At 56.7% G+C, this 252,057-nt stretch overlaps 3 protein-coding genes and 1 non-coding gene across 8 annotated transcripts in view; 1 reads left to right on the forward strand and 3 right to left on the reverse strand.

Moving 5' to 3' along the window:
* CELSR1 (cadherin EGF LAG seven-pass G-type receptor 1) overlaps positions 1 to 71,809 on the reverse strand; it is a 147,101-nt gene extending 75,292 nt beyond the window's left edge. Inside the window, exons 1-2 of the mRNA XM_068561993.1 lie at positions 68,212 to 71,809; positions 17,414 to 18,052 (exon numbers count right to left, since the gene is read on the reverse strand). Coding sequence (XP_068418094.1) covers positions 17,414 to 18,052; positions 68,212 to 71,809 — 4,237 coding nt within the window. The remainder of the gene's footprint in view (positions 1 to 17,413; positions 18,053 to 68,211) is intronic.
* A 30,786-nt stretch (positions 71,810 to 102,595) lies between these two features.
* On the forward strand, positions 102,596 to 180,995 carry GRAMD4 (GRAM domain containing 4). Of its 5 annotated transcripts, none has more exons than XM_068560451.1 (20): positions 102,600 to 102,736; positions 136,328 to 136,349; positions 136,441 to 136,538; positions 140,570 to 140,690; positions 159,451 to 159,571; positions 165,610 to 165,671; positions 167,785 to 167,917; positions 168,261 to 168,286; positions 168,873 to 168,964; positions 170,293 to 170,384; positions 171,456 to 171,504; positions 172,688 to 172,759; positions 173,142 to 173,185; positions 173,261 to 173,370; positions 174,100 to 174,254; positions 175,850 to 175,994; positions 176,794 to 176,887; positions 177,655 to 177,739; positions 178,597 to 178,665; positions 178,894 to 180,995. In XM_068560451.1, the coding sequence occupies exons 4-20, from the start codon at positions 140,591 to 140,593 to the stop codon at positions 178,996 to 178,998; spliced, it is 1,554 nt and encodes a 517-aa protein (XP_068416552.1). In that variant the 5' UTR covers positions 102,600 to 102,736; positions 136,328 to 136,349; positions 136,441 to 136,538; positions 140,570 to 140,590; the 3' UTR covers positions 178,999 to 180,995. The 5 variants fall into 5 exon arrangements, with proteins under 5 accessions (XP_068416550.1, XP_068416552.1, XP_068416553.1 ...); XM_068560452.1 differs by having other exon boundaries at positions 102,695 to 102,736; positions 136,444 to 136,538; XM_068560449.1 differs by having other exon boundaries at positions 102,596 to 102,736; positions 136,328 to 136,538.
* On the reverse strand, positions 114,186 to 114,258 carry TRNAG-UCC (transfer RNA glycine (anticodon UCC)). The gene has a single exon. It is a non-coding gene; the product is annotated as a tRNA-Gly (tRNA).
* A 2,657-nt stretch (positions 180,996 to 183,652) lies between the features above and the next one.
* Positions 183,653 to 241,802, reverse strand: CERK (ceramide kinase). Its single transcript, XM_068560521.1, has 13 exons — positions 241,588 to 241,802; positions 212,060 to 212,173; positions 211,246 to 211,368; positions 206,098 to 206,223; positions 204,170 to 204,233; positions 201,713 to 201,858; positions 196,405 to 196,479; positions 195,273 to 195,425; positions 191,056 to 191,161; positions 189,691 to 189,767; positions 188,768 to 188,973; positions 187,823 to 188,031; positions 183,653 to 186,035 (listed from the first exon to the last, which is right to left on the reverse strand). The coding sequence occupies exons 1-13, from the start codon at positions 241,718 to 241,720 to the stop codon at positions 185,963 to 185,965; spliced, it is 1,605 nt and encodes a 534-aa protein (XP_068416622.1). The 5' UTR covers positions 241,721 to 241,802; the 3' UTR covers positions 183,653 to 185,962.
* Between the last annotated feature and the right edge of the window lie 10,255 nt (positions 241,803 to 252,057).

Here is a 252,057-nt window from a genome sequence, read left to right on the forward strand (position 1 = left end):
TGCCCTCTGTGCCTTTTCAATATTGAACCATGTGCATACATTACCTACTGTCTCAGTGTGCTCGGGCTGCCGTAACAAAATACCATGGGCTGGGGGCTTAAACAACAGAAGTGTATTTCTCACGGTTCTGGAGGCTAGAAGTAGCAGCGAGATCAGGGTACCAGCACGGCTGGGGTCTGGTGAGGCCTCTCTTCCCAGCTGCCCACTCACTCTGTCCTCACACGGCCCTTCCTCTGTGTGTGTGCGCACAGAAAGAGGCAGAGATTTCTGTTGCCTCTGCTTATGTGGACACTAATCCCATCGGATCAGGGCCCACCCTGACCATTTACCCGAATTACTTCCTGTAGGGCCCACCTCCAGATACAGTCCCATTGTGGAGTTAGGGCTGCAACCTAGGAATTTGGGGGGGGGGACACAATTCAGACCAGAGCAGGCATGTATGAGACAATTGGGAATTTGAACAAACTGGATAGTGATACTAAAACGTATCATCATTTTCAAAAAGAAAGCTTAGATGCTGTGGAAGAGTGGGTACGGTGGTGTACCCCACATGTCCCTCCAGGACCAAGGTTCTGGAGCGCTGGGTGACGGTGGCTCACAGCTGAGACTCCGCACTCAGATCCTCCTCCCGAAATCCCTCACCCAAGGTTGCATAGCCCTTGCTGGGGCAGCTCACAGCCAGCGACGGGTGAGCGTGGAGATGGAGGGGCCCAGCCCCTTGGGCTAGTGCAGCCACCTCGGCACTGTATCTCCAGAGCTGAGACGCGGGGTCCACAGAGGCTTTTGCTGCCACTGCATTGCAGCCCAACCTCTCCTCTGCACAGCCCTGGGAGCCCCCCACCCCTGCCCCCTGCCCCTGCCCACGCGTGGCTCCCGAGAAGGCAGATCTCGGGCCTCAGGGTCTGTTTCTCAGGGAGGCCAACCTTCAAGCATGCAGATTTTAGAGGGGTCAATAATTGACTGGTGTAAGAAAATCCTTTCAACCTTCCACGGGAGCCGCTTCAGAATGAGCTTCCTTTTGAGGAGCAGGTGAAACTGATCTGTAATTAGCATAACAAGCATCAGAAACAAATCTGAACTTCCTCTTCTTCCTTCCCAGGTTGCAACATCCAAGAATGCACAACTTGCTAAGCAAAGGTAACCCAGTCTGAGTGCCTCAAAAACAGGGAGGAGAGTCGCAATCATTGACCTCTACTGACTTACATAACCGTGCAGGGGCCACCAGGCCGGGGACCCAGGGCAAAGCCCACCCCCAGGGCCGGACAGGGTCAGGTGGGTTCTTTTTCAACCCCCTCCTCCCCATCAGGCAGGGCAGGGAGGGAGAGGCCAGAAGGCCCAGCCAGGTCACCCACCTGTTCTCCCCTAGCAGGGGCTGCCCCCAAGGAACCTTGTGAGCAGAGGATTCACATGCTGCTCAGATGGTAAAGGACGGCGGCCCACCCGGCTGCAGACCCTCCTCTCAGCTCCACCAGCAATGGAAACCGTCTGATCTCCCCCCACTGCCCCCCTGCCCGCTCCCGGGTTAGCAGGGTGCCCTGCCGGCCCCAGAACACTGGGCTTGGCCACCCCGCCAGGCAGGCTCTGTGCACAAATACACGCATGTGCACACATAACCTCATACACACTCGTGTACACACACCTGTGCCCTCACTCACACCCAGTCACACGCTGCTGACACATCTTCGCACATACAGCCTCACACACTCTCGTCTTCACACGCATTCACACCCATAAACGCATTCACACCCTCACACACACCCTCAGCCGCACACGTACACCCCTGCACACACAGACACACACCCCCACATTCACACCCTCACACACACACTCTCACGCTAATCCCCGCTTCTGGCGTCTTCTCCAGGTGGGCAGCCTGCAGCCTCCTTAAATTCTAGTCATTAATTTTAAATGCTTAGCTGAAAGTGTATTTGTTCTTCATACACTTCAAATTCTTTAATCTCTACTTTTAAAATACATGTGACGTCTGGGAGTGTTTGCCTTCCAAGTCCCAACTTGGCAGGTCAAGGGCATTCTGAAATAATAAAGCCGCCGTGAGAGGACGGGGCGGGCCGTGCTCCCCAAACCATGACGGCAAACAAATGGGGGCCCGGCACGGCCCCTTCCCACGGTGCTCTGCCTGTGGTGTTCCAGAATCCTGCCCATCTGGGCTCGGCCCAGGTGGTCAATGTCACCAGGATGAAAGCACAGCCCACGCCCCCAGTGCGGCCACAGCAGCTCCCAAGCTCTGCCCTCGTGTTGACTGGAAGTCTCAACTCCTCCACCTCCGCCTCAGCATCTGAGGACTCCTACAATGCCCTCTCAAGGGCCACCTGCTACCGAGGCCCAGAGAAGGAAGGCCCCGAGCGCGTGCGTGCGCGCGCGCGCACACACACACACACACACGCACACACACACACACACACACACACACACAGAGCACCCTTCATTCAGTTCCCGAAGACCTGAATTTGACTTTGCTGACGGTATTTCTGCTCATGTGTGGTTTTCAGCGGCTGCAGGGAAGCCTCGTTCCTCAGGCCGCCCCTGTGAACAGGAGGACGGCAGAGCAGGACCCGTGCTCCCCACAGCCACGCAGCTCAGGCAGCTGCCTTAAAGCATCCGCTGTCCCGTGGAAAGGGCGTGATGATGTGTGGGATTATTCTGTTCCTCTAGTTAACCAATCGTGCAATTTCAAATCAGCTGCAAATACAGCTAAGTCTCTGTGAAGTTGTTTGTTTTAAGCACAAAAGATATCTTTTCATTTCCAATAGGTCGTTGCGGTATTCGTTTCCTGGCACTGCTGTAACAAGTACAACAAATCTGGTGGCTTAAAAAGAAGAGAAATGTTTTCTCTCATAGCTCTGGGGGCCGAAAGTCCAGAATGAAGGTGTGGGCGGGGCCGCACTCCCTCTGCAGGCTCCAGGGGAGGAGCCTTCCTGCCTCTTCCAGCTGATGGGGGCTCCCCGTCTTCCCTGGGTCTCAAATCTCCCCCTCCTTTCTCTTATAAGGACGCCAGTCACTGGATTCAGGGTGGACCCTAAATCCAGGATGATTTTACTGTTCATCGAGAGCCTTACTAATTACATCTGGAAAGACCCTATGTCCAAAGGAGGTCACATTCTGAGGTTCTGGACACGAATCTGGGGGTGATACTACTCGACCACTCTAGCGGCCCTCCACGTCTGTCCTAGAGTTACAATCATAGTAAATGTCGGCCTCTGCGAACACGGAGACCCGAGGTGAAGCAGCACCTGACCCTGTGGGGCTGCATTCCCCAGCCTCCAGGGGACTCACCGGGCTCTGGTTTCTCTGCCCTCTGGGAATGCTCTTCCCGGCCTCTCCCACCAGGCCAGTAAGGGGCGGTGGGCCAGGGCCAGCTCCCCACCTCCGCAGCCGTGCCTCAGGCCCCTCCTCTGGGCCCACACACAGCCATCCAACCCCTTCTCCCCTTGTTCTCTCCTCCGAAAACCCAGGCTTCAAACCTGTCTTCCCTCGCCAAGCCTGTTCTCCGGGTCCCCCACCTGGAGAGGGTCCTGCAGCTGCCCAGAGAGGGGGGCCAGGAGCTCCAGAGCCACCCCCTCCCCTTCTCCCTTGTCCCCACCAGTGCCATCCCCCAGGGTCCGTGTCACTCGCCTGCGCTGCCACCTGCACCCCAGTCTACACCAACCCCCATCTGCACAACCACAGACAGCGACCATCTCTCGGGCCCCTGGACCCAGGCCAGCTGCTCATCACCTTACAGATCTGCCTCTTCTCCACAGAGCACCCGAGAGAGCTTTCCAGAATGCTGGCCTGGCCACACACTGGCTTCAAAACAATCCCGCTGCTCCATAAAGACCCTTCCACCTTGGAGCCTGGCCCTCGGCCACATGCCAGCCCCGTCTTCGCCACACTCACCACCTCTCATGCCGGCCACAAGGTCTCCCTCTTTGGAGGGAGGCTGGGGGATTCAATAGGCTAATGGAGACGACCCCCTAGGTCCACACTCATGCATATTCACCACTGTCAACGATCACCCCCTGGTGACCCCCTTTCTTTTCTCTGTGCCTGGCATCCTCTCTGCTGGCCTCTGCAGGTGGCTTCCCTGTGCCTGGACGTAGCCTCATCTCAGGCACCCTGCATCCCCTCAGGAGGCTTCGCCCACCCACCTGACCAGGGCCAGGGCACCCAGGACAGACCCTGATGGGCCCAGAACCTCCCCTCTCCAGAGAGCGCCCATCCCAGCTCCAGGGTGACACCTGCTGTGCAACTGTTCCCCAGCCTCTGTCTCCCCAGGCTCTGGGGCAGGGGCAGGGGCAGGGTCTGTCCGGGGGTCAAGTCTAAGAATATCCAGCACACAGAGGGTGCCTGACAAACGCCCGGCACATAGCAGGTACTCGACGAATGCTTGTGAGATGAAGTCATAAAAGGCCAGGATCTCCCCCCTTCCAAGCCAAAGATGAATGCTGTACAGAATTATAAAACCTGCATAATTCACAGGTTTGATTCCAATAGTGTTGGGAATTTGTTGATCTAATGAATGAAGAATTAATTCTACGGATAAACATGTTTTTTCTTTTCTTTTTAATAAAAGACAGTGAGGACTCTGAGCATGCAGGTTTCAGATGAACTGGGTCCCCTGGAAAGGGTCTCGTCTCTGGGTTCCAGGACCTTCGTTCAGGCCAACCCCAGGCCCCCGTGCGCGCCTTAGCAGGGTGCTTTCCGTGGCAGCCACTCCAGCTAAACTGCACAGTAATCCACTTACATGTTTCTTTAACTGTATCTTCTCCTCAGGGCTGTGCTGGCAGATCCTGACGGCCAGCCCTCGGGGGAAAGCCCGGATCACACAGTCCCATTTCCATGGGACATCACAGCCAACCTGGCATCAGAACTCAGAGTTGTGAACAGATGTGATAGGATGGTTTTTAATTCTTAAAATCATCTTACTTGAGGCAAATAATTAAGACCAAATTTAGTGAGCCCTGTATCTTTTTTTTAATATACAGCTCTTACATGAAACACTATTTTAATGCAATAAATGTTCTCAGACACGCTTCCTTAACAAGATTTAACTTCACCTTTCCTCTTCTAGGAATCCTCAAAGTAAAGTTGGGCTTCCAAATTTATTCCAAGCATCCTGGTATCCTGCTTAGAGTCAGATGCTTGCTCTGAGCCATTCAAAACCTGGGGAAGGTGCCCCCACCCTCCCCCTGTGCAACTCCCACCCATTATGACTGCCAGCCTCGCCCTCCACCGAGGATCAGGGTCACCCGAGCAAGCCCACAGCCTCGCTCAATAACGCAGGTGGCACTGCAACCCCCTGCCGAGGAGGACCTGAGGCCTGGCCTCCCGGTCACGGCTGCCAACGCACAACCCCGCACGGAAAACTGGGAGAGGACCCCCGCCCCATAGAAAGGCATTCGTAGCTGCAAAGCAGGAGCTCCCAGGAGCCGAGGCCCCTCCAGCCGCCACGACCTCACGCACGTCCCCGTCACTGGATGCCTGTCCCACCCAGGCTTGGGGCTGGGGATGGGGGGACAGCAGGAACCCCAGCCCGTAGTGCCAAAGCCACAGACCCTCGGGTGGGGAGCGTTAAGCGCCCTAGAGGAGCGCCAGCTTCACAGAGCTTAAACAAGGGCTCGTCTGCAGGGGGGCTGTGATAACGGCTCAGGGTTACAGGGGCGGAGGAGGCCTCGCAGCCCCTGGTGTGGGAACTCTCATACGCCCCCATCTTACAGGCCGGAAGCTGACGCCCGGCATAGGGTATAAGAATACTATTTTTTGTTTGTAACCAAGATATTCCTTAAAGATAAGGGAAATGGAGGAAAGACATAGTGCCCGAGCGGGGGAGCGTCTGAGCCGGGCTGTGCAGGAGCGTCCGTGGCGGTGGAGACGGCTCGGCCCCGGAAAGGGCCCCAGCATTAGCACAGGGATATCGGGGGCTGCGCCGGATGCTGGGTGATGGGTGTGCACCTGGTCAGGTCTGCGAAGGAGGAGGGGCACAGCCAAACACCCCTCGCTGTAGAGAGACCTGTGGGGAGCAGGGCCTGGCAGGGGGAAGGCAGATGGCACAGGAGTGTGTGTGTGTGTGTGTGTGTGTGTGTGTGTGTGTGTGTGTGTGATGTGTGTGGTGTGTGTATGTATGTGATGTATGTCTGTGTGGCATGTATATGTGATGTATGTGTGTGTGAGATGTGTATGGTATGTGATATGTGTGTGTGTGATGTGTATGGTGTGTGATGTGTGTGTGTGATGTGTGTGGTATGTGTATGTATGTGATGTATGTCTTTGTGGTGTGTATATGTGATATGTGTGTGTATGAGATGTGTATGTATGTGATGTATGTCTGTGTGGTGTGTATATGTGATGCGTGTGTGTGTGGGATGTGATGTATGTCTGTGTGGTGTGTATATGTGATGTGTGTGTGTGTGGTATGTGTATGTATGTCTGTGTGGTGTGTATATGTGATATGTGTGTGTGTGATGTGTGTGGTATGTGATGTGTCTGTGTGTGGCGTGTATATGTGGTGCGGGGTGTGTGTGCACGTGTGTGTGACAGTCACGGCAGGTCTGGGGGAGGAGGGGCAGGGCGGGACGCAGGAGATGACGATGTGAACCTGGTTCATGCCAAGAGGCGCTTCAGAAGGTGCCGGGGCTGCTGGGGGATGAGGAGGAGGGAGACGAGGAGCTGGGGGCCAGCAAGAGGGGGAGCACAGCCAGGCCGAACCCCTCGGCCCTGGAGGAGGGCCAGGGCCGGGCCCCAGGAAGAGAAGGGAGTGTAGAGGTTTTTATGACTTCAGTTTTTCAATAAATAAAGAGACAATTGCCTTCTGGTCCTAAGCGCCAGCTCAGGGCTTTGAACTAGAAAAACTAGACTCTCCGGAGTCAGTGATCCGCCCGCACAGCTTGTGTTGGAAGCTTCAGAAGGAGCACAGAGACAAGGACAGGGTCTCTGAAAAGGTTCAACACTGAAAAAGTCGGTCCATCCACCCTTCCATCCACCCACCCACGGCCTAGGCACACCCTCCCACCTAACCCCCCGCAGAGGTGCCCCGAGCAGGCTCCCGACCACTGACTCAGTTTCCCCGGCTGGAAACCCTCCCTGAAGGCAGGATTTCTGTTTCTGGCCCCGGGGCTAGCCTAGCCCCTAGGAGGCCGGGCTCAAGGTGAGATCGGCTAATTCTGTGAAGTTCTTGAGCTGACCACCTGGTGTGTGGGCTGTCACATGACCCCCTGCTCTGAACTGGCTTCTCGAGCCTGGAGGCCCCATCTGTCCACCCAAGCCCCCCACTGGCCCGCTCCCCACCCCCAGCTCCCTTCAAGCCTCTCCCCCTCTGCCTCTGAGTTTCAAGGTTACTGGACTGCCTCACCTCTTGGCCCGGCCCTGGAGCCCCCTCCCCTACGGGGCAAGGCTGCCAGGAAGGGCCTCTCAGAGGCCAGACACCTGCCCACATCACGGGGAGGGGAGGCCGGAAGCCCAGACCATGGCAGGCCTGCCCCAGGCTGGGGCTTCGGGGTGACTTCACTACCGTCTTTGAAGCAAATTCCCAGAACCCCGACACACCCATTTTTCTAAAATATAAATTAAAAATGCATTCCAGCACCAAAAAAAATGATTCCAGCTTCTCCACGGCTCCTGGCTGTAAGTCAAGAGTTACCTACACACCTGAGAGGTTGAAACCCGGAGAACCTGAAAAATCACAGTGCTTTCCAAACTCCTGGTGCAGGTACACGGCCCGGCCCAGCCCAGCCCAGCCCAGCCCAGCCCAGCCCAGCCCAGCCCGCAGCCATACTTGGGGACCCCCTCCTGTCAGAAAGGGGGTGCTCTCCCTACCCCCCTCTCCTCACGTCCATTGGGGGGTGGGGGGAACAGAAAATAACCAACCCTGAAGTCAGCTAAACGGTGGCTCCTAAAAGATATGTCCACATCCTAATTCCCGGAACCTGTGACTATCACCCCATGTGGCAAAAGAGTGACTATCACGTCACGTGGCAAAAGACATGAGTAAATTAAGGATCTTGAACTGAGACCCTCCTTGTTACCCGGGTGGGCCCTCTGCAATCACGCGAATCCTTATGAAAGAGGAACAGCTGGAGTTTACAGACCATGTGAGGATGGAGGCACGAGCCCAGGGAGCCTGAGGCCACCACGGCTGGAAGAGACAAAAGGACCACCCCCCCGTGTCCCCAAAGCCTTCAGAGGGAGCGTGGCCCCGCCCACACCTTGATTTCAGAATTCTGGCCTCTGGAACCGTGAGAGAATGAATTTCTGCTGTGTTAAGCCACCCAGCCTACGGTCTTTTATTCCGGCTGTCACAGGAAACCACTACAAATCCTAAACACACCCCGGAAACTGGCCAGACTCAGCAGAAATCTCTTCCTGGGGACAGTCTCCCAAGAAAGCAGCGCCCCTAACACCTTTCAGCGACTCCGTAAGCCTCAGCGGAGCTGGAGCCATGGAAGAGAAAGCCCCCTCTGTCCCCCAGGACACCACAAAGACCTGGGCTTTCTCTTCCACGGTGGGCAGCAGCTAAGGACCCAGGAGGCACCAACTGAACACACACAGGTGGACCCCAAAATCTTGGCTGCCAAAGCCGGTGGGGGAGGCCCCCCAGAGGGCCGGACACTTGCACGTGGGGTGCCTGGGACAAAGGTGCACCTGGTGACCAGGGGAGAGTTCGCCGAGCTGACCCCCAGGGCCTGAGCGCCCAGAACCCCATCTTGGCTACTCAACCCCCTGAAAGCAAAGGCAGGGTCCTTCCCGGCCAAGGATGTGGGCTCAGAAGGATACAGCTGGTGGCAGCTCAGGAGACATCTGGGGTCCCAGAACGGTGGAGGGTCCCGCCCCGGGGCAGCCTGGGCCCCAGCCAACATCCGCCGGGGGCCTGGTGGGAGGGAGGTTCACGCTGTCCTGGGGCCCGACGGTGAGGCTGTCCAGGGCCCTCCTTGTGCCCTTGTGGGCCTCTGCAGGCCTCTCTCCAGAGACCACAGGATCTGGGGGCGGTACACAGCCTGGAAACCGCCTCACCCAGGGAGGCCCCGGCTTTGGGAGAGGTCACCCGGAAACCCCTGGGCCAGGGCATCTGTCCTGCAACGTCCCAAGAACCAGCTCCAGGATAGTATCTCAGACACAGGACTATGGTTTAGTTCTAATGACATGGGGCTCTCTGAGGGTCGGGGCACGGGAGGGCCTGGGAAGGTCTCCTGGAGAGGGTGGGCTTGCGTGGGTGGGGTGGGAGACGCCCTGCACCCCAGGGAAGATGGAAGCCTGGAGGCCGGGCTGAGGGTCCCTGCTGACCACGGGAAGAACCTGTCGGTGGAAAGTAAACTCGCAGCTGTGGGCAGCGAGGCCGGAAAGGGGCGCCCCCAGCACTTTATCAGTTAGTAGGGAAACCGTGCCAACTCTGAAATGGCGACGTGTCCAAACTCAGCCGGAATGCTAACTAAAACCTTAATCATCCATGCAAAACAGCAGCTCAGCCCCCGATGGTTCCAATTCCCCTTCCTGCCTGGTGCCGGGAGGAGGCACGGTTCCCGGGACAGATGAACGTCCAGAGGGAAGAACGCGCATTCTGCATTCGCCGCTTGGACTCAGCACAGCCGCGTTGCCCTGGTTAACACACCCTCCCTCCTCCAGCTGCGCCCGGCGACCCCAGCAGAGAAGTCTCACCCCGTTACCCCAGCCCTGCAGGCACTGGGAGCACGACAAGAGACATCTGTCTGTCCACATCAGGAAAAGGGCTCAGGACGGGGCGATGGGCAACAGCGTGAGCGGAGACCACTCTCCCTGGGGAAGTCGGGGGTGGCCACTCACGGGTCAAGGGCTCAAACTGGACTCCCAGTAACTCCCGGTGGCCCTTGGTCCACGCGGTGCCTCCAGAGAAACAGCGGGGACGGACCCCAGTGCCGATGGCAAAGGCCTCGCTTACGCATCCCTCCACAAACACTGACTGAGCGTCAAGGGGGTGCCGGGAGCCAGTGGGAGAATACGGAGCCCCGAAGCCATCCACATCCTACTGCCTGGAGCCTGAGGCCATGTGACCTCACACCACAGAAGGGACTTGGCAGGTGCGGTTCAGGTAGGGATCTTGAGACTTGAGACAGGGAAGTTACCCTGGATTCCTGGGGGCCCGGGGTAATGGCCAGGGTCCTCGTGGGGGACGGGGGTCAGCAGAGAAGCTGTGATGACAGAGGCAGAGGCTGGCGTGGGGTGAGGAAGGGCCGCCAGCCAAGGGAGGCAGGCAGCCTCTAGAAGCTGGAAAAGGAGAGATTCTCCCCCGGCGCCTCCAGAAGGAACTCTGCGAGAATAAATCTGTACTGCTTAAGACACTCGTCTGTGGGACTTTGTCACAGCAGCTGCAGGACACGAGCTGAGGGGGGAGCAGGCAAGCCCAGTCCTTGCTCTCATGGAGCCTGCCTTCCGGCTCTTTCTGCAGAAGCAGCTGCTCTCCACACGCGCACACACCGGATACTCACAGCCTGCATGGAGAGACCCCCGGCAGGAACCGGCCACAGAGCCTTGTCTCCCCTCGGACAGCGGGTACGACGACCCAGGAAGGTTCTAACCGCACGTGGCATGTCCTCAGGCCACTCTGCTCACCGTGGTCAGACATTTCAGTGTATACCCGTGTTCCTCACCGACCCACGCCCTGCGCCCAGCTCATCGGACCCACCTAGAAGCTGGCTGGGTGGACATGAGGAACGCTTGTTTTTAGATCTCTAAAAAGAAAACAAACCCCAGAAGCCTGTCAGAGCCTCTGACCCAGAGCCTCTGTGTCCTCTGGCCCAGCGGACGCTCGACAAGCAGGTCGACAAGAACTGGCCACCACCACCAACCCCCAGAAGCCCTGAGGCCGGTGGAACTGTGTTCCCAGCAGCCAAATCATGTTCAAGTCCTAACCCCTGGTGCTTGTGAATTAATCTCACTTGGAAATAGCTTCTTGCAGATGTGATCCAGTTAAAATGAGATCATACTGGACTAGCAGGGGCCCTAGTCCAATGACTGGTGTCCTTTTAAAATGAGGGAAATTTGGACACAGAGACAGAACACACCGGGGGCGGGGTTGCCATATGAGGACAGAGGCAGAGACTGAAGAGATGCAGCTACAAGCCAAGGACCACCCAAGACAACCAGAAGCTAAGAAGAGGCAGGAAGGACTCTCCCCTAGGGCCTCTGCAGGGAGCAAGTCCCCGCCAACACCTTGATTTTGGACTTCAGGCCTCCAGAGCTGTGAGAGAATAAATTTATGTTATTTTTTTATTTTAATAAATTTATTTTATTTTTGGCTGCGTTGGGTCTTCGTTGCTGCGCGCGGGCTTTCTTTAGTTGCGGAGAGCGGGGGCTACTCTTCATTGCAGTGCGCGGGCTTCTCATTGCGGTGGCTTCTCGTTGCGGAGCACAGGCTCTAGGCGCACAAGCTTCAATAGTTGTGGCACACAGGCTCAGTAGCTGTGACTTGTGGGCTCTAGAGCGCAGGCTCAGTAGTTGTGGCGCACGGGCTTAGTTGCTCCACGGCATGTGGGATCTTCCCGGAGCAGTGCTCGAACCCGTGTCCCCTGCATTGGCAGGCAGATTCTTAACCACTGTGCCACCAGGGAAGTCCAATTTCTGTTATTTTAAGCCAGCCAGTGTGTGGTCCTTTGTGACAGTAGCCCCAGGAAGCTAACAGAAGCCCTGTTACCCCCGCCCCTGTCCCCAGCGGCCGTTTGGCTGTGCTCGGACACCCTGGCCAGACGAGGAGGATGATTATTCTGTCTGTCAAAACCCCAGCTTTGGGGGAAAGAATTCCATGGAAGAGAAAAGGAGATCCCTGGCTAAATCTATCCCCACCGCAATCTCTCTGTATATGATTTTAATGGAACACAAAGTCTTCCTGAAGTGCAATAATGCCCTAGCTTTACAATAATGTACTAGAGAAATGCTGGATATCCCCAACCTGGAACCAGTAGAAAGAACCCAACGTCAAAGACTGGAGAGGTGCTAAAGAGAGAGAAACTTGGAGTAATCCTGAGTATCTGAAAAGTACGTTTTCCTAAGAAAGGATTCTGTTTCTGATTTATTTGAGATTTTAATTATAGGCCAGGTAACGATTTTCATTTTGAATGATAATTAACTCTCCGGTTTAAGGACTAAATTCAACTTGACGATGAACTCTTCCAAGTGGAGCTTTAATCCAGTAAATTGCAGTAAGTGCAGCAAACTTATTTCTCTTGTGTTATGTGAATGTCACCCCACAGGAGGATGGCACGGCTCAGACGCACGAAGCATTTTTAGTCTAATATGGGGGTGCAGGGTCAGTGTACCCCAGGAGGATGGAGATACTGTTACTCTGATGAGAGAATTCAAGATAAAACTCAGAGCTGGAGTAAGAAATCGGAGAAGTGCCAGAATTGATTTAAATTTTTCCCCATGGACAGAAAAGATGATTCGATTTTTACATTAAAAGTTTCTCTTGGCCTTGAACCTACACAAAATATCCTGGCCCTGGGGACAGTCAGGGCCCCCAGCCCTGCTGAGGTCACCCCGGGGGACAGTCAGGGTCCCAGAAGCCGCCCTCACAGGCCAACTGGGACATCCCATCCTGAGGCTGTTAGCACAAAGCTCAAACCCAGCGTCACTGAGACTCTCCTAAGTGGCCCCTGACCCTCTGATCCCCAAACCAGGCTAAATCCAGCTGGGGCACACCCTTGACGACACAGGGTCCAGCAGCCTGGATGTCCGAAGCCCAGGGACAGCTGTGTGCTTCACGCACAGAGGCAGGACTGTTGAACCCAGACAAGCGGCCTGGGGTCTAAACACAGAGGCTCAGGAATAAACGGGACCCTCCCCTCTGTCCCCCCCGACACACAGATGACCGAGAGGTCCTTGAAAGCCCTCCTTCCCGGGTGACATCAAAGCTGCCGCCTTCTCAGGAATGCACCCCTGGGCCGACGTGGCTGTGACATAAATCACTGCCCGCTGCTCTCACCCTGGGAGGATGTGTGTGAGGAAGGGGAAGGGATTCCAAGGCAGCCGTGGGCCGGGGCCGCGTGGGCACACGGCCGGGCAGTGACCCGAGTGGCCCTTGGTGGGCACACCCACCAGCAGGACAGGAAGGGACACAGCGGACGGAAGGGGGAGCCCCGTCCCCTCCAGCTCAGCCGCGGGGGCGGCAGAGGCTCCGCTCTGAGCACAGCACAGAATCCCAGAACTCCAGGACGTCTTCTGAGGCCTGCGAGGAGGAATGGCCCACTTAACCCCTGACCCCGTCGTCCCGCATGGGTATTTATCACACGCCTACTGTGTGCCCGGCACTGTGCTGATGGACAAAGATGCTGGACGCAGAGGGGAGGGGGCAGACAGCACCGAGCAGATCTGGACTCCAGCCTCCGACCTCTGCCGTGGGGGAGGGGCGGGCAGAGGAACGGGGACACGGAGGTGACATTCGGGAAGGCAAGGGAAAGCGCACTCGAGGGGCAGGGCCCCGGGGAGAGGAGCCGGGCATGTTTCTGGAAGGCCAGCAAGGGGCAGTGGGGTGGGGCGGGGCCGGCCCCTGAGGCTCTGGAAGGAAATCCCCGGGGCCCCCCACCCGGCTCTGCATCTTGGTGTCCCTGAAATGGATGACAACTGTCCCTACCCCATGGGGTCGTGACAGGCACGGGGAAAGGGCCTGGAGCAGAGCCTGGGTGGACACGTGCTCTCCACCACGTCAGCGAGGAGTGATCCGACTGTTTAATTAGGGAGACGACGCATCAAGAGGCCACAGGACCCGGACGCAGAATCCCACCCTGAGGCTTGCCCTGGATGGGTTTAGTCCAGTGTCCTCCCGGGCGGGAGGAGTTTCCTGCCACCCCCTCGGGTAACGGGGTGACCGCGAGTGAAACCCCCTCCCTGGGGCCACTGCTCCTTCTTACGCATCACACTTCACGCGGAAGGCGCTTCTTAATAGATGCCGTGAAGTCAAGGAAGCAAGAGAAAGGACCCAGTAATAAACAGGCAAACCAGGCCATTCCGCCCTCGAGGAATCCACAGGGCGGACAAGCCTGAGCTCAGAAGCCAGAGCACCGGGTTCGAATCCCGACTCACCCCTCGCCCGGGTCTAGAGCAGGGCTCCTCCACCTCCACCGCAGACACGAGGACCCTTCTCCGTGGGGGGCGTCCTGTACCCTTGGAGGACGCAAGGCAGCACCCCTGGCCTCCCGCCACGAGCACCCCACCCCCAGCTGAGACAACCAAAACCATCTTTGGATACCGTCGTGTGTCCCCCGGGGGCAGAATCACCCCCGCTGAGAACCTCTGGGCTAGAAACTTTAATGCCCCGTACCACAGTCTCTCCATTTATGAAATGGGGACGTACAGCTGCCAGGAGGATTGGGGTAGCAGTGTAGAATCATCTGGAACAGTACAGCACGTTAAGTGCCCAATAAGTACTATCTGCAGGTCGCTGCTGTCCTGAGTGTCCTGGAAATAAGTGGATCACACCCAAAATGAGAGCAGAGCAACCAACGCATAAACAAGGCACCGAGGAAGCTTCCGAGAAGATCGACGGTCACTGTCCAAGGAAGTTGGGAAAACTTCCAGAACCTTCCGAGAGCAGGGACAGCGCTGGGCTGGGGGTCCTGAGGGAGGCAAGGACAGAGGGACGGCAGGTGCGGGGGTGGGGAGATGGGAAGAACGGGCTACGTCCTTGGGGAGCTTAACCAAAAGCAAAGCCAAAACCAAAGCTACGCTGTTCACAGGCTGGAAGACAGAGGGGCCGGAACCAAGGAACCCGGCGTGCATGCTTGTCACACATGACAGTTGCTGAGCTGCGCCTCGATGCCTCCAGTCCTTCTGTCCCCGTTCCCTTCAGAGTGGGGTCCCCTGCAGACCCCCGCCAGGCCTCCATGCAGAGCCCTGAGGAGGGGAGATGCCTTCTCCCTACAAGGACGGGGAGTCCTCTTCCCTGGGGCCTCGGAGCTTCCCTGAGGCCAAAGCGGACTGAAGAAACACAGGGGAGCTGTCGGGGTATTTTTCCAGCATCAAATTCATGAGCTTTTCCTGAAATTAACTGATACCTTCCTTCAGCCAGCTCGTCTCCCGTCTGGCAACACAGGAAGCCAGGGTCCTCCGGCGGCCTTGGGCCCCTTCCAGCTTCCCGCCTGCCAGGCCCGAGCTCGGCTTACCAGGGAGCAAGTAATAAAACCCTGGCGACGACAGCACGGCTTTCACCGCGAATAAATGGGCTCAATTACCTGCACCAAGAGAGCAGGGCTTCAAAGGAAGAAAGGAAGAAAGAGAGGAAGGGGGACCGAGTAAAAATAATCAGTCTGAATCAGTCTTATCTCGGAGGGAAATACACATGATAATTTAGTACCAAAGACATTCAAATTAGTCCCCTGCCAATCAAGACGTTTCAGTGGTAATGACACAGTGGGCCATTACCAGGCATAATTTCTCTAGAAATGACTCTGGCGATGAAAACAAAATTTGAGACCTCTGGAAGCCCTTTCCACCCAATGGGTTGAGGCCTCTTTGGAGGGGATCCCGGGTCCGCGGGTCCCTAGCGGCCTCTACTTATCCTACCCAGACATGGCCCCAAGCTCACATCCGGGACTTCTGGAAGCCAGGACTGCTGCTGCAGCCACGAGACAAGCTGGTGTCCTCGACCGAGGTAGACCCCACCCTTCAGACCCATCTTCAAGATGAAATCACCAGACTCTGGGGGTGCTTAGGGGTGTCCCCCACCAGGTCCCCACCACTACATGTCTCCACCAGGGAGAGGGCCGGTCACCTTGGGTGGCCCACCTGATTGGGCAGGGGTAGGTCTGCTGCGTACACTGGCCGGGCATACAGCAGGCACTCAACTTATGCTCGTGGAGTGAGTGAATGACTGCTCACTGGCTGACTCCCTGGAGGGCACCAGGCTCTTTCCCGGGGCTACGGCTTCCCCACTTGAAGCAGGAGTCATCCGCAGGAGCACTCCCCATCCAGGCCATGTGGCAAGAAGGGGGGGACAGGGACACCGGCCCCTCCACTGTGAGGGAGGTCGACTGTGCCGCGGCTGGCACACCCGGTCAGGCACTTCAGAAGAGGCCGAGATGCCACCTCAACGCCGTGCAGAGGGAAGGGGAGGGGGGGCGGACCCCCACCTGCGTGGCACGGCTCCTCGGCACAACCAGAGCCCCCTGACAACTCAGGCGTGGGCTTGGGGGCTGGAGTCTCCTTTGCCTTCCTTCCCCGCTCACCACCAAGCTCCAGCGTAGCCAGGAATTTAGGGTTAACACTTGAGAGACCGCGGGGAAGAGATCTCCAGAGCCGGACAGGACGCATGGACAGGCAGACAGACACAGACGGGCGAGGGGAGGGGAGACACAGGCAGGCGATCAAGCCTTTCTCGCCGCAGCGGTGCCAGCAGATTATAACCAGGCTGGTGCTCAGATGCGGCAAACCGGGGCGCACACCCATCTCCCCAGGCTGCCCAACGCCCCCTCTTCTGGCTGGGGCTCCTCCTCTTCAGATGCAAAGCACCACACGGCCGCCTCCCTCTCTCTGTGCTCCCACCCCAGGCTTACTCCCTTCCTGCTCGATGAATACCTGTTAATACTGTAAGCCCCGTCCTAAGCTCCATCAGTTGCGCTGCGTCCCACACGCACAGAAACCATTTCTCCACTGTCTACACCAAACACGTCAACCGAGGACACAGTCCGCGGAAGACTCTCAAAACCACCTCTGGGATGAATCAGGTCCCACCCAACCTCAGAGAACTTTCCAAAAAGACAGACGGTCACCATCTGCCACAGTACACTTGTTTGTCAAGTGAGCCGTCCTTCTATGTAACAGGCCATCGAAGACCAAAGCAAGAGCATATGTTTCTGTACTGCTCTCGGCGGGTTCTTTATTTTTAAAAACAACCATTGGCTGCCTTTAGAGCAATTCATCTTTGTGACAAATCAGGACGTCTCGAGGGAAGTGTATCTTCAAGGCAGAGAAGATGAGTAATTTCTACAGTGACAATGAGGCACGAAAAAACCAACAGTCTTTCCAGACCCAAGTGATCAGTGGCTCACAATTTCTATCCCAATTATTACACTGTTTTCCAGTAACCAATTAAACTCGAAGTCCGGAATGAACTGCTTTAAATTTGAAGCCACTTATAAAAAGCACATGTCATTACAGACACGCAGATTTTTTAGGTGGCTCTGGCACTATCATCCTCCTCCTACTGTCCTTATAAAGAGGGTGGCTTAAGTGGCACGGGATCAGTAGAGACCTCGGGGCTGTGCTCAGCAAGCAGAGCCAACGCCCAGGCCCACGGTCCATCCTTTGACCCTGTCCCCGAGGAGGGAAGTGGACAGAGGAAACCACCCGACACCCTCCGACCTGCGGACTGGGAACCTCGTGTGAAGCAGAGGTGACCCGGGGCCTCCCCACCGCCTGTGCCACCCCGGGACCCGCGACGAAGGGTGACACCTACCTGTGAAGTCCTCCTGACACTCGCAGGTGTAGCCGCCCTCCCGGCTGCGACACCGGCCGTGGGCACCGCAGGGGCTGGAGTAGCACAGGTCAATCTCGGTCTCGCAATAGTCGCCGGTGAAGCCGGGTGGGCAGCGGCAGCGCAGCCCGTTGACGGGATGGATGGGCCGGAAGAGCACGGTTGGGGAGCTGATGAAGGGGGCCGAGCTGTCGAACTTGAGCACCGACACGCACTTCATGTAGTTCTCGCACGGCTCCCGCAGACAGATGTTGTCGTCGAAGGGCAGGACGCGCTGGGTGGACACGGCCGTCAGCAGCGTCCGGTTCAGGTAGATCTGCTCCTGTAGGTCCTCCGATGGGAAGAACTTGTCCCGGACGCCTCCGGGGAGCAAGGCCGAGAAGGTCACGTTCAGGATGTTGGAGCTGACGTCCGTGTCGTTCTGGATGTTGAAGACGAAGACGGCGTCCTTGGTGGTGGACAGCACCGTGGCCACCCCTTCCACGAAGCGGGACAGCAGTGGGGACAGGAACTTCTCCTGCGACATGTTCTCCAGGCGGACGGTGATGCTGTTGGTCAGCATGTCGTCCGTGATGACGGTGACCCGCAGGGTGCAGAGCGCCGCCACGCTGTGGATGCCGTCTGCGAGACACAAGGGGGTGTCACTCGGAGGCCTGCCTGCCCGGTCCCCACCCCGGCCCGACCGGGAACAACACCCCCGAGCCCCATGCCCGGCCCCGCCCCTCCCACGACCACCACCGTGACCCCATGTCCCAGACCCCCTTCCCCTCCTTCCACACTCGGCTCCCATCATGCCCGTCAAGCTCAGAAGCCCCCAGTGGAACCCCCCAGCTGCTCATCAGGGCGTCTCAACAACCACCACGATCCAGTCCCCCAGCCTCACACGTTCTGCTCCAGACACGTGGGGACGCAGAGCCCCTGTTTTACCTCCTCTGCACCTGTTCCAGCCACTAGGTGACCCTGCCCATCCCCCAGCCCAGCTCAGACCCCACGGTGTCCAGCGCGGTCCAGCCCAGGTACGGCCTTGTCTTGTGCAATGCTGGCGGCTTCTCTGCTCTTAGCTGTGACCTACTCATCTCCAGGCGCCCAGCACACAGGAGAGGACAGCACGTGCTGCTTCAGAAAGACGCACAAGAGGATGGTGCCTCTCAGCCAACACAGGTGACCCGCTCATGAAACGAGGCACTTAGGACTTGGGGACTGGAAAGGGTCGGGTATTTGGGTTATCAGGCTGAGCAGACCATAGGTTCCGCGCCCAGAACCAGAGAAGCTGTCCAGGGGCCGCCACAGGGGCTCTGCTCACGATGGCCACAGGGCGGTATCATCACCTCCAGGGCAGCCCTGATAGATGCAGCCACGCTGCCCAGAGAGGGCCTGCACCTGCCTCCCAGTGCCCGCCCCCCAAACGTGCTCTGGGACCCGAGCAAAGCCTGGCAAAGTTCACATCCTTCTGGCTCAGCTCAGGTCCGTGTCCCTGCAGCCCTGACGGATCCCCCCTCGAGCACACCCACCCCAGTTTCCATGAGGCATCTGGGCAAGCCTGTGAGCCCCCGGCGGGTCCCACCCCTCCCGAAGCTGAAGCCTGGCGGTGCCCACCCGAAAGGCAGGCTTATTTCCGGCTTACTTCTGGGAAGCTGCAGGAAAGTCTTAGGACCCCTGAGAGGATGCAGTCAGGTGACAAAACTTGGAGGCCATCCTGTCACTCTGGACCCAGCACAGTCCCCACCAAGGCACAAGCTTGCAGGGAGCCCTTAGGACGACGGGGAGCGGAAGCACAGAAGCTTCTGCGCCTGGGACTGTTTGCCTCAGACACTCAGGAGCCATAAGCCCCTTTTGGCAGGGGACACCGTGCGTCACCGTGCGTCCAGACAATGGAGAAACATAACTGCTCCACAGGTCACAACACATTCAGGGGCAAACCTGAGATTCCGAGAGATTCTGAGAGAACCAGCATCACCCCATTTGACAGGTGACAAAAACTGAGACCTTGGGAAGTCAAGTTTCACACCCACGAACACATGCTTGGTGGAGGGGGGCCCTGGCTTCCCCACAATAATGACGACCATCGCCTAGGAGGTCAGGCACCGAGCACTCCATCTGGTCCTCACGATAACCTGGCAAGGCCATATTTTTTTTTTTTTTTTTTTTTTTTGGCCTCACGGCTTGCAGGATCTTAGCTCCCTGACCAGGGATTGAACCCAGGCCCCCGGCAGTGAAAGCACAGAGTCCTAACCACTGGACCACCAGGGAATTCCCTGGAAGGACCAGATCTGAAAGAGGAAATAACATTTGTATGACCTCGTTGTGGGGAGGGCACCCCAAAGGCTGGTGTAAAACCCAAAGGCCGGCGAGGTAAGGGCTCAGCTCTGTGTGCAGCTTCCATGAAGCAGAAGGTGGACGCTGGGACCGTATCTGCTGTATACAAAGGGCCGTTACTCAGCCATAAAAGGGAATGAAATTGGGTCATCTGTAGAGACATGGAAGGACCTAGAGACTGTCATACAGAGTGAAGTAAGTCAGAAAAAGAAAAACAAATATCGAATATTAACGCATATACGTGGAATCTAGAAAAATGGTACAGAGGAAGCTGTTTGCAGGGCAGAAATAGAGACATAGATGTAGAGAACAAACGTACGGACACCAGGGGGGGAAAGCGGGGGGTGGGAGAACTGGGAGATTGGTATTGACATGTATGCACCAATATGTATATAATAATAACTAATAACCTGTTGTATAAAAAAATAAAATAAAATTCAAAACAAAACAAAACAAAACACAGAGCCAGTGGCTAGGATAATTAATGAGGAAAAGAAATTAAGGCAAAAGATGGCACAGCCCATACGGCAGGAAGCCTCAGAGATGGCACCACCCTCCTCCCCTCCCCCACACGCCAGCTACACCCAGGCAACAGGGCACATTTATTCACACTGTGGCCACAGCAGTCGTCCTAAAACATTGGGATGTCCTAAAATGTCCTAAAACACTGTGGCCACAGCACTCATCCTAAAACATCACACCACTCCCTTGGGGCCCCCAATGGCACCCAGGATAAAACCCATACTGCCTACCCCATCTTATGGTCCTATGTGGTCCGTCCCCGTCACCCTCCCTTGCCTTAGAGACACCTCCCTGCCTCAGGGCCTTTGCACACTTCATCTTCCGCCTGGAACACCGCCCTCCTTGTCGCCAGTGGCTGCTCCCGGGGCCACCCGGGTGTCAGCTGCACGTCCCTCATCAGAGGGGCCCTCCGCATCCCCCATGCTCTGCCACATCCTCACTCTAACTCCCTCACAGGAGCGGCCACAAGCTGCTTTTATTTGTTCATATCTGTCTCTCCCCGCAGTGAACCCAGGAGGACCAAGAACTTGTAGGTCTTGTTCCTGCTGTGCCCGTCACTTCTAGAACAGTCCCTGGCACTCAGAAGCTCCTGGAAAAACATTCAGGGAAGGGAGGGAGGGAGGGCAGAGTCCCTCTTCCAGTGGCATCTCTTTAACCCCAAGATTGACATTGGCACAAACAGCATCAGAGACTCCATTTTTCCATCTAAGCTATTTTTCTGTGGGTGTTTCTTTTCTCTTTTTTTTTGCAAAGGCCCATTACAATAATATAGGATATAGGATACTGTTTGTTTCCTGGTGGCAGTTGTTATGAAACATCCTTTTAATCTTAAACCACACACAAATTTGCTCTGGTCCAAGATTTGAGGGTCGTGCTGATTTTAAGCTCAAAGTTCAGACCGTCTGGGCATGCTCCAGGCTATTCTGCCCTCTCCCTCCCCGGGGGTGGGCAGGGAGCCCAGGAAGGCACGGCACGGAGGAATGCCCAGGAACAAGGAGCCACGTAATGACCAGAAAATAGTATTAAATATTAACTCACGTCAAACGTGCTGGAAAATAAAATACGCACCTTACTGTTAATTTTACAATTAATTTCTTTCAAGACCATGGACCGTCCTGGACTACCAGGTCCTGGAGACAATGAATACGCTCTGTGCTTAACTCATCTGGGTTGCATTTCTGAGTCACCACGAGCACGAATGCGACTGCCCATCAACAGGGAGCCACTGAAATAAAGGACGGCTGTTCTCACCCTGTAGCTCGGCTCAGCGAAACCCACTAGGTGACACTCGCCTCCACCGGTGTCAGGGCAGATCCAGACAACATGATGTTAAAAGGGGAAAGTAAGTCACTTTTCACACGAAACAAAGAAATATGTTTGCACACAAATCCAGGGAGCCGTCGGCAGGGACAGCAAAAACTTCAGTGCTGACGGTGATTCTATGTGGGTCGCTGACTTTGCTTTTAAATAAACTTTTTATTTTGGAGCAGTTCTAGATGAACAGAAAAACTGCGAAGACAGTGCAGGGAGGTCCCGTATACCCAGCACCCAGGTTCCCCTGCAATTAATACTATTGTGACGGGGCTTTCCTGGTGGCACAGTGGTTAAGAATCCGCCTGCTAATGCAGGGGACACGGGTTCGAGCCCTGCTCCAGGAAGATCCCACATGCCACGGAGCAACTAAGCCCGTGCGCTGCAACTACCGAGCCTGCGCTCTGGAGCCCGCGAGCCACAATTACTGAGCCCGTGCGCCACAACTACTGAAGCCCGCGCGCCTAGAGCCCGTGCTCCGCAACAAGAGAAGCCACCGCAATGAGAAGCCCACGCACAGCAACAAAGAGTAGCCCTTCCTCCCCGCAACTAGAGAAAGCCCGCACGCAGCAACGAAGACCCAACGCAGCCAAAAAATAAATAAAACATAAATAAATTTAAAAAAAAAAAAAAAAAAAAAAAAAAAATACTATTGTGACGTCAGTGTGGGGTATTTGTTAGAACGAATGAAGCAATACGGACACGCAATTAACTGAAGTCCATACTCCACTCATATTTCCTTGGTTTTACCTACTGTCCTTTCTCTGTCCCAGGACCCCACAGGACATGAGTCGTCCTGTCTCCTTGCTCCTCTGGCTGTGACGGACTTTCTCAGGCTTTCCTTGTTTCTGATGACCCTGACCGTTTGGAGAAGTACTGGTCAGGAATGTTGCTGACATTTAGGTGATTTTCGCTTTTTCCCCTACACTTTCTTGTATCGTTTTATTCTCCGGCCCGAGCATCCATTAGGTTTATCACTTAGAAGGCTGTTTTCATTTTGGAAAACACGGAGCTCACCCAGGGCTCCCCCCAACCTGTGCTGTAGGCACTTCGTCCGCGGCTGGAAACAACAGCGCCAGAACCAGCGCCTCCAAACCGGGCCAGCACAGTTTCCATGGCTTTCCCTAGGAAAGGTGAGTCCCCTCATGGTCCCTAAGTCACAGCGGGAAAGAGACAGAACAGATGGCAGGGCGGGGCTGTGGGGTGCCCACCGGCGGGTGCTTCCCGCAAAACCCCCAACGGTGCAGGCGAGGGGGGTTTCGCAGGTCTTCACGGAGGGTGGGGCCTGTCCATGCGTCCAGCTCTGGTCAGAGGACAGCCGTCGTCCACAATCTCATCCCTGTGGCCCGCTCAGCCCTGGGGGTCTCAGTGCCCAAGGAGCCGGTGGCCCACAAGGGGGCAGGGGACAGAGCCGAGTTTGCAAGAGGCAGGACAGGAGGACCCCAGGAGGCAGCGGGGAGGGCAGGGTCCACGGAGGAACGGACCTTGTCACACAGTGGCATGCAACCATCTTCCCAGCACAAGGTGCGCAAAAGCAGCAAGGCCTGGCCAGTCGGTGGCGGGAGGCCGTGTCAGTCCCGGGGCTGCACCACAGCCTGAGGCTCACATAACTGATCCCCTCAGAGCCTGGAGGCCAGGAGTCCAAGATCAAGTGCCAGCAGGGTTGGCTCCACATGGGGGCTCGGAGGGAGAATGCGTCCCGTGGCTCTGTCCCAGCGTCCAGTAGCTGCTGGCAGTCGTTGGTACCCCCAGCTGGCAGATGCCTCACTCCCGTCTCTGCCTCATCGTCACGTGGCCTCTCCCCACGTGAGTCTGTGTCCCGATTCCCTTCTGAAAAGGTCACCCGTCGTTGGATCAGGATCCACCTGAATCCAGGAGGTGTCAATGCTTAGCTTGATCACATCTGCTCAGATCCAACCTCCAAATGACACCTATGCTGAGGTTCCAGGGGGCCGTGAACTTGGGGGGACGCTCCTCCACCCCGGACAGATGGGAACGTGGGTTGGAGGAGACAAGGCCAGGGGGGCAGGGGAAGGTCCTCTGACGCTGCCGCCTCTTGGACCCTTGGCGTAGGGCAGTGGGGGGTGGACGCGGGGGAAACATCCATGGTGTAGACCTCGCTGACCCCGACGGTGCCCCACCACTGCCCGCAGCGGCTCCGCACTGACACCTTCCGCCGTGCCGCCCCTCCAGCCCTCGTCACAGCCCGCGAGGGACACCTCTGCCGGTCCTGCACAGATGAGGACACCAACGCACAAGGAAGTTGACCAGCAGGCCCGGCCGAGGTCACTCAGGCAGCAAGTGGCAGGCCCAGACCGACTGAGCCTGAGCCCCTCCAACGGTGGGCAGAGGGTCCAGAGAACTATGGTCCTGGCTGGGAGGGTCCACGTGGAAAGAGGCCGGTTTCTGACCCGTTATACACCTGCAGCCTTGGCGACAACGCGGTGAGGCAGGGCCACCAGCAGTTGGAGATGCAGCGGTGCCAGGAGGGACCAGCACCAGTCGCCAGCGTCTTGGTCACCCCACTCCACATGCACCGTGGTCTAAGTTGGGGGGGCATCTCCGTCTCCTACTGCCAACGCCCTGCCAGGCCTGGCTGGCACAGCCCGTGACGCTGCAGTAGGCCGGCTGCGGCCACATCCACTGGGCACTGTTTGCCGTCCAGACGGTTTGACACAAAGCCTGCCCCCTCCTGCCCCCTCCCAGGCCTCACCAGGGGCAGGGAGTGCCTGCCGGGGGTGGGGGGGACTTTGAAGTGGTTTCCTTTTGGGGCAGCAAAAGCTGAACCCAGAACCTCTGACTCAGGACAGGGGCTCCCTTCCCGGGAACAGGGTGATGGGGGTTCGGGGGACAGTAGGGCAAATGCTGGTGTCAGGCCTGGCGGGCATGCTGGCCTGAGAAGACGCTGCTTGTCCTGCCCCATCCAGGGAGGAGAGGCCTCAGGTCTGAAGGGGAGGGCCCCATTCAAGCACCAGCATCTCAGGCAAATCAGACGATGCACTTGCTCTCGACGCATCTACGGTCCCTCCTTCCCTGTCCCCACGCATGCCGGGACCTCGACGACAGTGGCAGCCCACGCCTTGGGTTTCTCCTTCTTTGGAACCCATGTCCTTGCCCTGTCATTTCTACCATCGTCTCCCCTCAAACTGCTGGAGGCGCGGTCCTCACAGCCCCTCCCCTGCAGGCCCCAGGCAGCCCCCCAAAGCCCACCCCCACCCAGGAGCCTGGGCCTGGGGGACACTCCCCGACACAGCACTCAACCCCTAACTCCCATTTCAGGGGACGTTCACTCCTACAGGGCCCTGAGCCTGGGCCCGCTGCACCGGGCCCGCCACCTTAATATCTGAGGCCCTTGGCCACTCTTCCTTCACCTGAAATGACCTCGAGCCCCCTACCCTGACTCCTCCCCCGGCCCCCTCCTCCAGCCGTGCCCTATCTTTGCATCCACACCTCCCTCAGAGGAGGAGCCAGGCCTGGGATCCAGGCGTCAGTGGGGACCCCAACCTGCCTTGCCAGGGGGCACCTGGGCCAGTCCCCTCAACCTGGCACCCACTGGCCAACCAAGACAGCTTGCGGGGGGCACTTCCCTGGCGGTCCCGTGGTTAAGACCCCGCGTTTCTAAAGCAGGGGGCGCGGGTTCAATCCCTGGTCGGGGAATAAAGATCCCTCATGCCATGCAGCGCGGCCAAAAAAAAAAAAAAAAGAGAGAAAGACAGCTCAGGGGGCTCAGGATCAGGCAGCATTTACAACCCACCTCTCCGGGGTGCCGGGCCTCGCCACCAGTCTACTCACTGCACACGACGCATCTAGTTTACATGTGAAAACGAACGCCCCAGACTACCCCAGGAGCTCTGAGGCACACGCATGGCTCTTTTAAACACCAAACGCTGGCTCCCTGCTGGAAGGGCGATGCCCTTCGCCAGGGGTGTCCCGTCCAGGACCCTTGTCTCCGCTGCCTCTCCTGAGAATCCCAGCGGCGGCAACAAGGGCGGAAGGAAGTGCCCTTCCTCCCTGCGTCCCCAGCGTCCACCCGCGCGGGTCCTCCTACTTCCGCTGTGACATCAAGAGGATGAAACGGGAGGCTGGGCCCAGGTCCCCACACCCAGAGACGCACCCACGCACAGCAGCTTCAGGTAAGCTGTGTGCAGAGCACCCAGCCACCCAGCTGCTCTCGACAGACGATCCGACCCACCACGTCAGGGGATCCGAGTGCCAGAAACATCTTCGGGAAGGATGAAAATGACGCGTTTCGTATATTTTTGTGACGGGGCCATGTCACGACCCCTCCCCAGTCCTGACCTCGTGCCCGGTCTCCCCCTTAACTTGGTCAGGGGCTCCTAGGAGCAAGCCCTGCTCGGCCCATCTGTAAGGGGGGCAGCAGCAAGGGCTCCCCCGACGAGGATGCCAGGAAAACCCCCAAGACACTGGGCAGGAACAGCCGGCAAGTGCCCTCAAGCACTCGGAAAGCACTCAGTCAACTCTCCACGTGGCTACCATTCTTAGTAACCACCCCAAATAAAATATAACCAGGTGCAAGAAACTTGCCATAGCCGTGAGGAGCCAGGAGGGAAAGAACAAACCCCCTGTGAACGTGGGCCCAGGCCAGGCTGCAGGGTCCCCTCAAGTCATCCCAAAGCTGGGACATCACTGATCCAATCAAATGGCAATGCACACAGGGGCACCAGGAAGCCCACGCATGGGTAAAGGATGAGCAATTTGATGCTCCGCTTTAAAATATCTACAGCTTCAAATCCAGTCATTGAAATTAAATATGTGATTTGATCTTGCCACATTATTCTGTTTCCAAGCACGCTTATGGACCCAGCATCCTTCCTCCCCTCCAAAATTATAAAATTCTAGCAATGACAAGAAATTATTCTCTCCCAAGATATGGAGAGAGGAGAAGAAGCCACATCTCCAGACCATCAGGATCAAGTGAGTCAAATACGCACGAGACACGTTAGGAAATGCCTGGCCTCAGGAAGCATGAGGACTGGGGAGACCTTACAAAGGAGGGGGATCCTGGCACCAGCTACGATGCGGATGAACCTCAGGACAGTGTGCTGAGCAAGAGAAGCCAGTCACAAAAAGACAGACACCGTGTGATCCCACGGAGATGGGGTGTCCAGAGTGGTCAGCTTCACAGAGACGGAGAGCAGACAGTGGGTGCCAGGGGCTGGGGGAGGGATATCAGGGGTTAGTGTTTAATGGGGACAGAGTCTCAGTTCTGCAAGATGAACAAGTCCAGGAGACGGACGGTGGTGATGGTCACACAACAGTGTGAACGGACTTAACGCCACGGACCTGTGCACCTAAAAACGGTTAAATGGCAACTCTGACGTTATGTAAATTTTACTACAATTATAAATAAATAAAAACATGAGTACATAAATAAACATAAAGGGAGAATGAAGAAATGAGAAAACAAGCAGCCAAGATCCCTAAAGCTTCCTTCTCTTGTCACTCCCACTTTCATTATTTACTCTAAAATTGCCTGATAGAGGATAACATTGATTCAGCAATGTGCTCTCCTAATGTCATGTATGAAATAAAGCTCCTATCCCAAGGCCGAAGTTAGTATCTAATGCAGCATTCCACACCATTAAGTTGTTCCATGAGAAGCAGCTCGTCATGTCCATGCTGGATGGAACCTTCTGGAAGGCTGAAGTTGTACCAGGCCCCACTCCCAGCCGAGCGCTGGGAGCAGAACGGCCTTTGCCTTCAGAGCCGGGCGCCACCTTCTGACCCGCGATGATGGTGAAAACGCTGTTACTGCTTAGGGGGAGCTAGAGCCACCACCAGCTGTTTACACCATCAACTAAACACTGCGAAAGAAACCAGCACATGCCTGCACTGAAAACACACCGGCCGGCCGCTGCCGGCTCCGATGGGATCACACTGAGAGTTTCGTCAGGGACCTTTGTCATTCCTGGTTTTTGTTTTATTTCAAGTACTGGCTGAACAATACGTAGGCATCGTTGGCCGAACAGGAACCCAGAAGTCTGATCTCACCACACCCCTTGTTGGGGACTCGTGGTGATCACCAGGCCTGACCCAGAGGCTGTGTTAGGATTCGGAGGAGAAAAGCAGTGATGCAGGGGCTCTGGCGTCAGGGCGGGCCCCCTCCGCCGCGGGTGGCAGTGTGGACACTCAGGGGCTGGCGGGGGATAACCTGAAGCCTGGGGCCAGCCCAGGCGCTAGAGAATGCCAAGCAGCACCCCAATGCCAGTTAGTCACCCCTCCCCACCTCCAGCTGTCACAACCACAAACGTCTCCACACATTGTCAGGTGTCCGCCGGGGACACAATCGCATCCAGGTGACAGCCCTGCTCTAGGAAACAACACAAAGGTTTCTGGACTCGTCCTCCGGCTTGAGACTCTTGGGAGGAACCAGGAGCCCGGGCAGCAGTGGGGCTCGGGGTTCCGCACCCCGTGGCTGCCAGGCTGGCCCGGGGGCTCCACACCTCCTGCAGTGCCAGCTGGGGCTTCCCTCCACCGTCGGGGCCAACAGGGAGCCCGTCCAGCCTCACTTTTCCCTGCCAGAGCCAGAAAAGCCACCCTTCTGCTCTGTCCTAGGAAAATGGGCAAAGTTGCCCAAGGCAAAGACTTAAGCCCAAAGTGGATTTAAAAGAACTAGCGATCGGCCTGCCCTGCCGGCATGATCACATGGCCCCAGGCACCTGCCGAGGGACACTCACATGTTCTCCGGCCCCGGGCAGGTCCAGGAGCGGCTGTCGGCCCAAGAGAGCTGTGGGCGGTAAAGACGCAATTTTTAACAAATGCACCACCTCAACCCAGCCTGCGGGCCGCTGAGCCCAGGGGCCCTGCTGGGTCCCCCAGGCCTCTTCAGTTACTGCAAGCAGCCCATAGCCAGCCCAGGGACACAGGAGGGCCAAGCACCAGTCTGGAACATTCCAGGCTCCGGCTCCAAAAGTGCCATCTGCCACCCAGCTGGGCAGAGGCCACCAAGCTCCTGCAGCCGCTTGGATGGTCGGAGTGGCTGGTGACCCGGGCAGCCCTGGCAGGTGACCTTGGGTAAGGTGGTAAGTACACCCATGTGCCATTTCTCCTCCTTCTCTCCTTGGCTGGAGGGGGTCCTGCACATGCGCACCTGCAGGCACTGGTTCAAGAACGCTCCCTGGCTTCGTTTAGTTCTAGAAGTTTCCAATTCTCCAACACTGCATATGGACTCTTGTTTGGCCTTGACCTCGTGCTCACCGACAGCGCCTCTGAAGTCCTGACTATCTCCAGGAACCACTGGTGACAGATGCCTCCCCCCGCCCCCCGCACAGTTCCTCTAGAACAGTGGCTGCTGGAGAAAACCCGCAATCTGGGCCTGGAAGTGTCGCCCGTCACCCGGTGGGGCAGACGCCATAGAGGCTCCTCAACCAGAGGAAGCCCCGCCTTTGGGGACACGCTTCCTCTGATGGCAGAGAAGAGAGTGAGAGAAAGAGGAGTGATGACGGACACCAGGTCACAGAGATGCCACGCTGCCAGCTCTGAAGGCGGGGGAAGGGGCCCCGAGCCAGGGGTGGAGGTGCCTCTAGCTGCTGGAGAAGCCCGGAAGCAGGGTCCCCCCGAGCCTCCAGAAAGGACCGCAGCCCTGCCACAGTGTGCTTGCATCCCGGTGAGACCGTGTTGGGCTTCCAACCTAGTGAATGGTGAGAGAGTAAATCTGGGTTGTCTCAAGCCACTGTGCTTGTGGTAATCTGTTACAGCAGCAACGGAAGACCTCATTCTGTGAGGTTACCATAACCTTGACACCAAAATGACACAAGGAGAGCACAAGGAAGAAAAAGTACAGGCCACATCACTCGTGAACATAAAGGCAACAATTCTTAAAAGAGGAAAACGAAAACTACATCTAATAATGTATAAAAAAAGACAATGTATCAAGACCAAATTGGATTTATCTCACGAATTTAACATTTGAAAATGTATTAACATAACACCATCCTTAAAAAAAAAACACGCATATTTGAACCTCAATAAATAGAGGAAGAGATTCAATAAAATTCCTCAATCACTCATAATAAAGATGCTTGGCAAACAATGTAGAGACAGGTCCTTCCTTAAAATGATGAAGGCATCTCTCAAAGTCCAACAGCAAACATCACACTGAACAGTGGTGCCCACTATGTCCTTTTCCAAGTTGTACTGAAGGCCTAATCAGTGCAATGGGAACGAATGAATGGAAAAAGATATCATATCATTATTCATAGATCATATGACCAACAACACAGAAAAGTCCACAGACTCTACAGGCAATTTGTCAGAATGCATCAGAGTGTTTAACAAGGTGGCTAAAGATCAAGACAGAAAAATCAAACACATTTCCTATACCAGTCTCATAAAACGTAATTTAAAAAATCTCATTTACGGTAGAGCAAAAATATGCTGCGCTTAAGAACAAATCTAATAAAAGACATAGAAGCCCTTTATAAATAAAAAGATTAAATAAAAAAAACTATTATTGGCAGAAATGAAGACAATCCATCCATATTCATTGATGGGAAGAGCCAGTGTGGAAAGGGTAGCAGTTCTCCTCAAACTGACTTAAAGATTCACTGCCATTCTTATCAAGATCCCTACAGGGTCCTTCATAGAACTGGCAAGATAGTCTCTAATCCACATGGAAGACAGGCCAGGCCAGGAAAAGGCAGGCACGCCCGAAAAACAGGGGAGCGGGACAGCTTGTAGGAGATGTGACTGCTCGTCCGAGTCTACAGAAACAAGAGGGGATTGACACGGAGCAACCTACAGACCCACGGGCAGGAGAGCCCAGAAACAGACCCACGTGTACATGAAAATGTGACACGTCACAGAGCTGGCTGCTGGGAGAGAGGAATATTCCATAAATGGGCCCGAGACCATCTGTACGGAGGACAAAATGACATTGGATCCCTACCTCACACTGAACACAAAAAGCAATTCCAGGGAATTAAAGGACTTAAATGTGAAAGGCAAAACCTATTTTAGAAGAGACTGTACAGAACTACTGTTTATGATCTGAGGCAGGTAAGGATTTCTTAAGACATAAGACATGATCTTAAAGGGAAAAAATGTATAATTTTGACATTAACTAGAAGAACTTTACAAAGAACCTGATTTTACAAATTAATGACGAGACAAGCCACAAACTGGAACATATTTGGTCCTAAAACAAATAAAAAGATGCTCAACATCATTAGCAATCTGAGAAATGCAAATCGAAACCACAATGAGATACCAATTTACACCCAACAGACTGGCAAAAGTTAAGAAACCAGACACCAGCAAGTGATGGCAAGCACGAGAGAGGAACGGTTGTTCGTTGCTGGTGGAAAGGTGAATTGGTCCAATTGCTCGGCAAAACCCTGGAGTCCCCTAGCCCTCCCGTGCCTGACAGCAACTCCCAGGGGAATCACCCCAGGGGAAGCCATGCCCTTGTGGGCCAGGAGGTGCACACAGGATATCCAAGCAGCAGAACAGATCAAGAGTGGAACGTTCACTGGATGAAATACCACGCTACAGTGAGAATGAACCAACTTCAGCGTAGCACGCCAATGTGGGCGCTGAGTGGAAGGGGCAGGCCATCAAGGAAGACACACAGCCTGGTGCCAGGTATACGGACTCCAGACACAGACACAGCCCAACGAGACGGGTCCAGATCCTTTATCCGAAACCCTTGGGACCAGGCGGTTCTGCAATGCAGAATTTTTTGAATGCGGAAAGTTATAAACAGTGCCTATTCTATCTTATGTAACAGCAGACTCTGCCATCAAATGCATAATCCTCCTGCAGTACCGCGTGTGAATATTCACACGAACCAGGAAAAAACTGTCAACAATCTGGGACTTCCCTGGTGGTCCAGTGGTTAAAACTCTGCGCTTCCACTGCAAGGGGCGCGGGTTTGATCCCTGGGTCAGGGAACTACGATCCCACACGCTGCACAGCGCAGCCAGAAAAAAAAAAATGTCAACAATCTCATGTTGGTGTGGGTTACATTTTGCTGCCAAGTGAATTTTTGCAAAATTGACTGGTTTTCAGAGCTTTGGGATTTTGGAAAAGCAGCTGAGGGCTACAGACCAACGTACTGACATCTAGGACCACATGCCATGGAGTCAAAACGAAAAGCGAGGCAGGAGAGGGAGGTGACACACAGAGGGCTTCGGGGACACGGAAGGGTCTACCACACACGTGTGTTCGTTACCGTCCTTTATTATTTCATACGTTTGAACTGTTTCAAAACAATAATAAAATCTCTGTAAGTGAAATGGGAGTGGGAGAGGGGGTGATTGAAAGGCGGAAAGAGGCAGGCCCAAGGTTTCTGGCTTGAATGGGGATCCTGTTCCCAGACAGGAAACTCGGGAGGAAGGTGAGGTTTTCTCTCTGTCTGGGGCGTGATGGGATTGAAGAACGTGTGGTTTAAAAAATGGCGAGGGCTTCCCTGGTTGCGCAGTGGTTAGGAATCCGCCTGTCAATGCCGGGGACGCGGATGCGAGCCCTGGTCCGGGAAGATCCCACATGCCGCAGAGCAACTAAGCCCGTGCGCCACAACTACTGAGCCTGTGCTCTAGAGCCCGCGAGCCACAACTACTGAGCCCACGCGCCACAACTACTGAAGCCCGCACACCGCAAGGAAGAGTAGCCCCCGCTCATCACAACTAGAGAAAGCCCGCAAGCAGCAACGAAGACCCAACACAGCCAAAAATAAATAAATAAATTAAAAATTTTTTAAAAAATGGCAACAAATGCGCTGACATCCTCCCACCCACAGGTGAGACCGGTGTCCCCTTCCTCTGGAATCTGGGTAGGCCTGGGACGGCTTCAACCAACAGAAGAGGGAGGAATGTCACTGAGTGACCCCTGGGTCACAAAAAGCCCCACATTCCACGCTGCCGAGACAATCCCCCTCTGCCACCCACAGCCGCTGTGACCCTGCGAAAGCTCCTCAGTTTCCTCACCAGTAAAGCCAAGATGGAGGGCTCTCCTGCCCCAAGAGGCCCATGAGGACTGCGGAGCCACACGAGCCTTTTGTTCTCATGACCGATGATACCCTTTGCTTCTCCCACGGCTCCGATTCTGCTACCCCAGTGACAAGGGACGTGGGACCCGGGGAGGCCCAAGACACCCAGCCTTCGGGGAAGAAGCCAGGCAGCTTCCGGTCGTCTCTGCTGTTCTACATGAATGCTTTCCAGAGAGAAAATAATTATTAACTGCAGAGGCTTAATGAGGAGAGGGAGCTGCGAGGATCTCTAATACCAATAATTTGTACCTATTTAAGAGCAAATGCGCTACAACAAAGGCGGCTGCGAGCGACAGTATCAGACTGTTTCCTTTGCCGCCAGGTAAGAAAGCACAGCTGAGCACAGGGTGCGTGAAGCCAGACAAAAAGCAGGACTTTTCCCGCACCTGTGGCCCCCAGACCCGGCCTGGCTTCCTGACACACCTGTGGACCCCAGACCCAGCCCGGCTCTGACACACCTGTAGAGAGGACTCTCAGCCCAGAAACCCAGGGGAATAAGGCCAGAGAGAGGGCGCTGCAGTGATGGGGACCTGGGCAGGGTGTGGGCCATCCACACGGCTCGGCTGCTGGGCCCCTGCAGGGGGCAGGGCCGTCCCTCCAGCCCAGCCCACGGGAGCAGCTGCCGCCGGCTTAGCCTTCCTCAAGACACGGACGGCAGAGCATGGTTGGGGACTACAGCGCTCACCCTCCTGGCCCCTACTGTCACCCCACTCAGGGACCCTGAAGTCCCTTGCAGAACAATTTCAGTGAAACCTCTTTTGAAACACAAATACCACTGGGAGGTTATATTAAGGCCCTGGCCCCTTGGTGGCTTAGCTCCTCATGTCAGAGGGCCCCGGGCAGCCCGGACTCCCCAGGGCAGGAGGCAGCTGCCCTCACACTTTGTGGCCAGCGGAGATACTGGAGTGACACTCACTGTGACCTCACCCACATGCTACCGGGGGCGGCAAACACCCGGCCCGGCCCCCCATCAGTGGGGACAAACATCCACCGACAGCGACAGATCATCTTTGCTACTTCCTGGGACCCTTCCCTCCAATTGAGTGAAGACCCCACAAATCCTCTTCTTTTTGGGAAGAGATCAAATATTGGCCTAGACGTCCATTAATTTACAACTTACATGGCATGCAACTGCTGAGAACAGAAAAGCAGGGATTTTTTTTTTTCCTGGTTAAATATTTGCTAAGAAAATTCCAATCCTAAATTTCAAGAGACTGATTTAGCATGACATTAGAAGGGTAAGACATAGTCGTTTTAGATTATTAACCAGAAACTCTTGTGGAAGAAGCACGAGAGAAAACTCACAGAGTCCTCCCAGTGAAAACATGTATATTTTAGCAAACAGAGAAAATGTATACTTTAGCATCCTTTCTTCTCTTGTCTTTATTACACCTTAAATGTCTTTCTGGTGCTGAGTCTTGTAATTTACTTTACTTTCAGGCCTCTTTCCTCTCCGTCCAGAGGGTGAAATCAGTTTCCAGTATTCAAAGGGTGGAACCAAATCTCTGCCTGCCTTCCTCATATTTGCTGTGTGGTTCTCCTTCTGCGGCCTTTGTTTGCGGCCGCCTTACTGCTTTTCCCGGAAATTAATGAGCTGAGCGCCTATTCTGAAATCAGAGGCAAGAAGATTCGAGACTCAAAACTCCACTTGGATGGGACGGCCCGTGTGCGGGCTCCGCGCAGACGCAGGGATGCAGCTTCTGTCTGGGCGCTCATCAGGGAGCCTGGGAGGAGGGATGTGTCCAGTGAGGCTGAAAGTGACATCTGGCCGCTGACACCTCCCCGTTCACCACACACCCAGTGTCTGAGTGTCTCCCAGCCGCCGGGGAGGGAAGCTGCAGCTCCTGGCCCCTTGCACCCAGGTGTGTGCTGTCTGCGTGGAATCCGGTCAGGGACACTCAGGCCCACAGTCCGGGGAATGGGCCGGAGCGGGAGGGTGTGGGGGCCGCTCACGGACAGATGGGGGATGTGGAAGGTGTTCTGCTCTTGGGAACCCTGGTGGGTTTGACCGTCGTGATGACGCACTCCGTGGCCCACTCTGTTTTGCTCGTAAGATGCGCTCATGTCGCAGGTACTTTTTAAAGTCATACATCAGGGGCTTCCCTGGTGGCGCAGTGGTTGAGAATCCGCCTGCCAATGCAGGGGACACGGGTTCGAGCCCTGGTCTGGGAAGGTCCCACATGCCGCGGAGCAACTAGGCCCGTGCGCCACAACTACTGAGCCTGCGCGTCTGGAGCCTGTGCTGTACAACAAGAGAGGCCGCGACAGTGAGAGGCCCGCGCGCCGCGATGAAGAGTGGCCCCCGCTCGCCGCAACTAGAGAAAGCCCTCGCACAGAAATGAAGACCCAACACAGCCATAAATAAATAAATAAATAAATAAATAAATAAATAAATAAATAAATTTTAAAAAATAAATAAAGTCATACATCAGGAATGTTCCCCAAGAGGTGTCCTGAACCCATGTCCCCCCCACCCACCTGTCAGTCCCTGTTCCCTGAAGGCAGGGGTCTCGCCGCTGTTCCCCGACCCTGTAGGCCACCTCCCTCCCAGGAGCAGTTCTCGATGGAGCACCTACTGTGCGCCTGCCCAGGGCCTCCTGCCCCTGCCCCTCCTCCACAAAAGGCCTCACACACACCCACACACACAATTCCGAGGTTCCGAAGGAGAATGCCAGCTCCAAGTTCTTCCAGTGGCGCCTTCCGCATGGGTCTAAACAGATGGAAGTGATTAATCTACTACCAGATATCCTGTAATTGATTGAGGTGGCTTGAAAGTAATAGATTGGATTTCCCTCTTATGTGCCCCAAGGGTCCTGGAGAGGACATATAAAGTTCACTCAGGAATCACCACAACTGACTACAGTTACAATTCATTTATCATTTTAAATTATTTGGTATAATAAACCTTTTTAACGAGCCTAATCTACAACCGAAACTCAAAGAAACTAATTAAAATTGTCATCACTCATTCACTCAACCAATATTCGCAGCCTTCCATGTTCCAGGCGCAGATCTCAGGCTGCCAAGAGGAAAACCCACAGGGTTGCCCTCAAGGCATCCTCAGCCTGGTGGGGGTGACAGATGGGGCCACAGACGACTGCAGCCTGGAAAGTGCCATGGGGGGCGTCCAGGGTGCAGATGGGGGTGTGTGGGGTGGGAGAGGGCACCCAGGGTGCGAATGGGGGTGTGGGGGAGGGGCACCGAGGGTGAGAACGGGGGTGTGGGGGAGGGGCACCCAGGGTGCGAATGGGGTTTGGGGGAGGGGTGCCCAGGGTGCGAATGGGGTGTGGGGGAGGGGCACCGAGGGTGAGAACGGGGTGTGGAGGAGGACCCCGCAGGAGGAAGGGCACTGCTGGCAGGAGCAGCTGGGTGAAGGTCTGTGGTCAGCACATGCTTACAGCTGGTATCCGTCCATGTTATGTCACTGCACCTGGTGACAATGGGAACTGCTCCTTTGCACCGATGGTACTCTTTTTAGCATGTGGCATTTGGGGTCTCAGTGGCAGGAAGGGATAAATCAGCTCAGACGCCCAGAAAGGCCCACACCCCACAGCCAGGGCCGGCCTCTTTCCTGCTGGTTATACACTGGCCTAAAAAACAACTGCCAGAAATTTAGTTCTCCCAAAGTGAATCATTACTTTCAGTTTGTAGCCAGTCAGGGATGCCTAAGTGGTTTCTCTTCGTTTGAAACTGTTAACCAACAAATTGCTACTGTCTCCAATTCCTCTGGTTGTCACAACCCAAAGGGCCGGCCAGCGATGATCCTGAGGCAACACTGCCTGGCCCAGCAGCAGGGGCGGGTTGGATGCCTTTCTGCCGAGGGCACTTTTATCTATTAACCCGAGGCCCGGCTTTCCCACCGCTCTGGCTCCAGGGGCAGCAAGGCCGTAATTTATGACCACTGTGAAGGCTTTAAAGACCATGGGAAGAAGGAGGCCCGAGCTTGGGTGCCCAGGCCTCTGCAGGTGCCGAGTGGCCGTCCCGCCCCTTAATCAGAGGGACAGATGCTGCTTAGATTCCGAGGGACCCTGGCAGCCCAGCCTCCCCTGACTCAGAGATGGGCCCGGGCCCAGGTCCCCAAGAGCAGCGTTCAGTCTGTCCAGGAAAATGCCGGTGTTTCCTACACTCTGTGGCCTGGGGGTTCCCAGGACGAGTTCTCAGGTCCGGAGTGCAGACCCAGACCTCGGCTGGCTCCCCACCTGGTGGGCGTGAGAGCTGGCCCTTCCCCTGGCCGGTCTCAGCTTCCTCGCCCCTGCAGTGGTGACATGGCCAAATGGGACACCTTCCAAGGACCGGCTTTCAGAAGTGCAAAGAGTTCCAGAGTCACCTGGGCACGCCCACCCGGAGCACCCAGAGTAGGGTCCTGGTCTCCTCCAGCTGGAAGTGACTCCCAGATGCAGGGGGTCCTGCCCCCTGATGTGCATCTGATGAGGCAGAGGCGGAGAAGGGATTCTATGCAGGGTCACCTGGAGAGGTTCTAGCCGAGCTGGGCTCCTGAAACACGCAGAGGCCTACGGCCTCCATTTAAATGTTCCTGTTCTCGGTCTAAACATTTTATGCCACAATAAGAGACAGATAAAAAAGACACTCACCTGTGCACTCTAGGGCCACAATCATTTTACTCAAGAAATACCTTTGAAATACGACCTGGGGTGAAATGCACGGAGCACAGGTAACCCCAGGCAGCCCTCCACCACCACTTCACACAGCATGTGCTGCAGCCTGCAGATGTGGGGGGCCGGGGTTCACTTTTAGAACAAGAGAAAAATAATCCAACCCCTGCAGCCGATGCATTTGCCAGTCCTTGGGCACAAACGGGGTCTCATCATCAACCGACCCAGCGCCCAGCGCCCAGCCTGGCCTGGCTCTGGGAACTTCATCCAAATTCTCCCCACAATCCTGCCAGGCAGCTTTCATTTTCCTTGTTTTACAGACCAGACCTCAGAGAGGCAGGAGGTTAAATGACTTGCCCAGGGTCACCTGGCTGGTTAATGATGTGCCAAAATTCAAGCCCATGTCTGGCCGGGGGCTCCAGGCTGCCCCCACGCCCCGCTGCCTCTTGAACATAGGAGGGAGTCAGGACACCCCACCCCCCAGCACAGGAAGCAGCTCTGCTGAAGTCCACAGCCCGTACATCTAAAGACGAGCTTCTCCACCCCAGTACCGTGGACATTTGGGTTGGCTCCTTCTTTGCCACGTGGGACTGTCCCCTGCACTGGGGGACACTGAGCAGCATCCCTGGCCTCTGCCCACCAGATGCCAGTATCAGCCACCATATGGTGACCCTGGTCTGTGTACTTTCACTCGCCAAAGGAGTGGCTCCTCTATCTAGAAAGTTTATTGGGCCCCGGTGCCTCCAGGGACAAAGCAATAAATTGGGTGAGGAGGTGATGTGACATCTGAGTGCCCAGGGGTCTGGGGGAACCATGCATGACCACTGTGCAGGACCCCTGCCTGTGAGCAAGGGACCTGCCAATTTAGACGGAATAGATTAGACCCAGCTGATAAGAAAGTTAGTAAATCTTAAGACAGATCAAAAGAGGATATTCAGAATGAAGCACATTCAGGAAAAAAAAAGAAAGACAGGCACAGAATCTATCCTCGTGGAGAATAACTCAGCTCTTCTGATTTCCCGATTTATTCTTTGTTACTTGATCAATTATACTTTTAAACGTGCAGAGTCTGCTTTCTGGGCTCTCTAGTCAATTCCACTAGTCTACCTGGCTATCCCTGGCTACTGGCGGACCCTCTTAATTACAATGGCTTTTTTTTTTTTTTTAGTCGATTTTATTTTTTAGAACATTTTAAAATTTACAGAAAATTGAGAGGATACTACAGACAGTTCTCATATACCTCGTACCCATTTCCCCTGTTACTAACATATTACATTAGTGTGGTACATTTGTTATAATTAATGAACCAATGGCTTTTTAATAAGCCTGACACGTAACAGACTAAGTCCTCCCTCCTTGTTCTTCAAGATTGCCTTGGCTCTTCTTGGCCAATTTTATTTACATGTGAAGTTTACATATAATTTCATTTACATATAAGTTTATATGTAAATTAATGTGTAATGTATATGTGTAAATTTGCATGTATTTACATGTAGGTTTTATATGTATTTACATATGTTTGATATGTCAACTTGTCCATTTTTTCAATTTCCCCTAAAAATCCTGTGGGTTTTGGTTAGTATTGCTCTGAATCTATACAACAGTCTGGGGAGAAATGACATCTTTACAATATTGAGTCTTCTAATCCATGAACATGGTTAACCCTCCCTGAATTTCTCACAATAACGTTTTATAGTTTTCTGCCCATCTTTTATTAGATTTATTTCTGGTTATCTGATCTTTCATGCTTTTGAAAATAATACATCTCATTTCATTTACCATTTACTGCCGGTACACAGGAGCACATTTTATTTCACATATTACCCAAGTATCCAGCAATCCTGCTGAAGTCCCTTACTATTAATCATTTACTTGCAGATTCTTTTGGATTTTCTTTGTATGTAATCACATCATCTGTGAATAATAGCAACGTTATTATTTATAGATTTTATTATTCATAATAGTAACTGTTATGTTTACAGGGGTTTTTTTCTTATCTTATTGCACTGGTTGACTTCCAGTACAATGTTGCATACCCAGCATCTAAAACAAAGGTCTGGCCTATAGCAGAAACCAAATGAATATTGATTGGGTGACGTGAGCTAACTCATTAGCAACAACTAGTGTCACCACAAGTCTCAAGTCAAGATTTGGCTCTTGAACTTCATGCCAGGAGATCCTAATCCAGTTTGTTAGCAAATGAGCAGGGGCCGCACAGGGTCTGAGAGGGTAAAAACCACCTGACCACAAAGTAAGACAGTAAGAAAGGGAGAGAGGAAATAACTGAAAGAAAGGAACAAAACCTTTGTTGTTCTGAGTCAATATGACAGCTCTCCTAGAGAATCGGTTGAGGAATTACTTTAATTAATAAGAGAGCTTGAGAAGGTGGCTGGGTGCAAAATCACCAGACAAAAATTCATTACTTTACCACACCCAGCAGGAGCCAGTTAGAAAATGTAATAGAAAACAACAACAGAGTCCTTATCACGACAGCAACAAAACCCATAAAAGCCCTAGAAATGACTTATATGTGGAGAACATAACTGATTTTACTACAGCACTTAAAAGATGACATTAAGAAATGAAAAAACATGTCATGTTTCTAAACAGAAAAACAACAGTGTAAAGATATCACTTTGTCCCAAAGTGTATTGGTTTCTTGGACCTGCCGTAACAAATTGCCACAAAGTGGGTGGCGTCAACACAACGGAAAATTATTCCCTCACACTTGTGGAGGCCAGACGTCTGGAATCAAGGTGTTGGCTGGAGGAACTGATTCCTTCAGAGGCTCTGAAATAGAATCTACCCTGCCTCTTCCCAGCTTTTGGTGACGCCGGCGACCCTGGGCCCCAGTCTGTGTGCCTCCACGTGGCCTTCTCTCTGTGTCTCCTGCTCTGCTCTGCTCTCCTCAGCACGTGTCGTTGGATTTAGGGTCCATCCTAGTTCAAGGTCATCTCATCTTGAGACCCTTAACTATATCTGCAAGGACCCTTTTTCCAAAAAAGGTCACCCCTACGGGTTCCGAGTAGATGTATCTTTGGGGGGCCCACTTTTTAAGCCATGACACAAAGTAATCCATACACACGATGTAATTCTCACCAAAATTCCTACAGGTTTGTTTGTTTGTTTTAATTCAATAGAGCTTTACAAGGTATTTTTACACTCACACAGAAGAGAAAATCCATAAGAATAGCCCAAGAAAATTATGATAAAGAACAATGGGAGGAACTATGCGCCGCACCACTGGCTCTCAGAAGCCGCTACAGTGCACCAGTTATTAAAACAGTGTAGTGGGCGGGATGAGGACAAACAGGCACAGGGGAAAGTGAGAAACAGTCCCCCTTACTTGGCTGTGGGCATGCAGTTTGTGATAAAAGTGGCATTTCAAGGAGCAGGTGATGGACTCTGCAATAAAAGGTATTGAGACAATTGGTTAAAACTAAACCTTGACTTCATCCCGTTACCCCAAAATTAACTCAACAAATTAAAGAGCCGTACATGATAGGAAGACTTTTTTAAAAATTAAAATAAAACATGGGATAGTTTCATAAACCTGGGGCTGGGAATGCTAATTAACCCCAAACCAGAAACCACTGGGGAAAGACAGCCCGGGGATTGGCAGGCTCCAGAAGAAATGCAAATGACTGATAAACATTTGAAAAGAAGCCTCCACCTCAAAGGAACCAGAGAAAGGCGAAAATCCAACAGAGGGCTATTTTTTACCCATCAGATTGGCAAACGTTTTAGACAATGATAACATCAAGCTTGGGGAAGACACAGATTAACGAGCTTCTGAGCCAGGGGCAAGCATGTCAACTAGTGATGCGTTTTTAGAAGACAATTTGGTAATTCGATCAAAATGTAAACACCCTATATCTGTGAAGCAGCAAATCCACTTCTATACATCTATTTTCAAGGAGCCTTGGAATACACACCCAAAGACTTTTGTCCCAAGGACAGTCACTGTTTTGTTGTAACAGCAAGAAACGGGACACGACCCAACCTCCATCAGTCTCCGACCACGACCACGGGGGATTCTGCAGGGACTTTTGAGGCTGTGCCCCGTCATCTCGCCCTGTGACCCTGGCCCCTCCATTCTTGACCCTCATCTCCCAGCATCCTCTGCTTTCGCCTCTCAGAACCCCAAGCCGCCAGCTGCCAACGGCTCCGCCAGCTCCCTTCTGGATCTTTCCGACCTGTAGGCTTGAAACCCCTCCACTGTCTGCACATTTCCTCCCAAAAGCCAAAACCCTGCCCCCTCCTCTCCTCTGAACACATCAGGCCCCCAGGAGTGACGGTCACCCCAAGGGTGGCTTCTGTTGGTCCGGTCTCTCCTGCTGTAACTCCATCCCAGCCCCTCGCCTACAGCGCTGGTCTAACAGGAGAGCTGAGCTCACAGCCCCCGAGGGACAGAAGGAACGCTCGCAGTAACGTGGCAGCAAAGCCTGGTGCAGGGTTTCAAATGCCTGCTGGAGACGCTCTTTCTATGGAGCTGCTCCAGCCCCTCCCCCAGGGCTCTGGGATCACATTCACGGCGGCGGCGGTAACCATGGAAATGGGCAGCCCTGCGCAGGCAGGCGGGCGGGCGGTTGATGTGTAACCTCGGGACAATGACAGCGGCGGCTCTGTGCTTATTCAGATGACGGGGCGGGCTGAATGGGAGCCCAGCACAAAGGCCACTAGCAAAATGACGCGAGACAGGCTTCCACAGGGGGCGTGAATGGCCCCATAACTGCCACAAAAGAACAGAGGCTGGGCCACACCTGCGCTTTTTGATCTTTGGGGGAATTCACAGCAATGACTCTGCGGGTCCTTGGTCAGAGGTCATTATTTCTGGAGGGGACTTTATCACCACTATCCGGCCTAAGTTCTCAGCAACTAGTGCGCTTCAACTGCAGTCTCAGAATGGAACTCACCGTCGTGACCCCCGCCTGGTGTTGGAACGCGACGGGCGTGTCACGGGGAGGCGTGGACGGCTCACGACCTCCTGTTCCGTGGCAGAGCTGGCCGTGTGCACGCCGGGGCTGGCGGTGGCCTGTCAGAGCTGAAAACCAGTCCGTTCAAATGACACACACTTGACATCATGGTTGTAAGACCCGCCCACAAAGGCAGAATGTTATTTTTGTAAATCAAATATCACCCTTTGACATTTGAACATCTCCCATCAGAGAGGACTGAATGCGTCTTTCCATTAACTTGGAGTAACTCCCTGAGAAAAGAATTTCTGAATATTGTGTAATCCTCTCTGGCACAGTCATGGACTCCCTGACCTGAAGAGAAAGGAACAAGATGATTTTAAAGGATGCCCAAGAGTCCACGTGAGGCAGGACAGGGATGACCGACTGAAATACTTCCCCTGGAGAGTGAGCTGCAAAGGTGTGCCCCTGGGAGCAGCTGGACCTCCACCCTTTGGCTAGCATCTGCAGGATCGAGCTGGACACGCCCACTCCAAAGGCAACTCCCACAGTCCCCCTTCTCTGTCCTCACCCCCTCCAGAGGCTTTGCTGCCGGAGAGGCTCTTCCTGGTGAGGCGCTTTCCTGGTGACGTAAGCGTTTTGGGATGTACACGGTTCAGCTAGCTCTACCACAGGGTCCCTGGCGCTCTGAGGGACAGGACCTAAGAACCCAGCAGGCTCAGAGCCTGCACCCCTGGGAATGGTGTCCTACACCCAGGAATCCAACCTGCTGGTGATAAGGTGGTGTTCAATCAACCACCAGACGCCTTCTGCTGCCTAATTCCAGGCAGGAGGTCAGCTGGAGCCTGTGCTAGAAGATCTAGCATCTGCACCCAGGGGCCCTGAGCGGACACCGCGCCTACAGGCCAGGGGCTGTGGATGTGCTGGTGTCTGCTTCCTATCGGCTGTCGGCCTGGGCCGGGGCCCGGCCTGGAGCTCCCTTTCCCTCCATCACCCCACGGTGGTGGGGTTGCCGGTGGGCACTGCCGGAGAGAAATGAGTGACACTGACCTCAACCTGCGTGGTCAGTTCCCAGCAAGGGGTAGCCATGGGGCCAGAGGCTGGGCGGAGCGCTGAACGCTACCTCTCACTCCTTCATTTAACTGTCAAACAACCCTATGAGGCTGGCAGTACTGTCCCCATTTCCAAGAGTAGAAACTGGAAAAAAATAAAATAAAATCAAATAAAGGGCAGAAACTGGAACTCAGAGACTGAGCACGTTGTCCCAGGGCACAGAGAAGCCAGGAATGAAAACAGCCACGTTTCCACTTCAGAAACATTTATGACTTACACCATCGAGTTACAAAGATACCGTCGAGTTAAGAGAAAATTCAAAATGACAAAAAAAGTTTGCAAGACATAAAAAGATTGTTATCTATAAGGATAGCATAAATATACAAAGAGCTCATGTAAATCAATAAAAGATGACCAATCTAACGGAAAAACTAGTCTGGCAATTCACAGAAGAAATAGGAATGGTTGATAAACAGATGAGAACTGTTCCCCTTCCCTAAAGATAAATGTGCACGTCAGAAAAGGAAGACATTTATTTTTATCTATAGGATCAGAAAGGATGAAAAAGACTGATCTTCCCAATGATGATGCAAATACAGAGGATTTTCGTACACTGCTCACTCTAGGATAAATTAGTCCAAATCTTCTAAAGGCAATTTGACCCAGGTTATCAGAATATAAAGTGGGCAGAACTTTGGCACCAATAATTTCACTTCTAGGAATTTATTACTCAGAATAACTTTCTACTCAGAATAACTTGAAAGTTAAACACATACACACCCCGCATTAATGCTCATTGCAATACTATGAAAAACCATCTGGAAACGAACATACAATAAGAGGGAACTGGCTGAATACGACACATTACACCCAGACAGCGGCAAATGAACAAGGGTTAGAAGGGCAAGGTTGACCTTCATGTGCTGGAATGGAAGGTCCACGGTGATCCACCTGAAGGAGCACTTGGGGGCGTATGGGGAAATGAAGTAAGAAATCCCATATATGTTTTTTTTGTTTTGTTTTGTTTTGTTTTGTTATAAATTTATTTATATATTTGTTTTTATTTTTGGCTGTGTTGGGTCTTTGTTCTGTGCACAGGCTTTCTCCAGTTGCAGCGAGTGGTGCGCGGGCTTCTCATTGCCATGGCCTCTCTTGTTGCAGAGCACGGGCTCTAGAGCGCAGGCTCAGTAGTCGTGGCACACGGGCCCAGTTGCTCCGCAGCATGTGGGAATCTTCCCGGGCCAGGGATCGAACCCGTGTCCCCTGCATTGGCAGGCAGATTCCCACCCACTGCACCACCAGGGAAGCCCCCCCATATATGTTTATATCCACAGAAAAATGCGTGGACAGATTCGCAGAAAGTGCTGATTTTCTACTTTGTGCACTTTTGAATTTCTACAAGGTTGTTTTACTCTTTTGATTAACAAGATACTTAAGAATTTTTTAAAAAATAAAATAAATCTATTCCACCCATCCTTCCCCTTTCCTTGAGAAGGCTGGCTCTGGAAGGGTTTGTAGAGCACGGTGGACAAGCACCCAGGGCAGCGCTCTGAGCGAGGCGCACCTGCCTGACGCCGCGTGAGCAGCAGCCCTGCTGGCCGGGGGGTGGGGGGGGGGCCCGGAGGGAGGAGGGCCCTCCTTCCTCCTCAGACTGTCTTCACTCCCTTCGTTTTCCAGACCCAACTCCACCCCTCCCTCTGTCCTCAGACCAGGCCCCTTTTGCAGATCTGAAACCACAAAGGGTCCAGCTAACCAGGGGCCCCCTGGCTCCCACCTAAGTCCCAGAAGTCCAGAAAGGCGTCTCACCTCTTGGAATTCTCACCCATCTCCAAGACCACTTCCTTCAGGGGATGCTTCCAGAACATCCAACATCTAAGTTCTGGTCCCCAGTGAAACAAAGCAGCTGAGACAAGCTGACAGTGTACAGACAAGTGAGCTCAAGTCAGGAGTCGTGTTCTGATTTTCAGACGTCTAGCCCATCATCCACATGCGAACAGATGCCAAGATCTCCCTGGAGAGACGCGTGGTAACGGGGGACAGAGGCCTGAGAGCATCCCAAAGATGCTAAAGCAGACACCGACGGAGTCCGTCAGGGCAGCAGCCAGGCGCCCACAATTGGGGGTCTCCGTCCAGCCCCCCAACGCCTGCCACAGCATGAGGGGAGTCTGGGGAACCACTGGCCCCCCACGTTCACAGGCCACAGTCACTGGCTCCCCTTCAGTGGGCAAATGCACAATTCTCTGGGGTGGCCGGGGGGTCCCTATGCTGAGATCCCCACCCAACACTGGCTCTGGCAGCCACTGGCACCCCACGTTCACCAGCCTCCCGCACTGCCCCGCCAACAGCTGCAGTGGGCGTGCAGACCCCACCCGGTCACTCCACCCTTGGCCCCCTCGCCAGGCCGCACTCTCAGCCTCTCAGCCCAGCTGACCTGTCCCTGACCCTCTCCTTCCACCCAGGCCTCCGAGGCTGCTCTCGGGGGCCCTCCCTGCCCCCAGGCTGGCTGGCTGTGCCGCCTGGCACCCCACCCTGGCCTGGAGTGCTGGGGAGCCCCTGTCCAGCTGGGCGGGGGTCCCCGCTACCGGGTGAGCGCTGTGAGGGGGTGTGCTGCCTGCTTCCTTCTCTGCCACGCACCCAGAACCGACCACAGCCCAGCATTCAGCAGAAGCCCAATGGGGACGCGCTGGCTGACTCGACGGGGCACCCTCCGCCCCCCCGACCACGGTCCAGTTCCCTGTCCATCTGTCTGCCGTCCAGGCGCTGGGCTCCTTTATGGGATGACCATGCTGGGGGCGGCTCAGTGCCCAGCCAGTGCCTGGCCAGCCTGGCCCTCCGCAAGCGCCCCCCGGCCTGGGGACCCGCTGAGACCCAGCCCGTCGGGGGTGGGTGCCGCCCGTGGGGCTCTGCAGCCTTCTGCACGTCGCCCAAACCATGCCCGATGCTGCCTGCCCACTGGCCAGTGCCCCTGACAGCCAGCACCGTCCTGGCCACCGCGGTGGCCCTGCGAGATGCCAGCAGGGCGCTGGGGACACGCGGTGCCTATAACCAGGCCCCTGCCCGGGGGTGGGAGGGTGCACCAGGACGAGGGCCGGGGAGCCTGGGCCGAGCAGCAGCACCTCGAGGTCTCGCCCGCCGGCCGCCCCCCCCTGTGGGGAAGCCCTGCTTGTGTGCCACTCTCCACCTCCCCCAGGATAGGCCACACGGGTCAGATCCCGCCTGCGCTGCCCCGACGTCCTGGGCACCGAGCAGGTGCCCACGGTACCTGCACCAGGAGGGGGGCACCTGCCGGGAATGCGGGCAGCAGACTAGCCAGTGGCTCTGCTTGCTCTCTGCCATCTGGTCATCTGCTCGGTCACCCGCCCCCGCTGGGCCCCGCGGCCCCTCCACGTCCTCCCACAAGAGCCCTTTGTTGTGTGGCATTTCGTGCACTCACGGCCCCTCCCCTCCCTGGAGGACCTCGCTTCCTCGCCAAATTCCGAGGGTCCCCGATGCCCCTGGCGGTGCCCCTCCCCCCACTCCAGGCGGTGTGGCTGGGACCCCACCAGCTGCCGCCCGCGGCCTCCCCACCCCACCCAGTTCTAAGAGCTCGTCCCCTCTCCAAGGATCGTGCGATTCCGGGTTTGGCTGAAATTTAGAAGTGCCAGATTTCTAGGAATGAATATGTTAAACAGTTATAAATAGCACATTCCCATGGGTAATGTGTTCCCATGGGAACACACTGCAGTTTGCAAAAGTGCCGGGAAGGCTGGGGGGCGTCTGTGTCAGGGAGCCTGGGACACGGAGATGACCACAGGGACCCGGCCGGGCCTCAGCCCCTGCGCCGGCCGCTAGGACGAGAATCTCAACCTGCGTGTTGGGGACGCTCCGGAACACACTGCATCTGCCCAGGGTCCTCTCCCATCACTCCTGCCACCAGGGCCCCCGACCAGGGAGGACCACACGGTGACTAGCTGTGTTCTCTGCTCCGTCTAACGGCATCGGCATAAAGCCAAGTGGCTCTATGTGTCCTGTCCCTGTGCCTGGTGCCCCCCCAGGCCAGGTCAGCCGCCAGCGTCCCCAGGGCCTGCTCTGGGTGAGGGGCTGGAGGTCAGAGGATGCAGGCACCTTGCTGGGCAGCACAGCCCTCGGGCAGAGTCCTGGGACAGGATCGGAGGGCCAGGGGTCTGGGGGGACCCACACTGGGGGTTCCAATCTCCATGACATCTGCCTCATCACCCTTACATGAGACTGGGGCTCAGAGAGGGTGAAGGGCACCCCAAATCACACGGCTGGGCGGGGTTGGCCTGGGCCAGCCTCGTCCCCACCCGGGACCCAGCTGCACACCTCTCTGGTTGAATACATCACTCTGCACTGTCTTCATGTAACCAGCCCCGAGCCGACCCTACCAGACCAAACGTGCTGTGACCCCTGAAGCCTTCCCAAGGGCTTCCTGGGTGCCGGGGCTGTGCCTGGCACTGGGGAATCAAAGGCAAACCCGACAGATCACAGGCTGGTCCCCCTGCAGGGGATACCCAGCGCTAGGGCGGTCACGTCAACGGGGGGCCCAGGGCACACGTGCTGATGTCTGGAGACATCTTTGCTTGTCACGACTTGAGGGGGAGGGGGAACTCCTGGCACATAGTGGGTGGGGGCCAGGGATGCTGTCCGACATCCCACGGTGCACAGAGAATGACCAGGCCTCAAATGTCAACAGTGCCGAGGGGGAGAAGCCTGCTCTGGGGGCCGACAGATGGCAAGTGTGGGAGTGCGACAAAGGTGAGAGCCTTTGGGGGTCCTCAGGAGGGACTGGCCTCGGGGAAAGCCCTCTGAGGAAGGAACACCTGGGGAGGAACTAACAAGGGGCCAGCTGGCGGAGGCCCAGCAAGGGGGCCCAGTGACCCCCTGGAGGCAGGGACATGCCCCTGTGACCCGGCAGCCAGCAGGCTGTTTGTTGAGTACGATACCCGTCCAATGAGGACCCGGCGGGCCCTCCCCTCCTCCATTCAGCCTGACGTGCCTCATGGGGCACAGGTGACAATGCTGGAGCTTTACAGCTCCTCCGGGGAGGCCACCCCTCATGTCCGGCACATGGGCTGCAGGCCGAGAAGGACTGTGTGCTTCCCAGGGCAGTTGGTGACATTGGCTCTAAATGTGGCGCACTGGTTCTGCACGCAGCAGACAAGGTCAGGCCTCCAGGTGACTACCCTCGGAGTCCATCTCTGGCCCATTACGGTGAAGTCAGAAAAGCTAAGGCCTCTGGTGTGAAATACCTACGTTATTTTTTAAAGCGAGGGATCCAAGCGTAAGCATTTCAGGAAAGGAGCAGCTCATTCCAAGTAGATGGGGACTCCCTCTTCCCAGGGGCTCCCCTTGAAGGTAATTAAAGTGAGCTGGACACACAAACAGTCCTTCAGGGCCCCATTGTCCCTGGACAAAGGGGACGGCTCTTCAGTGCAAGGGCCCCAGAGGTGCCTCCCGAAAGCTCCGAAGCTCCATCGCCATGACAACCCTGCCCCACCAGGGCGGGGGGGGGGGGGGGGGGGGGGGAAGGGGGGCTGCCGACACCAGGATGAGCCACACGGGGAAGCCGCCTTCCCCGCCGCAGACACACAGCCCAGAGAAAAGCTGGAAAGAGCAGCCAAAGAAAACCTGACTTAACCCACAAGGGCAACAGGGGCTGCGTCTGGGCTTGGGGTCCGGGCGATTTCCTGCTTCCTCCTTTATTGCTTTTCGATATTGGGAGAATTTCCTGAGTGCTTTTTGAACAGACCAAAAACATTTTTGATTCTGAAAAGCAATTTCTATTAATAGCCCACAGTAAAGGTTTAAAAAACTAAAAATTGAAAACGCACAGTGTTGCCTTCCCCGCGGTCTGTCTGCTCAGCAGTTTTTCTGGTTTTATTTTTACCTAGGCCCGAAGATGGGATTTAAAACATGATTAATATGGGAAAAAGCACAGGCAACAAGCACAGCCGGTGCTCCCTGCAGACCATGGGGCCAGCTTGGCAGTTCCACACGGCCGGTCAGTGCCAACCAGCTCCCACCCAGGATCCTGACAATCCCCCTGGTCAAGGCTCTTAAATCCCAACTGGGACACCGTTTGTCACAATGTCACAGCTCTCCCAGGCAGAGCATGACTTGGAGCAAAGCTTCCCTTTTGTACTATTTTACAACAGGATATTAACCATGCTAAGTTTCTTTGGCACGCGACCACTTATTCACTCAACAAACACTGGCCATGCCTTCACCTTGAGTTGGGCACCCGGGGCACAGACAGCCATGAGATCTCAGGGCAGTGCGGTTGACACTCCGCAGTGTCACGTTCCCCTGGGGGCCCCCAAGGCATAATGGGGCACCCCAGGGTGACACTGAGGGCAGAAGCAGAGGGAGCAGGGGGAGAAGCCGGGCAGACCAAGGGTTGGGGGCCAGCGAGGGCACCTCCCAGGCGTGGGGCAGCACCAGGACAACCTGCCCTTCCTGCTGAGCTGCAGGCACCCTCGGTGACACCCTGCAGCCCCCAGGCACTGCCACCCTGTGAGCGCCTCCTGATAATTAGACACAATCCCCCTCTCTTCTCACTTCTCAGCCCAGGCATTGAGTAGGGCGTCCCCTTGCCCGGCCACATAACTGTGGAGTGATGGACTCCTCTAGTTTTCCCCCGGCGTCAGCGATTTCAATTCCGCCAGGACACACTTGGGCTCCCACAGCCTCCAGGGAAGCACAAGTCATTTCCGTCCTGAGGCACAAGCCTGGCCCCATCCCAGCCCGGAGCCCCGACGGCCCCCAGGCTGCCAGGAGGGAGGCCCTCAGGGAACGAATGGCTGTGTCTCACTGCTGACTTTATTCTCTGTACATCAGACAACACAGGGAAGGCAGCGCCCATGATGACTTTGGGTGAAACAATCTGTAAGTCTGCGAGGAGATAAAAATCCACGTTCAAAAACAGTTCCCACGGGGACTTCCCTGGCGGTCCAGTGGTTAGGACTCCACGCTTCCACCAAAGGGGGCACAGGTTCGATCCCTGGTCGGGGAACTAAGATCCCATATGCTGCGTGGCACAGCCAAAAAATCTTAAAAATTAAAAAATAAAAGAAAACAGTCCCCATGGAGGGTCCTGAGTAAGGTTTTCAGGATGCCTGGGTCAGCCTGCGCCCTTGTCCACACCAGGAAGTCCGATGCATTACACAAAACATCCACACAAAAATGGAGGTGATCCAACGCACTCCAGCCACGCCTTCTACCGTGAAACTTGAGGAGCAGAGATCAAGCCAGGGGGACTTACAGTCCCCACAGGAGATGCTGCCTGTGGGGTCCATCCCCAGGCCCAGCTCTCAGCTGCACATGCTCGTTGGAATGTGAGCCCAGAAGCTAAAAGCCAGAGGCAAATGTTCACACATCCTCAGAGTAACAAAGCCCATGCAAATGTCCTGTTTACGGTTTGTGCCAGCTCTGTATTGGGCATGTCCACCTTTCCCTCACCTCCCAGCTCCCAGTGGGAACAGGCCCTTGAGAATGGAACTGCCTCTAACCTTGACTGCGGGTCTTCCCCACCCTCATCGCCAAGGTGAGACCCCTGACGATGGGGTCAAGGTCCCTAAACTGTACCATCTGAGTCACTCCTGCATGGCTAACCTGTGTGATGCAGAAGCCCTGGCATCTCAACAGGCCCCAGATATGCCATCCACCAAGGCCTGTTCATGTTCTGATCCCCGGAGGCCCCGGCTGCCAGTGAGTCAGACCAGACCTGGGGGGACATGCCCCGAGGACGCCACCCAGCCAGATCCCAGCTGGGAGGCAGGGACCACGGTCACTGTCCCTGCCGCTCCCGCTCTCTCCATGGTCCCCCTCTTAGTGTCAAGAGCAGCAAGCCCACAGGGAAAAGTCCGTCCGCCGAGGAAGCCAGGGCTGCAGTGAGGAGCTTCAGCTCACAGATCAGCAGTGCAGCAAAATGAGCCTCGGGTCCGGGCACCTGCTCTCTGAGTCATCCTCACCCCCTCAACAAGAGCAAGTCACTGCAGGAAAAGCCCTGGAGCCCCACTCCGCACCCGGGGATGCCTGCTTGCACCCGCCAGCCCTCCAGCCCTTCAGCCCGGCGGGTGAGTGCCCCAAGCTGCTCGGGGCCGCCAGCGTCCACTCCAAACTCCGCACCCCAAGCCTGTGTTGCCTTCAGAACTCAGGGCCAGGGCTTCCCTGGTGGCGCAGTGGTTAAGAATCTGCCTGCCAAGGCAAGGGACACGGGTTCGAGCCCTGGTCCGGGAAGATCCCACATGCCGTGGAGCAACTAAGCCCGTGCACCACAACTACTGAGCCTGTGCTCTAGAGCCCGCGAGCCACAACTACTGAGCCCGTGTGCCACAACTACTGAAGCCTGCACTCCTAGAGCCCGTGCTCCACAACAAGAGAAGCCACTGCAATGAGAAGCCCGCGCACCGCAACGAAGAGTAGCCCCTGCTCTCCACAACTAGAGAAAGCCCACGTGCAGCAACGAAGACCCAACGCAGCCAAAAATAAATAAATAAAATAAATTAAAAAAAAAAAAAAAAAAGAACTCAGGGCCACTGTCACACACCCACCTAATGGGTGGGGACCCTCCAAACTGTGGTTTCACCCGGGCATCTCCTCAGTGGCCAACTCGCTCCCGTGATGCCGGGGGGGACCCCTTCCCCCAGCGCCCCCAGGGGGCACCCAGTTGGAATGGGCTCATCTTATAGCCCATGATTTCCTGTGAAGAGCTCTGCTGCTGAAGGAATGTCGTAAGTCACTGACCTGGTCCAACCCCTGGGTGGCATGGACAGCCCAGAGAAGGTGACCACAGGCCTCCACGGAGCAGAGGCAGAGACTGAGGGGTGGAGGAACAGACAACCCGGTTTTGCCTCCAGCCCCAATTCCCTGCGTCAAATTCCTTTCTGCTTGAAATACCTAGGGTGGCTTCTGTTTCCCCGAATGGATGCTGACCTGCTCATCCAGTGACTAAAATTAGCTTTTTAAAAAGCAGGAAAGTCTAGAGAATACCTGGGAGAGTCAGATCTTCTGTGTAAAGTACTAACCGTCACGTCTCCAGAAGCACATTACCTAGCCTAGCCTCACCAGCACCCAGAGGGCACAGCTTCTATGAGCAGGCTGGTGGGCGTACCTGCTAAGCCCAGGATGCTGATGGGTCAATGGGGGGCGGCGGGGGGGCCACAGGTTCACAGGAAGGACACCTCCCTGAGAGCCAGGCTGCTGGGAAGGACAAGGCCTTGACCCCAAGGGGTGACTGGGACGGCGGGAGGAGCAGGGCACACGCGAGATGCTCGGGAGACCGCGGGGGCAGCCGGGGCCACACAATGAGCTCAGTTCTGCCACCGGCATCGTCCCATGAGCAAGTGCCCCAAGGGAGGGGTCCCGGGGGGCCCTTGGTCTGAGGACTCGCTGGGTAGCCATCACGGGGCCAGGCCAGGTCTCCAGGAGTGGAGGCTGAGGCTCTGGCAGGTGGGACACTGGGGTGGGGTATGGGAGGCGAATTCCACTTAGGGACAAGGTATGAGGGGTGAGAAAGCCTCAGGCCCAGACACACCTGCTCAGTCCAGGTGGAGGGGCGGGAGGTGGGGAAGGGGGCGGAGCCATGCGTTGGCTAAGCCCGAGGCGGCACGTAGGTTATCGGGTGGGAAGGCCTCAGGCCAACACGTGGGAGGGGCGGAGACTAGCAAACTCTAGAAGACACATCTGACAGAGGGCAGGCTGTGGGCACAGCAGACTAGGTCTGGGGCTCGGGATGGGGCCTGGTTGGCACCAGCTGGGGGCACCCTGGGTGGACCACAGGCCTGAATGTGACTGCTGCTGCCCGAGGACTCAGATGGAGTCCAGGGCGTCATGCAAGAGGGACTGTCAGGCTAGGGGACAGCAATGTGACAGTCCTGCCTACTCTGCCCAGGACCTGCTCAGTTTTAGCACTGAAGTCCTATATGGTGAACCTCCCCGGGTCCCACAGTGACTCCAATGTCGGCCGGGGCATGGGGGCAGGCAAAAGACCAAGGCTGAGACCCAAAGCTGTGTCTCTGGCTCTTAGGGCAGAAGCTCCACGCTCAGCCCCCGCAGACAGGCCCCACAAGGATGAGGGTGGACACCTACCTCCCTTCCCACCAGACAGTGAACAACCACTCCGCTAAAAGCAACCAATCCCAATCATGGGCATTGACAGGCTAGTGATTTAAGAGTATCTTTTCAAACATCAATAAAGTAAACCAAAAAGTATACAAGTTGAAAATATTCCCAAGCCAGACAGGAGTGATGGTTGCACGGCACCGAGAATGTCCCAAATGCCATTGGACTGTCCACTCCGTGACGGCTAGGTTGCTGGATTTTATGTTCAGTAAATTGTCCTGCGGGCACGCATACACGGTAAACAAGACCATGCTCAGAAATCACAAGCTCAGGTTTAACTCGTGTTATCAGCTGGCGGCACTAAAGGCTTCCTCCCTAAAAGGATCTGTTAAGCCGACCCCAAGAACGTTATCAAGCAGCACCCACCAACAGGGATCAGGCACATGTGACCTTGTAAAACAAAACAACGGGAAAGGACACACCGAGAAGCTCCTCTCGCCGCCACAGTTCCTCCTGGCACTTTCCACGGCCACGTCACTCCCTGCGCTCTTCAGCTCCGTTCTCTCCACCTCTCGCCAGTTTGCACAGTGTTTAAAAACAACTCTCAGGACAGGGGCCACACCCCAGGGCTGCGACAGGAAGCTGTGGCCCCAGCTACACGTCACAGTGCCTCCCTACTGCCCCAAAGCACCTGCCGCCGACCCACCGAATCCTACTCAAACCCGTGTCCCGGCTGGGTGAGCCAGGAGACGCCCTTTTTGGTTTCTAAGCGGGGGTTAGAAAGGAAAGACCCCGAGGCTGGGGTCATCAGCTCCAGAGAACGCAGACGCAGAGACTCACTGGTTCCGGGGAAGCAGGATGGAGGGCATCCTGGCGGAGGGGTCACTACAGAGAGGGAAAAAGAACCCCCCCACCGGGCTCCCCAACTACAGAGAAAGGAGCTGCCACACACCAGTTTGGCCCCTGAAGGAGCTTGGTCAGCTCCCACACTGTCCCAAATTCACTTTTGGTTCAAAAAATGCCAGACTGATGAGTGACAGAAACAAAGGGAGGGAAAGCAGGGTTCCTGCAGCAAACACAATGGCTTTCCCAGGCCAGACCGGGGACTTGGACAGCTGTCCCGACCCTGAAGCCCTCAGCTTCCTGCCTTCGGGGTCACCTCCGCCTGGTTTTCCCCCAAAACTGACTTCATGTAGCACTTGTCATTTTCTACTTAGCAACAAGTGGCGCTGTCCGGGTCCAGAACCGCTGGCCCCCAATCCCACTTCCTTGGGCATATCTGTTCCATCGTGAGGTGCCCTTGCACACGCGCTGCAACTCTCTGCACCCGTGTACACACACACACATACACAGGCGCACACGCACACACCCCTGACCTCCGATGGCCACGTGCCGGATGCACAGGAAATCTCTCAGAACAATAAACCTTAATATTTTCCATTCTCTCTTTGAAGATTTGGGGAAACTTTCAATTACACATTAGAGAATTTTCCATGCTTAGAAGAGAGGATCAATCGAAAAGGCGACTCCTACAGTCGGGTCCCAGGGCAACAAATCACAAAAGGCAAAGCAGGGTGAGCTCTCATCTTAAAAACATGCTTACCTGCCCTCACACCGACCTTCTGTTCGCTACACATCTGGAGGCATGCACGCACGTCCACTAAGCCCAAAGGCCGCTATGATTTCCTAAGTGAGTAGAGAGTTAGGAGCCTGTGTGATCACAACCGACAGGAAACCTCATCTGGTGTGATAGTCAATCTAATTAGAGGAGCCTGAGGGGAAGAGAGAAAAGGGGAGGATCTCGATGGGTCACTACAATAAGGGAGACCCTGCTGTGTTCCAGGTGTTCAGGTGGGCAAACCGTGGGTTCCACTGGGAAAGCAGAACTCCATCACCCGATTTAACAGAAAGAAATCAGTTATGCGCCCGAGCATGCAGGCAGGTGCTATAGTGGGTTGAATCGTGTCCCCCAAAAAGATATATCCAAGTCCCAAACCCCCGGTACCTGTGAACGTGACCTGATTTGGAAGTAGGGTCTCTGCGGATGTGATAAAGATATAAATTAAGATGAAGTCGTAGAGGAGTGGAATGGGCCCTAAACTCAATAGGACTGGAGGGACTTCCCTGGTGGTCCAGTGGTTAGGACTCAGCGCTTCCACTACGGGGGGGCTCGGGTTTGAGCCCTGGTCGGGGAGCTAAGATCCTGCATGCCACACAGCGCGGCCAAAAAACAAAACTCAGTAGGACTGGAGTTCTTATGAGCGAGGAGAAGATGTAGAGACACATGGGGAGGGGGCCAGGTGATAACCGAGGCAAGCAGACCAGGTGATGCAGCTGCAGGCTGAGGGTCCTGGCAACCCCCGGAAGAGGCAGGAAGCCCTACAGCTTCAGAGGGAGCACCTGCCGATACCTCGATTTCTCGGATCTGTGGCCTCCGGACCGTGAGAGAATAAATGTCCGTTGTTTGAAGGCACCAGTTACAGGAGCCCCCCGAAGCTGACGCAGCAGGTCTGTAACCTTGAAGGACTGGTCCTAACAGAATCGGCCGACCCTCTCACTCAATCTAACAACCAGCCGATCACTCGGCCGACCCTCTCACTCAATCTAACAACCAGCCGATCACAAGTCCCTTGGCTTCTTAGGAGGCTTGATCTGAGCCCAGGATGCAGCCTGTAAAAGTCTGTAAGTGAAGCAGAACTTTACAGAAGGTGCAGAGAGAGGGCTGGGCGGGGTAAGGAACCCACAACTCAAATCCTCTGTGCGCAGCCCAGGCAAAGCTCCAGAGGGAACCAAGAGGCAGCAGAAGTGCCCAGTGGGGATCTCACACAGGATGGCCCAAAGCAACCCCAAGACGCCGCCAGAATCTCTGCCCCGGCCCAGACCCTGGGGGGGGCGAGGGCTTTGGCTGACCCTTGACCACACAACTGGGCTTCCCAGGGGCTGGGAGGTGAGGGGAGGGGGAGTGACCCTAATGGGTATGGGGTTTCCTCTGGAGGTGACAAAAACCGTTTAGAAAGAGAGAGGTGGTGGTTGCACATCACTGTGAATGTACCAAATGCCACTGAATTGTCCACTTTGAAATGGTTTATGTTATGTGAATGTCACCTCAATAAAAATACAAAAGGAAAGATCATACCTAATTGCTTACATGTGTCAAAATGCCAACAAAGATAGGCCTGGACCGGCACATGTGCCAAGTTGTACTGAACCCGAGACTTGGTCCTGATGGGGGGAGGGGCCAAGTGACAGGGTGGGGCTGGGGAGAGCGGAACCCGCCTCGCACGCGGGCGGGGCAGCAGTGTCCCCGCCCTCCGCTGGCCTCCTCCTGTGCAGCTGTGGGACCAGCTGGAGGCACTGGCCTCTGGTCTGGATCCCCAACCCCGAGCCAACCTCGTTCCCCAGGCTGGGCTGCAAGGCCCTGGGGACACCCGGGCACCCAGGGATCCGAGGACCCTTCTTCTCACCCTGGGCCTTAAAGGCAAGGTACATGTTCATCTTTGCGGCCTCTAATATACAGTTAAACACCAAAGAGATTTTACTCACGTACCAGACGCAAAATTTATATTAACGTACCTGCCCCTTTTGCTGTGAACGATGTCAAGCCACAGGTTGAGCTCAGAAACACAAAGAATGAGACACCCGGGCTCTGCAGAAGGGGCCTGGATGCCATCACAACCCAGGACAAGACAAAAGGGACCAGGGCGCAGGTCTCGGGGCGGGAAAACCACAAGGCAAAGGCACCTGCTTCCACTTGACCAGCACCTGAGTGGCCGGAACAGTTTTGCTTTGTTGGCATTTTTTAAATTGTGGTAAAATGTATGTAAAGTTTAACACTGTAGTCATTTTTAAGTGTACAGCTCAGTGGCATTAAATACGTTACTGTGCAACCATCACCACCATCCATCTCCAGGGCTCTTTTCATCTAGCAAAACTGAAACTTTATGCCCATCAAACAAACTTTATACCCATCAAACAACCCCCACCCCCATTCCCTCTTCCCCAGCCCTGGTAACGTCCATTCTACTTTTTATCTCTACGAATTTGACTACCCTAGCAACCTCAAGTAATCCTACAATATTCGTCCTTTTATGTCTGGCTTCTTTCAATGAGCACAATGCCCTCAAGATCCATCCACGTGGTAGCCTGTGTCAGAACTTCCTTCCTTCTTAAGGCTGAACGATATTCCGTGGTATGTAGAGACCACTTTTGCTCATCCGTTCATCCATCAATGGATACTTGGGTTGCTTCCACCTTTGGCTATTGTGAATCGTGCTGCTATGAACATGGGTGTGCCAATATCTGTTTAAGTCCCTGCTTTTACTTCTTTTGGGGTGTATGTCCAGAAGTGGAATTCCTGGATCCTATGGCAATTCTATGTTTAACTTTTTGAGGAACCACCACACTGTTTTCCACAGCAGCTGCACCATTTTACATTCCCAATAGTGCACAAGGGTTCCGATTTCTCCACACCCTTGCCAACACTTGCTATTTTCTCCTTTGTTTTGTTTTCATAATGGCCATCCTAAAGGTCTGAGGTGGTGTCCCACTGTGGCTCTGATTTGCATTTTCCTAATGATCAGTGCTGTTGAGCATCTTTTGCCTGTTGACCATCTGGCTCTCTTCTTGGGAGAAATGTCTATCATGTCCTTTGCCCATTGTTTAATCTGGTTGTCTGTTTCTCTGCTGTTGAGTTGCAGGAGTTCTTTACATGTTCTGGATAGTATTCCCTTATCAGATACTGGATATGAAAGTATTTCATAACAGCTTTTAAACGTGATCATTTCTCTGCACCTGCACAGTACATGGCAAGAAAAAGGTTTCCCAAGTCACGGCCCAGGCTGGACCCTTCACTTACAGAACGATACAGGGCAGGAGTCGAGAGGAGGGTCCTGGGCAATGACCCCACCCCCATCCCCATTTCAATGGGGGCATCAAGGCCCAGAGAGGGCCACCCGGACCAGTGTCAGCAATCAGCACGAGGGCATGCCACCCGGGCTTCCTCACCAGTGAAACCTCCCTCATGCTCCCCCCAATACTGGAGATGGGTCACAACACAAAAGGACAGCTGCTGGGATGGTGGCCGCACTTGGCCTTTTCCAATGCAGGGCTGCACAGCAGCTGAACTACTTCACTCTATGGAAATGGTCCTGCAACAATCAACTCACAGGGACCTCCCTGGTGGTCCAGTGGTTAGGACTCTGCGCTTCCACCACAAGGGGCAAGGGTTTGATACCTGGTCAGGGAACTAAGGTCCCGAAAGCCACAAGGAGCGGCCAAAAAAAAAAAAAACCAACTCACTGATAAAAGTGTATTGCCTGGCAAGAAAGCTCTTATCTCCAAATGCTTACAGAGCATACGACTTTATTTACACTACTTGCTGTTAGTCTACCTTAACAAAGTATAATTTAGAGTAGGTGTTTTAAAACTCCTAAAAAGATAAGAAAGCTACGGAACCAGCAGTAAAAACACATTATAAGAAATGAGAGAAAACTCTTGATTGACAGATGGAGGGAGAGAGGGAGGGAAAGAGGGAAGGCTGGCAGGGGGCTCCCTGGCCAGCAGAACCTGTGCTCTTGCAGCCGGAACGCCCCCCGAGGGCACATCAGACAGCTGCTCTGTGTGGGGTCCTCATCGGCGCCCACCTCCCCTGCCTGTGGCTCTGACCCCTGCACTGGCTCTGGTTCCTCCCTGCACCTGGTGCACACCGGTCCTGCACTCCACACTTTCCTATGACACAGCTCCACCACAGAAGACCCCATAGAGACTCGGGCACAGCTCCCCAGGACCCCCTGCTTCCCCACCCTGCTCATCCGAGGGAGCGGGGAAGGGCTGAGTGCTCCCGTAGAATCAGGCCTGATGCACACATGACCCTCAGCCCTCCTGTTCTGGGCAATGTGGTCACTCTCACCGAGCTTCCATCCTCAGAATCCCCAAACCTGGGCTCCCCCTTCCAGGGCTCAGCCATTGGTCGAAGGTGGGGATTGAAGGGGGTGGTCACCACAGTGGTTAGAGCACTCAGACACCAGGGTCTGGGCCTGGCCCTCCCCACCACGACCAGCTCGTCGGCCTCTGTCTCTCCGCTGTGAAACGAGGATTCTCTGAGATCCCAGTGAGATGACGCAGGCAGAGCCCAGGCCCACAAGACAGAACAGCGTGGTGACCGTGCTCTCATGTGACCAGCCCAGACGCCCCATCGGGCTCTGAGGCCAGCCTCCTGCACTGTGGGCCTCCTGGTCCTCGAGGGCCAGGCCCTGACCCCTGACCATGAAGCCACAGCAAAGAGGAGGAGGGGGGCTGGGGGGCACTGCCAGGGCGGGGAGCGGTTTGGGAGGGGGGCCATAACCCCCCAGCTCCCCAGAGCCAGCACAAGGCATTCGGGGACCCGGAAGTGTCCACCCTTTCAGGAAACATGATGAAAGGTGAGGGGCGGGGCAGCCCATCTCAGGTTCCTGCCTAGAAAATGGAGGGACTGTCACCTCGCCCACAAGATTCATGGAGAAAGGACACCAGCTCACCTGAAGTTCACCTGCACCGGCAGCTCCAACGGAAAAGCACATGGAAAGGTGCCCACAAGGCCAATCCCTGCAGCCTCAGCCGCCGACCTCCCAGGCACTGCGGATCTGACATGGTGGTGTCCGCCGGCCAAGGGCTAGCACAATGCCCCTTCCACGGGGTCCCCCATCCTCCGTGCGTTCCCAAACCCCTGCACAAGGCCCCCAGCTCCGAGGGACCCCCTGTGTTGGCCCACGTGCCCTCCACCACGACGGCAAAGGTTAAAACCCAGTAGTGCGGTGGGTGGAAGGAAAGGTTATTCTACATAGTTTGCCTTTAAAGTAGTTGTTTAAATCATGTGTGTGTTCATGTGTAGACACGCGTACATGTGTATGTGTGTATGTGTGTATGTGTGTACGTGTGTATATGTATACATGTGCGTGCCTGTGTGTTTAAGAAAAAACCATGGCCTTTATCCAGGACATCAAGAGACACTCAACAGAGTGATGAAAATGATAAAGCCTCCTGCTGGGCTTTTCCCAGCTTCGGAATGTTCACGCCCAAAAAGGTGCTTGATTAGCCAGGTAGCCACAAGTTCTTACCTGAAGCAAAAGCAGAATTCAGCCATTGGAGTTCTCCTAAAACAGCCCATTCCTTCCACCCGGGGCCAAGCCCCCAGCCAAGCATGGAAGGAACTGAGAGTGGCTTGTCCTCTGCACAGGCCCCCTCCCCCCGCATCTGTCCTCTAAGTGAAAGCAGAAGAGGAGGAGCCGCCCTTGGCCTCGGCACGTGGCCCCTCCCCCCAGACCCCTCTGGATCATTCCATAAATAATCCACAGATTTGCTGAGCACCTACTACGTGCTGAGCCTCAGGCCCACAGGACAAAGCAGAGGGGGAACCATTGTCCCCAAGAACGAAAGGCTACTTCCCTCTGTCCAGCACAACCTGGGTCCCTAACCCGAGTTACCCCGGTTACCCTTCCAAAACAAACATGCAGAAAAGAAGAGGGTTATTTACTATCCCTCCTCCACCCAATATCCAAGGAGGGCTTTTATAAGAACCTACGTGTTCAGGTTAGAGAAGAAGAAAAAACTGAAAACTATTTTCCCCCAAGGCTGTGAGTTGAAAAGAATCAAGCCAGCCTTCAGAATATTTTCTGCACTCTCTGCCCCACTTGATAAAATCTGCTTCTGTCTGCATCCAAGTGCCGGCAGCCCAGCCAGACTACATGCCCCGGGGGCACAGCCTCTGCTACCAGGGCCCTGGCACCCACCCTCCCACCCACCTGGTTCCTTAACAGGTTTCTGCTCTCAGGTGTCCAAACGGACAGGCGCGTGCATCAGCCCAGACCAAAGTGGACTTTCAACGGTGACACCAGGTTCTGGACAGACTTGTGGCGTCACCAACACCAGTCACTTTTCCAGGTATGATATCAGCGCCACCCCTTCTTCCGAAGGGCTCATGTGGCTGCAACTTTTCCCAGATTTAAAAAAAACAGTCTCTCTGTCACCCTCATTGGTACGTGGGGACAGATGGAGACCTCAGGTCACCAGGTAGCCAGCGCTGAGATGGGGAAAGCTGGGTCCTTGTGAGTCCAGGTCACCTGTGCCCTTCAGCCCCTGCCCATCCTCCCCTGCCCTCCTGCTCCCGCATCAGGGGTCCCGTGGCTCAAAGAGAAGCAGACGCCGCCGTCCCCGCCCCGACTCCTGCAGCCCCATCGACACTCAGCTCGGCCACAGCAGGCCCTTGACTGCCACTGAGGCTTATCCCCCGAGTCCAGTGCCCCCCCCCCGAGGTGCCAGCGCCTGTGACAGATGAACACCTGCGCAAGCAGGCAGCATTGCAGGACGGGCCAGGACGGTTGTGCCCGTTAGCTGGTCAACTCCTCTCGACTGTCAACTCTGCCTGGGTCCCCATGGCCATCGCACCTTCCCTCTGAGTCTCCCCCATACCCGGTCACCCAGTCCTCTGCTCCCCAAGCCCCCCCAACACCCCGGCTCTCATGGAGACCATCAAGGACCCCCCCCTGGGCTAACCCAAGTCACACCTCTGTCCTGAGGCTCCCTGAACACCAAAAGACATCAGCCACTGGTGACCCCCTTCAGGCCCTCACACTCCCTCAGCCCCCAGGGCCTCGGACCCTTGGTTTTTTCCTCCTGCAGGTGGGTATTCCGGCTCCAGCTCTCAGGCAGGTCCAGTCTGCCTGGGCCCCCCCAGGCTGCACCTGACCCATGTCCCCATCATAGGGGTCCTCTGCCCGAGTGCCCTCCACCCCCGCGGCCATGATGGTCCTCTCTGTCACCCCGGAGGCCATGCTCACCACCTCTGGCTGTGGCCCCAGCTGGTCTCTCCTGCCCAGACCTGTGCATCCAACCGTCTTCACGACAAGGTCACAGGTGCCCAGCTGCACGGGGTCCAAAGTGGCCTCAGGGCCCTCCCCTGGTGCAGGCACCTGCTCTCCCCATCTTCATCTGCATGTTCCCCAAAGCACAGCCTGAGAGAACACAGCTCGGGAGCCGCCGTCCCGGGTTCAAATCCCAAAGCGGCCACCACAAGCTGGGCGCCCAGGATGCGGGGTCGAGCCTCTGGGGGCCCTGGTGTGCTCCTCGATGAGACAATACCTTCCACTGATGCGGCTGCTGCAGGAGCAGACAGGTAGCATGGGGTCGGGGTGCGGGGGTCGTGGGGGAGGGTCCCAGCACGAGGAGCACGTGGGCTGACCAACCCCACCCTCACCTCCACATCTCACCAGCTAACCTCCCAAATCCCCTCTGTCCACCCACCCCCATCAGCAGCTCAGCTGGGGGGGAGGGGATTCAGCCATGCCCAGCCCCCCGCTGGGAAGGCATATCACACTCACCTTGGCACGGGGGAGTCCCCAGCCCACCCTCCCCCTGAATTCACTTCCCTGTTTATCGACTGTCCCCACCCAACCTCCCTCTCCAGGGCCTGGCACACAGTAGGCCTGGCACATAGTAGGCGCTCGATAAACAAATAAACACTCCCTTGTTTCTGAGCCAGTGTTTCTGAAAGTATATTAGCAAGTGACTACCTCCAGATACTGAAGCCCTGAGACGGTTAACTAGCTTCCCAAAGTACCTAACTCTTCCGGGCAAGTTATGTTACTGGAGAACCCAGCTCGACGACTGACGTGGTTTAAGCTGGTCTGGTCCTTTTCCACATGGTAAGATTCAGAAAAGAAACATAATGCTTGCCTCCAGACGCTGCCTGGTACAATGCCCATCTCCCTATTTCCTTGTTGGCCATCAAAGTCCCTACGATATCCTGTATTTAACTCGGCAAACACTTTTTAAAACTTTATCAAGCCTGGACGGCTTTATCCCATCGAGTCCCCACCAGAGTAAACGGATAAAGGTTATTCAATCTTGTTATTTCACGACTTTCAGTATTTTCTGACACGTCTGAATGACTCATGGCCCAATCATTTTTACCCCGCAAAATGCTACTTTTCCCACCCCCACTGGCCCACATGCCCACAAGCACGAGGTCATTTTCCACCAAATGCCGCGTTCCATGATGTGCAGCTCACGGCTGGACACCCACAGGGACACACATGTTCAAGCTGAATTTAAAGTGTCCGTGTTACTAAATGACCAACATCTAGAAAAACTACCTAAGGGACTCCACACGCGACAGTCCCCTTGGGTTATTAGCCACGCTGCTTTCTAAAACGCAAACACAGCTCTTATAAACATTCGGAGCACAAAAGCCCCTACCGTAGAATTTTAAATCTCATTCAAAAACTGTCACATATAGGGACTTCCCTGGTGGTGCAGTGGTTAAGAATCCGCCCGCCAATGCAGGGGACACAGGTTCGAGCCCTAGACCGGGGAGATCCCACATGCCCCGGAGCAACTAAACCCGTGAGCCACAGCTACTAAGCCTGCACTCTAGAGCCTGCGAGCCACAACTACTGAGCCTACGTGCCACAACTACTGAAGCCCGTGCACCTAGAGTCTGTGCTCCGCAACAAGAGAAGCCACCGCAAGGAGAAGCCCGCGCACCACAACGAAGAGTAGTCCCCACTCAACACAACTAGAGAAAGCCCGCACATAGCAACGCAGACCCAATACAACCAAAAATAAATTTTAAAAATTAAAAAAAAAAAAAATCACATATAAAACAAACACCATGTATCACTGGAAGTTATCTAAAAACGGGAGCAATTTGAATGTGACTATACTCAGAATTCAGAAAATTTTCAGTGCTTTGTCCTTGGTGGGCCACATAAAACCATCAACACTATCTGCTCCCAAAGATTGTACTAACGCCCCCATCCAGGCAAAAGGAGCTGCCCTCCTCCCAAGCATGTCCATCTTGGGTACCACATACCCCATCCCCCTCCCCGACCCCACCCCCCACCCCCAGTCCCCGCAATCCTGTGCACCTTCCCAGCGGCTCCACTTCTGGAAGCACCCAGCCCTTCCTGGCATGGCTTCCACAAAACCTAGTGTACAACTGGGCTCTTCTTCTTTTTCATTTATTTATTTATTTTATTTATTTATTTTTGGGTGCATCATGTCTTTGTGTCTTTGTTGCTGTGCACGGGCTTTCTCTAGTTGCGGCGAGCGGGGGCTACTCTTTGTTGCGGTGCGTGGGCTTCTCACTGAGGTCGCTTCTCTTGTTGCAGAGCACAGGCTCTAGGCGCCCGGGCTTCAGTAGTTGTGGCACACCGGCTCTGTAGTTGTGGCTCGCGGGCTGTAGAGCGCAGGCTCAGCAGTTGTGGCGCACGGGCTTAGTTGCTCTGCGGCATGTGGGATCTTCCCGGACTAGGGCTCGAATCCGTGTCCCCTGCATTGGCAGGAGGATTCTTAACCACTGCGCCACCAGGGAAGACCCATGGGCTCTTCTTTACAGCACCTCAAGGGCGGTAATAATGCGCTAGAGGCCATAGGGTAAGGCTGTAAACCCGGGGAAGCCAATCACACTTCACTGAAAATAGCTTGTGAGTTTGAAACCACAGCTTTCCCCATTGTTTCCTTTAAAAAACCTAAGAATCCAAGTCTGGTTAATTCAAAGGCTGATCTTTTTGTTTTGTTCTGTTTCTACACACAGCTTTGCTGTTGGGAATTACATATTTATAGTTTATAATATTTTTTTCTTTGAAGCATTAAATAGTCGTCAAATGGTCAGAGGGTTGTATAGGATCCCAAGGTGCCTACTTAAACCAGGGCAAGGATTCGGCCCTGAAACAATTCAGCTTAGCAACTAATTCCTCAAAACTCTTCTCTTGGGACTTCCCTGGTGGCGCAGTCGTTAAGAACCCGCCTGCCAATGCATGGGACACGGGTTCAATCCCTGGCCCGGGAAGATTCCACATGCCGCAGAGCAACTAAGCCCGTGCACCACAACTACTGAGCCCACGTGCCACAACTAGTGAAGCCCACGCATCTAGAGCCCGCGCTCCGCAACAAGAGAAGCCACCGCAATGAGAAGCCCATGCACCGCAACGAAGAGCAGCCCTGGCTCACCACAGCTAGAGAAAGCCCGCGTGCAGTAACGAAGACCCAATGCAGCCAAAAATAAATAAATAAATAAATAAATTTATATTAGGGCTTCCCTGGTGGCGCAGTGGTTGAGAATCTGCCTGCCAATGCAGGGGACACGGGTTCGAGCCCTGGTCTGGGAAGATCCCACATGCCGCGGAGCGACTAGGCCCATGAGCCACAATTACTGAGCCCGCGCGTCTGGAGCCTGTGCTCCGCAACAAGAGAGGCCGCGATAGTGAGAGGCCCGCGCACCACGATGAAGAGTGGCCCCCGCTTGCCACAACTAGAGAAAGCCCTCGCACAGAAACAAAGACCCAACACAGCCATAAATAAATAAATTTTTAAAAAAATTTATATTAAAAAAAAGTAACTAAAATGAAATACAATTTTAAAAAAACAAAAACAAACAAAAATTTTCTCTCAGGTAAGAGAGGGGAGTGCGAAGAGCCGGCTTGTTTTGCTTACATCTGGGTTGGATGCCTGGTGCTCCTGCTTGCCGGCTATGTGACCCTGAGGAAGTGATGTAACCCCTCTGAGCCTCAGTCTCTTCATCTGTATAATGGGCAGCCCCCTAATGCCACTCACTTCCCAGGCACCAGAGGAATAAGTGATGGTGTAGGTAAAAGAGTTTACAAAACTGCTTGATATCCAGGCAGAACCCACTACAAGGTGATCATCATCATCTGGGAGGGTGGACATGAGGCCCCAGTGCCTGACTGACACGAGGGTACGTCACAAGGATTGGAAGCCCAAACTGGATCACTGGGACAATTACAGCATAGCATGGAGCACCCAACCCACCTTCAACTGTGGTTGGCTGTGGTTCCACCAGGTAGGCAAGACGGCCCTCAGTAACTAACCTCTTTTGAAAAAAATCCATCTTAAACCCTTTATCCAGCCATCATGGGGGGGGGGGGGGGCCACATTCCTGATGCTTCAGACACATGAAACATCCCTGCTCCCGGCGTGCGCCCGTTCCCACTAAAGCACCATATCCCCTGTAAATTCAAAACCCTATGATGGGGACTTCCCTGGCGGTCCAGTGGTTAAGACTTCGCCTTCCAATGCAGGGGGTGCGGGTTCGATCCCTGGTCGAGGAGGTAAGATCCCACATGCCTCGTGGCCAAAAAACCAAAACGTAAAACAGAAGCAATACTGTAACAAATTCAATAAAGACTTTAAAAATCGTCGACATCAAAAAAGTCTTTAACAAAACAATAAATAAAAAAAAAAAATTAAAAAAAAAAAAAAAAACCTATGACGTTGCCAAGTCATTTTTTCTTTTTGGCTGCGTTAGGTCTTCGTTACTGCGCGCAGGCTTTCTCTAGTTGAGGCAAGCGGGGGCCTCTCTTGTTGCAAAGCATGGGCTCTAGGTGCTCGGGCTCAGTAGTTGTGGCTCACGGGCTCTAGAGTGCAGGCTCAGTAGTTGTGGCACACGGGCTTAGTTGCTCCATGGCATGTGGGATCTTCCCAGACCACGGATCGAACCCGTGTCCCCTGCATTGGCAGGCGGATTCTTAACCACTGCACCACCAGGGAAGTCCCCCCAAGTCATTTTTATATAGGCTAAATTTTCCATCCACTCTGCTTTATCTAGCAGATAAAGCAGTACAGAGGGAAAAAAGAAAGAGAAAATGCAAATGGAAATTTGTGAAAGAGACTTTTTTTTAAATTGTTGCTGCTCGGAATGTCCATAACCCTGGTTGACAATTCTCCTTAAAGGCCTATTCCGTATTCTCTACACACATTCACAACTTCACAAAACCCACAATATTCACCTACAGACAGACTAGGCTGACATAACATCAACGTTGCAGTATCGCATGGCCTCAAAACTGGACCTGTAAGTTCCGGATTTTATAAGCAAACAACTGGAACCTGTTTGCTACCCAATCCTTAGTATATAAAGAATTACAGCCAAATGCGGAAACAAAATAAATCAGAAAATTAACTTTTTAATTCTTCCAGGGCTCCCATGGGTATGCTGTATTGTAATAATTTATTGATTAAACAATTCATCTGAAACATTGACTCAACCCACAGATCCTAGCCTTTTTTGGTGATAGTTTGGTCTCCTAATTAAGGTCACCTGCCTGCAGGAGCCACTGGGGGTCTCTTTACTGTTCCCCAATCCCCCCCACCCTGGCCCCGGCCAAATCCTTCCCTCTCTCTTCTGTGTCCTCCTGTTCGTCCCCCTCTCTGGCCCCGCAGCTCCACCTGCCACAGGGAGGTCCTCAGCATGGAGGACCCACCCCTGACTGCCTGGTGAGATATCCTCCCTCCAGCCCAGAGCGGGCCAGCAGGGTTCCCACACTGGCTCCACCACCAACCCAGGCAGGCCTCTAAGTAACATCCGAATTACAAGTGCACGTCCAGGAGCTGAAGCCAAGATCAAACAAGGCTGCGCTTTCAAAGAGCTCCCACACAGGCGAGCACACATAAGCCCGACTGTTACTACCTGGAGGAGACAGAAAAGAGACACGAAAGGAACTAACTCCAGCTGTCTTGCAGGGCGACTCAAGGACCCATCCGGCAATTTACAACGGTCCCACCCAAGAACTAATTGGCACATGGGCACACAGTGACCTCTGACCTTTCCAGACAGGCACGTGGCTGACTACAAAGCATCACCAAGCAAACCAGACGCTATGATAACCTCCGAGACCAGGTTTTTAGAGCACAACTCGGGAGCCAGACCCTCTGAGAAAAGCCCAGGAAGCCCCGGTCTTGAACTTGAAGAAGCCCAGGCCTGCTCCCAGCAGAAACGCTGAGGGCAGCAGTGCCGTGCCCCTCTCACTCTCTTGGCCTGGGTGAGGAGCACGCCCTGGGCTGGCGGTATCCAACCATCCAACCGGAGGCCACAAATCCCCGGAGCTACCCGGGCCCGGCCTGACTGCGCCCCGGCAAGCCGGGCGGGCTCGGGCCAGGTGCCCGCAGCCCTCCAGGTGGCCCCGCGGAGCCCCCAGGGCCACTCACCGGAAACAGACACCTCCATGAGCGCCTCCAGCGGCCGGTTGCTGTTCAGGTCATGGCTGAGCTGCAGCTCGCCCGTGGCGGGGTCCAGCAGCAGCAGCTGCAGCTCGTTGCCCTGCAGGAAGGTGTAGTTGAGGCTGTCCGAGAGGTCAGGGTCGTGGGCCGGGATGCGGCCAATCACACCAGTGGGGAAGCTATTGGACTTATTGGTGACATAGTTGTTGAAGAGGATCTGGAAGTCCGGCAGCACCGGCGGGTTGTCGTTCTGGTCCAGAAGGCGGATGTGCACCGTGGCCCGGCTCACCAGGGGGGCCGACGTGGCCTGCACCACGAGCACGTACTCCCGCCGGACCTCAAAGTCCAGCTCGACCAGGGCACGTAGGTCCCCACTCAGCAGGTCAAGCTGGAAGACCTCAGGCACGTTGCCTTCCACAATCTGGTACATGATCTGGGCGTTGGGGCCTTCGTCGGGGTCACTAGCTCGAATCCTCGCCACCACGGACCCCACCGGGCTGTTCTCCTCCACAAACAGCTCCAGCTCGTCCCTCTCAAACACCGGAGGGTTGTCATTAATGTCCAAGACGGTCACCTGGATTTCCACCGAGGCGCTAAGGGGCACCGGGCTACCCCGGTCCACGGCCAGGGCACGAAGATCGTACACGGCCACGTTCTCCCGGTCCAGCCGGCGCTGGGTGCGGATCACGCCAGATGTGGGCTCAATGTAGAAGTCCCCGTCGCCATCGTCCCCGCCCTGGAAGGTGTACAGCAGGCGGCCATTGGGGCCTGAGTCCCGATCCGTGGCCGAGACCTGGAGGACGCTGGTTGACTGGGGAGCATCCTCGAAGACGGAGCCCTGGTAAAAATCCCGCAGGAACCGCGGTGCGTTGTCATTGGCGTCCAGGACGAGGATCTCCAGGGAGGTGGTGTCGGACTTCTGAGGGATACCGTTGTCCCGGGCTGTGATGGCCAGCGTGTAGGCGGCCTGGTCCTCGTAATCCAGCTCTGTCATGGTGTAGATGGTGCCGGTGTCGGGGTCGATTCGGAACTGCGGCACCGGATCCTCCAGCACGTAGGTGATGCGGGCGTTCTCGCCGGTGTCCTCGTCGGTGGCGCTGATGGTGGCGATGGAGGTGCCCACAGGCCGCTCCTCGCTGACGCTCACGGTGTAGTGCGAGCTCTGGAAGACCGGCCGGTGGGTGTTGGCGTCGGTGACGTTGATGAAGACCTGCGCGGTGTGCGCGCGCATGCCGTCGGAGGCGGTCACCGCCAGCACGTACTGCCGTTCCTGCTTGTAGTCGAGCGGCAGCGCCAGCGTGATGAGGCCGCCGCCGCTCTGGCTGCTGAGCGCGAAGCGGTTCCGCGTGTTGCCGCCGGTGAGCTGGTAGGTGATCACACTATTAGCATCCCGGTCGAGGGCCCGCAGGGTCAGCACGCTGCTCCCCACGGCTGCGTCCTCGTTCAAACGCAGCTCGTACACGGGCTGCGTGAACGTGGGGTCGTTGTCGTTTACGTCTAGCACCGTGATGGACACGCTGGCGGAGGAGCTCATGGGCGGCGAACCGTGGTCCACCGCCTCCACCCCGAAGCTGTACTGCTCCACCTCCTCGCGGTCCAGCTCCGCGCACACGGTGATCCAGCCCGAGCTGTTGTGGATGTGGAAAGGGAAGTCCGCGGCCGAAGCGGGGTCTTGGGGCCCAGCACCGCCACCGCCCACGGAGGCCGAGGCGGTGTCCACCAGGCGGTAGCGCAGACGCGCGTTCTCACCCGCGTCCGCGTCCACCGCCTGGATGTGCAGAACCGAGTGGCCCAGAGGCACGTTCTCCAGCACGGCCGCCTGAAAGGGGCTGCTCACAAATATGGGGGCGTTGTCGTTCACGTCCAGCACCTGCACCGAGACCAGCCCCGAGGAGTTGATGAGTGGCGGCCGGCCCCCGTCCTGGGCCTTGATGCGCAGCGTGTACTCGCGGATGGCCTCGAAGTCCAGCGGGTTGATCACATCCAGGCTGCCGCTCAGCGAGTGCAGGTAGAACTGCCCCTTCAGGTTGCCGCTGATGATGCTGTAGTGTATGGCCGCGTTCTGGCCCTGGTCCCGATCCGTGGCCTGCACGCGCAGCACGGGCGTGTTGACCGCCACGTCCTCGGGCACCTGGACCACATAGCGCTTCTCGCTGAACTGGGGGTAGTTGTCGTTCTCGTCCTCCACCACGATGTGCACGGTGGCAGTGGCACTGAGCGGGCCCGGGTTGCGGCCCTGGTCGTTGGCCTCCACCAGCAGCTGGTAGGAGGCCTCTTCCTCCCGGTCCACCACCGCCCGCGTGCGCACTACGCCCGAGCGCTCGTCGATCTCGAAGACACCACCCGCGCCCTCCAGCAGCCGGTAGCGCATATTGGCGTTGGAGGGCGCGTCGCCGTCGGTAGCGCGGATGGTCAGAACCTCGTAGCCCACCTCCAGGTTCTCGCGCACTCGCTCGCGGTACTCAGACTGCTCGAAGACCGGACTGTGGTCGTTGGTGTCGCTGACTGTGACGGTGAGGTAGGTGGCGGCCGAGCGCCGTGGCGAGCCGTGGTCCACAGCGCTCACTTTGAGTACGTGCGTGTCCTTGGTCTCGCGGTCCAGCGCGCGGGCGGTGCTCACCAAGCCCGTGTCGGAGTCGATGAGGAAGTAGCCATTGGAGCGCTCATCGAACAGCGCCTCCATCTGGTAGCTCAGGCGCCCCGCCTCGCCCTCGTCCGGGTCGTGCGCGCGCAGCTCGATGACCGCGGTGCCCGCCGGCTCGTTCTCGGGCACCGACACCTGGTAGCTCGGCAGCTGGAACTGCGGGGTAGTGCTGCCGCCAGCACCCCGCCGGGCCCGCCGCGCCGCCCCCGCCCCGACCTGAGGCAGGCTTGGCGGCGACAGCGATGGGGAGGGTGTCCCCGAGGCCGCCTCCAGCGCCAGCTCCACCCGGATGGTGCCGGCCGCGCGCCGCAGGGCACAGAGCAGGCGCAGGCGGGCCGAGCCACCAGGCGGCAGGCAGACAGGGCGACGTGGGCAACGGGACCCGGCGCGCGGCGGACAGCTGCAGGCGGGGAACGTGGTCAGGGCCGCGAGCGCCGAGTGCAGCGTGGCCCCGCCGCCGCCGCCGCCGGGGCCCGGGAAGCAGAGCACCGCGCCGGGGTCAGGCACCGTGAGCACAGCCCGCGCGCGCAGCTCCGCGCCGGGAGCCCGTCCGCCCCGGGGCCGGGCGCTGCAACCGGGACCGTGCGCGCGTGCCCGCAGGCGGAGGCTCAGCGCCGTCTGGGCGCTACGGGCAGCCAGGCGGACATGCAGCGGCAGCGGGCGTCCCCCCAGGCGCGCGCAGCTCCGGAGCCCCGCGCCCGGCCCGCGCCGCCGCGCCGCCAGCCGCCCGTCGCGGCTCACGTCCAGCAGCTCCCGCAGCGCCCGGGGCGTGCGCGCCGCGTCCAGCGCATAGGTCCAGCCGGGCCCGAGGGCGAAGGCGCGGGCCCCGCCGGGCACTCGCAGCTCCCAGGCGGCCGCTCGAAGCCCCAACACCGGTAGGGCGGCGACCGCAGCCAGGAGCAGCAGCGCGGGCAGCACGGGCGGCGGCGGCGGCGGCGCCATGGCCCGGAGCCCGAGCCCGAGCCGGGCGCCCGAGCACAATCCATGCACCCGGCGCGGCTCCGCATCCACCCGGCGCGGCCGGGGGGCGGCTCCCGCGCGGCCTGTGCCGGGCCCTCGGGGCGGCTCGCGCCCCGCCTCCCCGGGGGCCCTGGCGGGGACACCGGAGGCCGGGCTCCCGGTCTCCCCCGCAGCTTCCACTTCGAGAGCACTTTGCGAAAGTTTGCTAAGTTGGTTTCAAGATGGCTCCTCCGCGCGTCCCGGGAGGGCGCCGCGCATCAACCTGCGGCGGCGGCGGCTCTAGGTGGCTCCAGGTGGCTCCCGCGCTGGCTCGGCAGGGCGGCGTGGGAAGCAGGGCGGGCCCGGAGCGGGGCGAGGGCTGCGCTCCCGGAGCGGGCTGGGCCGCACCGCGCAGCTCAGACCCCGGCGGCCGGCTGCTGCCTGGGCGGTGCGCTCGGCCTGCGCCCCCAGCGCCCGCGCTCTCCCCGCCCCTGGCCAGGCCCGGCCCCGCCCCCGGCCCCGCCGCGTATTGTTCAAACCGGGGGGGCGGGGGGCCGGCCCGGCACGGAGGTGCGCGCCGGGAGAATCGCTATGGAGACGCGGGGGCGCAGCGGTGACGGGGGCGGGGGGCCGGGTTCACTCCCGGGCGGCCTCCCCACCCTGCCTCCCTGGGGGGCGGGGCCGAGGGAGCCAGCCCAGGAAAGGCGGGCTGGGGGGCCTGGTGCGGCTACTACCAGTGGGGCGGTGGCTCCACTCGTCGGGTGCTGGGCGCGGCCAAAGCCCCCGGCCGCCGCGCGGGTTGGACCCGGGAGGGGAGAGGGAAGGGTGCGGAGGTTCCGGGGAGAGGGTCAGGTCTCCCCGCGGCGGCTGCTGGGGGGCGCTTACAGAGTTACAGCAAAAGGAGGCTAAAGTGCTTTACCCGACAGAACTTCCCTGGACTTTGAAATTCTATAGGCAGCTAACCGGATTCGGGTCCCACTGGGTTTAAAACGAAACTTTTAATCGAAAAGAAAAACAGTCCGGGTTGACACTTGGGATTGGAGCTGGGGATGGCGGAGTTGGGGACGGCGGAAGAGAGCTCGTCTCCCGCGCGTGCGACCAGCCTGAGCGCTCCGTTCGCGGTCGCGCGGTCCAGCCCCGGGGCCCCTCGGCTACTGCCGCAGCGCGGCGGCCGCGAGCGCGGGCCCGGGAGGCGGCGTGGGGCGGGGAACCGAGGGGAGGGGGAACTTAGAACTCCGAGACAGCACGCCGTCTCCTGCGGGGAACAGCCCGGGAAGGGAGTTTTAGAACTGAGATGCACACCAACGCCTCCTGCGGGGCACAGATTGGGGGTTGGTGGCGCTTTAGAACTAAACGGTACCTGCCCCACCTCTTGCGGGGCGCAGCCTGGGGGCGGGGGATTCGTACTGTGAGACACCCCTCCTCCTCCGGCGGGGCTTTAGGACTGTGCCACCGCCGGGTGGGGAGATGCATTTGTCGTCCGTAGAGCTCTGGATGCCAGAACCCACTCTAGCCTCTCGGCCTCCCAGCGGTCGGGGGGGCGGTGGGGAGCGGGGCGGAGACTCTGCTTCGACAAGGCCCCTCCCGGTCCCAGCAGCGCTAGGGGTGGGAGATGTCGCGCACTCGTCTCCAGAGCAGGTTTTTCTGACCTGGGGGCGGCCGCCGCATTTCCGAGCTGAGTGCAGATAGGTGTGGAGCTGGGGCACAAAAAATAAATCAGTAAGTAAACTCGACCAGTATTGTTGAAAGTTGCTGAATACAATGTTTTGGGGTTGAAGCCAAATATGAACATTCTCTTCCCATTAGCAAAGATTTGAAGACGTTATTGTTGACCTAAAAGGTAGATTTGCTTTGGAAACTTTTAATCTGGGAGTTTCCACTGGCAAGCCCAGTAGGGAGATTGGCGGGGAGGGGCAAGTCCATCCCTTAAATGTGGCTGACCAGGACCTCCCCGGACTGCCCTTCGTCTTCCTGGGGAGGGTCAGAGGGCAGGAGTTTTAGGGTCAGGAAGGCAGGGAGGACCCTCCCCATCCCGGCCTCACCGTGGAAAGCTCCCAGCCGGAGTGAAGGGGAGGCAGCGGCGTTGGGGGGGAGTACCCCGTGGGGGACCCCCACTGGAGAACCCCTAGAGTGCTTATTTCGCAACAGGGACTTTGAATAGGGTGGGTTGGGTTTAAATCAACAAAAGGTTCTGTTGCACTGCTCTTGCTGGTTTTTGAAAATTCAAACGCGGTGAATGAGTTTGGGTGTGGGCTTGCTTTCCTGGAATAAGACACCTGCCCGCTGCAAGGGAATCGCAGGGACCCACTTCCTGGTCCCAGGGGCTGGGAGAGGAACACAGGGACAGACCTTGCTAACGGGATGTCCAGCAAAAGGCTGAGAGACAGATGATGGTTCCATTCAGATACAGGTCAGAAGCAGGCCCGCTCCACCACACTGTTTAGAATGCACGCAGACAGGGAAAAGGTTAAGAAAAGCAAGGACATGATGTGAGTGTGGTCAGGAGGAGGGCTGGGGAGCGGGGCATGGCCGCTTCTACACCTGAGGGTTGGCCAAGTGTTGGCTTTACGATCTTACATTGAACTCTACGTGCATGCTTTATGTGCTTTTCTGTATGCATGCTACGGTCCAGAATTTTCGAGGGGGGTAGGAGGAAGGAATTAAAAACAGGCTGCAGCTTGTGATGTGACTTGAGGGCGATCCAGTTGCTTCCGCAGGACAGAAATCACGAATCTGAAGTGGCTGGCGTCTTAGCGTGGTCGAGTTCCAATTCTGCCACTATCTAGGTGTGTAAGCTTCGCCAGGGCCTAACTCCTCATCTAACTGGAGATAACAAGAGTCTAGATTCCTAACATTGTTGGAGGATTAACGAGATCTTTTGCCTAAAGAGGCTGGTCCAGGCCCGGCTCAGGTGCAGACCTACTGTGGGTAACCTTTACTGTTGTGTCACTGTCAAGGAGCACGTGATCACAGGGCTTCATCACTGCCTCCACGGATGTGATTGAAATTGTGAATTAAATGGTGTGTGCACCATCCGTGCCTGTGGAGAGGCAGGGGCTGTAGCTTTCATCCGGTTTCCCGGGAGGTCTGTGCTTGGCCCCTGATCCTGTCCACCCAGACTGTTCGTAGAAAGTGATCCCAGGCCCAGGAGGGGAAGGCACGTGCCTGGGGCTACAGGAAGGGGTGTGACATGGCGGTGGCCTGTCCAGCACCACCTGAGGGGCTGTGTCCTGTTCACCTGCCCTTCTCCCTTGGGGGTGGATGGACGCAGCGGTCTCTCCTGTGTCCCCCTGAGAGCCGCTGGCAAAAAGAGGCCGCACCTCTCCCACTGTTTGTGCGTCTGGAGTGGCTGCCACCCCTCCTCGGGCTCAGTGAATCGTAATTGGTGTTGAGATTTTGCATGCACCCGTGAGGTGTTTCACGTGAACTGAATGCTTTTAAAAAATAAAAATAGAATTTTTTTAAAAAGGCAGAAGTTGGGCTTCCCTGGTGGCGCAGCGGTTAAGAATCCGCCTGCCAAAGCAGGGGACGCGGGTTCGAGCCCTGGTCCGGGAAGATCCCACATGCCACGGAGCAACTAAGCCCGTGCACCACAACTACTGAGCCTGCGCTCTAGAGTCCACGAGCCGCAACTACTGAGCCCACGTGCCACAACTACTGAAGCCCACGCGCCTAGAGCCCGTGCTCCGCAACAAGAAAAGCCACGACAATGAGAAGCCTGCGCACTGCAACAAAGAGTAGCCCCCACTCGCCACAACTAGAGAAAGCCCATGCACAGCAACGAAGACCCAACACAGCCAAAAAAATTAAAAAAAAAAAAAAGGCAGAAGTTATGGGTTTCTAGTGTTGTACATGTTCTAAAAAGGAGCTCAAAACGCTTTTTTGCCAGGGGCTTGAACCAGAGCCTGCATGAATTCTGGAATCTGTTCCTTACACAATAAATTCCTGGGCCAATCTTTAAACAGCGAGGAAGGAGCTAAAAGAAACACCCTATTGGTGAAAGCGGAAAAGCAAGTCCAGGCCTGGGCCCCACTTTGCCCTTTTTTTTAGAATTCAGAGGGAAAACCCTCTTGGGAGCAGTGTTCATCACTCCCCCTCCTCTCCGTGCCCCTCACCTTTGGTGGGGTTTGACTTGTGGAAAACTGTGAAAGTTAAAACATGGAACAAAAGCAGGACCTTGACTTAATTAGAGGTTGATGGAAGCAAGAGGATGGAGGGAATTTAGATCCTCACGGAGCACATTGTACAGACTCGCGCTTCCCTGAAAGACCCAGATAACGTTAGGACAAAAAAGAGAATTGTTTTTCTGCTTGGAAGTTGCAGAGCCTCTAAATACAAATGCTGGGGTTTCTTTGGGGCTCCCAGGCCCTTAGCCTGGGGTGTGTGGCCTCAGGGGACCTTGTGTGAAGGCCCCTTCAGGGAGCCCATCTCCTGCAGGTACTCCCTGAGAGGCCAGCACCTGACCAGCCCGTGCCCGGTCCATGCCCAACAGGCCTCAGCTCTGAGAAGGTTCTGGAAGGTTCTGGAAGCTGGCATGGGCAGGGCTTGGAGTTCCAATCTCCAGACTGACTGGAAGTCCTGTGAGCATGGAGGTGATGGGCACAGGTCTCATGTCCGAGCTGCCACTGCAATTCTGGGGAGCCGGGGAGGGGGGCACAGCGGGAGACAAGGTGCCTCGCCTCTACCCTGGCCCCCCACACACACTGAGCCAGTCCGAGGCAGGCCCACCCAGGCCCACCTCAGGCTGCACTGGCCTCTAGTGGCCAAGCACAGTCTCTGTCCTACCCAGCACAGATGCCCACCAAGCTCACAGATGGCAACAGGCCCAAGCTCTGGGCGGTGCGTGCACACGTAGGCACTACAGGCCCGACAGTGTGCAGGCCCTGCTGACCCTGAGTAGGCCGGGCACACTGCCCGGGTGCTCCTGGGACTCTGCAGGGTGAGGGGGCCCAGCTCTGTAGGACACTTGGCAAACTGAGGCACAGAGCACACGGCATGGGGTGGGCGTTGCTGGAACACAAACTCCGTCTTCTCGTCCCGGGTCCGGTCACCAGCCCCCAGAGAATGACCTGAGCTGGCAGACAAGGAAGGTCCAGTCAGTACCTGAGCACCTGGAAGGCACAGGTGCTGCATTTGGGGGAGGCGGCTGGTCCGAAGAGGTCTCCCAAGGACCCAGAGAGGCCACGAATGGCAGGAACAGAGCTAAGTGGGAGACCGCTTCGTGCGCGGATGGGAAAGGGGGATGCGGACACCACCTGAAGATTCAGCATTTCACCAGAGTCCACGGTGGTAGGTATCCTTGTTCTGTTATCATTATTACTGACATCATCATCGTTGTTGTTTCCTGCCCCCCTCCCCACACAAACATTATCACGAAGCCAATTCTGGGAAGCACTATTGTCTTACCTTGATTATTTTTCTCCTTCACATTCCTCTTTTTTTTTTTTTTTTTTTTAAGAGATATATTTTACAAATTCCCTCTTTTTAAAATGTACAACTCAGTGCTTTTTAGCATATTCACAAAGTTGTGCAACCATCACCACTAACAAATTCCAGAACATTTTCATCACCCTAGAAAGAAGCCCATATGCATTAGCCGTCACTCCTTCTCCCCTTGGCCCTGGCCCCGGCAACCACGAATCCACTTTCTGTCTCTATGGTTCTGCCTGTTCCAGACTTTTCATATCAATGGAATCACACAATACGTGGCCTTTTGTATCTGGCTCCATCCCCATAGCATAATGATTTCAAGGATCGCCTGGGTTGTAGCCTGTGTCAGTGCTTCATTCCTCTTCATGGTTGAGTAATATTCCTTTGTATGAATAGACCATGGTTTGTTTATCCATTCATCACCTGATGGATATTTGGGTTGTTTCCACTTTTGGACTATTTTGAATAACGTTTCCTTTTGAGCGGAGAAATAAAAGGCAAGGCACTTCTCTCTGCAAAACTGCACACAAAATCTTTTTTGAAATTTTTCTTTATTTTTATGTTTTGACAATGTGACCACAACCATGCTGTCATCAATGGCTCGCAGGGGACTTTCCTTGGGGGCTTTCCTCGGTTCCTGATGGGTACAGGAAAGGGCACTAAAGGTGCCCTGGGCGGGATTGGGGTGAGGCTGGGAAGCTGGTGGCCTCTTGCCCCCTCCCCAATGCCATCACCCTCCTCCTCATCAACCAGCAGCCAATGGCAGGGGATCCTCCAGCTGCCCGGTACCCTGCCCCGGGCTTCCCCTTCCCTTCATTCATTCATTCATTCATTCATTCATTCAATGTCCCCTCAATACCGTGGTGAATACAACAGGCAACACCCTGACTTCATGGAGAATTATCCTCGTGGGAGAGTATAGACAGTAAGTATAAGGAAATATTCCTCTTCAGGTGAAAGAAATACAGTAGAATAATGGAGACAGATGGGAGGGCTATGTGGGGGAGGTGATCTCGAAGGGCTTCCTGGCCAGGTGACAAAGGGGCAGAGACGGAAGGGGTGAGAACCTGGCCTTGGGAACTTCGGTGGGAAGCACAGTCAAGGCAGGGAAGACAGCAAGAGCAAAGGCCCTGAGGCAGGAGGGTGTGTGCTGGGGCGTTTGAAGCTGGTGTGGGTGGAGAACAGGGAGTGGCAGGGGTCCTGGGCTGCCAGGGCTTTGGTTTTTCCTGAGCGTCTGACAGAAAGGCATCAGGCAGCTGAGAGCAGGAGAGAGCAGTGCGGTGACGTATGCTTTCAAACCATCACGCTGGCTGATTGGAGGTGGTTGGAGAGGATCTGGGAGGCCACACCACAGGCATCCTGAGCGGGACTGATGGGGGACATGGAGGAGGGAGAAGTGGTCGGAGGTGGGCTGGGGTTTGGAGGTTTGGAGGGGACTCAACAGGACTTGCGCATGGAGTGGAAGTGATGGGTGAAAGAAATAGAGACACCAAGGCTCCCCCAGAGGCTGGCCTCAGCGACAGGCAGTGGGTGATCCACATGCCCCAGCCCACATCCCCACCTCCACGCCGTCTTCCCCCGGTGCGCCGTGGGCATCACACAGCGGTGCTTCTTCCACCAAGCCTTTTTGTCTCCACTAAAGGGCCACAGTGCCTCAGCTCAAACACTCAGGTGGGAAAGTGTCTGGTGAGAACCACCGTGAGAGGCACCCCTCGGGGGCTGTGGGGAGGCAGAGATGGAAAAGGCCCCGTGTCTCCCTCGGGAAGCTTCCACCTACCCACGTCCCTCTTGAGGGCAGAGGGGGACCAGGAGGCACCCCCTCCTTGTGTATTTCTCTCCCTCAACTTGCAAAACTTCTCCAGGGTAGGGGGAGGTGGGCGCGTGATGGTAGGCAAGATGATTCCATTAATGATGCGACAAGAATGGCGGAGACCCAGGAAAGGTAAAGACAGTTCCCCAATCCTAATTATATCTTCTTAAAACATAGAAAAATACAAAGAAAGCTCTCCCTCCCAGGGTCACAAAGCCTGGGAGCCAACCCTGTCCCTCTGCCCCTCATCTGCCTGAGTTCCTTTCCCCAGGCCCTCGTAGACAAAAGCATGACACAGGGAGGGGAATGACACCGGTGAAGGACCCGACTCCAGGGAGCAGTGGCTGAAAGATTGCCGCTATTTTTGCTGTATTCCAACGATGGAATGTCCGCTCGCCCCAGGCCCTTAGCGACACTCAGCACCAGAGCCCAGCCATCCGCTACATGGACGTGTTAGAAACACAGCACAGGCCTCCAGGCTCTGGTCACCCAGAGCCAGTGGAAAGGGCAACTGCCAGGGAACAGGGGAGGGAGCTGGCCCCTCGGGGATGCCGGGGCAGGACATTGGGCAGAGGGCTCCCCCTGTCCATCAGGCAAAGCCTGACCCCAAGCAGGCAGGAAGTGGCCAGCTCCGTGCTTCCCCCAGGGTTTGGGGACGGAAGGCCACCCCAATTCCAGGGAGCATGGGGACTTCGGCCATCTGGAGACTGGGGGCTGGGGCAAGGGAGGGGCATGACTGAGACCCGCGTGGTCTTCCGGGCAAGAGGTGCCAGCCTTGAGGAGCCACCAGTGCCAAAGGGCTCCTGGTCACCAGTCTTGCCAGAAAGAGAAGACAAGCTAAGGAAACCCTCTTTTCATAGAGGCCTCTTCCTTGCAGGGTCAGCCAAGATCCTCAGGGGAGAAGCTGGCCTGAGGTCACGGGGGCTCTGGGCATCATCTGGGGTGCATGGGGACACAGGGGGGCACTGGCTCTGACTTGGGCAGCAGGCGAGCCCTGGGGCCCCCAGCCCTGCTGGCAGAGGAAGGCCCTCACCGGGGCCGGGCGACAATGAGTCACGACCCGCTGGAACCCGGCAAGCGTGCTGTGATCTGCAGCTCCTCAAAGCGAGCAACCCCTGCCCAGATCAAAAGGAAAGAAGGTGGATGAGGACACTATAAATAGGCCAGAGCCACCGGGCGGCCTCCAGGATGCAGGGGGTGTGATCGGCATCTCTTTTCTCTGTGCCCACGAAGCTGAGAAACTCCAGACCCAGTGGACATCAGTGGCACGCTGCCACCTGCTTCAGGGGGACGGGACGGGGGGGATGAGGAGGGACTGCTGGCACAGCGTTCGGTTCCTTCCAAGTTTCAACTTCTGTCAAAATTGGTTAATTGGTTGCTTTGCACGATTCAAGGTACACGTGCTTCTCTCTCCACAAATTCTCTCGTTCATGGGGCACCCAGAAAAATGGGTTCGGCTGGCTTTTCCCGGCCTCTCACCTCTGCAGAATCGACCATGGGGGTTCGCTGGGGGCTGCGTCCTTGTCGTCGGAAGAGAGCAGGCAGGACCAGGAGCACCGGGCAGTGAGCTGGGAGGCCTGGCGGCGTGCTCGCTGTGGGCTTGGGCAGGTCACTTCTCCCCTCTGGGCCTCAGTCTCTTCCTCCGTGAAATGGGGTGTACCCATCTCCTGTGGATGATGTAATAACATCCTACAAATTTAGTGGCTTAAAACAGCACACGTTTATTATCCCACAGTCTGGGGGTCAGGGGTCCACAGCAGGTTTCACAGGGCTGTAGTCTAAGTGTCAGCAGCGCTGTGTCTTTCCAGAGGTTCCAGGAGAGAATCCGCTTCCTGCCTTTCCCTCCTTCTTGAGACCGCCCACATTCCTTGGTTCACGGTCCCTCCCTCCATCTTCGAAGCCAGCAGCGGCCTTTCTCCCCGACAGCACGGATTCTCCTGCCCCACCCCCCACCTTCCAGTTTGAAGGATCCCTCTGATTACCTTGGCGCCGCCCAGGTAATCCAGGATTGTCTCCCATCTCAGCCGCTGATTAGCCACCTGGATCCACCTGCCACCTTAATTCCTGTTGTCTTGTGACCACGTGGTCTCAGGTTTGGGAGAGTAGGACGCGGGTGTCCAGGATGGGGCGCTGTTCTGGCTGCCACGGGGACTGGAGCCCGGGGCTCCTGCAGGGAACCCTCTGCTCGCACAGCCCGCTGAAGGGTAAGAACCAGGAGCTGCCGTGGGCAGAAGCCGAAGCATTGTGTCATCAGCAGCCTCTCCTGCCCAGGGTGTCCTTGGGAGGAGAAGGGGCCTCTGCTCCAGGGTGGAGGCTGGGAGCACTCCCAAAGGATTCCACTGTGACCCCCCACTGTGACCCCCCCAGATCCACACCACGATTCTATAGAGACGTTTCCTGGAGCCAAGACTGGGGGGAGGGTGCTTCATCTCATCCAGACCACACGCCACTGCTGAGGGCCTGCCCTATGCCCAGCCCTGTGCTGGACGGGGGAGTGGGGGGGGGGCCCACTTAAACAGATGTGTTGGCCTGCCCTGGCTGAGTTCTACTGGACAGAGGGACGTGGCCACATACTAGTTAAAACACTGTGAGATAAAACTGAGGGACAGGGTCACTCCAAAGAGAAAGTGTTGTCTCCCTCTTATGAAGGGGAAAGGTCTGAGAAAAAGGGTAGGTGGGTTTTGAAGTGTGAATAGGAGTTCACCAGGTAAATGGGAATGTGGAATTCCAGCCAGAGGGAACAACTTGCAAAGGCATAAAAGAGGAAGAGAACATTGTGTATGTTGGGGGGAGGGAAGAGAATGTAAGCTGGTTGGTATTCCTGAGGGGTGAGACGGGGGCAGGGGTTGGAGATGAGGCCAGAGGCGAGCAGGGACTAGGTTAAGGAGTTTGGCCTTTCGCTGCAGGCAGTAGGGGTTTTAAGCTGTGGAGGGACGTGGTCAGGCGTGCATCTCAGAACAGGGGTGCATGTGAGAGTAGCAAGATCAATTGACAAAACGCGATGCCCACTGTGAGGTGGAGCCCAGAGAGCACAGGTGCGGCTACTGCTCCCCACCCTGAAAGGTGTGTGCCCACAATGACACATGGGGCACCAGGCTGGGGCAGGTGACAGACGGGTCATCCCAAAGCCCCAGCTGAGAGTTTCCCTGGGTCGGGGAGGAGGCTACCTGCCCCAGGGAAGCCAGTCCCCCAGAGCTCTGCTCTCTTGTCTGTTTCATAGACAGAAATTCCAACATTTGAGAGTCACTCCTTTGACTAGCACCTTGCTCATTGGCCCACTGTGAAAGGTAGCTCCTCAGGAGGCCAGCTTGGCGTTGATGGATAGAGTGCCGGACTTGCCTGAAGCAGCCTGGAGGGTTCCACTCCTGCCACCCTCCAGCCATGCGCCCAGGAAGAGTGTGATCTCTGTTCTACCTCTGTAAAGGGGGTGCGAGATGGCATCTAATTTGGCTTTTGCCCACCTCACTGAGAACTTGCCGCTGCTCGGCTCCCTGACTGTAACGGTACTGCCTGGTGGGAAGCCTCACACGTGCAGAAAGGGGCTCAGAGAGGCTGGGTGGCTTGCCAAAGGTCACACAGCAGGAACTGGCTCCAAGCCCCTCTCTGCCTCCTTCACCTCGGGCCAATCCAGAGCCCACGACCCCCTCAGAGAGCTTCGCACACGGTCTTTGGGGTGAGATGCCCCACCCACTGCTCACCCCCTGTGGGGTCTGAGTGAGCCAGGCCCCTGTGTCTCCAGCTGGGTTTCACTCTGGTTTCCCACAGGAAGGCGGGTAAGCTGCCATCTGGGGAACCAACCGCAGCCTGAGGCCCCCACTCCCCCACCCCAGCGAGATGAAGATGACCGTGTCCTTTGGTACAGGGGGAAGCCGAGTGTCCGGTCTGTACATAGTAAGGACCAGCGTCAGGAATCAGAGGAGCCAGGATCCGTCCAGGCCCTCAGGCCGCCTTCCTTTCACCTGCAGGTACCTTGCCCTGTGAGGGGGTCTCTCCTGAGCTCCTGAAGCCCCGAGCCGGCGAGATGTGGGCATGCGGGGGGCGGACAGAAGGAGGACCAGCTCCTGCACACAGCACAGAGGGCTGCAGTGTGTGCAGAGGGAGGGCACAGCGATCACCTGACCCCTCCCATCGTGAGCACACAAATACACACACACACTCAGCCATCCACAAGTACCCACGCACAGTTACCCACACACACAAATACACACACACACACACACTCAGCCATCCACAAGTACCCACACACAGTTACACATACAAATACACACACACACACACACACTCAGCCATACACAAATACCCAGGCACAGTTACCCAAACACACAAATACACACGCACACACACACACACTCAGCCATCCACAAATACCCATGCACAGTTACCCACACACACAAATACACACACACACACTCAGCCATCCACAAGTACCCACACACAGTTACACACACAAATACACACACATACAGAAGTGCACACACACACACTCAGCCATCCACAAGTACCCACGCACAGTTACCCCCACACACAAATACACACACACACAAATACACACACACACACTCAGCCATCCACAAGTACCCACGCACAGTTACCCCCACACACAAATACACACACACACACACACTCAGCCATCCACAAGTACCCACGCACAGTTACACACACACACACAAATACACACACACACACTCAGCCATCCACAAGTACCCACGCACAGTTACACACACACACAAATGCACACACACACACTCAGCCATCCACAAGTACCCACGCACAGTTACCCAAACACACAAATACACACACACACACACACTCAGCCATACACAAATACCCACGCACAATTACCCAAACACACAAATACACACGCACACACACACACACTCAGCCATCCACAAGTACCCACGCACAGTTACACACACACAAATACACACACACACACTCAGCCATCCACAAGTACCCACGCAGTTACCCAAACACACAAATACACACGCACACACACACACACTCAGCCATCCACAAATACCCACGCACAGTTACCCACACACACAAATAAACACACACACACACTCAGCCATCCACAAATACCCACGCACAGTTACACACACACACAAATACACACACATACAGAAGTGCACACACACAAACTCAGCCATACACAAATACCCAGGCACAATTACACACACACACAAATACACACACACACACGCTCAGCCATCCACAAGTACCCACGCACAGTTACACATACAAATACACACACATACAGAAGTGCACACACACACACACTCAGCCATCCACAAGTACCCACGCACAGTTACCCACACACACAAATACACACACACACACACACTCAGCCATCCACAAGTACACACGCACAGTTACACACACACACAAATACACACACACACACTCAGCCATCCACAAGTACCCACGCACAGTTACACACACACACAAATACACACACACACTCAGCCATCCACAAATACCCACGCACAGTTACACACACACACACAAATACACACACACACTTAACCATCCACAAATACCCGTGCACAGTTACACACACACACAAATACACACACATACAGAAGTGCACACACACAAACTCAGCCATACACAAATACCCAGGCACAATTACACACACACAAATACATACACACACACACTCAGCCATACACAAATACCCACACACAATTACCCAAACACACAAATACACACGCACACACACACACACTCAGCCATACACAAATACCCATGCACAATTACCCAAACACACAAATACACAGACACACACACACACACACAAACTCAGCCATACACAAATACCCATGCACAATTACCCAAACACACAAATACACACACACACAAATACACACACACACAAATACACACACATACAGAAGCACACACACACATACACATTCCACTTGCCACCAGACCCCAGGCCCCTGCTGACTTCAGCTCCTCTAATATTCCAAGGATGGAGTTAAGAAGTTCATGAACCAGTCACTTATCTGGCCAAGACATCACAAAATGAAAAGTCCGAGAAGGCTGGCCTTCCTCCGGAAGTTGCGTTGCAGTCAGGCGTGGCCGGGGGGCACCGGGCAGTACATCCAGGGCGCAGGACGTGGAACTGGGCCAGGCTTGGGCTTGGGCGTGGGCAGGGCTTGGGACAGCCCCACCCACCCAGGAGCCCAGTGCCTCCCCACCCACTGAGCCCGCCCCAGGTATGAGTCCCACATAGCGATGGGGCCCTGTGCTCACTGCCCACCTTCAGACCAGTGGGACTTGGAGAGAGCTCAGGGACCACAGCCATGGGGATACACCCCCTGCCCGCCCCATCCTTTGAGGAAGGGATGGGGATGGAATCAGGGAGGAGAGGAGACCCCCAGGGTGTCCCTGCTGCAGCCCCCCAGGTCTCAGGGGCATCAGTGAGTGGCAGCCTCCCAGGCTGGCCCCCAAAGTGGGGCTGGGATGGGAGTTCCCTGAAGCCACACGGGTCCAGACAGGGTCAATGGCCCATCATCAGAGGGTCCCCGCCAGGCCTCCACCTTGACGACCTCTGATGAATTATCTGGGTCTCAGGATGATTTCTGTCCTCTGAATGAGTTCTGAGTGCCTGCTGGGTGCCAGGCTCAGTGGCAGGTGTGGCCCAGAGCTGGGGCAGCTGTTCTCTCTGGGTCTGTCTGGATCGGAACTTAGAGGTGGGGATGGCATCTTGGAGGAGAGGAGGGAGCTGAAGCTTGAAGGGGGCCTGGGGCAGGAGGGAGGGCATTCCAGAAGGTTCTGCCTGTCATAACGTTGGGATGGGAGGTGGACTGCAAGGGATGTGGGGTCTCCCCAGAGAGCGGCCAGATGTCCAGGCGTGCGAGGTGGGCTGTGGGGAGAACTGGGGGCATCCCTTATGCTGGGAAGGGGGTGGCAGCAGAGGCCCCCCAGGCTCCGAGCAGCACCAGCCATGCCCAGCGGGACAAAGCTTTGGCCTTTCTGAACCCAGATCACCCTTCTATTTTTGCTTGAATTGCGGACATGGTAACAAATTGGGGCTCTTCTAGGAAATAAGATGGGACTGGACACCACACTTTGGGGTCTGAAAAATCTCCCTCCCTCAGAACCTCGTGGCACAGAGAACATTCAACTTCTGGGCTGTGCCTGCCCCCCTCCAGGCATCCTCAGGAGCCCCCACCCCAGGACAGGGTGGGCACAGGACAGAGGCAGGTCTGGTACCCTCAGACTCTCTCCCCTTCTCCATCTGCTGCTTCCTCTCGGTTTCCTGGTGTTAAGGGGATGGTGAGAGGGACTTCCTGGTGGTTCAGTGGTTAGGACTCTGCGCTTGCACTGCAGGGGGCGTGGGCTTGATCCCTGGTCGGGGAACTAGGATCCCGCATGCCACACAGCGTGGCCAAAAAAAACGGGGGGGGGGGACAGTGAGCTTGTGTGACCACCTCCTTGCTCTCTGGTCCAGTGTGCCCCGGAGGACCCTGTGCCCGGCTGTCCTGGCTCCCAGCAGCCTTAGCAGGTGGGGAGCTGGCTGACCCAGCCTGGCCTCAGTTTGCCCCTGAACTTGGGCCCCTCATTCTCCTTCTCCTATGTGACTTCCATTCTCCCTGGCTTGAGTCTTACAGCCTGCTACCGGCCCGAGCCCCTTGCCAGACCCCCAGTCTCCCAGCCACTTCTGGGTCCCAGGAGTGCCCAGCCCCATGGCCTCGCCCTCTCTGACCACACCGACCGGGTGTACACAGGCTGATGCGGGAATGGATTCTGATTTGCCTCCGAAGATGCTCTGTGGGTCCCTGCAGCACGGAGTGTGCAGGAGGCGCCGTGGGAGCGTGGCGTGTGAGGTGCGCCTCAGTCCAGAAGAAGTGACGCTGGAAGGACAGACGTGAGGGGCTGGCAGTCCGCCGGATACAGGACAGGCCCCTGCCTCCCTGTCCTCCCGCTCGGCCTCCCCCGCCTCCCCCCACCTTCGCTCCTCTCTCTCTGGCCTGTTTTCTCTGCTCCTCTGTGGGCCCTGTATTCGGCCTCAGCTCCTGCACTCCGCTCTCCTCGGGTGAAACCAGCAGTTCATCCCGAATGACAAGAGCCTTATTTCTAATCCCAGCTCCCAAGCTGGCCCAGTTCAGGTGAAGCATCCAGCCTGGTGGAATCGTTAGCATCAGGCAGGGTCACGAGGGTACCCAAAGTTGCCTGGCCAGGCGGGTGAGCGGTGAGCAGTACCCAACATCACTGAGCTGTGTGTCCTGGCACAGGGACCGGGCCCCGCCATCTCCAAAGGTGCAGCAGCAGACAGGTTACACGAGGCCCCCCTTCCTCATGCTCCCTGTGTTGGTGCGTCCCTCAGTGTGACTTTTCACGGTGAATCAGTGGTGACTTCATGCCTGGTTTTGGCCAATAGAATGTGGCGTAAGCCACTCCGTGCCAGTCTGAGCCTGGGCCTTAAGGGCCCCGTGCACGTCTGCTCCCTCTCAAAGCTCTGCAACTGTGGGAACAAGTCCAGACCGGCCTGTGAGGGGATGAGAGAGCAGGAGGCCAGAGAGGAGCCCCGGCCCCGCCCCAGCCCCGCCAAAGCCTCCGGGTCCAGCCTGAGGGCAAAGCCACGAAGCTGATGCAGTGACTGCAGACATGCGAGTCCAGACCAGCAGAACCAGCCAGGCAGCCCATAGATTCATGAGAAATAAGGAGTGGTTGTGTTGGGACTTCCCTGGCGGTCCAGTGATTAGGACTCTGCACTTCCATTGCTGGGGGCATGGGTTCGATCCCTGCTTGGGGAGCTAGGATCCTGCAAGCTGTGCAGCCAAAAAAAAAAAAAAAAAGAAGAAGTGGTTGTGTTTTTACCTACCAAACTTGGGGGGGGGTTGTTACACAGCAATAGATAACTGATACAAGCACCATATGGACTGGCTCTGAGTGTCACGTATTAGAAATAGGACCACAGGAGCAGTTCTCAGAGAAGCAGCCTCACTGTGACTCCAGTTGACCCCAAATGTGGCCATGGCCCCGAAAGAGGAGAAGGGTCATAGTGGCTCAGACATGACTTGGGTGTCTGATACATAGACCTGAGCTTGGATACAGGGTCCACCCCGTGGTAGCCAGTCTCCAAAGATGGCCCCCAATGCGCCACCCCTCCTGGTGTTCCCACCTTACTTTAGTCTCCCCCCCTAGGGTGAATCTGAACTGGCCCTAACTCTCAAATTAACCCACAAAATGCATCAGAAGTGGTGCTGTGCCAGACCTGAGCCTTAGGAAGACCTGGAAGCTCTGGCCCTTGCATTCTTGGAAGTCTGCTGCCACCTGAGAGGCCTGAGGACCTGAGAGGTCTGACCATCCCTAGGGCTCTTCCTACCACCAACACCCACAGCAGCCCCTGGGGACCCCCAACACATACACACCGGCACACTCACCCCTCTTTCTCCCGTGCATCCCTGCTGGCTGTCCTCCGAAGTGTCCACGGGGTCACCAGGAAGGCGGTCCTGCTGCGGACTCTGAATCTTGGAAGCAGGTTTTCCTCAGCATGAGAGCGGAAGGGGAAGCGGGCACGGGGCAGAACCCACCCCAGCCACGAAAACGTGCACCCCGTTCTCTCTAAATACCCACACGGAAGCAAGGTGTCAACCACATCAGCGGCCAAGGATACAAGACCCAGAACGAGTTGACGAGTTGACTTGACTTCTGGCCGCATGATGATCAGATCCCCTAAGTGCCATGCTGCTGTCAGATTCTGGATAAGTGTCTACAGACATAACTATATTGCGTTGCTGAGCTTGTAAGAAATTCCGCCAACCCCCCCAAAAAGAAAGAAACAAGCAAGAGAAACAGCTGTAACCAGGGAGATGATAATAAGCATTTACCCCTGGTGCTTGTGACAGACAAGGACAGAGGCATTGCAGCGAGGTGGGTGGTGAGGGGGAGTGACCCTAAGATCCTACATTGAGCTGAGATCCTCAAAGGGGGCGACCCCACTCAGGACAGAGTGGTCCCAACTAAATCTCCCTGCTGGCAAACAGAATTCCTGGGAAATCTAGTTGTCTGCTGTAGGGCTCCATGTAGCAAATATTTAATAACAATAATAATTTCCCTTGAGAATTTGCGACCATAGGCCTGCTCTCACACAGTGCTGGAGTTTACATTTATGCCATCCTCATAGACAGGGAAATCCCAGGTAAGAAATTAAGTTAAAACAGTCCCAGATTGGGAGTACCCCCTTATGACTGGCAGAAGCAAACAAAAATAATAAAATTAAAATAAAATAAAATAAACAGCTGAAGAGAGGATCGGTGAACTGGAGCACAGATCTGAAGAAATTTCCCAGGATGAGGCATAGGAAATAAGAAGACAGAAAATATGAAAGAGAGGTAAGGAGGCCAGGATAGAGTGAGACTATTTATGTGCATTTAATTAGAATTCCAGGCCTGCAGGATGAGGAGGTACTAATTGGAGGAGGGAGGGAGGTACCTGCCTGTTCCAGGCAGAGGGAAGAGCACATGCCAAGGTCCTGAGGAACCCACCCAAAGCCAGTGTGCTATAGCCCTTGCTCCGTTGCCAGCCTTGTGAAGGGCAACTCTGGGGCACAGATGCTTTGGACACTATCCCTGCCTGAGTACCAGGCAATCTGGTGTGGAGCCAGCTGCAATGAGGCAGACAGCTGTGCTGCTAGCTGGCTAGCTCCATTTCCCCTTCGACTGCTAACTGCACACTTTCTCCTCCCCCACTCTCAGGCCACGTGGTCCAGGTAGAGCTAACTTCAGTCCTTCATGCTTAAGGAGTGGATGTATGACCCCAGCCAGGAGAACAATGGGCAGAGGAAATCTCTGATTCTGCCAGGATTGCTGACAGGGAAAACTTTGGCCTGGGACCCCCATGAGATGGAGCCAACACAAAAAGAAACAGAGCCCTTTGAGCCCTGGATCCAGCTGTGCCTGAAGGACACCCTGGACTTGGCAGTTACATGCACTAATAGATTTCCTTTTCTCCTTGATGGGTCTGAGTCAGTTTTCCTGTCGTGTGTAACTCCTCACCCCATCCATGTCACGGAAGCACCAAAGCTGGAGACCCCATGGATAACCCTGGCCCCAGCTCAGAGGAGGTGACAGCTGGGCTAGGCCTTGATCACAGTTGTAGGCCTTGATCATATGACTTGTGTCATAGTTAGCTGGGGGCAGAGGGGTGTGCCCGGGCAAGCCGGTGCAGGCGTTGGCTGTCTTCCTGGGAGCCAGTGCAGCTCACTGCCTCCTGGGTGTGATCTCTGCCCAGGCAGGCCCCAGGCTTCCAGGTTGGCTCCCCAAAGTGATATGATAGCCTTGGGCCTTGGCGAGGGCTGGAGGCCTGAAGAGGGGGTAACACTGCAGAAGCATTGCATGAGGGTGGGCAGTTTAGTTCCCCAAAGGTCTTGCCTCATGGGTCATGCTGGTGTCAGGACTCCCAGCCTCAGGATTCAGCTAAGGTATGTGAGAGGAGCAATGTCCAGAGGTCATCAGCCCACACCTGTCCCTCCCTAGCCTCCAGCTTGGCCAGTACGGTGGACACCCCATGGGGGCAGTGCCAGTCAGGTGCAATGTGCAGGTTACCAAACCAAGTGGGTTTAAGGGTCCACTCTCAGCTCTGCAATGAAGTCATTTCAGATCCTTGGTCCCAGCAGACTTTGCACCCATCAGTGTTCAGACTTCTACAGATTGATCAGCCAATCAGTGGGCTGCACGTGCTTTGTGCCTGTCACTGTCAGCCCACACCTCCAGGCCCAGCTTAAATGCCACCTCTTCCAAGAAGCCTTCTCTGACCACCCCAGGCAAAAGGGCTCCATCCTGCTTCTCATGTCCCTTTGAACCCAGAACCCCTCACAGACTGCCATTCCCAGACTATCATGCGAGGCAGTTACTTGTACGTATGTTGTATTTTCCTTTGGATCATCTCTGCCAACCCAAGGCCCAGCCAGGACCTGGTAAGTACACCTGATGGGTAAATGTTTGCTAAATGAATAAAGAAAAGTTGGCTAAAATTTCGAGGGTCCAATTACATTGCACTTACCATGTGGCAGGCACTGTTTTAAATGATTAATACATACAAACTCACTGACTCCTCAAAAGACCCCTGGTGATATCTTCTGTTTGATCCCCACTTAACAGGTTTGGAAACTCAGGCACAGAGTGGCTCAGTCACTTGTCCAGAGTCACACAGCCTGTAGGCAGCAGAGCCAGGACTCAAACCCAGGTGGTCCTTCTCCAGAGTCTGTGCTCTTAGCCCCAGGACCACTACATGTCATCATTCCAGATGTGCAGTGAGGGCACTGAGGACCAAGAAGGCAAAGGGACTAGACTGTGGCCTCACAGCCAGTAGCCAAACAACCCTCCTGCCTCCTGGTCTGACTCTTCCTTCCTTTAAAAAGGGAGCCCCAAGGCCTTGGGACCCAAAGTTTCTCACCTTTTCACCAGGCTTCCTTGGAGGCTGCACTCAAGTTCTTTCCCATAGAGGCAGAGCCAGTCTGGGCCTTCCTCCCTTCTCTTGGTGAAAATTTTTCCCGTGGGCATCCTGTAGGCAAAGAGGCGGCTGAGTTTGTGGTTTGAGGGTGTGTTCAGGGCACGTTGGTGGATGGGTTCAGCCTTTGTGTGCAGGCATTGTTGCTGGATGGAGGCTGGTGGGCGCAGCCCTGGGCCTCCAGACCAGGGGAGGGGGTGGAGGGGACTCGGGCTGCGCCCTGGCACTGGTACCGCTGAGGGAGACACCCCAAGGGGCGGGGTGTGGGGTGGAGGCTGGGATCCCCCACTGGCGGGCAGGGCGGGCTATGGGTGGGGCTCCAGGAGGGCCCGGGGTCCTGCACCGACTGCTGTTTCCCTCCTGAGCGAGGCCCGTGCCTGTGGTGCCCAGGGCAGCAGGCAACGCCCTGACCACCAGGCCACCTGCGGCCCTGCGGGAGAACTTGCTTCCCTCCTCGCTGATGGCAGAGCTGTGGGCCCCCATGCCTGACACCATGTGACCATGCCTGAGCAGTCACGTGACCCCGAGGTGGCACTCCATAGGCCCACCCAGGACCAATAGCTGACAGCAGGAGGTGCGGAGCTAACCAGCTGGATTCACCCCCTCGGCCCCAGCTGGACATCACAGGAAAAGAGAGGGACTCCTGGAGGGTTGAGGAATGGGGGGGGGGGGTGTCCTGGGGCCCGGGGGGTCCTGGGGAGCCTGGGGGTTTTGGGGGACCCGGGAGAGCCTAGGGGACTTCAGGGCACCTTGGGGAACTGGTAGACCTTGGGGAACCTGGGGGGTCTTTTAGGAGGCCTGGGTGGTCATGGGGGGCTTTGAGGCATCTTGGGAGAATCTTAGGGGCTTCAGGGGGCCTAAAGAGTTTGGGGGAACTTTGGGCACCTCTGGAGGCATAGGGGACATTGCAGAACCTTGAGAGGCCTGTGGGTCTTGGGCAACCTTGGGAAATCTTTGGGACCTTAGGGAGTATTGGGGGGGTTTTAAGGGGCCTTGTGGGGCCTTGGGAGAGTGGAGCAGCCCCCCTAGGGCCAAGGTCATGCTGGCGGCTATGACCTGGGCAGGTCACTGCACCTGGGAGCCCTGGCCCCCCTCTGAGTTATGGGAGGTAACGCAGGCCCGCCTGAGTCCTGTGAGGGTGAAGTGACCCAAGGTGACAGGCCCGTTCCTTCCAACGCCCTTGCCTGTGCCCTCACCCCTGGATCCCTGTGAGGCCAGGCCCACGCCTCCCCCAGGCTAGCTCACTTCCAATACTGTGGATTGTCCGAATGCTTTTGTGGGGAGGCAGGGCACGAACTCCTGTCGCACATCCCCCGTAGGAGGTGTCCCCTTGTCCCCAAAGTTCCTCTCACACTGACAAGCAGGCGAGGTGGGAGAGGCCCTGAATTAGCTTTGATTCGCTCTCCGAGGCTGTGGAGGCTTTCTGGCTGAGTAGTGACATGACCAGGATGGGGCTGGTCCTTCAGGGGAATGGCGCTGGCTGCTGGCAGAGGCTGACATGGCCTGGCCAGGGCCTTGGTGACGGCTGGATGGTAGGAAGCAGGCAGAGTTGAGCGGAAGGTCCAAGTTCCTGGCCAAGGAACCTCATGAAAGGCCTCAGGGCCTGGCCCCCCTCCTGGTCCCCTCCCTGTTCAGGGGCTGGCGCATGGATGCCACCTCCAGCCCTGCATGGCGGGTCTGTCCAGGTCTCTCCATCTTTGCGTTAATGCCTCGGTCCAGGCCACTGTCATCTCCCCCCGACAATACCGGGGATTTCCAGCGGGTCCCCTTGCCCCCTTTCTGGCCCCTCCTATCCATTCTTCACCAGCAGCCAGAGTGATCTTAAAATGTGACCCTGCCCTCCTCAACCTGCCCCGTGCTCCACGGCGGCATCTACAGCCATATCTAGCGGTGCCCGTGGCCTCCCCACCACCACCTCCCCTCCTCCTTCCTGGCAGAGGCTCAGTTCTTGGGGGGGGGGGGCCCAGCCTCCCCGGGGCTGCAGCAAATTGAGGAGCTTGTGGCAGAATATGTGTCGACCCATTGCTTCCTTCATTTGAAAAGTCTGCTGGGAGGGCTTCCCTGGTGGCGCAGTGGTTAAGAATCCGCCTGCCAATGCAGGGGACACGGGTTCGAGCCCTGGTCCGGGAAGATCCCACATGCCACGGAGCAGCTAAGCCTGTGCGCCACAACTACTGAGCCCACGTGCCACAGCTACTGAAGCCCGTGAGTCTAGAGCCTGTGCTCCGCAACAAGAGAGGCCACCACGATGAGAAACCTGTGCGCTGCAACTACTGAGCCTGCGAGCCACAACTAGTGATCCTGTGTGCCACAACTACCGAAGCCCGTGCGCCTAGAGCCCGTGCTCCGAAACAAGAGAAGCCACCACAATGAGAAGCCCATGCACCACAGCGAAGAGTAGCCTCCACTCACCGCAACTAGAGAAAGCCCACGCGCAGCAACGAAGACCCAATGCAGCCAAAAGTAAATAAATTAAGTAAATACATTTTTAAAAATACCTTTAAAAAATAAAAAGTCTGCTGGGAGAGTATCAGCTGAGCCGTGTGTGGGGCTGGGCGGTCTGCCTCCTGCCAAGTTGCTCGTCCTGGGGTCCAGGGCCCACCAGCCTGCCTCACATGTCCCCTGGCCTGTGATTGGTCCGGGTGGGTGTGTGAGCCGGTTCTGGCCAATGGAGGAAAGTCTGCTGGGGCTTCCAGAGGAGGTTTCCTCAGCAGACAAAGGAGACAACAAGACAGGTCTCTTTTCTTCCCCGGACCCGTCCCTTCTGTCTGTGACAACATCCCAGCCCACGAACCTGCTCGGGGACGACGAGGGCCCTGGAGCACGGAGGCTGACCGTGCCAGGCACTGTTCTAGGGGCTTTACAGAAGCCAACACACTCACTGCCCCACGAGGTAGGTGCAATTACTATCCTTAATTTACTGATGGGGACACCGAGGCACGGAGAGAGAGGTGCGTCTTCTGCCCCGGTAGCTGATGGAGCCAGCCTGCCTCCACAGCCCCCGCAGGGCTCTGTCCGCGTCACAGCTGCTCAGCTTCCCCTCAGCCACTCCCTTCAGCCGCTCTGCCGTCTCAGCTCCTTGGACCTCTCTCCCTCCTGGGCTCTGGCACAGCCCCTTCCTTTTGCCTGGATCACTCTTCTCACATGACTGTCTCATTATGGGATCTTGGTTCAAATGTTCCCTCCCCACAGGGACATGTTTGGCTGGGGCCGGCGGTGAAGGGGGCTTCACTAGCAGCCCTTTTGTGCCTTTTCAATGTTGAACCATGTGAATATATTACTTACTGTCTCACTCTGCTCGGGCCTCCATAACAAAAAGCCACACTAGGCCACTTAAACAGCAGACATTTGTTTCGCGTGGTTCTGGAGGCTGGAAGTCCGAGATCAAGGTGCACCGATTCAGTTCCCGGTGAGGGCTCTCCCTTTGGGTTGCTGACGGCTGCCTTCTCACTGTGTCCTCACGTGGCCTTTCCTCGGTGCGTACAAATGGTGACAGAGATCTCTCTCTTTCTCTCTCTTCCTCTTCTTATAAGGACACTAATCCCGTCATGAGGACCCCACCTTCATGACCTTATCTAAAACTAAGCACCTTCCAAAGGCCCCATCTCCTAACGCCATCACGCTGGGGATGAGGACTTCAACATATGAATTTGGGGAGGGAGGCACAGGACTCAGTCCTTAACACCTACTCAAAGGATAAGAAAAATGCTTAAAAAATTTAAAAAGACATGCTACTTTACACCCATTAGGATTGTTATCACTGTTTAAGAAAACAAAACGAAACAAAGGGAAAATAACGGTCCATTGGCGAGGATGTAAAGAAATTGGAATCCCTGGGCTTTGCTGCTGGGAATGCAAAATGGTGCAGCTTCTATGGAACACAGTTCCTTAAAAAGTTAAATATAAAATTACCATATGACCCAGCCATTCCATCCCTGGTTATATATATATATATATATGTATACCCTAAAGAACTGAAAGCAGGCACTCAAACAGATACTTGCCCACCCATGGTCATAGTAGCCTTGTTCACAATTGACAAAAGGTGGAAATAACCCAAGTTCCACTGATGGGTGAATAGGTAAGCAAAGTGTGGTCTCTACACACAGTGGAATAGCGTTCAGCCTTGAAAAGGAAGGAACATCTGACACGTGCTACCACATGGATGGACTTTGAGGACATTATGCTCGGTGAAATAAGCCAGACACAAAAAAGGTACATACTGTATGATTCCGCTTACAGGAGGTCCCTAGAGGAGTCAAATCCATGAAGACAGAAAGTAGATGGTGGTGCCAGGGGCTGGGGGAGGAGGATGGGGAGTCAGTGTTTAATGAAGACAGAGTTGGTTTTGCAAGATGAGAAAAGTTCTGGACACGGATAGTGGTGATGGTTGCACAAGAATGTGAATGGACTTAACGTTGCTGAATTATACACCTAAAATGGTTAAAATGGTAAATTTTGTGTTACGTACACTTCACCACAATAAAAAAGTTATATAAATAAGTGGGTAAATCTAAGTAAGTATTGGCTATATAAAGTAATCAAATTAAGTTCTCACAGTGTTTTTTTAAATAAATTTATATATTTTATCTCTGGCTGTGTTTGGTCTTCGTTGCTGCGCGAGGGCTGTCTCTAGTTGTGTCGAGCGGGGGCTACTCTTCGTTGCGGTGCGCAGGCTCCTCATTGCAGTGGCTTCTCTTGTTGTGGAGCGTGGGCTCCAGGCGTGCGGGCTTCGACAGTTGCGGCACGCGGGCTCAGCAGTTGTGGCTCGCGGGCTCTAGATCACAGGCTCAGTAGTTGTGGCGCACGGGCTTAGTTGCTCCGCGGCATGTGGGATCCTCCCGGACCAGGGCTCGAACCCGTGTCCCCAGCATTGGCAGGCGGATTCTTAACCACTGCGCCACCAGGGAAGCCCCACACCAGCCACGTCTTAAATGCTCAATAACCATGTGTGGCTACTGCATTGGGCTGCACAGATACAGGGTATTTCCATCATTCTAGAAAGTTCTATCAGACAGAGCTGGCCCATAGGATCATAACTCTCTGCCTTGCTCTTTTTCTTATAACTCTGGGTAATGTTACCGTGACCTCCTCCAGGCTGCTCTGTTACAATTCCTTAAGGCTCCCCCCACCCACTCAGCCCCAGGGGCCCAACAAAGAGGCTGGGGCCCTTCCACGACCTCCTCCTTCTGGCCGCTGCCAGGCCTGCCCTCCCTCACATCCCTACCCTGGCTTGCAAGCCCCTCCTCCGAGAAGCCCCCGGCCCCCTGGGATGTGGCGGGTGCCCCCGCTGCTACCCCAGCTCCACTGACCGTTCACACTGGGGACTCAGGCACGGGTCCTCCTCCCCAACAAGAAGGTCTATGTAGGCCAGGTCTGCATGTCTGCGGGGTGAGGGGCGAGAAGGAAGGAGGTCTGGCCACCACCCTGCAAAGTAGGGAAACTGAGGCACAGAGAGGTGGAGGGACTTGCCAGGGTTACACAGCAGGTAAGACCCAGAGCCTAGAGCCCGGCTAGCAGACCCAGTCTCCTCCCCAAGGGGATAGAAGGCCGGGCTGCTAAGGAGGGAGACCTGTCCACGTGGCCCTATGTGGTGCCGGCACCCGCAGGCTGCGTGGCAGCAAGGACTGGGCCTGGGGGTGGGAGGCTGGCTAGGGGACTCGGCTTCTGGCCCCTGCACTGCCGTTTGAGGCCACAAGGCGGCGCACTCTGTCAGGCTCAGAAGCCAGGACCCCAAGTTTGTGCAGCAAGCCCCCGTCCCAGGCCAGCAGGCTGGGGTGCTGGGCTCCATCGCCTCCTTGAGACCTGGCTAAGCCCTGCTGAGAAGCCATGTATTCTATCAGGACCCCCACCCCCCACCCCCCCGCAGGGAACACCATCTCTCTACGGCCACAAGCAGAGAAAAGCCTTCACATCTTGCATTTATCACCACGCTTCCTCTGCTGAGAGATGCTCATTTGTTTCCCATCTTAACATTTCCGGATGCTGACGCAACTTAGAACACAGGAGGGCTCTGATGCGGGGTGGGTGGTTCATTTTTTCCTAAAAAGCTGTTATTAAGTTGATGGTACATCTTACCCGGTGGCATTTTAAAGTCAAGGAAATATGTGAATTACGTTTCTGGGCGTCATATGGCCATCATTAGTACCACATTTGCTGAATGCCTACTGTGTGCAACGCAGCCCCAGGGACTGGAGTATAACATGTGCTGATTGACTCAGAATATACGGAACTGTCAGAACTTCCACCTCTGGACGGGCAGGCAGGCAATGTACATCCTGTTCCAGACCCCTCGGAGGAGGAGGCCTTGCATGCCCTTGGCCTCCCCTACCCGTTGTGGCCAGCCTGTTCAGTGGGAACCATGTGGGCCGTGGTAGAGACCACAACCCCAGCCTGCTAGTGGGCGTTTCCCTTCTTCGCTTTGCAGAGGAAGAGACCGAGGCTCAGAGGGTTGGGTGGCGTGTACAAGGACACACAGCCACCAAGGGCAGACCCAGTCCTGCCCCTCCCGTGGCAAAGAGCACACGCAGGGTGGTCCCAACCTTCCCTGCCACAAGCCCCGAGCGGCAGCATGCACGGCGTGGGGCTGGGGCTTTATTCCCCACGTGTCCCCCCGTTTGTGATCTGGGCAATGGACAAGTCCCGTGACTGTGGGCAGGGCTCTACAAAAGCTGCTCGCACCCACCTCCCACCTGCTGGTCGCTCTGAGACCCTCCGGTCAACACCCTCTGGAACCATTCTGGAGCCAGAAGGCTTTCTCTGCCAAAAGCACCGGTGCGATCCTGTGGCCCCTGCTGAAAATCCTTCCACAGCTCCCAGCTGCTCCGCGGATAAGCCTGAACTCACTGGGCTGTCCTCCTGCCTTTTTCCAGCTAAACAGAACAAGTGGGGCTCTCTCCCCGCCGCCCCACCCCGGCCTTGCTCCCTGCCCCACCCCTACCCCCATTGCTGCCTTCTCCTTCCAGCCGCTCAGGACCTAGGCTCCTTCCATCCTGAGCCCAGGCTCCACCCCTGCTCCCCACCACTCCCCAGGGGCCACTCAGTGCCAGGTGCTGCCAGATCCCGGAGCAGGTGACACAGGAAAGGACCAGGAGTCTGGAGCTGGCAGTCCCTGGCTTGGATCCCGTTCTCCCTGAGCCCCCTGTGTCGGCGTCCCGTGGGACATGGGGATGTGTGTTCAGATACCGAGGGCCAATGTCAATTCCATGAACCATGGGAGCTCATCACGTGGGTCTCGGCATCTTGCTCCCAGGTGCTCTCCAGGACTCTGAGGCTGGGGGACAGGGTCCTGAGGGCTCAGCTGGCCCCGGGGTGTGTGCGGGCTCCAGGCCACCTTCCCAGAGCCGGCAGCCGGGCTTGGAGTTTGGCGCCGCCCGCTCTGCACAGCCCTGCCCCGCCGATGCCCCGCGTCCAGCTCAGCTTCGAGCGGCGGGGTGGGGAGCCAGTGGTGGCCCTGTCGACCCTCAGCAGTGTGGCCCTGAGGGCCAGGTGACTGCTCTGAGCCTGTGTCCACCAGGTCTGGCATAACAAATACCGCGGATGGGGCAGTTTAAGCAACAGAGATTTATTCCCTCACAGCCTGGAGGCTGGAGGTGAAGGATCGGAACGTCAGCAGGGTTGGTTCTTCCTGAGGCCTCTCTCCCTGGCGCGTACAGCACCATCTTCTCCCTGTGTCCTCACGTGGTCATCACTCTGAGTGTGGGTGTCCTAATCTCCTTTTCTTATAAGGACCCCGGTCCTGTGGGATTAGGGCACACCCTAAGGAATTTATTTGAACGCAATCACCTCTTCAAAGGCCCTGTCTCCAAATACATCACATTCTGAGGAACTGGGGGTTAGGATTTCAACTTATGAGTTTTGGGGAACAGAGTTCAGCCCGGAACAGTCCTCCTCTGTAAACGGGGGGACAGGATGATTCTGAGGAGCTGCCAAGCAGGGTGGTGTGGGCGCCCTGTAACGTCAAGTGCCCCACTTTGGGGTGTATCTGGTCCATGCCTGTCAACCAGGCAGGCACAGCGCAAGCAGCGTCAGGTACAGGGTGGGTGCCCAGCGAATGTCCGTAGGCTGGGCTGAAAGTCAGGGATGCTGGGGTGGCCCCAGAAACATGCTTCAACCTCTTCCCTTCCCCTGGTCCCTCCGCCTCCTGCCTGGTCCCCCTAGTCCTGGCCTTTCGTTCAAGAACATTCCTTGGGCACCCGCTCTGTGCCCCGCTAGGGTGGAGGGCTGTGGTTTGTAGCTGTGCGTGAATACTTCAACCGCGGCACTTGCTACTTTCAGGAACAAAGAGGTCCCCTTTGGGGCTGTTCGAGGTGGGTTTCTGTCATCTGTGAACAAAAGGGCTCTGACAATTACAGAGACTGGCTAAGGTCCTGAGGTGCGGGGCAGGGACACACACATGGATAATCTGGGTCTTTCCCCAGGGGGGTCGATGGGGAGAGTTGGGGGAAAAGACAAGAACACAACCAACAACAGGGTGATGGATGCAGGGGGTGGTGGGGCCCATGTGGGGGAGTCCCGAGGGCCCTGGCTGCAAGGGAGGCTGGGACCACTTCTGGCCAGGCTGGCGAGGGGGCCTTTGTGGAGCTGGGTCTTGCAGGCTGGGTGGAGTTTGAATAAGGAAGGTGGTCCTGGGAGGATGTGGCAGGAACAATGGCTTGCGGGCAGGAAAATTGAGCTTGTGTTTGGGAAAATCTCTAGTCCTGTTGCCTGGAGAGCAGAGAGATAAGGCCAGGAAGCTGCGTTCCAGGCCAGGACAGAGAAGGAACCAGTGGGGTCTGGAAGCTGGTCCTGGTCCTGGCAGGGGCGCTGGGCATGAATGCAACTCAGACCACCCAACGGAGCTCTCATACTGGGGACGAGACAGTCCTGCCAACAGCTTGCCACGGTACCCCTGCCGCCCCTGAAACAGACCCCACGTTTGTGCGTTAGCTCCCTTAATCTGAAATCATTTGGTCTCCCATTCTGCAGTCAGGAAACTGAGGCACAGAGAGGTAAGGCCTCCTGCTAGGAGCCCACCTGAGTGATTGCCTCTGACCCAGACTCATCAGGTCTACCTTCCCAGGCTGGGGGAGGATGATAGAAGGCCCCCAAATCTTGAGGACAAAGAATGTCACCTGCCATTTCAGTAAACAAAGGATGCTGTGGCCATCAAGCCATCAGTCACTCCAGACGCCCCCTGCCCCCAACGGTGCACCCTGAGGGGATTCAGGATGGAGAAAAACAGGACACTGGCCCGAGATAGTTAAGATGCATATGAAAGGAGTGATTTCAATGAGATGAATCTCTTTCCTCTTCCCATAAGTAGAAAAGTACTAAAATCATTAGCTTGAAATGCCTGTTTTTTGTGATTATCAGTAATCCTTTGTTGTTCAACTACGTTTTTTCCCCCCAGCAAAAACTCCTATGTATCCTGGCTCCTGCCTTTACTTCTTTGGAACAGTCTCTCAGAGCTATGTGAGAGGCTACCATCCCTGGTGACTTCCCCTGCAGTCCAGTGGTTAAGACTCTGCCTTTCCAATGCAGGGGGCTCTGGTTCCATCCCTGGTTGGGGAACTAAGATCCCACATGCCACGCGGTATGGCCAAAAAAACTGAAGACATAATTCTCAACTTTCAGGTTGTGCAAAATTTTTTCAGTTGACACTTACCCCAGGGAATGCTTCAGAAGCACCTGAGTTGGGAGCCTTGAGGACTGGATAGGAGATTGGGAGGTGGGTTAGGTAGTGGGGTAGGGGGCGGGGGGTAGCTCAGTTCCGGATTCCTGGAGGTATCTGTAGGACTCCCACGGTCATTGGGTTTGGGGCAGAGCAGGGGAGCTGGGCTGAAGACACGTAAGGCAGATGGGACCGTCAGGGCAGAGCCCAGAGGACCCAGCTGAGGAGGGGTGGCTGATAAGTCTGGGCACAGACAGCCTTGGGGCCTTCCATGTTCTCTGGGTTCCCCAGTCCTCCCACTCCAAGCTCCAGCAGCCATCCTCCTGGTCAGACCTGGGAGGGGAGTTAATCGTGGGGCCCGCAGCCCAGGATGAGGACCTATGGTTTTGGAATGGTGGTCCCTTCTACCGGTGAGCTAGACAGCCCCTGGTCCTGGAGCCAAGGAATGTGCAGGGTTCTTCTGGGGGCGCGCGCGCGTCCAGACCCGGGCAGGGGTGGGGGGCGGGTGGGCTTAAAGCTGCCTCCTCCTACTAACGCCCCGCCCCGCAGTGCGGTGGCCGGGGAGATGCAGTCGTGTAGAAGCGTGCAGGATGGGCTCCCTTGAGTGACAAAGGTGCGATTCAGAGAAAGAGGCCCAGATCCTGAGGACAGGGAGCACCCCTGGGCGTGGGGGAGGGTCAGCCCCCGCTACACATTCGAGTCTAGAGGGAGTGTGTGCAACCCCACCTGCCCTCCCCCTGCAGGCTCCAGGTACCCTCCCCCTGGGTGGGCCGAAGAGTGGCTTCACGGGAAAGGCGGTTCCCTATGGGATGTGGTCGCCACCGGTAGCAGCCTTTGACCCAGCTCTGAACCTCAGGCGGTCCAACTGCGGCCCCCGTGAGGTGCCTGGCCAGCTGACCGCGGATAAAGTGACGGCAGCATGCGTGCCTGGGCGCGGCTAGGCCCGTGGCGTCCGTCCTATAGACGCGCCGGACCGCGCGGCCGCAGGCGCAACCAGCGGACGGCCGCGCGGAGGAGACGCCGCGCGTGCGCGTGGGTGTAGGTGGCGGGGGCGCACGTGGGCCACCCAAACAAAGGTGGTGCCGCGTGACCCAGCTCGCTCTCGCGTGCGAATCCGCCAGGGCAGGCGAGCCCCCGCAGGGGGCCGCGCCCGGGGGGGCCGGCTGCCCCGAGGCGGCACAAGGAGGGGCGCGACTCCTTTAAGGCTCGGCGGGGCGGCGCGGGTCTTGCCAGCTCAGGTCGTGGGGCGTGGCGTTGGGCGTGGCGGCGCGGGGCGTGTGGGCGGGGCGTTGGGCGGGGCGGAGCGCGCGCGGGGCGGGGCGGCGGCTGCGCAGGCCGGGCGGGGGGCGCGCAGACTCCGCACAGCGGGACGCGAGCGCGCGACCTGGCGCCGCCGCCGCCGCCGCCGCCGCTGCCGCCTCCGCGCTCGTGGCCGGGACCCGCGGGGCCGCCTCCTCCGGGCTCCCCGGCGCCGCTCGGCTCCCGGGCGGGCGGCAGGTGCAGCGCGGCTGGGCGGCTGGCGAAGGGGACGCCGAGGCGGCGGGTGGATGAGAGGTGGTCCCGATCTCCGCGCAGGGTAAGCGGCGCGCGCGCGGACGCCCACACGGACCTCGCCGGACACACGGACAGGCTCCCCACGGGGGCCGGCCGGGCCGCGACCCGGCGCGCTCGGCCACGCTCTCCCCGCGCCCGCAGCCAGCGGCTCTCCTAGCAGGGCCCCGCGCGGGCGCGCCCCGCATACACGCCCCCGGGTCCCGCGTTGGCCTGGGCGCGCCGCGGCCACGGCGTCTCCTGGCCCGCGTTGTGCCGGGCTGGTCAGGGAGAGGAGGACGTCCCGTGGGCGCGGGGCCTGAGATGGGGTGGTGGTGGTGGGCAGGGCGGGGGTCACCGCGGCCAGGCTGGGGCACGGGCGGGCGCGGCAAATGTCGTCTTCGCGACTCACTCCTTGGGGACACAGGAGAGGAGGAGGGAGACCCCGGCCGCTGCGACCCCAGAGACGACCCCGCCAAAAAGTTGTGGGCGCTCGTCCTCTTCCCCGCACCCCTCCGTTCGCCCTGTCCCCTTTCCCTTTGTTTGGGACTTTTAGCTGGTGGGGCTCTGCTGGGGCCCAGCCCCGCGTGCAGGCATGGAGGAGAGGTGTAGTGCAGCAGCTCCCAGCCCGGGGCCCCCGCCTGCCCAGAGCAGGCCCTGCACCCCCGTCCAGGCCTGGCCTACCACCGGCGGAGGGAGGAGAGTCGGAGCCGGGCGGGCTGCTGCACCTGTCTGGGCAGGGAGGCTCTGGCAGTAGGAGTAGCGGCCCCCGCCAGGGCCATGGACCTGAGGGGGTACCCCTGGAAGCTGAGTCCACCCTGGCGCTGTTGCCAGCCCTGCATTTCCGGAGGCGGGGAGGATTCAGTTTGGGCGACACCTTCTGCAGGATGGGGTTCCCTTCTTGCCTTCCTAGTGCAGGCTGGGGAGAAAAGACAGAGTTCTGAGCATCTCCCCCCCCACAAAAATGGAGGCGTCTGAGCCCCAGCTCTCATCGCAGCGCAGCCTTAGGGGTAGTTTCAGGCCTGGGCCTGGCACGGGCAGGGCTGTGCAATAGTTAAGAGAGGAATTTGGAGTCTTGCCTCCGTCACACATCTGCTCGGTGACCTTGGGCAGGAAGGCCTTGAGCCGTCTCATGCCTCAGTTTCCCCACCAGTAAACGGGGGGGGGGGTGACAAGAGGATTAGATGATGTGATACAGACCCCCCCCTCCACCCCCCTCCCTGACTGGACACACCCAGGGCAGAGAGCAGAACACCCTGGAGAGGCCAGCGGTGCCCTTCGCCCCCTGGCGGCTGTTGATTCCCTGACTCTGCCCCGCGTGTCCCAGGCCCTTTTGGGGACACACGGTCTGCCTGTGTGAGTGTGTTCCAGTTGTTGCCCTTGTCCCCTGCTGGGATGGAACCACATCCCACAATGTGAGCTGCGACCCCTCGGATCAGGGACCTCATTAAACCTGCCCCTCCTTCCTGTTGCAAACCCCTCTGAAAACTCCCCGCCTGGCCCAGGTAAGGGACCTGGACTGCCTGTCCTTCCCTCTGTCTTGGCTGTGATGTTGATCCTTCTGCAGCATTGTGACCACGGGCAGGGGTCTTGAACCTGCAGGCTGGACAGTGCTGGACTCCTATTGGCGGGGATGCCAGCTTGGTCCTGGGGACCAGGAGGGAAGGTTCCCTGGAGCCTCTAGACGGCGCCACCCCCCTCTCCGCCCTTCTTTCCTGTGGGCTGCCTCGGCTCATGGGGTGTGGCTGTCCCAGAGGTGCGGCCTGGGGACGGGCAGGGCCTGTCCCTTTGCTGTCTGCCTGCCTGCACTCGGGAAAGGCATTTCCTGGAAACTGTACAGGAAGGTCTCAAAGTGTGGTTTGCTTGGCCCTGGCCGCTTTAGTCTGTGTCTTCCACTGAGTTGGGTGGGCGGGGGCCCTTCATGCAGGGAGAACCTGGTGGTCTCTCCAAGCCGCCAGGCTGTGAGGCGCTCCTCGTATCTGTCCAGCCAGAGTGGGTGTCAGGAACCCGATGGTCGCCAGCTCCGAGTGACCTCTGCTTCCCCTGCCCTCCCCGGGCCTCACCTTCACTGGCTAGAAACGAGGAGAATCAGGCCCGTTTTTCCTGAATCACCACTTTTGCTGTACAATAGAATAGAATAGTGGTTCAGGCCCAGTGAAAACAAAGTGTTATTAGATTCTAGTGAGAGTGCAGTTGCCAGGGGAGAGTGCGAGCCTGAAGCGCATTTTCTGTTTGTAACAGAGTATCTGAGCGATGTTACAGATGTGACAGAGATACCAGTGCCAGGCCCAGTCTGCATCTCCGTGGAATCAATGTAATCGGAGAAGCAAAGGGCTCCCCTGATGTTTCCATGGTGTGACCCATGTTAGTGGTTGTACCACTGGTACCCTGGCATCTCATGGGCCCTAGGGGACCCCTTCCAGCTCCCCATGCTTCACGGTTTGGGAGTTTCCCTCCTGAAGCCGGTCGTATCTGAGCTTTGTGTGGGAGTGGGCTTCCCATTGTGGAGCGGCGTGGCTCCAGCCAGGTCCCCATTTCTGGGGGCCACTCCCTCTCGGGGACCTAGGCTGGTTTCCCTTCTTGTGGGCCTGTGGCGTTTGGCCCGCTGTGTGAGTCAGGATGGGGGGCTCCTGCCTAGTGGCCGTGCTGGGGACTTGCTGAGCGTCTCAGGAGCTCCGGTCAGTGGAGGGCGTGTGCCAGCTGGGACGGAAGACACTGGTGGTGGCTGTGTGGCCTGCTTGGAGGCTGCTGTTCCTGTCGCCAGCAGGAAGGGAGGCCATCTTTGTCAAAAGCCGAGTGCCCCTGCTCCCTACGGAGGCTGCTGACAGCCTTGGGGTATGTAGCAGAGCATCCTTCCCCTTAAAGAAGTGAAAAATGAATTGGGGGTAATGAGACGTGGGCCGTGAGAGTGAGTAATAGGAATACAGATGCTCTTGCCAGGGGAGCAGCTTGTGTTTGTTTACCAGCCCGGACGTGCAAGTGGGACCACTCAGGTGGCACTCAGAACGCCTTTGCTTGGGGCTTGAAAGCCGGCTGGGGGGCCCTTAGGCACTACAAGGGGTTTAGGTCTGATTTTTCCTTGGCTTTTGGGTGGTATGGCAATGGGGGCTCTCATTGGGTCTTTATCCTGGGCAGAATCTAGAAAACACCCTTTGTGAAGGGGCTGAGAGTTCAGTTGCTGGCTGGTGGACGAGGGCGAGGCCTGGGTCCTCGATGGTGATGAGCGTTTTGCGGATGGAGGTTGAGGCACAGCCAGCCCTGCGTGTGGGGCAGCCCGGCCACCTGCGCAGAGCTGGCCGCTGACGGAGGAAGGCAGTTGGTTAACTTGAGAACTTAAAGGCAGGTCGTCTGACTTCTCTTACTGATTGAGATGGAGCAAGAAAGTGAGGGTTTCCCTAATTAGAGAAAACTGTGTTCTTTGAGCCTTGGGGTCTGCATGTGCCTTGTACGGAGGAGTCGGGCAGAGACTTTGGACTGTAATTCACCACTAATGACGGTCGCCATCTAAAGGTTATTAAGATCATTTGGCATTTGAGTTATAACCAGGGTTGTGATTATGTTTAAGCCATGTGATTAAGGCCCCCTGTGGTTACACCGGCAGACAGGAAGTACTGGCCTGTCCAAACGAAAAAAATTAACAGTAGTAGAAATCACTCAGTATAGTGTCAGGCGTGGTGCTAAGTGTCTTTCACGCGTTGCCTCTCATGGTCCTCACAACCTCCACTTTCATGCGTCCTGCAGAGGCAGAAACAGGCCCAGAGAGGCAGGCGGCTGGCCTCAGTCCCCAGTTAGTTAAGTAGCAGAGCTGGGATCGGAACTCGGGTTGTTTGGCAACAAAGGCTGTGCTCTTAACCTCACTGCCTCCCTGATAATCAGTTGAATTTCTGGGGGTTTGTATAAGGAACAGAAGTAAATTTACAGTCATGATGAGAAGTCTCTTTGCCATCAAACGTGTGCTAATAGCAAGAGCGTCTCTTACCCTGGGCCTGATGGCATGCCACGCACTTTAGATGATTGATTTTCATAACAGCTGGAGGTCGGTGCTATTATTAGCTCCGTCGGCACAGAGAGGTTAAGTAACTTCCCAGAGGCCACAGGCTGGTGAGTGGCAGAGCTGGGTATCTGTTCCTAAGCTGGGTACTGTATGCAGGGGGGATTAAGTGGAGAAAACTCCTTGTCTGTTGCTGTGTGTTCTTGGGCAGGACGCTTAACCCCTCTGGGCCTCCGTTTGGTCACCGGGAAACAAGGGTCTTGGTGTGGAATATAGAAGCCAGAGGCCTCCGAGCTGGCCGCGTCTGCACTGCCTCCCCCAGGAAGGCCCTGGGTGGGGAGGCCCAACCATTGCAGCTTCCCCCCCAGGAGGAGAGTCGAAGGGGGCCAGTGCGCCCCAGCACTGGCTGGTGTTGGGTGGAGTGGCCCTGGCTGTTGTCGGGGTGAGGGCTCTGGCTCTCCTGGAAGCTCAGACCACACCTGGGGAGAGAGACACCTGACACCGGGCACCGCTCCCTCTGTGAAGTGAGGGCGCTCAGAAAGCCCCCACTGCTCTGTCCCTCGGGAATCGGGCGGTGGGGGGTGATGGGCGGACCTATCCAGAGCCCCCCTGTGCCGCCAAACCCAGCTCAGCTGTGCTGGGAGAACTAGGTGTGCTGGCGCCATGGAGGGCTGCAGTGGCCCGGGGACCCCCAGGGAAACCGCTCACCCCTCTTGTGGTCAGGTGCCCAGCATCGGTGGAGAGGGCTGCTGCCTCTAGCCCTTCCCTGTGGGCACGGGGTACATGGCACAGGAGGCCCTCCCCAGCCTGCCAGCATGGAGTGCGGTACGGGGCACACCTGTACCAGGGATGGCAGACCTTTGTGTCAGGCACATCTCGGCTCCATCCGCCTTGCTGGGGAGGCCTCCCCCAGCACCCCGTTTATAGAAGTCCCCCCTCACTTGCCCCCCTGCCCCCCACAGTAGTTGTCCTCCGTGGAGGCAGGGGCTCTCTCCCTCTTGTCCTGGTCCTGAGCAGCCCAGAGCAGGGATGATGGAGGCGCTCCCTGCTCTGCCCTCGGGGGCCACTCTGCAGCCTGGCCTCCAGGGACCAGCAGCTTTGGGTCCTGGGGGCCTGGCTGGGGGGAGCCCACCTGCAGCTGAGCTAAGCTGGGGGCTGGGGGAGGGGAGGGGCTAGGCTCCCCAAAGGCGGGGGTAGGCCTGGGCAGTGAGAGAGGTGTGCGTTTGTTTTTTAAACGTCTTTATTGAGGTACAGTTCACATACCATGCAATCCAGCCATGGAAAGTGCCATTCACCGACTTTTAGCATATCCACAAAATTGTGCAGCCATAACCACAATCTAATTTTAGAACATTTTCATCACCCCCTTTAGCAATCACTCATTCTCTTTCCCTCTAGCCCCTGGCAACCGCTAATCTGCTTTCTGTCTCCATGGATTTGCCTGCCCTGGACATTTCATATCAGAGGAATCGTATGCTCTGTGGACATTTGGCTCTGCTTTCCTTCACTTAGCGGGATGCATTTTCAACCGTGTGGCAGCGTGTAGTGACAGAGTTGTGCTTGGTGCCTCTTCTGAAGTGTGGCCCCTCTTCCCCAGCACGAGGTGACCCTGGACCACCTTTCTCACCAGTCTTGGTGAGCTCGCCTTGCATCACCAGGCACCCGGGGTCAGAGTTCATAGCGGCCCCTTCTGTCGCTATGGCTGTCTGAGAACTCTGTGCTGGCACCATGAGCCATTTCATGTGACTCATTTTCAGTGGCCTTTGGCACACTTACCATTTATGTGAGCTGCACTCAAGTCACCTCCTCCTGGAAGCCCTCCTAGCCTTCCCATGCCCCCAGGGTTAGGGCCCTTGTGCCTGTCATCCTGTGTGATCTTCTGTTTACCCGCCTGCCTTCTGAGCTCCTGGAGAACAGGGGCCCTGCTTTTCATCTGATTCCTGGCTGGCCTCGTTGGAGACAGTGTCGGGGGGTGAATGGTTGCAGATGGGGGGATGGTGTGTTTGTGAGGCATTAAGTCCCATGGGGCTCTCTTACTGGCTGCCCCACTATTTCTCTTCCTTGATTATCCCTCTGTTACTGTGTGATCACTTGACTTTGAAACTGTACTGTCTGTGTCCTCTGGATCACCTCAAGGGCAGGCCCGGGTCTGGCTCTGGGTATCCTGGACGTTCAGGCAGGGCTGCTGAGTGAGCTGAGCCCTGCCCGCCCCACCTCTGCCCTACCTGCCCACCACGCCCCACACTGGGTGGCAGGCTGGGTTTTTGGTTTTGTTTTCCTTTTTTTTTTTTTCCTAATAATAGACTGTACTTTTTAGGACAGTTTTAGACTTACAGAAACATTACAAAGAAAACACAATTCCCATATATCTGTCCCTCCCCACGGTTTCTCTTATTATTACCATTTTACTTTAGTGTGGAACGTTGTTATAATTAATTAATGGGCCAATATCGACAATTATTAACTGAAGTCTGTAGTTTATTCAGATTTTCTTAGTTTTCACCTAATGTCCTTTTTCTACCCCAGGACACCATACTACATTTAGTCTCCTTCGGCTCCTCTGGGCTGGGACAGTTTCTCAGACTTTTCTTATTTTTGATGACTTGATAGTCTTGAGGAATATTAGAGACATTGTAGATCCCTCTCCACTGGAATTTGGACAGTTGGAAACACCCTGCTGGAATTTGGATGTTTTTCTCTGGGTTAGACTGGGGTCGTGGATTTTGGGAGGAAGATCACAGAGGTGAAGAGCCCTCACCCCATCCCATCAGGGCACTGATCGCTGTGATGTTGGCCTAGGTCGTCTGGCTGATGTAAACTTACTCTTTTCCGTCTGTCCATGCTGTCCTCCTTGGAAGGAAGTCAGGACGTGCAGCCCACACGTAAGGGGTTTGAGGGTGGGGTGCCTATAAACGATTTGGAATCTTCTGAATGGGAGACTTGTCTCTTCTCCCCCATTTATCAATTTATTCAGTCATGTTTTACGTCAGTGTGGATTCATGTCTCCTTATTTTATACTTTGAGTAAACAGTGCAGTCCCACTTTACTTATTTTGTTGGTCAGATTGTTCCAGCCTTGGCCGCTGGGAGCTCGTTCAGGTGGTTCCTGAGTTCAGTTGACGTGCTCCCATCATGTGGGACGATGTGGACACATCCTCACTTCCTGGCACTATGGATGCTCCCAAGCCCTAGAATCAGCCAGTTCTCCCAGGAGCCTGGTTGCTTTTACCGGAGTATGGTTTTAGAAACCAAGATCTGGGCGCTGGGTGTGCTCGTAGCTACTGGGGTCTCATTGCTCTGGGCCCTCTCTGCTGGCAGAGCAGAAATGCACACTGTGGATATGCACACGTCTGTAAGTACTTCTGTGTGTAACCGTCTGTGTTGATACATTAAGTAGTGTATTAAGTGAGATGTGAGTTCATCCTAGTGGTATAATCTGTAGTCATTACCGTGTGGATCCTGCTTCTCTCGTTGACCAGTTTCCATTCCAGCCGTGGGAAACTGGGCTCCCCCCATTTGCCATCGTTTACGTGATCGTTCAGTTCCAGTGTAGCTGCAGAGCAGGATCAGACTGTTATCCCCGCCCCCTGGGAAGTGGCTTCACGGGCCAGAGTGCTGTGTGCATGTGTGGCTCCTTCTTACTCCCCTGGGTTCTTGCTGTGCTGTTGGAACGGGCGCTGATAGGTGTTCTCTGCCCGGGCCCTGCAGAGGCTGGGGGGGCCACCGCCTCCCTGAGAAGGTCTGTGACCTGCAAGGAGAGAAAAAGAGAACTGGGGGGCTCCTTGCTGTGCCTGGTCACCCCAGGCCTGTGGGGATGGGCACAGACGTGGCACCCCTTTGAAATCTGAAAGCGGGGCTGGCTTTGAACACACCCTGGAGGCCCGGCCTCGGCGGCACGAGGAGGAAGGCTGCCGGCGGGACCGTTTGGAGCTCAGGTGCATCTTTGATTCAGATCCTGGCCTGTGAGTTCCCCCAACCTGGGAACTCGCGCTGCAGCGGGGAGGGGCAGCCTCCGACCACGGTTCTGTGGAGCAGGGGTGGAGCACTGAGGCCGGGTTCATTTCTGGAAAGGAGAGAACTGGGCGAGTTCTGCTCTGGTTCACTCGGGGACCTATGCCGGCTCCCGTTTCCGTCCGCACGTGTGTGGGGTCTGGGGGCGGCGAGGGCTTCAGCTGAAGGCTTCTGAGCAGGTGGGACGGTGAGAGGCAAGGTGCCCACCGTTTTAGGGCCGAGTTGGTGGGCAGGGGGCGGGCACCCTGGACCCAGGGCCGAGGAGACCTGAGAGCAGCCACGGGCGGGGCTTTGCTGGGTTTGTGCTTCAGAGGAAAGGGGCGGCCACCTGGGGGGGCTCGGAAGACGCCTGGAACCGCGGTTGTCCCTTGTGCTCCTGCCCTTTTGAGATAAAATGAGGGGGGGGGGGCGGTCAGTGGACGGGACACCGGCTGGGCCTCAGCAGCTGGTCTGGCGCCTGGGTTCCTGTGTGCCATGTGTCGTGGGCCAGGTTCCGGGTTTCTGAGGGTGGCACCCACGATGGCTGTCGCTTTGAGTGGCCCACAGGTGACGGAGCAGTGGCGGGAGCTGCCGTGCTGACTGCACCGCCTCTGTGCGTGTGAGGAGGTGCCGTGTACACTGTGCCGTCTACACTTGTGGGGAGGTGCTGCTCACACGGTACTGTCTACACGTGTGGGTCGCCATGCCGCCCTCCCTGGGACCAGCTGGGGCTGGCGTGGGCTCAGTTTATCAAAGGTCATCTCCTGTCCAAGACTCCTGGAGGCCCAGCTGGCGGTGGCCACACCTCTGCTGGGGCAGGTCTGGGCTCCGGGCCACGCTGGGGGAGCCATGGGACGCATGGCTGTCTGTCCTGCCCCCAGCTCAGGCTTTCGGCTCAGCATCCTGAAAGCCCTCGATTCCCTGCTGTGGGGCTGGGGCCTCACCGAGGTGGTACCCCGTCTCCCCTGGTCCTGTGAGGGGAGCCCTAAGGAAGCGGGGGGGTGGGGCTGGCTTGGGGCTCGGTGGGCGGGCCTGCCTGGGAGTGAGGCTCACCTGCCCTGCGGGAGGCCACCTGCTGGCCTGGCTGTGCGCTCCTCCCAGACCCCCCGGGCATGTCCTTGGGGTCCTGTGCTGGCTTCAGCATCCAGGTTAGGTGTCCAGGGGCTGGCGTCTGCAGCCCTTTCCCTAGTCCATCCAGAGAGGAAGGTCAGGAACGAGACAGATGGGCTGGACAGGAGGCCTCCCTGAGGACCTGTGGCCGGTGCTGCCTGCGGAGGGCGGTCAGCGGTGGCGTGCCCCCAGGCCCTGCCCGGCCCTGTCCTGTTGGGCGAGCCCATCGCAAGCATGCTGAGCCCATCCTGGATCAGGAGGAAAAGCAGTGTTTTGTTCCACAGCCACTGCTTAAGAAAGCCGGGGGATGCGTGGATACGTCAGCCCCTAAGAGTGGAGGACGGCGTGGGGGGTGGCCACTGGGACCCAAGGATGCTGGACCGGGAAGTAGAGTTTAAAGGAGTGTGGTTCACTGGCGGTCATCCTGCTTCTTAGCGCCCAGCCTGCCCGACGGTGGAGGCTGCAGATGTGTGACTTCTTTGCCGCTGAGCACATTTGGGGGAGAGGAAGTGAAATGTGAGTCAGCAGGCAGAAGGCCCTGGGCACGAGGGTGGGGGGGCGGGCGGAGCTGCTGGCCCATAGACAGGAGGGAAGGCAGGGCTGGAGGAGCCACCATGTCCCCGCTGCTCCCGCCCTGGCAGCCTGTGTCCCTCCTGGGAGGGCCTGGGGGAAGGGGGCCAGCGCCGGTCTGGGGGGCAAGGCGATGGGCTATCACATTCTAAGCTGGACATCTAGGATTGTGACTCCCAGGGTGGGCGGGCCCCAGGACATGTGCCCCCGCGACCCTCATCTGCTGGCAGGTGGGGAGGGCGGAAGGAGGGAGTGGGGGAGGGAGCAGGGCTGGGAATCCTGGTGACCACAGGTGAGGGAAGGCGTGCTGGCAGCGTCAGGAAGGGAGGTTGAGGTCCCGCTTGCGTTGGTGAGAGGCCGGCCGGACAGGTTCTCTGCAGGCTGGGGTTTGTGCTGCTGTGTGCGGGCGGGCTGGAAGCAGGAAAAGGAGAGACCTGGCCTCTCGCCAGCCACTGTCTAAGCTCTGGAACGGCTTCCCACCTGATGTGGCCGCCTCTGCGTTTGGAGAATTGGCCATCTTGAGATGCTCCCGGGATGGGGAAGGGAGGTAAGCCCTGGATGTCGGGGACCCTGCCTCACGTGGCCCACAGGGACAGTGTGGCAGGACTGGGCTGGTTGGGGGACAAGGGAGGGCTGTCTGAGGATGCCCCGGGGAGAGGATGAGCCCGGTTGCTGGTATCTGGACACTTCTGGGTGCCAGGGGATGTACGTGGGTGGCTGCCACCCCGGAAAGGGCCACCTGGTCCCCACTTTGCAGATGAGTAAGTGGGAGTCGGGCCGGGGGGACCCAGTAAGTAAGTGGCTGGCAGCTCGCTGCCCGCAGGGCCCACGCCCTTTTCCATGGCCCGCCTGCCCTCTCCTCGGGTTTATTTAAGTGTTTTCAGAGGTCAAAGCTGTCCTCCCTGATACGCACCTGTGGGCCGCACGTGGACCCTTAACCCTTTGCGCCAGGCCCACTGCTCAGGGCTCTGGGTGGCCCACCCCCTCCATGTGTGTGCCTGAGGGCCTCACCACCTCCTGCACCCCTCAGGGAGGCTGTTCCCTCAACACCCGGGTTCTACGGTTGCACATGCCAGACCTCCCTGAGCCCCTTACCCAGCCCCGCCGCCTGGCATGTAATGTGTGGGGATGGGTCTCCCGCACTAGACCCTGAGCTCCTTGAGGGCAGGCCTGGGCCAGCGAGGCTGGGTGATTCTAAAGGCCACCGTCACCCACGTACTGTGGCCTGGGTAGCTGAGCCACTGGCATTCAGCAGGGCCTTGAGGTGTCTCCACCACCCTTGGTGGCCTGCACAGGCCTCGGGCCCTTGGTTCCTTCCCAAGGCAGGCGGGACTGAGTGGGGAGTCTGGCCCACGCAGCTCTCGGGGCACGGGGACCATTCCCCGCCCTGTCCTGGGAGGCCTGTCCCGTGCCTTTCTGTCTGCCATGTGTGTCTCTCCAGGAGCTGCAGGACACCTCCGGAGAGCTGAGAAGGCGCTGGGGGGAGGGGGGGTGGGGCACTCCTTAACCCCCAGGGGAGGTGACCCTGGGGGGCTGGGACATCGTTGTCACTGTGTATGTGACCCGGGCCTGGGGTTGCCGCTGCGGATGCCGGTCGGTGGGCATCTGCTGTTGCTTAGGACTGGCCTGGCTGACGCAGCTTGGTGGGGGAGGGGAGGGAGAAACAAGCGCGGGCCAGCTGTGGGGGAGAGGCCTGGACTCGGGGCATAGGGGTGGGAGAGGTCCGCAGCCTCTGTGCGAGGACAGCTGAGGATGATGGCGAGGCTTCCGGTTTATTTATTTATTTATATTTTTTTACTTTTTGGCTGCACTGCACGTGGCACATGGGATCTTAGTTCCCCGACCAGGGATCGAACCCGCGCCCCCTGCGGTGGAAGCGCAGAGTCCTAACCACTGGACCACCGGGGAAGTCCCGCAAGGCTTCCAGTTTAGAAAAGCGGCTGGAGAAGGCAGGGGCCGGGAATGGGAGCCGGGTGCCTGCAGCTGACGGCCCCGGGCAGGTGACTGCTTCCCTGGCATGTCCTCCCTCTTCCAGGGCCAACGTGGCCATGAAATCCCTCTTCCTCTTGCGTTCTCCGATTCAGGACTTAACTGCTGCTGCATCAGCAAAGGGACGGTGGTTTGACTCCACGTTTAGCAAAGCTAAGCAGGGCCCAGGCTGACGTCCGTGGTTAGGTCCCCCACGAGTCCCGAGTTCCTTCCCGCCGCCCGGCCCTGCAACCTGCAGTTAGCCATGGCCATGGAGGGATGGGGAGGGTCTGTTGGCATCGACCGGGCAGTGTAACTGTGGGCTCCGTGAGGGCCGACAGGAACGGCTCACTCATGCCCGTGTGCCCAGCGCTTGGCCTAAGGCACCGGGGCGCGTTTGAGGGGAGCCTGCTGATGGCTGTCCCCCGAGGCCCAGCGCCACTCCTCCCACCCCCCCCCACCCCGCCGACTTGAGTTGACCATCCGTCTCCTTTTAAGTTTCGCAAGTGTGTATCTTTGATAATTGACCACTTAATTGTGTGATTAAAATTAGTGAAGTGAGTTGTTTGCACTGAGCCGTAGTGAGGATGCTGAGCCCCAGCCTCACACTGACTCGGTCACTCACAGCTGGGGACGGTCACTCACAGCTGGGGCGGTCACTCACAGCTGGGGACGGTCACTCACAGCTGGGACGGTCACTCACAGCTGGGGACGGTCACTCACAGCTGGGGCGGTCACTCACAGCTGGGGACGGTCACTCACAGCTGGGGTGGTCACTCACAGCTGGGACGGTCACTCACAGCTGGGGGCGGTCACTCACAGCTGGGGACCGTCACTCACAGCTGGGGACGGTCACTCACAGTTGGGGCGGTCACTCACAGCTGGGGACGGTCACTCACAGCTGGGGACGGGCTGGGCTCGGCTTCTCTCCTGAACGTTTTCACCCTTCGCTTGGATTGGATCGGATCAGACCAGGGAGGAGCTGCGTCGTCCTACACCAGCAGGAGACTCGAGTTCAAAGCAGGTTTCCATCCGGAGAGTCTTTGCATTCCCCCACTTATGTTTACGGGGACCAGCCCGTCCACTGGCTTCTACAAAGTAGTGTCAGGCAGGTTCTCAGCCGGCCCGACCCGCTCTCCCAGGATGTGGCCAGCACCACGGAGGGTGCTGCTGGCCTCCTGCCTGTCGCTGGTTCTGCATATAGAGGCTGGCCCTGCTGGGCTGAGTTTAAAACTCTTGGCAATAAAGAGAGCCTATTTTGACCTATTTATAAAGTATTTCAGAATCACTTGCATGAATATTTTGTCCTAAATTCTGTATAATTAGAAGATATGAACCCTACTCTGGGAATTTTTTTGTGCACCAACATAACCTAAATTAGAACTCTCTCCATGTAGGTTTTTAAAAAAGAAATCATTGGAACAAAAAACATAAAGGAATTGATTTTATCTTCACTGTTCTCAAATGCTTGAAGATACTGTTTGTGCCGAAGAAACCTGGAAACCTTGTTGACTGATTTGCAGACCCTCTCTCTTCACCAAGAGCAGAAGGTCAATGTTTTGGAACAAATGTTGACAACGTCCCCGTGAATTCTGACTTGAGGCGGAGGAGCCGTGACTGGACTTCCACCTGCCAGCTCCTTCTCCCCTCAACCTCAGGTTCAGCCAGAAGCTTCACCGCAGGTGCGCCCGGTTTTGTGCGCTCTTCACGCGAGGCTTCAGATGGCGCAGGAGAGGGATTTGTGGCTCTTGTCCATTTAGCACATGTTCTTGGGGCTTCTTAGCTGCTTGGCCGCCGCCTGCGGAGGGCAGGTTGCTGGATGCCAGCAGTGTCCCTTAGAGGAACATCCCTGGGCAGGGAGGCAGGTGTGGGGCTGGCGCCGCCCTACGTGGCCGAGTTTCCAGAGCAGCATATGTGGGCTTGGAGCAGACGTTTAAGGGGAGACGTACAGGCTGAATCTTCTTTTTTTTCATATTTTTGGACCTCAGGTGCATCGAATTGGAGAAGCCATAGTCCTTGGGTCATGGTGTGCAGCCTTCACTGGTCATGCAGGAGCCTCTTGTCTGTTTAGTTATTTTTTTAAAAAAAGTTTATTTATTTTTGGCTGCTTTGGGTCTTTGTTGCTGCACGCGGGCTTTCTCTAGTTGTGGCGAGCAGGGGCTACTCTTTGTTGTGGTGCGCGGGCTTCTCATTGCAGTGGCTTCTCTTGTGGAGCACGGGCTCTAGGCACGTGAGCTTCAGTAGTTGGGACACGCGGGCTTCAGTAGTTGTGGCACGTGGGCTCAGTAGTTGGTGGCTCACCGGCTCTAGGGCACAGGCTCAGTAGTTGTGGCTCACGGACTTAGTCGCTCTGCGGCATGTGGGATCTTCCCAGACCAGGGCCCGAACCCGTGTCCCCTGCATTGGCAGGCGGATTCTTAACCACTGTGCCACCAGGGAAGTCCTGTTTAGTTATTTTTAATGTAACAGGCACCCTCGAGTTCACCACCGAAGCACAAGCTGGGGCCTTGCTGATCACCCCCATCACTGAGCCCGAGATCTCAGCTGTGCACCCCTAGCCTCCGTGCCCGTGATCACCAGCTCCAGCTCCCTCGTTTCCTCATGTGCCTTCCTCGGGCCGACACCCCGCTGCCTCAGTACCGCTGCTTCATCCCTGGGGTCTGACTGGTCCCTGGAGGGTCCTGCTCCCGGCCCCTCTCCTTCTGATTGAATCTTGAAGGACTGGTGGACATGGTCTGGGCAGAGCAGGTGGGATGATGATAAAGAACATTGTAGGCCAGAGCAGGTACGGAAGCGCACGAGGGACCAGGTGTGTTCAGGCACGTGTGGGGTGTAGGGGAGAGGCCAGAAGCAGCCAGAGGAGAGTGGGGGGGGGGGTGAGTGGGAAGGCTCCTGGCCTCTCGGAGGTAGAGCCTCCCTGGGGGTGGTGAGGAACCTCTGGGGATCAGCCCAGGGAGGGCAGGTGTTTCCAGAGGTTTCAGGTGTAGAAATGGCCCGGGGAGGAGGTCAGGGCTGGTGGTAGAGGCTGGGGCTGCCCTGGTCCTGGGAGAGGAGGGGAAGGTTGGGGGCCCTGCACACCTGGCCGCGTTGGGGTGTCATGGGGGCCTGGGGGGCCGTCAAGAGGCAAAGCTTCCAGGGAAGCGCGTCCTCGCCCCCGCCCGGTGGGGCCCGCAAAGCAAGCGCAGAGGGACGTGCCCTTCAGCCCAGAGATGCGTACGCAGGTGTGTTGCCCGCACCTGGGGACTGAGGCGGCAGGTGCAGAGGGTGAGTTTGCAAGTGTCAGGGAAGGTGCGGGACGGGGCAGAGAGGGTTCCAGGACAGCGTGAGCGGTGATCTGGGGGACCGGCCACTGGGACAGGGCTTTCATGTGGTTGCTTTGTGGGGGGGGGTGTCTCTTCTGACTCCAGTGTCCTGGGCTGTGGATCTGCCTTTAGTGAAGGGTTTCCCACCACGGATGCTCATCTTGTGGCGGGGCCGGTCGGTGCTGCCTGCCTTTCTGGGAAGGGAGGTGGTGATGCCCGGGACGATCCGGGTCTGGTGGAGGCGCCGGGGTCCCAGAGTGGGGAACCTGAGAGGAAAACCAGCTCCCGTCAGGAGGCTCAGCCGCTGGCACGGCCATGGAGGCCCCTCTTCCCGCCTCCGCACCCCGCCCCCTCCCTGTGTCCACCCCCAGCCAGAGTCACCCAGGCAGTCGCCAGGGGAGCAGCTCTTCTGGCTGACTGTCCCCTGTGCCATCGGGGGTCCCCTGCCCCTGTGCACAGAGAACCCCCAGCCCGCACTGCCCAGGCAGGCGCCGCCCTGCCCGACAGGGGTGAGGGGTGAGTGGCCACTTGTCCACAGCCAGCAGCCATTAAATCCTGTGCCCCCTTTTCGAGCTCATGGCAGGGGGGGGAGGAGCGGATAGCCTAGGGGCCTCACAGCGGGGAAGGATGAGCCCGCCTGGCGGCCACTCCCGTGCCCTGTGGGCTGAGCCGGCGTCCCAGGTGGATGGCCTTGAGGGAAAGGCTCTTTGTGGAGTTGGTGGGGCTCTTTGTGGAGTTGGTGGGGATCCTCTGTGTGCAGATCCAGCGCTCTGAGGGGAGGTCGGGGGCCGGGTAGCTGCAGTTTCCCCTCTGCTGCTTCTCCCTGGCCTGGCCAGGAGGCCGCCAGGTGCCCGGCCCAGCTCCCCAGGAAGAGACACAGGCTTGGAGTCTTACCTGTTATATCGCGGTGATGAGGCCAGAGCTGCCAGCTTGCACAGGTGTGAGTGTGGTGGGGTGACGGACGTCAGGGCGGCCTTTCCTGCAGGGTAGTGGGCCACCTGCCACAGCACGTGTGTGGTAACTGAGGGAGCCTCACCCCTCTCCTTTGGGGGTGCAGCCGGGCCTTCTGGGGCCGTGGGGGGTGTGTGCTTGGCAGGGACTTCCGGGTTCTTCCTCACTTCTCGGCTGAACCAGTTGATGGGATTTTGTTCCCTTTTGGAATTGGGAGGTTAGGCCCCAGAGGCGGCATTGCTTTGTCATCTCCGGGCCTTTTCCACTGTCACTGAGGCCTCCTGATGCTGCAGGATCGGCTCAGCTACCACCCCGGGGTGGGACTGGAAACCACCCTTCTCCGTGTTGCCAACGTGTTTTTCTGGTTACGCCAGGTCTGCACGCCTGCTTTCGAAGGGTCCTGCCCTCCCCTGGGAATCCAGGGCCAGACCCTGGGGCCCCTTGGCTGCGGACCAGGAGGGCTCCAGCAGGAGAGGGTTCCTTTGATGCTCTTGGCGTGCTGATCCTGGCAGGAGACCTGCGCAGGCAAAGCTCTGTGAGGGTTTGTTTCCGTGGGATGTTGGGTTTTCCCAAAGAGAAGTGATCTGGAGCCTCCACCGCGTGTGGGAGTGGGGTGACGCGCTGAGCTGGGCTCTTCCATCTGGAGGAACCCCACTGAGTGAGCTCTCGGGGTTTCAGGTGGTTCCTGGCAGGGTTTTAATGAGGACGAAAACAAGTACAGCTTTATTTGCAGGTTATTGTTCTGGGGCAAGTTTATATGAAATGTAAGTTTTTATCCATTTTATCTGCTTTCACAGCTTGTTTTTCGGATGCAGTGGAACGTGGTATGTTCTGATGAGTTATGGTTTTTAGTTCATTAAGGGTTTGGCAGTGACAGTGTTGTTATGGTCAGACTTTGATGAAAATTCTAGCGAGATGCTTGGTTCTCTTCTGCTCTGGTAAGTGGAGACCAGGGACGTGGGTGTGGGGGGGGTCCTTTATCTTGCTCATCGGTTTTTGTTGCCTGACGATTCTAATCAGACAAGGAATAGAACCTTGTCTGCAGTGCATCCTGACAGGAGACCCTGTAAGTGTCCCTCCCCTACTTCTGTTTTTTTTTTTTTTTAATTAATTTATTTAATTTATTTATTTTTGGCTGCATTGGGTCTTCGTTGCTGTGTGCGGGCTTTCTCTAGTTGCGGTGAGCAGGAGCTACTCTTCTTTGCGGTGCGCGGACTTCTCATTGTAGTGGCTTCTCTTGTGGAGCACAGGCTCTAGGTGCGTGGGCTCAGTAGTTGTGGCACGCAGGCTCAGTAGTTGTGGCTCGGGGGCTCTAGAGCGCAGGCTCAGTAGTTGTGGCGCACGGGCTTAGTTGCCCCACAGCATGTGGGATCTTCCCTGACCAGGGCTTGAACCCGCGTCCCCTGCATTGGCAGGTGGATTCTTAACCACTGCGCCACCAGGGAAGCCCTACCCCCGCCCCCTTCTTAAGGTGAAATGCTGGTTTGGGTCTGATTTGCTATGCTTTGCTGAGGCTGGATTCAGGCTGCTGGGGGGGGGGGGCAGATGGTGGGGTTCTGGTTAGCTGAGCTGTAGGGGGACAGCCTGGGGGAGGAGCCTGTTCAGAAGGCCACACCCTCAACTGTAGAGTGGGAGGGGGTGGCTGGGGAGACCCTGTGGTCCGATGGGGGGGGAGCAGCACAGCGCTGAGCTCCTCTGAGGGGCAGGAATACCTGATGTCAGAAACAGGAGTTGCCCTCCTCTCTCCCCTCTCTCCTCCCCTCCCCTTCCCTCCCCTCTCCTTCCCCTCCCCTCTCCCCTCCCCTTCCCCTCTCCCCTCCCCTTCCCCTCTCCCCTCCCCTCCCCTCCCCCTCCCCTCCCCTCCCCTCCCCCTCCCCTCCCCTCCCCTCCCCCTCCCCTCCCCTCCCCTCCCCCTCCCCTCCCCTCCCCTCCCCTCCCCCTCCCCTCCCCTCCCCCTCCCCTCCCCTCCCCTCCCCCTCCCCTCCCCTCCCCTCCCCCTCCCCTCCCCTCCCCCTCCCCTCCCCTCCCCTCCCCTCTCCCCCTCCCCTCCCCTCCCCCCCTCCCCTCCCCTCCTCCCCTCCCCTCTCCCCCTCCCCTCCCCTCCCCCCCTCCCCTCCCCTCCTCCCTCCCCTCCCCCCCTCCCCTCCCCTCCTCCCCTCTCCCCCTCCCCTCCTCCCCTCCCCTCCTCCCCTCCCTCCTCCCCTCCCCTCTCCCCCTCCCCTCCCCTCCTCCCCTCCCCCCTCCCCTCCCCTCCTCCCCTCCCCTCTCCCCCTCCCCTCCCCTCCCCTCCCCTCCCCTCCCCTCTCCCCCTCCCCTCCCCTCCCCTCCCCTCTCCCCCTCCCCTCCCCTCCCCCTCCCCTCCCCTCTCCCCCTCCCCCTCCCCTCCCGTGTCCTTATCAACTGTGCGGGCTATTCCAGGCCTGGAGTGGAGTAAATGGGCCAGAGGCCTGAGCCCAGGGAGGTGTGTCCCGGGAAGGTGAGACTGCTCTCACCTGAAGGCCGGTGGGGAGGGTCTGCTGTGAGCTGGGGGGCGGGGGGCGCCGGCGGCCCAGTGCTCTGCAGCCCCCGGGGGTGGTGGGCGTGTTGGGCAGGAAGAGGGTCCCGGGGACTGTGACGGGCAGCGTGGGGATGGGACCAGCTGAGGTGTGGGGTCCGGTGCGGACGTCCCGACACGTAGTGGGTCCCTAGCACACAGGGAGTGGATTGTTGGGACCTGTGGCAGCAGGTGGGGCTGGGGCTGGCTGTTTCAGTGCCTGTGTGCGTTGGTAGTTGCATCATTAATTATGTAGGATGCAGACGGCCATTGGCTTTTCACACCGTGAGCCATTATCTTCATGGTTGTGCTTGGGGTTATTTATTCTTTTTAAGAGTTAACGTCACCTAGTGCTGTAACCTGCACTTAACGTATTTGCTCAGTTCTCTGGAAGATGGGGACTAAAACGTTTCTACAGGTCAGCCGCCTAAAGTATCGTAGCCACACAGGCTGATGGATTCGGCCACGATTGTTCTCCCGGAGCAAGTGCACGCTTTGCTTTAATTACCTTTGTAGAAAAGTGAGTGTCCGAAGGCTCTCCCCACATGGGGACTTCCTCTTGAGACTGATTTAGGAGAATCCCCGGTGCATCTTGCTACCAGCGGTGCTTTCTCCCCATGGAATAGCCAATAAGGTGGATGATTGCAGATCTCATCTTAACTTTAAGGCACCAGCACAGCTTGCTGTTTACAGAACGATTTGTCACAGGGTCCTGCGGAGAGAGGAGCCCTTTGGCCACAAAATTATTCTTTCCAGAGCATCTGTTTTGGAAATGGACTATTTTACGCCTTGATTTCTCAAGGCCGGCAGTGCCCGTGATCTCGAGAACGCTGCCACCGGCTTGTAACCCTTCCCACAGGTGTCACCTGAGTGCTGGCAGTCTCCTCCCGTTCTCCTAGCGGCAGGAGGTCAGGTCACTGTGAGGGTCTCCCCCAGGGGCAGCATGGCTCGGGCCCTCACACCCCCGTCGGCCATGCCCTCTGCTGGGGCTGGGCCTCCCGTCCACGGCCCTCCACCTCCACTGAGGCGGCCAGGCCGGGGCGTGGTGCGCGTGAGAGCCCTGGGCTGCTCTGCATGGCACACTGGGGACCGCGGCTGGGTGTTGGTGCCAGGCCTACAGGCTGCCGCACGCCCGTGGCCGGCTCTCTGCCTCTCCCCTCACCCAGGGTCTGGGGTTGTGTCCATGGACACAGGCCCCTGCCGGGGCCCCGCTGCAGCTGCCCAAGGCCAGGGCTGGGGTCATGGGGAGCAGGGAGCTGATGGGGGCACCCTCAGGGCACCGTGTCCGAGCCCATCCCCGCATCTCTTCCCCGCAGCACTGGAACAGGCCAGGGCTTCTCAGATTCTGGTCTCGCAACCCCTTTGATCGTGAGTTAGCGAAGTCATCAGAGAGCCTGTTTATGTGGTATGTATCCATTGCTCTTTCCTGTGTGAGAAATTAAAACTAAGGAATTTACAAATATTTATTTATCGAAAACTCGAAAACTGCCAACTGTAAACCCATTACATGTTAACATAAATAGCATATTTTTGTGTTTAAAAAAATCACTATTTTCCCCCAAAAGGGGAAATTAGTGGTGAAGGGGGCACTGGTGGTTTTGCAGGCCTTGGCGGGGTCTGGTTAATTAAAGACAGCTGGGTTCTCTGGGCCCCCGCCATCACCCCCATAGCCGGTGGGGCCTCAAGGGGGCAAGTGTGGAAAGCAGACGATGTCTGAGGATTGCTGTTAAGTAGATCTGACCTCCTGGGCCCCCTGAGAGGGTCTTGGGGACCCCCAGGGCTCCTGGACCACACTCTGAGAACTAGGAGACATGTCCCTGCAGTGGAGAGTGAGAGCCTTTTTTAAAGTTGTTTTTTTTTTCTGTTTTATTTGAACCCTCCTTATTTCTTTTATCTTAAAATTTTAATTTTGAACTTCGTTTATGTGGCCTAGTCCACACATTCAGGAGTTTGTTCAGAAGGGGTTGCAGCCTGCGCTGGGTCCCCGTCCTGCCTGATTCTCCCCACCCCCTTCTCCCCGCAGGTAGCAGGCACACACACTGGAATGAAACGACCTCGCCCACACGTCGTTTTGCAAGTGTGAGTAGGAGACATTCCTGGAAACGGAAGTGTGGTTTTACTGGATTTTGCAAAATTGCCCTCTGCTCCACTCCTAAGCGGGGGGACCCCGTTTGCCTGTCCTGACAGCCACATGCTGCGTCTCTGCCAGTCTGTTAGGAAAAGGGTTTCCTGATGTAATTTTAATTTGTATTTTTCTCTTTGTAAGTGAAGGTTGATTGCCGTTTCATGTATTTAAGAACTGTTTGTTTTCCTTTGCTATAGACTGTCTGTATCTCTTGCCCATTTTTCTCCTGGGCTGTTTTTCAACATTAGACAAATTAATGCTTCGTAATATGTACTGCAAATATGTTTTCCAGGGTTACCATTTATCTTTGACTGTTTATGGAGGCTTTCGCCTTGCAGAAATGTGTTTTTGTGTAATCTGTCGTCTCCTTTATCATGTGTCACGTCTTGCTTTGGAAAGGCCCTGCCTGGCCCCCAGGTTCTGAGTCCCCCCGCCATGGCCCCCCTGGCTCCTTCCCTGCTTTCCTTATTTTACACTCAAGGCTTTGGTCCATTTTGAATTTATTTCGGGAGGGTGTGAGGTATGGTTCCAGCATTATCTTTTCCCACAAAGCTCGGGATGTCCCAGCATCATTTGTTGAATGATGTGTGTCTCCCCTCTGAGGAGGCCCCTTTGATCCCAGTTAGGTCTGGGTCTGTTTCTGTACATTCTCGTTCATTCCACGGCTCTGCCGTGTATTCACGTGCTATCATCGCACTTTTGACTTCTGACCGTAGCTGCATCGTGTTTTATTATGTGGCAGGGCCAGTCTCCCCTCATCACTCTTGCTTTTCAGAATTGTCCCAGCTATTTGGCTGGTTTTTCCTTATAAGCCGTAGACTGAGCTTGTCTTGCTTCCTCTAAAACCTTTTTGTTATTCTTTTAAGGGGGATCACATTAAGTTTATAGATTATTTTAGGGTTTTGTGTGACCATTCTCCCCTCCTTTCCTCTCTCTTTATACATAAATATGGAAAATACACATAACATAATACGTGTAAATAATACTATACCAATAAATATTTGGTGAAATATACATAAGATTTACACCGTTTTTGAAATGTGCCGTTCAGTGGCATTAAGTACATTCACATTGTACTCAGTGCACGATTAATGTACACCCATCTTCGGAACTTCCTCATCTTCCCAAACTGAAACTCTCTCCCCATGAAACACTCACTCCCCATCCCCGTCTCCCAGCCCCTGGCCCCCACCATCCTACTTTCTGTCCCTGTGGATTTGCCTCCTAGGTGCCTCATATAAGTGGATCATATAGTATTTGTCTTTTTGTGACCTGCTTATTTCCCTGAGCTTAATGTCCTCAAGGTTGTAGCACGTGTCAATGCTTCCTTCCTTTTTAAGGCTGAATAATATCCCCCTTATGTAGAGACCACACTTTGTTTATCCATTCAATGGTTGATGGACACTTGGGTTACTTCCTTGTTTTGGCTGTTGTGCTGCTGTGAACCTGGGTGTACCGGTATCTGTTTGAGTCCCTGCTTTCAGTTCTTTTGGAATACCCAGACGTGGAATTGCTGGATCATACGGTAGTCCTGTTTTTAATTTTTTGAGGAACTGCTGTGCTGTTTTCTGTAGTCGCCATGGCTGTGGTTTATGCGTGCTGAAAATCAGGCCGGAGTGTTTGCTGAGGATACGGTGAACCCCAGCTCTGCTGCTGACCAGGCCGGACCTCCGAGAGCCTGGCTTCCTGGTCCCGCGAGCAGGTCCCGGTGGGCGGGCGGGAGGGACGAGACCCTGGGCTCCATCTTCCACCTCTAGGAGCTGTGACCTCCCTCTCTGAACCTCACTCTCCTCATTTCATTAAAAAGGGGAGGCCCCATAATAGTAGCAGCTCATGTTTATTAAGTTCTTAGTACGTGCCAGGCCCAGAGACAAGGCGTGGAGGGGCCGGGGTCCCGGAGGCTGGTGTGGGCTCATGTTTATTAAGTTCTTAGTACGTGCCAGGCCCAGAGACAAGGCGTGGAGGGGCCGGGGTCCCGGAGGCTGGTGTGGGCTCATGTTTATTAAGTTCTTAGTACGTGCCAGGCCCAGAGACAAGGCATGGAGGGGCAGGGGTCCCGGAGGCTCGTGTGGGAGGATTAAACGACGTGAGGCCTGGGAGCATCAAGCAGGTGCTTGTTCTCCACAAAGCGTGGCTGTTAGTAAAGAGTGGGGTGGGTCATCCTGGGCGATCCCTGCCCTCGCCCCTCCCACTGGTGCATCCGCGCCCTGTGTTGGTCCACACCTGCCGGCCCAATCAGGCCACCGTCTCTCCCCTGCTGTCCCATGCCATGACCCCAGATGAACCCGAGCGCCTTGTCTGCCCCCGCCCGTCCCCACCGTTTCCTTCTGGCTTGTTCTGGTGTAGGCGCTCTGTCCAGGGTGCCTTCCTCTGCAGCGCACGGTGGCCTCCTTGGTGCAGTCAGCCCGAGGACTAGCCATCACCTCCCGAGAGCAGCCTCCTCTGCATCCTGGTACCGACCGCAGCTGGTGCATAGTAGGTGCTCATTAAATGCTCAAGCAGATCTGTCCTTATTGTTACTGCTGGATGCCTCTGCTCCAGCCCATGAGACTTCCACTGCCCGCTTACCACTCTCTGTTCCTAATCCCCGCCGGATGGGGAGCCGCGCGGGGCAGACCCCCGCCCCCTACGTGACGTGCCTGTGGAGCGCTTAGACCCAGCCTGTCTCGTGCCAGCACAACCCACCTGCCACCTTGCGTCAGCCCAGCCGGGAGATCTGTGTGAGGCGGAACTGCCGACCACGGTGGGTGGTTACCTGGGCGGCACGTGCGAAAAGGACTCAGGGTTTGTCTATCTGTCTGTCTGTTTATTTTTAAATGTTTCTTCTTCGTCACTGGACGTGAGTTTTATAGCAGAGGCGTAAGGTGAGGGCGCCAGCCAGGCACCTCTGCTGTCAGGCCCTGCCTGGGGCTGTGTTCCTTTCTTGGCCAGCTCAGCAGGAAATGTGGGTTCCACCTTCTCTGCGCTGGGTGGTGTTTTAAACACAGAAAGCCTTTTGTGGCGGATGTGCTTGACAGCCCCCCGCGGGCCGGTGAATATCCCAGGGCTTGGTCTGCGGGTGAGTCCAGCGGGGCCCTGGGAGGGAGCCCTCGGCCTCAGCTGGGCCAAGTTTCCAAAAAGGAAGAAGTTGCCGCAGGCCAGTGGTTTGGAGGTGCCCCCGAGGCCCTTTTCCCCGGGGGCTGTTTAAGGCCCCGTGGGCTGACTTTGGTGCTGGGTTTACCCAGGGACCAGGACGTCCTTTAAAGTGTGCCTCCCTCACCCACTGATTCTCTGCCACGCCGCGTGCTGGGCCCGGACGCTGAGGTGGGGGCTGGCCGGGATCCCTGCCCTTGAGCAGAGTGATCTGGGGATGGGGGGCGGTGTGGGGCAGTTGGGGAGCCCTCGGGGGGAGGGGCAGTGCATGGTACTGAAGTGTGGGTCGGAGGGCTGCAGGTGGGAGGGGTGGGGAGGGGCCGGCTCCTCGTTTCCTGAGGTCTTTTTCACTGTGCTGCTTGTCACACCGCAGAGCAGGGGGCCCTGCCGGAGACCTGAGTGTGGATGGTGGCCTCCGGTGGTGGGCTAGTCAGAGCTGGAGGCTGGCCCCTCTGCCTCGGGTGGGATACAGGATGGGGCGGGGGAAGGCCCTGGCACATGGCCCAGGTGGGACAGAAGAGAGTGGCTCTCAGCGTGTTGGGTTCCCTCCCTGAGATCCTCCTGGCCCCTCGGCACAGGCGGCGCCTTGCCCTCAGCCCTTTCCTAAAGAAGGTTTGACGATGACGAGGCCCACACCCGAGTGTGAGAGTGGCAAGGCCACTGGGAGTGGGACCCCAGTGCTGAGTGAGGGCCCAGTTCCCTGTTCGGGGGCCAGTAAGTACTGGGACCCAGTTGAGAGTCCTTGTTCTGCTGGGCATTTATCGCCTTGAGACAAGGGACAGCCAGCCGTGGCCCACGTCAAAAGTGGCCCACCCACTGCTCCCTGCTTTGGTAACTATTCTTCTTGGCCCAGAGCCACACCTGTTTCATGCTGCAGCAGCGTGTGAACTTGTGACAGGCTGTGTGGCCGCCACACCTAAGACATTACCGCCAGGGCCCTTTGCAGAGGGGGTTCGCCGAGCCTGTGCGTTCAGTCTGGGGCTGTGGTGCATTTGGAGAAGAGCTTGTTTGCCGACAGCTGTGGGCCAGAGCCTCTCTCTGCTTTCAGGAGCTGGGCCAGGGCGCTGGCAGGAAGTCGTGACGAATACTGGGAATCCGGAAGGTGTTTCCTCCCAGCTGTCTCATTGGCTGGATTTTCCCCAGTCCTGGATGCTAGGAGTGACGGAGAGACTTGGAAAAAAAGAACGCTTCCACCAGAAATGAGTCCTTGTGTGCGTTTCCTACTGTTTAGTTTATGTTGCTTGTTTATACAACACAGGTTCATACAAACCTAAACTCTAGGTTTTCCTGCTAGCTTTGTTTTGTTTAGATGAATGGCTGTGCGGCCAGTCTGCCGGGCTCCCCACTCGGTCTGTAGGCAGGGGGGCCTGTGGGCTCTCGTACAGCGTGATGGATGCATTAACAGAGGCATGTGCTGGGGAGGGTGGGTGCCTGGGGCAAGTGCAGGCTTGAGTGCAGCGAGGTTGGCTCATGTTCCTGATGAGGCTCTTACCCCGAGCCTCAGTTTCCCCATCTGTCAGTGGGTGTAACAGCAGCTCTTCCCTCTCAGTGTTGTGACCAGGACGCATGACACCTGGGGTGGGGAGAGGGGCTTGTCGTTCTTGCCTGAGATTTGGGGCCCTGCAGGCTCTGGGCGCGCAGGAGGCCTGTGGGGTGGAAGCTCAGTGCTGAGGATGGTCCTCGCCCTGTGGAGGGCCCACGCTCCCGCCACAGCACGGGCCGCAAGCCCTCGCCTGGGGCTTTTCTCCAGGGTCCGTGCTCTTGTGAGCCTGGACTGAAGCCTGAGTGCCCAAGGGTGCGTCCTCAGGTAGGCACAGCCTACACCTGTGTCAGGTGCCACTCTTTCTTAGTGCCACCTTAAAGCCAGGGGGCTGAGGCTTAGGGAGGGCTGGGCATGACCAGCCTCTACAGACCTCACTCTTGACCCTCTGGGGCTGGTCCAGGGTCAGAGGGCATGGATCACACAGAGCTGGGAGCGCAGCTGAGCCTTGGTGCCTGAGGGCTGGCGGAGGACGCTGCGTCCTCTCTGAAGCGGCCTCTGGCTTCCCGGGGCCTCTAGTCTGAACTCTCTGTGTTGCCCACTGTCTGCAGGCCCCACAGACCCCAGGTTTGGGTCCCTCCCTCCTCGGAAGCTGGTAATGACCGGGGGCGGGGGGCGGTCTTGGGATGTCCCAGAGCCTCTTACCCTCCCTTCCACAGCACCCCCGAAAGTAAAGTGCCAGGGGTTCCCGTGGAGATGGAGAGTAATGCAGGGTAGTGACGTCTGTTCAGTGGTTTTTTTGGAAAGTGGCGTCTGAGTTTTCCCCATGGTTACTGCTGCCCGCCGGGCGGCCCCTGAGTCCTTCCCCGCGCGCTTCACGTCATCCTCTGGCTGCCCTCTGAGCAGGGACTACCGTTAGCCTCTGTGTGACCAAGGAAGCCAGGGCGTGGCGGTCATGTGTCACCTGCAGGGTCAGCAGCAGAGGCAGCCGGGGTCCTGGCCGTGGTGGCTCACGGCCTCGAGACCATCAGGTGACTTAGCTCGTGTCCGGGGCCCAGCAGAGCCCGCTTGCTCCCAGCGGTGTCTGTGAACACGACAGTACTTAGGGCAATTGGAACCGACCTGACAGGTGACGGTGCCATACCCTCCAGCCCCCCGGCCAAGGTGATGGCGACATGGGGCCCGAGCAGGGGTGACGTCACTGAGGGTGGGAGCAGCCTGGCTGGACGGGAAGGGGATTCCGAACCAGAGGTAGAAGAATGGGGTGTCACCCGGTGGCAGGGAATGGCCTGGGCAGTGTCCCCAAGGCCGGGGAGACCTGGCGTCTTGTATGGGGACCCAAGGGGGGCCGGGATGGCAGTGAGCAGGACATGAGGACAGTGTGCCCGCCTGAGCTCCCTGCTGCTGGCCCCGGGCTCGTGGGGCCCCACCTAGAGGCTCGGGTCCAGCACATTCTTTTGTGCACTCCCCCGACCCTGTCCCCCTGGCCTACCTGAGCGTGGTGGTCTGGGTCCTGCTTCCCAGGGCTGTCTTTGACCCCTTCGGGCCTCTCAGGGACTTTCACTTTGACCTGTGCCCCCGAGCTGTGCCAGGGAAGGAGGAGGGCAGGCGGGGGCACTGGTGTTTCCTGAGCCCTGCTCCCTGTGTGGCCGAGACAGCCTGGGACGGAGGGATGGGGCGGTGGTGCGTTAGAGCTGCTCACGAGGGCCTGCAAGAGCCGGTTGTGAAGTTTTCAGGAACTTTGTGAGCTGGCCACTCACAAAATGAAGAGTGTATAAAAGTTAGATAAATTACATTGAAAGCAAAGGTATCAATATTAAATGCTCGAAGGTGCCCGTTTCTGAACTATTTCACTACGTTTTATGACTGGGTTATGATCCTGAGGTGACTGGCATCTCTTGGGCCTGGTGGAAATCCTATGGCCGGTGGCCCTGGGCAGCTCTTCCCACCCACGTGCTCATTCACTGCCGGACATCACTTCGGTGGCTTGAAAATGGCCACGATGGGAGTGGTTACACCATGGAAACGGGTAGATACTGCACATCAGGGCTTCACTTCTCATTTTGTTGCTTGTCTAGACTAAAGAAAGTGATGGAGAAAACGCTGATATGCAGGTGAAGGTTAAGCGTGTGACGTCCGTCGCATTCACTGCGAAGGCACAGGAAGGTTGAGGAAACCTCCTCCTGTTAGAATACTATCGTCTGCTTCAGCAAGGACGTCTCTCCCGTCCTAGACAAACGAATAAGGTTCTGCCTTCCTTTCCCACCTTTGTTGTGTCTTGTTCACGTAAACAGGGACGTCAGCCGACATTCAGGCCGGAACCGCACTTGTTGGTCAGCTGCAGTCCTGGTTGACCGGAGGGAGGATTTCGGCACAAATTAGTGAAAGCATCCTGTGGGCATCACTTGGCTGTGTGGAGGTTACAGTAAAGAGTGTTGGACGTTTTATTACTATTTGTACATGTGCAACACATCTTTATCACTGAGATTATAATAAATGTGTGTATGTCTATGCCCAGGGGTGTCGCTAGGGCCTGCATGGTCCCAGCTCACAGAGGAGGGTGTGGTGGCTTCACCAGGACCCTCCCAGCTCTCCTGCGCTTCCTGACCGGCTCCCCCCGCCGCCCTGGCCCACAGCGGGGCCACGGAGCCAGCAGGACCCTGGGCAGCTTCCCTGTTAAATGCAGAAAACTCAGCTCCTGGCCCAGGGCGGGTCTTGGCCTGACCTGTGCAGGACGGAAAGCCCCTGAAGAATTCAGGCCTCTTCCTGGAGAAACGCCCCAGGCTGTCGAAGCCTTGGAGTTAAGCTCTGGAAGTGCTCACGGATTTAGGGACTTCGTGCTTCGTCAGGAGAGCTCGAGGGCAAAGTCCACGGACAGCCCTTTGCTTTGAGGCCTCTGTGGCTGGGCGGCTCCGAGCGTGGGCACGGGCCTGGCTCTCCCGGCACTCAGGGCCCAGTCGTGGGGGCCCCGCCTTTGTGCAACGTCCCCTCTGTCACTGAATGGCCAGCATGTGCCAGCCCTGCTGAGACAGACGGGGCGCTTTCAGCACCTGCCCTCGGGCATGCATGCTAACCGGTGGGGCTGGGGGCACAGATCCTAAACCAGGGAGCTCGCCGGAAGTTGCAGGACTCCAAACCAGACGGGCTGATAGAATTCGAGGCGGGGACTTGGAGGAGGACGAGCTGGCACGGGGCCATCCCAGAACCTAAAGTGCTGGGCGCCGCAGTAGGAACAAAATGTGATGGCCAGAGGGCCCACGAGGGTCAGCAGGGCTGGAGCCCAGTGGGGGAAGCCCTGGGAGGGGTCTCGGCGGGATGCTTCAGACTCCGGTTGCCCGCCACCTGGAGAAGGGGCTCCGTGAGGTGTGTGGCTGCCTGGACCAGACCCGGCCGGGCTGGAGGGTGGGGCGGGGGCAGAGCAGCACAGGTGTGGAGCAGCCTGGCTGGGAGGTGGGGACCCTGCTCGCCGTAGGTGACTGTGCAGCGATCACGTGATCAAGGGCTCCTTCCAGGGTTTTGACTTGAGCAGCTGCTGGTACAGGTGCCACCCAGGAGCAGGGCCCGCGGAGGCTCCAGCTCCGAGCTGAGTGTGGCAGAGTCGAGCTACCGATGCGGTGTCCCACAGACAGTGGGCCACCCGGAGTCCAGCTCACGGGGAGGCTGGTGGGCGTGGAGTCAGCGGAGTGTCTGAACGTTTGGGGTCCCGCTAACTGAGGCTGGATCCGGGATCAGGGCAGTGGCTCCCTGACCGGCCTAGAGTTTGGGGGAACCCGTGGGTCATTGGGCGTGAGCCAACATCTTGAGCCTGGCATGATTGGGGCGGAGCTGTCACCCGTGCCTTGTGGGTCTTGGGCATCCCAGACTGCTCCCCGGGCGGGATGGCCCAGCACGGGGCCCCACGGGCTGCCCTGGAGCTGTGTGCATGTCGGGGTCCTGAGGGCATGGCTGCAGGGCTGTGGGCCTCTGGGGCTGTCTTCTTGGAGAACAGAGACCTGGCAGAGGGCCGGGTGGCCGGTTGGGACTGGCCTTGGGTGGGGTGGAGGGAGAGTCCCGGTCCTCACCCAACATCTGTGACTCCCCAGGAATATGGTTTAGGACAAGGGTTGCTTCCTGTGGGAAAAAGGATGTTGTTTATCCTGGGATCAGCAGAAGAGCCACTAGATAACAGGGGGTGAAGCCAGGCCGAGCTGGTTGTCTGAACGCAGACGGGAGCTTGGCCGGGGGTCGTGAGCCCCGTGCAGCGAGGAGAATGGCTGGGACCTGGGACATGGCAAGTGCTGGACCAGGAACCACTTTTTTCTAAATCTTGGTCTGGGAGGGAAAGTAAAGTCCTTTGCGGTTTCCAAGTCCAGTGTTCCCTAGACACTGCGGCCTTTGTGTGTCCAGGAGCCATTCAGCGGGTTTCCAGAGCAGCGTGCTTTGTGTCCCGGGGCCAGAGCTGGCCTCAGTCTTGTGTCCCGAGGGCCCGGAGCACGGGGACGCTGCCTTGAGGCTCCCCTCGCCGTGCCCCTCTGTCTGCTTGCCTCCACGGCTGCACGCTCCTTGCAGACATCGCGGCTCTGAGCAGGGGTCTGGAGTAGCCACAGGGAGCGTCTCCCAACGCGTCTACTTCCACGTGGAGGTACAGGGAGCTGGGGCAGCAGGTCCTGCTCTGAGGGGCTGCCCCACCTTGAGGGGTGGGTGTGAAGGGAGCTGCCCGGGGGCCTGTGGGTGCACGTGGAGGGGCCGGGTCTTTGGGGAGTGCGTGGTGGGTGTGCAGGGAGTTGGGGGCTGGTTGGATCCAGGGAAGACTGGATGGGGGCTGGGGCGGGAGTGGGACACATGGCAGCCCCTGGACGGAAGGTGCAGGTGAGCTTTGTGGAGACGGTGTCCATGGACACTGGCTTTGTGGGGAGAGCTTTGCTCTGGGTCACACTTGGTATCCAGCCCCCGGCCCCCCCTCACTGTCCGTGGACAACATCCGTGTTGGTCTTCCATCTTCATCTGGAAGTTGGGGGTGACCGGCTTGGACGGTGTAGTTGAGATGAGGTCGTCCCGGGGTAGGGTGGGCCGCCCCTCAGCCTGGGGGGGGGGGTGGGGTGTGTGACGGGGAGAGCTTCCCTCGCAGTCTGGACCCGCCTGGGAGGGGTGGTCAGGTGTCCTGGCACCTGGTCCTCATTGGGCAGCGGCATGAACTGCTCGCCTCTCCAGGAGCCCCAGGGGCCTGGGGGCAGGGCAGTGGGGACGGAGCAGGCCCTCGGGGACCCCCGCCCTCGCTGAGGGCTGATGTGAGCGGGTGTCAGGAGGAGCCGGGTTGGGGTGAGCGGGCAGCTGCCAGCAGGGGCCCCGCTGGGCAGGGGGGCGCGTGGGCTCGGTGCCGGGGCAGCGTGGGTTGTGAGCGGCATCCTGATGGTGGCAGGGCGGACACTTGGCGCTTCGTCCCCTTTCCCCGGGCGGCCACGTCATTTGCTTGCTGGGCTGAATCAGGAAGGAAGGCAGCCCCAGCCTGCGGGGTGGTGAGTCCCAGACAGGAGAACCGCCTGACGGGACCCGGCAAGGAGGGAAGCAGGCCCATCCCTTCCGCCCCGCTTCCATCCGACGCTGGGGGCGGCGGGGTCCCCCAGGTCCTTCTGAAAACGGAAGGAAGGTTTTACATGGCTGCACTTCCCCTGCCCGGTTTGCTTTTAGTTTTCAAGTTAGAAAAGCAATTGGAAAGGACACGTGGAGAGAAGTTTCACAGCCACCCGCGAGCCTCAAGCAGGGTCCTGTGTCACCTGTGGTCTGTGTAGATGCCAGTTGTCCGTAACGGTGACCTCGGTGCAGCAACGTTTTGTCACCGCCTCTGAGACTCCCAGGGATGTCTGTGCGTCCCGCGTGGCGCTCAGAGCTCCCGGCCTGGCTGTGGCGCTGCCAAGATGCCCTCCACGTGCTGGATTTGCCCCTGGGACGGATCCCGAGACCAGGAATCACTGGTTCAGAGGGCGTTGATGTTCATGCTTCCTGCTGCCTCTGCCACATCTCTGGCTTTTGTTTCCTTTTTGGTGAAGGTGGAGGCTTTTGCACAAGGACTGGGTAACTTTCCTCTTGCTCACTGAGTTTGTGGGTCTGTGTACCAAGGTCCTCTAATTTTCACCAATTTGTTCAGGTTGTCTCACAACAAAAATATTAGTTCTCATGTACCTGGCTTGCTACATGTATCCCCTGTTTCATTGCAGCTTTTTTTTTTTAAATAAATTTATTTATTTTATTTTATTTATTTTATTTTTGGCTGCATTGGGTCTTTGTTGCTGTTCGCAGGCTTCCTCTAGTTGCAGTGAGCGGGGGCTACTCTTCGTTGCGGTGTGCGGGCTTCTCATTGCGGTGGCTTCTCTTGTTGGGAGCATGGGCTCAGTAGTTGTGGCGCACGGGCTTAGTTGCTCTGCGGCATGTGGGATCTTCACAAACCAGGGCTCGAACCTGTGTCCCCTGCATTGGCAGGCGGATTCTTAACCACTGCCCCACCAGGGAAGCCCCTCATTGCAGCTTTAAAACAAATGTCTATTTACTTTTGTCTGGTTGACTGAGTCTTTTTATTTTTTCAGTCTCTTAATGTAGACTGTCAGCCTCTCTCTAGGGACTTAAGTTCTCCCTTCTTTTTTCTCTTCTTTTTTATAAAGTTTACTTAACCTTTTAGTCCGTCTGGAGTTCACAGCTCCTTCAGGTGGATATCTTTCCAGATGGCTGGCCATGTGCCCCTTTCCCGCCATGTGAGCAGGGACACTGGCTTCTCCAGCCCCATGGCCTTGCCCACTCCTGGGCTACCCTGGACTCCAGGGGATGGTGGGTTTCCTGTGGTTTTTGCACCAGGGTTAGGGTTAGGGTTAGGCCACATCAGGCCACCTTAGTGTTCCACGTGAGCCCCGAGAAGCATCTGTCCCAGGAACACCTGCAGACCCTCCCCCGATGTGCTGCAGCCTCAGTTGTCCTTGTAGAGCGGAGCCCTGGCTCATTCTGACGTGGGGCTCACGGGCCGCCACTGTTCACAAGCTTTCTTGCCTTGAGCAGTGATGCCGGGGGAGTGGAGGCCCCTTGGAAGGTGGGGCAGGTACGCAGGGCTGCAGGCAGGCACCCTGGGCTGTGATTTAACATGATTTAAAGGCTCCGAGCCTGCACCGTCCGAAACAGGAAGTGCTTCTCCCTGCCTTCGTGGTTCTCCGTAAACTGTCCCGACTGGGGCGGTTCGGGCTGAGTTGATGGATTCCACCCTGCTCACCCCACTTCCTGCCCGCCCTGCAGGAGATCAGCGTGCTGTTTATTGGGTCCAGGCTGAGTGTCTGTGCTTGTGCGTCATCTCAAATTCTCGGGATACTTTGGCCCGATCGGGGTTAATCCCTTTTCAGAGGTGGAAGCTGAAGCCCAGAAAGGTGGGAAGTGGCGGGACAGGCTTTGAGCCCAGGTGTGTCCAGAGTCCCTGCCCCGCAGGGACCCCGGGCCTCTTGCAGACGTTGGGGGCCGAGGACTGTGTGACCAGGACCGGGGTTGGGCCGCACGGCCCCTGCCGTGGGCTTGGGAGTGAGGTGGGCTGGACGTGCAGAAGGGCCACTACGCCCCACCCACTGGGCTTTCCTGGCCGGGTTGGGTCAGAGATGTGGGGAGTGGGCACCCCTGTAGACATCCATCCCTGGTGTGCATGTGAGTTTGAACTTACATGTGTCCTCCATGCCAGCACACAGAGACACCACACCAGGCCTTTGCTGCCCTCTCTCCAGGCTGGAAGGATCCAGCGCCGGCAGCTCGGGGGCTGTGCTCAGGAGGCGGGTGGGCGGGCGCTGGGCTTCCTGACTGGCCGTGTGTGGGAAGATATCTCGGAGCGAGTGAGGCTGAGCTGGTCCTGAGAGCAGAGCTGGGGTGCCCAGGCGAGCAGGACGGTGTTTCAGGCCGATGGGGCAGCCTGGGCCGTGTCCCTGGGAGCGGGGCCAGGTGGAGCGAGGGGACGGGGCCCGGGGGTGGGGGGTCTGAGACACCCTGAGGCCCAGCGTTCTGGGGGCTGTCCTGGGCGTGCACATGGTCGCGGGTCTTGACGGTTGTTAGAGCCTGGGAGGAGGAGCGCCGGCCCTCCCCGCTTCTCACCACGGTGTCTCCCCACCCCCGCCTCCCCAGCCCCCTCTTCCCAGGGTCTGCGGCTCCCTTGCTGCTCCAGGCTGGCCCCGTCTTTGTGCTGGGAGGTCCCACCGAGAGACGTGGCTTCCTTCTGCCCTGTGGGCCACTCGGGGGAGCTGGCCTGGGTGGGCGACGGGGGTCCGAGCTCAGCGGCCAGCCCAGCCGGATGGGGGTGACAGAGGGCCCCGGCCTGGTGGGCGCAAGACGGGAGCCTGTGGGCCCCGGGGCCCCTGAATCGCAGGACTGGCTGCTCCCTGAGGGCAGGGCCAGGTGGCAGCCCAGGGCTGGGGCCTGGAGCCGTGTGTGGGAGGGCGGTGGCTAGCGAGTGGCTGACCACGTGACCGTACCTCCCCCTTGCTGTCTTGCAGGGACCCCGAGCGTCATGTTAAGGTAAAGCAGAGGGGCTCAGTGCTGAACATGCTAAGGAGGCTGGACAAAATCAGGTTCAGAGGTCACAAGAGAGATGACTTCCTTGATCTAGCAGAGTCTCCAAACGCCTCGGACACCGAATGCGGAGACGAGACACCCCTGAAGACACCTCGGACCTCGCCCCGGGACAGCGAGGAGCTGAGGGACCCTGTGAGTACCGGAGCGCCCCCCCCTCTGCGCGGCCGCAGGCGCCAGGCCCCGCGCTGGGGGGGGAGGCTGGCCCCATCCTCAGGCGGCCACGCTGAGCGTGCGCTTGGGTGGACCACGTCCTGCCCAGGCTGCTCAGACACAGACGGGGCCGCTCCCCATCTCGCCCCAGTCCTCCGCCAGCCTCACTGGTGGGGGCTCATCCCCGGGCCGAGCATAATTTGTCCATTGGCCGGTTTTCTTTTCCTTCCTCACTGGTTTTCTGGGTGACCAGCAAACGTCTCACACAGCCTGATGCCCGGGAGTTGGACTCGAGGGGTCGCAGGGCGCTGTCTGGAGGCTGCTGGCCCCTGGCCCGAGGGCAGCTGCCTCTGGGTGCCTGGCTGGTCTGCCTGGCCGTCCCAGAGTGCATGTCATCGCCCCCTGGCAGCTGGCCGAGCCCAGGCTGGGCCTCATCAGCCCACGTGGGGACAGTGGCCCCTGTGGGCCCATCAGTGGACGCCCTTTATTTGGACAGCAAGTTTCCTCAGCGGGGCTCGCGGCTCTGGTGGGAACCAGGCGTGAGCAGGCCCTGCCTTCTGGAAGCTTGTGTTTTGTCAGCGGGCATGCAGCAGGGTGGGGTGTGCTTCCTGTGGTCCCCTCCTGGCCAGGTGTGACCGCCGGGCTCCCCGTTGTGGGCACAGCTGCCCGAATCCTCCCTGTTGTCAGGGAAGAAGCCCAGAGCCATCCAGCCCCCGCCAGCTATGGATGCCCTGCCCGAGTGGACGCCAGATCTGGTGGCCTGTGGGTTCCTCCCCAAGCACCTGAGCTAGGTTTTCCTTCCAGATGTGGCCGTGAGCCCTCGCCTTCCCAGCTCCTTGTATTATTAATGCTTTGTAATAGAACAGGGATGGCGCGTTTGCTCCGGGCAGGAATGAATAATTGATTGGCACGGCCTTCTAAGAGCCAGCCATCCAGTCAGGTAGGGCTGGAGCTGCAGAGCCTGGAGGGGCGTGCCCTGCTTGGGTACTTGCTGTGTCCCCTGCAGAGGTGGTGGCGGTCCTCCCGCCATTGGGCCCGGTGCGGGCCAGGGCCTCGCTTGACTTGTCTCCTAATGCAGCCCATCAGCATCTGCCTGTCGGGACATCGCGGGGCTCACGGGCGCTGTCCTAAGAAGGGGGTGCCTCCACGTCGGGGTGGGTCCAGCTGGCCGGCGAGGGCCGAGGGGAGGACCTGAGGGAGGGGCGAGCACGGGGGCCGTGCGTACAAATGGCTGTCACGCTCACTCCCCCCGCCCTCGGGGCTCTCTCTCCGTGGTGGCGGGAGGAGCCAGCATCCCACCCTGGGATGTGTCGTCCTTCACTTAAGCTCTGCCCCGAGGGGCACTCGGTCACTCCCATGAGCCTCGTGCCCACGTGGCCTGCGTCACCCCGGGTGTGCGGGCAGGGTCGTGTGTCTGTCATCCTGGGGCTGTCACCAGCACCCTCCCACGAGCGTGCAGTGTCCGCCGCCGCCACCCGAGGGGCCCGCGTGCCACGCCCTTGCCCACCTTGCACAGGGTGTCCCCAGGTGTTTCTGTTCTGCGAACCCGAGGGGTGAAGAGTGGCTTTTCCTACGAGGGAGGTTGGTCACCTTTGCCTGTGTTTAGGCTTCATTCTTCTTATTTTTTTTAACTTGTGGTAACGTGCGCATAACATAAAATTGACCGCTGTAACCATTTTTACGTGTCCAGCTCCGTGGCATTAAGCACATTCACATTGTCGTGCGGCCATCCCCACCATCCATCTCCAGAACTTTTTCTTCATCTTCCCAAACTGAAACTCAGTCCGCATTAAACAGCAGCTCCGCAGCTCCCCCTCCAGGCCGCCCCCAGCCCCGTCTGCTTTCCGTCTGTGACCCGACTCCTCCAGCTCCGTCCTGAGTGAGCCCCGCGGTGTTTGTCCCCTGTGACTGGCCTGTCTCAGCACCATGTCCTCAGGGGCCATCGTGCTGTAGCGTCAGGCTTCATCCTTACGTCCTTTTTTGTGGGCAACCCGTCTGCGTCCTGGGGCAAAGGAGGCGAGCGGACCCAGTGGTTGAGGGTAGAATCCGGGTCCCATGGTGGGGGAGGGGAATGAGGGGGGAGGGGGTCCTGGACGGGCAGACGGGCTCGAGGGGGGCGCAGCGGTGGAGGGGTGATGTCCAGGGCAGGGTGTGGCTGCGGTCGGGGGAGGGCCGTTGAAGAGGAAGATGAGGAGTCTGAGGCCAGGGTCCACCGAGTGGTTGGTGACAGGCCAGTAGGGAGAGGGGCAAGGAGGAGAGGACCAGAGCCCTAGAGCTGGGGCAGAGGGAGAGACCCCACGCACGTGGAGGCGGAGCGGGCAACGCCTCCAGGAGCCGGGGGCAGAAGCCGGTCCCGCCGCGGAGAGCCGTGGTTCTAGGGAAGCGGGGGGAAGAGGCAGCCAGACCGCTGCCCTGGCTTTGTGGCGGCAGCGCTGCAGCCTTGGTGGTCCCGAGTCCAGGCTCCCGACCCCAAGCTTAGCGTTGCTCTCGGCAAGTCTGAAAAGGGGTCAGCAGGAGGGACCCAAGGGGCTCGCGGAGGGGTTTGGGCCCCAGGATTTCCGGGCACCACCCCCGGCACCTGCCATCCGCCTCGGTGCCCCCTCCAGCTGCCTGGCTCCCCAGAGCTGGTCCTCACCGTCCCTGCCGTCCTGTGGGCGCCCAGCTGAGCTGCCGCAGCTTCGACACGGAGTCCGGCCAAAGCCACAAGGGTCCCAGGCTCTCTTGGACCCGGGGGCCCCTGTAGGAGCTCTTCAGCTCTAGGGCAAGTTCCAGAGGAACTTAATTCCAGCAGCTTAGAGACTAACACGCGCCACAGCCTTCCGAGGACGTGCATTCACGTGTTCAGACGGGGCTGCAAACCGGGGGACGCCCTGCCTGCTTTGGTGGGAAGTTGCTGACATAATGGAGTCCAGCGTTCTGCTTCCGAATCAGTGTAGAGCCTCCTTTCCGGGCCAGCCTCTGCCCTCCGCTCTGCGGCCACCACCTTGGGCGCCGAGGTTGGGGATGGGCCGGGGAGGGACAAATGGGCGAGCCTGGGCCATCTTCTCCGCGCAGAGCAGGGGGCGTACCCTGCCTTTCGCCTACCGCCCAGTCTCGCTGTACCTGCCCCTGCCAGGCCCACGGGGCGGGCAGGTAAACATGGCCTGGTCCCTGCCCTCTGGGACCTCATGCCCCGGTAGCCAGAGCAGCTGAAAGTCCAGGAGGTCACGTGCCAGGACAGGGCAGCCATGGGCTAGAGGGTCTTACTGGCCCCCGTTGTTCCCCAGTGTGAGCTGCTGCTTCCCGGGGTGTGGCCTCCGAGCAGGTGACCTGTGCCTGGAGCAGTCACCGGGGCTGTCACGGGCCCTGTCCATGCCGGGTGTCCCCTTGCTCACCCTGCCTTCGGGGGGTGGTCGTGGAGACCAAAACTGGGGAGTCGGATTCCCCCCCATTGCATGGCAGGGCGCTCAGGTGCCGCCCTCACCAGGTCAGCGGTGGGGTGGGCGTGAGCCGGCAGCCCTGCTGCGCCCCGGGCAGGCCTGGCTGTGCCAATGTGTGCACCCCTTTCCAGCGGGCAGCGGTGGCCTGAAACAGGAGCCTGCCCTGGGCCCGGCGGGATGGCGGGTGGTGGCTTTAATTAGCCTTCTGTGGGAAAGGACAGGCCCCAGTTTGGAGTTCACTCTCCTCAGAGCCTGGCACGTGGACACGCCCTGCCCCACCTCCCCGGAGTCCTGTTGCTGCCCCTCCCAGGGCAAGAGGGCGACAGGCCCTGTGGCCAGGCCCACCCTCCTCCTGGGAGGTCGCCACTCGGGCCGGGGCAGGTTCCGATGGTTTCCTTCCCTCTGCAGCCTGAGAGTTGTGTTGTGACCGTCAGGAGGCTTAGCGTCATGCTTCCGGTTTTGCCTTTGCTATTGCTGAAAGTCAGCCTCACCGGGGCTCTGAGGACGTCCCCGTTGTCTGAAATTTCCCTTCCACCGACCGGCGAAGCCGAGGTGAACTGATGCTCCTCTGAGCTCCTGGTGTTTTCCTTCTAGGCTGGTCCAGGGACCCTCATCATGGCTGCAGGAGTCCAGGACTTTAACCGGACAGAGTTTGATCGCTTAAATGAGATCAAAGGTCACCTGGAAATCGCGTTACTGGAAAAACACTTCTTACGTGAGTACCAGTCGGGGAGGGAGGGGCAGAGGGGACGCTGTCCTGCAGGAGTGCAGCTGGGTCACAAGAGGTGTCACCAGGCTAGCAGTGGGGACAGGTGTGGACGTCCCCACACGGCCTTTTGCGTCCTGGGTCTGCATCTCCCTTTGCTGCTCCACGAAGCTCAGCACTCCTGTCTGGATGGCCACGATGCCTTTACTCTGAGATAGACGAGAACGTCACTGGGGAAGGAATAAGACGTCCCCTGGAAGGTCTCACTACGTTAGTGAATCTGGCGCATGGCCATGGTTAACTCAGCATGTAATAGCGCTTTTTGGAGGAATCTGAAATTTTCTGTTGTGTGTAGTTTGCACATCAAGGAGGGAGTGTGGGAGGGGGCACAGTGGGGTTTTATTGTCTGTTGGCCGCGGGCACGGGTACCTTGGCATTTGGCATTTGTGTTGCTTAACTGTCGGCCCTCCTGCTGGGGGCGTTGGCCTCTGGGTAGTGATGATAGTAGAGATGGTTCTGGAAGGGCCTGCGGGGCTCCTCCCAGAGATGATCCCATTTGATGGGTTGCCTTTGCTCCTCTCGCCGCCCCTCTGTCCTGCCTTGCAGACGAGGAAACGGAGGCACCAGGGCTAAGAAAAGTGATCCTACTGGTAGGTTAAGTCTTCTGACTAGTAGGGGGTTTAAACCAGGCAGACTAGCCCTGAAGCCCCCGCCTGTGACACAGTGTTTTCACAGCTGACACCAGGCTGTGGGCGATGATATTAGGGAAAAAATACAGGGAGAAAGAAGCAGCTTTGCCCCTGTGTGCCCAGAGCCAGTCACGTCTGGGCCACGAGGAGAGCCGCCCGGGCCCAGGAGGAAGGGCCCCTTGGGCGTCATGCCCAGCTGGGGTCTCCCTCTGATACCTGGGACCAAGCAGCTGGCGCCCTTGCTTGCCCGCAGGCACCCGCCCTCTGTCCCCACCTGAGTCCTCTCCCTCTTCCGTCTAGTGTCTCCCTCGTTTATGTGACAAGTGTCATCTGAGCTCCAGCCGTGGGCACCCCGGCTGTGCCGCCCATGCAGCACGCGGGGCCCGTTGCCCGCAAACGAAGGCGGGGTGTCAGCGCCGCGGCGGGAAGCCTTGGGGGCCTGCCTTCTTCTCCCAGAAGTGGGCGGCGTGGCTCTCACTACATTTCTGTGCACCTTCCAGCCACCAGGTGCTGCAGCCCCGTCTCCTCCCAGGCCCCTCTTCCCGGTCAGTACCTCCCTGGGCGAGCGTGCGTGTGCACGCACGTGTGTACGCGCACGAGCTCTGGGCGTGTGCCCGTCTGCACCCCGCCGGCCAGCGCTCGCCCGCAGGGTCCGAGCACCGAGGTTCTGAGGACGGCGCTGTGGAGTGACCCAGTCTCCCTGCGAGTCTGAGGTTGCGGCTGAGCTGGCTGGGGACACGGGGCCGGGCTGGGTCTGCTGGGACTTCCCGCGCTGCGGGCGGTGAGGGCCCTGCCTGGTTAGGCCCTGGTGCCTGTGGCCTCGGCCTTTGCCGAGCTCCCGCGGGGCGGCTCTGCGTGAACGGCGGGGCGGCCCAGGTGGTCTCGCCAGTGCTGAGCAGGCCCCGCTGGGTGGAGGCTGTGCTGGGCAGCAGAGCTGGACGGCCCTGCTCGAGGCAGCAGTGGGTGGAGCCTTGTGAAAGCGCCTTTGGTGGGTCACGCGGAGGATATTGGTGATTTCACGGGGTTCGAGGAACCAGCAGAGTCAAGGGCTCTCAACGGAAGGGGAAGGGTCTGTGAGAGCATCCAACAGGGAGCCCCCCCGGGCCAGGGAGGGGCAGCGTGAGGCTTCCAGGAGAAGGGGTTACGGGCGGGGCGGGCGGGGAGCGAGTGTCCACCAGGCAGCCGGGTGGGCCGGACAGCTGCGACCCACAGGGATGCCTGTCTGGGGCCACCCTGCTCTGTGTTGAAAAAAGGAAAAGAAAAGAGGCCGCCTGGCTCCGGATCGGCGTCGCGGGCGTCCTTGGACCGGTCCTCGTGGTCTGTCCTCCGTGTTTTACCAGAAGAGTAAAACAGTGGGTAGCTCATGTTGTAAAAGTGCAGAGTTCCACTTCGGCAGCCCGGGGCCAGATGGGGAAGGTAATAATTATGGGCATTTTTTTTTAGTTATGGGAAATTTTAGATGGATCAGAAATAGAGAACGTGGTGTAACGTGCCTCTCACGCACCTGCCGTCGGTTTCAGCAAGAATCGGCTCGCGGCCAGGCTGGTTTCCTCCAAGCCCCCACCTACAGCCCCTCTCCCCCAGGTCTTTTGAAGCAAATTCCAGCCAGCATTCTGTCATTTGACCCATAAATATTTTAGTAGATAGCTCATCGTGGGTTTTTGGTTTTGTTTTTTGGCTGTGCCGCGGCTTGCGGGATCTTAGCTCCCTGACCAGGGATCGAACCCGCTCCCCCTGCAGTGGAAGCACAGAGTTCTTTCTAACCCCTGGACTGCCAGGGAAGTCCCCCATTCTGTTTTAAAAACAAAAGTCCCGAGTCCAGTATTACAACTAAAAAAATCAAGTTTTTCTTGAATATCATCAGATACCCAACTTAAGCTCCAATTTCCCCAGTTGTCTGGTCATTTTTTGGGCAACTCTGGAATCACACAAGGTCCATAGGTTGTGACTGGTAGATGTACCTCTCCTGTCTTTTACTCTGCCCGTTCTCCCTGCATCTGTTTTTGCTCTTTGTTGAGGAAACCAGGCCGTCTGTGGGTGGGGTCTCCACCCTGGACCTTGCTGAGCCCACCCCCGTGGTCCCGACACATGAGCCAGCGTGTCCCCCGTCCCTTGGTGCTGGTGGGGTGGGGGGGATCTTTGGGAGGACTCCCTCCCCGGTGGTGGTGGTGGTGGTGGAGGTGCGTGCTTTCCTGAGGCCGTTTCTTTTGTCCTGTATCAGGACCTGGGTCATTATGGCTTCCATCCATCATCTCATTAGAGGTTGCAAATGGTAATTTTCGACTTCTGACCTTCTTTCTCCATTTATTAACCCGACATATTCCTGAAAACTTAACTATTTGGTTGCCCCAAGACGTAGTTCATATAGGAGAGGCAGGAGACGTGCTTGAATTTGTCCTTTGTATTTCCGGCTTTCAGAATAACGACTTGGTTCTCTGCTTAGAACATCCTCCAGAGGGTGAGGGTGTTAGGCTTTTGCGGGGGGGTTTTGCTGTCATCATGAGATCGTGGATTTAAACATAGTTTAATGAGTCTTAATCGCCATGTTTATCGTCTCATTGGTGCTCAGATAGCCCCACCTCTGGTCTGGGTTTGTCTGTTGTTTCCTCAGGATGAGACTCAGGTCAGAGTGTCACAGGTATGATGCTGTGTCCACAGTGCATCTGACCAGGAGGTCTGTGATGTCATTTTGTCCCCATATGCATGTTGTAGAGAGTTTGTTTGGGTTTTCTAAAGATTAATATTGTAAAGCAACTATATTCCAATAAAAATTAATTTTAAAAAAATTACATTAATTTTTGTAGTTATCTAAAATTGTTTCCATGGTTCCAAAGTCAGGGTATTTTCAGAGAAATCAGGTTTCTCTCCCTGTAACCCTCATTCCTTCTCTTCCCCTATAGATAACCAGTTGTCTTTTAATTGTACAGTCTATCCTTCCATTGAATTTTTATAGAAGCAAATATGTATATTTGGTCTACCTCCCCCCTTAGATAAATGTTTGTGTGTTTTCACTTTCTCCACACCGACATCACGTCCTGGAGGTCCCTCCAAAATGGCTCTCAAAGCTGTTCCGTGCTCCATCTGCAACTGCCCTGTGGCTGTAGGGTGTGGGTAACCTGCCTGCTCCCTGTGCCCTGTTACATAGTTACAGGTGGTTCTTAGCAGGCGGTCTGCGCCTTGAGTGCATGGTCCACACTTATTTCTATACCCTGAGGATCTGGCGCGATGCCCTGGATCTAATAGGAGTTCAGTGCTTGGAGGGATGCAGAGCTGGAGTTTGCACAGAGAGACTGTCCCTCCCTGCACTCTCTCTTCCGTCTCAGTACCCAGGGGAGTACGGTGTGGGAGAAAGGCTGTAGACCCCCCTTGGGACCCACAGAGATGTTTTGGTTGCTGCTGAACCTGCATCTGTGTGCTAGGGTGGCCACCCCTGGTCTGCAGGGGGCCGCGGTGATGGGGAGCTTTGCTCTGGAGTTGGGACCCAGGCTTCTGGTTCCTGACTCAGGCCCGAGTGACCAGGTAGCCGTGGACATTTCACCATTCAGGGCCTGGTTGCCCCCATCCGTAAAACGCCTAAGTGGTCAGTGTTAAAGTTCCATTTAATTACCTGTAGTACTTTTTCTCCAGAAGCAGACTGTTATTCTTCTCGGAGAAGAGGAAATAGCCCAGGTTCACAGCGGCTTTCTTCGGTTATTAAATATTGAAGAGTACAAATGTTCCCGAGAGAAGATGGCAGAGGATGAAGAATGGGAAATTGAAATGCGTCCTGGCTCGGGACTGGGGGCAGGATCCTAAATTTGTTAAAGAAGCACATAAATAAATGAAAAGCATCATCCATTTTCATTTAGCCCGAAATGCATTTCGGTTGTTACTGCTTTTTGAGCACACACACACACACCCCTCCATAGTTTCTGAGCAGGAGTGTGCATTTATCGATCACCTGCTGGGTGCAGGCTCTGGGAAGGGAGATTCTCCAGCATCGTAAGCTGCACACACAGGCTCTTCCCGAAAGTGACTGGGCACGGAATATGGAGCTTAGAGGGAAAGTGCTTATGGGGTGTCAGGGGTCCGAGGCCTCCTGGGTGCCGGGCTAAGCCCGAGGGTCCCTGACCCGTGTGCAGGTGGTGTGTTGCCGGGCAGTTTCTTCTTCCCCACTTGACGTGAGGCCTGTGGACTCCTCTCTGGATGGACATGCTGGAGGGTGGTCCCCTCGGCCACACCCTGGGGGCTTGAGCCCTCGGGACAGGGATCCATCATCTCTGAGCCACCGACACAGGTGCCAGACACACTGTGGTGGTTCCTGGGGAGGGTGCCTCTGGGAAAGGGGCCCTTTGCTTCTGAGCCCCTCTGCTCCCGGGAGCTCCCCTTCCTGCCCCAACACGCGGTGGGTCAGTGTGGTCGGCGGTGACCCCCCTGGGAGGGCTTCCTGGAGAAGGTGGCCAGGGAGGTGGCAGGAGGGTGGCCGTCTATCTCCTGTGGACTGAGGGTCTCCCTCTGGTTGCCGAGGCTGAACAGAGGGGCCTGGAGGGAAGGAAGTTTCCGGGCGCCAGTCTGGCTGATTCAGGCTGAGGACGCCCTTTCTCACCCCTGAAAACAGCAGCGCGGGAGCTGCCCGCTGCTAGAGGCGTCCGATGGGGCAGCCATCCGAAGCCGGCCGGGGATGGGTTAGGTGTGGCGTTGATCGGATACCTCCGGACCCGCCCCTTTGGGCCCGGGCCTGCAGATGTCCCTCTGGGGGTCTGGCTTTTTAAAAAAAATATAAATTTATTGATTTATCTATGGCTGCGTTGGGTCTTCGTTGCCGCGCGCGGGCTTTCTCTAGTTGTGGTGAGCGAGGGCTACTCTTCGTTGCGGCGCGCGGGCTTCTCACTGCGGTGGCTTCTCTTGTTACAGAGCACAGGCTCTAGGCGCGTGGGCTTCAGTAGTTGTGGCACTCGGGTTCAGTAGTTGTGGCTCACGGGCTCTTGAGTGCAGGCTCAGTAGTCGTGGTGCACGGGCTTAGTTGCTCCGCGGCATGTGGGATCCTCCCGGACCAGGGCTCGAACCCGTGTCCCCTGCACTGGCAGGTGGATTCTTTCTTAACCACTGTGCCACCAGGGAAGTCCCGGTCTGGCTTTTTAAAACAACTCTGCTCCTCCTGTGTACTCGGTGATGTTGAGCTGAGAGGATAAACTCCCAGTGCCAGAGGCTGGGTCGGACAGTTCTGCCCCTGTAGCGATGCGCTTGTCGAGTGGTTTCTGCCCTTTCGTGAGGACGGCAAATGGGTGACCCAGACGGATGGGAAGGGAGCAAACAGGTCGGATAACTGGCAGATGAAGACAGAGGTGAGACTGCATGTCCATATCATAGAGAACTTATCTGGGGAAAACATGAAATTGGCCCCGAAGAAAATGGCGTGTCTGACCCGCTGGGCTGGCTCTGAGTTGCATATTTCTAGGTCACTCCTGCTGCCCGGTGGGAACCTGCCTCCTCGCTGGACAGAGGCGAGCTGGCCCACCAGGCAGTCCTGGCTCAGCGCCCAGCAGAGCACGTCCCCCGCCTGGGCCCTGAGCGCTCGGGCAGAAGGAGGAGTGGGGATGGGGGCTGGGCACACACATGTTTCCTGGTTCGGTGCTGGCCAGGGCCCTGGAGCCCGGACCTTGGCCGTCCGAGCAGCGTGCCACCTCTTGCTGAAAGGCGGTCATCGGTTCCTGAAAATCAGCCGTTCTGGGTGGAAACACTGGCTGGGATCCTGTTCCTTCTTATTTTACACGGGAAACGTTTTAATGCACTGCTTCTTCACCCCAGACCCCCAGTCAAGTTTCCTAAAATGTATGTGAAAGGCAGTGGTGTGCCAGCATCTAGGCTGCAGCCTGTCGTGTGGGCACGTAAGAGCTTAAAGCAGCACTGCTTCCTGGTGACCAGGCCATCAGTGTGGTGGGGGATGGTTTGTCCATCGTTCCATAAACTCTACCTCTGCATCCAGCAGCAAGTAGCACAAGGGTGAGTAAACGCTGGGGAAAATTGCAAACGGAAGTTTACCACGAAAGCACGGCCTTTCCCGTGATGAACTGTTTTCCTTGAGGGGAGAGGGTGCAGGAAGGGAGGGGGCTGACGTGGCTGCTTCTTTACTGGTTGCTGCAAGCATGCCCTCAGGTTCAGGACCTGATACTTGGCACTTTGGGAGGGCGTGGCTCTGCCTTCTAGAAAGGTCCGAGGTCATGGGGTGGGGGGATCCAAATTAAACTGGGAGGCCGGGAGAGTTCAGTTTGGGGAGAGTTGAGGAGGGAGGTGAAGGGCAGAGCCTAGGACCACGGGGTGGGGCCTCCAGGTGTGCAGCCTGCCACCTGGCCAGGACCCAGAAACAGCTTTGCGAGTGGTCCCTGCATTTGCACACCTGGCCGGTGGGAAGGAGTTTTATTTAAGGATTATCACTTGATTTTTATTTTTGGCTGTGGCTGGGCCTGTTGAATTGTGTGCCAAGAGGACTCTTGCTTGAGAGTTCTACTTTTACAGGTTTAAAAATAGCCTCAAAGCTGTGTTCCTACCTCCTGGTGGCTTCCCTGGGGGCTGGGGTAGTGGGCTGGGCTATGGCCCTGCTGCCTGGGCATGGGTGGGCATGAGCCCAGGCGTCCCCTCTGTCTCCCTGAGCCAGTCAGGGTGGCCGTGGGCCGATAGGGGTGCACCTGGAGTCGCTGGTCAGGTGCTGTCCCTGCCCTTTTCCTTGTAGGCTTGGGGAGGCATGAAGGCTGGACCACGTGGGTGGGCCGGCCGTCCTGGTGGGTGAGTGCTGCGCGAAACGCTTTGCCACAAGGAGCTGCTTTCCTGTGTTCGGGGCTCCACGCCTGTAGCCCATTTTGCCTCTCCCTCTGAAAGCGCTGGTTTGCCAGCATGCTGGTCGGGGTATTAGAGCATGCTCAGGTTTGTTTGGACTCTGGGCTGCGTGAAGGGGGCATTTTGGATGCAGAAACCAAGCTTTAGAAAGTCACGTTGGACACCTGCGTGAGGGTCCCTCTGGGCTCACAGAGCAGCCCGGGCCTCCCCCTTCTCCCTGTTACACTCTGCTGCCTGCCTGCTCTTGTGGGAGGTGGGTGGGAGCAGGCTGAACCCCCTGCGGAGCTGGCCCTGGTTTCCCTTCGGGGCCATGCACCTGGCTGCTGGGCTTTGCTCACGTGGGTGTCCTGCTGAGCGGGGGCCCAGTGAGGGAACTGATGAATTAACGGTGCAAACGTCTCTCTCCTGGGCGTGCCCTCCAATCTTAGAAGGTTCGGGGGTTCTGAATCCTATCTTGGGCAGGTATTCTGGCTCCCCTGGCCTCCTGCAGGCTTCCTTCCCATCCCCTGGCCGGCCCCGGCCATCTGCCGGGTCAGCAGATGCCACAGAGCTGGCACCAGGTCTTGAAAAGGAGAGAATCATCAGGCTGGGAGCTGGGCCATGTGACCCAGGCAAACCCTGTGACCGCTGGTGCAGAGGCCCTTCCCGCCCTGCTGGGCTGTGGCTCCTACTCCTGGGACCCCTGCCTGTGACTTAGCTGCCGGCAGGTATGAAGCTGCCTTTCCTGGCCCACCTGCGTGGCTGCAGAGGTGCAGAGAGGCTCAGGAGGGGGACCCGAGAGTGGGCCTCTGTCAGGACGCGCTTGTGGAAGGCCACGGGCTCGTGGCAGGCGTGACTCCAGGATGCTCTGCGCTGGTACTTCTCACTGTGAGAGTTTGGCGAAGTCAGTGGAAGCGTCATCAGTGGGGGCGTTAGGGGCACAGCCAGAGGTGAGGAGCAGAGGGATGGGAGGGAGGGGGCCAGCTGGGACCCCCAGCACTCCCCAGGGGCCACTTGACCTGCTAAAGGAGGACTCTTCTTATGGCCTGCGGATTCTCTGGGGGCGGGAAGACCCTCTCTGGGCTTGGTGGAAAGAGGGGGGATTGTCCCCCCCTCCCAGAGCCAGCTCAGCCTCCTTGGCCCGAGAGTACTGTCTCACGGGGAGTGTGGTGGGCGGAATCATGGCTCCCCACAATGTCCTCGTCCTGATCACCAGAACCTGTGACTGTGTCACCTCACGAGGCCAAAGGGGCTTCGCAGACGTGATTGAGTTAAGGGTCTGAGATGGGGAGATGGGCCTGGGTTATCCAGGTGGACCCAGTGTCGTCACAAGGGTCCTCGTGAGAGGGAGGCGGGGGACTCAGAGAAAGAGGAGGAGAGTTGACAATGGAATCAGAGGTCGGGGTGATGTCCCTGATGGTGAGGGGTCACCAGCCAAGGAATGTGGGTGCCTCTAGAAGCAGAAAGGGCCAGGAAGTGGACTTTCTCCTGGAGCCAGCCCTGCCCACACCTTGACTTGAGCCCCTCGAGAGCCATTTCAGACTCTGACCTCCAGAGCTGTAAGAGGACACACTCTCCCACTCCGTCTGTGGTGACTTATTACAGCAGCAGTAGGAAATCAACGTGGGAGGGGCCCTGTGTGTGGCATTGCACCCCTGCCCCCACCTGCAGGAGACCCTCCCGGCCCCCGACTGACGGAGCAGGGGCACAAGGGGAGCCCTTTGCTGCCGCAGGTGGTATCCGGGGCCGGTGGCCCGAAGGCCAGGCCACTGCGGAAGAGGCCATGAGCTGGGCTCTGAGGTTGGAGGGCAGCCCGAGGAGAGCCGCGGGGGCCAGAGGCCAGCTGCCACGGGCCCTGACAGCCCCTGGGGGACACGGTCCCGTTGGGGGGCTGCGCAAGACGAGGCCACCTTCTGAGTGACCGGCTCAGTGCTTTCCGCCTGGCGGGAAGTTGGCCTCCTGTTTCTTCTCTATCCGAGAGGAGGAGGAAAATTGATTGCAGGGATTTGTATCGTCTTTGTCCTGTGCAAGGAGCCAGCAGCTGTGCTCTGCACTGCAGTTGACCTAAATATGTTGCCGGAGGGAGCAGACCCATAATATCCGCCGACATGGGGTCTAATCATCGTTGCAGGCGTGGGGAGAGTTGCGTGGCCTTGGGGCAGCCATTTGCTCAGAGAAAGGCTTGTAGGAGAGAAATGATCAGAATGCTGATGGGTTTTATTTGTTTAGCTGTCTTTGTGCCCCCAGGAGAGGAGGCACCTGGAAGAGGCGGGAAGGCTTCTTAACGTTTGCTGTGAACTGGGACGAGTGGATTTGCCAGGCTGTGCCCAAGTGTCCTTGTCTGCGGGGCCGCTGTCCCCTCACTGGCTTGTGGGGGGGGGGGCGGCTTTGAGGAGTGAGGAGGGCAGGACTGCGGGGGTTCCTGGGAGGAGGGAGGAGCCCGCTGGTCTCGGCTCCACAGAGCGGCCACCCCGGGAAGGCCCAGGAGAGCAAGGGGCAGCTTGAGGGGTGATGGTGCCCGCGGGAAGGGCAGGGCCGAGGGGGCTTTGTCAGGAGCCCAGGTTAGGAGGACATGGCCCGAGGCCCCCCTGCCTCCAGGACTGGAGTCCGTGAGTGTGTCTGCACGCTTGCAAGCAGGCGAGGAGCATCCCTGGAGCTTGGGACGGGAGCTGTGTGTCCGCACGTGTCCACAGCGGCCTGGCTGACCATCTCCACACGGTGGGAACCAGCTGCACGTGACCCCTCGCAGGTGAGTGGCGTGGGGAAGGGAGTTCGGCGGCTTTGAGGAAAATGTGGTTTCCTGCGGATGACGCTGTGGATGAGGAGGCGGCCGGGGGTGCCTTGCCCTTCAGGTGGAGCCAAGGTCCACAGAGGGGACTGGAGTGTGTGTGGGCGATGGGGTTCAGAGGAGCAGATGGGAAGGCACCCAGCACCCCGAGCTCGGCTCCCAGGAGCAAGGCTGCGGTGGCGTGAAGCCCGTCGCCTCTGTTTCCCCCCGTGAAGCTCCCTGGCCGGCGAGTCCGCCCACGCCTGTCCTCGAGAGGCGGTGGGAGCCCCTGCACACCCGGCCGAGCCCGAGGCGGCCCACCACCCCCCCCCCCCCCCCCCCCCGGGGACGCACTCTCACTACTGCGGAGGGCCGGCCGCCCGGAGCCCGGGGGGTGGGTCTCTGTGGGGGGTCCCTGGGAGCTTCACCCACCCTCACCCGGTGCGCCTCGACTGAGCACTGCCGTAAGCCAGGCCCTCCGTGGGGGGCCTCCGAAGTGGGTCCCGCGGGAGGAGGCTGAGCAGTGCTCCGCGGGCGCTCACGAGGGCAGAGGGGTCTCCACGTGGCTCCAGGGCCCAGGCTCTCCCACTGCCAGGGGGAGCACGTCCTCTCAGAAGGGGGCCCCAGGGCCCCGCCTGCGTCGGGACAGGAGACCCGCCTCCCGAGGGTCCAGGGTCCAGCGGGACGCTGCACCCGGGTGGCCCTGGGGTCAGGTCACGCAGGCGAGGTGCCTGGGGCACCACCAGATGCCACTCCGGGCGGGTGTGGGTGCTTGGTCACGGCAGCGTCCCCGCTTTGACAGAGCCTGGTGCGTTACACTTGCACGGCGAGTATTTGCTCGTGGAGTTGTGTGCGGGCAGTGGCTTCTCCGCACAGCCAGGCGTACATGGTGTGGGGCCGAGTGGAGGTCCCCGTGGAGGCTGGGGCTCCTGAGCGGATTACGTGTCAGGGCTCTGGACCCCCGATCGTCTGAGTGCCCCCCGCCACCTCCCAGCAGGTGCTCTGTGTGCAAGGACATCACAGGTGGGGACTCTGAGTGCCCTTGAGTCCTCAGGGCCAGGGTCCCCGGGAACCCCAGTACGAGGCGGGGCGAGGCCGAGGCCCGAGGTTTGGGACCCGCGTGCCTGGCGTGCAGGATGCAGACGTCCCTCAGATGCTGGTGGCCGGCCACTCACTCTTGGCACCGTTTGCTGAATTCCCACCATGGCCCCCCCCCTCCCACTGGTGTCCTCTCTGCCTGGTTCTCGACCAGCCTGGTGCGTGCATCCTGCAGTTCACTTGCTGTGCTGTCCCCACTGCCCAGTGTCCATTCACCGCATCTTTCCTGGCTTACCCTTGAGCCAGGCTGGGTCCTGGGCCGTCACAGACAGTGAATCAGACGGGGTCCTCTCTCTGGGGCCTGAGTTGGGGCATCTTGCAGCTGAATGTGACTTAGGAATGTGGCGTGCTTACCAGGGGTCATGTTTGCTGAGCCCCTCCCTGTGGAGCTGTGTCACCTGAGGGAATCCCCTCCCAGCACCCTGGGGAGGACCCGTGTTGTCCCTGAAAGGAAAAAGCAAGACCCACAAGGGAAGATGACAAAGGGCCACATAAGATGGGAGGGGGTCGGGGGGGGGGTCTCTCTGGGGGAAAATGGCGCTTGAGCCAGCACTGAGGTCGAGGGGCACCAGCATGTGCAAAGGTCCTGGGGTGGGGTCTGACTGTGGAGGCATTTGGGCACCTGAGAGAAGGCTCCTGTGGCTTGAACCCAAAGAGCAAAGGTGAGAGCAAGAGCACAGGACGTCGAAGTTGGGAGTGGGGTGGGGCCTCAGGCTGGAAGGACTCCCTGTGTGGCCAGTTTGGGCGGGGCAGCGTCAGGTTCTGACTTACACTTTAGAGGAGCCTCTGACTGCCGTTTGGAGCCAGACTGGAGGGTGTGAGGAGAGCTGGGGTGCCAGTTAGGAAGCAGGGTGCGAGCCGAGATGAGAGCGGGTGGGTTTGGGGGTGTTTGGAGGAAGAACCCCGACAGGTGGGGGTGAGGGCCCTCCCATCTGCACCTGGCACGGGGCCCCTCTGCTGTAAATAAGCCAGACTGAGAGGGGTGGGGCACAGCCCTCCTGGGGCTGGCGGTCCGAGGCCTGGCTTCCCGCAGCCCCGGAGCAGGGGTCTCTGCTCTCCTGTCACCCATCTCCGTGGCTGCTCTTCGCTCATTGCCTGGCCCCGGCTGGACCCTGCTTCTGAGTCTTAACTTGGAAATGTCCCCCAGGCCCTAGGCAGAGGCTGGCCCCTCCCCCTGGTCCCCCGCTTTGTGAGGCCCCTTTACAGAGCCTCTCCTGTGCCCCTGGGAGGCACCAAGTCCAGTGTGTTGGGAGGCCATGGTCCTCAGGGAAACTAGGCGGCACGAGGGCCGCCCTGCTTCACCCCAGGACTGAAGGGGGGGGCGGTCTCTGGAGGAGACCGTGGCTAACAGGAGCCAGGTGGGATGGCTCCCTGTGGGCTTGGCGTGGTGTCCTCCCAGCCCCCTTGTCTGGAGGGTCTTCTCCCAGGGGGTGGGAGGGACCACAGGGCCCTGAAGAATGCTGAGCCACATGCCCAGATCAGGGCAGAGCCCAGCAGGAGGGGCAGCGCGGGAGGTCCCGAGGACTCCAAATATTTACCGAGCACGTGGATGCCAGCACTCAGCAAACCTAAACATCTGCCCCTCGTTAGTGGCCAAATCGGGCGAGTCCTGAACTCCCCAGGTGGGAGGTGGGGCTGGCGCCTCTCCTTCCTGCCCCCGCCCCGGACGCCCGCGAGAGGCAGCAGGGTCCCCCCCATGGCTCTGCCTGCACTGGGCGGGGTGGCCGCTGTGTAGACACGGCCGCTCTGCCAGCCCGTCTGTTTCTGGGACCTGGGGCTGTCATACTGACCTTGGCCTGAATTTCGGGGTCTTGGGCTCGGCCCTGTGTCCCCAGGTCTGGTGAGGTGGCCAGGACAGGAGAGGAACCTGCTGGGTCCCCCTGAGCCCCATCCTATCCAGAAAGCAGGTTCCCGGCCAGCGAGGGTCTCACTTGACTGGCAGCGAGGGCAGCGGATCCTGGCCTCCCCTGGGCTCCAGTCCACGCCCCTGATTTTGGTGAATTAGTTGGTCACATTCTGAGGTCTCAGGAATGCCTTTTGGGACTTGCCCAAGTGAGGCTTCTCCTGTGGGAATTTCCATTGCAGCCTGTCAACCCCACGATTGGGGTGGTCTGTGACCCACCACCCGGACCGTGGCTGCCACACGCCACACGTGGAGCTGACTTCTGGGTAGAGGGAGCGCTGAGCTGACCCTCAGCCAGACCCTGGAGCCCACCGCTGCACATACACCAGCCTCGGTCCCACCCGGCAGGCCGGTGACCCTGACCCTGGGCCGTCGTGGTGTTGGCTCGGAAGTCTGCCGACCTCCCGGGCCCGGGGAGGGTCGTCCCTCTGTCACTATTGTCAGAGTTCGCGTTCCTCTGTCCGGGGGGCTGCTTGGTCTGTTTTCCCCGAGGCTGTTGAATAGGCTCCCCTTGGACATGGCCAGTGGGGGCCATGGGCTGGGCGTCCGGGGTTCATCCTGCCGCCGGCTGACACTCCCCAAGGGCTCCCGCGCTGTGGACGCCGCGGGCCGGGCACAGAGGCCCACCTGCTGGAGCTCCCGGGGCCTGGAGCCGGCGGCACCCGCAGGGTCGGGCAGGCCCTGCACTCGCAGCTGCTGCTGAGTTACACCTGCAGAGAGCGCTCAGGAGCCAGCGTCTCAGCAGTGTAGGCTGTTGTCATTGTCACCAAGCGACCGGGGGAGTTGGGTCTCGGGGGAAAGCATACTGACCGCAGGCTGAGCTGCAGGCGGGCGAGCACAGCCCTGCCCCATGGGAGCGCGTGTGGTCCCTTGCCCGGGACCATCTCGGGGACTCTGGCAGGCGCTACCCCTGCCGCCTGGACGCTCCCCTCTCAGGTGCACGGGCCTCGATCCTTCTCCGCAGCCATGCTCACGTTTGCCCTCGGCTCAGGATCACTGAACAGGGCTGTTCCTACGGCCCAGCCCGCCCTCCGCCCCCCTGCCGCCGAGGGTGGCTCTCTGTGTGGGTCACTTCTTCATCACAAGTGTCCGGAGCGTGCCTGGTGCACGAGGCTGCCCAGCGCTCACTGGTGGAGTGGCCGATGCGGCCTCTGAGCTGCTCTGGTTCAGCCTGGCCCAGGCCGTCAGGTTTGTTTTGCAACTTTAGCTGTTTGCAGAAGAGCGGAAATGGGATCATTGGCCCAAAGCAGCTGCCCGCGGAGGGGCCGATCTCTGGTCTTGGCCCTCGACACGCTGTCGCCTGGGGAATGGGTGTCTGTCGAGGCTGTGACTCCACGTGGCTTTGTAGCTGGGCCACGGCATGCGCTGCGGCTGCTGTGGCTGTGTCCCTGCTGCACCACTGTCCCATCTGCGCGTGGGCAGCCTTGCCCTAGGGCCCCGGTGGAGCCGAGCGAGGGGTGTGGCGGCGGCCTCGTGTGCCTCTTCGTGGCCCCAGGTCCTCTGCCCTCCGTGAGTCTGGGGCCTGCCTGTCCCAGGTGGGCGGTGGCTCCTCCAGGGTCACATCTTCGAGAACGCTGAGGAGTGAGGGCTCACGTCCAGGAAATGCAGGAGGTGGGCAGAGGGGTGAGGACGGTGTCACCGTGGGGCCGTGACGAGAACGAGCCCCCCATGTACCGGTTCAGAAACAAGAAAAAGCGATTTCAGACGTGACTTGGGTCTCGTATCTGCAGGAGCCTTTGGCCCGAGGGAGGTGACCTAAGATTTCCAGATGGACTCGATTGCATCTTACCGTGATTACATCGTACAAAGGACTTGGGGCGGGATCCTGGAGAAGTTGCCTGCAGCTACCTGTCATTCCCCAGATGTCTGTGGGGCGACCGAGTGGGGAGGGGCTTTGCGGGGTGGCGAAGGAGTTCCCCACCTGGAGGACAAGGGTCCTGGTTGTAGCTGGGCTGTGCTCACTTCTGGGGGGTGGGGGCGGAGAGCAGAACCCCTTCATTCACTCAGCAAGTGCTTGGGGCTCTCAGGTGCTCGGTGTAGGCTGACCCCCAGGCCCAGGGCTGAGCCCTAATTTAAAAAATTTTTAAATTTATGGTTGATTTACAATGTTGTGTGAATTACTGCTGTATAGCAGAGTGATTCAGTTATACATATATATACGTTCTTTTTTATATTCTTTTCCATTATGGTTTATCCCAGGATATTGTATATAGTTCCCTGTGCTCTACAGTAGGACCTTGTTGTTTATCCATTCTGTATATAATAGCTTACATCTGCTAACCCCAAACTCCCACTCCATCCTTCCCTCAACCCCCTTCCCCTTGGCAACTACCAGACTGTTCTCTATGTCCCTGAGTCTGTTTCTGTTTCATAGATTGGTTCATTTGTATCATATTTCAGATTCCACATATAAGTGATATTGCGCGTTATTTGTCTTTCTCTGTCTGACTGACTTAGTATAATCATCTCTGGTTGCATCCATGTTGCTGCAAATGTGAGCCCTCACTCTTGAGTCAGCGGGTGATGCTTCCCGCTGCCGGGGGCTCTGGTCTGGGCCTGCAGCAGGACCAGCACCCGTCTGCCTCTGGTTGTGGCCTTGGGCCTCCTGCACGCCGGGCGCTGCCTGGGCATGTGCACGGCAGGTGGTGCACGCATGTTCTCCCATGGTGGGAGGAGGGTGGGTCTTTCCTTAGCTCCCCCTGTGGGCTTTTTGCTCCCATCGTCCCTGCAGCCTGGCTAGGCCCCCTACCCCACCGTCAGTGCCCAGGTAGGAGGAGAGCCGGAATCCCCGCCCTGGACCAGACTTAGGTCAGGAGCATCTGTGTCCCCCACGAAACTCTGCAGGACTTGTGTCAGGCTGGACTGGGCCTCTTCATCGATGCATAACTCACTTCTTCAGTAGAGGTAGCTGGGGTGCTTTGGGGGAGACACGAGAAGTGCAGGACTAGACTGTATGCAAAGCGGGTTCCGGAACCTTCTTGCACACCCTCCTCCTTCTGCTGTTTGCGCCCAGCCGTCAGAGGGGTGGCCGTCCATGGTCCTGATCACCTCCCTGTGCACGGTGCTCTCTGAGGCCCCCTTCCTCACTAAGCTCAGCCCGCCCTGGGTCCACAGGCCCAGAGGGTCTGTGTCTTCACTGCAGCTCCAGCCTGGAGATGGGAGGAGACCCGTCCTCAGGAGTGTGGGCTGGGTGGCTGCTTACGGATCTCTTGTGTTGTGTGGCTGGTTCAAGCCATCTGGAACCTTCTTGCCAAAAGCTAGACTCGCCGGCCTGGGTGTCTGAGTGCAGTGAGGCCCTCTGGGGAAGAGGGAGTCAGGACCCCACCCCTCAAGGGCTCAAGGCCCTGCCGAGAAGGTTGCACTGGACTCTGGTGCAGATTTAAGTAAGAAGGACGTGGCTGGGTTTGCTTCTTAGGAAGCGAGTGTGAACTTCTGGGAGTGCCAGTTCCTCAAACTCAGTTTGCTTAGTTCGAAGCCTTTGAGCTTTGGTCGTGGCACGTAAAAACCAAGTGGAATCGTGTGTGTTTGCGTGGGTTCTGCAGCGTGAGTCACAGTGCTGGTGTCCCTCGAGGAGAGCAGGATGGCTGGCCAGGGCAGCGTGCAGACGCCCACACCCAGGAGAGGCCGCAGCTGGCCTGTCAGCACAGCGTCCTGGCCACGAGCCTGGGCTCGGGAGCCAGACCTCCTGAGTTCATGCCCTGTTATGGACTGAACGTTTGCACCTCCCAAAGTGCACGTGCTGAAGCCCTCACCTCCACGTGGTGGTGGTGAGAGGTGGGCCCTTGGGAGGCGATTAGGGTTAGCTGAGGTCACGATGGTGGGGCCCCGTGATGGAATCAGTGCCCTTATAAGAAGAGGAAGAGATGCCAGAGCTGGCTCTCTGCCTCTGAGGACACAGTGAGAAGGCTGCCGTCTGCAGGCCCCGGAGAGAGTCCTCGCCAGGAACCGAATCTGCCGGCACCCTGACCTTGGACGTCCAGCCTCCAGGGCTGTGAGAGATAAATGTCTGTTGTTTAGGCCACCTGGTCTGTGGTATCTTGTTATAGCCGCCTGAGCACACTAAGACACGCCCACCTCCACTGTACAGTCTCCAGAAAGGGAGGCCTCATCTGTCTGTAGAAGTCTGGCCGGTGGTCAACCCTGGGGACGGGGCAGGACAGGATGCAGGGTGGAGGGAGTGGCAGGGGCTGCTGTGGGGCCTGAAGCGCGCAGTCTCTGGATCTGGGTGTCGTCTTGCGGTGTCTGGTCGTGCAGAAATGCAGAGCAACGTCCACTTAGGGCGTGTGCAGCCACGTGTGTACGAGGTTCCTGTCGCCTCTGTAACAGATTTCCACAAACTGGGGGCTTAAAGTAGCCTCCTTATTCTCTTACAGTTCAGAGGCCAGAAGTCTGAAATGAGTGTCACAGAGCTCAAGTCAAGGTGCGGGCAGAGCCGTCTTCCTTCTGGAGGCTCCAGGGGAGACTCTGTGTCCCTGACTCTTCCAGCTCGTAGACGCTGCCCGTGCCCCTGGCTCTTCACAGTCAGCGGGACAGCACCTTCCTGTCTCCTCTCTCTGACCCCTGACCCTCCTGGCTTCCTCCTGAGTTTCCATCATTGTGATGACATTGGTCCCATGCACGTAATCCAGGATACACACCCGTCTCAAGATCCTTATCACTTCTGCAGGGTCCCTTGGTCCGTGTAAGGTGCTTAGTCACAGCTTCCAAGGTTAGGATGGTCCATCCTTGGGGCCATTCCTCAGCCCACCTCACGCTCCCAATTAGAACAGCAGCTACCTGGCACTGGCTTCCATCACACCTGGAATAAATGTCCGGTCCTCATTCTGGCTTCCCGGGCTCTGATGCCCCGCCCACATCTCATCTGTGACTCCTCCCCCCAGCCCACGGCCCCTCCTGCCTTCGCCTCACCAATGCTGCTCCCTCTGCCCATCCCACGCTCCCCCCCAACCCCTACCCTGCCGGTCCGTGACCTTCTGTTCATCCAGGTTCTGACTCAGACACACCTTGGTCCGGCTTCTCTCAAGCACCCGCTCCCCCTCCCACTGTACCCCTCGTCGTCCCGCCGCACCCCTCATCCTCCTGCCGCACGGTTCTCAGGTGGTCAGCAGCCAGGTGGCGGAGCTCTCTGCCCCTCACGTGGGCTTTGCTCTGCGGCCGAGACCTCCCAGAACTACACCTGCTGCGTGTGTGTCTGTGGAGTGACCAAGTGCCGCCAGCGTCCCTTCCTCGGGGTGTCCTGCCCCATGGAGGTGGTTTGGTGAAATACCTTTTGTGTGTCTATCTTGAATGGGTTTTATTTAGTAAAGACACCCTCACCCTTGCTTCGCCCCAGATCTTGCCCTGACTGTGTAAAAGGAGCCCTGGTTGATAGACTCCTGCGGGTGTGCCCCCCAGGAAGGAGCAAGAGAGCTGCTGTTGCCAGCTGTCTAAGTGCTTTGCAGACCAGCCCTCTCTCGGCACCTCTGCATGGGGGGCAGAATGGACCACATGACACTCACCTGGGCTTCTCTCCCTTCACAGAGGAGGAGCTCCGGAAGCTGCGAGAGGAAACCAACTCGGAGATGCTGCGGCAGGAGCTGGACCGGGAGCGGCAGCGGCGGATGGAGCTGGAGCAGAAGGTCCAGGAAGTGCTGAAGGCCAGGTGAGGAGGGGGAGGGGCCAGGTGAGGGGGGGGGGAGGGCCAGGTGAGGAGGGGGGAAGGGCCAGGCGAGGAGCCCAAGGCCAGGTGAGGAGCCCAAGGCCAGGTTGGGAGGAGGGGAGGGCCAGGTGAGGAGCCCAAGGCCAGGTGAGGAGGAGGGGAAGGCCAGGTGAGGAGCCCAAGGCCAGGTGAGGAGGAGGGGAAGGCCAGGTGAGGAGCCCAAGGCCAGGTGAGGAGGGGGGAAGGGCCAGGTGAGGAGGGGGAGGGCCAGGTGAGGAGGGGGGAGGGCCAGGTGAGGAGGGGGAGGGCCAGGTGAGGAGGAGGGAGGGCCAGGTGAGGAGGGGGGAAGGGCCAGGCGAGGAGCCCAAGGCCAGGTGAGGAGCCCAAGGCCAGGTTGGGAGGAGGGGAAGGCCAGGTGAGGAGCCCAAGGCCAGGTGAGGAGGGGGGAAGGGCCAGGTGAGGAGTCCAAGGCCAGGTGAGGAGCCCAAGGCCAGGTGAGGAGGGGGGAAGGGCCAGGCGAGGAGCCCAAGGCCAGGTGAGGAGCCCAAGGCCAGGTGAGGAGCCCAAGGCCAGGTGGGGAGGAGGGGAGGGCCAGGTAACACTGTCGCCCAGGTAGCGTTGCCCTCTCAGTGAGTAGCGGTCCCCTGAGCCAAGACCCTGATCAAACCCTGAGGTGGCCGGTCCCCGTGAGCGGCCACCGCCGCCCTCCCAGCCCCTGCCGGACCCAGGGCATCAGGAGGGTACACGGGTGAGTGGTGACGGTGGGCCTGGCCCCAACTTTCTGGGCTGAGTCCTGCCTGTGCCCGCGGCGAGCTGCGATCCTGGGAAAGTGGCTGCCTTCCTGTGCCTCGGGGCCTGGCGGGGGGTGGGGTGGGGGCATGTAGGTGCTTCTGTTGCACGCTGGAGGGGGAACGGGCGGAGTCTCAGCTGAGTCCTGGGAGGTCTGGCCAGGCAGGGCTGAAGAGGGACGCAGAGCCCCCAGAACCACCTGACGTTCCCCCAGGTCTTGGCCGGCAGTCGCCCCCAGGACCCTGAGACCCTGCCCAGCCTGCCTGTGTGCTCTCACGCTCACTCCCCACACCCTGCCCCAGTGCCCACTCGGACACACCCCGCCCCGAGCCCCTGACAGCACCCTTGGGCGGGGTCAGCCTGCCATGGCCAGTCACCTCCTCCCAGCAGGGTCCCTCCATCCTGGGGCGGCCAGAGGCCGCCCCAGCTTCCGGACGGGGTGGTGTGGACTCCCACCTCTGCCCACGCGAGCTCGGCCCCTGCCTCATGGTGCTGCCAGCCAAAGCGGGTCATTCCAGAGGGATATTTGCAAGTCCTAGGAGCTGTGTTCTTCCCGTCCTGATAAAAACCCCCAGGGCTCCCTGTCCCTGTGTACAGCGTCCAGGCCGGCGGCCTGGCGGACAAGGCCTGGGAGCTGAGGCCGCCAAAGTCTCCACCCCTCCCCCTCACCAGCCTGGCCTCTGGCCCCGCGCCCCTTTGTCCAGGCCCCCCTGGCCTGAGTGCACAGCCCTCTCCAGCTTGGGACACCCCAGTCAGAGCTGGCTTTTCCGTGGGGTGGCTTGGTGTCGTTGTCGTTTGCGTCGTCACTACGGTGGGGCTCTGAGGAGACCCCCGCTCCAGGTACCGCGCCGTGCGGGCTTCAGCTGCTGGAAAGGCCGAACCTCCTGTGCTTCGTGCTGGCCTCCTCTGGGTCTCAGCAGCTGGTTCTCAGCCCCGGGGAACAGGTGGCACTTGGTTCCCTGGAGGAGAAGGTCCTTTAGTTTCCTGCTCTGCTGGGTGTTAGGACAGCTCCGTGGGCTTTCTGGTGCCCCTGAACGAAGGCCACCTGCCTGTCCCACAGGTCAGCGTGGCCCATTCTGCAGTTCTCTGGGGCTCCCCACGGGGGCCCCCGTGTTGGGGGAGGGTGTCACTTGCTTTGCCGGGCTACAAGGCCGGCACCCCTCCCTGGACCAGAAATCGGACCACGGCTTCAAGCAGTACTTTCCCTGATGTTAAACCTTATGTGAAAATCTGTAGACGTTCAAAGATTCAATTACATTTAATAACGCAAAGAGGTGCAGCCAGCGACCTGACCTGGGATGACTCTGGGGGATCCAGGTGCTTGGCTGGGTATGGGGTGTATTGTCAGCCCGCTGGCTGGCCAGGCCTGGCCTCTCATGGCATGTCACAGTGCTGTCACCTGCACTGACGCGCTTCTGTCTGATGCAGTTTGTGTTTATGTGTGGCTTTACTGGAGGCCCCGCTTGCCCTGGTGGCATCGGGCGGCGCTCAGCCTGAGAGGACCCCGTGTGCCAGCTCCCTTTGCAGGGTCCATGTCTTCTGTCTTCCACCCTCCCGCCACCCCCAGCCCGCTCTGGGGGTTTAATCCTCGTCCTTTCACCAAAGCCCCTTGGGTGCCTGGCCCCTGATAGGTTCTGAGGCTGCAGACAGATCTGTTTCTCACGGGTCTGCTTGGGGACCAACTGGGGATTACAGGAAAGGAACATCCAGGCCCGGACCGAGGAAGAAGAAGCTGAGGGTCCTGGGGAGCATGGGGTTTAGGGGGGGGCTTAGGGTTTAGGAACCTTCTGGAAGCTGAGACCTGAAGGAGGAGAGGAACAGGGAGAAGCAGGTTCCAGGCAAGGGACCTCCTCTTTCCTTGTTATCCTGGTGCCCATCTGGGGTCGCTGTGGGCCGTCCAGGGTGGGCAACTGTGTGGAGGGCCACCTTCACACCTGGGCGCACGCACACACACACACTCGATCTGCAGGATTAAAACATGGTCGTTTATACAAACCTCTGTTTTGCTTTTTAAGAAAATTCCTGGGAAATCGCCTTGGTTTAAGCTTACTCCAGGCGGAGGCCACGTCCAGTTATCGGTTCGAAAGCAACATGGAGAAACTGCCTTTGACCTCCACTGGCCTCTGGTCAGGCCCTGCCCGGGCCCCACCCTTGGGTTTGCTCTCAGCGGCACCTCCCACGGCTCCTCCGCCCTCCCGGCTGCGTTGAGGGGGCCGGAGGGTGCGTGTCATTGTCCTGTGCTGCACCGCCCACGGTGTTGGTTGGGGCTTTGGCCGGGGCACCCCGTGTGGGAACTACGCAGACCCTGGTGACTGCCTCCCGTGCCCAGCCCGGCCCTGACATGTGGCCCTGGCGCCCCCCGCCCGTGGGCTTCAGCATCTGTCCTGCGGCCTCGGGTTGTTGCTGGTGGGATAATTAGATTTTAGAAAAGCCCTCCAGGCGCACTCCACTCCAGACTTGTTCCGCTGATCGGTAAACATCCGCGGAGGTTGTTCCAAAACATTTGGAAGAATCCACAGTTATTAGGAGTACAGGGCCCTTTCTTCTGATGAAGTGAAGTCCCGGGCGGGCATTCGTGTTGCTCTGAGGCCACCGCTCACTCCCCACCTACCCGGAGCTGTGGGTGGACCCGGCTGGGAGGCCCTGATACGCTGTCTGCCCTCTGCCTTCCTCTTAATGTTCAGAACGTCATGGCTGTGCGCTGTGTTGTCAGTCTGTTTCCCACGTCCCGTGCACGTTAACAGGCGCTCACGATGTTCCATATGTGGTGTGACGGGAAGAAGGTAAAATTCCCCCCCACCTGGAACACCTGCGCTCGTGTTGCCAGCTGTCTTTCCCTGCAGGCAGCTAGCAGCCCATTTGTACCTAAATACCTGTCCGATTCTAGCGGTGATTATGTTGGAAAGATCACACAGCCAGTGGCTGTGCAGTGTCAGTATCATCAGATGCAAGCCAAATGGTACCGAGCACAGCACCCCAGACAGCCCCGCCGGCCACTCAGACCCCAGGCCCACCTGTGGCTGAGCGGTGCCGTGTCCTTCAGGCCCACGAGTCCTCAGTGGCACACCTGGGCCCGGGCTCTGCTGGGAGCCCATTTGTTAGTGCTTCCTGTGTGAGCTGCCTCTTCAGGACCCCCGGCCGGTTCAGGGAATGTCCTGGTCCGGAGGCCTGGACACCTGCCCAGGAACAGAGGGAACCCAGTCTGGAGTCTCCTGCGTGCCCCAGCTCCCCTCCTGTTCCCAGTAAATCCCCGTTTGTCAGTAGCTCCGAGCACGGATGGCCGTTGGGGCAGCCTGGCCACAGGGAGGGGTGGGCGTGGAGGCCTAGCCCCCTCCTCTTCCACCATGGCTCTCTTCTCTGGGACCCCCCCCTCTGTCTCATGGTTCCCTGTCCACGGCTTCACGAGGCTGCAGGCTCGCCCCCTGCTCACCCTGCCCTTCTCGGATCCAGCTTGTCCTCCGCGCTTCCCGCTCCAGCACGGTGCGGCCGTGATGGGCTGCAGTTACGGGTTATAAACCCGCACAGCGGGTCGGTTCACGGAGGTGCTGGAGGGGGATTGTTACCGGTCTAAGCTCCTACCGCGCACCACACGACAGGCCAATATCGAGAGGCGAGTTGTTGGGACAGGGAGTAACGACTTTATTCGGAAATCCAGCAGACCAAGAGGATGGTGGGCTCGTGCCCCGAAGAACCATCTTGCCTGACTTAGAATTCAGGCTCCTTTTAGACGAAAAGGGGAGGGAGAGTAAAGCCAAACGCTTCCTGGTTCCCATCAGCCCCCAGAGGGGATGTGTTCATTTCTTCCTGGCTGCAGTCATTCACAGGTGGGCCTGGGCAGGAGGTTTCCTGTGAGCTGAACAAAGGTATTTTAGCTTAACGGTCATTACCTGGGAGGCAGGGTTCCCAGAGATGGGCCACTATGTATAATTTAAGCTTATAGGCAACATCTCTTTAGTGATGAACTTGTGACAGGATACAAAGGTTCTTCCCTATTACAAGATCACGTTGTGTGAACAGAGCAGGATGCCGAGGGGGCGCGCCTGCCGAGGGTCTCCCAGCCCCACTGTCTCTGTCCTGGCAGAGCCCCCCGTGCCCCCCCAGTCCTGCCGAGGTTTGCCTGGGGTGCCACTTTTCCCACATCCTGGGATCTCTGCTGCACTGGGAACCACGGCAGCAGTGTGGCGTGTTGGTAGCCCAGGCCAGTGCAGGGTGAGGAGGGCAGGTGGGCTGGCCAGTCAGGGACAGGGCACTGCCCAAGGGAAGGGGGTCCGGCCAGCGGCTGGGGGCCAGTCCGTCAGGGCCTGTGGCTGAAAGTCAGGTCTGTGGTCAGGATCCAGCGGGTGGCCAGGACTCCGGGAAGGCTCTGAGGTCGGGTGACTGCTGTGGTCAGGTGCCGCGAGGCCGCAGGGGCAGGGAGCCGGGTAGGTGGCCGGCACGGACCAAGCTGGGACCTGTGCACAGCTTGCCGGGCAGGGGCTCACCCAGCCTGTGGCCTTGCATGGTGCTTGCTAAATATGTGTGTCGCTGAGTACCTTTTCATTAGCAGGCCAAGTAACTGGTGTAAGAGCTGTTTATTCTGAGCTTAACATTAAATAAAGAAGCAAATGGGTCAAAATTAATAGAAAAGAGTTGTATGTTTGAGACAGTGTTTGGTCATCAAAAAACAAGAAGTGTAGGACTTCCCTGGTGGCGCAGAGATTAAGAATCCTCCTGCCAATGCAGGGGACACAGACAGGTTCGAGCCCTGGTCCCGGAAGATCCCACAAGCCGTGGAGCAACTAAGCCCGTGCGCCACAACTAGTGAGCCTGTGCTCTAGAGCCCGCGAGCCGCAACTACTGGGCCCACATGCCACAACTACTGAAGCCCCCGCGCCTAGAGTCCGTGCTCCGCAACAAGAGAAGCCACCGCAATGAGAAGCCCGCGCACCACAGTGAAGAGTAGCCCCCACTCCCCAAAACTAGAGAAAGCCCGCGCGCAGCAACGAAGACCCAGCGCAGCCAAAAATAACTAACTAAATAAAGTGTGCCCGTGAGGAATGCAGCTCTGGGCTTGCCCTACCGCCCTCACCTGGCGTCTGAGCTGAGCAGCCAGGACCCCAGAGGGAGCCCCAAGGGTGGGAACGGGCACTCTGGTGTTGGGCGTGGCTCCCGTGGGCGTGGCTCCCGTGAGCGCGGGAACTTTGCGAAGCCCGGACTCATCGTGCTGTGTTTTGAACTAACAGAGATCTTGCTTCTTCTCCCCCCTCTTTAAGAGCCGAGGACCCGCCAGCTCAGCAGCCTCCAAAAGGGCAGGCCCAGGTCAATAATGGAGCAGGTAGGCCTGGGGGACGGAGGTGGGGTGGGAGGGTTGTTGGTTCTGTTCCCGGGCGTACCTGCTCACTTCCGGGGACCCCCTCCTGTTGGAACTGGGTTAGTGTCTCTGATTACCGGTTGGTGAGTCTCCGTAGCAGATGCAAGGCATTCGATCAAAACATGACTTTATTTTCTCCTAAAAATACAACGCGACATGTCCCCCAGCCCTTCCCCAAAGAGGAATCATGTCGTGGTCACACTGGCTGCTTGGCCCCTGGCCTGGCGACCTGCTTGCTTCCAGAGGCCGGCTGTCCTGACAAGGGGGTGAGTGGGGAGGTGGGGTCAGCTGCGGGCATTGTGCCCAGCGCCCCCCAGGTCAGGACGCAGAGCTGCTTTCAGTGCCTTCTCTTCCCACCCCGGGCTCGAGTTCCTTACCTCCCTCCGCACTTGGCACTTTCTGAAATTGTCCTTCAGAGGATGGCATGGGGGGAAACTGGGCTTCTCGAGGGGCCGGATTTGTGGTGGACCCAGGTCCCTCGCAGGCTGACCGTTGACGCTAAGCCCCTGCCTGTGCTGGGGGCTCAGAGAGCCACACCAGGAGGGCCTTCGGTTAAGCCCTGCCCAGTGTAAAGGTGAGGAGACCGAGGCCCGGGAGGGAAGGCCTCTCAGGCTTACGCTCCAGGTGGAGGCTGAGCTCAGACCAGGGCCGGGTCCTGGCGCCCTACCTGCCGTCCAGAGAGGGAGACGCCTCTTTCCCAGGGCCCCGGTGCTGGACCCGCCGACGGGCTGGCCGGGTGCGGCATTGGCTGCTGTGTCCACTGGGTCATGGTCCCCTTGGGTTCTCAGGGTTCATGACCAGTGGCCCAGGTTCCGAGCCAGGTACAGCACTAGAGACCCCCCGCCCCCCGCCCAGGCCCCTGCTGTGTGTGGCGATTGATGAGCCTGCTGCACTGGTGGGAAGTGTCAGAGGAGAGTCCGTCCACCCCGTACCCACACCGAGGGTCGCCGTGTCGTGCTCTGCGTGGGAGGTGGGGAGTGTGGGTAGGGAGGGAAGGACGCCACCGAGTGCAGCCCCGAGGACGTAGGTGGCGGGGACGGGTGCTCTCCGTGGCGCTGGGGTGGAGTGGGGCTCGGGAGCGCCGTGAGGCCTGTCCACTCGGGCAGCCGGCCTGACCTAGACCCGGGGTCGGCGAACTACAGCTCCCCATCTGCCTTTACGTTGAAAAACATCTTCTCACACTTTTAAATGGTTGAAAACAAATCAAAAGGATTTGACACGTGAACGTTCCATAAATTTCAACTTTCGGCGGCGTCAGTGTGGTTTCCTGGGGATGCAGCCACGCCCGTCCCATTACTCACTGTCCGCAGCTGCTGTCCAAGCGGTTATAGGGCTGAGCCTGCCTAGACTCTCTCCCTAAAGACCCTGTCGTGCTCCAGGTGGGCTGCGAGAACCCCGGGCCCTTGCCGCCCCTCCTCTGGGCATTTCTGAGCCTCGCGGGCTCTGTGTGCACCACCCTCCATCCCCCGGCCTCCGTCCCTTCGAGCTGGCAGCACACGCCCACCTGCGTGCACTCCATCCCCCTCTAACTGTGGTGGGACGGCGCCCCCTGCAGGCGACTCCACGACCTGCTCTTGGACGGGACGGACTTGTTCCGCGGGATTCGGGCTGGTTTTCTGAGTCTGATGTGGGTGACTTCACTGGGGCCCCCAGCGGACCACAGCCCCTGACGCACGCCCACTGGCTGTTCCCCAGGGTCCGGGTGTCCCTGGGAGTGAGCCCACCTGGCCACTTCCCAGACCAAGCAGTGTGCCCGGCGGTGGCGGGTGGTCAACGCAGCGCCAGCGGTGGGCTGAGAGCTCGCCTGGACGGCACCTGTGCTGGGGACAGCCTCCAACAAGCCGGGGGTCGGTGTGAGGAACATGGGGACCCCCGGGGTCTGCGTCGGTTGGTTTGCACCTCGTGGTGAAGTGGGTCGGGCTCTGTTCTCAGGGCACGCGGCCCCTCACGGTTCTGGCGTGGACGCGCCCTCGCTGGCCCGGCCGGGCGCCCCACCCGCCAGTGCCCCCGCCTCTGCCGCTCTGTGAGGCCCCTCCCGGCCTGCTGCCCTCACCCGGACCCCCGCCCCGTCCTGCAGACCGACGGAGCCAGGGGCTGTGCCCCCGTGTCCAGAAGTGGTTCTATGAGAAATTCGGGGAGTACGTGGAGGACTTCCGGTTCCAGCCCGAGGAGAGCACGGTGGAGACGGAGGAGCCCCTCAGCGCCCGGAGGTGGGGCCCTGGTGGAGGTCGGGGTGGAGGGATGGAGCAGGACAGGCCTCCTCGGGGCGGCAAGCAAAGCCGGGGAGGTTTCGCGGGGGCCGGCCGCACGGCCGTGCCCCCCAGTCAGTGGTCGTACTGGTGCTTTGCGACAGATGCCACGCGGGGACGGTGGCGACCCCAAGAGTGCCCGCGGGCCGGGCTCTCAGACTCGGGTGGGGGCAGCGTGGGCAGGAGACGAGGAAGCCGCCCCTCGTGGGTCACCCGTGCTCCCCGAGGGCCCGCAGGGAGCTGCGGGGTCAGGACGCGGCTGCAGCCGAGTGGGTGCTGGCGCTCATCTCTTCCCCCCTCTTAGGTTGACCGAGAACATGAGGAGGCTCAGTAAGTACCCGGCGTGGACTTAGTAAGTACCCGCTCGTCTCTGGCTGTGTTGAGCCGCTGGGGCCAGGGCCGCCCGGGGGGTGACTGCGGTCTTGCACTGAACTGGACTTGCTTCCGGAAGCACATTTTTCAGGATTTTCCAGCCCAGCCTTCTTCCTAACGCTGTGGGAAGTATGTCCCAGGCCCACCCCGTCCGTCTGTCCGCCCCTGGCCCATGGCCAGAAGCCGAGTTTCCCTCCAGGCCTGGGAGCCCCAGCGAAACGTGGTGCTTCTCCAGATACTTGTCAGGTCCCGGGGTCTGTGAACTAAACCCCCGTTCCCCGCCTGCGGGCACGGGCCGGGGCAGACAGGCAGACTCTAGACGTCTCCCCGTGGGGACGGAGGACGGACCGCAGCCCGGGAGTGGCCGCGGGAGCGCTGGCCTGGGGTCAGGCGCGCTGGGAGCCCGCGACGGTTGGGGTTTGCTTTGCTCCTTTTGGTTCCCTCCCCCGCCCCGCACCGCCAGCTGCTGCAGCAGCCGGACCGCCAGGTGTGTCCGAGGGCCGGGCTAGCGCTGGCCTGACCGCGTGGCCTGTTCTGTCCCCAGAGCGCGGTGCCAAGCCTGTCACCAGCTTTGTGAAGAACCTCTCTGCCTTATCCGACTGGTACTCCGTCTACACGTCTGCCATCGCCTTCACCGTGAGTGCTCCCCGCGGGTGGCTGGTGGGCTGTGCACCCTCCCTGAGGTTTCCTGAGGGACCCCCCCCCCCCATCCCTGCCGTGCGGGGCAGCTCCCGGCCTCGGTGTTTCCGTCTGTAAAGTGGGCTGCAGGGCAGTTGTAAGGACTGGATAAGGGTGTTGTGGGGTGCAGCCCGGGGCTGGCACTGGGGCTCCCCGCCTGCCCAGAATCCCTGCAGCAGTGTTCTCAGGAGAGGGCCTCGTGCCAAGCTTATGGCCGACTTTCCCAAGTGGGTTGGGGAAGGGCCGGTGGGGCGGTCTGTCTGCTTGTGCAGAAACCAGCCGTCCCTCCCATCAGGCACCGGCGGCTGGGGGAGGCTCCTGGCGGGCGCACAGTGGCCTAGGGGCCAAGCAGGCCACCAGGCCTGGGGAAGGTAGGCGGCGTTGGGCCAGCATCAAGGGGTGCTTTGGGGAAGACAGGCCCAGTCGCAGTCTGAATTGTCCTGCGGTGGCTGCTCCCAGCCCTGCCTGGGGAGGCCCTGCTGTCCAGTGGAAGGAGGAAGGAGGATGGAGGGGGAGAGCCACAGCCCCCGAAGGCCCCATCTCTGCAGAGGCCCCCATAGGTGGCCTCCACCTGAGAGGGTCCCGAGGGCTGCCCTGAAGCCCCAGGGGCCCACCGTCCACCGGGGAGATGGGTGTTGTGCACATGCAGAGGACAGGCCGTGGTGGCCAGGGGCCAGCCCCCTCCACCCTGGAGCTCTCCTCCGGCCACCCTTCACAAGCACTCTGCTCCATGGGGCCTTGGCTGCTTTGGGTCCCAGGTCCCTAGTTCCGCCTGTGTGTTACGGCTGAGCTAGCCCTGCCCGCCGTTCAGACCACCTGCCAGGCCTCCTCCTGAACCCACCGCATGCGTCCCCTACACTCTCTGAGCGCCAGCGCTGTGCCCCGCGCTCTGCCTGCCCTGTGGCGCGGGGTAGACGGTCAGCAGTGCTGGGTACGCGGATGCCTCCGGCTCTGGCAGGTGGGCCCGCAGCGGCGGTGGGCCAGGGCCTCTCTGTGGGGTCAGCCCTCCTCCTGTGATCCCGGGCCACGTCCAGGCTGCTCCTTCCGGGGCATAACCGCTCCCCGCCCACCCAGAGCAGTGTTTCCATCTCACCTCCTCCCTGAGCGGGTTTGTCTACGCTGCGTGCCCTGGTCCTCGGGCCTGCAGAGGGCTGCTGGGGCCTGGTCTCCCTCCCTGCGAGCGCGGCCTGCCTGGCTTGGGGAGAGAGGGATCTGGTCTGTCCTGAACCACGCTGGCAGGTCGCCTAACCGTCTCCTTCCCGACCCGTTTCTCTCCAAACCCGCAGGTGTACATGAATGCCGTGTGGCATGGCTGGGCCATCCCCATGTTCTTATTTCTAGCAATTTTGAGGTTATCCCTCAATTACCTCATAGCCAGGTAGGTGCTCCGGTTTGTTGTGTGTTCGCGGCTGTGCTGTCTTCCTGCGTTACGCGCACGGCAGGGCACGTGCTAAGCCGGCTCTGCGTCACGTGCTGGCGTTTTGGGAGGTTGTCCTCTGATAGTTCCCGAGCCCCCAGGAGGATGGTTCGCTGCAGCGGGCAGGGTGATTCCCAAACCCCAGCAGCTCTTCCCAGCAGGCTGCCAGCGGGTGCCGGCTTTGGGGTCACTCCGGCCCCTCCTCTGGTCGTGCTGCTTTTGGGCAGGGAAGTCCCCCCTCCACACACACCTCAGCAGTGACATCCCAATGGGTGGAGGGGGGTTGACGGAGCTGCAGCGGTTCTGTGCCCTGGGAGGTCCCCACTGGTCGGGGTGCAGGTGCCGAAGAGGCGCTGGGACTCAGCAACCCCAGACAGAGCCCAGGGCCACGCGGTGTCTTCCCTGCGCCCTCTCCGAGCACCCCCTTTCCATCTCGAGGCTGGGGGTGGGCGGCGCTATTGGAAGTCAGCACGCTGGGGTGGGAACCCCGCATCCCCGGGCCCTCCTGGGTCTGTGTGGACCTGAGGTCGCCCCCCAGAGTGAACCCCAGCTTCATGTCGGGCCTGAGAGGAGGCCCCTGCCTTCTGTATTTTCACTGAGCCGTTCAAAAGTTCACTGTTTTTCTAGGTGCTTCTCTGCGGCTGCCTAAGTTGGTTCATTTGAAAATGTTTCTCATAGAAAACTTTTAAGCGCTTATGAAAGGGTTCTCCGTGCCCAGACTAGACGTGGTTCACTAAAGTGGTTGCCATTGCCATTTATTTTGAGAGGCCCGTCACCTCTGGGTGTTTGTAAATGTGTGCCCACCCCCAGGAGGGCCCCTGGGGAGGGATCCGTGGGGGTGACCTGGGTCACCTCTCAGGAGCCTAGGAGGGGGCCCTGGTGGTCTCGGCAGACGGCCGGGTGTTTCTGAAGCTCCTGCCCCAGTGGCCAAACTTTCCGGGGGCGGCTCCTAGCTGGGAGCACCGGCCTGGTGACTTAACGTCACCCCTCTACGGCCGCCGCCTGCAGACGATGCTGTCTCCTGTTTGCCAGGGGCTGGAGGATACAGTGGAGCATCGTGCCTGAAGTGTCCGAAGTGGTGGTGAGTCCTGGGCGGGGCCCCATCGCCGGGGGGGGGGGGCCAGGCTCCACCCGCCAGTGCTGTGCGGGGGCCGCAGGTCCCCCGAGGCCTCCAGGTGCAGCTGTGCGGACGCCGGCGGGGAACCCTGCCAGGCGAGGAGAGGTCGGGGAGGAGGAGGCCAGCCGCCCCTACGCGGAGCCCTGTGTGGCCGCACCCTGACCCCTCGCCAGCTGATGCCCGAGTGCCCTTCACGAGCCTGGGCTTGGCTGCGTGGGAAGCAGGTTGGCCTGGCCGGGCTTGGCTTGACCTGACCCTCCTCAGCTGGGACGTGATGTGGAAGGGAAGTAGCGAGGGGGCCCCTGTAGCCGCTCACAGCCTCCCGTGGAGGGAGGTGAACGATGGATGGGCTGGACCAGTGGCCTGCCGCCCGACTGTGTAAACAAGGTTTTGTTGGTCCCTGTCAACGCCTGTTCGTTTACGCTGTGGCTGCTTTGGGGCTGCAGCAGCCAAGCTGCTGTGACCAACCATTGGGCCTGCGGAGGCACATGTGCTTATCACCTGGCCCTTTACAGAAAGTTTGCCCACCACTCTACGGGGGACTCTGGCCCGTGGGGCTGAACCACCGGGCACAGGCAGGAGGGAGGCCACGGTGCGTCCATGGGCTTCATCAGGTGTTTGAGCACCTACCATGTGCGTAGAGCTCACAGTAGGGGTGCAGGATGTGGTGGTGTCTGCAGGGGCCCCTTTAGACAGGGGTCAGGGAGGGTGTCTCTGGGGAGGCAGGCCTGTGTCCTTTGGCCCTGGTACCTGGAGGTCTTAGGGAGTTTCTTGCTGAATGAACTCAGACAAGCAGGACAAAATCAGGCCCCCCTGCTGGGACCTCAGTTCCCCCCGCCTGTGAAGTGCGGGGTGGGCGCGGGCTCTGTGGTCTCAGATGCACCTCTGAAGGTGATCTGTTTAAGCAGCCCTGCCCAGCTGGGGGGCTGCCTACCACCCTCTCAGGCACCAGACGGGTGTCAGCTAGCACAGCTGCCCGGGCTGCCCCCTCGGGCTGGGCCCCCCAGGGATGCCCGTCCCTCTGACTGTGTCGGGCGGGGCAGCAGAGACCTGGTCCCCGGGCTGGGAGGCCTCCTTGCTGTTTTTGTCAGTAATTTCTCTGAACTGTTAAATTTCAGTGGAAATTCTCTTTCCCCTTTGACTGAAGGAGCCTCCAAAGGAAGACCTGACCGTGTCTGAGAAGTTCCAGCTCGTGCTGGACGTCGCCCAGAAAGCCCAGGTACCGCTGCTGGGCTCCAGGTGGGGGGACCCCAGCTACCCAGCCCTCCAGGCCTGGCTTGTCTGGGAGCTGACACCCGAGACAACCCGATTGGTGGGGAGGGCCCTCTTGGCTTGGCCTGACGCCGGCGCCCCGGCTGGTGGAGGCCTTCCTGACCAGTGCCAGGCCAGCTCCCGGGAGGGTGCAGGCCTGGGTCCCTCGTCTCGAGCGGTGCCTTAACCCGTGATTCGGATCGGACCATCACCCGGTCCTCGGCCTGGGAGCGGCTGGGCAGGACCACGGGCTCCGTGGCGCCGGCCGTGGTCTCCCGGGCGCTGGGCGTCTACAGCATTGCCCTGTGGCCCCGGGGGTCTGTCGTGACCGCAGCTGCTTCTTCACACAGAACCTCTTTGGCAAGATGGCCGACATCCTGGAAAAGATCAAGAAGTAAGTCATCAGCCCCCGGCCGGCCGCGTCGAGGCTGCGCCCGCCACCTGGCTGAACCTCCCCTCTCCCTTCCAGCCTGTTCATGTGGGTGCAGCCTGAGATCACACAGAAGCTGTACGTCGCGCTGTGGGCCGCCTTCCTCGCCTCCTGCTTCTTCCCCTACCGCCTGGTGGGGCTGGCCCTGGGTAAGGAGCCTGCCGGACGGTCAGCGCGCCGCGCCGTCTCATCAGCACCGTCCATGGTGCGTGGGTGGGGGGCGGGCAGGGGGCGCCCGGCCTGAGCTGGAGTGTTGGGTGTGGCGGTCACACAGTTCGGGGGCCTCATGGTCTGGGCACTGTCCCCACCTGCCCTTCGGCCCCCAACGTGCAGGTGGGTCCTCCGTCTCTCGCCCCCTCCCCGCCCCCCCTCGTCAGGAAAACCGGGGCAGGCAAATGAGGCCGTGGGGGGAAGGACAAACGCCAACGGAAGTGCAGCGTGCTCCGGGCTGTCTGTCTCGTTTCTCTGGGGACCTGGGCCAACGCAGGTGCCCTGACCGGGGTGTGGGAGCCCCTGGCCATCACTGCCGGCTCACCTAGTCAGGGGTGGGCAGGCTGGGGACGGGTCCCCTGAAGTCCTGCTCACGTCCCCTTTGGAGGATGGTGACTCGTGGTTTTGTTTGGTCGGTCGGTTTCAGGGACAGGTTAGTGTTTGGCCTGAGCCACCTCTGGGTTGGAGGCAACAACACACCCACAGAAGTGGCTTCCCTTTCAGCTGGGGTCACTTCCCTGCCCTGTGTAACCACCCCAGGACCATCGGCCCACACCTGGGTCCCGGGAGGCCCTCCACGGAGCACCCCGCAGGGCGGGGACCGCCGTGCCGGCCACACGGGCAGGGCCGCAGGGTCCTGGAGAAACGGGACCTCATTCTGCCCCTAGGACTCTACGCCGGAATCAAGCTTTTTGTCATCGATTTTATCTTCAAACGCTGCCCGAGGCTGAGAGCCAAGTATGACACTCCCTACATCATCTGGAAGAGTCTCCCTACGGACCCCCAGCTCAAGGAGCGCTCCAGCACCGCTGTGTCACGAAGGGTAGGCCCCGCGGCGGCCGGGAGATGCGCCGGCCACACGCCGCTGTCCCTCACTTCTGGCTTGCGGGGAGGCTGGTGTCTTTGACTCTCGGGGCCCTTGAAACAGACAACTTAAGACAGCTGCGGGGGTGGATTCGCTGTGACCGGCTCTGCTGTCCCGAAGGTCCAGGGCGGACACCCTGGGGCTGGCCAGCCCTGGGCAGGGGACGGCTGCTGGGGGAGGCTGTGCAGCGCTTGGAGGCTGGTCAGGGGGCCCCTACCCACCTAGGCTGGCTGGGGAGTGGGCCCCGCCAGGTGCGGCTGGCCCCCAGGCCAAGGGCAGGAGGGTACAGGGTGTTGGCCGTGACTGCCGAGACCCTGGGAGCCCTGGGAGTGACTGCTCTCTGGTTGGGTGCCAGGTCCCTGCTGTTCCTGGCAAGGGGACAGCAAGGCCGAGATGGGCACATTTTGTGCTCATGGGCTGGGACTGGGTGGAAGGCCATGTGGGCATTAGTTAGGCACCCTGTCCAGAGCCAGGACGAGGAGGGCAAGCTGGCCTTGGTGCTCCTCCTGGGGTCTCAGACTAGTGGGGAGGTTCTGGGCTTAGTAGGACTCCCACGGAGGTGTAGGAGGGCTTCCTGGAGGAGGTGACGTTGGATTTCAGAGTCTCGCGTATGAGTGTCCTTTGAGGAAAGGGTGTCTGGGAACTGATGCTTTTGTCCGTGGAAGGGAAGCTCTGGGTCAAGTGTGGATCAGGCTTCCTGGGTTCTAGGACAACAAAGCTTGTTGGGGCCCCAGACTCGCAAGCCAGGTGTGCAGCCGGGCAGGCAGGAGCAGCCCGCACCTTGGGGAGCTGGTGGGTGGGCTCTGGTCACGCAGAAGGAGGTGGACCCAAGGGGTGAGGCCCAAGAGCGGGCAGCCTGGCTCCCTAAGTGTCGTAGACCCGAGCGGCTGGGAGGTGGGCTTCCCGGGGTGGAGGGCGACCCCACCAGGGCGTCCCGCGGCCGTGTGTCTGCGCGTGCTGCTTGCTCAGCTGGTGTTTACCGACCGCCTCGCGTCACGTGGACCCACCTTTCCTTCCGTTGTGGTCGCACGTGTCTGTGGTCCCGTCCGGCCAGCTGTCGGGACACAACGGTACGGTGTCTGTGTGGTACCCGCACCCCCACGCTGTGCCCTGATGCCGCGCGTTGCTGTGGTCTGACTCCGTCTGACTTGCCAACCTTGCTCTCAGTGGCCCGTCCCGCGGCCGGTCCCGGTGTCCGCAGCGCGGGCGTGAGCGCCTGCCGGCACCGCGCTGACCGCACGTGCTGGGTCGGGCTCGGAACAGCGTGACGTCACGGGGAGAGGGTCTGCCCGCCGCAGCCGGGCTGCTCTGCCTAGACCGGGGCTCGTGGGCGAGGAGGACGGGACCCCACGTCTGGGTGTGCCTGCCTCTCCGCTCGTCCACGCGTGGGGCGGGGCCTGGGCGGGGCCTGGGTGGGGCGGGGCTAGGCTGCGTGCGTGCGTGCGTGCGTCCCGGCTCGGCCCCGCCCCCTCACGCCCGCCCACGGCTTCCCCCCCCCCCCCTCCCCGCCCCTGGCCGGCGGGGCTGACGGCGACGTCGTGTGCCCTCGGCAGCCGCAGACGGCCTCCTCGCGGAGCTACGTGACCAGCGCGCCCGCCGGCCTGAACAAGGACGAGGACGCCAGCCGCGTCCACGGCGCCAAGAAGAGCAATTTCCACGAAATCTTTAACTTGACAGAAAACGAGCGTCCGCTGGCGGGTACGTGTGTGCTGAGCCCGTGGCCAGGCGGGGTCGCCCGCCCCAGTGCTGGGGGGCCCGACGGGGGCCGAGGGAGGGCCGCCCGCCCGCCTCCCCCTTCCCGGGCTTCCTGGGCGGGTGGGTCGGAGGGGCCGGGCGCGTCTGCAGTGGGTGGCTTGACAGCGGAAAGGCAGGCAGGCCGGCCGGCCGGCCGGCCGGCCCCGAAGCGGAGCCGCAGAGCGCGACTCGGCGTGGCCGCCAGCCTCGGCGCCACGCGTGCAGGGGCTTCCCGGTCCTGCTTTGGCCCGCTCGTCCCTTGCTGTGGCCTCCTAGAAAGCTGGGTGGTGACAGGTGACTCGGGAGCCCAGGGCCCTGCTCGGCCTCCCCCGAAACACCTGCGCTGCCCGGCTCTCTGTGAGGCGGGTTGGGGGCTCTTCAGCGATTTGGCGTCTGTCGTGTGTGATGCCAACTGCAGAAAGAGAACTTTGGAGAATTTAAGTTTTGACCTTCTCCTGAGCCCTCTTTCTGCTGACCCAGACCGTGAACCTTGAGAGTCAGGGCCGTAGTTTGATTTATTTAAATTGTGCTTTTCCTTTAAAAAACAACAACAACAAAATCCCCGCCCATTGACGTGGGAGGGGAAAACATCTGCTTTCCAGAGGCTCTCAGAGGCCACTTTCCTCCCACTGTGGGTTTCACCTGATGGCGGAGGGTGAACGTCAGTATATCCTTGAAAAGCCAGTGCTGATGGTTCCAACATGAAGTCAGAGGGCGGGTATTTCCAGTAGGAAAGGTCACGGGCCGCTTTTGTCCCCGTCAGTGTGTGAGAGCGGCTGGCGGTGCTGCTTGATAAACAGAGACCGGAAGATGCCGACCGACTACATCAGGAACGGGGTCCTGTACGTGACGGAGAAGTGAGTGAGGCCGGCGGCGGGCGGGCGCGCCCTCCGGCTGGGGCCAGGATGAGACGGGGCTCCTCGCAGGCCCCGCGGTCCAGGGCGGCCTAGCCGTGGGGACCCCTAGCCCTGCCGAGAGCCCGACTCCTGCTGGCTCCCGGCCGCCGGGTGGGGAGGTGCTGCCTCTGAGCCGGCCGCAGCCGGGGCCGCAGGCCGTCATTTCCCCAGGCCCCAGAATGGCCTGGTCTGGGTACCCAACGTCGTGCGGCGGGAACCGTGCGGTTCGTTCCCCCAGCCAGGGCCCTGGCCCCAGGGCGGCAGCAGGGCTCTCGTTACCCTCCTTTCGGGGCGTAGCAGCCCAGCTACCGCCAGGGGTGGGAGGGGCGGAGCAGGTGCACGGTGGGGTCTGGTCTTAGCCCTGGGGACCCTCGGCCACCTCGCCCCCCACTCTCAGCCAAGGACCACCCGTTCGTCTCCCTCGCTGGAGGAACTGGCCGAGGAGACCCCGGCCGGGCCTCAGGGACACACAGGTCTCTTGTTGGACGTCCCGGGGATGCTCACGTCATGGGAACGTGGGTCGGGTTCAGTGCAAAGCAGTGGGTTTTAAACCTGAGAAGCTGTGAGACTCGGTAAAAATGAAATCGGTTGTAAGAGGCCGGCGCGTCGCGGCAGGTGAGGGGGCCCTGTGTCTGGGCTGTGGCTGCAGCCGCCGGGCACGGTGCCCTCTGGCTCACCTGCTGGGCTGTGCTCTGTCCTCCCTTGCCCCCCGCCGCCGCCCCCGGTAGTTACCTGTGCTTCGAAAGCTCCAAGTCCGGCTTCTCCAAGAGGAACAAAGTCATCAAGCTGGTGGACATCACGGACATTCAAAAGGTGGGTGCGGCGCCCTGCTCGCCCTCACCCCCCAGTCTCAGGAGCGGAGGCGCTGCGGGGTCATGAAGCTGGCGGTCGAGTTGGGAGTGGGGTGCGATTAGAACAAGACGAGGGTTGCTGTCTGGACGGTCGGGCAGGCGGCGTTTCTCCCCGCGGCAGGGCCCAGCTTCTAGGCGGTGTCTGTGCCGAGCCCTGCGGCCCGTCGGGGGATATCCACGCGCCGCGGGCTGGGCCCTCTCTTCTGCCTGGTGGGCCAGCGCCTGGCATCCTTGCACAGATGGGAGTCGGGGCGGGGGGCAGTGAGCTGGGCCCCGGCAGCTGGGCGCCCGAGCCCGCTCTCACCGCTGTGCCGTCTGCCCCTTGGCCCTGAGACGTTCCCCCGGGGTAGGCTGTCCTGGCTCCGGCATTTTCTAGCACTTTCCGTCGTGTCACGTGGAGCAGGCACAGGTGTGCGCAGAGCCTGACACACACACCTGGCGGGGTGGCCAGGCCCACCCGCGCCCCCTCTGGGCATCCTGGGTGGGCCCCAGGGGTCCGCTGGGCAGGTGTGTCAGGAGCACCCCTGTGGCTGTGGTGGGTCCCTCCCTCCCAGAGAGGTGTGTGGTCGGTGGGGTCACAGGAGCAAGATCGGGTTGGGGGGCCTGTTACCCCCACACAGCGCTCCTGGGGAGACCCCGGCAAGGCTGGGCGGCAGTGTCAGCAGGTCTGCTGTTTCGTTCACACTGTCAGTCCTTGTTCTCTGCTGGCTGGGAAGGCCCAGGCCCGTCTGGGGCTCTGTGGAGAGTGCCCTGGGGTGTGAGGAGGGTGGCTCCGTCTCCAGGGGGGCCCGTGGTGACAGGCATGCCGTTGGCTTTCAGTACAAGGTCCTCTCCGTCCTCCCGGGGTCGGGCATGGGGATTGCCGTGTCCACGCCATCAACACAGAAAGTAAGTGCCGGGTGGGGGCCGGGGAGGGGCGGGGGGGGGGGGGGGCCCGGGCGTGGCTCTGAGCGCAGGCTGGCCAGGCTTGCGGCCGGGCAGAGGGGCCTGGGAAGCCCCCTCCCTCCCTCCCGGGGCAGGAGGCTGCGGCCCAGCGCAGGTGCTGGCGGGGAGGGGCGGCTCCATGTGGACCTGGCCGCCCACGGACTCGCCGCTGGTGCTTCCTCTCCCCGCCAGCCGCTGGTGTTCGGCGCCATGGTGCACAGAGACGAGGCGTTCGAGACCATCTTCAGCCAGTACATGAAGATCACGGCGGCGGCGGCATCGGGCGGCGACAGCTAGGGTTGCCTCGCCGTGACGTCGCTGGGAGTTTTTCTTTTTTTAATAATTCGGTAGTGCAGAAAAACTGGACATCCTCGTGATCTTTTGCAATAACCCCCTTGATCTGTGGTTTCTATTGTGTTGACCCTGCGTTTTACAGACTCCTTCGCACAGGGGTCGGGACTCTCGAGGGCGCGTCTTGTGGACACGAGGCCACCGGGAAGGATGACACGCAGGACACACCGCCAGGCACAACTGCGCCTTCTCTGTCCCCACCGGGCGGAGACCGGCGCGGCCGCACCCCGGCTCTCGGAGGCCAGTAGCTCTGCCACACCAAAGCCACACGAGGAGCATGCGGGGCCCTCCCCGGGGTGAAGGACGCCGGCGACAGGCGACGTGGGGGCCCTTGGCCAGCGCCGTGAACGGGCCCGTCCTTTAGGGAGACCCCCGTGCACGTCCCGGGAGCGCGGTGCTGACCAGCTGGCCGGGGGCCCGAGATCAGCTCCTTAGGAGGATGCGGAGCGCCGTGCGGTGGAAAGGCCCAGGAGGACAGCCGCTTCGGGGTCGCCCCGGCCTCCAGGCTGCTGTGCCGGGGTGGGTGAGGGGGACTCCCGGGCCGGGGTGGGAGTGGACCAGAGCGCCTCAGGCCCAAGGGGCCCAGGCTGGCAGAGGGCCTGCCGTGCAGGGACGTTGGGGAGTGACCGCGAGCAGAGCCCAGAGGTCGGGGTCCGCACCCCTGGTGCCTGCACACACGCGGCGGGGAGGGGGAGAGAGCCCTCGCCCTCGGGGAGGTCAGAGCGCGCGTCTCGCAGGCCCGGCCCTTCCCCGAAGCCGGCGTCCCATTGGGACTGACTGGCCGAAGGCCGCGGGGACGGACACGCCCAGGCGACGGCGGGGCCGGCGGGGCCACCCCCGCTCGGCACACTCCCGACACGGGCACCTCCGGTCCCTCAGCTTGTCCTGAGTTCTCTGGGTGTCACGGAGATCGTTGTTTTTTGAAGAAACAGAAGATTATATTTTTTACAGAGAGCAAGCTGTTTTTCTTATTTTTGTATCGTTTTTCAGACGTAATTTTTACCTTTGCTCCCCATTTGCTGGTTGGGCGGGCGATTCGGTGGCGTCACCCCTGTCACCCCTTGGTGGGGGACCCCGCGGAGTGCGCTCGGGAGCCACGCCCACCACCAGCCAGACAAGCACACGCCCCGGCCCGGTCGTGAGGTCCCGGGGCCCTGCGGTGGCTGCCCAGCTCCTGTTCCCCCTGGCGTCGGTGTCCTGTGACCTTTCAGAGACGAAGGCAGAGCCCGCCCGAGACCTGGGCTTTGCCCCACAGTCGGTGCAGGCGGACCGAGTCCTGGGGGGGGCTGTGGGTACGCACCCAGTGGGACCCCCTCTGTGCCCGGGGCAAGGCAGGGTGCGCCCTGAACTGGCCCAGGGTGACTGCGGGGCGACACCCGTGGGTGCTGCTCAAGCCCCACTCCCCGGGGCTGCTGTGGGCTCAACACGCGTCCCTGTCGGCACGGTGGGACTCTGTCCCCCGCACTGCGGGTGTGTCCCTGCGTGGAGTGGACTTGCCTCCTTCAGAGTGGCGTGGTTTGGCTTGAGTCCCTTCTGAGGAGCGAGGGAGATGAAAGCTGACCACGTGCGGGGCGGCCGTCCCCAGCTGCAGTGGCCCACGGCAGGTCCCCCTTTGGAAGCCCAGGGCCCCTGCCGGGAAGAGCGCGGGCCTGTGCGGGCTCCCTGTTGGGGAGAGCCTGGAGTTTTATTGAGTTGTGTAAATCTGGGCAGATGTTTAATTTCTGCGACTAATCACTGAATTAGAATGAATGTTAAATTTTTTATGTCTGGAGCTCGAGTCTATTTTGGATCTGTAAATACTCATTACCAGTGTAACTTTTGTTGAACAAAAGGATTGTACTGTATGAAGAACTGATGAAAAAAATGCCCCAGTAACATTTTTTTAAGAAAACCTTGTTTAAAGAAAAAGTCTTGTATAAATTATAAATTTTTATTTAAATAAACCTGTAATGCTTTGTGCTAAGGTCGGCGGGGGGCGGGGGGGGGGGGGCTCAGTTTTCCTGGCAGGGTCCCTGTGGCCACTAGCACTAGAGGGCAGTGGGGGTTTCAGCACCAAGGCCGAGGAGCGAGGTGGGCACCCAGGGAGTGGAGTGCGGGCGGGGGAAGCTGTGGACACTGGGAGGCGGGAGGCAGGGGCCCAGCTTCCAGAAGGAAGCCAAGGAGGGGTGGTGGCCAGCGGGGGAGGAGCGTCCACGGGCTGGCACACGCCTCGGGGGCGGGGGGAGCTCAGGGATGGGGCCAAAGCAGCACTTGCAGTTTGGGGTACAGGTCCTGGCCCCGTCCAGAGGCGCCTCCCCTCGGGGGCCGTGGGCATCCCTGGGACCAGCTGCTGCCTGCAGCCCTCCCCGAGGTCTGAGGCTGAGGGGGCCCTGGGCAGAGGGGTCCTTAGTAGCGCTAGTGGCTTAGCTGGTCCAGTTGCTGGCACTGAACACTGAGGGATGCAGGAAGCTGCTTGGCTTCTGCGACCCCCAAGGTCGCACACTGACCTGCGGTGGGGACACCCAAGGGCCCCCAGCCCCCTGCACCCTGAGCCCCCCGGGAGGCAGAGGCCTGCCCACATCCCTCAGGGAGTGGCCAGAGCTGGATGGAAACCAGGTCCAGTGGGCCAGCTCCGTGGTGAGGGGGGTGGCCTTGGATACCACATCCGTCCACCTATCCATCCATCCACTTCAGGCGCTGTCCTATGCGCTGGACACAGCAGTGACGGGACAGCGGTCCCTGGGGAACCTGGCAGACATCAGACACCCCCGGGAGTGCTGTCCCCTCGCCAGTGACTCTCCTGACGACACACCCAAGCTGTGATTTTGTAGCTAAAATAAACCTCCTGGTCCCCTGCCTACACCTGAAGTTCCCACTCAGCCTCTGCCCCTCTTTGCGGCGGGCCCTCTTCCGACAGCCCACAGAGGGAAATGAAATTAACGTTCTTGTTCTTGAATCGGGGTTCTCTTCATAGGTACTTACTGTTTAATAACACGGCATTTGGTGAGTGAATTTTACGACTACGTGATGGGTAAATAAGGTCATACGCTGACCAAAGAGAGGTGCTCATGATGAACCAAGGATTGTAATACTGTTCTCCCCACAGTATTTAACCAACGGGCAAAGCCGAGTCCAACATTATTGGCTGTAACAGAGACTGGAGTGAGGGGCGAGGCGACCCTGAAGGCCGCCGGAATCTCGGGGAGCAGCCTCTGCCTGGGAGCTGAGGGTCCGGGAGAACCGCCCCCCCCCCCGCCGTGTGTGGGAAAGCCGCCCAGCTCGTGGAGATCTGCCCCCCAAACACTGGAACCAGGAAGCCCAGCCCCTTCCTACTCTGGGCCCCAGTGTCCTCCACTGTCAAAGGCTGGCATCACAGCACCAGTAAGATTGGAAAGGATAATACTCAAATATTTGTGATTATAGAAAGCCCCCAGATCTACAGAAAAATAAGAGGCAAGTTTTTCTGGATAGAATCTGATACATAAAAAGCCACCGCATTTCTACATAAAAACAAAAATTTTAAAGGATGACAGCCTCAAAATAGGAAGTTTTTAAGAACAAATCTAAACAAAATTAAGAGACATATGGAAAAATTATTAATCTGTATTGAAAGATGCGAATTAGGACTTACATAACGGGAAATATATGCAATGTTCAGACTGGAAGATTCAGTTTCATGATGAAAACGTCTTCTTAATACCCACAGGATGAAACAGGCTACAGAAAATGACACAGTATGATGCCTTTATATAAAGAGCAAAACCTGAAAAACTATGCTGTCTGAGACTATAAACAAGTAGGGGAAGAGGAAAAAAAAAACACCTTTCTTCTACCCTCTCAGGTTCAGTTGTTGGGGTCTGTGAATTAAACTGACCAAAGGCAAATTAGAAGAAACGGCATACAGTTTTTATCTAATGCTAATATTTAATTTTTTTTATGTGACTCCAGGCCTTTGTAGAAAAGCAGTGGAGACACAAAGAGGTGGTCAGACCCAGCGCCTTATATGGATTTTAATAAAGGGCAATAAATTTGACAAGAAGTGACAAAGGAAAGGGAGTTTGGGCTTCTAGGGTAAAGTTAATGTATTGGGGCATTTCATATGGAGAAACCAATGGAAGAGAAGCGTTCTTTTATTAAGGTTTGTTTGCGCAGCACCACCTCAGTGCTAACTAACTTTGTCTCCAGGGACAAAGGGGGCCCAGGAGAGAAGAGGGGGCACACCCTCACAAAGAGGAAGAGATGTCCTTTCAGGCAGATGGGGGAGGGCAGAGAGCTCTTTTTGGCATCTGCCACTTCTTAGCTGTCTTCCGCTCAGAGCAGTCCTTACGCCAAAGTGGCACATTTGGGGGTGCCACCTTCCGATCCCCTCTCATGGGTAAAGCAAGGAAATGATACCCTCAAATTTTGAAACAGTAGTTAGTTAGCTCTTCGGTGGAGGCAGGGGAGGCTCAGTCCACAAGGGCACACAGGGGAGCTTGGGGGTGAAGTTCAGTTTCTTGGTCTGGGTGGTAGGTACCCCATTGTTCATTTTACTCTTGTTCTTTAAATTGTACGTGTTTTCACAAAAAATACTCTGCTTTGAAAAACAACAGGAAACTCGTAAGAGAAAAAAGAAGCTACGTTCTGCCCAAAGTAACAACTTTATTTGTCTTCTCAAACATATCAGAGCAAATTCACCATTTTCTAATCTTGAAGCCAGCAAGACTAGAAAGGAAATTAAGCCCCTTTCTGCCCACACCGCCCAGTTACACGGGACTGCAGTAAGGACAGAGTCAGCCGCCCGCCCAGGGGCAGGCACGCGCCACCCTCGCTCGGCATCAGGATGACCAGGAGGAAGGTCCGGGCGTAACTGCTGCACCAACAGGCCACACAGGAGGTTACCAACCTAGACTAACGCTGCTCAGCGACCCCAGGTTTTCACTGTCCAGCCATCAGTTCTGATTTTTTCTTAAAATCCTGCAGTATAGGCGCTGGGGTCGCTCCGCTCAGGGTCCTCACGCGCCGCAAGGTCTGAAGGGTACTCCGGCCCCGTGACGGGGTCATCCACAGCTCCCGGGGTGGGGCGGGGGCGGTCCTCAGACAGCCACACAACCTCCAGGGGCAGTTCCAAGGTCTGCGATTTTGAATGTCAGCAAGCAGTCGGTGAATATCGCCAAGGCACGCAGGAACCATGTGGCGTGGCGGGGTTTCTTCCTGAACGTAAAATGCTTACCCTCTGGCCTGGACGGTTTTTCTCCAATTGGCAGGGCATTTCAGGGCAGGCCAGTGACTGGAAACATTTCCCAGGGACGATGAGGACTGGAGACCCTCTCGGGGACCCTGGTGAAGCAGCGCAGTCAACTCCACGGCGCGTCCACGGTGCCCACGGTCCCCCGCGCAGAGCTCGTGCACCTTTGGTTTCCTCCCCACCGAGGGCAAGCATCAACAAGACGGCGGCATCTCTTTCTTTCTCATCCCCAGACTTCTCACTCACCCGCCAGTTATCAAATCATTCAACTGGCACAATCACTTAATAACACGGTCTCCTAAAAATCCACTGTTGAGGCTGCCCTTTCATCTGCCCTGGGCGGGACTGCATGGTGAAACAGGACATTCACGTGTGCTTCCAAATAGAAATCACCGCAAAGGAATTCCAAAGATAAACGATGTCTGTTAGATGCTAAAGCGGCTGCCTGGACCCTGCGTGAAAGGCGGCGGCCGCTCCCACCGCCTCTCGTAACAAACTCCCTCTTCACAAATCCAAGGTGAAGCTGCAGCCTCTGACGTTTCAGCTAAAGCTGTTGTAGATGCGTCTTCCACACACCGAAGCGCGAACACAAACAAAACAAGGCCCAGGCGAGGGGCGCCCCTGGGCCCGGGGAGGCCCCAGCACTTGAGCAGAAACAAACGAAAACACTGACAGTGAGGGCGCCGTTTATCCTCTTCTGGTTGAAAGGCCGGAACTTTCAATAAATATATAGAAATAAGTGTGAAGATAAGAAAGGAACAAACCTGGACCACGTGGTACAGCCAAGGGACCCCGGGGAGTGGGACCCTCCCCTGGGGGTGGGGAGCTCGGTCTGGAGTTCACACAGTTCGCGCAGGAATGTCTCACCCACCCCGCTCGGCTGCTTTCTGTCTCCCCACAAAGCCCAGCTATGGCACCCTCGCTATGCGGATAGAGAGCTCGGGGATTCCAAATTTAAAAGAGTAAAAACCCTGGCGAGTGCTTTGCAAGCTGCCCGTTTCCAGAGCCCCTGACTTGTTCTCGCTCCCAGCTGGATTGTCTAGAAACACTACTGTGATTTTTCAAGCCACCGTATCGTTACTCTGAGTGTTCTTCTCACTCACTAGAACGGGCTACTCTGGAAGTGTCACTTTGAGCAGGACTGTGATATTGCATTGTAGTTGCACGGGACAGAAAGGGTCCAGTAATAACGTCTTAATCACAAGTTAAGATGCAGGTACTACAAAGGCAAAGAGAACCAACTACTTTCCAAAACTTGATCACAAGCTACTACAGGGTAAGTCTTGTCAAGCAGATCAGTGACCTTGTAGACACTCGTGTCCTGGAGGCGTGACCTCGATGGAACGCATTCACGTCGCGTTGTTCCTACAGTTATTGCAACAGAGCCACAAATGGGCCGTTTTAACATCTGCGCCGTCAGCATGGTTGAAATCTAAGAAGCCAAGCACTCCCAAATCAACAAGCGCCACTTGCCGAGGATAAGTTACGTGAAACGCAACCCCAAGACTCACATAGAACTGAAAATGCCAAATATGTCCACAAAATTGTTGACAAAAGGTATTTTTTCTAAAATCAACATTTAACTATCAAAAATAAATTTCTAAGTTTGAAAGCATATCAACGTAATTGGTCTGTAGTAATTTTCTTAAATACTGTTCCCACTTCCCAAGCACAGCAAGAAGGCCGGCGATGCGAGACGGCGTCTCAGCGCTGTGACTCCTGCTTCAAGTTCTCTTCGATTCCTCGTGCAAAGAGCCGGACCAGCTGGCAGTGGACCCTGCAGAGACAAAGGGCCACACTTAGACCCTGTGCGTCCCCTGACTCTCGGCCCCCCAGCTGGTCGAGGGCGGAGGTGGGCCTCATGCACCAGGACGGTGGGTCTCACCGTGGCAGTCTCTGGTCCCACCCGGCAGCGACGGGCCAGGGGCGCAGAGCGACTTCCTGACACTCCTGAGAGACCTATTTTGCAAAGGGCAGCTGACGGCCAAGTGGAGATCCGGGACCCCGCAGACCCGGTTCTAACTCCAGCGCCCCACCCGCGAGCAGAGTAACAAACCCACAGGCCGCCTCTCTCCCTGCCTCGGTTTCCTTATGAGAACTGAGCTGACGGGGCCATGGGGAGGGTCCCCTGAAGGGCAGGCCCGAGCGAGTAGGAGACACAGGAAATGTGCCGTCACGGAAGACAAGTGTTGCCACACCAGCCCGAGCGCCCGCCTTCCACAGAGAGCCACAGCACGTAAGCGGGGGCTCGGAGGTCAGCGTGGGCTCTTGGGTCCCACTGGCAGTGCCACCGTCCCACTTGATGAATGACGTCACAGCCTCCTGAGAGATGGTTAGTCCCAAAGGCCCCGTAAGTAAGTGACTCACTGTTCAAGGCACCGCGATCTTTATCAAGGTGTGTAGGATACATTTCACAAAAGAATGCCTTTTTTAACTTTCAGCAATTCATAAGCCGGCATTAAAAATAATTCCGTTTCCTTAACTTGTGAAGTGAGTCTACAGGAGCCGAACCCCTGCACGCACGACTGGGAGGGCGGGTTCGCCTGTGACCGTGGAGCCGCCTCTTGTCCTGAGACGGGAGCAGGGTGGTCACCGCCACGCTGGCCGCATCCTGGTCGCAAGAGCAGGGAGCACGCAGACGGGCACTGGGGGAGGTTGGAGAGCCTGCCCCTGCCCACGGCTTTGGCTTGGACGCTAGCAGTCAGGAGACCCAGCTGGGACCAGCAGCTGGTTGGCTGAGAGCCATTTACAGTGGGGATTATAAACGGGGAGAACACACAGCACGCTGAAACACAGAAGGGTGCGCCCGCCACCTGTCCTTCCACGCAGTGGGGGCGGGGCCTACAGGCAGGCTCCCGACCACCTTGCTCATGTAACACCCACTCTGCTATCGCCAGCGGGAGTCCAGCTTGGATTCCTTAAGGTCGACCAAGATCCTAAAGCCATTGGTCACAGGACAGAATCCTTCTACAACTTTACAGTTCTCCCTCAGTCTCTTGTAACTGTTACACGCACACCTCAATCAATAGCCTTTTTCTAAAAAACAGTTTCCTTTACTGTGTCTTTCAGTGGGGCCAAAAACCACGTTCTTGGCACTCCTATTTCATCTGGTGATGTAATAAATACATATAATCAGACTGCAGATTCCCAAGTCCAAATACAGCAGGCCCAGCAGGTTCAGGGCCGGCGGGGCGGGCCTGGCGCCTGGACCGCAGCACGGCCGCGGGCTGGGCTCGCTCCTCGGGGCCGGAGCCTCTCCGGGTGGTCAGTGGACCCAGGACTTGGAAAGTGCCCACAAAGGCGCTTTGTTAGTTTGTTTAACTAGTTAGGAGACCAGAGCGAGAATGCCAGTACTGGCGGTGCAGGATGTGGAGGAGAAAAATAAAACTGAGGGGCTTCAAAACCTGTGAAAAGATCAACCCCTCAGCATCTTTCCAAAACTGAGGTAACGGCGTCTCCCTGGGGATTTCACCAGGGGAAACACACGTGCGTCTACGACGCACTCTTACGCTTTAGGCTGTGAGGGTGCCGGGCCCACAGAGCCCCAGGGCCACCTTCGCTCACCTGACCTCGATGGCAGGGCTGCTCAGAACCTCCCCGTCGCAGTTCCAGGCGCTGCTGGAGACGGCGCAGCAGCACGGGGGGCGGTCGCTGCACAGCTGCCCCAATCGCTTCTTCCCGCGGCCCCGGACGCTGCCGTCCTCGTCCTCCGCAGGCTTCGGCACAAACTGGAACTTCTTGACGCGATAGACTTCGACGAAAGTGAAGTCAAACTACCAAGAGACAGCAGGACGGAAAACATGCTCTCAGCGGTGCTGCGCTGGGGGCGGGACAGCCGTCGGGGCCTCCCGGCAGCTCCTCCCCCCGCAGCTTGGGGACAAGAGAAGTGGTCACCACGACTCTGACAACCCGGTCCCATCCACAATGAATGACACGGAGTAAAGAATTCCTGAGCAGCAACTTGTACGATTATTTACCTTTTTAACAAGCAGTATTTTGAAAGCCACATAAAAACACTGTTGGCCCAGATCTTAAAAAAATGTAACAGCCACAAACTTTACCAAAATCATAGACTGATCAGAAGTTGCAATTGTCTGGGTATGGTTAGACTTGCCCTCCCCCCACCCCGTGTCACTACAAGGGTGCCAGTGACTAAGGGAAGGTTTGCTGGAAGAGTCTCAGTAGAACCCCTTTCTGGGAGCTGAAAGATTTTGTTGGAAGTGACCAGCAAGGGCAACAGAAAGTTGCACTGCATCACTTCGTTCTGTTTTTAAATAGGAAGAGAAACATTCACGCCTCCTAGTTTCTCTGCTCAAAGACTTTATATTTTTAAATGAGATTTTACCAGGAGTAACTATGACTTAAGACTTTAAAATGGGTGAAATGCAAACAGAAAAATCTGTCCTTCTTCCCCTTGAATTCACAGCCGATCCTACAACATACAGATCGGGGTCGCCCAGGTAGAAGCGGCCGCCGACGCAGGCCACGTGGAAGCAGCGGTGCCCTTACCTGGTCGCCCTGGTTGGTGTGCCTGACGAGAAACCTCAGGAAGTTGAACCGGGAGCACTTCCGGATGAGGATGAGGTCGGAAGACCCGTCTCCCAGGTGGGCGGCCGGGGAGAGCCCCTGGGGGCTCCGGGGACAAGCACAGGACATGTTGGTGGCGTTGATGGCCAGGAACTGCCCGCAGACGACCTTCCACTCTTCCACCTCCTCTGAAGCAGGAAGAAGCATCGCAGAGGCTACGTTAAATCCGTTACATCCGAGCCGGGCAGGCGGGCGTCCTGAGATGACCGGGAGGGGTCGTCTCTACAAACGCACCGTGCGATCGATCGCTTCTCAGCATCAACACAGAGAAAACCGCGCCCACCGCTGTGCCCGGCGGTCACCTCCCGAGAGGCAGAGCTGTTTCTCGGGCCCTCGCCTGGGACTTGGGACCACGATCTAGAGCAGGGGTCGCCAAATCTGGCCCACCACCTACCTGACTGGGTGTGGCCTGTGAGCTAAGAATGGGTTTTACATTCTTAAATGGTTGAAAAAAAAAATCAAAAGAAGGAAGGTATTTTGTGACATGTGAAAATGACGTGAAACTCAAATTTCAGCGTCCACGAATAGTTTCTGGAGCGCTGTTGAGCCCACTCCTTTCCTCTAAGCCCTCGAAAAGGCCACTCGCTGACCCCCGTTCTGGACCACTCTAGGGACAGGCGCCTGGCTGGCGCCCCAACAGTAGTTCAGAGGGACGTGGCAAGATGGGCCCTTCCACAAAATCCCCTCTTTTCCCCAAAGGCTGGCAAAGGCAACCACGCACTCTGCCTGGAGCTGAAGTGGAAGCAGGTGCCCCTGCAGAGAAGAAGGGGCGGGGGAAGGAGGGGCAAGACCCGAGGCCCCGGACTGTAGGTCCAGCCACGGCCGCGTCGGCCCCGCCACGTTACCGGTGCTCTCCAAGCCGTACAGCGACCTTCTCTGCTCGGCCTCCAGCTGCTGCTTGCTCTGCCTGCAGACAAAGCACCTGGAGGACGAGAACATGACCACCTTGTCTGGAACCTACAGGCTGCAAAAGCGTTTCAATTCTTTTCATATAGTAGGAAGCGCAATTTTCAGAGGCTTCACTTAAAAATATTTTGTTTGCATATTAATTTGAGTTCTCAGAATCAGATCCACTCTTAGAAATTACACAGACAACATATCCGTTTTGAAAATGGGTAAACATTACAAAAAGCAAACAGCATCCCACGAGGCCCTTCTGTTGGCCCTGGGGAGCGGGCTGAGCTTGGCCCCGACGCCGGGGTGGCGGCAGACGGAGCGAAGGACAAGGTGCAGATCCCAGCGTGGATTCCCGGCCTGAGACTTTGTTCCCTTTCACAAAACAGGGAACATAGTGGTGATCTGGTCCAGTCAGTAACAAGCAAGTAAATGACTCAGAGCAGCTATCGCGGGACTTGGTCGTTGGTCTCACAGATGTTTGCGGTCCTGGGCACCGCTGGATTCAGGCCGTCGAACGGGCCAGGGGCTTTTGCTGGTGGAATTAGCTCATCAGCAACTGAGGTGGCGAGGCCGTGCCTCTAACTGTTTGATTTTATGGTCTCAAATTCTTCACTTAAAGGAGGAGAGGACCAGGGGAAGGAAGGGCCCACGTCTGAATGACTTAAAGAAGGAAGGAAAACCCCCGAGTCCATCAAATCCCTACAGCCTCTCCGCGTCCTCAGACTGAGGAGCAGGGACAAGATGCGGGCTGTCGGGCCGCGGGTACAGGTGGCCAACCTGACACTCGTTCCAGGTTAACCCGGGCACACGCTGTTGAGCACGGTGGGGACACACAGGGTGACAAGGCAGCGTGGCTCGCAGAGGGGCCCCCACTGCTGGCCCGGGGTCTGGACCGGCCTCTCCTGACCACCCAGTGGGGGGACGGGGGGCCCGTCCAGCCAGCTCCACGGGCGCCCCGAGGGCGCGCACAGACCTGTCCATAAAGGGGCTCGTCTTCGTCATTTCTCACATCCCCAGCGGGGGGGACAGCGGACCCCCGCACCGGAGCAGACGGCGTGGTGTGAGCCCTCTGCTGGGTAGACGACGGGGACCAGACCTGACCCTGGGCCGCCCCGTGACCCAGGACCCAGCATGGGGGACACGGCGGGACCCCCTCAGGGTGCGTGGGACCCTGACCGCTGGTCAGGAGGAACCAGCACCTCCCGTCTACATTGCCAAGTACTGCCCACTCACTTCACAGCAGGAGCAAACCCCAGCCAGTCCTGCTTCTATCTCATCGTTTGAGCAGAAACACACGTAAGGGATGTGCTTACCCCGCCCGGCAGGGTTTCCTGTCCCTCGGGGAGCCCACCGTGTGCTGTGCTGGCAGGAAGGACACTGTCCCTTCGTAGCAGTGATGGGAGAGGAAGGTCTTCAAACCTGAGAACAGAGCGAGACGGAGAGACACACCCACATGCACCACTGCCTGCGCAGGAGACCGTGCCGTCAGCTTCTGCAAAGTGTGGGCGCAGGGCACCCGCCTGGGGACAGAGCGTCTGCAGGAGGACGTGGCCCCCTCCCACTTCAGGCTGAGCTGCCACCGCCATCACAGAGGACTGCAGGCTCCCGGCCGCCAGGGCTACCTTCCACACTGGCAAAGGGGACGTCTTGGCCACCAGTGACCCCTCGTTGTGGCCTCGACGACGTGGCCTGCAGGTTCCGCCCTGTGAAGCCCCCAACGCACCCCCAGGTTTGACCCCGTCGTCCACAACTGTGGTGTCTTGGAGGAACTCAGGACAAAGACCAGGCGGCACTGCCACCAGGCCGTGGCCGGCCCCTCTGGGAAACTGTGGCACGCTGTCCGTCGAGCCGCCTGCACCCCCAGCATGCCAAGGCTGAGAGAGGTGAGGAGGCTGCAGAAGCAGCGTGTGAAGCGAGCAGAGGTTGGTTCACGAGGCTGAAGGAGAGAAGCCGCCTCCATAACATCAAAGTGCAAGGGGAAGCAGCGAGGGCTGGTGTGGAAGCTGCAGCCAGCGAGCCAGAAGACCTAGCTAAGATCATTCACGAAGGTGGCTCCACCAAACAACAGATTTTCAGTGCAGAGGAAACACTTCTCCTGGAAGAAGATGCCATCCAGCACTCTCCCAGCTAGAGAGGAGAGGTCGCTGCCTGGCTTCAAAGCTTCAGAGGACAGGCTGACCCTCTTGTGTTAGGGGCTAATGCAGCTGGTGGCTTTAAGTTGAAGCCAGTGCTCCTTTACCATCTGAAGATCCTGGGGCCCTTAAGAATTATCCTAAATCCACTCTGCCTGTGCTCTGTAAATGGAACAACAAAGCCTGTTTATAAACACATCTATTTACAACATGATTAACTGACTATTTTAAGCCCACTGTTGAGACCTACTGCTCAGAAAAAAAGATTTCTTTCAAAATGTTACTGCTCAGTGACAATGCACCTGGTCACCCAAGGGCTCTGAGGGAGATGGGCGAGATTCACGTTGTTTTCATGCCTGACAATACAACATTCATTCTGCAGCCCGTGGATCAAGGAGTCATTTCAACTTTCTTTTCTATTTTTTTTAAAATTAATTCATTTATTTATTTTTGGTGTGTTGGGTCTTCGTTGCTATGTGCAGGCTTTCCCTACTCTTCATTTTTGTGTGTCCCCTTCTCACTGCAGTGGCTTCTCTTGTTGCGGAGCACGGGCTCTAGGCGCGTGGGCTTCTGTCGTTGTGGCGCGTGAGCTCAGTAGTTGCGGCTCGCGGGCTCTAGAGCGCAGGCTCAGTAGTTGTGGCGCACGGGCTTAGCTGCTCCGCGGCATGTGGGATCTTCCCGGACCAGGGCTCGAACCCGTGTCCCCTGCATTGGCAGGCGGATTCTTAACCACTGGGCCACCAGGGAAGTCCCCATTTCAACTTTCAAGTCTTATTCCTTAAGAAATACATTTTGTAAGGCTATAGTTGCCACAGACAGTAATTTCTCTCATGGATCTGGGCAAAGTAAACCAAAAACCTTCACCATCCAGATGCCATTAAGAACATCTGGGATGACTCACGGGAAGAGGTCAAAATATCAACATTAACAGGAGTTTGGAACAAGTTGACCCCAACCCTCCTGGATGACTTGGAGGGGTTCAGACCTCAGTGGAGGAAGTCACTGCAGATGTGGTGGAAACAGCAAGAGAACTAGAATCAGAAGTGGAGCCTGGGGCTTCCCCGGTGGCGCAGTGGTTAAGAATCCGCCTGCCAATGCAGGGGACACGGGTTCAAGCCCTGGTCCGGGAAGATCCCACGTGCCGCGGAGCAGCTAAGCCCGTGCGCCACAACTACTGAGCCTGCGCTCTAGAGCCCGTGAGCCACACCTACTGAGCCTGTGTGCCACAACTGTTGAAGCCCGCGCGCCTAGAACCCGTGCTCTGAAACAAGAGAAGCCACGCAATGAGAAGCCAGAGCACCGCAAGGAAGAGCAGCCCCCGCTCGCAGCAACTAGAGAAAGCCCACACGTAGCAACAAAGACCCAATGCAGCCAAAAATAAAATAAATAAATTTATAAAATTTAAAAAAAAAGTTAAAAAAAAAAGAAAAGAAGTGGAGCCTGAAGGTGGGACCGGACTGCTGCATCTCATGGTAAAACGTCAATGGACGAGGAGCTGCTTCTTATGGATGAGCAAAGAGAGCGGCTTCTTGAGACGGAATCTACCCTGGTGAAGATGCTGAGGAGATTGTTAAAATGACAGCAAAGGATGTAGAATATGACGTAAACTTAGCTGATAAAGCAGCAGCAGGGTCTGAGAGGACTGACTCCACTTTTGAAAGAAGTTCTACTGTGGGGAAAGTGCTATCAAATTTCACTGCAGGCTACAGAGCAATCATTCCTGAAAGGAAGAGTCAACTGATGCAGCAGACTTCACTGCTGTCGTATTTCAAGGCATCGCAGCGGCCCCCCCGACAGCCCTCAGCACCCCCGACCCTGATCCGTCAGCAGCCGTCTGCATCAAGGCAAGACCCAGCACAAAGATTACGACTTACTGAAGGCGCAGGTGATGGGGAGCACTTTTAAACCATGAAGTATTTTTAAATTAAGGTATGTATCTTTTTTTAGACATAATGCTATTGCACACTTAACAGACTACAGTATAGCCTAAACATAACTTTTATATGCACTGGGAATGCAAAAAATTCGTGTTGACTTGCTTTATTTTGATATTTGCTTTCTTAAGGTGGTCTGGAACTGAACCCTAAATATCTCCAAAGGTGTGCCTGTAAATTTACCCAAAAGTAACCTATACAGGGCAGTGACCAGAGAAATGACACTCATTAAATACAGCCAAGCCATCATCAAAAAATCTACAAACAATAAATGCTGGAGAGGGTGTGGAGAAAAGGGAACCCTCCTGCACTGTTGGTGGGAACGTAAATTGATACAAGCCACTATGGAAAACAGTATGGAGGTTCCTTAAAAAACTAAAAATAGAACTACCATATGACCCAGCAAGCCCACTATTGGGCATATACCTTGAGAAAACCATAATTCAAAAAGAGTCATGTACCCCACTGTTCACTGCAGCACTAGTTACAATAGCCAGGACATGGAAGCAACCTAAGTGTCCATCGACAGATGAACGGATAAAGAAGATGTGGCACATATAGACAATGGAATATTACTCAGCCATAAAAAGAAATGAAATTGAGTTATTTGTAGTGAGGTGGATGGACCTAGAGTCTGTCACACAGAGTTAAGTAAGTCAGAAAGAGAAAAACAAATACCGTATGCTAACACATATATATGGAATCTTAAAAAAAAAAAAAAAAAAGGTCCTGAAGAACCTAGGGGCAGGACAGGAATAAAGACGCAGATGTAGAGAATGGACTTGAGGACATGGGGAGGGGGAAGGGTAAGCTGGGGTGAAGTGAGAGAGTAGCACTGACATATACACACTACTGAATGTAAAACACATAGCTAGTGGGAAGCAGCCGCATAGCACAGGGAGATCAGCTCGTGCTTTGTGACCACCTAGAGGGGTGGGTTAGGGAGGGTGGGAGGGAGACGCAAGAGGGAGGAGATATGGGGATATATGTATGCATATGGCTGATTCACTTTGTCATACAGCGGAAACTAACACAACAGTGTAAAGCAATTATATTCCAATCAAGATGTTAAAAAATAAAATAAAATAGTACTATAAGTCCCTGCAAATAAATAAATAAATACAGGCAAGGAATTCATCTCAGCAACAAGTGTCAAACTTTGAATCCTACATCCTTTCAAACTTTTTTTCTGCATTTAAACGCATTTGAAGGCTGAAAGGGTGGTGTTGCACATGACCTGAAAGTGCAGACCATCACTCGTTTGTATGATCTGGGATCGACCCCATTCCTCCTCGTTCCAGCTCTGAGCAGATGTGAGAACTGGCCTGTGACCGACGGCAGCGGTTCTCCGGGCACCCGGGACCGTCAGACTCGCGCCCCTTGGTTTCCGTCTGTGAACGAGGCCCCACCTGGAGCGAGGCGGAGGCCGTGTGTGGAAGCTCCCGGCGTGTTACTCTGAGTTACCTGAGAAGTCGTATCTGACGAGACCCATCCACCGCTTCCTCTCGCTGTCCTTGATGATGTCCCCGTAGAAGCCGTAGCCCAGCAGGGACACCGAGTACCGCAGCAGCGTGCTGTTGTGATGCACAGAGGACACGTCCATGGCCAGCGAGTCCCCTGCGGAGAGAAGCCAGGGTGGAGCCCGCGCCCCTCCGCCTGCCCCCCTGCACAGCGCCCGGCGGCCGTGATGGAGCCGCGAATTAAAGCGCAAGATAGGCAGAAGGCAGTCGAGGCCGTGGTCTGTTCTCCCGGGGTGCCTGGCCTCCTGCTCTCGACCCAAGTGGCTAAATTTGACTCAAATTTCCAAAACGGGCTTGGAAAGCGGTTCCGTAAGGAGGGGAAAACAATGTGACCGTGAAGCTCGCTGAACGCCACTAAGTGAAAGGGAGGAGGAAAAGGCGCCTGGCATTCTCAAATGTAAAATCACACGTGTACCGTCTGTGAACACAGCCCTTCGTGACTGTGGATGACACGCGAGTAGCACTGCCAGCAGGGACAAGGACGGGCAGAGGGAGCCACACGGGTGCCCTGACGGCGCCTGGCAGCTCCGAGCAGCGCTACCAGCAGCCTGGGGCCTCCGACCCCGGGGGGCGCGCTTTCTAGAGGAGCGGGGAGGGCGGGGGGTGACTGGGGAGGCCTGTCCCCGCAGCCTGGGGCCTCCGACCCCGGGGGGCGCGCTTTCTAGAGGAGCGGGGAGGGCGGGGGGTGACTGGGGAGGCCTGTCCCCGCAGCGCGACAAGGGGCCAAGTCCCGAGCAGGGATGAGGGCTGACAGCAGGGCTCCAGATGAGGGCGCGGACGTGTTGGGGCAGAGGAGCACCTGGCCAGCGCAGGGGACGCCACGGAGAACCACCGGGGCGCAGGTGCCGGGCACCCCCAGTGGTCTGGGGGGGGCACCAGAGGGTTCTGAGCAGAGCAGCGCTTCTGTTTCTGAAGGTCACCCCGCTGGACGGGATGAGAAGTGGCAGGGAAGGGTGGCAGCCAGGGCCCTGCTGGCGGACGGACGGGCACCCGCACGGCGAGGCGGACTGACACCCGCGTGTGCCCGGGGACCTGGGATGGGGCAAGCCAAGTGCGGCGCTGAGAGAGGCACCCACCCACGACGATGTGCAGAGCCGAGGTCTCCGCGTCGTTCGTGCCAACCGTTGAGTAACACACACAGTCTGTCGACCCTAAAGGGGGGGAAAGGTCCTTAATGTCACTACAATCGCTTAAGAGCCTAGCGTGTTTCCAAGTGCATGAGTGGTAAGCTCTTCCGTTTCTTCCACGGCCCTGGAGTAAATAAGAAGGCATAAACTCCGTTTGCCTACAGAGTTAGTCGCTGAGGTTGATTCATCAAGAATACTGAGATTGATCTTGACTACCAGCAACCAGCCAGCTCCTCACAGAAGGTTCAGAGACCCCTCCCGAGCCGGTCCGGGGGGCGGGGCCCCTGGGAGGTCCCTGCAGCGGTGGCGGTGGCGGCGGGGCGCCAGGGCGCAAGGCTCAGCGCTCTGCATGGTGTCCCCGCTCCTGGCTGCCACAAAGGCGGGCAGCAGCCCTGGGGCTCCAGACCTCAAGACCAAAGGGACTATGCAGTGGGGAAGTGCATGCAAAGCAAGGACAGCTTGTGGAGGTCGCAGAAAAAGCACCGCAGACCTGTGCGCGGAGAGAGACCTGGAGCCTCCGCCCACCCCTGGGTCATGAGGGCGCAGCAGCTGCCAGCTGACAGGCGTGAGGGGCCAGCGGGACCCGCTCTGACCCCCACGGGCTCGGCCGGGGCTCTCCCTCCTCCCGCCCACACCCCCGTCTGTACAGTGGAGGCGACCTCAGCGCACCCAGCTCGCGCCTGGATCCCGAGGGCCGGGCAGTGATGCTACGGGTCCTCCCTCGGTCTGTCCTGGTTCTAACTGGGTCGTCATCAACGTCTCTGTTCTCCACCTGAGCGGGCAGAAAATCTCCCGGGTGCTTATTGATAACGGATTCCTGAGCCCCGCCCCACCCCCGAGATCCTGACTCCGTAGGTTTGGGACGGGGCTGAGCGATCTGAATTTTAACACGTCTGCTGAATAGCCGAAAACCCTAGTCTAGATTTCCCAAGAGTAAACTCTGACGGGATCCAGAATTGCACCATAAATGCTGCCTCAGACACACAACCAACACAGGTTGAGGCCCGTCAGGGAATAACCATCCTGTTAGCAGGCACACAAGCCCTGGCCGCAGGCAGGATTCAGATGCTGTGCCCTCAGGCCCCAGAACATTCTATAAGGCCCTCAGCCTAAGTGGAGCCTGAAAGTCCATGGTTCTTGGATCGCAGGCAGTGTTGGTCATCTCTTAGAGCAACAGAATCTGGCCCAGTTTGAGATCAGAGTAGAAGCCTCTTAACTACTTAAGCTAACATATGCCTTCTTATGGTCGGAAACTTATACAAACACATACAGATGCATATGTTTTTAATACGTATGTTTTTCTTTTCTGTTAATCTTAACCTGAAGACTTGAATGACATCTCATTCCAAAAATGAGCCGAAAAGTAAAATGGTTTAAATGAACATTTAAGATTATAGGAGTGACTAATTCTTAAAATGGAATTAACAGTATTTAAGGAAAACTACATGGTTTCAGACTATCTTCCACACCCTTATTTTTCTAATTGAGGGTACCTGAATAACGGGTATAAACATTTCTGACAAAATAAACTGCAAAAGAGCCATGAAATTAACTTGAAGCACACCTTCATATCCCTAGAACTTCCCAGAATTTCCAGAGCCCACTTGCTCCCCTTACATGCCTACCGCACTGTTTACTTTCTTCACAAACCATCCTTTAGAACAAAAACTGATCAGACATCCAACATCCCCCGCATTTTTTAAAAAATTAATTAATTATTTTATTTTTATTTTTGGCCACCTCGGGTCTTCGTTGCTGCGCGTGGGCTTTCTCTAGTCGTGGCGAGCGGGGGCTACTCTTCGTTGCGGTGCACGGGCTTCTCGTTGCAGTGGCTTCTCTTGTTGCGGAACACGGGCTCTAGGCATGCGGGCTTCAGTAGTTGTGGTGCGCGGGCTCAGTAGTTGTGGCGTGCGGGCTCAGTAGTTGTGGCACACGGGCTTAGTTGCTCCTTGGCATGTGGGATCTTCCCGGACCAGGGCTCGAACCCGAGTCCCCTGCATTGGCAGGCGGATTCTTAACCACTGCGCCACCAGGGAAGTCCCCTCCCCTGCATTTTATCAGATATAACTTGTATATTCAGCAATCTTTTAATCAGTAGAAATTCAGCAGTGATCTCAAATAAAAATGAAGAAACGAGTGGTCTGCACTTTGCACCATGTCCTTTTGACCTCTAAAGTCCCTCTTTATTTGTGGGTCTATCTAGAATCTAACTGCTCTATTAAACACATGTTAGAATCAAGTTGAAAGTCTCATAAAGGGATCTGTCTCGAGTAGGGAAAAACCCCCAGCACTTCTGACCTGCTGCGTCATCCTTTTTACAGCCACAACAAAGACGGGCCCTTTTTGATGGCCCATCTCAACGACAGCATCTTGTCATAGAAGCTGCTCGAGAGGCGCCTCGTGTGGGAACGGCGGGCAGGACAGGGACAGGCTGAAGGCCACTGGTCAGTCGGTCAGTCCTGGGCCGCATGTGGGACAAACCGCCGGCTCTAGCGGGCTGGGCTGGACGTGGCCCACTTTTCCGAGTTCATTCACTAGGAACTAACCGCAAACACTTCCACTGAGTGTGTGAGATGGCGCAGAACCTACAGGCACCTGAACCCTACAGAAAAAAGCAGAGGGCTCAGTGGGGCCTGCCCTGGGCTGGGGGACACGCATTCACTGTTACCCAAGTCCTCAGGGCAACAAATAGCGCAAGTGAACCGAGTTTCTAGTAGGTTTCAGGAGTTATTTTGCTGAAAAATCAGATTTTTAAAGAAGGTACTCAGCTCAGCTTCCTCCCTGCTCAGCATCCTTCACGGGCCACCTCCCCACCCGCCTTCCTGCAGCTCCCACCTCCATTCTGCCTCTCACGCACGCTGCTCACGTCTGCACCACCCACAGCCAAGCCTCTTCCTGCCTCGGGGCCATCGCCTGTGCCGCTCCTCCCGCCTAGGACATCGTGCCCCAGATGCAGGGCGCTGTCCCCCGCCCTTCAGGCCTCTGAGTGGGATCACACGTGAAAGGCCCCCTGCGCCCGTCTGGACCATGCTCCCCCAGGCCCCACTGCTCTGTTCTCTCCACTTCATGCTAATCACCTGCCTCTCCCCCTGGACTCCCTGCGTCCCCGCCTTGTTCCCTCGCAAGGCCCACAGCGAGGCCGGCCCACAGGAGGCCAGCAGAATGTACACACGAGGACCCACCGAGGGAACGGACGGACGGAGCGCGGGGCGTCTGCGGGCTGTGGACCCCTATGCTTTGGGCTGGCGGCCAGGGCGCCGGGCACCCGCTTCAGGGCAGGAGAACGTCTGATTCTTCTTCGCCCCCAAAACACCACTTCTCACTTGTTTAACATTCAGTCTGCTTCCAACGGCTCATTGCCCCCTCTGGGGACAATGTAAGTCCCCAGTTATCTCTGTGCGGTGAAGACTTTAACCCAGAGGGAGCGCCAGCTCCAGACCTAAGATCTGGTTTATCTCGGGCATCAGGAGCCCCCTGACCCCCAGCCCCTGTGCCCCAGAGCCACCTGCAGCCTCCCCCTCCTCGAGGCCCCACCTGGGAGGCGGCCCTCCCAGAAGCTGTGTCACCCGGCCCAGGGCAGAGGCAGCGGGCATGCGCCCTTCTCCTTGCAAGCACAGTCTGGGCACTGCTGTCTCCCCGCCCCTGCTGTGCCGGCCTTCCTGAGACCTGAGCAGGCCCAGGCGGGACCACCCAGCTCCGAACCCCGACACACTGTCCCTGAGCTCCAAGGCCAGCGCCCACAGCCCGGTGCTGGGGGGCTCCTGCTGGGGGGCTCGGGCTGGCTGCGCCATCCGATTTGCCAAGTCCTGCTGGCTCTGCCACTGAAACTGTGCCCGAGTCACAGCCGACCGTACACCCTATGTCCAGCGTCCACCCAGGACCCGGGCAGCCCACCCGCCGCTGCTCTAGAACGGAACGTAGAGGGTGGTCTCACGTGCGGCCCTCTAGACAAGAGCCTGACCCAGGGCCTTTCCCCAGTCCCTCTAGCCCCCCGCCTGAGCGCACGGCTATTCCCATGGCTGCCCGCTGCCCCAGGGGACCCTTGGCGTGTGTCACTCCGCGCCCGGTCCCTCACCCATCACCTCTCAGGAAGGCTCCTGGGACCCCCCGGAAGAAGCCCCTCCGAGCCACTCACCCAGACCCACGCCAGCGGCGCCTCCTCTACCCTGCCCCACTGCTGGAGACCCTCTCCTGCCACGCGGGTCCGTGTGTCTGCTGAGCTCCACAGCAAGACCCGGTCCATGCCAGGCCGTGGAGAAGCAGGGCGTCTGCCCGGGCGCACTCCCACTGTGCGGCGTCGGCCTGAGCTCTGGCGCCCTTCAACCATTTTAATAGCCCAGGGTTTTAGGTATCAGAGCCAGACGGGCAAATGGTGACAAGAGGCATAAAGGAAACACAGATTAGAACGTAGAAAAATAAAATTCACGTAGTCCAGACACACCATGTACAAGGTTCAAGGACAAAAGCCTAACCTGGCAGAGAAGTTGGAAAACACGTGACCCACCGAGGGGAACATCCTTAACACACAGACAGCACCCGGCCAGGTGGGGAAGGACAGACCTTCCCGGGGGGCAGAGCAGCCTCCGAGCCCCACCGTCCGCGCCCTTCTGGGCAGCCATGCAACCTGACCCTGGCACCCCACGTCGTCACCCAAAAAATGGGGTGACAGCACCATTCTCCGAGCCATCAGAGAACGCGGATGTCCACCCGAACCCGACCTGCCAGGGTCCCTGCCGCTGTGGCCCAGACACAGGGTGAGGAGGGTGCCTCCTTCCGCTGGGTGGTCTGCAGAGCCCCGGCTTCACCCCACCCCCCCTGCCCCCCGCCGGCTCAACGCTGTGATTTTCCTAAGAGCTGGGTGCTTCCCGGAGACACCAACACGCCGAGCCGGCCACCTCAGGACACGGCATGGCCGGCCCCTGTCCCGCTCACACCCCGAGGCCTCCCGCCCCGACGCCCGGCCCCCGGCCCCGCGTACCGGTCACTTCTTCCAGGACACCGCCTGCTCCCCACGCTCCCCTTCTCCTGCACTGTGCTCTGCGCCTCCCCCATCCCCCCCCACTGCCAAACGGCCATCCCTTCGAGAGCCAGGACCGTGCCCCCAGCGCCTGGCAGGAAGCAGGCGTCCAGGGGGGACGGCAGGACCCCTTCCCGCACGCAGCGGCGGTCCTGTGTCAGGTGCGTGGAGAGAAGAGCTCGCCTGAAATAAGGGACGAGCCTCAGGAAGACCCAAGGGCGACCCCTCCCGGCCGCGTACCCGCAGGGATGATACCGATCCTCAGCGGGCTGGGCACGAGCGCCGCCCGGGGCTGGTCCTGGTCCACGCCGGCGTCCCTCTGCGTCCTGCCCACCAGGCCGTGCAGGACCTCGCTGAACATGCCGTCTCCGCCCACACAGACGACGCTGCGGGAGGAGCACAGGCGTCAGGCCCTCAGCACCCGCCCCGCACCGCCAGCCCCCTCCTGCGCTGGCCTCCGAGCCGCCTGGGGAGCCGCCACCCAGGCCGCAGCGGTGCCCGTGCCCCGTCGGCCAGCACAGTCCCCACCCGTCTCAGCTCACTCCCCGCTCCTGTGGCAGACCTCTTCAGACCCTCCGTGTCTGCGTCCAAGCCCTGCAGGGAGAGGCTCCTGATGCCCGCCGCAGCCACACGGCCAGGCGCTGACAGGTCGAGAAGGGCAGGGCCTGGGGGACCGGGTGAAGGGCAGGGCCTGGGGGACCGGGTGAAGGGCAGGGCCTGGGGGACCGGGTGAAGGGCAGGGCCTGGGGCCAAGCTGCGGAGAATGCCCCTTCCTTCCCTAGCAGGCGAGGCTGACGAAAAATAAGCAGACAAAACATGAGCTCAACAGACTTCTCCCCTCTGCCTTCCAGCCCCTGAATAGGGTCTCCAGGAACTCGGCCTCTGGGGCAGGCGACACGTGGCTTCTTCCCTCCCTGATGCTCCCCCCACCCCTCCCCCACTCAAGACCCACTCCCGCCGTGTGACCCTAATCCACCTCCCTGACCCTTCCCTCCAGGGAGGCTCTTCACACTGCCTGAGGTCCCCAGCGGCACAGTCGCCCACTTGAGACCCTAGAGCCTTCTTGGGGCCCTGGGATGGGGCGCAGGGACACTCAGGACGCCACCACACCTGGTCACAAAGCTTGGCGTCCAGCCCTTGGCTGCCCCCCAGCCTTCACACTGACCCGACTGGAGGGGGCCCACAGCTCCACTGACATCCCCCACACCAAAACCTGCTTCAGCTCATCTCATTGCCTGATGACACTTGGTGAGGACTCAGTCACGGGGACCAGCCAATTCTCCCCCACACGTCCTGGAGAGCAGCCCCTCTGCCTCTGCCACTGTCCAGCCAGCTCCTGCCCAAGACCCATAACCTCTGCCAGCCTCCTTGGGTCCAATCCTCATTGCTACTTGCCACGCAGCTTTCAAGAGTATCTTTCTGGGGCTTCCCTGGTGGTGCAGTGGTTAAGAATCCGCCTGCCAATGCAGGGGACACGGGTCCAAGCCCTGGTCCGGGAAGATCCCACATGTCGCGGAGCAACTAAGCCCGTGCGCCACAACTACTAAGCCTGCGCTCTAGACCCAAGAGCCACAACTACTGAGCCCGCGTGCCACAACTACTGAAGCCCGCGTGCCTAGAGCCCGTGCTCTGCAACAAGAGAAGCCACCGCAACAGGAAGCCCGCGCACCGCAACGAAGAGTAGCCCCCGCTCTCCGCAGCTAGAGAAAGCCCGCGCGCAGCAACAAAGACCCAACACAGCCAAAAATAAATAAACAAAATAAATAAATTAAAACAAAAGTTATCTTTCCAAAACACCCGAGCCTATAGGACATCTAGGTACAAGCTTTCCGGGGATCCTCACCACCTTTCCCCAGCCTCGTCTGCTCATTCGCCGAGCACCTGCCGCGCGCCAGCCCTGCGCCAGGCGCGGGGGGCAGCTGTGCACAAGGCAGAGGGGGCCGGCTCTCCAGGAGCTGACATGCCAGCAGGCACAGACGCAACACAGATGCAGAGTCACACTCGGGGCCGGTGCCTCCTGCGGGGACGCGCACAGCACCCGCTCTGTGCTGTCACAGCCAGAAACGCACAAGCAGGTCCTGACCGAGAGGAAACCTCCGACAGACCCAGAGCCGAGGGACATGCTGCAAAGGCACTGGCCTGTTCTCTCAAAATTCAGCCGCCCCGAGAAGGCTGAGGATCTGGTCCGGGTTACGGGAGACCAGAGACACACCCACTGAGTCTGAAGGCAACGTATGATCCAGGGCTCTTCTGCCTTAGGGAGTAATGGGACAGCGGGCAGAGTCCGAAAAGGACAGCAAGTGGGTCACGGCACTCGTATCAGTGTTAATCTCCTGGTTTTGATCACTGCATTTTAGTTCTGTAAGAGAATATCCTTGCTTTTAGGAAATACACACAAGTATTTAGGGACGAAAGCTGATCATGTCTGTAACATACTTTCAAACGATACAGAAAAAATTTCTGTACGTAGGTGGTAAGACTAAAAAGGAAAACAAAACTATTACACGGTGGTTTTCCAAGGAGAAGAACATGACTGAACTTTTCTGCCTTTCCTAAGTTTCTAGGAGAAGAAGGTTTATTTTACTTCGACAACTAGGAAAAAAGGTGTAAGGAAAGGGAGTGAACAAAATGAAGACAGATGGGTAAAACTTGATGAGAATTGACTATTTATTAGTCAGATGAAAGACGCTTACTTACCCGTCATATTTGTCTATGTTGAGCTCATATAAACTCTCCTTGGCATGATTAGCATGCTCAGTAACTGTGGGAAAAAAACATATTACATTAGAGTTTACACTCAAGTCTGTGAATCCTCTTTGAAATGAAAGGCAAGTAAACCATGCTTTTAAAATGAGGTCCTATAAAATCTGCAGGAGGGTTTCCTGTAAGAAAGCCCTCCTTCGATCTTACCCAAATTCCTTTCACGGACAGGATGCTGACCTCAGGGGAACAGGACCTCTCAGAATACACTCTACTGGGTAGGACATCACATTCTTGGCATTTTTAAAAAATTAATTAATTAATTTATTTTTGGCTGTGTTGGGTCTTCGTTGCTGCGCGCAGGCTTTCTCTAGTAGCGGCGAGCGGGGGCTACTCTTCGTTGCGGTGCACGGGCTTCTCATTGTGGTGGCTTCTCTCGTTGTGGAGCATAGGCTCTAGGCGCGTGGGCTTCAGTAGTTGCGGCTCATGGGCTCTAGAGCACAGGCTCATTAGTTGTGGCGCATGGGCTTAGCTGCTCCGCAGCATGTGGGATCTTCCCGGACCAGGGCTCGGACCCGTGTCCCCTGCATTGGCAGGCGGATTCTCAACCACTGCGCCACCAGGGAAGCCCCACATTCTTGGCATTTAATTGCCAACAAATAATAACTTTTTTGGGAAGAGATTACATCGTCTATTTTATAGTTTTCCCTTACTATCCAAGGAACTTGGAAAATTTTAGAATATACCAAAATGTAGAAGAAAGAAAATGTTAGTCCATAGTCTGTATACTCACTGTAACAAAAACTCTCTTTTTTTAAAAAAGAAAAATTTATTAATATTTTTATTTGGGTGCACCGGGTCTTAGTTGCGGCACGTGGGATCTTCGTTGCCGCGTGCAGGATCCTCATTTGTGGCATGCGGATCTTTAGTTGCAGCACGTGGGATCTAGTTCCCTGACCAGGGATCGAACCCGGACCCCCTGCATTGGGAGCGTGCAGTCTTAGCCACTGGACCGCCAGGGAAGTCCCAACAAAAACTCTCTTAAAATTCACTTGTACACACAATTTTGTGTCCTTGTTTTCCCAACATCTTATCACAATCCCTTTTTCATCATTAAAAATTCCTTGTAAAGACCATTTTAAAGAGCTACATACTATTCCTTCAGATTCACCACAATTTTATCTTTATGTTTCCTGTTCCAGGGTATAAGTGGTTTCCAGTGTTTTGCTTTTATAAAAATGAGGCAACGGACACCTGTGTACCTCGCCCTCCGTGTAGAGCTGATGGTTTTCTCAGGAAAGTTTAGAAAACTGTAAGATTGGACAAAAACCCCCTCCTTTTTGAGGCTCTTGACCCGCACTGCCAAGTGGCCCTTTAATAAGTTTACACAAAACCCTCAAATCTCTGAAGGGAGAAACCGTCTCCCTACACCCTCCCAGCATCTAGAACTTGCTCTGAAACTCGGTACCGCAAATGTGGCATTGCATCGTGTTTCTTAAAAATACCACTTACTGGTGAAATGATTTCTAAGCCTTACTAATTGCTTGTATCTCTTGCAAGAATTTTCTGTCCATAATCTTTGTCCTTTTATCCTTAGTGTTTTTCCTGAGTGCTTTATACGCTAATACTTGGCTAGAACAGCCTACGTTCTTTACTTTGTATTCTTCTCATTCTGGTATGCCAAAAACCCCAACATTTCAGTTTGTTAAAATAATCTTATACGGGGAATTCCCTGGTGGTCCAGTGGTTAGGACTCTGCGCGTTCACTGCAGGGGCCCGGGTTCGATCCCCGGTCGGGGAACTAAGATCCTGCAAGCTGCGAAGCATGGCCAAAAAAAAAAAAATCTTAATACAATAAAAATCTTCCCTAGTGACCATATCTGAGTCATTCTCAAATTTACTTCTACAGAGACTTTGCGCCTTACCAATGATCTCGGTGGTGATGGAGGCCAGTGTAAACAACGGCGCCACTTTTCTCTCATAGATCCGCTTGCCTTGTCCTTTCCCTCCAAACGGATTGATGAACACCAGTAAGTGCTTTGGTCTAGATGCTGCAAAACAGCAACACCGCGTAAGTCACAATGAATGTAGGCGATCAAAATGAAGAACTGTGTTACTGAACAAAATCAAACCACAATGGTTCTAGAGCTCTGCTTAGTATTATCTGACAAAAAGCATTTTTAAGGTAAAGAACGGTGCTCAAGAGTTTCCTAATCTCTGAAAAGAGAAAAGCACAGCTTGTGAGATCAGGCAGGTGCTCTGCACATCGGCCAGGGGGATGGCAGCCCCGGGGATTCAGAATCCTGGCAGAGAAGGACGCTCTCTCCTGATGAGCAGTCCTACAGGGTGTAAATCCTGGAAGCAGGAGCCTCATTCTTCTTCATGTGAAGGAAAGTGAGTCTTCAGAAAATGAGAGAAACAGATATACAGCACGGAGCGTTGGCCGAGAAAGACAGACGGACAGGCACAGGGAACGCTCAATCTGGAGACGGACAGAGAGACGGAAGGACGGCAGGATGTCCCTTCCAGAGGCCCGGCTAACCGCCTACACCCAGGTCTCCTGAAACACCCTGTTTTCTTATAGCAACTTCCACATTTCTGCTTGGGTCGGTTCAAGTAGATTCTGATACTTAAAAACCAAATTTAACCAACAAATCAAAAAAAGTAGCAAGAAAATCGAAGCCCTGGGTCCACACAGAATCCCACACGTGAACGCTCACAACAGCGCCATTCACAGCGGCCAAAACGTGGAGACCCCCCAGGTGTCCACCAACTGACGGCTGGATACACAGAATGTGACCAAAGGAGTATCGTTCAGCAACGAAAAGGAACAGCCCACTGATACACTTAACCAACATGAATAAATACCAAAAGCATGATGCTGAGAGATGGAAGAATTACACAAAACAGCCCTTTTACATGATTCCATTTATGTGGCAGAACTAACATGTGGCAACAATGACGAAAAGAAACAATCAGACTGGTGGTCGTCTCTGGACTGGCCGGGGAGGATCACGAGGAAACTGGGGTGATGTTAAGTCTTACAGGGTCTGGGTTACACGGGTACACGTATGCTTCAAAACTCACTGATTTACACTTACCATTTGTCCATTTCACTGTATGTAAATTCTACCTCCGAACTGAAAACAAATACTGACCTCTAGGTAATGACACACGTGCTGAAGTGTCTGAAGGGTCATGCCCTGATGTCTGTCACTTACTTGGAAACACAGCAAACGTACCATTAACTAATGGATGGGCAGAGAGACACAGACAAAGCAAAACCAGCAAAATGTTAACAACAGCAGAATGTAGGTGATGGGTGTATGAATGTCTACGGTATAATTTTTTCAATTTTTCTGTATGTCTGAAAATCTTCATAATAAAATATTGAAGGCCATACACAATAGAGAAAAATCAAAGCCAAAAGTCTAGTCTTTGAAAAGATTCATAAAATTGGTAAGTCCCTCCCTAATAAAACTGATAAAAAGGAAAAGGGAAAAAACACAAATTAACAATATCAGGAATGAGAAAGAGGACATTATTTCAGAACCTACAAATATTACAAGGAAACTGAAAGGATTTATTAAACTTATGCCAATAAATTTGTAAATTTTTATGTAAGAGACACATTTCTCAAAAAATACAATTTACCAAAAGTGACAGAATAAATAGAAAATCTGAATAGTCTGATATCTAATAAAGAAACTGAAGCCATTAATAAAAGCCTTCCCACAAAGAAAACCCCAGATGGTTTCACCACTTAATGCTTCCAAATATTTAAGGGGAAAAGTAGCCTCAACATTATAAAAATTCTTCCACACGACAGAAAAGAAAGAAGCACTTCTCAACTCTGTGTACATGACCACTGTAAGCTTGACAGCAAAACCAGACAAGCAAATTTACAGAAAGGAAACTCATAGGTCTCTTTCTCCCCTGAGCCTTAGGTGAGAAAATCCTAAACAAAATGTCATCAAGTCAAATCCAGAAATGCACAAAAAGGGCAATACATCATTACCAAGTAGGATTTATTCCAGGAATACAAAGGCTTTTATACAAAATACAAGGAGAAACCAATGTTTTTCAACACGTTAACTCAAAAAGAAGAAAATCATACAGTCACCTCAATAGATGCAGAAAAAGCACTTATCAAATTACACATCCAATGATGATTTTTAAAAATTCTCAGAAAACTAGGATTGGAAAGGAACTTCCTTAATCTGGATTTTAAAAACTTACTTAAAAAAACCTGGGCCTTCCCTGGCGGCCCAGTGGTTAAGACTCTGCCCTCACTGCAGGGGGCACGTGGTTCGATCCCCGCATACCACGCAGCGTGGCCAAAAAAACCTAAGAAACATCATTCTCGACAGTGGGATGTTGAAAAGCTTCCCCCAAGATCAGGACTAAGACCCTCCCCGCTGCACTGGAGGTCCAAACCAGGGCAAAAGGGTAAGAAAAAGAAAGAAAAAGGCATAAGAACTGAGATGGAAAAAAACCGAACAGTCATTATTCACAGCTGACAAAAAGAATCATCAAACTATTAAAATTAATCAATGAATTTAGCAAGGTCATTGGATGCAAGGTGAAATACAAAACCCAATTCAATGTCTATATATGAGCAAAAAATAAATAAAAAACAAAATAATAGCACCACAGTGCGGTGGGGAAAGGACAAGCTTTCCCATAGATGGCACGGGGTGAAGCAGATATCTATATTTAAGGAACGTGAACCTTGACCGCTTACTTCACGCTGCATACACACATCACTTCCAAAGGGACTGCAGCTCTCAAAGCGAGAGGTAGCGCAAAGCTTTGAGAAGAAACCATCTTCGTGGCCTTGGAGCAGAAAAGCTGTCCTAAATAGGACACAAACTAGCCACAGAGTTTTTAAAAAAGATAAACAGAGCTACGTAAATATTAAGAATGTCCATCAAAAGAACGGAATGAAGAGAGTGAAAACACAAGCCATCCAGTGGGAGACAGTATCTGTAATTCAAAAATCCAATGAAAGATTCAGATCTACAATATGTAAAGAATTTCTACACATCATTTAGACAGACACACAACCCAACAGAAAGATGGGTAAAAGACTTGGACAGACACCTCACAAAAGAGGATCTCTAAATGGCCCATAAACAGAGCCAGTGAAGGTGAGAAATGCATTCCTATCAGGGAAATGCCGATTAAAACCATAATGCAAGACTGCTAACACCCACCAGAGTAACTACAATTTTAAAGGTGTGGGACCAGCAGAGCTCCGGTCCCCTGCTGGTGGGCGTGGCCCCGGGACCCCCAGTTGGGGAGGCAGTGTGGGCGCGTGCACTGAGGCTCAAACACGCCACCAGCCCAGCAAGTCCAGTCCCATGCGTGCACCAGGAGACGCGTGCGGGCGAGTTCAGAACAGCTCTGCTCACAGCGGCCATGCCAGGAGGCCATCCAGTGGCCATCAACGGTAAAAGGGCTGCATAACCGGCCAGACACTCATCCCCTGGAACACCACGCAGCCCAGAGAACGGGCCACCCGCCCCGCACGTGACGACAAGCTGCCGGAGAGCCAGACACGGGAGTGTCGGCTGGGATCCGACCGCATGAGTACAAAACGAACCCAGGTGTTTGAAGTCAGGTGATCGTCACCTCTGGGGAGCGATGGCAGGGGCCCTGGGGCTCCAGGGGGCTGGCAGCGTTGTCTCCTGATCTGTGTGCGGGTTACCCGAGGGCGCTCAGTGTGTGAGAACTTCTTTGTGTCTAGTTATACTTCAGTTAAACATCCAGGAGTAACACAAAGTGACAGAGCAGCTGAAAAAACTGAATTATAGAATATTTTTAGATACAAGTAGACTATAGCAGATGCACGACTGTATAGGCTTTTCTGTGAAAAAAGTCCCATTATTCAGTGGGGGGCAGGTTCAGAGGCCTTTCTCTTGGAGTCTGAACCTCCAGAATCATCCTGATCCAAAGACTCAAAGTCTCATGAAAACAACCGGAGGACAGAGGGGAGAGAGCAGGTGAGGATGAGGAGGGAGGGTCAGGAGGAGGGGGGAGGTGGCGGTAGAGGAACTGAGGCAACCTCCCAGCCGGACTCGTTCAGAAGTCCAGCGGACAAGCAGAGGACAGAGCACCAGCAATCCGAGATGGAAGGAAAGGTCAGGATGCACTGGTTGGACGGACGGCGGGGGACCAAACGCCCCATCCCGTCCCACAGAATCAGACGGCGAAACGCAGAATCCAAGTCCCGCCGCCCAGATGCTAAGCCAAACACGTGCTTTTCCAAGCCAGGAAGTCTCTCTGAAGCTACTGGGTGGGAAATACCTTCCTCAAACAAATTATAATTCACTTTTTTTTATCTAGATGCCAAGTTAATTTTAAAAGATATAAAACCAACCTCAACACATGCTCTTTCTTTTCTATGGCTGAAGTCCGCACTGAGTTGTCAAGACTGTGTATTAAGATTATATCCAAACAGATTAGCAGAGGCGCACTACTATACACAGGATGGATAAACAACAAGGTCCTGCTGTAGAGCACAGGAAACTATATTCAATATCTTGTAATAAACCATAATGGAAAAGAATATATGTATATGTATAACCGAATCACTTTGCTGTACAGCAGAAATTAACACAACATTGTAAATCAACTATACTTCAATTTAAAGAAAAAAAAAGATTACACCCAAACAACATGAAATAGTGTTCCAGATACAAAATGAGTTGACACCTACCGTTAAGTGTGACAGACAGACTCTGGCTGCACAGCAATAACTCACAGCTCAGACGTTCAGACACACCCCAGGGGGACAGAGGTGCCTTCCCCAGGCACCTGGTTTAATCCTCCATTCACCGCGAGTGCAGGCATTATCACCCCATTTTCCAGGAAAAGAAACCCAGGCCCAGAGAGCCAAGGGGCCTGCCCCGAGCCTCGCGGCTGTAAGCGAAGGTGCCAGGCCCTGGGGGCCAGGCTCTGGGCACCACACTACGTGGTCCTCTAAGCAGTAAAGCGTTCAAAAGCCACAGTGACCCATCACATCCGCCTTGGTTACAGGGAGCTGGGCCGAATACAAACCACGCACGTACTCAGCTTCTCCAGTAGCTCCCTGAGGGTCTGCAACCACAGGTGGCACAGCTGCTCCTCAGGACACCAGAAGGTCACCTGCGCCCACCTCCAGCGGTGCCGCCGGGCCCTCCTCACACGATGCACTGCACAGAGAACACACGCCGTGAGCTCGCGGCCCTGCGGACCGGGGAACGCGCTCCCCTCACGCTGACCCCAGGTTCACACTCAAAGCGCCCCAATGGTCCCCTTTTCTTCTGACTAGTAACTTCCAAGGTATATTAGGGAAAAGATCCTAATTCTCAGTTCTTTTAACCCATGTTAAAAAAACAATAAAAAATAAGAAAAAAATGAATGTTAAAAGTAGAGCTTGGGACTTCCCTGGTGGCGCGGTGGTTAAGAATCCGCCTGCCAATGCAGGGGACACGGGTTCGAGCCCTGGTCCGGGAAGATCCCACGTGCCGCGGAGCAGCTAAGCCCGTGCACCACGACTACTGAGCCTGCGCTCTAGAGCCCGCGAGCCACAACTACTGAGCCCACGCGCCTAGAGCCCGTGCTCCGCAACAAGAGAAGCCACCGCAGTGAGAAGCCCAAGCACCGCAACAAAGAGTAGTCCCCGCTCGCCGCAACTAGAGAAAGCCCGAGCGCAGCAACGAAGACCCAACACAGCCCAAAATAAATAAAAAATAAATAAAAGTAGAGCTTGGAAAAAATGATATAAGGACCTTTCTATAAAGATAAACCAAGGACACAATGAGTTTGTTAAACAAGTGACAAAAAAAGTTCCCTTTCATGTAACCTGCATGGAATTACTGAGGAACATTCAGGCCACGTTACCTGTGAAAGCATAAGGCTTTTCCATTTTCTGCCATTTTCCACTGGTGTAGTGTTTCCCATTAATGTCTGTTTCTTCAACGGTGATGATCTCGGAAATAGGCACAGAGCAGGCATCTGTAAAAACACCACAGTCTCACGTCAAGAGGGTTCACGGAATTCACGTGAACACAAGGAATGCCACTCCAAAGTGCTGGGAAACATTCTGCTTTAAAACTCATCAGCCATCCAAAAGGAAGAGGACAAGTTATACGTAATTTTAAAATTCAGAGCTAAATAAGTTTGGGAAACTCTATGTCATCAGAAGATGGGACGTCTTATCCACAGTCACCAAATGGAGGCTGTGAATTTTCCAGGCCAGCTCCTGTATTAAATTTGGGGAAAGATGTTCAAGACCCAGTGCCTGTATTCAGTCTGGCTCAGAAATCAAGTGGGAAAGATGCACATAACAGACCCAGGACCACAGAGTGTGCAGGTGAGTCAGGGCCACACCAAGGCAGGGCGGGGGCGGGTAGAGGGCTCTAGAAAGGCCTGGTGGGTCCAACCATCCACTAGGATGCAGGAGAGAGGGGAGACTTGGGTGGACGTAGGGATGACAGCACAGGACATCCTCCACCATGGGAAACCCAGTCATAACTGCGGGCCTGCAGCTGCCACCAGGTAAGGCCGGACACACAAACAGCTGTGGGAAACGTGAGGTGACAGCTTGTAACGGCAAGTGGGGCCCAGAAAGAACCCTCCGAGGACAGCACAGGGACTGGGAAGCAGAGAAGTTGGAAGACAAGCCCCCAGTGTGGACAGGCTGCTTTCCCAAAGCCCACCGGTGACGGCTGGTGGGAGTCACCATCTGCCTTTACACAGACGAGCATGGCAGTTCCTGGTTAGGCCCCAGGTTGGCTATGAAACCTGCAGTATAGCTCTCCCCACCTTCCACTACATTCAGCTCACCCAAAGCTTTATCTGCTGCTTGGGTGAGAAGAAAAACAAAAATAGGTAAGGAGGATATACTATTTTATACGCGCACTGCTGTTACATGTAACAGATGTGGTGAGACACAATTATTTTCTGGAAAAAGGGACAGAGATCCATGGGGACGTGAAAAAAACATCAACACTATCTGCATCCCTAGTCAATTGATGAATGACACCAACAGAATCCTGGGGTCTGGCTGGAGGCCGTCCTGGGTGAGTCTGTGCCTGGGGCGGGGACCTCCAAAGCAGGACTTGGCGAGTGACCGCCTCCATCGGCCCCTCCGTCTGCTGGGCCAGGAGCTCAGCCTGAACTTCACGACAACACACAGGGCTCATCGTGTCAAACTGGGAGGGGTTCTGGAAGCTACCCGATCAGGGTGAGAGGGGTCCAGCACGAAACAGGTTCCTTTCGGCCTCCCTCGCCCGCTGACCCTGAGGCCACGTTCCTCTGCACCCTGCCGTGTGTCCCTTCACGTTTGCAGGTCAGTGTTGCACCCTGTTCTGCAAAACCCTTATGTCTAGTTCGGAGGCATCGAGAATCAGAGAGTTCCTGAAAAGTTATGCATGACTCACAGGGTAACCCGCAGAAAGAGTCTATAAATTAGCAACCTCTAGTCTTGTGAATTTAGTTTGACTGGAAGAATCAATCCCAGGCCACAGTGGAGGCGACCGGCTGTCCCCTAAGGGGAAAGTGACACCGTAGTCCCCTGGTCAACCTCCCTGTGCTGGCACGGAGAGGCTTCCAAGCACAGCACTGCACGTCGTGTGCACACACCAGGTATAAATTATAAATTCATGGATGTATAAATAGATATTCTTAGAGGAGCATCTTGCACAGAGTTGATGCTGGGAACTTGGGGGTCACTTTCATTTTCTGCATAGTATTAGCATTTCTCTCCCTTTGCTTGCATTTTGCATAATCCTGCACTGCATATGGGATTAGATAAAAAGTCAAAGTCTTCTGTAAAAGATCGTGTGATGAGAGGAGACGCGGTAGAGTTACTTCCAGACCAAACTGCACCTGGCCGGCGGCCAAATCAATGCCGGCAACGCATGCGGACGCAACTCACTGGCAGACGACGGGGCCCGGAGCACAGCTGGCCGCCTCGCGCCACGGCCTGGCCGCCCCACCTGATTTGGGCCAGTCTCTGCACACAGAAGGCACGTCCCTTGCTGACTCCCCGCTTCCCAAGCTGCTCCGGCCGCCCTCGGGAGTCGCCCTCGCGATCTGAATCCTCCTCGTGGTCACCGGGCTGACTGTGGCCCTGTCGGAGGATCAGTGGCCAAGGCTCGCGGGCGTCCCCTCTCTCTTTATAAAGTAACAACCCAACACCCACTGGAAGCAAACTTCCGAGCAGAACGTTCTGGCATAGACGGGGACCTCTGAAGGAGAGGAGGACTCGAAAGCCGCCCGACCCCCTGGGAGCCTCCCTGGCCCAGGGCCCCCCACTCCACACCTCTCTGCGGTGGGCCGTCCCGTCACGTCGGGTTTGAGCAGCGCCCCTGGGCTCCAGCCACTAGTGCCGGCGCCTCCCCTCCCAGCACGCCGGACATTGGCCAACGCCTCCCAAAGGCAAGGGCGCCGACTGAGAACCACGCTCACAGGGTTAGCGCGCTTAGCAACCCTTCTCTACACAGAGAGCAGGGCGGCAAACTGAGGCCAGGCTTGGGGCCATGGGGGACAGGCAGACACCTGTCCTGCTGACCCTGACCACGCCCGCATCTCAGAACCCCAGGAGTGCACCTGGCCAGTCACGTCCACGTCCCACAGGTGCCTCACACCCAACCGTCTACATCTAAACCCATCTTTCTACTCCTCCACCCCCCCACCGCATCCCCCAGCCCAGTGAAGGGTGCTGTGTCCACAGGCTCGGGTGCCCAGCAAGCCAGGCTCCTCTCCAACTCGGGCGGCCGCCAGCCCTCCCGCTGGGGTTCATCCCCCCCAACTGAGCCGCAGACGTGTGAACGCGGCTCTGCTCTGCCTGGACCTTTCAGTGTCTACCCCCTGCCACTCAGCACGTGGGTTAATTCAACACCCCAGGCTGGGCATGCGGCTGCCCTGCCCCCCTTCCGCCCCTGCCCACCTTCCTGGCAAAGCCGGCGGGGAAGGGGGTGGCTATCCCCCGCAGGGGCCGCTGCCCCCCACTTGATCTCATTCTAACTCCCACGCCTACACCTGCCCTGATCAAACAAGTATTTGTTTTAACTGCTGGATACTAACCCCCCATACATATACATGCCTACAACAGAACTTGAAGATTTTCAACCAAAGTCCAGCCAAATTAGAAACCACCTTGCAGGAGCATTGCAATCTCACTGGCAGCACTTGTGAAAACCTCTCTGCTACACTAAATTCCTAAACCAAAGCGACTTTTTCTGGGTGATTTTTTAAACATTCCTGAGATGAAAAAGGGAGTCCACCTGGGGCAGTGGCCACCCCGGGGACAAACGGAGCATTGGGCACCCCCATGACAGATCGGGCCGATGGTGGCCATCCCTGACCAGAAGCCAGTCCTCCATCCTCTCAGGGACTGAGCCGGGGGAAGAGGATTGGGGCTCCCTCCACCTCCTTTCACGCTTGGGTAAGATCACACGAGAGGCAGAAGACCCCCGAGGCCCCCCAAGCCAGGCAGGAGCCCCCGGCCCGAGCTCCAGGTTTCAGGCGCCGCTCGGATTCAGTGACCCTCCCAGGCTGGCAGTGCCCACTCTGCATCACAGAGGGTCTCGGGCTTACAAGCCCTGCCACTGTGGGATCCCCAAGGTTCGAGAGAACAATGGGACACACCAAGCGTCCTAAGTGCCACCGTTACCAAACCAGGCTCGTCCTGCCAGACACGCAGCAAGCCAAATGCGGACACGCCGAGGTCAGCAGCAGAGAAAGGTTTACTTCCAAGGCAGCCACGCGAGGAGGCAGGAGAACAAGCCTCGGGTGCGCCTCCCCAAAGGCCAGGGGCTGGGGTATCTTTGGGACAAAGCAACAGGGCACCCGGGGCGGGGGGAGCGTGGGGGAGGGTGATGGGGGAACAGGTGCGTCATCGTGTGCAGGTGTAACTAGGCCACCAGCCTCTGCACAATCAGAAATGGGGGCGCTGAGCACCATCTGAGGGTGAAGTTTTCGGCCCTGTGATGTTAAAAGGTCAGCAAGCAGACACAGATGCAGGCCCAGTTGGAGGGTCGGTGGTCCTATCTAGTCTCAACCAGATCAGCTGGAACCAGACATAGCTGATTCCAAGTTTCAGAAAACAACTCGGGCAAACATCTTACTATTTACGCTCTGTACTGCTTGGAGGACGTGCAAGTCTGAAAACGACCTTCATCAGTGGAGGCAGGTGCAATGGATCTGACGCAGAACCCACGGCTTCAGCAGCTGACATCCCCACTGCCTGCCTGCCTGCCAACACAGACTCCCTCCCTCTCTGACTGCAGGCCCCGTGGGGCTTCTCTCCCGGCTCTGCGTGTGCATATCCGTGTGTATCTCTGTGTATCTGTGTGCGTGTGTATCTGTGTATGTATGTGTATCCATGTGCGTATCTGTGTGCATGTGTGTATCTGTGTGCATATCTGTGTGTATCCATGTGTGTATCCAGGCGTGTGTAGCTGTGTGCCTGTATCTGTGTGTGTATCCATGCGTGTGTGTATCTGTGTGTGTGTGTGTATCTGTGTGTGTGTGTGTATCTGTGTGTATCTATGTGTGTGTATCTGTGTGTGTGTATGTATCTGTGTGTGTGTGTGTGTAGCTGGGGAAGGCAGGGCCGAGCACACCCTGTGCCACAGCTTGGTCCTGGCAGAGCAGGCCCGCTGGGTTCTACAGGACACACTGTGGCTTCAGCTGGTCCCACCCATCCAGCTCTGACAGGCATCTCCTAACTCTTCCCCAGGCCCCCTCACCTAGACTCACCGCACACCCTCGTGTGCCAGCTGTGATGGAGGGCTTCACAGAACCACCAAGAAAACCAACCCACCGCAAGATGGCTTGGACGTAACTTCCACAAAAATATTCTCCTGTCTTCTCAAACTGGTTACTCCCCAGGAACTTGCTGCCACGCCTCTGAGCACGAAAGGCACCGAAGAGTTTTAATCACAAGCAGCACGGTCCCCACAGGGCATGTATTTTACAAGCGCATCCCGGGGACACACTGACCCAGTGCCACGAGGCAGCAACTCACGCTGGTACTGGGAAAGGATGCTTACGATCTCAGGGGCAAGTTGACGAGGCTCTGAGAACTTGCGTCCCGTCACAGTCTGACGGGTCTTGAACATTTAAGAGAGAAAATCTCATCATGCAAGCAAACAAAACGTGCTCTGTGTCGCCTTCCACGTGCCCAGCGGGCAGCGCCAGACGTGCTCCCCACACACCTTCCCCGGGTCCTCCCGAGTGGGCAGCGGGCTCTGTGCTGGGTGCACACCACAGGGACACTGAAAACATCCATCCCGGGTGTTCTGTGTCCTCCTTCTAATGTGGTTTCAGTTACTTCTGGTCTGGAAGACTCAATTTGGAATCCAACAGAAACAAACTGTTTTATTACCCTCTACTGACATTACAAATTTTGAGAAACAAAAGGCAATGTTGGTCATAAAACAAAGAACTAAAGAGATACTATGTATTAATGACAAGAAGACTATCTTTCCGTGGAGCACCATGTATTACCTCCATGATAAAAGTATTTAAAAAGAAAACGAAGTACAGAAAGAACCATTTGTGTCCAAAGAGTAAAATGCAGTAATGTGGTCACAGATCATCACCACCCGGAAGACGGTGAGTGTGTCTGTAGTGAAGAGGACGCAGGGCGGGAAAACACAGCCACGGGATAAAAACACACGTTGTTCACGAGAAGGGCTTTCTTCCTTCTATCCTTCCCTAATTGGGATATTAAATTGCATTTGGTACAATATTAAAGTTTAGGATACGTGTGATTAAAGTATAGTTTAGGAGAGTTTTTTAAGTTTAAAATTGAAATTTTAAGTAGCATCAACTTTTGCAACGCTATAAAAACTGAGCAGATTCAAACTAAAGAAGACAAATATAGAAGAGGCAAACTTTTGATAAAATTAGGGAAAAAAACATAAAATTTGAATACTTATTTGATATTTTTATTTTATACTATTAAACATCTTATAAACCTAATCTCCAGCTATGACGCTCATTTTGGTCATTTTTATTCATTGATAATAATAAATTCTACAACTTACCTGACACATTCCAAATTCCAAAAGAAGTAAAGCATTTATAAGGCTTTACTGGAATGTGTGATCACAAATAACTTGCTTGGGATGTAAAGTAAGTATGTTCTAACCACACACTCACTCGGGGACCACCTCTGTCCCTCAGCCAAGCCGCTAGTTCCCAGCCTTGCTCCCTTTTCTGGGAATGGTCTGTCTATACACCAGGTACGCCCTGCCCACACACACGCCAGATACACGCACACACAGATGCACACACACCACATACACACACGCCAGATACACACACACACCCAGATACACACACACACCACATACACACACGCCAGATACACACACAACCAGATACACACACACAGGCCAGATATACACACACACACCCACATACACATCCAGATACACACACACACACCAGATACACACACACACCCAGATACACACACACACCCAGATACACACACACACGCCAGATACACACACACACACCACACACACACGCCAGATACACACACACACCAGATACACACACGCCAGATACACACACACACACAGATACACACACACACCACATACACACCCAGATACACACACCCAGATACACACACCACATACACACACACCAGATACACACACACACACCCAGATACACATCCACCCAGATACACACACACACACCACATACACACACGCCAGATACACACACGCCAGATACACACACACACCCAGATACACACACGCCAGATACACACACACACACACACACACACACACACACGGCCACCTGACTGGCCCGGGGCTTTCTGCTTCCCAGCTTAACCCCATCTCCTCGGGGAGGCCTCCAGGTCCCCCCTCACCAGGGTGTCAGCCTGGCCTGCAGTCACTTTTCTGCCTCCTACTAGGTGGCATTTCCCTGAGGGTGGTCTTACTTGCTCCATTCAGAGCTGTGTGTGTCCGCACCCGTCACCTCACACAGGGCCTGGCCAACCCGAGTCCAGCCCTGGTCTCCATGTGTCACGCTTTGTCACATGAGTACGCTGCTTTACGCCGGGCATAATAATAGTGATAGTAATTATAATAATTGCCACTTGTGAGGCCAACTTTGTGGTAAATGTATAAGCTCGTGTAACCCTCACAAACAACCCAGAAGGTAAATATCATGATCCTCACTGCACAGAGGCGCTCACAGAAGGTCTTCCAGATCCTACTTCTACTGAAGCCTGCATCTTCCAGATCTTCATCCTACTGAAGCCTGCAGGTCAGAGAACTCGTCCAAGCCACCGGCAGGGCCAGGACTCGCTTTTGGCAAATCTATCAAAAAATGTTTCCTGTCAGGCAGAGGTTAAAGAGAGCCTGCCAAACCCAAACACCAGGGGGGGACCGAGGCAGGGGTGCATCCTCTGCACCCACAACCAAGGGCCCCCCTCAACTCCAGTGTGCACGACAGGCAACCGAGTGTGGACGTTGACAGCCACAGACCCACTCAGAAATTGGCGAAGAAAAAGACCTTTCTTTCCAAAAAACAAACAATAATCAAGCAGCCATGTAGAGCAAACGGTTGGAATATCTTTAATCTTGAAGGACTTAAGCTTTCACTTACAAGACTATCCTTATCAATAATATATCAGGATAGGTCATTTTATTAGGCTTTGCACATTTTATAAAACCATACTCTAAATAATTTGGATTTCTTCTTAGAATGCGGCTCAAGTGAGTTAGAACTGCCGACTGAATGACTAAGATCAACCCCTCTTCTTTCACTTTCAGATCCTTTGGCCAAACTTGAACGTGCCTCTCTCTGTGTTTCAGTTCAGTTTCAGCATTCATTTTTCTTTCTAATAACAAAGCAATCTATTTTAAGGGCCATTACCACCGGTTGAAATATAATAACTGTCACCAACTCAAAAAAAAAAAAAAAGTTCTCATGCAGTAGAATCCTTTCCAAAAATGGACTGAAATTTGGTAACCAAACCTGGGCTGGAAGTTTCAAGGCTTTTGCTGACAAGAGATGCGAGTCTTCTGTGCTCCCCTCCCAAGAAGTGCGACTGTGCCTCGTACTCTCCCACAAGGGTGGTGACCGAAGGGTCACCGTGTTCCAGAGGAACCACAGGCAATGCCCGCGGGACAGGGTGCCCACGCTGCAGGCCCGCAGCTCTCCCGGGACAGCTGAGGACCCCAGCCGCTGTCACCACCGTTCTCGGTTCTGTTCTACCCTTTTCAGTGCTCACTGTGACCCATGAACGCTGAGTGTGCTTCACGGCTGTGACTCGGGGGAGAAAAGTCCCTGCTGTCTGTCAATCTGCTTATCTTACAAGTTCGTGGACGGCCGAGCGCTCAGTGGCCTCCGTTCCCCCAGGAGAGCGACTGCCCGTGTGTCAGCGCACACATACCCCGTGCTGGTGGCGAGGTGGCCAGGGTCCCGCAGACATCGAGGAGGCCAAGGGCGACCAGAGCAAAGACAAGTTCACAGTCAAGGGCACAGCTCCGCTCCCAGGACACGCCACCCGCGTGAGAGGGAGCGCACGGGACAGGGCAGGGCAGGTCCCCACGGAGCACCTGGTGCATCGTGTCACAGCCTGAGACGCACGTCCACGGGAACTAGACGGCGACGAGGCCAGAGAGAAAGCCGGGGAGCTGGCAGCCACGCAGCCCCACCCCGGGGCACCAGCACCAGGGCCCCTGCCCCAAGGAAGAGCCCGAGGGTCTGAGGTCACACCGCCCGACCCCCTGAGCAATTACGCACGTGAAACGCGCCTCCCGGCAGCTCAGCCGCCCGAACACGTGCGGCAGGAGCAGAGCGCCCCTGGGTGAGAGCTCCCTGTGGAAAGGAAGACCAGGGAGCCCTCCTGCCCACAGCTCACCACCTCGCAGAGTCCAGAAACACCACGCGGAAAACAAATTCACTGGACCGTGGTCATCACGCTAACACTGCCCCGCCATCCCCACCTGCCCCGTCCACGCCAGCGGGCCGCTCTCATCTGCTACACGACACCGTCACGTCCGGTGGGCAAAGCTGAGCTGCGACCCTCCCAGACCCGACCCCACAGATCCACGTCAGGCCGAAGGCAGATGCCGCTCTTCCCCCGAGGCGCCCTCGCAGCGAGCGCGCCACACCTTCTCCAAGGCCCTGCGGGGCGGGGCCCCTCCCTCCACTCATCAACACCTGCTCTGGTTTGACAATGAGAGTCGGGAGAGCCGGCCGGTGTCACGAGAGACCCCACACGCCCAAGAGTCACATCACGATCACTTAGTGACCACACGGCCACGCTGTCCCGGCACCTGGGGGAGCGGCGTCCCAGGCCCAGCAGACGACAGGTTTTGGACGTGATCGGGGAGGAGGGGAGGGGTCATGGGTGGAGGTGCCCTTGGGAGGCAGCGGAGGGCCACAGGCCCGGCTGGTTTCAGAGACGCCCGCGCGCCAGCTACCGCCCCCCGCGGACAGAACGCCACGGCCCGCTGGGGCAGGTCGCCGACTCCCCTGCTGGACAGACGAGCAAACAAAGGCACCGAGGGGTGGGGGACCTGCTGGTCGCTGACGGGGCCAGGACAGATCCCGGCAGGCCGGGCTTGTGACGGGCTGGGTGAGCCGCAGAGCACGGTCCAGGCTGCTGCTCCGCCCCTGCACCCGCTGCCTCCTCACTCAGCAGCCTTCCTGGCGCCTCCACCTGCGGCCTTAGACTAAAGGATCTTCGGGGCTGGATTATGTGACATCACCGCCACCCACGACACCAATTCAGAACAGGAAAAGGCCACAAGGAGAGGGACAGACTTAAGTGGCTTCACAAGAAGGAAGAATTTGGATTTCCAACGAGAGCGAGGCATTTTGAGGACTAAACCTATAGGCCAGTTTTCGATCTCTCTGCAAGCATTACACATTTTCTCCTACAGCATAAATGTCACAAAGTACTTCTCCACTCCGAGACGTGTGCCCGAGACCTTGTCACCAAGACAACAAACCACGGCCTCGAGCACCTGCCACCTGCCACGGCCCGTGATGGCAGGTCCACACCTGCCCCAAATCCCGCGGGGGCGACGGAGGGGAGCACGGGGACTGACAGGTGGACGCTGGGTAAGCACCCTCCCCCTCTGCATGTCCACACACCCCACTAGACATTTCTAGAACAGTCTTCCAGTTTCAGTCAAAACAGGCAAATCTTGAAGGTAGCTACTTCTCAGGCATCCTACCCAACCCAGGCAATCCCAGTGGCTCCTCTCATATAGAAAAAAATTTGTCTTCTAACTCCACAGAAACGGGAAATTCGTCCGGCAGCTTGACGTTTCAAGATCGTGTTCGTGAAGCTCCACACGAGGCGGTGGGCGGGTGGCACCCAAGCGCCCCGACCACCTGGAGGCCACAGTCCTGGTCACAGCACACAGGCGACATCACTCAGGGATACGCCAGAAGCTTGGATTTTTTGGTGTGAAATCTCCTGACTTAAAACGTTGACTACGATTCGAAAAGGAAAGGAAAACCTCACTGGACAAGTCAAAAAATATCTGTGGGCCAAATTTAGCCCAAGGGCGACCCATCAGCAGCCCCCCCCCCCCGTGAGGACAATCTGTAGTTACTCTGACCCTACGGATTACAAATAAAATTGTATCACCCATAATGGCTATCATTTCACCCAGTCTAGCCTGACACACAAGAGAAATTTAAGTGAAATTAGCTTCCTGTCACTTTGGAAGCAAAGCTGGAAACAACCCAACATAGCTCCTCTTCGATGTTTTACAAGCTCGGTAAGGTTGCGCAGCTGCCACTCCAGGGTCACGCGTCTAGAAGAAGAACGGCAAGTCCTCCAGACTTATCAACAGCAGGTCACGTTTCTATCAGAACAATAACTGTTGCCACTGAGTGAGCTATGTTAATAATTAAATTTCCATTTGTAACTATTTCTTATTGGTTTTTTGTTTGTTTTGTTTCGTTTTTGGCCACACCGCACAGCATGATGCAGGATGTTAGTTCACCGACCAGGGATCTAACCCACTAACCCATGCCCCCTGCAGTGGAATCGCAGAGACTTAACCACTGGACCGCCAGAGAAGTCCCTTACTGGTTTATTTCAATAACACAAAAATTTCAAACAAAACTGTAAGTATGTCCTAGTTACTTTAGCCCCAAAGTTCCTGATGCTCAGATGAGGTGCCGGTCAATTATAATTTACTTGACTCAGTACAGTGTGACCTCTGACCCTTGTCTGCACACCCGCAGTGGCCAGCACGTCACCAGGACACCAGCCTGGGAGGGAAGCTGGTGTGCGTGTCCCACGCGCTGCAGGGGCCCTGACCGTCTGCCCACCGCTGCAGCTCCGGCAGCTACCCGGGGCTGCTCACAGGAGGAACCCTCCCCCGCAGCAGCCTCCCACCTTTTCATCTCTTCTGACCCGAAGTCGAGCCTGGCTCACAAGCCCACCTTTCCTCACTCCGGCCAAACAGCAGTCCTCACTGTTGACCAGAAGGACCAACAGTGGATCCAGAGTAGAAGCCAAGGCTGGAACTGGGCCCTGGCGCTTCCCAGCTGTGTGACCTTGGGCAAATGCCTAGCATCTCTGTGCTGAGTTACCTTCTCTGTAAAATGGGGACACGTGAGAATGAAAGGATTCTCACCTAAAGTGCTGAGAAGAGGGTCTGGTGCCTGGCCGCCCCACGTGTGTTAGCTGTTCTTAGCGCTCGCCACGGCAGGGCACAGGTAACATCTCTTACTACGACTCGGGTGCGTGGGGCTAAGTGTCCTCAGAGGTAATCCTGTCCGAGACACTCTGTCCCCTTAGGCTCAAGAAACTCCAGAAGGTGGCAAGTGCCAGCTGGCGTCCTCACCAGCCAGGGACTGTACAGGTCCTAGGAGGGAAGCACGGGATCTACAGAAAAGGGCAGGTGCGGGCATTCAGATAAGGGACCGGGGATCGGAGGATGAGGGAGGGCACCAGGCACCTTTCTTAGGAAAAGCGGCCCAACCAGTTTAGCTGTTTATAGTCAGGTTTATGGGGAGAAGCAGCGGGTGGGGGGAGCTGGCGGGGGGAGCCGGCAGGGCAGGCCAGGGGCCCACCTGGAACCCCACGGACTCTCTGAGTCTGTGGGCTGAATCAGTGTCCAGCTCAGTTGAGTCTATTTTTGAACCTTTCTAGATCATTCCAGGCACAAAATCTTTGGAATCCTTAGGCCCTAAAATATTTCACGATGTACTTTTCTCTTAGAAGACATTCAATTATCAGGTATATCATGGTTTATGCTAAACCTTAACACACGTGAGTCACCATTAAAAAGCCCAGGCACTGCGCCTGGAAGCTGCCCCACCACGCTCCACTCACGTGCTCAGCACTGCTACGGGCCCACCCAGCTTCAGACAGGGAGGCGGTGCCGGGACAGAAACCCCGCCCTCTGGCAGGTATCGGTCGGATGTGGGGAGGCCTCTGAGAAATGACGAAGTTGATATACGTATTTTATCAACTTATCCAGAGTCATAAATGCTATGGAAAAGGCAGCGGAGCAGGTCCACGGGGCTCGGGGGCTGCAGCGGGGTGGGATGCCTCACGGACAAAGGCTGATGGCAACCTAGGAGCTGGGCAAAGGCCCTGGGGCACGAGCATCCCTGCGGAGCTTCAGGACAGGCAGAGGCCAGCAGGGCTAGAGCAGGGGGAGTGCAGAGGGAGCTAAGAACCACGGAGGCGAGGCGGTGCCGGAGACTAGGAGGGCCGCAGTCCAGGCAGCCCCAGGCAGGGACGAGCGGCTACGGAGGCTCACCGCCTTGGACTCTCATCTAAGATGCCTCACGGCTCCGGGGCGCCCCTGCGGAGCCGTCGGGTGAGGCACAGACAGTACAAGGAGTCAGGAGCACGTGCTTCCGTGGACCCAGACCTCTGAGGCAGCACCGCTTCTGGCAAATGAGCCTAAAGCCCCGGCCCTCGGACCCCCTTCCACGGAACATTCTCTATCAGGCCTCCCAGGGCCCTTGGGTACCAGGGCAGACCCGCTGCAGGCCTGGCACCATCCACCCGGGCCCCCAAGACGCCATGCAGACCTGGGCCAAGGGGTCCCTGGGAAGGAGGGAGCCAGGCATGCTCCAGATGGAGGCCTGGGAATCAGCGGCTTCGCGGATCGGGTGCGGTCTGACGTCCACTGGTTTCCTGAGAAAGGCTGCACAAGGCGTGTGGCCAGAGAGGAAGCCGAGACGCGGGGACTGCTGGGGCCACAGGCTGGCGGGCAGGGAGGGCGGCCCCTTTCCACCCAGGAGCCGCTGCTCACACACAGGCACACGTGCACACGCTCCTGTGCACACACTCACACACATGCACCTGCCCTTTGAATGGGGCGTGGAGACAGGATGCAGACCCCACACTGCTGACACTTCGCTGTCGTCCCCACGTGAAGAAACGTCATCAACCCGGTCCGGAAAGATAAGGCATCACCGTGCCCTCCTGACTCAAAACCCGGAGACCAGAGCAGCTCCCGCCCATCCTGAAACAGTCCTGCCTAAGAGGGACTCGCTACCACCTTTGTCGCACTTTGGCCTTTGACCCCGGCCACTGCGGAGAGAGCCCAGCAGTCCTGGGGCACCAGCGGCCTAGCGACCTGGCCAAGCGTCCGGCTCCAGGTGGCCCCGGGCCCTACCGCCCGCGGGGCTCTGCTCCATCAGCACCTGCGACAGGACTGGACCTGGCCCTTCAGGAAACGCCTCTGCCACACCTGCCTGGGACAGGGTTCTCCTCGGGTCCCCAGGCTGTAGGTTCAGGGGACGGGTTGCACTCACCCTGGACCTGCGGACCATATACCGTGGAGCCAACTCTGGCACAACTGCGTTTCCACACCCAGGAGATAGCCCGTCCCCGATTCCCACTCGCACAGCCACCGGCTCCTCCGACCACGTGCTACCCCGTGCGAGCACCCCCAGCCGAGTGACCAGGGGGCATGTGGCGCCCCCGGCCGCCGGGGGCTGCAGCCAGACTGACTCCTGCTCCAAGAACCCGACTCTCCCCCGACCTGCCCGCCAGGAAAGGCAGTGGGCGCTGCAGAAACGGACCCCGGCAGCCACGTCCTTGCAGGGGGCGTACCCCAGGATCTCAGCGTCCGAGCTCTGGAGCAGCCCCCCCACCTGCCCCCGACTGCCGTCTCTGAACTGGGGACAACACCAGATGGCTCCAAGGGCTCTGGTGAGGATTACTTGAGGCGGTAAGCACAGCGCTACAGGCACGAGAACGTCAGTCTAGGCATACACAGTTCTGACCAAGGTGAAGCAGGCGCACAACCGCCTATCCCTCCTCTGATGGTGACCAAGAGGTCTGGACAAGATGGGAGGCAGACAGTTAACTGAAGGCGCCAAAAGCAAAGAGCGGCGGGCCAGTGGCCGGAGCATCACCCACGCAGAAGGAGCGGCGCCCTGCAGTCTTCCAGAGCCGTCCTCTCCTCTCCATCCCCAGCTCTGAGCCAAGGGCAGCCTGAGATCTAGGACGGCTCGCCGGATGCGGACAGCGAACACCCAGCCCTCTGTCCAGAGGAGCCAGAGCGTGGCCGGCAGGGCTGGGGAAGGGCGTCCTGGCTCTGCCCGTGAACTGACACACGCCGGGCTCCCTCCCGGCCTCCGCGTGCTGAACCGCGGGAAGCACAGAGGAGCCTTGGGAGCCGAAGTGCCAAGTGTGCCAGCTCCCCGGCCCCGGACTCACCCCTGAGTGACAAACACCAGGGTGGCCCCCCGCAGCGTGAAAAAGGCCTTGAGAGCTGGACTGATGTGGAAACCCCTCCCACAACGTGAGACCGACTTGCCGTCTGTGTACAACCAGGCTGAGCACCTGCCTAAGAAAAGAAAATTCTCCAAAGGACTTTGATGGGACCCAGAGCCTTACAAAGAAATATGAAAAATGTCCAGGGTACAAAATTAATCAGCACACCAAGAACCAGAAAACGCTGACATGCCCAAGGGAAAGACAGTCCACAGACGCCCGGCCTGAGATGACCCAGATGTCGGAGGCATGAGACAAAAACTTTAACGCGGTCGGTATAACCGTGCTCGGTGAGGTACAGCTGAACATTCTTAAAATGAACGGAAAGATGACAGAAGTTCCCAGGGGAGAAAAATAAACTATTAGAAGGAACCAAATGGAAGCTTTAAAACTGAAAGTACAGCATCTGAAATAAAACATCCACCAGCTGGGCTCAGTAGCGGAGTGGGGGTGACAGAGGAAAGCCAGTGAAGCTGAACAGGTCAGTAGGAATAATCTGTTTTGAATAACAGAGAGAAAAAATATTTTAAAAAATACACAGGGACCTTCCACTGCTGAGATGATGGACAAGGTGTGCTTTTCCCCGTTCCTCCGCTGAGCCATGTGTCACACAAACGCAGGGAGACTCTGAAAGGTGGGGAGAAGGAGGAAGCTGGCCGGGGACCTCGGGACCAGGGAAGGACAGTGGGTGAGTTCCCTGGGTTTCCTTTTGCCTCATGCGTCCCAGATTTGAAGAATCCAGCAACCCGGAAATGCCAGTGGGTACAAACCAAAAACCCCAACAAAGAGTGCCCTCTCTGGCCAAAGGACCAGGGGAAGGACAGCCCAGTAAGACAGGAAACTTCTAGACAAACACACAGAAAACCTGGCCCCATGCCCACACGCCAGCAAAGTCCACCTGGGAGCCTAGACTTCCACCCTCAGGGGTGTAGGGAGGCACCCGACACTCCCCACCAGGGTGGCGTGAGGGAAGGCATGCAGGGAGCCAGGACTTTCATCCCAGCCAGCTGGTAACGAGCCTCACTCCCCACAGGGGTCGGTGGAGACAAAGAGGAAGTGGACTTCACCTTCACTCAGCAGTAGTGGGGTGGTGTCAGGGGAGACCTAGGGGAAAGTCAGGATTTTCACCACCACCCACCTCCACCCACCCAGGTGTCAGGAGACCCTTGGAGAGCAGTTGCGAGGCACCCCTACCCCTTCCAGCCAAGGGGGTCTCTGTGCAGGCCTAGTGGGGGGCCGGAAGTCCTAGCCCACCCAGCATCAATGAGGAGCCCCTCCCCCCCCCCGATTGTCAACAGGGCCGAGGGGAACCTGGACTTCTTCCCCCACCTGGCAGTAACTAGTCTCCCTCTTCCCTGATGCAGCAGTGTCAGAGAGGGCAAGCTAAAAGAGGAAATTTAAATAAGATCCAAAATTTCATAACACAGTACAAAAATGTCCAGGTTTCAATCTAAAATCAATCACCATGCCAAGAACTAGGAAGATCTCAAAATGAGAGAAAAAAAGACAATTGCTGGATGCCAACACTGAGATGACAAAGATGTTAGGATTGTCTGACAAGGACCTTAAAGCAGCCACTGTGAAAAGGCTTCACGAACAATTACACACTTGAGACAATTGAAGACATATAAAGACTCAGCAAAGAAAAAAGTCTTAGCAAAGAAGTAGAAGACATAGGGACTTCCCTGGCAGTCCAGTGGTAAGGAATCCGCCTTCTAATGCAGGGAATGCGGGTTCGACCCCTGGTTGGGAAACTTAAGATCCCACAGGCTGCAGGGCAACTAAGCCCATAAGCCACAACTACTGAGCCCTTGCGCCTCAACTAGAAGGCCCGTATGCCACAAACTACAGAGCCCACGTGCCCTGGAGCCTGTGCACCACAACTAGAGAGAAGCCCGCATGCCTCAACAAAGATCGCGCATGCCGCAACTAAGACCCGATGCAGCCAAAAATAAATAAATAATAAATAAATCTTTAAAAAAGAAAAAAGAAATAGAAGATATAAAGAAGATCCAAATGGACATTTTAGAACTGAAAAATACAGTAACCAAAATAGAAAACAAACAGGTGGACTCAACAGCAGAACGGAGGGACAGAGGAAAGAATCAGTGAACTGGAAGATGGGACAACAGAAATGACTCAAATTGAACAGCAGAGGAAAACAGAATTAAAAACAAAAACAAAACAAAAAAACACAAAACGAACAGAGCCTCAGAGACCTGTGGGATTATAATGGAGGATCCAACATGTGTGTCACTACAGTCTCAGAAGTAGAGAAGGAGAGGGGCTGAAAAAGTACTCAAAAAATAATGGCTGAAAACTTCCCAAATTTGACAAAAGGCATAACCTCAAATACGATTAATCCAAAGAAATCCAGTCCAAGACACGTTACAGTCTGGATTCTGAAAATCAAGTACAAGGAAAAGAATGTTCACATCAGCGAGAGAGAAACAACACCTTACCTACAGGTGAGAAAAATCTGAATGACAGTGGATTTCTCCTCAGAAACCATGGCAGCCAGAGGAAGTGGCACAATATTTTTCCAGTGCTGAAAAGAAAAGAATGGTCAACCTGGAATCTTACACCCAGCAAAAATATCCTTTAGGGATAAAGGAGAAATTAAGACATTCTCAGATGAAGAAAAACTAAGAGCACTTGTTGCCAGCAGACCTATCATAAAAGAAAGGATGCAGGAAGTAGAAACGAAGTGATAAGAGTCCTGGGGGGGAAAAAAAAAGGAAGAAAGAACAGAGTAAGCAAAGATATGGGTAAACACAATAGGATTTCCTTCTCTTCCTGACTTTTCTTAATTATGTTTCCGGGTGGAAGAGAAAATTATAACACCAATGTGGTTCTAAACGCATGTAGAAGAAATAATTAAGACAATTTCATTATAAAACGGGAGAGTAAAGCGATGCAGAGAGGTAAGGTTTCTGCACTTCACTCAAACTGGTAAAATGGCAGCACCACAAGATTGGGATGAGATACGTATATATAGACCAATATCTTGGGCAACCACTCCACCTCTATACAAAGAGGTGCACTCAAAAACAGTACGGAGAGCCTCAACCACCAGAGGGCAGACAACAGAAGCAAGAAAAACTACAATCCTGCAGCCTGTGGACCAAAAACCACAGTTACAGAAAGATAGAGAAGATGAAAAGGCAGAGGGCTATGTACCAGATGAAGGAACAAGAAAAAACCCCAGAAAAACAACTAAATGAAGTGGAGATAGGCAACCTTCCAGAAAAAGAATTCAGAATAATGATAGTGAAGATGATCCAGGACCTCGGAATAAGAATGGAGGCAAAGACTGAGAAGATGCAAGAAATGATTAACAAAGACCTAGAAGAATTAAAGAACAAACAAACAGAGATGACCAATACAATAACTGAAATGAAAACTACACTAGAAGGAATCAATAGCAGAATAACTGAGGCAGAAGAACGGATAAGTGACCTGGAAGACAGAATGGTGGAATTCACTGCTGCGGAACAGACTAAAGAAAAAAGAATGAAAAGAAATGAAGACAGCCTAAGAGACCTCTGGGACAACATTAAACGCAACAACATTCGCATTATAGGGGTCCCAGAAGGAGAAGAGAGAGAGAAAGGACCCGAGAAAATATCTGAAGAGATTATAGTCGAAAACTTCCCTAACATGGGAAAGGAAATAGCCACCCAAGTCCAGGAAGCGCAGAGAGTCCCATACAGAATAAACCCAAGGAGAAACACGCCGAGACACATAGTAATCAAAGTGGCAAAAATTAAAGACAAAGAAAAATTATTGAAAGCAGCAAGGGAAAAACGACAAATAACATACAAGGGAACTCCCATAAGGTTAACAGCTGATTTCTCAGCAGAAACTCTGCAAGCCAGAAGGGAGTGGCATGATATACTTAAAGTGATGAAAGGGAAGAACCTACAACCAAGATTACTCTACCCGGCAAGGATCTCATTTAGATTTGACGGAGAAATCAAAAGCTTTACAGACGAGCAAAAGCTACGAGAATTCAGCACCACCAAACCAGCTCTACAACAAATGCTAAAGGAACTTCTCTAAGTGGGAAACACAAGAGAAGAAAAGGACCTACAAAAACAAACCCCAAACAATTAAGAAAATGGTCATAGGAACATACATATCGATAATTACCTTAAACGTGAATGGATTAAATGCCCCAACCAAAAGACACAGACTGGCTGAATGGATACAAAAACAAGACCCATATATATGCTGTCTACAAGAGACCCACTTCAGACCTAGGGACACATACAGACTGAAAGTGAGGGGATGGAAAAAGATATTCCATGCAAATGGAAATCAAAAGAAAGCTGGAGTAGCTATACTCATATCAGATAAAATAGACTTAAAAATAAAGAATGTTACAAGAGACAAGGAAGGACACTACATAACGATCCAGGGATCAATCCAAGAAGAAGATATAACAATTATAAATATATATGCACCCAACATAGGAGCACCTCAATACATAAGGCAACTGCTAACAGCTATAAAAGAGGAAATCGACAGTAACACAATAATAGTGGGGGACTTTAACACTTCACTTACACCAATGGACAGATCATCCAAAATGAAAATAAATAAGGAAACAGAAGCTTTAAATGACACAATAGACCAGATAGATTTAATTGATATATATAGGACATTCCATCCAAAAACAGCAGATTACACGTTCTTCTCAAGTGCGCACGGAACATTCTCCAGGATAGATCACATCTTGGGTCACAAATCAAGCCTCAGTAAATTTAAGAAAGTTGAAATCATATCAAGCATCTTTTCTGACCACAACGCTATGAGATTAGAAATGAATTACAGGGAAAAAAACGTAAAAAAGACAAACACATGGAGGCTAAACAATACGTTACTAAATAACCAAGAGATCACTGAAGAAATCAAAGAGGAAATCAAAAAATACCTAGAGACAAATGACAATGAAAACACGACGACCCAAAACCTATGGGATGCAGCAAAAGCGGTTCTAAGAGGGAAGTTTATAGCTATACAAGCCTACCTAAAGAAACAAGAAAAATCTCAAGTAAACAATCTAACCTTACACCTAAAGAAACTAGAGAAAGAAGAACAAACAAAACCCAAAGCTGGCAGAAGGAAAGAAATCATAAAGATCAGAGCAGAAATAAATGAAATAGAAACAAAGAAAACAATAGCAAAGATCAATAAAACTAAAAGTTGGTTCTTTGAGAAGATAAACAAAATTGATAAGCCATTAGCCAGACTCATCAAGAAAAAGAGGGAGAGGACTCAAATCAATAAAATCAGAAATGAAAAAGGAGAAGTTACAACAGACACTGCAGAAATACAAAGCATCCTAAGAGACTACTACAAGCAACTTTATGCCAACAAAATGGACAACCTGGAAGAAATGGACAAATTCTTAGAACGGTATAACCTTCCAAGACTGAATCAGGAAGAAATAGAAAATATGAACAGACCAATCACAAGTAATGAAATTGAAACTGTGATTAAAAATCTTCCAACAAACAAAAGTCCAGGACCAGATGGCTTCACAGGTGAATTCTATCAAACATTTAGAGAAGAGCTAACACCCATCCTTCTCAAACTCTTCCAAAGAATTGCAGAGGAAGGAACACTCCCAAACTCATTCTATGAGGCCACCATCACCCTGATACCAAAACCAGACAAAGACACTACAAAAAAAGAAAATTACAGACCAATATCACTGATGAATATAGATGCAAAAATCCTCAACAAAATACTAGCAAACAGAATCCAACAACACATTAAAAGGATCATACACCACGATCAAGTGGGATTTATCCCAGGGATGCAAGGATTCTTCAATATACGCAAATCAATCAATGTGATACACCATATTCACAAATTGAAGAAGAAAAACCATATGATCATCTCAATAGATGCAGAAAAAGCTTTCGACAAAATTCAACACCCATTTCTGATAAAAACTCTCCAGAAAGTGGGCATAGAGGGAACCTACCTCAACATAATAAAGGCCATATATGACAAACCCACAGCAAACATCATTCTCAATGGTGAAAAACTGAAAGCATTTCCTCTAAGATCAGGAACGAGACAAGGATGTCCACTCTCACCACTATTATTCAACATAGTTCTGGAAGTCCTAGCCACGGCAATCAGAGAAGAAAAAGAAATAAAAGGAATACAAATTGGAAAAGAAGAAGTAACACTGTCACTCTTTGCGGATGACATGATACTATACATAGAGAATCCTAAAACTGCCACCAGAAAACTGCTAGAGCTAATTAATGAATATGGTAAAGTTGCAGGATACAAAATTAATGCACAGAAATCTCTTGCATTCCTATACACTAATGATGAAAAATCTGAAAGAGAAATTATGGAAACACTCCCATTTACCATTGCAACAAAAAGAATAAAATACCTAGGAATAAACCTACCTAGGGAGACAAAAGACCTGTATGCAGAAAACTATAAGACACTGATGAAAGAAATTAAAGATGATACCAACATATGGAGAGATATACCATGTTCTTGGATTGGAAGAATCAACATTGTGAAAATGAGTATACTACCCAAAGCAATCTACAGATTCAATGCAATCCCTATCAAATTACCAATGGCATTTTTTACGGAGCTAGAACAAATCATCTTAAAATTTGTATGGAGACACAAAAGACCCCGAATAGCCAACGCAGTCTTGAGGCAAAAAAATGGAGCTGGAGGAATCAGACTCCCTGACTTCAGACTCCACTACAAAGCTACAGTAATCAAGACAATATGGTACTGGCACAAAAACAGAAACATAGATCAATGGAACAAGATAGAAAGCCCAGAGATTAACCCACGCACCTATGGTCAACTAATCTATGACAAAGGAGGCAAAGATATACAATGGAGAAAAGACAGTCTCTTCAATAAGTGGTGCTGGGAAAACTGGACAGCTACATGTAAAAGAATGAAATTAGACTACTCCCTAACACCATACACAAAAATAAACTCAAAATGGATTAGAGACCTAAATATAAGACTGGACACTATAAAACTCTTAGAGGAAAACATAGGAAGAACACTCTTTGACATAAATCACAGCAAGATCTTTTTTGATCCACCTCCTAGAGTAATGGAAATAAAAACAAAAATAAACAAGTGGGACCTAATGAAACTTCAAAGCTTTTGCACAGCAAAGGAAACCATAAACAAGACGAAAAGACAACCCTCAGAATGGGAGAAAATACTTGCAAATGAATCAACGGACAAAGGATTAATCTCCAAAATATATAAACAGCTCATTCAGCTCAATATCAAAGAAACAAACACCCCAATCCAAAAATGGGCAGAAGACCTAAATAGACATTTCTCCAAAGAAGACATACAGACGGCCACGAAGCACATGAAAAGATGCTCAACATCACTAATTATTAGAGAAATGCAAATCAAAACTACAATGAGGTATCACCTCACTCCTGTTAGAATGGGCATCATCAGAAAATCTACAAACAACAAATGCTGGAGAGGGTGTGGAGAAAAGGGAACCCTCTTGCACTGTTGGTGGGAATGTAAATTGATACAGCCACTATGGAGAACAATATGGAGGTTCCTTAAAAAACTAAAAATAGAATTACCATATGACCCAGCAATCCCACTACTGGGCATATACCCAGAGAAAACCGTAATTCAAAAAGACACATGCACCCGAATGTTCATTGCAGCACTATTTACAATAGCCAGGTCATGGAAGCAACCTAAATGCCCATCAGCAGACGAATGGATAAAGAAGTTGTGGTACATATATACAATGGAATATCACTCAGCCATAAAAAGGAACGAAATTGAGTCATTTGTTGAGACGTGGATGGATCTAGAGACTGTCATACAGAGTGAAGTAAGTCAGAAAGAGAAAAACAAATATCGTATATTAATGCATGTATGTGGAACCTAGAAAAATGGTACAGATGAGCCAGTTTGCAGGGCAGAAGTTGAGACACAGATGTAGAGAATGGACATATGGACACCAAGGGGGGAAAACTGCGGTGAGGTGGGGGATGGTGGTGTGCTGAATTGGGCGATTGGGATTGACATGTATACAGCGATGTGTATAAAATTGATGCCTGATAAGAACCTGCAGTATAAAAAAACAAACAAAACAACTAATACTAAACTTTCATTGGGTTATTTGTATGGAAATATGTTAATATAAATGTTTCAGACATTACATGAAATTTCTAAAAATCTTATATTTGTATTTGTATGGAAATATGTATGGAAATATGTTAATATAAATGTTTCAGACATTACATGAAATTTCTAAAAATCTTATATGTTCTGGTATAATGTTATAAGTAATAATCCTAGTTATTACTTTAAAATGTATATCTCAGAAATAATTAATTTTCTTGTCAACTGCATTATTATGAACTTTCATCAAATCTTTAACCGTGGTCATTTTTAAGTCTTTTGTCATTTACAGACAGTTCTGGGTGTACTCTGATGATTTTGCAAGTATGTTCCTATAAAAGGGTTCCATCTTCAAGAAATTCATGGAAAAGACTCTGACAAGTACAGGTTTCTGGTAACTGACTGTACTGCTGAACTGAATGAATAAGCATTTTCAGAACTCTAATGAAAAACTGATGAACTCATAAAAGTGCTAACAAAAGATCAAGATGAAAAAAAAAAAAATTAATTACATGGGACTGAGTGAACTGATGAGGATGAGTATAATTTTTGTGACTTTCTGTCTGAATTAAAAAAAAAAAAAATCCCACAAGGACTCAGAGGCAAAGAATATACAAATCAATTTTCACTGCAAAGTAAAGGAGCTGTTACAGTGGAGGATTACTGGACTGAATGTCAATATTATGACATAGTATGAGTGTGTTTCATGTTTGGTAATTGCAATCATCGTTGCTTTTGTTGTGGTCATCCATGTACAATGCTTGGTGTCAGTCTATTTATCTCTTGTAAAAATAAAATACAGTGTGTGTGTGTGAAAAAAAAAACCAACAAACCATTGAACTGTGTACTTTAAGTGGGAGAATTGTGTGATATGTTATCTCAATAAAGTGGTAAAAAAAAAAAACAAAAAAAAACAGTACGGATATTTTACCACAATAAACAGCTAATAAAAAAGATGAAGATAGGGCTTCCTTGGTGGCGCAGTGGTTGAGAATCTGCCTGCCAATGCAGGGGACACGGGTTCGAGCCCTGGTCTGGGAAGATCCCACATGCCGCGGAGCAACTAGGCCCGTGAGCCACAATTACTGAGCCTGCGCGTCTGGAGCCTGTGCTCTGCAACAAGAGAGGCCGCGATAGTGAGAGGCCTGCGCACCGCGATGAAGAGTGGCCCCCACTTGCCGCAACTAGAGAAAGCCCTCGTACAGAAACGAAGACCCAATGCAGCCATAAATAAATAAAAATAAATAAAATTAAAAAAAAAAAAAGATGAAGATATATAGACAAATGGAATTCTAAAAAAATATTTTTAAGTAATTCACAGGAAGGCAGGGAAAAACAGAGAAACGAAAATCAGAAAACAAAAAATAAAATGGCAGACTTAAGCCCTAATATATTTACATTAAAAAGACATAGATTGGCTTACTTAATTAAAAAACATGAGTCAACCCTATGCAGTCTAAAGAAACTCACTTCAAATCTAATGATCTAAGCAGGTTGAAAGTAAAAGGATGGAAAAGACGTGTGGAGCAGGAGTGGCCGTGTCAATCAATAAAGTAGACTCCAGAACAAATACAATGATCAGAGACAGAGAAGGGCATTACACAACGAAAAAAGGGTCAATCCAAAATGAAGACATAGCAATCCTGAATGTGAATGCACCAAACAACAGAGCAGGAAAACGCATAATGATGAATAATGGTTTAGAGCAGGGTCGGCAAACTGCAGGCCAAATTCAGCTTGCTGCCCGCTTTTGTAAATAAAGTTTTATTGGCACACGGCCACGTGCATTCACTCTCATGCTGCCTACAGCAGCTTTTGTGCTAAAACAGCAGAGCTGAGAAGTTGTGACCCACAGAGTCTAAAATAATTGCTATCTGGCTTTTGAAGAAAATGTTTGCTGACCTATTTTAGAGTAACAAATAAAAGTTAACCTTGGAATTATCTCAGATTACAATATTTATGACCACGTTCGCCTACTGTTAAGTCACGGTAACCTGACCATAACTGAGGCAGGTGCCTAGAGAGACAGATGGCAGGCAGGACTGCTGTTTTCCTGACATCTGCTTTCGAAACCACAAAAGCCGGTATGTCTCTTCCGACGGTGAATCACATGCAAATCTAGAATGAGATTCTATTTTTTTTCTGAAACAGGTAGACAGGATTGCCATTTATTTCCTATTCAAATATACTGAGATTCCTCCTATCAAACTGTGCAGGTCATTAGCTTTACATCATCTGACACTATCTACAGCACTTTTGACTTCCTCACGGGGCATAACTAAGACACATCAGGGGATACTGAAACACAGGACTACAGGATCTGTGGTGTTTATGCTTTAGGGGATTCTATAGAATTTGTGGGCTTTACACAAACCATTCAGCTTCCCAGCCACTTCCAATGGTTTTAAACCCACATCCTCCAGAGAAAAGTCAAGGTGCTGGGAGAGCAAACAGCAAAGCAACCACTCCCCCCCATGTTCTCCTGCCAGTGGCAGCGGTGACCCCTGGACATGCTGCATCCCATAGAGCCGGAGCCCAGTCCCGAGGCGGCCTCCACTCACCACGTGGCCAGGGGCAGGCCACACCTCACCTCCCATATGCGGCCATCCATGCAGGTTATTCAGTACCTGCCGTGCATAGGCACACGAGGAGCCCCGGGAGAATGGGGACGGGGACACGAGGAGGGGGTCATCAGTATCTTAACAAACACATAGAAAATATATCTTCTAAAGCCTAAACCACAGTTCCTTAAGTACCTGTCTTTTTCCTTAGGACAGATGATCAAACGTGGCAAAGTCACCAAACTATACACTTAAAACGTGTGAATTTTATTGTACGCAAATTATGCCTCAATAAAGTTCACATTAAAAAAACCATGTTTTAAGAGAGTAAACAGTAATATGCATATTTGCACAGAAACAAACACCAAGTATTCACTGTTGAAGGTTAAGACTAAGGGTGATTCTTTTTCTGTGTGCTTTCTGTGCTTTCTAGATTTTACTAAATCAACATGAGTTACTTTTGTAAGCATAAAAAAACTTTTTAAGTATCTGTGGCTTCCCTACCTTTTGCTGGGCACTGCGTAGGGGCGTTGGGGACACTCTGTAAATATAGCAGTGACCTACCCAAGGAGCTCCCCATCAGCCCTGGGGCATCCCAGGTTCGGGGGGAGCTGCCAGAGGAAGGGGAGGGTTTCCTTCACAGGTGGAGCCTGGGCACTGCCCCACCCCACCCCAGGGTGCCAATACACTCCTCCCAGCCCCAACTCTAAAGGAACACATCCAGAGTCTCTTTTCCTGAACCCCGGGGTACAGCCCAGATGCAGTTTCAGTCTGTTTCAAGCTGAACTAGCCCGACCCACTGTGAGAAGGCTGGGTCCGGGTTTCCTGTTTTCAGTCTGCCCCACTTCCGACCAGGCTGGCGCCCCGGAGCCTCACAGCTTCCTTAAGAGCAGCTGTTCCTGGGTCCAGACAACGCTGCCCCCTGAAATCCAGGTCCCTCCTTTGCTCTCAACCGCTGAGCCCCCTCACACATGAAGGAGCGTGGGCCTGGATTAAAAGCCAGCTCCCTTCTGTACGTTACAGTCAATTGCAATCAGTTCACAACTTCCACTTTTCCCGTCTGAAAACAGGAGCGAGGCTGTGGAGAGACCGAGCGGGTCAGATGAAGCGGCTGCACCCAGAGCACGCGGCTGCCACGGGGCAGGTCCCTCCCCTGTCCTTCCTCGAAGGTGATCTCAATTCACTCCCTACCCCATCAGTCTGTTTTTGCACAACCCTCCCCTCCCTTCCCTCAATCCACAGTCCATCCCGGCAAGCGGACACACCTGGGACTGCGGCAGGCTGGGTCCTGCCACTCTGTAACTGAATCAAATGTCCCGTGGGCTGCTTCCCGTCTCCCTACTGCCAGGGCTGCTCTCAAGCATGGAATCATCTGACTCAGACGCCACTGCCCTGGGGATGCAGCTATGAGGAAAGCCCCGAGCTGCAGCAGCTGCGTCCCTGCACTGCTGACCCAGCGCTTTCCCAGGGTGGTGGGCTGCACAGGGGGTGCCAGGGCTCCCACAGCTCCGGCCTCTCTGGGGAGGGGACCAATCTCTTGCATACCAGTCCCTGTACAAAAGGGCCTTCACGGTTTGTAAGAGTGAAGCAACCACCGTCCCAGGGAAGAGGGCAGGCAGCTGTGCCAGTGAGGAGCCGCCCCGAAGCACGCCACCCAAAACCGAGGATCTGGGGACCGGAAACCATAACGGCAGCCGGCTGAGGATGCCAACGCCGAAAGCAGGCAAGGAGTGACCTCCCCACCGAGACGTCCCGGACGGGCGGGGTCTGTCCAGTGTCCACATCGCCGCTGTGGCCTGAGGGAGGCCACACCACCCGGTGCACAGCAGCTGGAGTTGGACCCACCACGCCTCAAACCCGGGTTCAACCACTAGTTGGGCCGGTTTCTGAAACTCTCTATATCCGTAAAATACAGGAGAAGCTGTCCCGCAGGAATGCATCATGTTTGAATGGGATACAGGGCAGAAGCACAGTGGCTGCGTCCAAGTGCCCCACGAAATGGCAGTGCCCCATCCTTAAGCCGAGAGGTTTACAGGAAAGCTCAAAAGCCCTCGGGGACAGGCCAGGCGTGACCTAGTCGTGTGGTGCCAGGAGGCCGGAGGATGACGTCCAAGGAATGACATGTCTTCCCAAGGGGACAACAGAAAGCTGGTAGAAGGGTAGAGTCTCAGACCCCTGGCCACAGATAAGCTCTCTGCAGACCATGCTTCTGGTGACGCCGAGGCTAGAAACCAAGAGTCCAAGACCACCCTTGACCTTGGCCCCAATTAACCGGCCAGCTCTGCCTCACCCCTCCCCCACCAGCAGAGCCACACAACCTCAGTGTCAGAAAGCACCCCCAGACCCATCGCAGCACCCCCGACTGCCCCCAAGGCATCTGAAAGCCATCCCAAACTCAGAACATCCACCAGAGAACCCTGACCTACACACCCCACCCCCCAATAATTAAAAACGAAATCCCTGCTTCTCCTGCAATTTCAGTAACTACAAACCTGGAATTCACGTTCCCCTGGCGCCGCTCATTCAGTACAGGCAGGCCCAGCCCTGCTCACCACCACTCCCACCTTCAGTCCCTCCTCTGTCTGCTCTCCTCCAAGCTGCCACAGGGATCCTTTCTCCAGGTTAAGATGGATAAAGCCCTCCAGGGGTCCCCATCTCAGCCCATGCCACCCAAACAGCCCCGTTTCCCCTCCCCCATCGCCCTCCGTTCCTGCAGTACCCCGTGGACGTCTGGCCTTGGCACTTGTGGTCTTCCTGCGAGGACCATCTCTTCCCAACGTGCACAGGTCCCTCCAGGGCTCTGGTCCAATGCCCCCCTGCAAATGAGGACTTCTGGGACCCCCTGCACCACAGCGACCTGCCCCCACCCTGCAGGGCTCTTCTGAGACATACACGCCCCTGTGTGTTCCCCTCTTGTCTCTCGCTCTAATGGAAAATGCTCCACTGCGGCAGGGACTTTGTCACGTGCGCTGAGCAGAGGCGAGGATTACCACCGCGCCCTTGCCGGACAGGCCCTCAATAAAACATTGCGAAAGACAAATGAATGAGATGGAAACACACCCACACTCGTCAGCCCTGGGCTTCCTCGCCAGCCATGGACGCCTCCCCCTTCTCACTGTCCAAAGGCGCCTCCTGTAATCCTCCTCCTCCTCCTGCCAGGGGTCAAATGACACCTCCTTGATAAGCCTCTGCCCACCCCTCTGCCGCCGCCGTCTCGGCCCAGGAAGCCGCTGGCCCCTTCTCCTTGGGGAGAGAGAGTGCCCTTTTTAGTTAAATCACACTTCTCCAAATCGGAGGGCCTCCGCAGGTCCTGCGTCCAGCCTGTTGCACCAGAATTAACACCCACACCAACCCCACCAGGGAGCACATCCCAGACAGAAGATAATGAGCCTGTCTTTCACTTTACAACAGGAATTCCTGACCCCGCTCTGGATCCCCGCTAACGAAATGCATCTGTACTCGGGTTAAACTCAAACCGAGTGCGGGGCGCCGGCACTCCCTCGGGATCCATCCGTAATCAGTCTCACAATCCATCCGGATGGTGCCTTTCAGATACTTGCAGGCCGGTCACGGAGACGCGACCCCGTCCAGGCGACACCTCCCGGGCCGCAGACCTCCCCCGCCGTCACCACCCCGCGCCTCGCCCTCCGGGGTCGCATCCTCGCCGGGACCGCAGGCGCCCGGGCTCTGGCCCTCCTCCCCCCACCCCCACCCCCGCCCCCGCCCCGGCGCTCGCTCTTTGTCACCCCGGTCCCGGAGTGTACACACCCTCGGCGCCCGGGACTCCTCCCTGCCAGCTGCTGCCGAGACCCCGGCCCCCATCTCCGGGCCTCCGGTCCCGGGGCCCCCGCCCGCCGGCCTCCCCGCCCCCTCCTCCCCGGCCCCTCCCTGCCCCGCCATCCCGGCCGAGCCCGCGGGCCGGCGGCGACACTCACCCGCGCCGGGGGCGCCGGCTTCGGGCCCCGGGCTCCGCCACCAGCGCAGCAGCGCCCGCGCGGGGTCCAGGCTCACTGCGCAGCGCTGCTGCTTCACCCACAGCACCGAGCGCAGCGGCTCCGCGGCCCCCATCGCGCCCAGCGCCCAAGGCGCCGCCGGGTCGGCCGGGCTGAGGGCGCCGGGCGGGCGCGCAGACGCCGAGGGGCGCTGGACCGTTAGCGGCCCCAGGAGCCCGGCCGGGTCGCGTCGGCGGCGGCGGCGGCGGCGGCGGCGGCGCGGCGTCGGCGGCGGCGCGGGGCGGGCGGGGCGCGCGGGTGGGCGGCGCTGCGTCACCCCGTACGCGGAGCGGCCGCGGGGGACCAGGCGAGGGACGGGGAGGGGGCGGAGCGGGGGAGGGAGAGGGGGTCGGGCTGAGGAGGAGGGCCGGACTCGGCGGACTGAGAGGGGGCTGGACGGGGGAGGGGAGGAGTCGGCCGGGGGAGGTGGGCGGGGCGAGGGGACGAGGAAAGGCCGCGAGGGGGACCGGGCGGTGGGACGGGGAGGGGACGAGGAGGGGGACGGACGAGGTGGGTGGCGAGCCGAGGAACCAAGGGGGGGGTCTGGGCGAGGGGACCTGAGAAGGGGGCCGGGCGTGGGGGGGGGGGGAGAGAGGAGGGAGCAGGGAACAGAGGAGGGGGCGGGGGAGGGGGCCGGGCGATCAAGGAGGGGGCTGGGCTGGGGTCGGGCCACGCGGACCGGGTGAGCTCGCCCGGGCGAGTCCGCAGGGCTTCGTTCTGGCCCGAGGAGGTGGCTTCCCCTTGCCGCCGATCCTGGGGTCCGGGCCGCCGTGGCCGGGGGCGTGGAGCTCAGTAGCGCCTCCCTGGTGGGTCGTCAGGACAGGCGGGGGCCTCCAGGGGCGCCGAAATGCTGCCTGGGCGGTCGTGCGGGTGTGGAGGAAGCCCACGGGCCTTGGGTGGGCTCCGCGCCCCACGCCTGTCCTCCTGCGGCCGCCCTGGGCAGCTTGACTTTGGGCGTCGGGCGGCATCTTGGATACCCCGTCTTCTCCTCTTGAAGGGCTGGCATGCACCCTCTGGAGGTGTGGACTGTGCTGGGGCCAGCATGGCACCGGGCACCCTCTCCTCTGCTTATAGGCCACCCTCGTGACCACCCAGGGAGGCAGGTGCTGCAGCACCCCTACACTCCTAAGGGGGCAGTTTTAGGCACTGGGGATTGAATGCCTAAAACTGGGTCAAAGGGCCCTGCCGGGCCTGCACACCTAGGATGAGGACAGATTCCCCCTGAGGAGGCACGTCCTGGTCACAGGTAGCAGAGGTGTGGCTCAGAGGCCTGCCAGGGTCCAGCCACCCTTTACTGCCCACTGGAGTATGTGTCTGGGCTGGGGGCTGCAGAGAGCAGCTAGGGGTCCCACACCCCAGGTTCTCATGGCCAGCCAGCCTGCAAGGGGAAGATGCTGGAGTATAAGCGGCCACCAGAGGGGAGGGAGGGGCCTGCAGGCTGGCAGGCAGGGAAGGCTGGCTGGAGGAAGCAGTCTTCCTCTTAGGGGCCTGGGAGGAAGCTGGGGGGGAGCAGGCAGCTGAGCCCTGCCCTCCCCTCCTGAGCAGGCCCAAGGAGAGGGGGGCTGCTGTTTTGAGCACTTTGCTGAGGCATCACCCTGGTGCCCCCGGATTCTCTTCCTCACCACCGTGCTCAGCTCAACCGTCCCCTGTCCGCAGGGGGCCTTCCCTGACCCCACCCCCACCCCCCCCCACCCCCCACCCCCGCTAAGTGCAGCACTCAGCCCAGCGAGGCTCCAGCCCTGCTCTCAGAGCGTGTCCGCCCCCTCAGCAGATGGCGGAAGGGCAGGCCTGCGGCCTCGCTGCCTGTGCCTGGCACTGGGGAGCCACAGGTACAGGTCTGATCCTGCCAGCTCCCTGTGATTCACTCCTGCTGGGAGCCCAGCCCCTGTTCAGGCTGGGTACAGGGAATCAGGAGCCAGGATAGGGCAGAAGGTGGGGTGTGAGTTCTAGCCCCTCCCTTGGGCAAGCCGGGCCTGATCTCCCAGCCCAGTAGGGCTGATGGCAACGGGGCTGCTGGTCTGAGGCTCCGAAAATGTGGATATGAAATGTGTTTGGAAGTCTCGCACCAGCACCTGGCGGGGAGCTGGTAACACACTGCTGCACGTGAGGAGGGATGCCAGGAAAGGGCCGGTGGGCAGGGACTCAGAAGTGCCAGCCTCCCTGTGTGGCCTCTCCCTTCGACCTCCCTGGGCTGGGCCCCTTCTGCCCTCCTCGGTTACTCACACAGGATCCTTGAATGCCACACGTCAGCTGATACAATCCTGTAGCCAGGGGGGCGCCCAGAGAGGACTCAGGCCCCCTCCCCACCCCCACCCTCAGGGAGCTCTGTCGGGGGGGCAGCAGCGTCAACTACACAACACTGCTGGGGCCCCGAGGGACCCCCACCCTCCTCACTTGACAGACTCAAAGTCCATAGGCCAGGCCAGGGGGCTCTCAGTGGCTGTTATAGGCTGCACTGTGACCCCCTAAAATTCACGTGCTCAAGTCCTGACCCCCAGGACCTCAGAACGTGAGTGGAGTTGGAGATAGAGTCTTTACAGAGGTGATTAAAGTATAACGTGGCCTTGGGGGTAGGCCCCAATCCAGTGTGACAGGTGGCTTTATAAGAGAGGGGATTTGGACACGCAGAGGGACCATGGGTGATCGGGCACAGAGGGTCAAACACATGAAGAGGCAGCAAGAGGGCAGCCATTTGCAAACCACAGAGAGAGGCCTCAGAGGAAAGCAACCTGCTGGCACCTTGATCTTGGACTTGCAGCCTCTCCGAACTAGAACTGAGGAAATGAATTTCTCTTGTTTCAGCCACCCAGTCTATGGCATTTTGCAGCCCCAGCCAACCACTACCGTGGCCTTCCACCCCAGGGGGCTGTAGTCCTCGGTTTGGCCGGGGAGGGGCCTGGCCAAGGCAGGACCACATGCTTAAACCAGAGGGAGAAGTTATTGAAATAAAGGCCAAGTTTTCAGAAGACGTGCTTCCTGCACTTGAGCTGGATGGGGAGAGGGTTGGGCAGGGGGTCAGGCCCTACGTGAGGGCTGTGGGCCCGTGACTCTGAGCACAGAGCTGGGGGCATGGAAGGAAAGAGGCGGCTTTGCCCCAGAGCAGCTGCTAGGCCCCTGCTGCGCGCCAGGTCCTGGTGGGCCCGTCAGGAGCTGGCTGCAAAGGCAAATCCCCAGAACAGCCACCAAGAACCTTCAGAAGGCTGGGGTGACTTGGCCGTCTGCGTTCAGAATGTGCTCCGGGCTCCCCTGCTGGCCTTCCAGCCACCTCACCTCTCACCTTTCTCATGCTGGGCCCTGGCCAGATGCCCTTCCCACGTGTCTGCCTGGGAAACCCCACCAGCCTTCTCCTTTAACGCGGCCGAATCCCTGGGCAGCTGGCTTCATGGGGCTTCCTCGGGGCTGCCCGTCCATGGCCTCATCTCCACACGCGGCACCGCAGAACCTGTTGCTGTTCTGGTGTGTGCCCATTGCTGGCCATTCCTCCACGGGGCCGAGATGTGCCCCGGCAGCCGGCTGGGCCCGAGAGCACAGGTTCAGCCCAGCAGCCTGGAGCCCCGCTGGGTCAGGCCCTGCCCTGCCACCTGTCCCGTCCCGTGTCCAGTCTGCAGGCTTGGGCTGCTCCCTGGTGGCCTGACTGCCCTACAGCCTGAACTGGCCAGCTGGTCTAGGCTGGACATCTTGCCCAGCATTGGCCACCGCCCCCTGGGCCACGCTGAGCCTGTGCAGGTTACCTCACATGCGGGCTGCCTGCACCCTGAGGTCCTGTCTAGGCCCACAGCATTGCCACCCAACGCCCACAAGCATCCCGCCCACTGCGTCATCCCTGCCGGAGGCCCACTGGCTTCTCCTGCCCACAGAGCCCTGGCCGCTAATGGGGACCTGGTGCCGTCAGCACCTCCTGGCACCATCCCTTCCATGGCCTCTGACCTACTTTCTCTCTCTCCTGGGAGCCCCTGGCCGCGTTGACTGTGACAGCTCTGCTTATCTTCCCAGGCTTCCTCCCCATGAACTCAGCATCGGACTTGACATCACAATCCTGCTGCGTGGGGGTGGGAACACCTGCACCAGCTGCACACCGGCTGCCCGCAGCGCCACCCTCTGCCCTCTGCCCTCTGCCCTCCATCCTGCAAGAAGAGCTTCTAACTTCCCATCAAGGTTGACTGCCTGGAAGAAATATCCCAGGGAGAGTAAGCTGATAAGTTACAAAATGCACATCCCTGTGACCCAGACAGCAACCTCTGGAAGTGGGATTTATTTGCCCCGTTTTACACATGGAAAGACTGAGGCCCTCAAAACTAACGTGGCCTGTTCAAGTTCTACAGAAAGGTAACTAGCTCAGTGGGAGCCCCAGGGCCACACTGGTGTAGGAGAGTCCGAAATATGGGAACAGGGGGCACACAAGGGCAGCCTGCACCCCCAGCAGGTCCTGCCCCAGGCACTCCAGCCAAGCCACCCTCCAGGATACACAGGGCTGTCCTGCCTGACGTGCTCTTGTGGGCCCCATCCAGATTCCCAGAGACTATACCACAGGGGCTGGACCTGCCCACCTGGGAAAGCCCCAAGCCTGGGCTGGCATGGAGGGTGGCCCTCAAGGGTGGTGGCCAGAGGGTGGATCTGAGCTGGAAGGGCCAGTCGGGCGCGACCAGCGGAGAATAACACCACAGGTGGCCCAAGGATCAGGGCTGCTCGCAGACCTGGGCACCGTGGGAGCAGTGCACCCAGGGGAGGGCCCGAAGGCCAGGATCAGGTTTGGTCTGCACCCCCTAGGCTCCCCAGGCCTGCTCGGGTGACCCGCCTGGGTCGGGTGCTGAGAGGGTGCCTGGCATTGTGCTCTGCACCAGCTCATCTAATCTTCAAGGTGACACTGCTCTGCAGGTGAGAAGACCGTCCCAGTGAGGTTAGGACGTGGGCCAGGGTTATCCAGTAGCGAGGGGTGGAGCAGGGAATGACACACAGGGCTGTGGGACCCCGAAGGCCGCCCTCGCACAGTCTGGCCGTCCTGTCCTGTCGGCAACATCCTGGGTTTCTCTCCCCCTGGGGAGCAGGCCTGCCTTGTCTGGGGGATGCTGTTTGCTTAACAGCAGACCGTGCTGGGGAAAAGGCCAGCTCCCGGGGGGTGAACTCTGCAGAGACTCCGCTCCCGTCTCCGCAGCTGGAGGAAAGCTGGCTGGCTGGCTGGGGTCCTCAGAGGCGGGGAGAGCTCAGTGAGGGCGGTGGGAGGGGCACCTGCACGTGAGCCTGCGTCCCCAGGTCGGCATCAGAGTCCACTTCTGGTTCATGCAGTACAGCCTTGACTCCTCGGGGGTGGGAGCTGCTGCAGTGTCCAGCCTTGGGGCCCGGGGGAGGAGGACCCTGGGAGGTTCCCAGCCGGTGACATCTATGGCCCAGCATGCAGCCCGGCTGAGTGGCCTTTGGTCAGGTGCAGTGGGATGTGGGGTGGGGAACACGTGACCTGGTGTCCAGGGCTGCCGGGGACACGGCGGAGGTGATGCTTGCACAGGACAGCCGTCAACTATGGTCTTCAAACGGATCAGGAGAGGCTGGATAGCATACCTGGCATGTGCATTTGCCTTTTGATATCCGAGGTCTGTAAAATATAAGAGGAAATTGCAAAGCCTTGGGAGACAGGTGGTCTGATTCAGCCACAGGGTGGGAGAGGGCAACGGTAAGTTCCATGAACCGGGGACAGGAGGCAGGGGATGGGCCTGCATCCCACGTAGAAGGAGAAAGCCTGCTTCTGCCAAACCCAGGCGAATGCAAATAACACCTTCTGGAGGAAAGACGATCTTAAAGACGAAGAATAAACAAACACAATCTGGGTTCAATCCAGAAGTTCTGCCGCACAAACAAAGAATCTACTATTGAGTCCAAAACAAAACCCAAAAAAACAAAGGGAAGAGGAATCAGTAGAAACAACATGCATTGCCAGCCCACCTTAGAGAATGATTGCAATCAGCTACTGCAGAACCAAGGCACACCCGGCAGTGATGGCTGGCCAGAGGACACCGTACGTGGAAGGACAGGTGGGAAGGAGACCAAATAAAAGGCGAGCTGGAGAGCTGCGCCCTCGCACACACGGTTTGTGTAGCAGAAGACAGAAAACCAGGGAGGAGGAGGGCATGAACCATGAACTTAGGGCGCGGGGCTCAGGTCAGGGAATCTGGACCAGCTCTCTCCACCCCCTTGACAGATGGAGACACTGAGACCAGAGAGGGGCAGCAGCCTCTGAAGAAGTCCAGGAAAGCAGCCGTTCCTCTGACTCAGGCTCACTGAGCCCTACTGTGTGCCAGGTACTGGCAGGTGCAGGGGCCCGACCCCCGGAGCAGAGCTGGGCAAGGGCTCCTGCACAAAGCTCCCTGTGGGCCTAAGGGGGAAGGATGAAGGTCTTAAGAGAGGCTTGCCTTTCACAATTTGCAGAGCTCAGCCAGGAAACAGAGGGAAGTCACAAAGCCCTGCAGTGGCAATGATACCCACCTTTAATTGACAGCCTGCTCTGGGTCAGCCGGGACCCAGTTCACGGCATTCCTTGGAGATAAAGCTAATTGCGACCACTTTAGAGGCTCAGAGGGACAATCTGCTACTCGAGCTGGGAGTTGAGGGCTGCTTTATCTGAGCTAAAACATATGCACGGTCTGTTTCTAAAGGCAGACTCAGAGGAATCTGAGAGTGCCTGTAAGATCTGTTTTTGTTACGGAAACATTCCAAAAATCCTCAGACAACCAAACCAAAAGATAAACAAGAACGCTTTAAACCCTTTCTCAGATGCCTTAAAGTCCCAGGGCCCCCGGAGCTTTGTTTTCGTGTCTGGGGTGGGAGGCAGCTCAGGTCATTTGCTTGCCAGGCTGCCATTCAGGGTGAAGGTGAAGGGACTTGGGCAGACTGTCTAGGTTTAGGGAAATGTCTAAGTCCTGCATCTTATCTGCAGGACTCCTTACAGGAAACCGCTGTGATTTTAGGAGCTGAGATTAACAATTGCATCGAACCCTGTTAGAAGGATAAATACACCGGGGAAGGAAAGGGCTGTCCAACAAAACTCCTGGAACATGTTGATCTTCCAGCTTTCACTCAGCACCCAGAGGGATCCTTTTTAAATGGAAATCCAGATTTCTTCCTAATTCCTCCCCTCTGCCCCCAGGACCCCCTGGCTCCTGCTCCTGGCTCAGCTCCCCGGGCAACCGGTCTCTCATTTCTTGAACAGCCAAACGTGACCCTGCCTCTGGGTCTTTGCTCAGAACTTTCTCCTGACCCTGGACCCTCGACCCTCTGCTGGTTGCATGGCTCTGATCTCCCTGCCTTCCAGCCTGCTTAAATGTCCAATGAGAGTGACTGTCCCATCTGCCCCCTCCCTTAGGCAAGCTCCATCCCCTGCCTCTCTATTTTTCATGAAGCATCTATCACCACCTGATGCTGTTCTAGATATTTCTGTGCGTGTTCATTTAAGGCCCATCGTCCACGCTGGGATGTGAGCTCCACAAGGCAAGGCTTCGTGCTGGACCCCCAATGATTACATGTATATAAGATATGAGTACAGTCATGGAAACTATGTGTTGGTTGACCGTGGTTATGAAACTGTGCACCTCAAATTGGGACTTGAACCCACGTGGCTGGGACTCGAATCCAGCCAAACCCCTGACTGGGACTTGAACCCACACAGCTGGGACTCAGACCCCGCCAAAACCCACAGTCTTCCAACTGAGATCACACACCTGGTTTCAGGACTTAATGAAGCTCAGGTTCTTGATGTCTCATGGCAGAAAGAATTCAGTGAGAGACAAAGTGACAGGTAAGAAGTGGATTTATTTAGAGAGAAACACACACTCCACAGACAGAGTGTGGGCCGTCTCAGAAGGTGAGAAAGGCACCAGGGTATGGGGTTGTCGGTTTTTACAGGGGTGGGTAATTTCACAGGCTAATGAGTGGGAGGAGGATTCCAGCTATTTCCGGAAGGGGCAGGGATTTCCAGGAATCGGGCCACCGCCCACTTTTTGATCCTTAGGGTCACCTTAGAACTGCCATGGCGCCTGTGGGTGTGTCATTTAGCTGTGCTGGTGTGTTACAATGAGCATATACCGAGGCTCAAGGTCTAGTGGAAGTCAACTTGTCCACCATCTTGGACCCATTTGGTTCTAATCAGTTTATGTCATGTCCTCGGGCTGTGTCATTCTTTCAAAGGTTGTGCCCTGCCCCCTTCCCTCCTGTTTCAGTTACACAAAGAGTCTTGGATGGATTAAAACACGGATCTCGTGACAGGGTGAGAGAGTGTCGTGGACATATATACACTACCAAATGTAAAATAGATAGCTAGTGGGAAGCAGCCGCATGGCACAGGGAGATCGGCTCAGTGCTTTGTGAACGCCTGGGGGGGTGGGATGGGGAGGGTGGGAGGGAGGGAGATGCAGGAGGGAGGAGATATGGGAACGTGTGTATACGCGTAGCTGATTCGCTTTGTTATAAAGCAGAAACTAACACACCATTGTGAAGCAATTCAACTTCAATAAAGATGTTTAAAAAAAAAAAAAAAAACAACAACACGGATCTCAGAGGTGTATCTCTGGCAGAGGCTGCTCTGGAAACAAAAGTGGAAAGGGCGAAGCTGGGGAGATCAACACGCTTCCCTCCCCTTGGGGCCCCTGCTGACCTGCCCTGTGGTCTAAGATCCTGCTGGAAGGACGACTCGGTGACATCCTCCCCGATGGTCCTGATTATCCGCTTCCCGTTGTCATCGTACCTCAATGACTTCTGATGGCATCTCCGTCACTCTGCATATTTGCCCATTTTGCCTTTCCACTAGACTGTGCCGCAGCCTGATTACTACCCGCCTCCCCCGGGTACACTGGGAAAGCCAGTGTGGAGCCTGAGACCAAGGCTTGCGAGCAGGCGGTTTACTTGGGGGGAGAGGGCCTGGGCACAGGGTCCAGGTCATGAACCGGTCCTGGGGCTGGCCACACATCCACGTGATCACACTCCATTGTGCTGGTTCCAGGAGGCCGGTGGGTTGAGCCTCAGGACTGGCCACCCCACTCTCACCCCCAGGGTCCCCTCCTGACCTCAGGTTCTGCATTTGCAAGAGTCGTCTAGCCGTTTTGTTTTTTTTTTTTCTTTTTTTTCGGCCGTGCCACGTGTCTTGCAGGATCTTAGTTCCAGACCAGAGATCGAACCCGTGCCCCCTGCAGTGGAAGGACAGAGTCCCAACCACTGGACCGCCAGGGAAGTCCCTGGCCTTTTTCTTCTGGATGTGCCTGGTGTGAGAGAGGCCTGGGGCAGAAAGACAGCACCCAGCGCAGCTGAGCCTGGCGGGGGAAGGTTCTTCGTCCTGCATCAGCTGGTGGCTGCATCTGCAGGAGTAAAAGGTGGGCGGTGAGGCTATGAAGAGGCATGAGAGGTGATGGGCATAGACTGGGAGGCGGAGGAGGCCAGGGGCCTTGTCTTTTTCATTTTTGTGTCCCCGGTGCCCAAACAGAGCCTGGCAAAGTGTAGGTATTCAATAAATATTTGCTGAATGAATGAATGAAAATGCAAGCACAGGAAAGTCAATGGAGCAATTTCGATTTGAGACAAAATTGAGTTTAAATCAGGGGTTGTGTATAAGAATACTGACTGCGGCAGACGTTAGGGCACAGTGGGGACCGGGGCACACCAGACAGCACCTTCCTGTCAAAAGGTGACAGGGCCCTTCAGCTCCATGTAGGAACATGAAGCTTCCAAGAGAAGCTAGAAATGCATATTTGTGTGTGTGCGTGTGTGTGTGTGTGTGTGTGTAACCTTGTGATTTTTAAATATTGGCAACTAATTCCGATCCAAAACATAAAACATTTGGCAGGACAACAAAGCCCGGATACAGGCCAGGGACATTCAGAGACCAGCCCATTTGTGACGGCTACCTTAAAACCACAGAAGTTAGGCTAGATTTAAAAAGTCATTATTCAATGATAGAGATTGATGAGTACACAGCAGCAGTGAGCAGGTATATATGCCCCAAACGGGGGAGAGAAAACCATAAAGGAGAAGTTTCTAGAGAGGCAAGGAGAAAATAATGGGCAGGAATGTACTACATGCAAATGGATTCAGCTGGGATAGGAGCCAGAGCCAAATGGAGCCTTGGTTATCACACACAGAGGCCCAGGCCCAAAGTCCAGGGTGCCAGGCTCCCCCCCACCCCCCTCCCCGCCGGCTCCCCCCACCAATGGAAGCAGGAGGGAAGCGGGAGCAGACGGACAGCACGTGGGAGCCATAGCCCCAGGCGGGGGTGGAGGGTGGGGGGTTGGGGAGAGTCTGGGTTAAGCAAAAGCCTGGACAAAAAATGTTGCCTGCCCTATCAGTAAACAAAGGCTGTTGCGGCCATCAAGCCACTCAGCCACTGCAGCCTCCCCTGTGGTGCACCCTGAGGGCACTCAGGATGGAGAAAAACAGGAC

Source organism: Eschrichtius robustus, chromosome 13 (genome assembly GCF_028021215.1).
Source record: "Eschrichtius robustus isolate mEscRob2 chromosome 13, mEscRob2.pri, whole genome shotgun sequence".
NCBI lineage: Eukaryota > Metazoa > Chordata > Mammalia > Artiodactyla > Eschrichtiidae > Eschrichtius > Eschrichtius robustus.

Bases quoted from the DNA above. Each gene is read 5' to 3' on its own strand.
- GRAMD4 (XM_068560449.1), top strand. From the start codon at position 102,708: ATGAGAGGTGGTCCCGATCTCCGCGCAGG. The intron at 168,287-168,872 runs GTAAGTACCCGG...TTCTGTCCCCAG, and splicing joins CGAGAACATGAGGAGGCTCA to AGCGCGGTGCCAAGCCTGTC. The intron at 172,760-173,141 runs GTACCGCTGCTG...TTCTTCACACAG, and splicing joins ACGTCGCCCAGAAAGCCCAG to AACCTCTTTGGCAAGATGGC.
- CERK (XM_068560521.1), bottom strand. From the start codon at position 241,720: ATGGGGGCCGCGGAGCCGCTGCGCTCGGTGCTGTGGGTGAAGCAGCAG. The intron at 212,174-241,587 runs GTGAGTGTCGCC...GTGTTTTTACAG, and splicing joins AGCCGGCGCCCCCGGCGCGG to ATGCCTGCTCTGTGCCTATT. The intron at 195,426-196,404 runs GTGGGTGCCTCT...TTCTCTCCGCAG, and splicing joins GGCTCTGCACATCGTCGTGG to GGGACTCGCTGGCCATGGAC.